General features: G+C 28.8%; 17 protein-coding genes across 25 annotated transcripts; 10 read left to right on the top strand and 7 right to left on the bottom strand.

The window, feature by feature from the left end:
- The first annotated feature begins 26137 nt into the window (after positions 1-26137).
- On the top strand, positions 26138-26782 carry LOC123292664 (twist-related protein-like). The gene has a single exon (XM_044873377.1). It carries the CDS (start codon positions 26138-26140, stop codon positions 26780-26782), a length of 645 nt encoding a protein of 214 aa, XP_044729312.1.
- Positions 26783-41715: 14933 nt separating this feature from the next.
- Positions 41716-42736, top strand: LOC123292663. The gene has a single exon (XM_044873376.1). It carries the CDS (start codon positions 41716-41718, stop codon positions 42625-42627), a length of 912 nt encoding a protein of 303 aa, XP_044729311.1. The 3' UTR covers positions 42628-42736.
- A 32081-nt stretch (positions 42737-74817) lies between these two features.
- LOC123292662 (zinc finger and BTB domain-containing protein 11-like) lies at positions 74818-91683 on the top strand. Its single transcript, XM_044873374.1, has 11 exons — positions 74818-74833; positions 77221-77288; positions 77367-77493; positions 81855-82039; positions 82357-82513; positions 82601-82809; positions 83455-84318; positions 84589-85167; positions 86162-86476; positions 88808-89732; positions 91469-91683. The coding sequence occupies exons 1-11, from the start codon at positions 74818-74820 to the stop codon at positions 91618-91620; spliced, it is 3597 nt and encodes a 1198-aa protein (XP_044729309.1). The 3' UTR covers positions 91621-91683.
- A 13473-nt stretch (positions 91684-105156) lies between these two features.
- LOC123293869 (cryptochrome-1-like) lies at positions 105157-123158 on the bottom strand. Of its 2 annotated transcripts, XM_044874829.1 has the most exons (10): positions 123134-123158; positions 122699-122954; positions 115583-115834; positions 113201-113385; positions 112601-112998; positions 112103-112243; positions 111878-112029; positions 110638-110855; positions 109391-109950; positions 105157-109033 (listed from the first exon to the last, which is right to left on the bottom strand). In XM_044874829.1, the coding sequence occupies exons 2-10, from the start codon at positions 122911-122913 to the stop codon at positions 108881-108883; spliced, it is 2274 nt and encodes a 757-aa protein (XP_044730764.1). In that variant the 5' UTR covers positions 122914-122954; positions 123134-123158; the 3' UTR covers positions 105157-108880. The 2 variants fall into 2 exon arrangements, with proteins under 2 accessions (XP_044730764.1, XP_044730763.1); XM_044874828.1 differs by lacking the exon at positions 123134-123158 and having other exon boundaries at positions 122699-123108.
- Positions 123159-130821: 7663 nt separating this feature from the next.
- Positions 130822-135378, top strand: LOC123293276 (E3 ubiquitin-protein ligase RNF169-like). The gene is made up of 3 exons (XM_044874040.1): positions 130822-131175; positions 132640-133294; positions 134195-135378. Exons 1-3 carry the CDS (start codon positions 130833-130835, stop codon positions 134871-134873), a joined length of 1677 nt encoding a protein of 558 aa, XP_044729975.1. The 5' UTR covers positions 130822-130832; the 3' UTR covers positions 134874-135378.
- An 8214-nt stretch (positions 135379-143592) lies between these two features.
- Positions 143593-151680, bottom strand: LOC123292360 (heparanase-like). Of its 2 annotated transcripts, none has more exons than XM_044872988.1 (10): positions 151573-151680; positions 150172-150394; positions 149033-149190; positions 148793-148966; positions 147554-147779; positions 146896-147032; positions 146102-146280; positions 144208-144349; positions 143861-143987; positions 143593-143798 (listed from the first exon to the last, which is right to left on the bottom strand). In XM_044872988.1, the coding sequence occupies exons 1-10, from the start codon at positions 151622-151624 to the stop codon at positions 143636-143638; spliced, it is 1581 nt and encodes a 526-aa protein (XP_044728923.1). In that variant the 5' UTR covers positions 151625-151680; the 3' UTR covers positions 143593-143635. The 2 variants fall into 2 exon arrangements, with proteins under 2 accessions (XP_044728923.1, XP_044728924.1); XM_044872989.1 differs by lacking the exon at positions 151573-151680 and adding an exon at positions 150458-150631.
- A 489-nt stretch (positions 151681-152169) lies between these two features.
- Positions 152170-163601, bottom strand: LOC123293676. 2 transcript variants are annotated; one of them, XM_044874561.1, is made up of 12 exons: positions 163328-163601; positions 163117-163265; positions 161098-161444; positions 159966-160214; positions 159035-159150; positions 158833-158972; positions 157063-158527; positions 155911-156542; positions 154659-154977; positions 153752-154057; positions 152926-153175; positions 152170-152244 (listed from the first exon to the last, which is right to left on the bottom strand). In XM_044874561.1, exons 1-12 carry the CDS (start codon positions 163417-163419, stop codon positions 152197-152199), a joined length of 4113 nt encoding a protein of 1370 aa, XP_044730496.1. In that variant the 5' UTR covers positions 163420-163601; the 3' UTR covers positions 152170-152196. The 2 variants fall into 2 exon arrangements, with proteins under 2 accessions (XP_044730496.1, XP_044730497.1); XM_044874562.1 differs by having other exon boundaries at positions 159966-160196.
- A 1569-nt stretch (positions 163602-165170) lies between these two features.
- On the top strand, positions 165171-169210 carry LOC123292029 (ufm1-specific protease 2). The gene is made up of 8 exons (XM_044872530.1): positions 165171-165311; positions 165386-165592; positions 165700-165933; positions 166651-166839; positions 166926-167019; positions 167479-167922; positions 168282-168408; positions 168745-169210. The coding sequence occupies exons 1-8, from the start codon at positions 165273-165275 to the stop codon at positions 169208-169210; spliced, it is 1800 nt and encodes a 599-aa protein (XP_044728465.1). The 5' UTR covers positions 165171-165272.
- Positions 169211-170129: 919 nt separating this feature from the next.
- On the bottom strand, positions 170130-179385 carry LOC123292374 (sterol regulatory element-binding protein 1). The gene is made up of 11 exons (XM_044873005.1): positions 179263-179385; positions 177379-177851; positions 176563-177066; positions 175515-175980; positions 174991-175172; positions 174036-174460; positions 172780-172975; positions 172514-172712; positions 171670-171977; positions 170995-171292; positions 170130-170422 (listed from the first exon to the last, which is right to left on the bottom strand). Exons 1-11 carry the CDS (start codon positions 179336-179338, stop codon positions 170205-170207), a joined length of 3345 nt encoding a protein of 1114 aa, XP_044728940.1. The 5' UTR covers positions 179339-179385; the 3' UTR covers positions 170130-170204.
- A 2662-nt stretch (positions 179386-182047) lies between these two features.
- Positions 182048-183348, top strand: LOC123293563. The gene has a single exon (XM_044874423.1). It carries the CDS (start codon positions 182573-182575, stop codon positions 183242-183244), a length of 672 nt encoding a protein of 223 aa, XP_044730358.1. The 5' UTR covers positions 182048-182572; the 3' UTR covers positions 183245-183348.
- Positions 183349-184250: 902 nt separating this feature from the next.
- Positions 184251-237183, bottom strand: LOC123292661 (cytoplasmic dynein 2 heavy chain 1). The gene is made up of 65 exons (XM_044873373.1): positions 237133-237183; positions 236094-236267; positions 234914-235040; positions 234719-234845; positions 234246-234615; positions 233590-233689; positions 233165-233526; positions 232891-233060; positions 232246-232438; positions 231838-232065; positions 230693-230791; positions 230295-230575; positions 230016-230225; positions 229314-229560; positions 229106-229255; positions 228507-228703; positions 228082-228349; positions 227801-227974; positions 227585-227743; positions 227225-227364; positions 219203-219419; positions 217295-217537; positions 216682-216871; positions 216349-216490; positions 215218-215356; positions 214869-214988; positions 214598-214780; positions 214238-214461; positions 213246-213576; positions 212892-212999; positions 212655-212811; positions 211976-212290; positions 211575-211753; positions 210508-210752; positions 209607-209712; positions 209403-209543; positions 208315-208321; positions 207441-207539; positions 202722-204619; positions 198277-198397; positions 197733-197929; positions 197243-197504; positions 196197-196534; positions 195693-195801; positions 195416-195581; positions 194924-195104; positions 194584-194798; positions 194182-194415; positions 193901-194110; positions 193556-193769; positions 193399-193499; positions 192883-193036; positions 192439-192820; positions 191820-191983; positions 191410-191649; positions 190630-190776; positions 190450-190569; positions 189486-189690; positions 189265-189422; positions 188343-188754; positions 187701-187966; positions 187162-187285; positions 186268-186581; positions 185085-185480; positions 184251-184430 (listed from the first exon to the last, which is right to left on the bottom strand). The coding sequence occupies exons 1-65, from the start codon at positions 237181-237183 to the stop codon at positions 184284-184286; spliced, it is 14448 nt and encodes a 4815-aa protein (XP_044729308.1). The 3' UTR covers positions 184251-184283.
- LOC123294286 (heat shock protein 70 A1-like) lies at positions 199358-208109 on the top strand. 2 transcript variants are annotated; one of them, XM_044875413.1, is made up of 3 exons: positions 199358-199387; positions 199462-199603; positions 206082-208109. In XM_044875413.1, exons 1-3 carry the CDS (start codon positions 199370-199372, stop codon positions 208034-208036), a joined length of 2115 nt encoding a protein of 704 aa, XP_044731348.1. In that variant the 5' UTR covers positions 199358-199369; the 3' UTR covers positions 208037-208109. The 2 variants fall into 2 exon arrangements, with proteins under 2 accessions (XP_044731348.1, XP_044731349.1); XM_044875414.1 differs by lacking the exons at positions 199358-199387; positions 199462-199603 and having other exon boundaries at positions 205920-207906; positions 207994-208109.
- Positions 202640-204829, bottom strand: LOC123294287 (heat shock protein 70 A1-like). 5 transcript variants are annotated; one of them, XM_044875416.1, is made up of 2 exons: positions 202778-204829; positions 202640-202738 (listed from the first exon to the last, which is right to left on the bottom strand). In XM_044875416.1, the coding sequence occupies exons 1-2, from the start codon at positions 204669-204671 to the stop codon at positions 202713-202715; spliced, it is 1920 nt and encodes a 639-aa protein (XP_044731351.1). In that variant the 5' UTR covers positions 204672-204829; the 3' UTR covers positions 202640-202712. The 5 variants fall into 5 exon arrangements, with proteins under 5 accessions (XP_044731351.1, XP_044731352.1, XP_044731353.1 ...); XM_044875417.1 differs by having other exon boundaries at positions 202640-202782; positions 202825-204829; XM_044875418.1 differs by having other exon boundaries at positions 202640-202765; positions 202841-204829.
- On the top strand, positions 220018-222513 carry LOC123294289 (brachyurin-like). Its single transcript, XM_044875420.1, has 6 exons — positions 220018-220140; positions 220213-220387; positions 220618-220772; positions 221328-221423; positions 221558-221685; positions 222125-222513. Exons 1-6 carry the CDS (start codon positions 220089-220091, stop codon positions 222293-222295), a joined length of 777 nt encoding a protein of 258 aa, XP_044731355.1. The 5' UTR covers positions 220018-220088; the 3' UTR covers positions 222296-222513.
- A 1308-nt stretch (positions 237184-238491) lies between the features above and the next one.
- LOC123293320 (abscission/NoCut checkpoint regulator) lies at positions 238492-261629 on the top strand. The gene is made up of 5 exons (XM_044874095.1): positions 238492-238627; positions 238695-238861; positions 240052-240283; positions 258380-258613; positions 260277-261629. The coding sequence occupies exons 1-5, from the start codon at positions 238580-238582 to the stop codon at positions 260607-260609; spliced, it is 1014 nt and encodes a 337-aa protein (XP_044730030.1). The 5' UTR covers positions 238492-238579; the 3' UTR covers positions 260610-261629.
- A 7709-nt stretch (positions 261630-269338) lies between these two features.
- Positions 269339-269933, bottom strand: LOC123293352 (thioredoxin-like protein 4A). Its single transcript, XM_044874141.1, has one exon. It carries the CDS (start codon positions 269794-269796, stop codon positions 269368-269370), a length of 429 nt encoding a protein of 142 aa, XP_044730076.1. The 5' UTR covers positions 269797-269933; the 3' UTR covers positions 269339-269367.
- A 3823-nt stretch (positions 269934-273756) lies between these two features.
- On the top strand, positions 273757-281635 carry LOC123292660. The gene is made up of 6 exons (XM_044873372.1): positions 273757-273874; positions 279508-279731; positions 280054-280189; positions 280623-280756; positions 281129-281429; positions 281508-281635. Exons 1-6 carry the CDS (start codon positions 273838-273840, stop codon positions 281633-281635), a joined length of 960 nt encoding a protein of 319 aa, XP_044729307.1. The 5' UTR covers positions 273757-273837.
- Positions 281636-288358: the final 6723 nt, after the last annotated feature.

The raw sequence follows: 288358 nt of genomic DNA, 5'->3' as shown, positions 1-288358 counted from the left end.
AATTGCCAAATTAAATGGAACTATATTGCTTTTGTACTGATGGTGGAATTTTTTGAAAATTTCGTGTTCATCGATCCTACTACCAGTTGTCAAAAGTGACCATCGTTAAAAATACTTGTGTATATACATAGTATCTATACGTTTATGTGTCTGTAAACTCTTTAGCAGTCGCAATTTAAGTCCGGTTTGAATAAAATTTGGTATCAAGAAGGAAGAAGATCCGCAAAGTAAAAAGTAAATATTTTTGAAAAATCATTTTCAATTGTAAAATTACATGAAAAATCAATTCATAAAAATTTTTTTTTAATTTTTCTTAGTAATTTTTAGTAAATTTTCGAAAAAAAAAATAAAATTAAAAAACATGCAATTTCTCTATTATTGATATGAGTAGTTAAGGTATGAGAATACGGGACCAAAGTCAATGTAATTTGCCATAAGAGAAATCGTCGATGATTTAAAAAAAGTGGTATAGGAAATTACATGTAAAATATAAAAAAGGAAAGCTCACAGCAGGCATTTGAATGAACAGACGAACAGGTGTACATTGACTATTTTGGCGATTCTATGACATCGTCATCAAACTTTTGTTTCAACCATCAATTTAAGTCTAAATTTTAGCCTAATTTTTAATTTACTGACATATTACAATTATATTAGGTAGGTTATTATACTAAAACTGTTTTAAGTTTTGTAATCAATTTGAAGAGATGTATGTAGGTAACATTGACTGTTACAGTATTCAAAAAGTGTTTAGTGTTTAGTAAGTACATTTATTAGATATAAATGTACAATCGCAAAAATTTAGTTCAACATCTTCAAATAAGAATCATACTCTTATAATAAGATGCACCAAAGATGTACTTGTGTATATGTAACTTGATATATTTATCTCACATACTAGAATATGTTTTACTTAAGTATAAAACAAATTTAGACAATTACACTTATTGGCATATAATTTAGGCTAGACACAATTATTGACTATGAGTCACTCATATACGACTATTTGTAAAAGCTTGAGACGTCCAATTTAAAATGTCAAAAATGAATCGGAAGGCCTCAAGTTTTTACAAATAATTTTGTATGACTGACTCATAGAAAATATTATTTCTTCTTTTAAGTACAATAAAAGCTTGTCTCTTAAAAAGTATTTTTTATTAAAATTTTTAATTTAAAACTAAAAAAAAAATATAAATTATATCAAATATGGTGGAAGCGATGGGAAAATCAGGACGCCACTTACCTTTCCATGCACTGTCATCCAAATTTAGCATAAATGCAAAATTTCAACTCAATCGGTTCCAAATTGACTTGCAAAATTCCACCCGGACAAACATATATACATACATACATATAATACATATATATACGAATATATATATATATATATATATATATATATATATATATATATATATATATATATATATATACATTGCAAGTTAAATAAATGGCTGTAAAATATTAACATTATTACAAATGACAGTATCTCCGTGAAAAATGATCAGATCTAATAATGAAGCAATACCGCAAGATACAGCAGATTTTCTGGTTCTAACGACGTTCGAATTATAGAAGAAGGTCTAATGTATGGATCTTGGAATTGTCTCTCAAACTGAAAATGCGTTTTTCTTAAAACAACATTTTTCGAAGTGGTTGACATGATACCTAAAGTTCTACTCGACCGATTCCTTTGAAAGTTGGTGAATTAAATGAATTGGCAAATTGGTGAATTAAATGGAAATTTTCAATTACTCCCTATTTTAAAAGTTTTATGAGTACAAGAATAATAATAAAAAAAAATTAAGATTGTTCCACCAAAAGAAGTTACTTAAGACTTAAGCTAATTAGCAACGCGTTTCTCAGAAAATAGAAAATAGCAAAAAATTTACTTACTTTACTCATATAGCTTAAGTGACCTAAAAATTCTGTTCATCTTTGCATTCAATCACACGAGGCATAATACATATTCCTAGTCATATAATTGTTTACCTAAATTTCCATTATGTAAAATCGTTGCAAATAGGTACCTACACGTATTGAATTTGATACCGTTTCAATGAAATAATATGTAATATATAAATATATGTAATATGGTTCTAATAAATGTTGCACTTTAGTTAATATTAAGTTAGACAAAAAAATTGTAATTTGATCTTGAATCAAATAAATTCGATAAAATGATTTACTTGGCTAGACGCACTAAATTTTGTGATTAAAAAAACACCTGTTTAATCGAAGTTGATTGATATTTGTGATATTATGGCCATGAAATTTTATTTCTATAACCGGGTATAGAGCTTGAGATAAAAATCTGGAAAATAACTAAAATAATAGAACGTTCATGTCGCCCGAGGCGAAGCCGAAGATGGCATACATGAGATCTGAGACATACTTTACTTACTCCCGTGGTGTGTATATTATTTTTCTCCTTAAAGGAGGCGGAAAGCAGCAACTTCGTTTTGCCCAGCGAAAATTTTTTGAAATTATCGAAATTAATATTTTATGAAATTAAAAAAACAAAACAGCTCCAAAATAAGATAAAAATCAGGTACCGAGTACCGTAATGTATTAAATTTCGCTAAATCCATGCTAAAATATACCTAAATCAGAATAGCCAACTCAATCACGTCAATATAGTCTAAGATCCCAATTAGGATCGACCTTCACCCATCTGTTTACCGAATGAAAGTTATTTTTTATGAAATATAAAATGTTAACAAATATCCCTGCAATGGGTTGCCTAAAAAAATGTGGTCAAGACTACTTTTAGTGAAAATATCAAGAGTATAATTTTTTGAAATTTTTCACTGACTTGCATATCTAACGAATATTGATCTACTCGAAAGTAAAAGCCAAAAAGAATATGCAGCAGCTATGCTGTCTGCCTCTTTTCGTTCACTATTTTCGCATTTATACAAGTTGTGAATAGTAATTACGTTCATCTGTTAATTCATTGCCTCACATATATAAATAAAGATAATTTTATTGCAAATACGGTGCTATATGATTGCCACAAAATATCAGTCAAAAAATAAAATTTACAAGCTTTCCAAGTTTTGATATTTTTATTAAAAGTTGTCTGGACCATATTTTTTAGGGCAACCCACAACAGGGATATTTGTAAATATTTTACATTTCATAAAAAATAACTTTCATTCGGTAAACATATGGGTGAAGGTCGACCTTAATTCGGATCTTATACTAATAACAATTTAACAAAGTTTAGTCGTTATCGGATTGTTGATCTGTGTTCGTATATTAAAGAGCCCATAGCCTATTTTATTAATAGGAATATTATTCTTCGATGTTTCTTTGATTATGAATTTTTGGAATTCCACAAAATAAATTTTGGAACAATATATAATTAATTTATTTAGATAATCATTTTTAGACACCACTTTGTATCTATGTACCTAATATGCATATATTTACTCATAAGTCTCTTAGTTTATTAAAAAAAAAGATGACTTTCATTTTAAAATAGTAGATAATATATTATTAACTAACGTAGAAAAGTGGAAGATTCTATATGGTGGAAAATATATATCGCACGTCAACGAAGAATCCGTGTACCATTTTGATGGTCCAAGGGTGGAATCAAGCACCTAATCTCTTTTACAAATAAAAATACCATGTCCCTACTTTCAACGTGGGGTTTACAAAATCCTTACTTTGTTATTTTACTCTGTAATGGTATTATTTATGACAAAAATTAAACATAAACAATAGCCGAACAAAAAATTGGACAATTTTCCGACCTTATTGAATCTGTGAATAATAACTTTGTCAATGTAAGGATCATTTAGTGTGTCGTAGTATAAAAAATATACGGCTCATCATAAATCCGAACAGGCGAGATTATAGTTTTAAAATGAGAGGCAGAAACGTGGAACCCTCAAAGTCAGTATTGTGTATATATGATAAGATTCTTATTTTATTATATGCCAAGGGGATAATTCAATTTGATAACCTATTTCGTTGTGGCAATCGGCCGATTTCCATGTACAAGCTAGAGTGACATATAAAAAAGATATAATGAAAAAGAAGACTATTTCACTAGTTGAACCTGTTATTGAACGATCAGAGAGGATAGGCTGACCTCTAAAAGAAAGTTGTGCAAAGATTGTCTCCGGAGGTACTCGACCAATTTCAGTTGGGAGTTTTAATACCCGAACCAAATGTTGGTATCAAGAACTCAGATGTACCGGTGATTTATTAATGATAGTAAATCAACTGTTATAAATGAATACTGACTCTGGGTGGCCAAATGGAAAACAGAATGTGAAAAATATTTCAGCATACCAGAGCGGGTAGCTCATCTCATTGAACCATGCGTCCAAGATTTGTATCCTAAAATAAAAATGTTCTTACAAATACTGCCAACTATTCCGGCGAGCGTAGCTACCGTAGAGAGATCGTTTTCTATACTTCGAGGTGTAAAATCTTCATGGCTGGAAAAATTGCATCCAAATTTGTTCAGTAGCTTAGAGTCTAAATGTGACGATACTATTATGTGCAAAACATGCATACATTTACTTTTGTAATTTATGTGAGCGAAAAGGCTTATATCTTGCAAGTTTATTAATTTACTAGTACGTGCCCCACTGCTTTACACACGTGGGCAAATACACTGTACAAAATCTTGGTTAGAGCGTCAAAAAGTTTGAAAACATCTCCTTTATGGGAATGCACTATGTCGATCATGAGCGAGTTCATACTCCGACTCATATTTGACCGATTTTCGGGTGGCTGTGCCGTGCGCATCCCCGTTTTTGAGAGCTGGATCTGCGCCTGGAACTACAGGATTTGCTTCAGACTGTAGATATTGTATAAAATTACTAAAAGAGATTGTTTCCAATGTTTTTTATTAAAAAATTGGTTTGAAAAACACAATATTTTGAGGTCTGGTGTCACGCTTCCCTATTAGTGGCCTTTAAACATACCTTTAAAAAAGTGATAAATGTAGGTATAAGTACTTACTTCTCTGATTGTGTAGTCTATTAAATAACTACACACTTGATAAGCATTTCTTTTATTTATATATTTATTTTTTCTTTACAATAAAAAACATCATCTTCATGTAGTTTATTGAAAAATATACATAAAACTTATTACATAATATTATGTTCAAGTAATAATGTTATTTAACACGTTTTCATAATACTTACTACTACTAAACTAAAAAAAATTAAAAAAGAACTAGATGATACATTTTAACGATAATGTTTAGTGTTATTAGCTCACAAAAAATAAAAGCAAAGATATTTCGCTTATAACGTCAATTGCAAGAGAAGACATTTGACAATTTTTGAGATTGACATTTCTTTCTGTTTTAACATTTTTTTATTTTATTTACTTGCATATACTTTATATCACTGTTTATGATTTCTAGTGCAATAATAATACTGTTGTAATTCTGATTCTCATAATGTCCGGAATAGAAAGCACCAGGAAGGTTAACTAATCTTAGTAATGACTTGGGAATTGAATATTCATCTTTTGCACTGTGGATTGATGCTTTCAGTGACAAAAATAATCAATTCCTGGAGAAACCAATTCATTTTCGGCTTATGTATTAGATATTTATTTGTCATGAGTCACATCCACGAAGTGTATATAATGTATATGCCCAAATTTGGCCATTGCCGTTTAAGTTAGTTCATATACACTGCTATAGTCGTAAAATAAGCAGCTATACGCCATATAATTTGTAAAAATGTTAATGATCTAAGTCGAGAAGGAGTTTTTTGTTTAATTTTCATTCTTTTGTACAAGGTGTAAGATAATTTGTCAAATCAAACCACAAAATGGACTAATCATTTTAGATGAAAAAAGTGGATAATGAGGAATTCTTTTGTACCCCAATCTATTGGGCCAATTTGTTTTTAAATGTTTGCCCATTGCAATTGGCCAACTAGGCCAATTATTGAAATCCATTTCTGAGGTGATTTTTCAAAGTTTTAAAACTTTGAAAATATTTAGCAAAATATGCCAGAAAAGTATTTACGGTGGTTTTGGGGGAATGTTGGTATTTTGGACCAGTGGTGGGGCAAACTATACCCCAAGAAAGGGGAAGTATAATGAATAAATTTTGGTCGCTACTTTCTAAAAATCTAAAATGTGGATAGCTAAAAACAAAATTCGCAGTTGCAAACTTCACCATGAAAGTTACATGAATCTTTTAAAATGTTTTCAATAGGATAGAATTTATGTGACAATTTTAAAAATTTAATTATACAGCTAGACAAGTTGTTTGAATGATGTAATATGTCATTATTATTGAAATTTAAGACTGTTCACTATATCCAAATACGAAGTTCCTATTAAAAACGATGCACGCGTAATTCATAACTTAAATTTATTATGTAATAATTGCCTACTTTATACAAATTTATGAAAAAAATCCTTTTTAACTCCCGGTGCAAAAAGAGGACAATCCGTCAGTCTGTGTGTCTGTCTGTAGCACCGTAGCTTCTAAGCGTTTCATAAAAGTTCTGAAACACATTTTTTTGAACAAAATTTTTTGCCCTTTAAATTAATCCTCTAATTTTTTTTATTTGAATTTTTTCTAAGATGAGAATTTTATTTTTGTTTAATCTGGGGTCTTTAAAACGAAATTTTTTAAAATTCAGTTCATGTTAGTTACAAAATGGTTTTAATAGAAATGTCTTCTTCAATCGTTGGTTCATTTTGATTAGTTTTTAAGCGTTCGAGGAAATTATGTGGCGTACATCAGTATTTTCGAATAAGATACATATATGTGTTTTTGTAAATTCTGTAAGACAGGAAGGAGTCTTAAGCTTAAAATAACACATGAATGCATCTCTTTCCTCGTAATTTAATCGATTTCTGGAAAAAATACAAAACTTAGCATTATAACTTTTATTGTAGATCAAAAATACAAACTTTGAGAGATACAGTCTTAAGTTATATCTCATGGCAGTATGGATGGCACTTATAAACACACACTTATAAAATGCTATATAAACATTAAATTGAATAGTGCGCTATAATAATTTCATACAGAATGGGTTAGATATAATCAGACCTTGCTTCAAATAGACAATTTTTTTATATTTGGGTGTAGGCGTTTAAATGCTATTGAACGAAAAAATAATTACTTAATTAAAACAAACTCACGATTTTTTAATCCTTATTTAAATCTAAACCTTATTAACGACAAATTCTAATAAAAACAAGTGAAAATAAACAAAAATTAACTGTATAGAGAATGTTGAAAATCAGTGCTTGCATTTTTTTTTATATAATAGAAGACTTTAAAAAGTTAACTCATTTATGAGGATCCACTGACTCAAGATCCAAATTATGAGGACCTATATTGCTCATTTACGTACTCGAACTGACTTTTTACGTCCTGAATACTCTATAAAAATTTAATTTTAAACTCAATATCTCTTTTCGTTTGCAGTTATTGTATGGACGGACAGACATTAGGAAATGGACTAATAATGTGGTTTTATGAACACCTGCAACCTTATGTTATCGCATAAATGGTTATTTCCAAAATTATTACTCGTATGTCTAAAAATTTACCATTTTCAAGATATTGAAAAATAACATTCTCAATTCAGTTAAATTTATTCAGTTCTATTTGGTTTGGTGGGAAACATTTTTTGTTAAGCGATGCACAAAAATTTCGAACATTTTGTTTTTTTTTTTCCAAAATGTTTCCTACAATTTTTTTAATTCTAAACAACTATAGAAAATGAAAATTACTGAATAAAGTGAACAATTTTAATCGAACTTTTCCTCTATTGTCTATACATTTGTACCTTATGTGATTTGCATACTACAAGTGTAGTAATACTGCCTATATACATACATCTTGGTGAGTTGTAAAATATTTAGTCATTGGAAGTAAAATCAAGATATACTTTTTGCATAGCACATCTGTAATATTTTTGCTTATAACTATAATTATTTGTTTATTTATTTGCTTGTTTGTAATTTTAGAGATTGGGAACTGAAAAAGTTTTTCGAATCGTTCAAAATTTGTTGCTTGTATAATTGCATGACAATCATATTGCTGCCGTATGGGTTAAAAAAACAGTTTTCACATTTCCATAAACAACTTGAAAACATTTAATGAAAATATACACAAATTTGAACCTAATATACAAATTTCCCTTTTGTACGACTTCTAGAATAAAATTTTTCTACGTTTGAAAGTTTAAAGGATGCGTAGGCATTTATCTATCTATTTTGTAAAACGTAACTTCAAACTTCAAAATTTAAACAATTTTTTAGAAATAATATAATATTGTTGTTTTAAAATAAAATGTTTGTTTAAAAGCAATATTAATTTTGCTATTGCTCCATTGATTATAAATAACATTGTGTTTGCAGAGAATGTTAAAGAAGCCTAATTATCTGCGTTAAAAAAGCTTTTGGAAAATTCATAAAAATGAAAACTACTGGAAATCAGAAAACAAAATTATCCGGAAAAAGTGTCAAAAGTGGAAAAGTGGGGAAACAGCACCGATTTGAATAAAACTTTTTGTTCCGTGTTTATAGGACCGCCAAAAACAACCAGCCAATTAACCTAGTCAGAAAGAAGCATAGGGCTCCAGTGAAGCATAGGGCTCCAGTGAAGCATATGTGTCTTAATATTTTTGAAATGTTTAGCTTAAAATTGTCATCTAGTGGGTATCTTTTATCGTTGAATACGAATCCAATGTCAGATTACACTAATGCCATTTTTGAAACGAAATTTCACTTTTTGGCACCAAAACGGAAAATTAAGTATTTGTCGTTCAAACTATTATCTAGGTGGTATTTTGCCAAGAATTTAACTTTTTTGTTATAAAAACGGCAAATAAGTATTTATCGTTCAAACTTTGCTCTACTAGGAATTTTTGGCTGCTGATACGAATACGATGCCCGATTATTACACGCATCCTACCCATCTTCCGAAAATCGTGCCATTTTTGGCTAAGAATTTCACTCTTTTGGCACAAAAACTGCAAACTAAGTATTTAACGTCCAAACTGTTTTAGATGGCAATTATAGGCCCAATTAAGCATTTGAAAAAAATTTTGGGCTACACATGACCCCCGCTTGGGTAATATGCTCCCGTCTGATTAGTTTAAGTTGCTTGAATGTTTCTTGGGGTCCTATAAACACGTTACAAAAAGTTTCATTAAAATCGATACTGCCTACCCACTTTTCCTATGCATCCCGGTTTATTAGTTGTACTAAAATTTAAGGGTATAATAATAGTGTTTGTGCAAAAGTTTCAATTTTTTACGACGATAGTATTTTCCAAAAAAAGATGAGTACAGATAGTATGTACGAAATAACATTGGGGGCAAGATATTCTAGTACTTTCTTTAGAACAAGTCCCCAGCTTCAAGAAACTTGCAGCAATTAATGTTACCTCTTGACTTACCGTAGAATACAGAAGAAAAACTCTCTTGTCTACAGATTTCCGTCTCACTGATACAAAATCATCAGAGCTAAATGAGGAAAGCAAAGGTAAGGAATTGTATGGACGACTTTATAATAATGCAAATAACCATTAAGGAATTGCAGAGTCCATAAAATACTTTTGTATAAAATTCATTTTTAGAGAATTCTATTCACAATTATTTCAATGAAATTTTCTACTATCATTTTACAACTCACATCATAAAAATCATTTTTAATAAAATAGTTGACACATTAAATGTTCCGCCCAACATTATCCGATCTCCTGGAGACAATTATTATAATATTTAACTTAAATAATATAAAGTTGCCGGACGTATAACATATAATATGACTATGAGGTAGCAGCCATGAAACAGGCGGAGTCACGGCGTACATCAACCCATCATAATACTAAACTGAACGGATGACACTTCAATAAATTCATAATACAATATTATTTTATCTTGTAAAAAAGATTCCATCCAAACAGACATATTTATTAAAAATGTAGTTGTACTTTTTTAAATAATATAAATACGTCATCAAATTCGTATTAAGTTTTACCGAAAAATAAGAAACGGCGTGTTTCGGCTGTATTGTATATGATCGTTAATAAAAAATTTATGATGGCAACATTAACAAAATATTTTGAAAAGTAAGATGTAATTAAATTTAAAGTCAAAGATGAAAATGGGTACCTAATTTTAGAAAAAAATTTTTTTTTAGACATTTTGAATTTTAAGTCAATATCTAAATATCACTCTGGTCAAGATTTTGCTCGTGTGATTAACTGAATGGTTTGTTTAAATTTATTTTATGCAAAAAATGTATTTGAGACTTATGTTTCAAATTTTAAGGATAGATTCTGTTAGAACTTGGGAAAATTAGACGAAAATTAAGAGTAAAATTTTTCGCTATACATATATCATAGATCTTGAAATATTGATGCCTATAGATTTTGAGAAAATCACTTATTTATAATAAGTACTTCTTTTCTTAACACAAATACCATTTCATCGCTTTAACTGTATTTTATTGAAAAACGAGGGCCACATGTTATAATTTTCTCTTGGAAAATATTTGTCATGCTTTTAACTAAGAAATAGAAGTTTTCCAAATTAATCTTCAGAAAATTACTCTTGTTACTATTCTTGGCACTGAGGCTTACAAAATAAAAATTTACATTATTTTCTGAATTTCTGTGAGCGTTGGTTTTTTAACTTTTAATAAAAAACACATTTTATTATCATTGATATGACAAAGATTTTCGTGTTAAGAAAATTATAGGAAGCAATTTTTTTTCGAGTGATTTTAAGGTCTTAGATTTTTAGTAATCCCTAGATCTTTCTAAAACCGAAAAATTTAACTATTATCTTTCTTTTAACTTCGCCGAGTACTAACAGAGTTCATAATCAAAATTGGAATACTACAATATAAAATTAAAAAAAAAAAAAGTTAATTAAAAAAATATTTTACTGTATATTCGTTCACATTCAGCAAGCCTTACTTCGTCGGGAGTTAAAACTAGTATACAGTAAAAATACCTACATAGAAAATCGGTCATAACAGTTTTTAGTGTAAAATTCAACCACTTCTTTTCATTTTACATTTTATAATACGTTTTCGTCAAGTTAATAACTTAATCATTTCATTTTTGTTGTGTAAAACGCTTCCTCGTTATTATCATTAAAATTTTTTCGAAGTTTTATTGTGTGACTTTATTCTTCTAAAAAAAACTGAGATAGCTGTTTACACATAATACCTACACAGTGACCAGAGATGAGTTAACGTAACCGTTTTTGCAACAAATCATAAACATTTAATTAGGCCCCTCTTTTCTTTATAAAAAGCTCTGTAAAATAGTAGTAATAAGACATAAATGTTTCAGGAAATTCCAAGAATATTTATCATGATTAATTAAAAAATCTGCACAATTATTTATTTTTAAAAAGAATTAAACAAAATAATGGCTTAACGTGTAACAATTATGAATCATTTACTTATAATTTTCAGACACAAAAAAAGTGAAAAACACATGTAGACTGAAAATAGTCAAAAAAACTTTTATGAGAAGTTTTTTGCGACATGTTTCATTGGAATAATAAAATATATTTCACTTCATTGAGCACGTGTAATGAAACCGTGCAATCAACGTATGATATAATTCATTCCTGGAACCCTGGAAGCCAAATTTTATTCAAAATTTAAGTGAGACTATAATTAATGATGATGAGCTAATGAAGGCTGATGAAAGTGCGTACCTTCTTTCAAAATAAAATAAATTGTCTTTTTCTTCAAAAACATTGCTTTTAAATGGTGGAGGTGCAAGGAAGACATATTTGGCTTGTGTGAGCGGTGGTTTTTTGTTTTTCAGCTTTTAAGGTATTTCCAGCATAGTATTTGCAGTTCCTATGTTAAAGCTTTGGTTAAAATTTTTTCTCCGTTCTTTAATACACGACCGTTTAAAACATTTTTAAAACACTCAGATAATTATGCCTACGTTCCCGATTTTGATCAATTTACATTTTATTCAAAAACATAATTTATTTATTTATTCAAAAAAATAATTAATTAAAAAAAATTTTGAAAACAACCTGATTTATTAGACTTGGCCAAAGCTGACCAATTAAGACTTGATTTGTTGGTCTTGACAAGTACTGAAGTAAGTACTGAAGTAAGAATACTGGATTGTCCAACACTGGGTCTAACGTCGATTTCATTGTCAAGTTCGGCAAATTTGCTACTAGGGACATGCATGCAAGAAGTCTAATGTACAACGAAAGTTAGTCAGATCTGGCTTTTGATACACATTCAAAATCGAAAAGATTTCGGATAGGCTTCGTATAATTTGCTGAAACCAGCAAAAATTTTCCCTGTACATTTCGTATTCACTGCAAAAATGACTTCACATTTAAGCCGTAATATATATCTTAAAATTAAAATTGAAAATATTGAAATGTTTTATATTTTTCAAGAGCTATTTGCACAGGTTCATCCAGGTAAAGATATTTTCTCTGGAGTATTTTTACAATACTGAGTGTAAAATAAATACACAAGAAAATGTAAAAGAATGAACTATAGATAATGTCAAACATTCTGGGAATTCACTTTGGAACCGGGTACCTGCTTTCTTTTTTCAATTAAGCATTTAAATTCTTTGAATATACCTATCTCGGAAGGATAGAAATAGAATGATCCCGATTTCCTATATATACTACGAGATGATCTTATTTTATTTAAAGAAGTTTTCAACAACATTTGTAATGAATATACCAGATGGTTTATTTTCTTCTACTTGTTTTTTCCCACCGGTAAATTTATCAAAACAATAAAACAATGACCCCACACACTTTGACCAGATGGACAATTATATCGGTACCATAACACTTGACAATAAGCAAACGAAAAAAAAAAAACATTTGGAAAACATATTTTGTCCATACGCTGTACATTTACTTTTAATTTTTGTGGACGAAACTGAAAAATTGAAAATGAAACAAGAATCACGTATTAAAAATAAATATTCGGAATATAAAGTGGTCACAAACTCAATGCGTAATAATTTTTATTATTGTTAAATAAAAATTTGTTTAGTAGATGTATATAAAACGTATCCTTATGGGTACATGATGGCGTCCAGATGTATTGGTTTTACCGAGTCATATGTTACATCTGTGTTGATAGGCTAGTAAGTGTCCAAATAAAACTAATATAACTACCTTACTACACAGATACTACCAAAATCCATTTAAAACAATCTGCTGTGAATTTCTAAACATATGGTTTTAACAGTTTCTGTTTTTATTTCTCATCATAGATAAACGTGTAACTAACCGTATTTATCTCTTTTTTGATTGTTTAAAATATTTAATAAAATTATTTATTATTTTCATTTGCTACTTTTTTTTTTAAAGATGATCCGAACCAAAGTTTCTGATGTTCGAAGAAGCTAAAATAAACTTCATTTATTGTTTTTATATTTTAAGAAATGACTTTGTGAATTGTTCACGTATATGAATTAAGCTTCCAATCATACATTGATTCAATTTTTGGAGAAAAATACGAAAATATTTTAAATAGAAGAAAGAGAAAAATATTATCAGTAATTATAACTATAGTAATTAGGACTCATTCGAAAATGCAACGTTTTGGAAATTCCCCTTATAAAATCCTTTGTCAACCTTTTACAAAAAATGTACTACGTATTAGTTTGATGAAAATCTACTCACAATCAGACATAAACATATTTTCATCTTTTTCGTAGTTTGTGAGAAGTTGGGATGAAGAATGTTCCCAACGCGCCCACCATAATTACATTATATTTATTACATTTAAATGTATTAAAATATACAATTTTGGTATAAAGTATATATAAAAAAATATTTGTAGTATCTTTAAGTGCCAGGCCCCAGGCAGAAATTTCGTAACTGAATCGGGTTAAAGGCTTCATAATTGATTTTCTAATATATTTTTATGTACTCATATCAATTTTAAATGGGCTTGCCTCTGAGTAGAAAATTTAAATTTCATTTTTTAACAGTTCTTGTTTCTCAGTCTTATGCCGGTTTTCCACAAAACGGACAAACAAGAACAAAACTGAAACGTTCACAAAGCTGAAACTCGAATCGAAAAAAAAACATTAGCATAAGCCAATGGCTATTCCAGCTTCAGCTTTTTTTTGCGTTTATAGCTAGTTTTGTTGCCGTTTGAGTTTTGATTTTGTTTGTACGTTTACTAGACTTTGTACGTTTATCAGCAATTTTGATTTTTTCTAACATTAAACTAAATATAATTGGAAAAGGATCAATTTTACAAAAAAAAGACTAGATAGTTATTTTTTCTTTCAATGAAAATGTTCCAAATTAAAAAACGTTTTTCAGTCTATTAAGTTACAGTTTCTTATTTGTATTTATATATTACTGATGAATTTGGTATATCTCAAAAAATATTTTAGTGCCATTTTGGTTTTCGATCTACGACGTTTAGTGACTTGACGCCTGGAGTAGACCGTATACGTTGTACACAAAAAATAAGAAAATTTTAAAATTTATGAATAATACTTGTCAACATTAATCCTCCTTTTATTATTATTATTATTATTATTATTATTGGATATTATTACATATTTTTGTTTTAATTTTTGTTGCGTGTGTGTTTTTTTGTAAATATGACTTTTAACTATTTTAAAGGTATTATAAATAATCTTTTTGCTTTAGCTTCGCATAAGCAGTCAGTAGTAAATATTAATGTGTATTATCTAGTTATTTGAAGACCACCTAGAAAGTTGGTTTTGTATGGCATGTATGTATGTATGTTTGTATGTTTATACAATTGACATGATGAGACATCATTTAAATTTATGTGTATTGTTTAGAGTTTTAGAGTTTTAGAATACATAGAAAGTAAAATACGCGACTTTTATTTTGTAATAAAATTTTATTATACGTAGATAAATTGAGTAATTTTTTATGCTTTATTTTATTCAAATTAAATGAAATATCGTTGATTTTCAGAAGCAGAAAAGCAGCATTCGTACCAATACCAAGTTGTAGACTTTTGAGTAAAAATTAACACACCTTTCGCTTTGTGCCGCATTGTTGTTCCATTTCTCGACAAGCAGAGATGTTTATAAAGAATGATAATTGAGAATAAATTTAATTTTGTATCAAGTGAAATTTACCAAATTTAAAAAACCCCCGACAAATGCGATTTTAATTCTTGTTAACCGATTTTGGGAAACTTAGCTATAAAATATTCTCAATCAAGTTGGTTCGACCGTTCAGGGGATACGTTGCCACTGAGAAACACACAGACGCACTGATAAACACTTTAAACTTATAACACTCCTTCCTAAATCAATATCAAAGTGATGGTCAAATACATCAGATGAGATGAAAAAGATACTTAGAGAGCTATCATTTTTTGGGACCAATTTTTGGAAATATTTTAATTAAAATTTAAATATTTGAGTTGACTTTGTTCTTTTGAATTATTGTTTTGAATTACCTAATTATTTTACCATTTCACTTTTCGAATGAATTAAGCCTGGTTTCTTTGACCATTCATTTCCATAGAAATTATTATTTATATGTTAAAATTATATATCATAATCACCAATTTTTAGTTTTTTCGGGTACGGAAACCTAAGCACTACGATGCCCCAGGCAGACACACACACATAGCGGTCAAACTTACAACACCTCTTTTTTTATTTCGGGGAATAATAAAATTATATTATTATGATGCAACTTGATTAGCAATTACGACATATTTGACGATTATAACATATAATATCTGTAATTATTAAAGGCTTAATAAATACGCGCCATTTTTCAACCACCTTTTATTTTGTATGTTTTTGTTCATTTTATATGACATTATGACAGACAATGTTTACTTTTTCATGATCGAATTTCTAGAAATTTAATTAGTTTACTAATAATGAATGTATATGGATGGCGTTGCTGACGTTATGTATTGCTAAAGAAAAATTTTGTGTTTTGCGCTACTTTATGTCGTCTATATTCCTATTTTACTTTTTTCCACATAAATTTAACTTATATTAAATATTTGGAATTTTATTTATTTATAAATAATATTTCAAAGTCATTGGGTGATTGGGCCAGAAAATAGAGTAAGAAAAAGTCAAATAAGGTAATATGGCTGGTAAAGACCAAAAGAGCTCTTTTAGCCAAAGTAGCTTCTATTTTTCAGCGCTATATCTAAATTGAATCGTTTGAAAGTAATTTAAGAGTAGTCGAAATTTTTTCCCATCACGGTATTTATGGAAATAATTATACTATCTCAAGTTCAGTACAAAAATTATTCCACATCCTAAACCGAATCACACTATGGGCAATACTCGGGAGCCATTTGATCTTTAGCATAAGGTGTTTTCTATGATTTTCCAATAGGTTTGCACAAAGGTGAATAACGGGATACTTCCTTATTAAGCTAGCTCTAGCAGTATACCTCCCCCATTGTTTCTTTTATCATGTTTGTATTGTTTTACCAAAAACCTCTTAAATAATTTCATAAAATAATAAACATTATTTAATAAAAATTATTTTGAAATACCGCAAATGACTACCAGTATTGTAAGATGTAAAAAATTCGAAAAGCTCATATTTTTCCACAAATATATTTCTAACGAAACAAATTACTGCTAATTTATTTAAAAGTATATATTAGTAGGTACATTAACCTAAATTATAAAAAGTAAAAAGACAACAAAACACAAACGAGATACATATTAGTGATAGTAATTTATCATTCCAAATTAATAACAAATTTCCTAGAACGAAACAAATAATATCGCAACCATGCGAAGAGTCTACTCAGTCGACTTGACAAAAATACAATCTATTAATATAAAAAAAAAAATTAGAGAGAAATCCACAACATAATTTTTTTTAATGAAAAATAAAAAGTTATAAACAAAAACAATAATAATTTCTTAATAAAAATCATTTTGGCTTTGATCTCTTCGCTGCCATACAAACAACAAATATAAAAAAGTTTTTTTTTTTTTTTTAACAGTTCATAAATTATAAAATTATCACACAACATAAAATTAAAATATCTTCACAAAAATACAAAAAAATGTTTACAAAATACAAGTCATTTCAGAAAAGTCGTATTTTCTAATTTACGTTTTTCATTAAGAAATATATTTTATATACTTCCATTAATTAAAATGAAAATTCTAGAATCAAAAAATTTTTTAACAAATGGTAAAATTTGAAATATAGCCTTATTCTCCCTCCTCTATCAGCTTATCAGCTTTACTCGATTTTTCCTGAAAGAAAAGCGGTCTACGTATCGCATGCCTATGACATATTTCTATATTACTTGATAAAAAAAATAGAATTTTTCGGATTTTCCAAGCGAAGAAGCTGCACTAACAACATAAAATTCACAACAATATTATTTGTTAAAGAAGCCCAAAAATAAAAAAAGACACAATACACAGTGTGCAAAAGAGTTCTTATGAACATTTGTCCAAAAATAATTTTTTACGTTTTGTTGAATGGAGCATTCAGGACGACAAATTCATACTTCTATAGTACAACATCAGGACGATTTTTGTTTGTTGCAGCTTCCACGAGCGAATATCTAAAAATTTTGACGTTATCTTCGTACTGCTGCACTATTTTATTGTTCTACTAGTTGCCTTTGTTAAACCAAAGACATGTATATTTGTATGCTCAGTAAAATTGAAAAATTTGTGGTGGCTCCCAGGATTATAATTATGTAATATTGAGCAATAACACAAAGTAAATTGAAAAACTCTTATCTTACTGGAGAGCAGGGACTAATAAAAGACTACCTACAAACAAGCAACAATATTATTGTTTTAAAGCTTCTTAATCCTCGGCTACTTGATTTCGTACTTATTTAACATCTGACTCAGAAATACGAATCTTTAATCTTCTTTACCTCGGGAGAGAATGTTTCTTTGAAATTTTAAGCTTAATTTGAGCTAGAGAACACGCATCTAAAATAGTACTTCCTGTACACCATCCTATATAATGAATACACAGGAAAGAAGTTCTTCGTGCTTGTAATGGCACTGGTCCCTCAATCAAAAAGGAAAGCTATGATTAATTTGGCTCATTTTGATCAAAAGCTCTCAAGGCCACAAAACTTTTTATCGAGTAGTTTTCGACCTGCATACGATCAAAGCTATACATATATTATAGTTGTAGTACCTATATGGCTAGGAAAATGATTTTCACTGAAAATTTTTCAAACCGCCCCCAAAATGTTCTTCTGATCGTTTTGAACAAAAGCTCTCGCTTCCACAAAATTTTTAAAGGGTTTTTTCCCAACTACCGGCTATATAACTATAATATGTGTCGCTTTGATCGCCTGTAACTCGAGAACTACTCGTAATTCTTGTGTCCGTGAGAGCTTTTGAACATTTTATGGGGGGTTAGCAAAAGTTTCACAGAAAGCCATTTTCCTATATTATGTTGCGGGATCCGCCCGGAACTTTTTTCTTATTACCAATAGCAACCCATATGTTGGACTGGGAGGGGATAAAGAGAGGGAATTTTTTGCTATAGAGGAGGCAAAACAGTTTTTGGCTGAAAAATTCCATAAATTCAACAGCAGTATGCCATACATATTCACACTTTTACTAAACCGATAAATTTAAGCCTAGGAGGGTTGCGTTTTTATGTCGAGTTAATAGATTTGCTATAATAATTTAGAGTTCTATCAAACTTAAGTGGCACAACGAAAGAGATATATATACATGTGCATCAGATCTACACTCTCTTTTGCTCAGTGCCACTTTGTTTTGATAGAATTCTATATTACAAATATACAATGAATTCTTTCGATAAAAGTGCGATCTAAAGTTTAGATTCTAAACCTTATTTCATTTTCATGCTACTTATTGTATTACTACATATAGAAGTAAAAAAAAAAAAAAAAACTTGGCGGTTGGATAAATACTTTTATATTGCCGTTTCTTGTTGTTTTTTATTTTTCAAAATATAATCATTTTATATATTTCTTTGTTTATTTTATTTATATAATAATAAATTTCATCTATTTAGTTGGCAATACTTTCCTATATTGTAATTATTGAAAGATATAAATGATGTTTTCCATTTCATATTAAATACTTTCTTTTTTTTTTTTTGTCATGTTTGTCATTGTACAAAATTTTAAGTATATGAATATTATGAGTGTTTATTTGACACAAAATATTACAGATCTATGAAAGATATGTGATAATGTATGAATCCGTTTTCTATAATTAATAAATTTGAGTAGGATTCCGTATTTTAAAGAATGCAGGAAAACTTGTATTAAGTAAACACAATTATTTGTATACTCTTTTAAATCAATTTTTTCAAATGCCAAACCATCTGATGTTACCACTGGTAAGGGACACAAACACTTTTATTTAACCCTTCTGTTGGCTAAAGGTGTTTTAGAATGATAAGTGTTTTACACTATGGAACTGATTGTGTTTAATTATAACATTTATTATCAAATTTTGATTTCACCTAATAGAAATATTAATATACAGTGTGATCATTTTAAAAGTACCCACCCTTAATTACTCTTGACCTGATATGATTCTTGCTTTGAGGAAAAACACGTCGAATTAAATATCGAAGGGGGACTACCTTGTTATTAGTCATCATTTGAAAGGGTACAAAATTCTCTAGTCACCATGATATAAAAAATGAAATCGTTCAATTGGTTCTCAAGATGGACTACACAGAAGATGGAATGTATCCACCCTTAATAACTTTTGACCTTATGTGATAATTGCTTTGAGTAAAAAACACGTCGATTTATTCAATACTTTAAAGAAAATCAGAAAAGTGAGAGAAATAACAAATGTTTGTTTTTGAATGATAAACAGCTTTTGTTTAAATATTGTGTATTCTTCCAATGAAATTAAGACGTACATAGATTGCATTATGAAATTGCCTACAAAAGCCATCATGGATACGGCATTTCTCGTTTTGTTATGATAGTTCGATACATAAAGAATAATTTTCCCCGCTCCAAATTTTTAAGAATTTTAATTAAAGATTAAAACTATCTACTTTTACTGTGAAATAAGAACTAAAATATTCGAATTATGTTTTAATATTCGTGAAATAGGCTACCAAAATTACCTAAAACCTATAGTGTACTACAGATTAACCAGATTTAGGGGTTAAATTAGATATTAATTGGAGAGCAGTAAAGAATAAAATTGCTTCAATACTTTTTCCATTAAAATAGTGCCTATGTTTTTTATTCTATTCGTTTTAGACATAGGGAAGTTGATATCTCAAGTAATTCGCCATCCCAGCTAACAACAGTATCTTAACTTTTCTAAACAAAACCTGCCATTTTTTTTGAAAATTCTCTGTTACCCGAGCGGGTAACAAAGTGGGAATATTCTACAAAAGAATTGAAATAATTTTGTAATTTTGCATTTTCTGCAAAAAATGTTATAAATTTTGAAATTTGTTTTGAAATATTTCAAATTTATTTTAACGCATACCTTAGGCTACTAAATACTACATTACTTTTTAAAATAGTCTCTCTACTTCCCTTAAGAACTCGTAGAATTTTAGTTATTAAATGACAAAAAATCACAGTTTTATTTTGTATTTCGGGCCATTAGAAATTTTTAACAGATTTAACATTATACCATCATAAGTAAAATATCGATTACAAACGGAAAATAGCCGGATCTCATAGCTTGCTAATATTGTCATATTTCTCGGCATGGGATTAACGCGTATTAACGCAAAAACATTAATAAATACTACTACTCGCTTTATTTTTTTTTTAGTTCTTAAAAAATTGACGTCATATTTAAATAATAATAATTTATATACTGTAAGCAGAAACCTGATTCATGAAAGTAAGCATTTATTTAGGCATATCTTTCGGGGTAATGAAATTGGTAAATAAAAAAAAACAAAGGCTCCTTTTTCAAAAAATTATGTAAAACAACAAAATTTGCTGATTAAGACCCATTTTTCGTTAGGCCTCCAAGCTTATATGCTTATTTTTACATTACCGTAAAGTAATTGACCTGCGGTATTGTAGCTCTAATGGATTTTTTTCTACCGCGAAAAATTTATAACAAAGACATAATCATCCATACCAACTGACCAATGGGTAAATATTTATATCTTTGAATTAGTTTGTTAGTCTATTATCTCTTATCAGTTTAAATTATTACTGGATTTCTACAAGGGAATTTATAATCTATGTACCAAATAAATATACAATACCAAAAAGTAGACTGAAAGATAATACGATAATTGAAATCTGGTGGAAGCGCTGGGTATGTTAAGTTTAGTGACAAATAGATATGTTTTATGCGCTTATATGCGCTCCCACCATAATCACCATTCTATCATTTCTTCTTCTGCTTATTTTATTCTGCTTTATTTTAATAAAACTGTTTCCTTTCTATTTGCTTGTTTGTGTATTTGTTTGAGCGCTAAACAAAAACTATTGAACCGATTTCGAGCTCATGTCTAAGATCACATTTCGAAGTAGTTTGGATTGCCGCAATATTGAGTAAACGAATGGAGAATAAAACTGATGTTCTTGGGATTCCTAAGTGAGGAGTATTTCTAAAGAATATCTAGCATATTTTATGTTGTATTTATTTAATAGCTGGTTTTGTCCTGTGGAGAAATCATGTATTATGGCTAGATCAATGATTATATTTCCCAAAATATTATGTGCTTACAATTCATATATCTTTTAAAATATGATATTTAATATTTATATTTACAAAATTATATTAATGAGAATTTTTACATGAAAATTATTACATACTGATGACTGTGGTTAGAGCTTAGTAAAATGAAATAAATGAACATTACACAGCGTAGCATCATACATAGTTCATAGCATTTAATATACCGGATACTGAATGTATTTTTTCTTCACCATCCAATAGTAATGTATGTAGGAATATTTAATTACAAATCTACATATTTCTTTGACAATATAATAAGAGTAAATATGTCGTCCAACATATGACGTCAATAAATGATTTTTAATGATGCGACAACATTCTCTTGTTATTAACTTTTTCCCATGTACAATTCTCTTATTATTATTCGCTGTGCCTGCAGCTTTAATCGCGTGGTCAGTAAAATCGTTCCTTAGTTTTGAATTAAATTAGTGTAAGATAACGTGCTCCTCATAACATAGAATACTGACATTAGAAGATTTGCATACTGTGTCGAATTTTTGGAGCTAGTTTTGTTATTTCTTCAAAAGTCCTTTAAGAGTTTGCTATCTAATTTTCTGTTAGAGATAGAGCAAAAATGACAAAAATATTTTTTCGTAAAAGAAAAAACAATTACTCTTCGAAAAAATTTGGAATCCAGACACATGTTTCCACTACCAAATTCTTGTTTCGATGTATCCTATAACCCCCTGACTCCAGATTATTGACCATTTATTCTGATACACTCAGTATATAAGAAAGAAATCATGGAATTGATAAGACTGGCTAGGATTATAGTAGGATAGGGCCGTGTAGGAATTTTTGACTTAATACCCATTAAATATGGATATTATCGATGAAATTACAAAAAAAATGCAAAGAGAGATATATGACATGATCGAACCTGATTTGTGATCGAAGATTTACACTAGAAGGAAAATAAACTACTGAATCATATATCGATATAATCTGCTTAGGCATTAAAAATTATTAGAGGAAACTGGTGTGAAATAAAAGTCAAGAAATTAAACATCAGAAATGGCATCTTCTGAAGAGATTGCGATTAGAAAGAAGATACGGAATAACTCGTTGTCTAACACTAAACTTGAGATTCTAAAAGTTTTCTAAAAGAGTTTTCTAATTGGTATAAAAGACCCAGCATCAATGGAAGCCGTGAAAATCTTTTGATAGACGATTTCATTATGCATTTTCAAAATAATTAATTGAATTCTTCTTTTATTACTAGAAATTTCTAAAATAGCGTTTTCTTGAACATACGACGGGTATTTCCAAATTAAAAAAAAAAAAGCATTTTATCCAATACTGAATACATAAACACAAAATGATACAATAAATGGAATATGTGACTTTTCCCCAAACAACATAAAAACGACAATTATGATATTTATACAAGTAAATAATAACAAATTTTTATAACAATATTAACAATAATCAATACAGTACCGCCTTAAAACTATTATAACTATCCAATAAAGATATTAAATATATAAATAAAAATCTGGTGTCAACGTCGTTCTACTTCCATGTACACACTACAATATTTTTACTACATGGAAATTGGGTTATTTTTTCTCTTTTATAGAACTTTTTTTTATAGAACTTTAAACTTAAATCAATTTATTTGTGTGATAAACTTGATATTTGTTTGGTAAAACACAATAGGCTTTTTGAAAGTTTTGTAATAATTAATTACATCCGCACAGAATTTGGGTTTCATAATCAATTTGCTGTTATCTTACAAAAAATGATTTGTTAAAATTAATCCGAAAAAACTTTTATTAGCATTAAAGAATGATAATTTTGTCTTTTTATACCATGCAAATATGTAATATGCAAGGTATACTACGTTTAGTCCCAAGTATGTAACGCTTAAAAATATTGATGCTATTAACTAAATTTTGGTGTGGGTGTTTATAAAATCACCTAATTAATCCAGTTTCGGTTGTCTTCGGTAGTCAGTCTGCCGCCTGTCTGTGAACACGATAACTTAAAAACCAAAAAAGATATCAAGCTCAAATTTTTACAGCGTACTCAGGACGTAAAAAAGTGATTTCGAATTCGTAAATGAGCAACATAGGTCAATTGGGTCTTGGGTCCGTGGAACCCATCTTGTAAACCGTTAGAGATAGAACAAAAGTTTAAATGTAAAAAATATTCGTCATAAAAAATAACTAACTTTAAATTAGGCGTAAATTATATAGTATGTATTATATGAGGATATCAGTTATATGTGTGACATGTATGTATGTGTAATGTGATAGAGTAATCAACACTGTCTATGCATGGTATTTCTACAATTAACTCAGTCAATTGTTTGTTTTCACTTGTTTTGTAAATATTTTTGATAATGTTTTATGCCAAAAAAATTTTAATAAATTAAAAAGACATATTTTTAATCATAATGTAACTATTTTATTGACTTAACGTAGCTTCGGAATCTGTGAAAATCTGATATTAAATATTATGCACATGCTTCTTGGTTAGTAGAACGTCCCGGGTACTTGTTTAATAATCAAGAATTTTATTCCAACCATCAGGCCATCCACGACAATAAATTTTTTATTAGTGTATGGAGGTCATTTCTTTGGTAATTCAGTTAGTAATTTCACATTTCACAAAAACTCTATCTATATTCTATCTCATACAAAATATAGGTAAGTTAAATCGTGCAAATAATTTTATATATCAGATTTGGGAAATACCACAATTTTTTTTTTTTTTTTAAGGTATTATTATTGTACCTGAAAGATACATTTTATTTATAAGGGAGATACTGATATTTACGGGATTTCCATAAAAATTTTGATAAATCTCAATATGTTTTTTTTAAAAGGTGTGAAATCCATAAAAGTTAGTTAACGAGTATAAACGTCCTTCCTGTTTTAAAATCCGGTAATTAATTTATCTTTGAAATTTCGCTTTGATAACATACCGCGCTGTTTTTAAAGTTTATCGTTCGATGAATTATCTAACAAATCTATAGTTTATTTAAAAAGATCAAAAGATCAAACATGATAATATAAAATTTCCGAGAATTTATACATATTTCAAATCATTAAAGAAATTTGCTTAATGCTTGAAATCATTTCTTTATTAAATTATATAAACTAATTTCCAAAGATTAAAATTTTTTTCTGTATGACTGTTAAATATAGGTACCTACTGTAAGAAAAATGAAACCAAAAAATTTTTGGACACTAATCTTCATACCAAAAATCCACAATTTCTAGAAACATCTACTGAAACAATAAAAGTATAAACTTAAAATCCGTAAAACATGCATAAATGATTAATTATAATAAAGTGATGCAAATATCCCAATTATATGAAAATGGTGTTTGTTGTATTCAAAATATATTTAGGCAGAGGCATTTTTTTCAGAAATCCATCAATTTTGGGTCATCAATTATTTGAAAAAAGTGAAAATTAAGTCAGCGAGTAATATACGTATTCCTTATTGGAAGACAAGCAATTATTATTAAGGCGAGCTTTTTATTTTCAAATAATCCTAATATTATGTTATATTTTTTATTTAAAATCCCTTAACTAATAACTTAATAACTTTTTTAAATACGCATATTAATAAAGGATTCCTCATTAAGCCTCAGCTACTACTATCTGCTACTAGAATTTGATATTCTACTCGATGAGAGGTGAAAGGGGTAAATGTCCGTAAATTTGAATCAAATTTGTAATCAGCGACCCCAAAAACTCCTGCAATTATTTTGGAGAAAATTACATAAATTTTCAAATATTAGCCGCCGCACTTTGGCATTGAAACCCATTAAGTTTACTAAATAATATTTTTAATTAAAATTGTTAGTTTTCAAACATAGAAACGCTTTTTTTATTTGAATTTATTTCTACCCTGTCTTGATTCCTCACAAGATTACGATTTTTTTTTTAATTGAATACAATCTCATTTCGACCTGTCATTATCAATAATTCGGGGATTCAAGATTTTGGGCTTGAAAGCATTTTAACAATAAGTGGTTATATTGAACTTACTCGTATTCCATAAGGTTTCAGAATTTTGAGGTTGCTTTTTGAAAGAAATTGATTGCGAAAGCCCCACAGGCTGCTTAGGTTTTGACTATACATTTCAAAAAAAAAATAAAACAAGCTTTATAGTTTGTACGTGAATTATTACAAATTATTTACAACAAACGCATATTTACAATTATTCAAAATTAGAATAATTTTTAAAATTATATGCAAAAAAAAAATTTCAAAAAATATTTGGGAAATTCCCAATAAAATTATACAACACCCTTATTAAATACTGCATCCCTTAAATTAGCATGATTTAAAAAAGGACAAACAATATAATAAGGTGTGATTAAAGAGGGGGTTGTTTTTACACAATTTCTTCTTTCACAAAAAAAAAATTGTAAATTTTTAGTATTCACCTGGTGAAGTTTCATTGCAGACATACTGTCGTCTTCAATTTTACAAAGTGTTACAAAAATGTTTGTTTCAACAGTGAATTCGCATTATCAAAGTGATCAATCATCATATTTTACGATGAATAAATCACCGAGTATGCATCAACCTGTGTTATCCCCAATTCCATGGATTCGGAATGATATTGAATATGCGGATTTAAATGTATACAATGGTCAAGATTTAACAAATTATTTACCAAAAACATTACCTGGCCAAGAAATACAAGCAACAAAAATCAGCCACGAATTACCACCTTCACCAGAGGATAGTGGTGAAAAGCAATCGATGAATAATAATTACAAACAATCACGAAAACGTCGTCGAAAAACGTATAGAAGTAATAATAATTCATCAGATTCCTCGTCGGACGTTGAATTCGATGATCATTCTCATGGCTCGAAAAAACAACGTACTGTGGCTAATGATCGAGAACGAAAACGTACACAACAGTTGAATGAAGCACTTTCAAGTTTACGACGCATAGTACCATCGTTACCGGCAGATAAATTATCAAAATATCAAACGATAAAATTAGCAACACAATATATCGAATTTTTATGGACATTATTGAAGAAACAAGGGAATAATAAATTGGAGATGAATGAATTAAATTTTGCATTTACAGAATGGCGGGTAAAATCTGAATTTCAAAGACATCATTTTTGAAGAGTCATTAAGTGTATGTGTTAAGTGGTTATGATATTCTTTATCGGTTTAAGAGTGATATCTATAAATTTAAGGTAGTTCTAGCATAACATAAATAGGACGTAGTATGACATAACATACAATAGCAAGGATCATAGATTCCCAGAGAGGCAGGCCAGATGAGGCAATTGTTCCTTTCAGGCTTATGTTTTTTTAGATTTTTCTGATTCTAGTATTTATCAATCACATATAAGGATATTTTGAATTGCCGTTATGGCTGTTATGTACAAGTTTTTGATTGGCGTGAAACTTAATAATTTTTATATATATTCATTGGTGGAAAAAAAATTTGTAAAGTAAAGCGATTTTCCAGATAAGCATGATTAAAGTTACAATTGAATTTCAAGCACTGCGATTACACCCTTTTCTCTATCGAAATGTTATAGATATTCATAGTCTACCTGCCTTGCGTACTTTATTTTTCGAAAATCCGGTTCATTTTCTAAATTTTCATTGTTCACACTCAGGAACAGTGAAATAAGAAAAAGTACCTGGGAGTGAAAATGAAATTTGAGAAAATTAACAAGATTTTCAAAAAATAAAAGTACCCAGGGCAGGTAGATTATGAAAACCTAACACATATACAAATTTCTAATCGATAGAGTAAAGGGTATAATACTATAATCGCAGTGCTTGAAACTCAATTATTACTTTACCCTTCTTATCTGGCAAATCGCTTTTCTTTATAAATTTTTTTCCACAAATGAATATTTAATAGGGCTCTTAAAAAAATTATAAAATCTCACGGCAATCAAAGAATGTTTCACGTCATGAAAAATAAAAAATATTGGATAATGGAATATCGAAGATGGCATTTTCGATTCGACGATTAACAAATTTATAAATTCTTCTACAATTTATCATCTGACCGTTCTATCTCGAAGTTTGATATTTACAAAAATATTGATTTGTGTTCAAAATTCAAAAATACAAAATTTTTTTGAATGTAATACAAAGTTCTTAAGGACATATGATTAATTTTAAAATACCTTAAATACAATTTAATTTTAGAAATTAAATTGAGCAAAAATGGTCAGATGATATATTGTAATTATTTTGGGTTTGACAGTTTTGCTATACTACAAAATTTACAATATATGACAAAAAGTATTACTTACTTATTTTTATGAATACTGTGTTCAAATATGGGTACATAATTACTTTAAAACTGAAAAGAAAAGTTAATTAATTTAAATTAATATATATTTCAAATAAAACGGATAAGCGAGAGTATTTAATTAGTTTTCTGTAAAAAAGAAATTGTAAATTATTATCTAAAAATTTTTTTTTATATTTAAAAGCAAATTAATTTTTTATTGTAAATAATGAATATTTTAAAAAAAATGGCATTAAGTTTTACTTCAAAAATAAAACTACTAAAAAATCATAGTTTTGAAAAAAAAAAAGAAAAAAAATGCTATAGTTTCCTGTAAGAGGTAATAACCATCATAGGGTCAGATATCGAAAACTTTGTAGGTATTTACGATATATACCTCCCAAAAAGTTATTGCATTGTGTATATTAAAATATATTACGATAAAACCCATTTTTGTATGGCCGTTCAATCGCAGAGCATCGGTATTATTATATATAGTATTTAATTTTTGTAAACATTTTCGCACGTTAATAATATATTTGAAAATTATTCCCTAATTGTAAAATTGTAACTAATAACTTCCAAATTTTGTTGAGTTAAACAAAAATTTAAAGATAGTACGGCTCCAACGAGCTTTGAAACAAACACTTTAAATTTTTTTACCAAATAAACTAAACAAATGAGAAGTTTGCTAAAAAATGTAACAAACTAATATTTGAAATGAAAAGTTATTCTGATTCTTTTAACTTTCGTTCCAACAAAATCATGAAAGACTAATTAAGAAAATAATTGATAATTTCATCACATTTTTATGCATATATTATTGAAAAAAAAAAGTAGAAAAACGTAAGAACTGTTTTGAAATACTGTACATATATTTATAATTATTTCGAAATTCAAAACTTTTTCTGTATTTAATTAAAAGTAATAAGTAAAGAATAAATATTGTTGGTAAGAAAAATGTGATATTAAATTATGATAAATATAATTTGTATACAATTAAAAATAAGATATACATATTATGTAAGAGATACATGTTATGTAAGTTTGTACACCAATAAATGTATAGTAGTTGATCATATATAAATATTTTTAATATTTTTTTAAATAAATTGTCTTTGTAAAAATTAATTATAATGTGCTTTATTTTATTTTTGCTTTGAATTAGTAAAGAGTTTCTCTTTGGTATGAGTTCAAAATGATGCAGTATTTTACCCAAAAAATTTGGGAAAATTTCATATCAAAAGGTATTCAAAAATCACTCAAATGAGATTTAATAGTATTTTTTATTTTTCTTTTTGAAATTTAGAGCGAAAAAACGAAATTAAATTAAGTAAAATATAAAAAAAAACTTATTACTAAAAATATGTACTAAAATTTTTTTTCGAAAATCGAGTGCTTTTAAATGAAAACTGCTTATGTGCAAAATTTCAAGTACACATAGAAAAATTTGATGATAAGTAAGTTTTTTAATAGGGTTTTAACATTTTTTAATGGGAAGGGAGGCTACATATCTTTGAGAAAATTCAAAAGAACTGAATGGAATCTAGGTTAATTCATCTAAAATTAATTTGCGTAAGGCCAGAAATTTAAATTACTTTAACTCAGGAGTTTTAACAATTTACACAAGGTAAATAAAAACTTAAATGGAATATATCTGAAATTTTAAATGTTTGTTTTTTTTTTGTTTTTTTTTTTGAATGTAAATGTTTGAAAAACTTTAAAGAACATGAAATTTATTTATAAGGAAAACAGTTATTTAGAAAAATGTGACAATTTTTATAGAAACTTGTAACTCTAATTACAATCAAAGAACATACACATGTTCTTGTAGTTTTTTTAAATTTTTCGGTAATAATTAACTTCATCTTCATTATATATAGTCCTTCAAATTAAAATCAATTTATGGTACAAAATAAATTTTTTCTATTGAAGTTTATACACTCATGTATTCAAAATGTTTTTTCACCCACATAATCAAAAAATATGATGATATAAATTTTAACAAACAAACAAAATAGTGTCAAATATTGTACAGTTCAACTTCGATAAATCGAATATTTCTCTCGAGTTTCGATAGCGATACAAAAAGTTTACTTAATTTATGGTTGTGATTGGCTGGTACGTGCATGAAGGGGGTGTACTCAGTCTCTCAAAATAAGTGAAGGGCTGATAAATGATCCTACGGTCCAAGTGTATGTTCATTGATCATAAACAAAATAGCGCCTTTAAAAAAATTCAAATATTAGCGAAATTTGCTAACATCTATATCTCCCAGAAAAATTGCCACATCAAGACCATTTACCATTCTAACACTTCTCCTCCACCACAATGTATGAACTGTTGGAAAGATTGGAGAGAAATTCAGAAATTAATTATTAACTTTTTTTAAGAAGTTTGAAAGAATAGGGGAAGGTAGCTCAAAAAAGGTAAACAATTTTTCGCAATTATGTATCAGGCATTAGCGTTTTGTGCACGTACGCAGAAATTTTTCTAACTCTAAGAAGATTTAATCAACTGAGCTAGAGTTGTATACAAACTTAGGCATTTTTAACCCCCGAACTAAAAAAAGGGGTGTTATAAGTTTGACCGCTATGTGTGTGTGTGTGTTTGTCTGCCTGTGTGTTTCATTTGAAAGGTAATTTCCTTTGTAAGGAGAGTGTTCTATGTTTCAAGTGTGAGCTTAGGTTTCCATACCCGAAAAAACTATAAAATTGGCGATGATATTCAAAATCGATTCAGTTTGGAAAAGGCATGACATATAAATAATTACTATGGAAATAAATGTTTAAATAAACAGCTGGTTCAATTCATTTCGAAAAGTGAAATGGTAAAATAATTAGGTAATTTAAAACAATAATTAAAAAGCACAAAGTCAATTCAAATATTTCAATTTAAATATTTCCAAAAATTTGTCCCAAAAAATGATAGCTCCCTAAGTATCCTTTTTATCTCATTTGATGTCCTTGACCATCACTTTGATAATGATTTAAAAAGGAGTTTTATTAGTTTCAAGTGGTTATCTGTACGTCTGTGTGTTTCTCAGTGGCATCGTAGCCCCTAAAGGGTCGAACCGACTCGATTGAGAACATTTTATAGCTAAGTTTCCAAAAATAGGTTTGCAAGGAATAAATCGCATTTTCAGGGGGTTTTTTAAATTTTGTAAATTTCACTTGTATTTAAAGTTTCATTAATATACTATATTATAAAGTAAATCAACTTATCATATAATACGAATTTTACAGTTTTGTTTTAATGTGCTTAGCTTTTTTCGTGATTAGCTTTCCCTGTTTTGAGCTACCTTCTATACTTAAAATATGCTTTAAAAGCGCATTTTGTTCCAACTTATTGAAGTTCAACTGTAGTAAAAATAGTTTTAAATGAATTTTTTTATAATGTAATTAACGCCACCGTATTAAAATTAAACTCCCATACACATCTGTTTAACATATTTTTGTTGATGAGAAAAAAAAACTAAAGTTTGTATATTATTCAGTGTATGGTCGTAAAACATATGTTATTGTAAACAATGCCAATATATAACATTTATTATCATACACCTTGCCATGTTCAATTAAAACGATATGTTTTACATATTTTCTAATTATTTTTAAAATATATTTAAGCAATAGCGTTTACACGCAGCATCACGCAGAGCTGAAAGAGACTATAAGCACAATCTATTCTTCTTTCTCCGCTAATTATCAGTGACAATTTATAGAAAGAAATTATATCACTTTCGCTTGACCAATCGTGGAATCAAGCAAATTCCTGGAAGCTAGTTGATGTAAAATAATTAAATTATATAAATTAGTATTTCATATACCGGGAATCAGGTTCTTAACTAGGGCGTAGCAAAGGAGCCACCCGCCACCGGCGCATAAGAAATAGAGGTGCAAAACAAAACGTATGTTTTTTACGTAAAGCAAAAAGTTAGTAAAGAATCATGTAAAAGGCGCTCATTAATTTACATAAAGTCATAATGTTAAAAAATTCGATTTTTTTGATAACGAAGGCAAATTTGAGCCGATCTTATTGGAATTTTGTTTGAAACCCGCTAATTTAGGGTCATTCTTTTCAGCTGTGGTGTCAATTTTTATCTAGCTTTCGCTTATGTAATTGATTAATTTTTTTTTTTAATTTAAGTTCGCTTTTTAACAACCAAGGGTCGCTTTTTACCAATTTTCTTCCTTCACTACTTTCGGTCACTTAGCTTCACGCTTATATTAACATAGAAAGTCATGTATAAGTCTATATTTTTTCAAAATTAATTCCAAGTGTAATAAAAATGACACAACTTAGGGATTATACAAAACAGATCATTGGCTAGGTTAATAAATCATTAAGTTAGTGTTTATTAGAAAATAAACACTGTATTAGTTCATGTTTTGTGATATTTAGAAAAAAAATCTATGTTTTGTTTATCAATGAAAAGAGATTAATAAAAAAATATTATGATGAAATTTACATAAATTAGGTATCAATATAATTTATTGATTAATCAAAATTTTAATTGAGCTATTAAAATACATGTTAATTAATCAATACATAATAAATTTTTCATGAATTAATTAATTCTTATAAAGTTTTGTTTTGTATTATATTTTATTAATAAAAAACTTTTTGTTATGGATTAAATTGCAACGTGGATTGAATAGTCAGTCTGCTTTGAATATCAGTGAATACATTATTTTTTATAATTATGTTTGAACAAACGAAATCAAAATTTTAATCGGTTCATCCGGTTAGGTGCTACGATGCCACAGACAGACAGGCATACACACAGAACGGTCAAACTTATAACGCCCTTTTTTAGTTCAGGGGTTAAAAACAAAAAGTTGCCTTGCAGCTGCACTAAAGTTTCGTAATTTTTTCTAGAAATATTGTTTTTTTGTTTGTTTGTTTGTTGTAGATGCCATACTTTGAAATGCATTGTGAACAAAAAAGCTCCCCTCGAAAATTAAGCTTTTTAGCTCCTTTAATATTATCCAATAGGTTTGATAGGATATTGCAATCAGTAGACTCACTATTTGGAGTTACCTACTAATTTTCAACCTTCTATCTTGTTTAATTTTGTAGAAAAACGAAACTAAATTTTCAACCCAATATGTTCCCTTACAGAAAACTATTATGTTTACAAAAAAATGTTTCAAACAAAAGTTGTTTTTTATAAGGAACATCTTTTGTATTTATACCTTGGTATCTTTTTTTCACGGCTTAAAAGATACCTTCAACTAATACAACCTATATTGCTTGCTTGCGAACTCAAAGTCACTTTTAACGTTTTGAATACACGATAAAAATTGCAACTCGACATCTCTTTTCGTTTTAGAACTATCGTGATCATGGACAAAAAGGCAGACGGACAATCAGAAATGGAATAATTAGGTGATTCATGAACACTTATTACAAAATTTTGTATCTGGCATCAATTTATCTAAGCTTTACAAAATTGGGAATAAACTTTATAGACTCTGATATATTATGCTTTGATATGTAGGATATAAAAATATGAGAACTAATTAGTACGTAATATCTTTAATGTACCTATATCTAATCTTTGAATAAATTAATATATTTAATTGAAGTCGTAAATCAATCAAGCATTAATACAAATTAATTAATATATACCTATTTTTATAATAAAAATATTTTTTTTTTTTTAAATAAAAATATGAATTCCATAATAATATACAACATATATTTATTATAAAAATAAATGTTTTATATCTTTTTGATTTTATAATTGAATTAAATTATTTGATATAAAATAAATTTTAATATAATAAAATAAATAAATTATAATAGTATTTTATTTACTTTTAATAAATATGTAAATAAAAAGTATCATCCAAACTTTAGGATATCAAAATAATAATAATTTTATGATCGTTTGATGTCTGAGCCAAGATAAGCATTGAATCAGTTTAAATTATGATCAATAATTTTTGATTTAAATGAATTTAAATATTAAAATAATTATATTTTATTCCAAAATATATCATTTAGCATGCATATATGTATGCAAGAATGCCGTAACCTAATTATATTCGAATAGTTTATTTTTTATTTAAAATCTTATTAATAAAATGAAAAATTGTGACTGTTGACAGTTTGAAGTAATTTTATCAATCATTTATGTTATATTTTCAATTAAATGATGCCGCAAGAGACATTTACTATACCATTTACATTTCAATAATTAAAAATTAGTAAAAAAAAAAAAAAATGATTTGATAATTTTATAAGATAACAGCGGTGCGATTGATTCATTTGTACCCTCCATCTACTACGCTCCTAACGAATACATATTTATTATTTTCAAATTAAAGATAAGTAAAAAAAATAAAAAAATACGACGCACTACATTCAGAATCGCATTTTTCGTAATACTACTATTATTTTGATAATTAATATATTTACGAAACTTATAGCATACTTATTTCAATTACTCAAAAGAAAATTTGATCCATATGTCAACTGTTTATGAAATTTGAATTCATAAGTCCTATTTTTTAAACATTGGCAGACATTCCTACATAGACATTCGATATCACCTCAAACTATACATTAGATAATTCTTAAATTACATATCCGTTTTTTAACTGTATTGGCTGCATTTTTAAGGTAGCCAACGCTCATAAATTGAATGCCTTTCAAGTCTCGTCATTTCTTTTATATTTGTACATTCAAAGTTATGAATTGAGATATAAAAAAAAATAAACAAAATTGATCAAATTCTAAAGTGGTTTTCGAAATTCTCACTCAGATTATAAGTGTTTATCATATTGTTTCTATCTTATAGGGAAAAGAATTTCCCAAATTACCAGAACACACAAATATGTAAATATTTTCGCTTTACTAATATGTAATTTGTTTCAATAAATATGTTCCATAAAGCTACTATTTATATGTACCTACCATAAAAGTATGTATTTTATTAAATTCGCAAATCAATAAGCCCAAATTTGAGCAATTAAATCTTCTGTATCTCGAACTGTTTGTAAATCCGAAAACTGATTTACTCAATCCTTTTTGAATTTCTCTTGAGGTTAGAATTATTGAGGTTTCACTTGCATACTAAAGATTGAATAAAAATGTCTGAGCCCATGATAGCCATATTCTGTTCCAATATCCAGTTTCTCTGCCTAAAATCTTTCCTCTAAATCACTGTATTTTTCGGCTAGATTCATACACTTGTATTTATTTGCCAACTTAGTTTTCGATACAAAATTTTGAAATACCTTTTACCAAATAAATTTAATTTTCAAAACAATATTATTTTTAAATAAAAGATTAGTCATATTATGAAGAGTTTAGGGAGTCGAATTTCATTCTAAACTTTAAACTATTTTCTAATTATAGACTTCTAAGAAAATCTTTTATGCACAAAAGCTTTTGTTAGGTTTTAAAAAGTATAAAAATACATAAATTTATTTTATGCTTATTTTTCTTACCGTTTTAATCGAATCATAGCGAAAGGGAAAAGTATTGAATTCACATCATGTCATCTTCTCTTACCACAAATCATTTTGCCCGTCCCGAATCATAATCCATATTACAGAGCCTTTATTTTTTTAAGCTATTTTGTATACTGCTTTATCAGTAACCATTTCTCGGAATATCAGATAATAAGCCGATTTTTCTCCTTCAAAAAGTGATTTGTGTGATTTTTCATATTTTTATATCTACGTTTTGCTAATTTAGAATGTATTCTGGATGACTGTAGCAATCTACAGGCTATGATGTTTGTGACAAACCGTTGATCGTTGGTTATTGTATCATTTGTGACCAAAAATATTGGTTATTAGACACACAAATATAAATTCTGATGTTATTTTCCATAAAACAATTACAAATTTTTGTCTGTTATTTAAATATTGTAAATGGACCCATTTCGGTACATCACAGGATGTCGTTAAAATATACATGGACAAAAACTATAAAAAAAACTAATAAGGTAAAAGCATTCTTAATTAAAATCTCTTATATGAGATTTGTTATATATAGTGTGTCCCCGAATAGAGGTAACTATACTTGTAAATTTTCTTATAAACAATTTTGCTTATTCTGACAAGTATGTAGGCATATTTAAAACTTCTAAATAATGTACAGGGTAGCCAAAAATTTGGTATCACTATTTTTTTTTTTTTGGTAACCACCCATCCTTTTTATAAGTTGACAAAATATTTCTAAGAAAAGTTGCTCGAAATTAACAATTATTTCCAACTTTGACAATTCCATTCATTTTTAGTGAATGTTTATCCGAGAAAATAAATTTTCTTTTTAATTTTCTAACCTAGTCCACAAACAAATACACCCTCGAATAATACATGTTAACTGATTTATTATTATTTTCTTTGTATGTTTTTTTGAAATTACAACTTTTGTTCAAATAAAAAATGATGCTATAATTAAAGTACACGCATCTTCTTAATATTTTGTATTAAGAAGAGTCATAATTCAGTCATAATTGTTAACTGCGAGCAATTTTTCTGAATAACATTTTGTCAACTCATAAAAAGGAAGGATAGTTTACCAAAAAGAAAAATAGTGATTTCAATTTTTTGGCTACCCTGTATATTATTTAGAAGCTTTAAATATGCCTACATACTTTTCAGAATAAGCAAAATTTTTTATAAAGAATGACTTTTTTTCTTAAAATTAACAATAAGAAAATTTACAAGTATAGTTACCTTTATCCGGGGACACACTATATAACGTACATTGTGAATGTATAGCCGGTATGTTATTAACAAACAAAGTCATCCATGTTCATCCTCTTTTTTCGTTATCAATGTGTTTTACATTATAAAAACTCTAAGATAATTATTTAACATTTTTAAACCAAAAAAACAAAAAGGAGGCGAAACATGTAATTTGATACTTGTTAATAATTTATGCATATGAAAATATTGAAATCTCATTAAAATCTTTTGCATAAAAAATGCACGATGTTCTAGTTTCGTTTGGTGGCGCTGTAAAGAGAATCGAATCACAAAGACATAGTTAAGTTTTTTACTAATTTCTCATAAACCGAACAGAGAATTCGCTTGAAATTATAGAAACGTATATGTTCATTGAGTGATGAATTTTGTATTGGTTTCTATTTTTCACACATACATGGTATCGAAAGAAATATTTGAAACTTTGCCTAAAAACGAAAATAAATTTTCTATAAATTTTAACAATTGTTCGTAATAAGAATGTTGCCTTCCACTAACATGACGTAATCGAGTTTAACCAAAAATAGGTATACTTATTTTATTTTTCTACGAACTAACTTTCAAAATAAGGTGTATGCGAAATGAAGAAAAATGATTTAATTTAAATGATTTTGATTTTTTCAGTACCTTTATATCATCAAATAATTATAAAAAATTTTTTACGGTACCTATACAAAGTATTAAAAAATTGCTTTTATTATTATTATACTTTTCTTTCAGTAGATAAACTGAAAATTTATTATGAATATCAAAAAGTATAAGGTTGTTGACAGACAATGGCGTCAATTGTTTTATTAATGAATGAAAATAAACTTTCAACAAAAATATTCAATTACACTGTCTTCATTTAAAAAAGTCGTCGACGGTAAAGCTGAGACTGATGATTGATGAACCATGTACACTAAAAATAAAATGCAATCCTAAACAATCCCTGACTCTGATAGTAAAATGATTGGCAAAATGATTGAAATAAAAATAGCAATTTTGAATTATATTGCTCGATTAATAAATTATAGGTAATATTACAAAAATTATCGTTTTGTCAAATGCCCATGATAATAAGGTATATAACGCTGAAAATACCGAAACGAAATACCTTTTTATTATCTTTAATTGTTTATACCTTTTGAAATTTTTTGTGTGTTGAAAAATGCTTCTAGCACACTTTTCTAGACATCATTCCGATTCCAACGAGTTGTCACACGTATTTACTTATTTATCATTATTTTTACTAGTTTATAGAGATAAAGTTGTAAGGAACAGTCTCTCAAATTTCCAGCTGTTATGAAATTAAGGTCAAATACCACGTTTGATCCTAGATCTAAAAATGAAAAGATAACGATGGAAACGGAAATTCGTTTTAGTACATCATTACTAGGAATCAAGAACAGTAAACAATAATATGAGAGTATCCATAAAAATAAAGAGAGTCCCGAAACCGAGAGCCGAAGACTCCCATCAGAGTACGAGGGATTGATGGGTTTAACGGGAAGAAAATAACAAAAAGAGAGGAGGATACTAGGTGTTGTATACAGAATCGAGGGCATAGGAAATTTTCTATAGTTTTTGGAATAGTTTTGTATAGTTTTTTATATCCAATGATTTTTTACATTAACTTTGAAAATTATTTTTTACGAAAGTTGAAATCGCTCAACAAAGCGAGCGGGTAACTGCTTGTATTTATATATTAACGACAGTTATTATTTTTAGAAATTATCTGTCGAATTTAAAATGAAACCACTGTATACAAAAATAATTCTTTGTATATAGGTAGGTATAAATGTACTTATACACATTATACATATATATTTTAAATAGACACTGATTAATTTACATTTTCTTTGTTCATATAAATTATTTTTAAAATTTTTAAGTGATTTTATTTTTGTTTTAATTTGTTTAATTGATGTTCGGATGTTGATTTAGATCAGTTCAATTGAGACCTTTAATATTCAAACAATCAAGTCTTTATTCAAGTTGAAAAACAATAATTATAATCATTAATGACACAATAATCATTACAAAATCGATCATTTCGAAATATTAAGTCGAAAATGCACAATTTTTAATTAATCTTGTCACTTCTTAACATGATAAAGAACAATTTCTCAAAAGTTAAATATTAAATTTTTAATTTTTTTTTTCTGTAGTGCCTCAATAATCTTAGATTAATTTGAATAAAATAGTATGTAATGATATAAATTGACGTAACACAATTGTTTTATACCAAAATCGATTTCTACCAATCGGCAACGTTTATAGAAATAACATCATTTATGCTTAGATATAAAGCTTTTGGTGAAAAAATGTAAAATTGTACAAACATCTAGCTTCCCTTCTTGATGTAATCCTAGATCCACACCTGCTCAAAATTCTCCCGTCTCTCTGCTTGGATATAAGATTAATTAATTATATTAATAAATTATATTAAATATTAAAATATATTATTTTGTATAAACCACTTCTGTTTTGAACTATCACTGATTTGAACTATTACAAATCTATATATTTCTAATGATAAAACAAGATTTCATTGCACCACGTTAGTTTCGTTTCACATTTCGCACCCAGAAATGCTTTTACAAGTTGGAATAATTATTAAACAGTCCTTTGGACAAAATTAGATTACTACAATTTACAGACAAAGTTTTTTTGTTTGTCGTTTTTACATAACTATAATATTTACCAATCTATTAAATTTGGTGGGAGCGCAAATAATTACATAGTACATTATATGATTTGATATATTGCATGATTTTATTGCGTTTCCACCATTTACTTACATTATATCGATACATACCCATATTTATTCATTTATTGTTTAATATTTCATTACAAATCGCTTAGAAAAAATTGTGAAACATAGGCATATGCATTTATAATATATAAAAAGTAGTAATGTGACTCATTTTGAAACTGAAAACCTTATATTTCCAACCTTAATCGAAATTTTGAAATAAGTGAACAATTTTGATATTTTATTTGAATTTTCCATTGACCTCGTAGAGGGTCCCTTTTCGATGGTGAGATCCTTTTTTTTAACCCCGCCAATTAAAAGTTTTTAATGTAATTATGACGTCTTACATATAATGGTGGTTGTCATTTAATAATTTTAAAATGTGGGCAGATTTTAAAAAAAAAATGAAACTCATCGCTGAAATCTTTCTATTATCGGAAGTTTGAACCGTAAGAGCTCTTGTGATAAAAGTTTAAAAGAAAGATTAAATAACAAACTCTTTTTCATTTGAGTTAAATATTCAAATTTTCTAGAAATCTCTATGGTAGAATTTTTTATTATGGATAATTTATGTTAAAAAAAATATTATTTTCAATATTTATCAATTAATAATTTGTTTTCCAGTGCGGTATTAACAGAACAGTATTAAATGATTACGAAAATGGTCAAATTAATTATGGTTACCAGAATAATAATGAGTCAAATTTTATATTTACAATTTAAATTTCTGCTTATTGTTTTAAGTTAAATCAATGCATTTTTTTTTTTGATAAACGAGATAAACTTTAATTAATTAAAACTAATTTAAACCAAATGAATAAACAAAACAAAAATAAAATCAGTAAATAAAAATTTATGTGAAAATCTGTACAATTTTTCAAAAACTAAATGGTATAAATTTTTTCACGACTACCATTATGCTCTTCGTCTATAAATACTTTTTTATTTGTGTAATAATGAACTCTAATATTATTAATCTTTGACAATAAGATCAAATAAATAAAATATTATATAAATTATCCATTTAAATAGCTCAATTAATTCGATAAATATGCCTAAATATTTATAATCGACCGAAATAATACCCTTTTTAACTTCCCACTATAAGTTATTGTAATGGACCCGATTTTCGAAATCGAAATTTTCCACATATCTTTACGGTTCACGGTTAGGATAAATCATTAACACCAATTTTGAGAAGAAGTATGTGGATGTATGTTGTGTGTGTGTGTGTGATGTACGTCTGTAGATATTTTTTTCGTCGTCGATATCGCGAGGGCGAATTTCTTTACAAAAAAACAATTGGCGTTGGCTTTTGAATATAATTCTTTATAAGGAAATATTTATTATTTTCAATCTGTTTTAAATTTAAGTGTGTTTTTAAAGTCGATCTAGAAAAACCCATTATAAGTAACAAATTTCTTATGTATAAGAATTAAGAAAGATATTATGGTTTTATTCGTGGTACTGTTACCGGTTGTTATTGCAAAGTATAAAAATTGAGATTTAAAACCCTCATCTTTTTTGTTGTAGATTAATCACGCTGCTCTTGTCATTTGTTGATAAAGTCTGGTAAAAAGTAAGCTCTAGTTTAATATATTAGTAAATTTTACCTATTTCCTGCTAATTTCCCGTTTTTATTTCAGGCAAATGTTGTAGGCTACGCTGTAACTCCAGAAAATTGTTTTTATTAAAGAAAAATTTGTGCTTATAAGGATATTAATAATTGAATTATCTATTGTATTAAAACAGAATGAAGACAGCTTATTAGCTACAACTTCCATGTACATATATCATTATGGATGTAAATTGATTGAAGAAATTCCCATTATGAATATAAAATAATTGAAACACATAGATATAAAAACACATAAGATAGAATGAAATGGAAAATAAATAATTATCTTAAATAAGAAAAAAAAAATAAACAGATCACTGAGACAAACTGACTTGAAAATTAAGACAAAAATAAAATATATGAAAACTAAATGTGAAAAACAAGGATAGTAAAAGTGTCTTAAATACCAATTAAATAAGTAGGGATATATAGACACACATACAAATGTATAAAGACACCGAAAGACAGACATTATTAAGACTCATCCATATATTACAGGAAAAAAAGTGGGGATATATTATATGCATCTCTTTAAAATTATCTCTATCTTTTTGAGAAGATTTCAAAGATTTTTAGCGGAAAATATTTTCAGTAGACGATGAGTTTCATCAACGCATCAATTTAGTGATTTCTTATATGTATGAGTGATATTCTTATCCAATTTTCTTGTGTTTTATTTCGTGTTTCTTGTTTTGTTAGTGAATTTTCATGAAGAAAATGTCAACGTATATATTACCCAATAGTGATTCAGATTCTCCACAATATTTATCAAATCCTGAAGAGCTATCGCCAACGGACTCACAACAAACAATGGATTATCCACATTCTCCAGCGGGACAATTAATGGATTTAAGTAATTCTGGTGGTGGTCCGAACAAACTCATTTACATACCGGGTAAATATGAATCAGAAAATTATCATCACATACAAAATGACTTTAACGGGGAAACCGATCATCAATATAACGACTTAAAATACTTTCAAAATAATTATAAATTAAATTATCAATATGATGATATCGATCCAAATTATCAATTATCAAACCCACAACCCGTGATTCATCAACAATACGATCATGAGGAATCATCACCAAGGTACATAAAACAGGAATACGTACAAATGGATACAAATGAAATTGTATGCAATAATAACATACAGAAAACGTCACAAAAACCAGGTGGTCCTGGTGGACGTAAACGAAAAAATATTTCATTCGAGTCAGACGAAGATAGTTCAACTTCGTCGTGTACGACAACAACAGCGCGTGGTACGAAATCACGTCGAAAATCACCACAAACCTTTGAAGATTTACAAACGCAACGTGTTATTGCAAATGTGCGTGAACGACAACGTACACAAAGTTTAAATGAAGCTTTTGCAAGTTTACGGAAAATTATACCGACTTTACCATCTGATAAATTATCGAAAATACAAACATTAAAATTAGCTGCGCGATATATTGATTTTTTATATCATATTTTATCATCATCAAATGGTGTTAACGAACAAAATGGCGGTGGAACTAATGAAACTGATATTTTAGGTAATGCTTGTAGTTATATGGCTCATGAAAAATTAAGTTATGCATTCACTAGGTGGCGAATGGAAGGTGATTGGAGTTCACATTAAACTTCTATTTGTTCTTGTTCTTAATAACTTTCATTCCATATACAAATACCAGTGCCTGTAATTCAAACTTTTCGGATTGCCGAGTGCGTGCTTAAATATTTGATTGAATGCTTTTGTGCGTGAATCGTGCAACTTTTCGTTGCTACATTATTCAAAAATCAAGATTTGTAGGTATATATTTAAAAATTAAAAAAGGTTTAGATTTAGGTTTTAATAGTGTAAAGTTTTGCTCTGTCATGAAAAAACACTGTACCTAGGTACTTTTAGGTACAGTTACAAAAATCCTTTGGCTTGTTAAAATCTCATTTAAAAATAAGGTTCCATTAAAATTTGTCTATTTTAATTCATTATGCCGATATCATTGATAGACGAAGGAATTTATCATTTTACCGCGAAAATTTCTAAAGTAAGATGGATGATCATAATGCGGTTTTTTGAATTTGGTTCTAGAAGTTATTTATAAGCTTTGTGAACATTGCAAATTATGGAGCGATAATTTTTCTCGTTTGTGCATTAAATAATGAATTTTTGTACATATTTTGTATAATTTTTACACATTATATTAAGTTTTATCATGAAAGGGCAAACAGATGGAAAAATCAAGTTTTCATCGATATCTCAAAGTTATAAGTTATTTCCCCTTTATTTTCTGTATCTATTGAATATTTTAATTAATGACTCATTCCATTTGCAAATAATAAGTTTTCCTACCTCATATATCGATGAAATGTTTTTTTAGAAATTTGTCGAAGACAAAATTCTCTGTATCTTTATATATAAACACTAAACAGCCACTTTTAAAAATCAACACGATTATTATTTTTAGAATTTTGGCGATGAATCCTGAAAGTTCATTCTATTATAACAAAATACTATTTGAGACATTTTTTTTAAATTTCACAAAGACTTTATTCTTTTATTTTGTTAGTGATTTATATTCACTCTGTAACTCACAAAACATAAATGCCGGAAACTACTTGGGCTTTCTGATTGTTTTTCTATATTAACAACATACATTCTTCCAAAATGTACCAGGTTTTATAAACTCTGAAAGTGAGTTAAAGCTCTGAATGACGGCAATATCTGGTGTAAATGTTCACGTTCTGTCGATTAATATATTATTCTTATAATCTTAATTTTTATAGATATGTATGTACGGACTGAAACTCCGCAGCGGAAATTTCTTCTAATCTTTTTAGATCTTTTTAAAATTACAAATTTGTCTGTTAATCAAACATATTTAGCCACCTTCAAAGCTTTCTTGTTTTTTCATAAATATCTTGGAAACTGTTCTTTTGTTTATAGCAAATTTTGCCATAAAGAATAATAAAATGACTGCCCCTTACATATTTTGCTAAATTCCTTATTTATAGAAATACAGAGAGAAGTTTGATAAAGACTAAAATGTAAGGGCTGAGATCAGATAGTGTAAGATATTTTTTATAACATAGATCTACAAAAAGTTGGAAATTCATGCTTGAGCTTAAATAAAAAATGTTGTTTATATTGGCCCTTTTTAAAGGACTTTCCAGATTCTATAAAACTCTGTTTGATAATGAAAAAAGAACTTTTAAATAAAAGAAGTTAACTTAGCACAAAAATAACGATTTACAGATACAAAGATATTTTTTCATGAATATTACAATTTCGTTAAATTACTACAGTTTTTAATTGTTATGTTATATTTTAGAAAAACAGCGCCAAATTTTACTAAATTTAGTTTTGTGTTTATAACTATATTAACTAAGTTCATTCTCAAATATTCCTGCAGATACGTTATATTTTTAAATGTAAAGATAAACACTTTTTTGCAAATGGAATAGTTAATTATTTTTGTACATATTTGTGCCAGAGTAAGAGAAAAAAGCGAGTCGTTTTTAAAATTTTTATATACTCGATTGCAAAATAATTATTAATATCTCTTGCGTAACAATATTCTTGCGCTATTTTTCACATGGAATTTTAAGGGTAGATACATTTTGTAATCTGGTATTATCAATTGTATATGTACAGTATTATTTCAAAAAATTTATTTATAATAGGTATTAAATTATTGCTTTTTAGTTTTTTATAAATAGTATTTTATAACTATGGTTAATTTATAACTAATATTATTTTCTATTCAGGATTAAAATTATTTAAATTTTTAAAAAAAGTCGTAAAAATTTCATTTAATTAAATTCTATATTTCAAGCGTTGAAAACAAACTTTATTACGTCGACAAAATTATTTTAAGAATTTAAAATTTCTGAAAAATAAAACGAATATCTACTGCTAAATCTCAAGAATTTTTGGTTGAGACAAATAAAGTAGATTATTTGTGCATTGAAGTACTTTCAATTTTTATATTTTGCAAGTCTTTTTTTAAGACCGTTTTTAGGAATGACGTTAAAATAGTACTACTCTTTCTACAAATTAATATTATATTTTTCAATGGTTAACCTATGATTAATTATTTAACACTCAAAATTCAATTTTCAAATAACACAAAAACGTACTTTAAAATAATTTCCTTGGAAATTTTTAGAAAATAAAACGGGTACTTAAATAATGTAGGTTAATAACTTGTCTTAAACCTCGGAATATTTCACTAGGGAAAAGTAGGTAATAATTGTTTATGTTACAAATTTATCGCAAACTACGGCAAATATGGACTATAAATATTGAATATTCTTCAATTGTACAAAAATAGACAATTATTTTATAGTTTTTTTTTTTTTAAACTTATCTGCGCCAACACCAACAATAAATTTGTATTTTAGCAAACCAAGTTAGCAAGTTGTTTATACTAATATTAAACTATGGAATCAGAAATTTTACAAATCGCCGGAACCAAGACCCGTTAAAAATTTGAAATTAACAAGTATTAACAAAAAAACCAATCCTTTATATCTTATAACTACTATTGCTTTTGTTTAGTAGATTATATCGATAATAGGGATTATGCTAACTAAAATCGTCTAAAACTGTTCGATTTATAGTACAATATCCATTGTAGGTAAAAAAAATTTTAGAAACTAATAATTTATTGTTAATAAGCAGTAAAAAGCCACTGCATGTTCGTTATGTCATGACTATAGCATATGGACGAGTCGTTCTTTTGTAAAATCATTTGATCACTGCGAGGTTTATTTTATAAGATTCGACATGCATTTCCCTTCGTAGTCATTATAAACAGACTGCACTGAAAATTAAAACGATTTTGTGTTAATTTTAAGTTATATTTTCTCCAAAAATATATGAAAGTATAGACTTATGTACTGCATCGAAGGTTAACGGGGGCCCCACCTGTGTTATAAATTCGTTTCATGATCTACAAAACATAATTAATGGGTTTTTAAAGATTTTTTTTTAGAAATTAGAAGAATTTTTTTAACAATTCTAATTTATCTACTACACATTTATGACCACTAGTTGAAGCTACATGCAAATTTTCCCTATCTTTTATAGTTCGAGAGATAATAGACACCAAAGTTTTGTCTTAACTTGCGCCCTCGCGGATAAAAAGTGACGTTTACGAAAAAATGTTTCAAACAAAATTTGTTTATTTTTTTTAAAGACACATTTTTTACATTTTAATTTTATTGTTCTATCTCTAATGGTTTACAAGACCATGTGATTGGTCCTACGTACCCAAGACCTTGACCTATGTTGGTCATTCGCGAACTCAACCTCATTTATTATGTCCTGAGCACCTTATAAATTAATTTCAGCTAAATATCTCTTTTCGTTTTTTTCGTGCTTCTAGATGGACAGGCAGACAACCGAAAATCGACTCATGTGGTAATTTTAAGAACACCCATACCAAAATTTTGTTCGTAGCATCAATATTTTTAAGCGTTACAAACTTGGGACTAAACTTAGTATACCTTGACATAATTCATATATACATGATATAAATATATGATGAGGGAGAAATATGACTTTCTTTATTGAGATCTGCTGCTCATGTAGTTTTATCTTCAGAATTTAAAAAAAGTATATTCATATAATTTTTAATTAGTTTGAACTAAAAACGACGTTGAATATACTTTAAAATAACAAAGCAATACACTCAGCCAATATACATTTTGAATAGGGAGGGAACTGATATATCTTTCATTTTTACATTTAATTTTATGTGATACCCATTTTTAAATCCATATAGATACGTTGATTTTAATAAATTTATGTACGTATATTAGTTGCATCCTCCCTCTTTGTTTTAAATAACGAATATACAATAACATCGACTCATCCGAAAATAAAACACCTCTATCTGCCCTTGAATTCATTATAATAAAGAATTTTTATACAAAATATCCATCGTGATTCAGATTTAGATAAAAGTAATTTGTTCATCATTTTCAAAGTTAGACATATTTATGCCGCCTGTGTTTAGTCATACGCTAGCGTTAAAACTACTGTGCATATTTCTATTTGTAATCTAAAAATGGCAAATAATTCAAGAATTACAAAGCTTGATCCTGTGCAGTCATAAAAAGTTTTTAATTCAGCCTATCCTACCTTAAAAATTACTCATTAATTTTTTAGCTTAAATTATTCAATTTGATTAAAAGTCATTTAAGTTTTCTCAAACCCTCCATCACATTTTTAGTAGACCTACTCGAGTTCACTAAACTTCAAGATAGACCTTGGTATTTCTTTCTTGATGAAAGGCTTGTGAAAAATACAAAAACCTTTATACACACGCTGCGCACCATCAAAGAATCGCGTTTCAAAAGTTTAATAATGTAGCGGGCATTCAATCATAAAACAATTACCAGAAATAATGTTTTTTTAAACGTCTTCTCTATGGTGCATTTTTGCATCTCTGATTTTTCTCGTTCAGCGTTTTTTTTTTCTCGAAAATTATTGTTTCTTCGTAGAAATCAACTTACAAAATTATGATTCTTTCTATCTAAGTTTCCCGAATTCAGATAATGTTAAGTGTTGTTAGTCAATTTTCTAAATGAAAATTCAGTTATTGGTGTTGCATCAAGATAAAGTTTTACTAAAATGTCCTAAAACAGCTATTTATCCTGCAGTATAATATATATCGAAAATTGTCTTCCTTACAATTGTAATGTTTTATGCACTCTTGTAGCCCCAATTTTAGTTCGATAAGCATGAAATTTGCTACTGAAACGCTTTCCCTATTTGAAAGCCCAAGTTTGTTAACGTACAAGATTATTGGGGTGCTTAAAAAGCTCAAAGAAAGGACGTCCATTTCTTGATCTTAATTGAATTTTTTAATGTTACTCCATTCGGAAAATATAGCCTTATAAAACTAATTTTTTCTTTATGTAACACAACTTCTTGGAAAAAATATAGGAAAAATTAAAATATAACATTTTATACATGAAATTTTTCCTTTTAAAAAAATTTCGAATTTTCTCCTGTAGTATTTACTAATTTATTAGCTATAGCAAGAATATTTCTTTGTGGTCTTCCATAATTTCCTAACTTGGAAAATAGAGATAATTGTTTGCTTAAACCTTGGCATACAAAAATTAAATCATAAAGTAATAAAATAATATGAATTAAATTTATGCATCAAATTCTCAAATGACTATTTATCGTGAGAAAAAAGATAATAAATTTTCTGTTTAATTTATTAAGTTTAGAGAATAAACTTAATTTAATTACTCACAATATAAGATGTATATATGCGAAAATAAAAATACTTTTAATTAGTGGAAAGAATACTTACGTCAATTTGGCGGCCATTTACATAAACACTACATTTTCCCATTAATCTGTGAATAATATTTATATAGATTACAAACATACTTAACTTTTTATACAAAAACCTATCTCGTAAATAATTATTCTATAAAAATAATTTATATGATAAAATAGGTTCCTTCGAAACCAATTTCCAAAGTTGCCTGTGCAGCCTCACACGATTCATCTGTCAAAGAGTCTAAATTGTGTAGGTGCTTATTTTACTTACATGTTTTCTACTAGGGTTAAAAAATTTTTAGAAATTATTGGTTTCAAGAAATCATATAAAACTAGAAACTTCCCAGAAATCATATACAAACAATATAGGATTTTATTTGCAAACGCACCTGCGCCACCAGCAAAATACGACGATTGGTCATTACGATGATGCAATATACAGGATGTCCCAGAAATAACGGACAGTCTTGTTGATCAGGTAGAAAATAAAATTCCTCTTTCATTTTTGATCCTATGCACTTACAGCCGCCCCTTCCTACACATTCACACACTTACCCGCGTATGCGCTACCCGCGTACACGCTAGCGTAACTTTGATACTCGTGTCTCACTCTCGCCGTTTCTTACCAACACCCCCCCCCCAATGTCTTGTTTCTGTAGCGAGCTTCTGATTGGCTATTCTTATTAAAAGCTAATTATCTGTGCATCGGATCAAAAAATGGAAGAGGACAAGGGCGTCCGTTACTTCTGGAACACTCTGTATAAAACGCAATCCTACATTAGGTCAAAAATATGTTCCCTAAAGTTTTGTAAGAGTGTTTTGTAATTAATCACATTAAGATTATACTATTCTATATTTACTTAGTGCGAAAAATCCTGAAGAGGAGATTTGACCGACATAATCGATACTAAAAAATATTTACTTTTTTGCTGCTTTAGATTGCCTTTGCCTTTGAAAATTTAAGATATAACTTTTAAAGCGAGTTTAGAATCAAATTCGAAATTAACGCATCTAAGTTTATTGAAAAATTTACTTCACATGCACTTAACAAAACTCGCTGTCACCCAGTGTAATTGATCAAAGGTACAATGGATTCCCCTATAATTTATTTGATTCATGGTCATTTTATAAATATGGCGATGTAAATAATGATTGGATCTGATTTGTAGAGAGCACATAAAAACATATATAGTATACAACTATATAGATAATATTATATTATTTCATATCTTTATATAATTACCTTCCATTAATTTTATTCTAAAATAATATATGTGGATATGATTTGTCAAATGAAATGTGTATCATAGGATATATAAACTAACTTATGTCGCCACATAAAGAGACCGGCAGCTAGTAACAAAAATTTGGTGTCAATTGAATCGTGTATGATCTTCAGGATTTTTATTATTTGAAAACTAATGATAAACTTTGATATTTACGAAAAAATGTTTCAAACAAAAGTTGTTATTTTTTAATAAGAAACATTTTTTACATTAAACTTGTATTCTCTCTCTAACGGTTTACAAGATGGATCCTGCGGACTCAATACCCAATTGGCCTATGTTGCTCATTTACCACCTGAACCTCACTTTTTTCGTCTTGAGCACGCTATAAAATTTTCAGCTTGATATCTTGTTTCGATTTTGAATTATCGTGATCACAAACGGACAGGCAGGCAGACGGACAGCCGGAAATGGACTCTTTAGGAAATTTTATTAACACCTACACCAAAATTTTGTTCGTAGCATCAATATTTTTAAGCGTTGCAAATTTGGTACTAAACTTAGTATATCTTGATATATTTCATATATATATATATATGGTATAAAAACATGATTTTTGAACCCATTCGAGAGTAAAATTATTGCATTTTTTTGTACGTGTTGTGTCTTTCGCAAACGTAAAAAATTACTGATACGAAAATCGAAACATGAAAATCGAAATTCATAAAGATTGCGATTTAATATAATCAAATCATCAAAAAGTAGCTACCGTTTAAACAATAAACATTCTATTGGTATGCCATTCTATTGATGCATTATTTCTTTTTGTAGCTGCAGGTCTAATTCAGAGAATATAGAATGAATTTATTTTGTTTAGTATATAAATTTTATATAAATTTTATTATATGATTAATATTTATATTAAATATTGTTTGTTATTTAATTAGTTTAAACAAAATATACTCTACAGCATCAACGCATTTCAAACGTCCTTTATGCATTATAATATGGCTCAAAATGTAGTTCAAAAATGAATAAAAGATCTCAAAATGTGGAACTGTAACCCAACACAAATTTTGGGTAATCATATTTATTGGGATCTACTCACAACTATTAACCATACAATTTTCTTTCTTAAATCTGAATGAGATCTTTATTCTGTGATCCTGTTATCTATGATAATTAAAATTGCAGCCAACGATGACGAACGTAGAAGCGATCTTAAACAATTTTCATTTTATATTGAAGCAATGTTCCCTTCTAAACAAAAGATTAAAACATACCTATAGAATACATCATACCTCAAATAAGACTAGAGAGTATTACTATATTATTTGATGAAAAGTTTCACAAACGGAGTGAGTTCCCCTGTGTCCCTGTCATAGTCATATGTCATAATCATATGATGCATATGAGATTTTGTGTCTGCTATTATATTTGTTTTGTACAAAGAGGTTATATACAGTTTTGTATTATTTTTTCTGAAAAATAAAAAAGTGTTTAATATGGAGATTTGCTTATTCTCCAATATGTTTTAAACTTTTAACTTTAAATGTATTAAATAATATTCCATAAATCGTTTTTTAACTATTTACTTAATAAGAATAATGTAAACAATATGTTGCCAATGGCATATAGATTAGACAAGGACACAGGGGAACTCACTGGCAGTCTTCTCTCTCATTCATCATATGGCAAGTTGCTGTACAAACTCTTTCATTTAAACACTATATCTGTTTACCACTATATCTGTTTAACACTAGATCTTTTTATGGCAGCTAAACAGCTAAGCAAATCCCAAGTTTCTGGTGACTTATTAATTTAGACACAGTTTTCATATTATAATACATACTCAATGCATTAAGTCTTAATTTGTGGAAGGATTATGTTCGGGTTGAAATTAATTTCAATATATAAACCTGAAAACTGACTTATCATTAAATATTACATAGCAAACAAGTAGATTCACGTTAAAATATTTGAACTATACTAAAGCATCATATTTTAAAATATATTTTGTTCACATTTACATAAATTGAAAACGATATATATTACTTTCAATTTGTTACGCCAATCAAAAATCTGTTCAACTACAAACTAATTTTAATGATGTCTTTTTGAAAATATTTTTAAAAACATTCTTTTTTGAAATAGTTCAAATGTTATATAAAAATGTTTGTATCTTCCTACAAAAATTTGTTGAACACGCCTTCATTTTACGATGATTTTAAAAACTAAGAATATTTTCATTAAATCTATTTTTCAAAAAAAATGTCAGTTTCGGGGAAATGTATTTATTTTCACGAAATAAATCTTTTCGGCACTGTTCACTGTATTTGTAGACAGTTTACTGTATCCAATAAAAATATCCAAATGGTAATAATTAATATAAATTTTTTAGCAATCAAGTTGGATAGTCTTTTGAGTTCATATAAAAAAAAATTAAACAAATTTGAGTTAATCATAAAAACACACAAAAATTACTGAAAATTACCTACTTTTCATCTGTTTTTTACGAGTAAAATGATAAAATTTTCGTGGCGAATTTCATTTATCTGAAACACATTAAAATAATGCAGGCTCTAATTTTTTATAAACACCTGAACCAAAATATTGAAACCACTTTGGCAGGAAATTATACAAAAATGATATAAATTCAAAAATTTCAATTTTAATTTTTTACATTAGGTACTAACTTATAAAACCAAGCTTGCATTACTTTTATATCGCCTTCAAACCAAATAGAAAAACACATCAGCTCAGGTATATATATACCAAAAGTTCAAAATTGAATAAGCATCCAATAAATTTATATTATCTGTTGTATAATGGAGGATGATTAAAATTTGTACCAATCAAAATAAGTTTTAAAACAAGTTATTTTACCTGAATAGACTTTACCTGTTGTTAAATGCAACAAAACCATTTTTATGGAATTTTTACGCCTTTTTTGTATAATTTTTATGAAGTAAAATTATGGAATTCAAAATAATTAAGAATTTTTAAATTATTCCAACGATAAAAAATTATTGAACAAACAATAATTAAGTTTTTCACATAAAATTCGATGTACTATTAACAAAATTCAAGACAAATATTTCATATTCATTATCATAAACTCATACAATATTTTCAGAAAACGCATTGTGTGTATTCATCCTTGGGTGTTCACGAAATATAATGATTCCTGTTATTAAATTTGTTTATCCAATGAAAGCATCCCGCAAGATTAAATAGGAAAATGACCTGCTGTGAAACTTCCAACCCCCTCCTAAAACGTTCTTTGGATTATTCTGATCAAAAGCTCTCACGGTCACAAAAATTTTTAACAAGTAGTTTTCGAGCTATGGGCAATCAAAGCTACGAATATATTAAAATTTTTGTATATGACTAGAAAAATGTTTTTCTATATAATTTTTTCAAATCACCCCCAAAATATTCTTCAGATTGTTCTGATTAAAACCTCTTACGACCACAAAACTTCTAAACGAATAGTTTTCGAGCTACGGTTGATCAAAGCTACTGATACATTATAGTTATATAGCTCGTAGCTCAAAAACTATTCGTTAAAAAATTTTGTGACTGTGAGAGCTTTCGATCAGAACCTTCCAAAGTACATTTTGGGGGCTGTTTGAAAAAATTTTACAGCAAGCCATTTTCTTAGTCATACAGGTATTATAACTATAATAAATGTGTATCTTTGAAACGCTCTTAGCTTTAAAACTACTCGTTAAAAATTTTTGTTGCCGTGAGAGCTTTTGATCAGAATGATCCAAAGAACACTTAAGAGTTGATTAGAACAAGTTTCACAGAAAACCATTTTCCTATAAATCTTGCGGGGTCCTTTGTTGAAAAAATTGATTTTGTGTGCCTTATCTCTTTAAAATTAATTAATTAAAATATTGCTTGATAGCGACAAAACTGTATAAGCGTTGAAAAAAATACAAAAAAATCGTGTGATGTAAGAATTACTACAGGGTAGATAATTTTAACCTTTAATGAGCCATAATGAGCCAAACAAACAAATATTAAAATTAAAACATTAACGTAAATATCTCACTCTGTTCTTCGAATACGATAATTTTGGACTACCTTGTAAAATTTATACATCAAAAGATTTAAAATGCAAACTGTATGTATGTATGCCCTTGTTTCTTGGGTTTTTTTTCTAAAATTATAATAAATGTACTATAAAAAAATAATTTTAAGGATTAACAAAAAATATATTAATAAGCAACACATTCCAACTACAGTAAAGAATTAAGAAACACAAAAAATATAAATATAATAAATTATTATGAATAATAGATCTAATAAACATTTAATTCAATCGCAAAATGTGTATGTCAATAATAAATCAATTTTTTTCTATATATGAGATATTAAGTATATTTAAACTTTGTAAAATGTAATTAAATGTATATAAAAAAAATATATATATATAAAGATAATTTTTTTTTAATTTTTAAATATAAATGTAATTAATTTTCTGTGATATTTTAATGTTTTTTTTTGTAGTTTTAAGTTTTTGTAAAATACAATTTATGTTCGTATAAATAAAATGATGATGAACTAAAAGAATTATGGTGTATTTTTTCTTTGGTTTTTAGTATCCCATATTTTTCGATCCATTAAAAACACACAAAAATTTTCCCACCGCTAACATGAGATTCTTGAACAAGGTGACAAATCGCTGTAATTTTGAAAAAGAAATATTGTATGTTGTATAAAAATAAAAATCCAGTTTCAGGTAATGAAAAATGAAAATCCAGTTTAGGATAACGTGATTTGCAAAATCACGTTATCTAAAAATTAATAATTCACTATGGTAGCAAAGAGCTTCCCATCCACATAGCGGTATTTAATAGACATAGTTGACATATCGGTGCATTTTGTCCTACTTTTAAAAGTTTTCGGGACTATAACAGGAGAAACCTTACCTCTTAGACTATATAGATTCTAGCGGCCCCGACAGACGTTGTCCCGTGAAAACGTAACTCCAATTCATTAATACCTATACTACGTTTAGCCTGTTCGCTAAACCCATCCCGCTAAACGCCAATTTAACTCCTATTTATTGGAGTGGCCTGACCTTCGGCCTGGCCTGGCCTTTGATAGTAGAGCTCGCTGCGCTCCTACCTGAATACTATTAAAAATACATAGTACACATAGTATACATAATGTGATATGATTTATATGCGCTCCCACCATTTAATGAAATTTCAGTTTTTTGGTACGGAGCCCTCAAAAACAGTTGTACTGGACCAAATTCTAAATCTAAACCATCCTCGATTCCCCTTGAACTCGCACAAAAAATTTCATAAAAATCGGTCCAGCCGTCTAGGAGGAGTTCAGTTACATACACACGCACACAAGAAATATATATATAAAGATAATGTTATGCATTTTACAAATAACATATTTTTCTTTGCATACTACAAAGAATTTTTAATATTTTTATTAGGTACATAATAATTTTTTGGTACACTGCATAATCATCATAAATTTTTGAAATGTACTTTCTTATTTTATATAATTGTCATTTCTAAAAATAATACCATCAGAAGTTTGTTGGTTTCTTTATGAACAGTTTGCTTTTTATCTGTTCTGGTTCTCTTACTTGAAAAATGTAAAGATTAAATTTTAATATTGAAAGCTATCAGATTTTTCTTATCTGAAGCATTCAAAAATTAAATTATTTATTTAATAAAATCCAAAATACTTTTACTAATTCATTTCAAAATTGATGGAGCGCATTTCTAGGTCATACTCGCGTTCTTCATCTTTGCCAGAAACTAGACATTAGATCTAAAATAGTGAGCCTACTCATTAATTGGAATTAGCCTATTCAAGCAAAGAAACTATTTAAGTTCTCTAAAGAGTGCCTGGGAAAAGTGAATTATTATTTTTCGTTCGATTTCGTTTTTTTTCTCCACTTTAGATACAAACCTGTTCGGCCTGCCGATAAATCCAGCGCTGGGGGTAAGTATCGTATCCTTTTATTATATTTTTATTCATTTAATACATTAATTTTATACGATTAAAATAATGAATTAGCTTAATTGATAAAATCAGACAATAAATTATTTCGTCTGTATGCATTTGTTACTAACATTTCATTCTAGGAAGGATTTAAAAGAAAAAAAACATGAGTACTTTGATTGTACATTTGGATAAATAAATTTTGTAGACTTATTATAATGCCCACTTTTATTAAAAAAAATGTACATTAAACATATATTTCATAACAAATTCTTTGTTGAGTCTTTTATTAACATATTATTAAGATTTATAACTTAAAATAAAAATAAAAAATTGAAATTATCAATCAATATTCTTTAAAAATGTCATTCATGACCAAGATATTAAAAGTTTAATATAAAAATTTTTAAACACTTGCCTTGATAAGTTCGAAGATGAAATAAGACTTTTTTTTGAGCTCTTTTCTCCAATGCCAAAACCAGAAGCATTCTGTCTGCCCGGGAATTTAATAACGAAAAATTTATATGGACAATAAGTAAGGAAAAAAGGCATGCGTATAAGCTCTAAATAATAATGGCTAGGAATGGCAAGAGTGTATTTTATGCATCACTGATTTTACGTTTTAAGAAGTATTTTATACCGCTGGCTAAGCAATGGAATAGGAAAGCAGCTAAAAATCATTATTATTATATCCATAGGTATAAATAGAAAAGATGAAGGATCTGCAGTTTGCAGAGAATCTAGTGTTTATTTCTTGCAGAGAATCCAGTGTTTAACTATCATTTACTTTGGATGATTCTCATGTTATATACACGGTTATTATAAAAATAAACCTACCGTTTCAAAAGTTTTGAAAAATACAGCAAAAAAAAAAAAAATTCGGTAGCCAACAAACCAGTAGTAATGTTTAATATTTTTAATATTTAAAAACAAAAAATTAAAATAAACATTGCGTTTGTTTAATTAATATCGTATAAACAAACAATTTTTATATTAACTTTTTTTATTTACTTCGAAAACTATATACAGACAATATTATTTTTTATGTAAACGATTCTACACACAATCATTAAAAAAATGCTTCTAGAGTTTTGTTTTTTTTACCATATAAAAAAAAATACTAATTTTTAAATATTTAGACAAAAAAGGGTAAAGACATGATGAAGAGTGTCTATTTCATTATAAACAAAAAAAAATGTTTAATGGGTTAAAGGACAATTTATTAAATAATTTTTTTGTAGCCAAAAATTTTCAAGCCGCTAAACTTGATCTCTCTAAAAAATTTCGGCTAATTCACCTCTTTAATGAAGGGATTTCCAAATATAATGCCATTTTCAGCTAAAGCTTTCTAAAGGTTTTCTAAGAAAAGCTAAAAGATACAATAAAACTTTAAGCTACAAAGTTGATCCTCATAAAAAGCTAACAGTCTATTAAAGCAAACTGGAGAACTAGGTCCAACCTGATGTCAGAACATCATGCCCCCATCAAGCTCTGCTACGTTTGTTTAAGTTATTTTTTGATTGTTTAGCCTGCAAAACGAGCTATTAACCATAATAGATTAAAATAGTCCAACCTTTTTACGCCACAGCTCTCCTAAGAAAAGGCTACCATTAATTTAAAATAGTTACTCAAAATGTGAATGTTTAATCATACTTGAGATTTGTGTTTCGAATTTTATTTATAAATACTGCTAGAACTTGGGAAAATGAAACGAAAGATAGAGTAAAATTTATCGATATATACCTTTGTTTTTGAAATGTTGATGATAAAGATTTAGAGAAAACCACTTCAACTTCGGCATGCAATTTCATCACTTTAAATGTATTTTATGGAAAAGCGAGTGACGCTTACTATAATATGACTATAAGTTTTCCAAATTTTTCTTAAGAAAGATTCCCTTTTAACAGCGAAACGCAAATTTTAACAGCCCAATTTTTTTTATTTCGTGAGGGATGTTTAAAAATTTATCGTCTTATAAAGGGCATTAATGAGAATGCATATACACAATTTAAATATTTTCTTTCCTAAGAATACGAAATTTTTTTGGTCCATCCCGAGGAATGTTCTTAAATAGTTATTATATCTATTGTGATCTCATAAATTTAAGACCATAATATTATTAATATAAGGTTCGTTAAGTTGTTAAAAATTCACTAAGAGAAAAGAATTTTATGACAATCTATGTCACCACTCACCCTTCATTAAAAAAATCCATACTTAGGTAGGTACATCCGTTTTTGTCACTGGAATATTCGAACAGATGTTTATTTTATTTGAATTCAAATTTTACATGAAGAACCTTTTTGAAATTTTATCTTTATGTTTTTTTTTTGAGGTAGAGACATTACACATACTAGAACAAGAAGTATTCGAACATTAAAAAATATACAATTTATGTTATTTTATGGATTTTCAATTACAGTAGAGTCTTGGATATGTATATTGAACTTTGGGACACTATCATAAACATCGAAAGGTTGAATAACGTAATTATGGAAACAAACATAATGGTAACATTGCTGATTGTCGTGGCATAATTGAAGGACGATATTAAAAGAATTGGCTACAGGTATTTTTTCCCTTCTGCCATTCACAAATATAATCATTCCATACTTTTCCGAGGGTTTCAAAAAGCCACCATACTGATGCAAGGCCCCCCGACGATCAGCGTCATGACCATCATTTTCTTTTAAATAATAACGTAATTGAATCGATTAAAAAATCGCCAAACTGATAAAAATGGATCGAAATTTTGTTTATCCCAGTCTACAGAGTGCCAAAACAGCAGGACTTGGTAGACAACGTTAAAATAAGGGTAATTTCTCACAGGGTGTTGAAATTTTGGAAAAAAGGACATTTTTGAGAATAGGTATTGCTAAATCGGATGCTTAGAAAAATTGAATTTTTGATACATGATATGACCAAAAAATCCTTCATGATTTAAAGTTTATGGCGATAAATTACAGAAATCAGCGGCGTAGACTTGGATGTGCTTAGCCCAATGCCAAAAAATTCTCTTGCTTGCAATGAACCTGTATCATGTATATTGTGTACAGTTATATTTTTTTTAAAGCAGATTTATCACCAGTGATAACAATTGGTACCAGTGGAAACAAGCAAAACTCTACTTCCAGAAGCCTATGTTTAGTTTTCTCTCGCCCGAAGAAGATATTCCTTATTGTTCCAGAAGTACTACAAGTTGTTTTATTCAATTGGAATTATCTGGGAAACGACTGTCCATATGGTAGTTGTTTAATAATACTGTTTATTTGCTTATTTTTCATCTAGGTTACTAGTTGATATCCGCCTGTTGAGTGGGGTGACAAATTTTTCTTTACTAAAATAAAAGTCCACAAAAGTCTCTGATGCACCTATAGTTATCTAGGTCAGCGGACAGAAAAGTTGACTATTTACACATAAATTACAGATAACGAGCTGTTCAGGGGGTCTTCGAGCAATACTCACATACAACATGTGTTTTATTATATATCTCTTATTTATAATATAATGCTTCACTGCACTTCCACCATAAAATGCAAAATAGAAAGTTTGGTGTTTAACGTTGAATTTGTATTTTAAATTTTGAAATTTTTCTTCGATTAGAATCGACACAAAAAGACACTAGGTATAAATAGCCCTGCGTGGTTCAGACTTCTTGGTCAATTTTCTTTAATGGCTATAACGCTCGAGGATCCTCAGTTTCTCTTAAAAGAAATAGATGAATTAAAAAAAAACATTGACGATTTTTTAATAAATGAAATATATAAATATATACTTTCTGGCCTAACTTTTACTCGAAAGGCAAAATTAATTTTCCAGATAAACGTCCCCCCCCCCCCCCTCACCAATACTTTATTTATTTTAACCAGCTTTTATATATGCTTTAGGAGAATACGTTTTTGTGTATACAAATCCGTTTAATTTACACATAACGTAAATAATCAGAAATGAAAAGGATATTGGGGAAGGCTTTTGCCTTTCATATACGAGAAGAGTTAAAGTAAAAATCGAAAGCAAAAATCAGAATCCATTTAGCATGAGTCACTCAGTTACAAAAAAGAAGTTTAGATATATTATAGATTTTATTCAAAAATCGTGAATTTTGACATTTCAACCCCTTGTATTTTAGAAAGTATGGATTCCCGAGAATTGCTGCCGTTTAAAAAATTGATCAGAAAGTCCTAAACTAAATCATATCAAAATTACAGAGCTTTTTCACAGAGTTTAAGAGTTTCATGTTCCAGTATCGGTTCTTCGTCTTAGTTTTGATTCAAATACTCTTAGGTACATGAAATAAATCAAACACACGAAATTGTTTTAAAATGCAGAATACGATTACATTCTCATTACATATTTATAAAGTTAAATCGAATAACATACAATTTTTATTCATATTTTTCAGTCTGTAGTTTGTTATGCCTTTTATCGAATAAACAAGTGTCATTTACACGTACAAAGCTTTGAAGTTTCAATAAAAGTAAACAAAATAAATGCATATATACATTTCTTGATGCACCACAGAGAAAGACGAACATCTTATAGGATTTTTTTTTATTGTTTTCTAATGAAAAATTACTTTTAAAAATAACAGACATTTTGTTGACATTTAGAATCAAAATAATTACCATGTATTTATGTAAACAAAATTGAATCATTACTTACTCAAATACATACATATAATTTTACGAAAAATTTTAACATGTACGTATTTATAGACAATGCATACCATAAAAGTCTATTAATGGCCAAGATTCTCACAAGATCCGAATTTAAAAATGAAATCAGCCGTGGATAGAGTCTGGTGCGACCCTTGAAGTCCACACGAATAACTTTCCATCATAATTAAAAGTTATAAAAAATTTAAAAAATAAAAACATGACCGACTCGAAACGACTCAATCAAATGTTATGCAATTATTTTCGGATCATATTGTCGTTAATACGGTTAGATCGGCATCTCAACGAAGTCGATATCAAGATAAAATTTAAGAAAAAGCTCGTCCGACTTGAAATGGTTCGACCGAATGTTATGAAATTATTTTCTGTGTTTCTTCTAACGTTTCTATGTTTACGTATTAGAATTATTTACGTACTTACAATAATTTTTATTAATTTTTTTTAAATTTTCCATTTATACTTATTAATAAAGGTTTTGCCTATCTTATTTGTTTTTTATTAGCTGGTAAATCGTTTTCTAGTAAAAAGTCAACTTTGACTATCTCGAGGCAGAGAGAGTATACTTTACCTAGCTACAGTTAAATCTGACTAGTCCATGTTGATTAAATTTCAACACTTTTCGGTTTTAATTAACTGAAAAGACCAGTAACAATCGATTTTACCTAGGAAAAGTCAAATCTTACTGGAGAATCAACTTTTCTCTTATGGTTACTAGTTTATGACTTATGGTAATATGGTAAAACTCAACTTGAGTTGTGGGTATATTTTGATTTTAAACATAAGGAATTTTAAAATTATCATAAAATTTTATAAAATTAGATCACATAAAAAATAATTGGTTGAAAAATAATATGAAAAATTATGAAACAACAGCCATTAAATAATAATAATAATACGAGGCGCCGTAATAATATTTCGTTAATATGGTATTAAAAAAATTACTGTATTATATTAAAAACATAAAAAATTATTTATTTTTTTCATGTATGTTGTTTATAAAATGCAGCTGTCTTAAACAAAGATTCATCATCATTTTCGTTAAATATTATTCTTCTTCTCATCGGATCATATTTATATACAAATTTTTTTTAACAAATTTTACTTTACCACGATAATGTGTTTTAAACAAACGAACAAAAAAAAAACTTCATCAATTTATGTTTGCTTAGTAGTAGTAACTTTTTTTTTTGTATAACCGTTGTTGGCTTATATGTTGATGTTAATTAGATAGAACAGAGGCAATAAAATAACATTCATAGGAATATTATAATATATAATACCAGCAGTTACCCACGCGCTTCGTTGGGAATTTTCAACTTCAAAAGCAAAGACTACTACGTTATAGTCTTCACTTTCCTTTTCCCAACTTATCCCCTCTTTTGTTCACAATCTCACAGTGTTTAATTTTTTGATGCGGAACCCTAGTTATTTTTCGAAAATAATATATAAAGTAGCCTAAGTTCCTTATTTTCCTGGTATATTGTTCCACAAGACTCATCTATAGCAAATTTTTATACAGCCTTTAGTTCGTTATTTTATAATCCCACTGGAACATTTTTCTAGGATAATAAGTATCGTATGTGTTAATCAGGTAATTAAAAATCTGTATGTCATTGCATGATTGAGTAACAAACATTCAAACAAACAAACATACAAACTTTCACATTTATAATATTAGTAGGATAAATAATGTGAATTACTGTTTAAAATATCGCATTTTACCACCATGACTGAATTATTAAAGTAGAGTGTTGTATATTGCTGATAATATAAATTGGATCACTATTCAGGTTTTTGGATGACATTGCTTTCTACGCGACATCAACAATACTAAGTATACTCACTATAGGGCAAGCAATCAAGAGAATAATTGTCCGTTTCCTTTTGTTTTTAACTAAAATTGTTTACTGTTATATAAATATGGTGGAAAATTATATTTTTCATATTTATTTTCCAAACTGGTAGTTATTGAAACAGCAATAAAAACTATGACCACATCATCCATTCTTTACATCTACATTTTTTTTAGAAATACACAAAAATAATAATTTATATGACGTTTTAGTTGCCAAATCAAAAGACCCACATCTACACTATGATTAAAAAAAATCTGATGGTAGGGAAAAAACGAAACGGCTGTTGATGATCATTATGATGAAGACGACCCACCTCATAGGTCACCGAGAAAAAGACCCCCGCCCTGTCTGTCTGTTCATTATGAATTTAACGACATAAAAGTAACAAAAACGATCTGAAATGTTGACAACTATCTTTGTCTCAAAAGAATGAGATAGATCTTATAAGATATTTTATACATAGACAGCATCGGGATATGACTGACTCTATTTGATACCGACAATACTTCATTCATGTCATCTTCTCATCGACGAGGGTAGTGTAGTTTTTAGTAAGCGGGGGTTTTTATAAAAGGGTGTCCCTTTAAATATGCAAGATGTAATATAAAGCTTAGTGCATTGAAAATCAATAAATATTTTTAATGAAACGGATCACTGGATCTGAGCTTAAGCTTACACAAAATCACTGAAAAATCATAAAATATGGCCGCGGAGAGTGATAGTATAATGTTAATGTTTTCCATACCAAAATTCAATTATATGCTTTCAAGAGATCCTTATGTTTTAAAGCTCCCTTAATGCATTAATATAATTTTGATTTCTCCCCAAATGGAAGACTTACATGAGCTTTTTACGTTATGTCATATTAAATTTCCCGATCAAACTAAATGTAATGTAAGCACATATTGAGTTGATTACTAAATTAGAAATATGTCTTTTCTATACAAATATAACAATTAATTGATACTAAAGTAAAAACTAAAAGTAGCTATAAAATTAAATTCTTTAAAGAATGAAAGAAGTATTTGACTCAATACCTTAAATTTTCAGAAAAATATCTTGTAAATAGAAAAAGTATACGCTACCGTTATAATGCAGAAGGCTACGAAAAGAATATAGTTCCTACCGTGTATTCCACGACACCTATCATTCCTTTTTTTTAATAATTTTTTGCCCAATATATATATTTTGTTAGCGTTTACGTTTTCCGTATTTACCATATTTACAGTTTAGAATAAACGATAGTTATTCCCAAATTAAATCTTAAAATCTTATCGGGACACCCTTTAGATGATCTCTTAATATTCTTTATATTTTAGGGAGGTATATCGATTCTCTCCCACAGAGTTTTAAAATAATAAATTATATTTTGTTGTTGTGTATTCCAGAGAGTATACTACTAATGTTTATACCTTCCGTTAGCTTTTGGTAAATTGGATCTTTACATATACATTTAAAAAGGTCGTTTTTTTCATTGTCTTTTTGTTTCTCAAAAAAAGTTAATTGATTTTTGTGTTAAATAAATGCTTACTTTTTGTTTTCTTTTGAAATAATTGACTTTTTAGTGTAAAAATATCAATTTACATCTTTTGTTAGTCTTCAACAAAATTATTGATCAGTAAATTCCATTTTCAAGGATTTTTAAAGTTAAGTTATCTAAGGGTCCAAGGCTACTTCAAATCTTAACTTCAACGCTAAAATATAAACTACCTTACATCCATTCTTAAACGCATACTTTCATGTTGTTTTGAAACCTGATTGGCTCACACACAAAATGTCTAATTACAGGTAAAATGCAGAGAACGCCTATTTGTATAATCCAGGTAAATTAATCGATTGTATCCTCCTTATTGATTTATTATTTAACTCTTAACTCTTAATTTAACTCTTTTTTCTAGTATATACATGAGGACAAGAAAAAAAAAATAGGTTCTTTTTCTTTAATAGTGTATATGCCACAGTCAAAACTCTTAGCCAGTCAAAAGTACTTTTAACTAAAAAAAAAAGGCAAAAGTACTTTTGACAGACGCTTCTAGTCAAAATTAGTTTTGACTAGTTTAATCATGAATAACTTGATATTTAACTATTTTTTCTAGTATATACATGAGGACAAGAAAAAAAATAATAGGTTCTTTTTCTTTAATAGTGTATATGCCACAGTCAAAACTCTTAGCCAGTCAAAAGTACTTTTAACTAAAAAAAAAAGGCAAAAGTACTTTTGGCAGACGCTTCTAGTCAAAATTAGTTTTGACTAGTTTAATCATGAATAACTTGATATTTAAATAACTCTGTTCAAAACAATTCGATCATTACAACTCTTCACAAAAACAACCCGGTGCCAAAACAATCATTTACAGTTTTATTAATAATTTAACCATTGAAAATAAAACATTGTTACAAAACATGTTCTTAAATCAAAAATATTACACATAATAAGATCGATCATATTCATTTATAACAAAATTAACAATTGTTTGATTGCTTAGAGGGCAATAAATTGTTGGTATAAAGGTATTTATCAAATAAAACCAGCAAAATTTTGCATTCAATGACCAAAAGTTTTGGTATTAAAATGTACTGCTTATAACAAAATGGTTTTAACTATTGTAGCTATTCTTCTTTAATTGAATTTCACATTTGAAGTATTAAAATGGTTGGGTATTTGTTTCTAGGTGGGGTTGCTTTTTTGCCCGTGATAATTTTTCTGTTTTTCGCATGGCCACGAAATATGAAATGAATTACTTATCTTTTTTTAAGTGTAGGCTATGATAGGACCCGGGCCATCATTGTTTTCAGTATCTTATAACAGTTGATGATAAAACTAAAAAATTATGAGATTACTGAAACAAAATAAAACAAATTTTTTATTTCTTCATTTAGTTTTCTCAGACGCAGACAGTCTATAAACAATGTTTTCTAGTTATTTATATTATATTTAATGCACACTTATGCTGAATTGATTTAGATATTTATATTTAATAACAAAAATAATATCTATAACATATAGGGTAAGGTGTAGTACCTCGGGCACATTTTTCCTTGATCACTCTATAGTTTCTCGACATATATCGCTATCTATGAAATTGCAACTATATGAAGGTAAACTTTTTTGCTAAAAACAAGCAAGCCGAAATACATATAAATGCACAAAGGTCTGAGAGGACAATATGAGATACGTGTATGACAATCGGAATATGTGCTAAACGAAGGGTTAGTTAAGTTAAAACAAATGAAAACTGAAAACACATCTTTGTAAATGTCTAATTTACCCCTCTTTAAAATAAAAGACCAAACTGTCCTAACTGTCCTTGAAAGAAAACTCAGACATCTTTTGTTTTAACCTAAATATCTTTCTATTTCCTCACATCACGCTTCGCTCGTTTGAAATAATTTTTCCTTAACATCCCACTTGCCTTCATCTAGCTCACTTAAATTCCCTGGGATACTTTTGGCTTGGAACTTATATAGTATACTTTATCTCTTAGTTTTTTTGTCTCAAAAACAAATATGGCACCGCCATTTTATAATTTTCGGAACACTATATGGTCCACGTTACTACTGACACAAAAACCAATATCGCTCAATACCTTATTCAAAATCGGTAATGTAATTTATATAATTTTAGATAAAACTTTTAATAAAGACAAAACTTGTGGAATTTTTCTTCTACCATATTTTATATTAGAGGTACTACATATATTCACTTTTCTATGTAATATTTACATAAAATAAATGGTATTCTTAATATAATGTAACTTCGATATGTCTGGCTGAAATAATAGTTTCACAGTGTTCTGTTTAACGAAACCTTTTAGAAAGTGGAGATCCTGAACAATCGAAGGATACACTCTTTACAATATTTATTACATAGGAATAATTGACATGGTCCAACGTTTCTTATGATACATTCGGTACGTCAAAGCTGAATGGCAAGAACGTAATGTCAGGAACTGATAAGTCATTTTCCAAAAAGAATGTGCCATCATTTTGCCACGTTCTTCTCTATCGGTGTAATTTTCGATATTAAACGATTGGTATGGCTCGATTTTTATATTTCCTCGTGAAATTTATATACTGTTAAAAATGTTGAATGGGCGCATATTCGTTGTGTGCGTAGTCATGGTAGGGATAATAAAATCGATGCCAGCGCTTTAAGTGAAAAATTTTGGAGATAAAGTGGGCTGTTATGACTAATTTGCAATTATTTACATGTTAATGATATAGAAACTGTCAAATTAAAATGATTGAAAAACACTAATTAATTAAACTTAATGCATTAAAAATTGTGAAAATAAGAAATCAAATTGTACAAATATTATTTTTCAAATGTTAATTATCGTAATTATTTATTTAAATTTGTGAAACAAGAATATTAAATTTTAAATGTAAGTTTTCAATGCAATCCACACAATTATATATGCATCCATTAATTCTATAATTAAAGTAGTGTATCGTTGTCATGGAAACGAAATTCACGCTCGGAGCGAATATGCCATTTTCTCTCTCATGGGTTCATTAAAATCGAGCCGGAAACAAAACGAAAATGCGGTACATAGCTATATTCTTATTATAATTAATAAATAAACTTAATTAAAATTTCAACGCTAGCAATTTTCTTTAATAGACCGTGAGCCCATAATGAAGCGAAATTTTTTTTGTCTCTTTTTTTTGAGAATGGATAAAATAAATTTATACAGTAATTTTAATTCGAGATACAGAGGATTTAATTGCTAAAATTTCGAAATAAAAAGGTGCGATTGTTTACAGAGTCTGCTTTTCAAAATTGGAGTTACAGAATATAAATATGTACTATCAACACCTTGAAGGGAAAAATAACATTTTGTTCGAGTTAAAACTTCAAATTTCTATATTACCCAACTTATCTTTTATCATTCTTCAAAATGGCAGGCAAAACGAATCATTGAACTTAAATTGTGGGCTTACGATATACAACTTTTTTCTGTTCATGCGACAATAAATTTTATTTGTGTCCATAAAATTTTATTTTAATGACACAGAAGAAAAAAACATGACAGATGTCACTTATTTTGTAGAAACACATATTATTGTGAAGTCACTTCACGTCATATTAAAGTCAAATTTTTCTTTTAAAATAAGCACTTAATAACCGTTATATAGTTTTATTTGTTTAAAATAATTCTTTTTTACAAATCCATATAATCTACCCATAATGTGAAAAAATATTATGCATTTTCATTATTTTATTTAAAACAATGTTTTTCGTAAAAAGAATAAAATTATAATTACGGCGTACAATAAAAATAGCAATTATCACCTACAATATTTTCTCGTACAAATATATTTTTATGCCATGTAAATATGAAATATACATAGTATATTAAGTTTAGTCCCAAGTTTGTAACGCTTAAAAATATTGATGCTACGAAAACAATTTTGGTATAGATAGATGTTCATAGAATCACCTAATTAGTTCATTTCCGGTTGTCTGTCCGTCTGTCCTTCTGTCTATCTGTCCGTTTGCCTGTCCGTAAGCACGATAACTCAAAAACGAAAAGAGATATCAAGCAAGAAATTTCTATAGATGTGCTTAGGACGTAAAAAGTGAGGTCAAGTTCGTAAATGAGCAACATAGGTCAAGTGAGTCTTAGGTCCGTAGGACCCATCTTGTAAACCGTTAGGACCCATCTTTAAACAACTTTTGTTTGAAATATTTTTTGTAAACATCACTGTTTACCCACGAGTGCGCTAATTAGGTGCAAATTTTAGAGTATGTATTAATATGGGAATATCAGTTATGTGTGTGTGGCTATTTAAGAGTGGATATCTTTCTTTATTTTCGTGACGTCGAAAAACAACCGATTACGTCATCAACACTGTCTATACATGGTATTTCAACAATTAACCCAGTCAATTATTTGTTTTCACTTGTTAAATTATATTTTCTATAAATAATAATGAAAGTACTTATATTCAACTCTATCTGCACGGGTTATTTCAATAATTAAATCAATCAATCGTTATTTTCACTTGTTCATTTTAAAGTTGAATTAATTCTTTGTAGTTACTTATAGTAAGTATGTACGAACTCTAATATTGGGTTGCTTGAGTGAAAATAAGTTAGATACTTAATAATCCGTTGAGTATCATAATAAATGTGTTGATTATTTGAGGAAAGTGTGATTACACTTAAACTCATGTCGTGTTAAATTAAACAGACTTTAAAACTTAATATAAATCTTTTTAGTTGTTACACTTAAGTTAGTTTTACGTAATAATTTTAATTAGTACACTTAAATTACTAATATTAACCGTTAACAATTTTAATTATAGACATCAATTATGTATTGGACCTAATAAGACAAACAAATCACTTTTAAAAATATGGTGGGAGCTCAAATAAATATATTACATAGCAGAAACTTTATGAATAGTTATTAATTTTATTAAATGGTCAGTGTCCAACAATTTCCCAGCTGCGTTAAATATATCGATATCATGTGCATTTGGAAACGCAGAACTTTCGAAAAAAGTCGTTGGGAGAAAGTTTGGTTAGCTTCGCCAAAAGGAAGCCACTTACGGCTAGAAGAAAGAAGGCGAAGTTTCAAGCATGTATTGATCATTTAACAGAAAGAATACTACCTCGCGGACTAATAGAACGTCACACTGAAAAAAGTCAAAATGGATTCAGTGGTGTTTAAAATAGATATTTCCGTAGAAAGTTCCACACCAAATTTTTACAACAACGAGATTAGAATACTTTCTTTACTTTACATAATAGAGTAAACCTAAACAATGATTCATTACATCACTCAGCGAAACCGCAAACACAGCTACGCAGTTTATAAATTACGAATTAATTCAGTGGCATAGCTAGGTAGACAAGGGAGGCAGGAGTAGAGAAAAAAGCGGGCCATACTTCCTCTATCCACGTAGCTTGAACTTATATTGACCGATATGCCCTCAAACCTATAGATAGGGATAAGAAAAGAATACAGTAACCTGAACTCTTTCGTAGTAGGATAAGTTTATACGTCATCTTCATGAAAGATAGAATCCCTATATGGGAATAAATATACAACGACGATCATGACAATATAAAATATTTATTTTACAGATGAGGTCAATAGCCGGAAAAAAAAATTTTTCTCACAAAATTCTCGATCAAATTTACAACCTCTTGCGCGCTTTCATTTTTTGCAAATTCGTCTATAATATCACTCATATCCAAGTTTGATGCCTCTCTTTGATCTTTCTGCTGACGTGGAAGTAACCGGAATTGTGTAAAATAATAGCATTAATGTATACTCTTCCTTAAGATCATATTGACGCACGCCAAATTTCGTTATAATTTCTTTACGAAATTGGCGAATGAACCACGCCTCTGTCAATTGAGTCATTAACGGAATATTTCTTATGAAATTGAACACATTGTGTGTCACAAATTCGAAAGTTTTACGAACTGCATTCATACCATTAAAACGCGTATCCAACTGACTGATCATTATGTCGAGTATATTTTTGGAACTTAAAAGAAGGCTCAAATTTTACTAGCTTCAGAAATTAGCTGCTCCTTCCTTTTCAAAGCATATGAAACTGCACCATTTGGTTCTACGATAGCTACGCCACTGAGCTCATTTTGTTTCATTAAACTTTAATTTGCAATAACGGCTACCAAATAAAAAAAAAAGAATCAAAAACAAGATTATATTGATTTTTTACATATCAATCATAAAAATTTTTTCTAACACATTCATAAAATCGTAACGATTTTACGACCGTTTATAGATTTAAAAGGTTTATTCACACCGGATGTTAATTAAAAAAAAAGCAACTAAACAAGTCGAAGCAATCGTAAATATAAAGATATTTATTCGTAAACACTAAAGTAACAAAAATATATATTATTATTAAAAGACAATATATTCAGGTCAAACCAATTTTATTAATGAGCATTTTTTTTAACAAATTTAATGTTTATTTAAAAAAGTCGGTAAAGTGAGAATTATCCTTATCTGCAGAGATTCTGTACATCATTCTTATTTTCTAAAGGCTTTTCCCTTTAGAATGACAAAACTTCAATTTAATAGCCATGTACGTATTAAAATGAATATAATTAGCAAATCGGAAAGTTTTCTTTGATATTTAATGGATGGATTCGATATGAAATATATCCAGGTATACTAACTACTTTTTAATTATACCATGTATATGAAATATACCAAAGCAAGGTATACTAAGTTGAGTCCCAAGTTTGTAACGCTTAAAAATATTAATTCTACGAACAAAATTTTGGTATAGGTGTTCATAAAATCACCTACGTAGTCTATTCTTGATTGTCTGTCCGTCTGTCTGACAATTACACCATAACTCACAAATGAAAAAAGATATCAAGCTGAAATTTTTGCAGCGTGAGGTTGAATCCGGGTCTGTAAGTCATTAGAAATAGAACAAAAGTTTAATTGTAAAAAATGTTCGCTGTAAAAAAATAAACAACTGTTGTTCCAAACATTTTTTCGTAAACATCACTCTATACTCGCGAGGCTGCAAATTAGGCACAAATAATATAGTATGTATTATGTGGGAATATCAGTCATGTGACATATGTGTATGTCTGGCTATCTGAGATTGGCTACCTTTCTTTACTTACATGATGTAAAAAAAACAAACGGTTCCTTAATCAACACTGTCTATACATGGTATTTCAACAATTATCTCAATCAATTGTTTGTTTTCACTTGTTTTTACTATAAGTACTGTAAAAAAATATACAACGTTGCTTCATTTTTAGATAAGAAACAATTATCGCCGATTCCAATATCAAAGTCTTTGATTACATCCTTATAATTTTAACTTACTACTGTCTGGATTTATCGAGCAAAAACGAAAACAATTATTTTTATTAATTACATAACAATTTTCACTCTTTTTTCAAATAAAAACATATAATTTCAAAATTAAGATAATGTATAAACATGTCTTGGTAATAATAATAATAACAACATTAATTTAATTTCATATTTATTTATGTCCAAAAATAAACCTGATAATTTGAATGAAATAAGCCCAATGATTGTTTTAGTATAAATATAAAATAGCATATAATTGTTAATAACATCTAAAGTACTGACTAAACTTTATATATTTATTATACGGAATTGTTTTCACTTACTATCAAGTGGTTTCTTCTCAAAAAGATTTAAGAACCAGTAGCTAGTGAGCTTATTCGATTTCACTAAGTTTTGTATTACGTTGAATTGTTTCATCCTGTACAGTGTACATGAAATGAGAGTTGAAAACCCTTACCATGAGTTTCTGTCTGATTTAAAAATAGGTATCTTCCCGCTAGCGGGCCCCATCAGTGCGCAGCACTTTTCCTTCCTATTACTACTACATATTGCCTAAATTAGCAGAATAGGCAATTTTATGAAATACAATAATGTTTGTATTCCATAAAAGCTTCCTGGTCTACGCCTTAAAATATATTGTTTTTAAATCACCAAAATATTATTGAGTAATAAGGTTATTAACGTTTTTAATAAGTAAGATGATCGTAGATGTTGCATAATGCTTGAGAGGTGAAAATAATACTTTTCCATTCTTTTTCCTATTCGCATCACTTCCACCTGAATTTAATAAAAGAAAAAAAAACAGTCTTATCAATAGTTTTTGTTGTTTCGCCCAAATACAGTCAAAACTGGGCTGATGAGTCTCGGGTAAGTAAGAAAACTCTACAAACCATGGTCTCATAATTTAAACCCTCCAAAAACTCTCTTTTTCAACTTTAAATTTTAAAATATTAAATCTTATTTGTGATAAAAGTATATATGGCGAAAAGTGAGGTATAGGTACCCATTCCACATTTGAGGTATAACTAAAATTGTTACCTGATGTACTGGGGACTATTATTTCTCAGGCCGCATAAGTGCGGAATAGAATATTACACACCTAGTGAGCAAAAGTAAAGAATGTCTCAGATCTCATGTTCATTGTCGCTTCTCGAGACGAAGTCATGACAAATCTCATGACAAACATGAGATCTGAGACAGACTTTACTTGCTTCCATAGGCAAGTAGGCAGGAAAGTGACACTTTCCGCACGGAGGTGAGAAAAATATATTTTTATGAAAATTCATAAGTTAAAACACACCTAATATATATATCGGCTACAGTAATCACCAGGTACCTTCATTTACATACGTTTTATAAGAAGTAGATGTTATATATAAAACCAACGAGACACGTCGCCACAAACTCGCTTGTTTGAAAATTATTTATGTCTTCCGTTGTCAATTTTTGACAGTTTCATAAACGAATGTATAAATATAAAGAGAGTTCGAAATTTAGTGAAGACTAAAAATCTATGAATAAAATGATATGGAGTTTTTATTAATAAGAGGCAGCCTCCTATCATCGAAGAAAAACAATGGACAATAAAATATCGTTATCGTTACCGTTTATCGTTATCATGGGCGTAGCTATATGGATTTCGCAAAGGGAGTATTCTTATTAGGGAGTTTAGGTCTTATTTCTACATGGAATTATATTCAAATTTTTGAACTGTAGAAGTTTTTTGTTGACAACCTAATCTTAAGTTTTACCTTTATGAACCCTATTATCCTTGTCTTTCTTTTATATACGAAAGGCTAGTCCTGCCAAATTTCCGTCGTGCTCTGGACATCTTCCATCCACACGTAATGTAATTTCAATTAATTAATCATATCACAAATAACGGAATCCTAGAATTTATTTATTTATTGTATGCCTAACTTTTCCAACCGAGATGGCTTGACAAACAATTTTTTTCTTAAAAAGTAGATTGAAAACTATAATTTCGGGTATATTTGTCCGGTTACCGATGAGCCAACCTAGTACCCCAAAAACAAAAATAAGTATTGCCAAACTTTTCTATCCTAGTTGGCCTTGTAACCTTTTTTTTCTTGAAAAGGTAGATTGAAAGCTATAATTTCTCATAACTTGCAACCCGTCTCATTGCGTTGCCAAAGTCCTTTGTTTTTACAGGTTTGGCTGCCGTTTTATTACAAAATTTGAGCCAGTTACCGATGAGACAAGTGATTTTGCAATAATCCACGGTAAGAAATTTTTTCAGAAATCACTATATCAGTATCGGTGTGAGCGCCATACTATGTACCTACAGTTTGGGGGAATAGTAACATCAGCAATAGTTATGGCGGACAATATCTGTCTCTATACTTTACTAGCATTTTAGTAAACACAACGAATTTCTGACAGTGTAACCTACATGTGATTATAGATCGTAAGGGATCATTTTGTGAATTACTAAATATTTTTATTTTAAGAAGTTCGATTGATTCATAGCTTAGGTCCTACTATCATGGCAATAAGATGTAGGAAACTGAAGAGATATTGAATTTTTTTTTGTAGCCAGCTACAGGCGAATCTTGTTGTCCTGTAAAATGGTCATATCCATGCAAACTTCGTGAATAGGTATAGCTTCCACTAATTAAAATAATGATATTTTGAAACAACCGAGTTCTGGAAACAATGAAATTTCTTAAACTGAATACATAGCGTATTTTCATATAAATACAAACCACCTCATATGCCAATAACGCATGGTGTAATACAATGTGAAAGAGTCGGGAATATCGCTCTAAGAATTTATCTATAATCCTGAAACGATAATGTCAGAGGTGATACACTAAAACAAAAATAAATAATAAAAAAGCACAACTACCCTACCAAAAAAAAAAGAGAAAATTCTATGTTATTTTTTAGTTTGTTTTTGGAAGCGCAGTTGTGTTTTTTAATTTTTGTAATTATTTATTATATTTCATAGGTACTACATTTTAGTGACAAATTTTATGTTAAAACCATTATCTATTTATAAAATTGTCTGAGGCAACATATATATAGATATGTATAAAAAGTTGCCTATCTTTAAGAAAAATATTTTTCACATTTGATAGTAGCGCCATACAGCTGCCATACTGACACTAGGAATGATGTAAGGATTCTAACTTATAATTTTCTCGAATAAGTGCTGATACCCATAATATAATACCCAAAAGTGAAATTTTTTCGAATAAGTGCTGATAGTAACCCAATCTAAATCAGCATATTATCTACTTGGGTAATTTATCATTTATGAATTCATTTCAACAAGCAACATACATAAGAAATACAACCACTAACAACTATAATTATTTACATACTCTGCTTATACTGAATGGGGTTTTATTTTACCATTAGACTAATCATATTAAAAATTTACGAAAAAATTGAATATATCCATTTGAATAAACCAATTGTTGAATTTTTAAATTGTGTTTTTTGCGTTTTGTGTTTTACAATCAACAAACAAAATACGCAAAAAACACAAATTTTGATACCAGGCAAAAACTACAGAATTTAATTCCTTTGAAATAATTCAGTCACTCAAATATGGAAAAAATCAAAATGAATTTTATGTGTCATTTTTCAAACAGCACAGGCAATATGTTTTACATCTCTGTAAACTCAATTGCATTAATCTTGAGTTATTGTTTCTCGTTTGACCATTTTATTATTCTTCGACTACTACTACAAACATAACTCAAGAAAGCTTAGAAGCATATTATAAAACGAAACTCATTCAACGACAGGTGGCATTTTATTATTCGAAATTCCAAAAACATGTAATATTTTAATCAGTTTTAACAAAACAAATGTTAGATTTATCAAACAAATCAGATTTAACAAACAAAAAAGGTAGTTTTGAAATTTGTTTTGAGGTATACCTAACCATTTGAATGCGTTTTTTTTTTAGAATTACCGCTTATTTATAATGCTTATGGATTTAGGTACTATACGGATTTCGATTTAAATCGAATTCATGGAAATCGCCGGTAAAAGACAAAAAATAAATTTATTACTTAATACAATTGTTATTATTAAGGTCTTACTGTTATATGATCATTTGAGACCCGATCAATACAGTTAATGTGAATAAAGTGAAATCATAAGAACACAGAAATTATTTTCTCTTTAGATGATCTTCATGCGAATGATCTTGAAACCGTAGGCATTACCACGGTGCACGTACGAAAAAGCAATAAAATGTAGAGATAATGGTAAAAAATTCTCAATAATGAATGCCATAATATCCCCTAGTTTTAATTTCATTCTGTTATCAAACTTATTACCAATAATATTTCAAATACTTTTCTTTATATAATTATCTTTTATTAAATAATTACCTATATATGGCGATATTTTTCGAATGTTCGTAATTGGGTACCTTAAGCATAAATTATTGCCAAAAACGTGAACGTACCGCTGTGGAGTGCAAGCCAGGACAGCCTAACACTGGAATCCTATTTCTCAAGCTACAACGTATTTTTAAAAAAGATTGAGAGAAAACTTTGTAAATATGTTTTCAAATTATCTTTTTAACATTGATGATTCAACATTAGCAACATGATGGGGTAGCTCGAAGGAGTTATGCCCATCTCCCATATTTCTGACAACACTAAAAGAATTTTTCAGTTCGAAACAGTAGCTCCTGAGATTTGGGCGTTCAACCAAACAAACAAACAACTTTAAATTTTAGTAAGGATTCGAAAATAACTCTGCTGCTTTCATAACTTTCACTGCCAAATCAATTTTGAAAAAATCGAATGAAAAAAGTTATCCATTCAAATGCGAACTAATTGTATTATCTAATTAGTAATTTTTTACCTACCAATGTTAATTTATAAAAAATTAATAACAGTTTCTTATTTTTATAAACTAAGTAATTAAATAATTTTAAATGTTATAAATATAGACGCTCAAAAATATTTTATTTGAATACACGGTTGGTTAGACAAAGTAATATTATAAATCGAATTATTTAGATTTAGTGAACTTTATCAAGGTCATTTATAGTTCGCTGCCCATGTATATTATAATAGACAAAGAATTTTTATTAAAACTGTATTTGAATAGTAAGCATAATATAATTTAGGTAAATAGTCATTTTACTAGCCAGCCCAACTATACTAGCCACGATTTGACGACTGTAACTTAAGTTTATATTGAATTAATTCTGTCACATCTACCTTTCCTGCGTTTCTATAAGTATTTTAGAAGAATTTTTCTGTCTACCGAGAATATGAAAAGATATTGGCATAATACATTTAAATAGTTTAATAAGCTTAAGGTAAAAATGTACTTACCGCAAATTCCTATACTAAGATTCGCAATCCAACGTTACTAAATAATTTCGAATTCGTAGTATATATTCGCTCATATTAAAATGAAAATCATATATTATTAGTTCCACTTTACCGGTATACGTATAATTTTAAGCAAATATGTGTAGAAAACGCAGAACAGTGTGCTCAGACATTCAGACAAGGCTTTGTATTATGTATATACAGGGTATTTAAACAGTTAACATTAATCGTTACAATTATAACATGTAACATTTCTAACATGTTAATTTACATTTATAAATATTTAGGTGTAATAAGATGCTCTGTTAATTATACATATAGCTCAACATTACAAAATTTGATTAAAATTGTTTCAAATTTAAGAAAAAACTTAACAGTTAAATTATATTTTCAAATTGCGATTCATTCATTACCTGACGAATTTTTAAAATAATAGTTAGTTTAAATAACAACTCATCTCCAATAAAAAAGTAATCAATATGTAGGTATTTAAATATTTTATCTAAATTTAAAAAAGGTACCACATTATCATAATTAATTAGCGCCAAATTGATTTGATAAATATACATTAAAAATAAACATATTAAATATACATATTTATAACAAAAACTGCTTTAATAAAATAATAAAATAAATCTAATCAATTAAATAATTAAAAAGAATAAAAAATATATGTTAAATAATTAAATAAAATGAAATAAATAATTAATAATTTTTAAATATTAATATGCATATATAAAATTATAAAATTCAGGATATGACTTAAAATGCCATCTGTTCATACTTATTTAAAGTTACATAAATGATTATAAAACTGTCATTTGTCAAAGTATGTTTTTGCTTAAGTTTCTCATGATTATTCATTATAGAATTTAGTTACAAAAATGCCAACAATTATTAATTTGGAAAATATTGAAAATGATTTAGGTGCACAAATAAATAATAGTATTGAATATATAAATAAAGGTATGAGGGGGTTAACCTCTTCTATATAATAATTATCATATATATTTTAATAATTATGTTTTAAGGTTGTACATTATGTGGAGGAGATAGTCATAAAATTGAAGAATGTAATATATTAACGAATATCAAGCATGTAAGTGCTTCTTGAAATAATTAGTTCATATATATATACTATGTATAATTAATATTTATGATATTTATACTATTTTAGATTCATGATAAAAAAATACCAACTAGAGCACGGCTCACATTACCTAGTGAGCTACGAGTCGAAACAATGTCTGATGGAACGTGTAATGTTGTTGCACAAGTGCCATTACCGAAAGGAACAAGATTTGGTTTGTTTATTTTTTATATAAAAATAATAATTTATAAGCTTAGTATACAGTATACCTGCATACCTGGAACGTTCAATTAATTTATGCAAATAAATGTTTCGGTTTTATTCTTAGACGTATAAATAGTGATCCTAATGATGAATTGAAAGTCCTTTTGTAATTATCGTAAATAAGTTAGTATCATTTAGATCTTAAACTTAAGACCGGTGTCTTAGCATAGTTGCTTAGTAAGATAAAAAATTGACTGAAAATGTGGTGTTTATTTTCTGTTTTCATATTATTTTTTTAAGTAATTGTTGATTGAACTCGTAATGATCGTTATTTACACCGACAAGGATATTTGTTCACCACCCCGCATGTAAAGTATATTAAGCATGTACTAGGCTTACTTAATAGGGTTAAATTAATAATAGAATGGCGGATTTTTTATGTAAATTTAACCATGCCATATACATAGTTTACCTGAACTTTTAAAGGTAAAATGCGAAATAGTTATACCAACAACTAAGCTTATTATGGTTGAATAAGTTGATAATAATATTTAGAGAAACAGAAGGTTTTCGTTTTTTTTTTGTGTTCCCAATATTACAATTTATATATTGAACTGATTAGGTTACTCTACTAGGTTAAAATGTAACTTTTTGGTGGTAAACTTTACAAAAAAAATACAAAAGATTTAGACATGAAATGAAATGTTGTAGTTCCATATTTATGTGTAGATGTGTTATCAATCATAATTTTTAGAAAAAATTATATAAATAATAAAAAACAACAGTATATTTTATTTATTACATGTATGTATATATCTATATATATATATATATATGCAGAGACGGTGGCACCATCTGTGAGCTACATCTAATACTAAAATATAATTGGCTACATTTAATATTAATTTTAATTGAGTGGTCATCTGTAGATTCTTTCAAGTATTAAAAAATGTCATAATGAAAAATACAAAAAACGTGATAACAAAACATAAACAATTAATTTTTGCAGTTCTACAGTAGAATAACTAAAAAAATTAAGTGATATTAATACAAGTAATGAAAAAATTTTAATTATAGTTATTATAGCAATAAAATGCCACGACGTCGCACGTTGACGGGTCGTAAAGAGCTTGATCGTAATCGATCATTAATGCGTGATCATCGGAAACGACGAAAACAAGATCAAAACGAATTATATCTTAATCGAGATGATATTAATTTTAAAATGTATGCAGAAAATTTTGAGATTGCTCAAATGAATTTGAATTTTAAAGTATGTAATGTATGTCATCCTCGTTGGGTTGATTTACAAATTAATAAAGATGGGTTTTGTTGTATTTGTGTTAAATTTATAATAAAAAATGAATTGAATATTTTCACAGCGGATAATAACATGGATCATGGTTTACAACCTGAAGTTTTATAGAAATGAACGTTTAATGAGGAACAATTAAATAAAAAATATTTGTCAATAATTGAAGTATAATTTTATTTTAGAAATATCTATTTTATATGATACCATTCGCGAGCCATTACAAAGTTATACTTTTAGCTAGTTATAGAATTGGAGACATGAACACACAATTTTAAAACGATTATCATATAAAAGCGCTGCATATTTAAATCTTTTCGAAAGACTTAATTTTGCAGCGATATGGCGGTTATATACAACCATCAAATAAATAAAGTTGTTAGTACAGAGAGTACTGTTTTCAAGTAGAACAGATGAAATGTCTAAATAATATTTTCAGTGTTCCACTTAAGTTTGTTAAGAAGAATTTCATTTCTATGAGAAACCTTTGACAGTTCATTATTTACATAATAATGAACGACCTGTTAAATATGGAAGCCATTCTTGCTCTGAGGAAAAAAAAACGTTAAAAATTTTAAAAGTGACTATGATAAGTTTCAAAACATTCCTGCTTTTAGTTTTTAAGATAATTAACAAAAATTATCACAAAATGTATGAAATTTAATATAATTATTATTATTTAAAAGTATAAATTGTACTCACACCAAAACACCAGTGTGCATAACGTCACCAAATTAGCAACGAGTCACATACACTATAAGAGTAATTACGATTAGCCAATTCATGATGATGACTACATGATAGTCGAAATATGTATTTATATAATACAAAAATTGATCTAGGAAATTGAGGAAAAATCAAAATTTATCTTTGATAATATTTATATAATATAATAGTTCTAGATAATCCATCAAAATGAGGATGCTTTCCGGAACCCCCTAAGTTTTGAGTATTTTACGAATTTATATGTTATGCAGTATGGAAGACGCTCATGAAAGGGAGCGGGTTCAATAATATTTTAAACTGACGTTAAATTATTAAATCCGAGCCTGAAACCAAAAGATAAGTCGAAATGTCGCTTTCGGATGAGAAGTTGGTTTCAGTCGGAAACTAATTTATTTTATAGATGATTTAAGTAAAGGAGATTTAATCTTCTGTGAGGAAAAAATATTGTTTTGTTAATTTACAGAAGTTTTTGCTTTATAGAGCTTTGAGCTATCGAGCGTTACTGAAATTAAGATTGAGTAGTAAACTTTATGCATCATTATTATTAGATACATTATAATAATACAGTTTATTAGAATTGTATTTGTTCTAAAAAATACAAAAACACGACAGTTGAAAAATATTTTCAAAGATAAGAAAATTTTGACATTTCACGGTGTTTATGTACTTGTAATCGTTAAGTTTTCTCTTTAGAATAAAAATTATTTGAGTACAAATAAAGTCATTACAAATCGTTTTTCAAGACAGGCTATACGCCTAATTGTTGCGATTACAAATGTATCGATCTAATCATAATGAATCGAGTTTTGTGTTTGTTCATATTCTTTAGACTAAGTTTTGCTCTGAACCTTAGTCGCAATTTTTTTATACCATGCATATATGTAATATGCAAGGTGTACTAAGTTTAGTCCCAAGTTTGTAACGCTTAAAAATATTGATGCTACGCACAAAATTTATAGTATGTATTTATATAAAAAATGTTCGTTATCAAAAAATAAACAACTTTTGTTTGAAACATTTTTTCGTAAACATCACTGTTTACCCGCGAGGGCGCAAACTAGGCGTAAATTGTATAGTATGTATTACATAAATTGTATATGAATGTGATATAGTAATCAACACTATTTATGCATGGTATTTCAACAATTAACTCAGTCAATTGTTTGTTTTCACTTGTTTTCTTTAACTTTTAATCAGATAAGCACTTCTTTGTTAGCTTTAAGTGACTTACAAATTGTATTATGGATAGATTTATGTAAATTTATTTTATATGTATATATATATAGTACTTAAATGAAGTACATAAGAAAACAAAAACTGTACAATTCAGAGTCAAACTAAGCAATTTTCAAATAAATCACGAAAAAAATCTTTACAGAATAGAGTACACTCTCTGTCACAAAAAATGCAGGGATTTACATAGTAAAGTACTCGAGATATACGTAAATCGTGTATATATATATATATATATATATATATATATATATATATATATATATATATATATATATATATATACGATTTACGTATATATATGTACTTCATTTAAGTACTATATGTATTCAATATCCCAAGCGGATTCACTTCTTGAGTGATATTCGGGCGGCATTTGGTCATAATATCGGGTTTGATAAGTTTGCAAAAAGGTAAATACTGGATATATACTAAACTAAATACTGGACTAATACTGAATACGTCTTCACGATAACTCAAAAACGACAAAAGCTATCAAATGAAATTATAGTCGGCTCAGGACGTAAAAAGGATCTGTAGGAGTCATCTTATAAAGTGTTAGAACAAAAGTTAAACGTAAAAAATGTTCCTTATAAAAAAAATCAACAACTTTCGTTTGAAACATTTTTCCGTAAACCTCACTGTTTATCCGTGAGGTCGCAAATTATATAGTATGTATTATATGGGAATATCATGTCTGTGTGGCTATCTTTCTTTACTTTCATGACTAAAAAATAAACAAACGATTGCGTAATCAACACAGTCTATACATGGTATTTCAACAATTAATTCAGCCAAATGTTTGTTTTCCCTTGATAATATATCATTTTAAGCTGTACTTAACGAGAACAACGCGTGACTTTAATCTGTTCGGACTGTTCGAAGCCAGCGAGCTGCACATCAATTAAGTAATAAAAGTTTTGGTTCATTACACTTCTGTTACAAATCACAACTAACTTTATGAAGGCAAAATCCAAAAAACCCATTAATGAAATAAATAATATTGTAATACTTAGTCATTTTTGACGTGATTGATAAATACAAAAAATATATTTTGACATTGTTAATAATTGGGGTTATAATTTCAAATTTTATTATAGGTCCTTTCGAAGGTAAAAAGATACAAATATTACATCCATTAATTACATTTCCTATAAAATTATTTAAAATCGATGAAAATGACATCGAATATTATTTCGATCCAAGCAACGAGGAAATTGGAAACTGGATGTGTTTTGTTGCAGCTGCAAATGATATTTTGGAACAAAATTTAATTTGTTATCAAGTAAGTTACACCCGATCATCCCATAATCGGAATCCTTAGTAAATGTTGTGTACCTTTCGGTTATAAGATCTTTAAGCCGCCACTGCCGAAGTCTAATTATAGAGAGACTTGGAAAACCTTTGATGATTGTTGAAACCAAATTTAATAAGAACACTTCTTCACTGTACAATGAAATATACCCGACAGCGATAAGTATAATTAAATGTGTACATATTTACTTGTTAGAGAAATGACACTATGGATTCTGATTATTATTAGTTAATTAATTTTTGGATGATTCTATTCTGGATATGCATTATATGTTTTAAATATTTTAGATGAAAAATAATATATATTATTCAGCAATACGCGATATAAAAGTAGGAGAATATTTAAAAGTATGGTATGCAGCTTATTATGCGGAAAAAATGGGCACAGCAGTATTAAAACGTGTTGAATCAGATCCACAAAATTATGCTGATGATATTAAAGTCGGTAAGCACCATTAGGGTACAATCATTTTACTCAAAATTTAAATAATTTATGTACAAAAAAAAAACTATAAACTGTTAATATTTACAGAAAAACTTGTAAATCAGAAAGTAGCTGAAACATTACCAGCGGAGAATTTAGGTGCAACAACTGATACAAGCATATGGGTTTGTCGATTTTGTAAAACTACAATAAAAAATATTGTATTATTTTCAACACATTTACAGCAACATTATAAAGATCTTGCTGCGAAAACGTTTACGTGTGCAATATGTTATAAACATTGTTTATCGGAAAAGGTAAGTTTTATTTTTTATATAGTTATATAGTAAATTAAGGTTATTCTGATATGAAATTTAGTTTTAATATGGGGCTTCATAAACGAAGCGATGGCTTCAACAGATTGGGATAATCGGATGTGCAATATTTTTACTATCTACGTTATAAAAATTATAGTAATAAACTTAACTCACACTGTTTTCTTAAAATTGGTTAGATACAACAATAATTAGCTATACCTCAAATTATCGAATTTTTTACATATGGGGTGTTTCAAAACTATCACATTAAGATGCGTTTTCATTGATGCTTTATTTGGACTTCAAACTGCTATTAATTCACGTTAGCTTCAAATATTTGGTTCTAGCGTATCTTTACCGTCAGTTTGGCATTACTTGGTTATTATTTGAGTGTTATATTATGTCATAATAACGCGTCTAAAAAGTTGACAGTAACAAATGGGCGGAATCATTCATTCGCCAATTTAATGCTATTTACGCTAATAAGAATATTAGAACCATGCTAGCTTAATCGAAAGTTAGCATTGTATAATTAAAATTCGATATTAACCAAAATGGAAATCTTTCTAACTAACAATTAGTGCTTAGAAAGTGCTATTGAAAGTTGAAGAGTTTACCTAATTTGTAAATAATTTTACTTCCCAGGCATTATTAAGTCATCAAATAACAATACACAATTTAAATGTCGCACAACACAAATTACCATTAATCCAAAAACAAAATGAAATTACAACATCAATTGTTGATACAACATCATCCTCATCGTCAACAAACAATAATTCAATACAGCATTTCTTCAACAATAAAAAAGATGATACAACAGTTGTTGAAGCAACCACTACAACCGTATCGACACCAACCCCAACATCAACAAATCAGCAATTGGATACAAACAATATATTTACAAAAATCAATGTATATGATACCGATTTAGATTTTAGTACAAAAACAATTGTTAATGACAGTTTAGTAGGTGGTCAAACACAAGACCAAATTGATCAAAATACTTCGCTGTTGGATCAATCAACAAATGCGTTGCTGGTTGATAACATTACGTTAAATTATAACCATCACGATTTAAATAATGTTATGCTAACGAAAATCAGTGAATTAAATGAACATTTGAAGTTTGATATCAAAGATACCACAGTATCTGGTAGTGATTTAAACGATAGTTTGAATACGGATTCGTTACATGATATCTTGTGTGAGGATGATTCGAAGGCAAGCAAAATTGCACAAGAGAAAAGTATTGCTGATTTTAGTTTAGATTTTGTTGAGAGTAATGGTCTAAATTTAAACACACCGTCTACCTTAAGTACAAATGACACGAATACAACTGATACAAATAGTAATACGAATATACCGACAAATCAAGATTTGCCACCTCCAGAATCCGGACCACCATATTATTGTGATATATGTCGAAAAGAATTTCAAAATATTGAATATTTAATACGTCACTTGAAAAAACATTCTGGTGAATTTACTTGTATCGATTGTTTTGCGGTAAGTTATATTTTTTATTAGGGTTCCGTTAAAAAATAACAAAATCGGCACCCTTATAATTTATGTGCATAAATACTGACTTGTATTATCCGTATATACATTTTCTTTATTTCCAAGCCAGTGGCTTTATTAATTAAGAAAACATGCGTGTATATTTCGCATCAGCACAGTTTTAGATTTTTTCAGAGTTAGCATGTGAGGCGGTCAATATCTGCCAATTGCAATAAAATTTCTTTAAGAGATAATAATATTATTATTTATGCGAAACAGGTATTTGGACGACGAGAAAATTTTTTAAATCATTCATGTAAATGGGATTCAAAGAAGAAAAACACATTTGAATGTATGTACTGCTCAAAAGTATTTAGTGAACAAAAATATTTAAATCGACATGTGCAACGCCACAATAAACAACGTAAAACATGCCCTAAATGTGGTACAGTATTTGAAAATGAAAGTGACTTGGAACATCATGTATGCGATACAACTAAACCGATAGTGGAGAAGAAATTTGAATGTGATATATGTAAAAATAGATATATTAAGAATTCATATTTACGTGGACACATACTAAAATGTCATAAAAAACCAGCTGAACAAGCTGCAGCGGCTGCTGCAAATAAAACTCTAACCGATAATAATTCAACTACTGCAACCGATTCATCTTCATCATCATCAACTTCACAATGTATTTGTTACATGTGCGGGGAATCGTTTAGTAATGCGGCAACCTTAAAATCACATTTATTAATACATCAACCGAAAAAATATGGTTGTGATGTTTGTGATAAAAAATTCCATCGTTCTGAAACTTGTGAACAACATAAATTAACACATACAAATGCAACAGTGAGTATTTATTTGTGTTTTCTTCAAGAATGTCGAAAAAAAGGGTGATTTTTATTGATAGATTTCTCTAAAACATTTTTTTTTTTTTTTTGAGAATAGTAACAGGTTTTTCTGTGAGTATAAATCTAGTTTTCGCGTCCTCTGGACCACTAAGATGGACTTAATTTTAAACGAGTATGGTTAAATTAGCCTTTTTATTTTCGTTTACTGAAATGAACCTATTTTTTGGAAATATATGTCATTGGTAGTTACAGTTAAAGTATAAAATTAATTCAATTATAAAATGAAGGAATCGGAAAGGTTGTACGACAACACAATTATACTTACACAAACCGTGTTGCACACTCAAAAATCTCGTGGTCACCGTAAAGTATACAATTAGCCATTAATCAACAGAATAATGAATAACAGAATAAACTATAGCGTGCACTAACGTAATAGTAACTTAACTTACTTATCCCATATAAACCAAAAAATCTTCACTTTCCCCCTTTTCACACCTACGAACCAAAATAATAACTCTTTTATGCCTTCCAATATGATGGGTATTGTTGTTTTAAGAAAACCTGATGTAGAAGATTTGTTGTCGCAAATATACCCGTGATCCCTTAGTGAATATTGAACTTTTTCTCCAAGAAATTACGACTTTTACTCTGGAGATCGCTATTTTAAATTTCTACCTTTAATCTTCCACCCTGAATTCATCAAACGCCATTCAAAAACATCCACAAATCTCTTAATTTATCAAATGTATCCGTAAATTTAGAATAAAGTTAATATCAGGTAAAATTATGCCTCTTAATACTAAATAGATACAATAATTTTCATTCTTCAATAATTTTCACGCAAAAGTGTATGTAAAATATACCGACATAAACGCAAAAGTATATGTAAAATTTTCACGCAAAAGTATATGTAAAATATACCGAAATATAACTAATATAGTATTATAAAGTATTTACGAATAAAAAATAATGATTTATTATTGTTTTAGTTTGACTGTAAAACATGTTCTAAAATGTTTAAATCTCAAAAATCGTTGAAAAAACATCAATTAATACATAACGACGCATCCGAATGTCATAAATGTGAATTTTGTAATCGTATATTTATACAAAAACATAATTTGGAGAAGCATATAAATTTTCAACATTCAGTTGATCAACCGAAATTTCCATGTGATTTATGTACAAACGTCTTTACATCTGCGAATAATTTAAAAGATCATAAAGCTACACATAATTTAACTGATAGTCTGAACAGCAGTAAACAACTTTCATGTGAATATTGTAAAAAGAATTTTACAAAGGTAAGTTTACATCTTTGTTTTCTAAAATAAGGAGATAAATTATGTATTTTTATTTTGGTATAAGCTGCTAAATTTAAATTTTACAATTTTCATAACGCTTTAGATTTAATTGGCAAGCCTTTAACAAACAAAAAAATCAAGTTTTTAATGTTTGTCTAGTTTCATAGCTCTATATTCTAAATGAAATTAATTTATCTAGTAATATTTCATTAAATTATGTTCTCTGAAAAGAATAGCCAAATTGATTAAAACCTTGTAAATAGAGACTTGCCGAAGAGAATATCTTTTTACATACGAGTAATGTGATCAGAATATGTAACAAAAAAATTATTCAGTATGTCCCTTTTCAAATACTAATTTAAATTATTTTACTCTACAAAGACCAAGTTTTGGATAACAGATGTTAGTTATGGGAGACAGGCGTAGTGATGACTTTGGTTATATATTGGGGTGTAACATAACTTCTGACGAGATTGGTTGAAAAATTTGTGTAAATAGATTCATTCATTAAAGCCTTTCTGTTTCATAATACCTCAAAAAGTATAAAATGTGATTTAATCATTTTTCCCGTATACTCTTCACTTTTGATCAACATGCTGAGAAATTCTCAGTAAATCTTACTTATTTACATTCAAAAGTAGTCCTATTAGTTTAGGTATGGGTACCTAAACACAGGGACATGTCAGGAAATTGTGAAACCAGCGAGCTTGCTACAATGCTAGCGGACACAAGCATCCATTGAGATCCAAAAGTTGCGTTAACGAACAGCAAGGTGCTTCTTAAAGAGGACATCCTACAAAAGGCGAATCTTAGATGGAGACAGGAACGTATTTGTAGTACTACAAGATCTTATATAGCTTCCAAGAGCCTCTATTAGCAAAATTGTAGCGGGTATTACAGGGCACTGTCTAGGCAGCAGGCACCCTGAACACCTGGACGTGATAGTGTATTACGAGTATTACAGTAGCTGTCACAGTGGAGAGGAAAAAGAGACGATGTCACATCTTTTCTGCCACTCACTTGAGCCAGCCTTTTTTCGGTTCATGGACCGGGGGTGTTTCAACCTTATTTTTGGTATCACTCTATGGTCTAAGTGTGTCCAATTCCAGGCCAGCTATTCTAACCTACCTTACTTATTTAAATAGTTTTTAGTAATTTGATCGAAATTTTTTTATAATTTATGCTCTATTGTAATAACATTGTAGCGGGTTCCGTGGCGTAATTAATAAACTTTTATTAAAAACAAACAAACAAACTAAACTTTTAATTACTATATTTTAAGTCCGTGTTTTCTACGGAACCATAAGTTGGCTATATTTAACATATTGATATTTTTTATATCTGGATTATGAAGTAAATAATTGTTGATTATTTTATTGTTTGAACTGAAACACGGTAATGGGAAATGTTGAATATCTTATATATTAGCTTAGAAATTTCTTTAATGGAAAAGTTGAAAATAACGGCAAGTTGACAGAAGTAGTATTGTGGGTTTGTAATTATATTTATTTTTTGTTAACAAATATAAATGAACTTTTACAATAGGGTATTATCGTTAGTCAAAAATAAATCATGAAATTTGAAAAAAGTTAAAATTTATGTAAAAATATAATTAAATATTCTGATTTCGAGTCATAAAGCACTTTTTTCTTTTAAATTATTAAAATTAAAAATAGTAATTTTTAAACTGTATATCACGTGACCGAAAACGCGGGTAAGCCCTGCTGTGATGTCATAGCGGTATGAGTCATAGATCATCAGTTAGTTCAGTGTAGAAAGTTGGGTATAATATATACATAGATAAGTATTTATATTTATATTATAATCAGATGTCTATGAATATATCTGTCAAAATTATTTGTGTTATTTCGTACAATGATACCGATATTACGTCATCAAATTGGATGCCCGCATTTTTGACAGTTTAAAAAATGTTTAAAATTTAACTTAAGTTTTTGGCAAGAAAGCGTGTGTATTTTTCCGAAATAAATTTTTGGTGGATTTTATTAGCAAAATCAACATTTTGAAGTACTTTTTCTAAAATAGTGGAATACCCTATTATCATCGTGTACCATACATTATTAATTTAGGGCTCCTCAAGTTACAGTTACGAAATTAAAAATTTACTTTATAACATCAAATTGATATGTATACTATATGATGGGACCAACCTAAATTTTGCTTATAACATAAAGGTATAGAGTTTCAAAAATGGCATCCAAAAACCACCATTCTCCACCATTAAAATTGTCGTTACGTAACTTTAAAAATATTTTAAAATTGAGAACAGTTTTAAATATTACAAATTTATTTTTCATTTATGAATTCCAGACAAATTTATTAAAAGCCCATTATGTGACAACACATTTAAACCGTATGTTCTCCTGTCCATATTGTACAACAATTGTAAAACATCGTGCATCAATACGTCGCCATTTAAGTAAAAGTCATCGTGAGAAACGTGGCGAATGGGATAATTCTGATTTTATTGGTAAATTAGTATCACAAAATAAAAAACCACCGGATGAATTAGAACATGACAATTCAACAACATCAACCATTGATATGAACACATCAACACAACATTTAGTTCCTATTGAACCAGTGACATCGTCAACAATGAATCTAACAGATAATCTAACAAATAATAGTACAACAAATACAAATGATTCAACAATCTTACTTCAAAATTCATCCACCGATAATGAAATGGATACAAATGATATTAATCAAAATCATACGTTAATTGTTGAACAACAACAACAACAACAAGAACAACACATGGTACAACAGAATCAACAGCAACAACATTTATTACCTAAAATGTATAATACGATGTCACAAGTGGTTGATTCAACACATCAACTCTTTACAACAACAAATAATGATCAACTAGAATTTCAAAATATTATTTATTTAAAAAATAATCATGATGTTGATCTAGATTTGGAGAAGATCACTGAATATAGTAATTTAGATTCAGCAACAGCTAAATTATCACAATTCTCAGATTTATCATCAACATCATCACAAATACAAGTCACATCACATAATTCACATCAATTACATCAATCAAATAACACAGATAATTTACCAAAATTCACCCGTATTGATCGTTCAAATGATTTTGATATGATGGACATACAGTCATTAATATCAACCGATAGTGGCATGATAGAATTTCCAAATGAGTTGGTCGAACGTACCGATACAACACCTCAATTTACGAATAATATGAATTTGCAGTTACATAATGGTAAGTTTTTTTAAATTTGGTTTTACTTATTTATTACAAAGTGTTTAATGTCTCCAGCATCTGCTTAGCGAGTGATGAAGGTCTTTTTTTTATTGGATAATTTTTATTTATCTCAATTGGTCTTGGATCTATGATTCTGTGGGTACATTAATTGCTTAAAAAAGGGTCTTTATTTAAATGATCTTTAAGACTATTTTCATCTATGTTACGGTAACTTCAAAAGCCAGAATTGTAACCCACGGGTGTAAATAGCATAAATTTTAGTAGGTAAAAAAACGGATCAAATGATACAAAAAATTTAAACAATATAACTCGGCCAGTTTCTATCAAAATTACATAAGATCTCATTTGATGCATTTTTTTATCCTTTAAAATTTTGTTTTTAAACCAAAATGTTTACTTTGGTGGTTATATCGTCGAAACTAAAAATAATCTTAAAATTGTCCTTTTTTAAACCTTTGTATCCAATTTGGACGCAATAACGCAAAATAGGTACGGGCAGGGGTACCTACACATTGTAGCTTTTTTACGGAACCATATTTAGATTAGTCTTGCATTGTCATTCCAAAGTTTGGAATCCAAACAAGCTAGATGTTTCAGACACCCTAGCCTCCACTAGAACTATTGCAGATGCCATTGACATAGAACACTTTACTTATTACATATTATTTTATTATATGCTTTTATTATTTAATATTATTCTCCATGTCCTTCTGTCTGTCAGTATACGTTTGATTAATGCGTATTTCAATGTCCGAATCATTACACCATTTTATTTATTGGCAATTAAACGAGAGTTGATTCACATGTAAGGCACACTTAAAATTTGCCGAATGAGAAAGTTTCATCGTTTTGCCTAAATTATCGCGAGAAAGCAGTTTAATTGTATTTTACGTCATATTACATACAATACAGTTCCATTTGTGGAAGTAAAAACTGACGAAAAATGGGAAGAAATCGCAAGTCTAGGTTATAACTATAAGTAAAGATACAAAAAAAAAGCATTCACCGATTAAAAATCCGGAAATTCATAGTTAAATTGCGTGGGATGATTTTCTTCGTAATCGCTTTGTTATAGCGATTTTAATGTATCCTTTATTTGAGAATCGTTTTTGTTCTCTAATATGAAGATAATTGAGATCCAACTTCGCACGGGTGCAATGCTGATACAAAATATACTACAGAATGTCTTTATATAAAAAATGTGTTTATTTACGACATCACATTAGAAACATCTAAAATTATCAGTGTTTCTCTACTATATTATGCATATAATAAACCTTCCTCTTGAATCACTCTATCTATTAATGAAAACCGCATCAGAATCCGTTGCGTAGTATTAAAGATCTAAGCATGTGTAGTGATAAAACAATTCTTACGATATGTTTTCGAACATATTATCTTCTTACAGCATCCAATTTTACTCACTCTGATGTTTTGACGTAAAATCACTGCCGAAATTATTTTTTATCATACTTACTTCTCACAGAAAACTTTTTCAATTCAATTAAACCGCAAGTTTAAGTCGTAACATGAATTTTGCACCTTCTGTATAGATGATATTTTAAAAAGGCTTGTTTTCCTAACAAACTAAATTAATCGCAAAAATGGTCATTTACTCTAACTTACTGCGGACTTCCGGATTCTGAATAAGTTTCGTCCTTCCTCTGTTTAATTGTCAATATTAAAAATGTAGGAACATTTAGAAATTAATATAAATATATATTTGAAAACAGTGAATTTACACGGAAATTCAAATTTGTTACATATGACTGATGAAGATCGTGAAGTCACATTAGGTAAGAACGCCTTTATCTTAGATGATGGAACAATTGTGGAACCCCAAGAAGCGGGTAATTTAATGTTTTATGTACTTAACCAATCATAAAAATAAGTATATATATATTAAATATATATAGTAATTAATGAGTTATGTAGTTTAAGGGTTTATTATATTAAATAAAATTAAAAAACACATAGATTTAATTAGAAATAAATTATGCAAATAAGTCTTGTCTACTAAATAAATGCATTCATTTAGTTTGGGTCAAATTCAATGGAATTTTTACTTGGGAGTAAATGAAAATTGCCATTGATTAAATATTGTTGCCATTCTATGATATATTGGTCTAATGATTAGAAAATAAATGAATTAGTTCCATTTGGATCCCACCGTTTTTGAAATATTAAGGGTTAATATTTGATACGTAGATTGAGTTCATTTATTAAGAGATAAGAATTACTTCGTAGCAATTTGCAAGGTATCAGTTGAATATAATTTTAAATTTATATTCATAGCATTCGAATTTTCTAATTGTGAAAATTCGTTTTTTGATTTAGAAACTAAACCGCCATAACTCCAGACTAACTTTAAAAAAATTATGACTTCGAACATTGAGGCAAAGTACAATCTTTATGTATTTTTCTCTTATTAGCTTTATATACTTCTTTCATTCGATCGTTTCGTTAATTCTAAACTTGAGAAAATAAAATTTTTCTTCATTAATATTTTTCCCTTTGAATTTATTTATTTCTACATAATTAGAACAATTTTACCTCCAGAGATCTGAAAAAATGGGTTCTGTCATAAAAATTGTCCTTTTTTTTTTTGGTGAAATGATTTGATGTAAAGATACTATCAGAAAAAATAATTGAGCTGCGTTAAAGCTATCAACATATTAGTTGCACAATATAATATGTCATCATCTCATTAAATTCGGCTATAAGCATTTTGGACTTGAAACAATCATTTATTTATACAATTATTTGATAGCAAATAATATATGCGGGGCTCACTCATTTAGCCTTATTATTTATTTATACATCGGCAACGTTTCCTCTTTTATTGCATGACAATCCTGCGTTTCAGATTTTCATTGTTTTTTATTGAAAAATCTCGCACCTATCTCTAACTTTTTTTTTCGATTCTCCGAATTTTTTTTACTCTATAGCCGAGTAATATAATATCTCCTTGAGGATTTATATACAAATCTTCATTAACTTTTTACCGTTAACTTTTCATGCCAAGACAATCTTAGTATTCCTCGAAATTATTTAATTTATTAATCTAACAAAAATAAAATATAATAAATGATAATGATTATTATTCTAGTTGCAATTTCTTGCCCATAAATAAATTATCTACTAATTCCAATTTAAATACTAAAATAATATTGAAATGGACTCGTAAAATGTTTTTTCAATTATTGAATTGAAATTTTATTGGTAAATTAAAAATAATATTCAGTGATAAAGTTTGTTAATGAGGATGTGATTGAACCACAACTTCTAAAATTATACCGTACGTTTTTCATCACCTAAAAGGATTTATTTCAATATTGAACGGAAAAAAAGCATATACTTGAGCTTTTATAAGACCATCCTAGTGTAAACATACTGTATAAAAACGATAAGATTTTTGAATGCTATTAATATAAAGAGGTTAAGCAAATTATTATTAGTAAGAGAAATGATAATACTAACGGCGATAGTTTATTATACCAATAATAAACTTTCGTTTTATATCGGAGTGACCTCAAGCACTCGAGGAACGATCTCATACCCGTTAGGTTTACCGTCTTTTAAACTATGATTATAAAATGTTATTTAAAATTTCAAATATGTAGTTAAAATTTAACTAAGATGTTAAAATGATCTTAAAAGTTTTAAAAGTAAAGGAAAGAAGATATTTCTAAGTATAATCCAAATGAGTTTGATCCAAACTTATATGAAATAAAACTACAGTGTGCAATAAATGCGATACATTTTCACTATTTTTAAAGAATAAATAAAAATGAAAAAAAAAAAAAAAGTAAACATAAGATATGTACAAATTCTTAAGCAAAGTATTATACTAAATAATTAATTATTTTAAACTATTTTATGGTTGACGAATATATCAAGTTAGAGAAAAAAATATTTATATATTAAATAAATTAGGTACATAATTGGCAACTAATTAAATATTAAAAAATTGTATATAAATAAATTTTTTTTAAAACACTTATAAACAAAATTTAAAAGTTTTTTTAGAATAAAATGTTTTTTCAAAATTATATAGAATGATTTTATAACGATATTGAAAATTCATTCTTTTGCACTATAGTCTAGGAGCTCTTTACACAAATCTAGATATTTAAAATGTAAGATTGTTTTTCGTAAATGATATTAATACATGGCTCGTCTAATTTCATTTACACAGACTTACAGTTTTGACTTAAAAGTCATTCTTGTGCAAAATATTCTTTGCTTAATAAAAATAGGACCTTACTTGTTTTATATGAAAATTAGATTTCAGTCAAATTAATTGAGATAATACTACATTATTGAAGCTACAAAATATCGAATGGCTGCGAAGTTTTGAAATTGCTAATTTTAGAATTACAGCAGAAAACTTTTTTGGAAAAAATTGATATTATGGTATCATTATTTTCAAAATATATTAGTATATTTGATTGCTACAAAAAAAAAACTCGTTACTGTGTCATTGTAAAAAATATCGTATGAAAACTAATGAAAATTAAACAATTTTCTGTGCTCCGAAATATTTATCAAGGTATACTAATTTTAGTCCCATTTTGTAAACCGTTAGAGATATAACAAAAGTTTAAATAGAAAAAATGTTTCGTATTAAAAAATAAACAACTTTTGAAAAATTTTTTCATAAAGATCACTGTTTACCCGTGAGGGTGCACTGACAAGAACTGGCATCATTTTCACTAAAAAAAAGTGAAAAAAAAATTGATAGACAAAAAACATTGAGAATTTTATTGTCAATTCATAAACTTCATGGAAATAATTTAAAGTGAAATTTTCTATTCTATTTTTCTATTTAAACTTTTGTTCCATCTCTAACGGTTTACAAAATGGGACTAAAATTAGTATACCTTGATAAATATTTCGTATACACAGGTTATAAAAAATTAGCGGAAGGTTTCAATAGGTAAACTTTTTACTTATTAGTATAAGAAATTCAGAAAATCAAAAAAAATCAAAATCCATTCACTATAACGGGTTCCGAGGTGAAAACCTAATAGTACTGGACTATCAAAGTTATAGAGAGTTATTCAGAGTTTCAAAGACTTATTATTCTTCAAATATTTTTGAATAAATGGCTGCTTCAATCGTTTATTTTTTAATTTAATTGGAGTAATTTAATTTGACCACAATTTAACTTTCATAAAAGAAAGTCTAGGACCTTTTATGTATGGCGTCGTTAAAAATCAATCTATATAATTATGCAAATGTTTAATGAATGAATGAATGTATGTACGTGTCTATTTTCTCCAAAATATTAACAATACAATTGTACTCAAATATTTTCGAAAGTTAGAGTATGTTACTTGTGCAGTTAAAATGTGAAATTTTTAAAACATAAATTCTTGTTATAGTTAGTTTATTCGAATATAGTGATATTGGTGCAGTTTGAATAAGATGCATTTTAATAGAACAAAAATTTGAAAATTTTCTTTTAAGTTTGTTAATAAATTCAAATTTATTTGCAATAAGAAGACAATGATAGCGATAGCAATATGTGCAATGTCAAATTCACATCAGTCTAGTTTTTCCTAAATACTTTCCCGTACTAGTTTTTTATTACTAGCACTTGGTTCAGGAATATGGATACATAAACACCCTTGTTGAAATGTTTTTAACTACTATTACCGTAGATAAATATCCTACAAACGCATCAATTCCTGTGAAGTGCAATGTTATGGATTGAATTTTTAGTTTGAGCTCTGGCTCATAAAACATCCCGTCAGTAAAATGCTCTCAGTAAAAAAAAAAAATGGGGAAAGAATGAGATTAATTTCATTTGTACGTGTTATAGAGTATGTTTTCTTTAATAAAACTGTGAGATCCAAATCATTTTCGGTTATCTTTCCGAAATAATAAAAGCAAACTGTAATATCCGAAGTTTCTCCAGCAAATTTTCTAAAATATTCAATCATGTCCGTACATTTTTGCTACTCACTAGTTTAACTATCCTTTTGCTACCCAAACTGCCTTATTATCAAAAAGAGATCACAACTCGGTGTTCGGGGTTCATCAAAAACTAATTTCCACTTACATGTGGAAATATACCTCAAAACCTATTTTGCACCTGTGGTTGATAAAGGAATACTACAACATTTATTAAATGAAATTAATTTGCGATTCCTTTCGATAAAATTCACATTTCGAGATCAAATTTTTGAATCTTTATAAACATAATTTTTTAATTTTCAACCAACACCTTTTACGTATCTACTAAAACCACCAGATCTAATAAAAATCCATTGATAATTTATTCGTTAAAAATACAACCTCTTAACCTGTAAATGGTTATATATTCTTGCAAAAAATTTAAACTTCGTAATAATCAAATATTAATATTCTAAGACGGCCTAAATTTATTATCCATTTTTCTGAATCATGTACTAGTAAAACGATAATCCACAAGATAATGGTCTTGTAAATAAATTGGCAGAATTTATTTATTATTTTTTTTAAGGTTCTTTCGATTAATTTTAGGCTTTTTTTTAATAATCTCAAGGTGCTGCTTTTCAATATAAATCTTAACAGTTACAACAATCTAGAGGGACATTTTAATTTTATAAAATGATTCTTTTTTTTTGGGCAGTATGTCAAGTTACTATTCATGTGAAGAATGCTATGTATATTCTATGTTTATCAAATAGCGCTGTTTGGCAAATATAGAAAATACTTGGTATTTTTTCTTCAATAGGTTTTTTTACTTGCTATCTGAAACAGAAATAATCATTTTATAAAATGGAAAGGTCTGTTATTTAGATTTTGCTTGCGTTTGAAACACTTTCACATAGACAGAATTAAAAACTTGTAATTTACTTTTAAGATAGTACAAACCGTAATATATAAAACACAGATCGTTATGATGTTCTGAACGCAAACAATATATTTTTATGTTTTTTCTCTATATTTTATTTTATTATTGTCAATTTTCAAAAACTTTAACAACTGTGATAATCTCCCTTCCCATCCCATTAAAATAAGCGAACATTTAATTACTATCCAGAAAGAATTAAAAATAATTTTATTAAGGGGTGGTATTAATTTTATTAAAAACACATTTTCGCGATTTGATTTACAAGAATTAATATTAAATTAATTTTTCCATACTTTTATTACTCAATTGATTTTTATTTAGAATAATTTTAAACGTCTCGAAATTAATTGACAATCATCAAAGAATACACATTTGGCTTGTAATCTGCTCTGAGTAAAATTTTGTTTTATAATTTTAAACATAATTTTCTGTTTCCAGAAATACTGTCAATTAATTACCTTTTAAATGTTTGTTTTTTTCCGTTGTAGCCTTTTTAAATTTTTATCCCCTCTTTTATTACTAATTGTTTAAAATTACTGCACTATATTATCAAAAGCTCTTTAATTCGCGGATTCAACTGGCTTAATAACGTTTAGCCATATCACACACCATCACAAATTATTACTGGTGGCACATGAAAAAACTCATTTTTATATTTTCTGATCAGGTAGTCTACCAAAAGCTTTTATCAAAAATAATGGAATAGCGGAATATAGTCTGCTCTTTCGAATACTAAAACAGAAACGTATGTTTCGAAAAAACGTTGTTTGTTATTTTAAAAGTTTAATAATTTAATAAAAATTTGTCTCGTATCTCTTACCAGTAATAGTTCAGCTCTGAACCGCATAAACAATGGCATTCTCAGTTAAGATCTTTATTTATTTTGAGTGTTCAAACCGCGAACCGTATTCGGCTATTTCATGGATTTTGTTAAAATCGTATACAGTTTCTGACAGTGTGTGACAATGAGTGCTTTCCAGCAGTCATTTCTGATAGTGTGTGGTATGTCTTACCAGGCTATAACTACTTAAAATTTACTTTAATTTGCTTATTTTTTTGTTCAATTATGCCCATTTCCTGACCTTCGTTGAAATTTTCAATAATATTATTCAAGCTGTTAATTATTAATAGTAATACAGTTATATATTATAGCGATATTATTTAGTAGAAATATTAGTAAAATTGGGTTGTTGAATAAAAAATAATATTTTTGTTTGTATTTTATTTCAATTCTTTATCATAAATAATATTTAACTTCGCCAACAAAACTTTTTTTTAAAAGCTCTGTATTATTAATTAAAATGAATAAAATGTACAAAAGAATTCACAGATTACAAACGTTACTTAGGCGCAGTGTGCTATTTTCGGAATGTAGTAATGTTAAAATAGAAAATTCTATGTATAAATATATACATACATAATTAAAATTTATTACGACGTTTTCGTTTTTCTTATAAAAAATGTTCAACAACTCAATTATTGTAGCTTTTAGCATCAACACCTTATTCTAATGCACCAAACATAACTTTTTCTCCCTCTTAGCGTGAGTGATATATGCTAAATGTTTTAGTTTTTAAGTACACAGTATTATGTTTCATTTTAGTTTATAAAGAATGAATGCAAGTTCACGGAATTTAATTTTTAAGGAATTAGTTTTACAATTTTAATTGAAAATAGGTTAAAAAATGTGTCATAGTTTTTGAAATTTACTCCGATTTTCTATTTATATAGTACACAAAAAAATTCAATCGCTCAAAAACATTAACGTCAATCATATATATGCAATTTGAATTTTTCAGTTATAAATTCCATTCACAAAATGCATGTTGCATCCTTTGACCAGGAGGCGGTAAATGGAAATTTTAACCAACAAACTTATTTATTCAAAAAGTAAACAGTATTTTATATTCCTAATGATAGAAACCTGTATTAGAAATTATTTTCATCTTCCGCCTGTCCCTGCTTTGACTATACAACTCAAAGAATTCGACAAACAATCAATAAATATTGTGATACAAATTTAATAAGATTACAATAATCAAACAATTAAGATAATATTTTTACATTTGTGATATTTGGATGTTTGATTTTAAAATCTTATCTCATGTTTATTTTAAAGGATTTCACAGAAAACAAAAAATTTTCAATGTCTTGGCTTGTTTTGGTTATTCACAAATATATACATATTACATCTGATTCAGTTTTTTCGTTACGACTATTTTTATTCATTGATTTTGATTTTAATTATGCATCGTCCATTGTATAGCGTACATTATTATATTAGAAATAATGGGAAAACATGTACAAGTAAAAGGTTTCCCAAAAAAGGTTGACAAAAGAATATTGACGACGTGATAGATGGCAGTTAAGGGTTTAAAAAAAACACACTTTTATAACTAGCTGACTTAAAAAGTAGTAAATAATTTCTATAAGTTCAAAAAAACTAGAATGATTCAGAAAAAAATCATTTTATCGTAAGAAAGCGGGGGGGGGGGTCATTGATTTTCTACTTTTTAGTTTAGCTAGCGTGTTTTTTAATTTTTTAAACTAGCAACCAAAACTGCAATTTACATTTTTATTGAATATAAAATTCTCCAATTTGACTAAAATAAATTTTTGGGGAATCCTTTATCAGAAATTTTACTGTATTATCTACTTAACAGATTTTACAACATTATATTTGTTCCAAAAACGTAACCTTTGTATATATAATTGGTATTCTTATTCTTTATAAAAAAATCATTTCATTGAGAGTTCACTGCCAGGAAATTTTTTCATTTTTATAATTATTTTTATAAAAATCAGAATACATTTGGAAAATGATTTATATCAGTTTAAAAAAAAAATTGAAAACGAAGAATACATCCAAAGTTTGAAATCGCTTAATTATTTTCGTAAAAAGTGACATACATTTAAAAGATTAATAGAAATACATATTATTATTATATAAATATTATAATCATAGTCTCTGGTGAATATTTTATCGAAGGTTTCCATAAAAAGGTTTTTGGAGGTGTATCATCGGAGGTGTAATTCAACGGAATTTAAAAAAAACTGCTCTAATAGTTTATTAAAAAAATCAATTTTCAGAAAATTGGAAATGTATGTAACCCAATAACAATAATCAAGACGATAGAATATTACAAAAAATTTTCATTAAAAAAAATTACTTTTGTAACAAAATAATGAATATGCAAGTATGCTTTTTGTGCTGTATTTAAAGTTGTACAGTCACGTGGTGGTATCTTGAAAAAAAATTGGAAATATGGTTTTGATAAGTCAAGAAATTATACTATAATCCCAAAATTTTTGACATAATGTACTTTAAACCTAACATTTTGATTATTGTTGCATGTAATTGAGCAAGATTAATATGTAATCAAACATATTTAACACTTACCGTCCGTGACCGTTTTACTTTAAATTAAGCAATAAAATGAATTTTCATGGCGCAATGTGGGCAAGTATCCCTTTTCACAGTTTATTTTTGTTTCAAACTGAATTTCAAAAAAACTGATCTCATGAATAATTATTATCTTTTATTGTTTTAACATTATTGCTGTCTGTCCAAAACAAAAATAAACTGTAATTGAAAAGGTTTGTCTTAAATATGAATAAACAAACCTAAATCATAATTGTGATGCAAACATATTTTATTTGATACTAAATAAAACCAAACTGAATACTTTCATCATTTTGTTCTCAAGTGGTCCACCGAAAATCAAACTTTATGCCACAGTTCAAGCATTTTAAGGGCGATATAAATACATACAGAGTATAAATCATAATGAAATATATTCAAATTGATACATCTCAATCGATTTAATAAATTTTGGACTTTGGTATGCAGTTCGATCATTTTCTGCCACAATGAATATAATGCGAATAAAAAAAAAAATTTTGTTTTATATATAGGGTGCTCATTTGATTTATAGGCATTTTAGTCTCAAGCTTACATTTTAAAAAAATGCTTCGAATAAAAATTGATTCATTTGAAGGGGGAAGTATATTACATATATCAGTTTTCTCTTTAGTGAAGGCGTTCATAATGGAATGTCAAATTTATTTAATTTAATGAAAACCTATATTTTTTATAGCAGATTCATTTTCCTTAGCAAAAAAAGTTTGAACGCTATATGTATATATCCGTGCCATCATAGCTCCTAAACGGATAAACCAATTTTGGCTTTTGTTTTTGTTTAAAAGAAAATTTAATGGGAAGTGTTCTTAGCTATGTTTCAAGTGCTAATTTTAGGTTCCATATCCGAATCAACTAAAAAAAGGGTGATGATCTTCAAAATTGATTCAGTTTGGAGAGAGCTACAAGAAAAAAAAACCCCTTGTCAGGGGTTTTGTAAATTTTGATTATTATTAATTATTTTATAAAGTTTTTGAAAAATTTATTAAGGATAAAATTATTAACATTTCTGTAATCTGTAATAAAAAATATTGATTTTCATTTATAAAAATGAAGTTGATCTTCGTTTCTCCTTTAATCTCTTCATTAAGGAAAAAACTGAGCTGATACGAGTAATATGTTTCCCCGTTCAAATGAATCAACTTTTGTACAAAACATTTATTTCAAAAATGTAACCTTAAGGAGAGAAATTACTTTGTTCACTTTAAATAAAATAACTTGTATATATTATAATACAGTTAAATGCACAAAACTATTTTTTCTAAAAATGTTCAATATCTTCAAAAATACACACCCATAGCACTTTCATACTAAAATATTGTTGTAGTATACAAAAAAACTATAAAATTCAAAGCAATAATAATAACTATGTACATAAGATATTAGTATCATGCCGAAAAATGCAGCTTCTTTCCATCGCAACATTTGATATAAATTAATATTACATACTAGTTTAATTAAATTAGTTGTATTTATGCAATGAAAGGTATACGTTAATTATTAATTAATTTGTCTGATTGTATCTGTCCTTTTTGTTAAGGTTTTTTTTTTTATAAAATATATAAAAATTTTTGTAGTTTCAATAATGGTGACAAAGTAAAAGTAATTTTAACGATTTATCTATATTTTTTAACCAAATATGGTAAGACAATTTTTGAATATTTACTTGATTTTTGTTAAGTACGCTAGAAATCGTCTTTAAAAAAATAATTTTAGTAAGAGTAGTTCTGCTTGTAGGAGAAGGGGCAGAGCATCTTTCAGTAGCCTTAAATTACATCTTGATTTTCAAGATTATTTAGAAATCAAATCATGTTCGTGTTTGAATAAAATAAAATACAATTTTTTAATTAGAAAGTTAATTTCCATAAAATAATAAACAATTTTTGTTTCAAATATTTGTTTCTTAAACTTTATAAATTTGGCTTTTACGTTAACGTTAAATTTAAGGTCATCGACACGTGACTGAAGGGGTCAAATAGCTGAATAACCTTTACTCAAGTCATTTTTCTCAAAAAGGCTTCGTTGAAGAAATATTTAGTTGGCAAGATTAAAATGAGACATCTACAATACTATACTTTATACTAAAATATCTTATGGGCATATTCTTTCCAATTTTACGGCACACAATTGTATCGTATTTTCTATACAAAAAGTGGCATATTAAGGATGTATGAGCATGACAACAATGTTTGATTTAAAGGCTCAAAATTTGTTTGTAGGTAGTCTTTTACTCAAAGAATATGTGGTTAAAATTTCAGCTTCGGTATCCGTGCAAATTTTTAAGAAAAAAGTCATTAAAAATGGATATAAAATACATTGGCTCTTATGGAGGAATCTCAAAAAACGACATATTTTGGAAGTTTTTGATAATTTTCATTTGGAATGAATGAAAACAAATTTAAAAAAAACTTTTTAATAGAAAGTAAACATATTAGCAATGAAATAGAAAAGATTTGTGCCCCCACTACCATGCTCATACATCCTTAAGGCTGTACTATACAAATTTTAAACATTCTTTGATTCGCGTGAGATTTCAAAATTTTTTTAATAATCCTCTTAAATATTCATTGATGGAAAAAAAAATTTATAAAGAAAAGCGGTTTTCCAGATCAGAATGGTTAAAGTTACTATTGAACTTCAAGCACTACGATTATACCCTTTACTCTATTGATTTGATATTTGGATATCTTATAGGTATTCAAGTATTCATCGTATCATGAAGATATATTCAGCGCCGGATTTAATAATTTTTCACCTCTTCCATTGTGTATATGATTGGTTTTGTAACAAGTTGCACCATGAGTCATCATGCACAAGGATCGTCCCCTTTTCTGCATTCTCCATTATTAAATAATTCTAAAATATAAAATTTTGCCACTCCGTAAATCTGCTGCTCTAGGTTCGGGCCTACTCGATCTACCGAGCGCTGGATATAGCGAAAATTTAGTTTAATTTACGCGAGATCAATCAATAATATAGAGACTACTAAAGACTATTAAGTAGGAAGAACAATGACACTATCGCTTCCTGGAAAAACTATTAATATTCTACCTCGTAGACTTTCTCGAGCTTAAACAGTAGGTAGTTAATTTCGCTCCAGGAATAAAGTAAAAAATTAGACATAATTTAGTAACACACAATCTATTTAAGTGTCATAAACAAAAAATAATAATTTTCTACTTCCCTAGTAATTTTCTGCTTCAAACTCGAAAAATTTGTCGTATTTTCTTTTCTTGTCGTATTTTTTAATTTAAATAAATGTGTTGATATTTGTTGATGAGTTTAACTTAAGATAATCATTTTGACTTAAAAACACTAAGAATTTTGAACACTTTGTCCCTGTTACATGATACTTTATTATATTTCTAATTTGTAGTTACTAATTGTAACCTGAAAAAAGTAGAAATTTTTGGAAAATATAGTTGTTTTAAATAAAAAAATATTTTAGATTTTAAAAGAAATTATAATAAAATCTCTTTTTTTTTTTCTTTTATACTATTATATAATTCAAATTAAGTAACGGCAAAATGAATAAATGACGTCACTATATTATATAAAATGTTTTGTAGTTTGACGTCATTCAACTTAATTTGAATTTACGGATTAGGATATAAAAATTGTAAATATTTTTTTAAATTTTAGATTAATTAATATTATAAAATTCAAATTTAATAAAAATGAATATTCGTACGATTCTGAAAGTTAAAATTATTTGATGCAATTTTAGAGAGCGAGCGAAAGAACGAATGTATGTGATATTTTGCAAAATAAGTAGATTAAGGATTTTTTTGCAAAATTTAAACAGGTTTAAAAAAATAATGTATGTGATTTTTATATTTCTTTGAAACAATATATTATTATATAAAATAATGATAAAAAAAACTGTTTAAAAAAATATTGTTATTTGGTCAAAGAAATAATAATTTTTTTATATAATTTTGAGTGTATTTAATTAATTATTAATCGTTGAATGAATATATTTGTCATTTATAGAGTTTATTAAGACAATAAAAATATGTTAAAATATATTTTATAGCCGTATATAATTAATATTTTATATATATAATTAAAAATTTAAATAAAATCCATTTTTGTTTTGTTCACATTTTTCCTTATCGTTTTGGGGCAAGTTTTTTTTTTTTTGTACAAATAGAAATTTTTAAGTTCTTTGTAAGTAATAATCTCTTCGCGTTAAGATCTTTATTAGTGCGTTTTCTTATACTGAAACTTTTTCTTGAAAGTTTTTTTTTCAAAAAATGGTGCAAAATTTAACAAAAATTTGGGAGTGATTTTCAATATACGAAAGCATAATAGAACGGCTACGCCAATTGCCGAATCTGAAATTTTTTTCTTTTAAACGTGTATCAATTATGGGACGTTTTCGTTTTTTATCCTATTTTTTCATTTTTTAGAACTTCATATCATTTTTGTAGAGTAAATATCCAAATTTTAGTTTTTTACCTGTATTATTTATAAATATATTAAACAAAATAGACAATTGACATATATATGGAACACCAAAGATAACATCATGTATTATAAACATCATATCGTACCCTGACAAGAGGAGTGTTGTATGGCGAACGTTTGCTAAATCGAGAAGTATTATGTCTCAAAAATTGGCGTTTTTAAGCTGGGATTCAAACATTTTTTTGAAAGAAAGAATATACTGGAATTCATAATAGAGAAGTTGTATCTAAAGATCAGAAATGTTGGTCACTCATCGTACTTGCTTTTTTTACTTTTATGAGCAAAAATTATCCACGGACTTTGGTGTGCAAGGAAGTTGGTCTGCATAGAATGTAGAAACGTAAAGATTTAACTTTATTCAATGAGTTGGTTTTATAAAGGCTAAATAAAGGTTTATGGATTTGAACCTTCCATCAACAATAATCGAAGAGCAAGAAGGATTCGGTAATGTGGTTGGAATAATGAAAGAAATAATAAATATTTGTAATGTGATTTTTTTTAATATGATATATTTTAACATTCGATTTAACATTTTATTAAATCTATTTATAATTTTTATTTTTATACTAAAAAAAATTGAAAAATAAAATAAAAATTTCTCTACATATATATTTAAAGTGACAACAAATATTTAAAAAAATTAAATACTCTTTCTATATAATAAATAATACAACTATATACAAGTGGTCCTTAAACTTAATGTTTTGAGATAATTATTCTTCTCAAAATAAAAATAATAATAAATGTTTCTAATTTATTATGCTTTATTTTTATCAATGAAATAGCACTGTCACTGAATGTGTGAGTGCAAAAACATGATAAATTATGACGAAGATTGAAATTATTTATACCTACAATCAGTAGTAGGTAGGTTCTTGTATGTATTCAAGATGATCTGTTAGTTTTCTAATTAAAAAAGAAAAAAGTAAAATATACGAAATTTTTAAGATTGAATAATGTCTTAAGAGTATTTTTCTATGCTAACGGTAGCCGCGATACTAAACGCTTCAAAGAATGATTGAACGCATGAATCAGTTCAAAACTACCCTGCAAATGAATATAGAAAATTATAATGTCTGTCCTTTTAAATTTTTGAAGAAACTATTCATTTTTTCTATTTTTTCTTTAACTCCGGCAATTTTAGAAGATTTTGCATAAGAATTAGATCAGCTGTAAAGTTGGGCAAACATAAATGAAATTGGATAAGCCATGAAAATGTCACTAAAAAGCTACCTCTGATTGCAATCCATGGGATTAAGGAGAAGAAACGGATCTATATACAGACTGAATGACAGTGAAACAGACTGAATTGTTTTGGAAAGAATTGAATAGTGTGGTTCTAAATCCTTGAGTAGGAGTTACAGATTCGATAATAGATCAACTTGAACAAAAGTATAATTTGTGTACACTTTGTGCCATTAAAAACGCATTAGTTCATTTTAATTGTTATTACTATAACATGTGATGAGTACACTAAAAATGTAAGAATGACACTGCATATACATAAATTTAATTAATTTATATGGAATTTTAAGAATAAATTTTTATTATTATTTTACATAAAATACAGAATGGGCCAAAAGTCATTACACAACATAAAAGTATCTAATTGTGTGTATCTGAAAAAAGTAGATAATTTCCAATCACAAACAAGATTACGCAAATTTTTCAATGGGTGGCGATTTTTAATCCATCCTGTATATTACCATAGACAAATTTCAACAGGTACAAAAATAATCAGATGCAAATAAAATTTTAAAGCTTCTTTTTTTCTTTTAAATGCAATTTTTTGTCAAGAATTAGCAAATTTAAAAGAGATTATTAAACTCAATAAGCTCGCACTGTAGCCGTACCGTGTAGTAATTATACTTAATATGGTAGGCAATGTCAGCATACTTAATTGAGTAAATGCTCAATTTCACAATAAACGTTTTTTTATTCTCCGGTTAAGATTATTATTAAGATTTTACTGTCGACGTATTGTATAGTCAGCCACTCACTACCAGGCGGCGTTCGATGGTGACTACTACACAGTTTCACATTAAATTAGTTATCTCGATTAAAATCAATATGAAAAGAGTAATAACTTGTTCATAATTCACTTCATCACAGCACTAATTTTTTCTACCAAAAATTTTTTGCTAGAGAGAAATCAATTTTGTATTCGAACTAAACTGAAAAACAAAAATTTGATATGTGATTTATCATTTACAGCCAATGAAAGTTTGTTCTGGTTTGATTAAATGGTAAATACAAATTAAACAATCGTTTTATGTATAAAGAAAAATTTTTTTTAAATGTACCATTTTCCTGAAATTCGTAAAAATTGTTTAGCTGCTAAGCGCTAATGATAAAAGTAGGTACAAACAGTTTTTAAATCTATAATAAGCATTTGAACTGGAATTCATAACTGATCCTTTTATTTCAATAAAACTTACACGACCATTATTTACATTTATTTCATTTTTTTTATAATTTGTGCTATAAAAATCCAAACATACGTATACAGTTATTCAAAGAAATAACATCTGGTCAAAACAATAATGAATCACTTCCCTAAAGAATGTTTATGAATTCCTATAAATATATTTGTATTCCCTGCTGGCACTTCCAGTTGTTAATTGGTCGTACTTCTCTCAGGGACAGTCTATTCGGCAATTTATTTAATATAAAATTAACAATTAAATAAAAATAGTCTTTTTTCAAAACTTAACACATGTGACCTACATTTAATATTACTGAAAAATTTGTATTTTATCTTTCCTTGGTCTTTTGATGTATACTTTGTTTCAAAATAAACGCACCAAAAATCTATAAAAATAAAATTAGTGTACAAAAGAAGTAGTGTGTAAGAATTGTAATATAGTCAGTTAGCCAAAATAACTAGCTATAATTAATCTTCCTACACACACTATCGAAATCAAGTTTTTTTGTAGATTGGTGCCTTTATTTTGCAGCAGAGTATATTCTCGAATTAAATCAACATGCATCAATTAATTAGTCTGAACGGAATATTACACGGTAATACGTACACTAAGATTTAAATATACTGATACGTGTTTATTACATTCGATTCTATCTCATCGTAGTATTCATACTATGTACACACCAACTATAAAGCCGAAACTCCATTTCTTTTTAAAGCTCATATTTCCTCACACAACAATGATATCTCGAAAATATTAGTTCGGAGTGTATCGCCTTCTACCGCTAAGCCGTAGCAGTCTTAGGTTAAATTCGAACGAAGGAAATTACAGAGTAAACATTATTAAACTAACTAAAACAATTGCGGTTTTTATTTACTAACATTCTTTAAAGCTTCATAAAGGTTGGCTCTTTTTAAGCGAAAAATAATAAAATTATTATGTAAAATTAACTGCGTTCAATAGAAAAAATATTTGGTCTCGCAATTAATAAACATTGACCAAGTTGTTGCAAAACTAAATTGGTATCGGTTTCATTAATATTTGGAAATACATTTCGGTAGATGGAAATCAACATTACCACTTTATGAAAGAAAAGAGAAAACTGAGATGTTTCCTGAAGTTCGCTGTTTGACAAATGTGTTTGAATTAAATAAAAATATATCATTCTTTAAAATGTGATGAAAAACTGATAATTCTAAAGCAATACACCTTAAATAAAAAATGAATTCTCTTATGTTTTCAGATTTTCTAGATTTCCAGGACTGCTAGCTAGATACACTATTTTCCTATGCACATATTTAACGCGTTAAAAGTCAACTGTAAACTAAACATCCATAAATTGTGTCTTTTTGCACTTATCTTACGTTTTTTGAAGTTATAATATGTTCAAAAAGATTAAATAACAAAACATACTCACTTTAACAATATACAATTACGTTGCGCTAAAAGAGAGTCAACACAAAAAGCTCTACATTTCAGGTGGCAGACAAAGAGTATAGGGTAGAGAAGAAGCAGGAATATAATTTTAAGTGACATCTGGAGTCTGTGGCGATCAACTATTAAGTTTGTAGGCCTTTGCGGGTATGACTATTAAGTTTAACTACTTTGCGGGGGCGACTATTATCTATTAAGTTTAAAAGCCTTACTCGGTAGAGGCGCTGAAACTCGTATACTACGATTTTACATTAGCTCATATGGGCTGCTTCTCCTCTACCCTATGCTCTTTGGTGGCAGATTCTATTTGGCTCCATGCTTCCAACAAAGCATTACGTAGTCTTTTTAAATACTTTATTTTTCGTTTTAAATTATCCTCATATTCATCTAAAATTTAGAACTTTTTACACAGAGATCATCTTCATGGTTTTTAAATACAATTTCAAAGATTTTGAAGTACAAAAAAAACTTTAAACGTACCAAAATACAATTAGGTAAAAAACAAATCTAACTTTGATGACATTATTACGAAGATATTAGTTTATCGAGCAATTTATTGTCTTTGTTCTTCTCTTTTAATATTAATCGTCATCGAACTATCATCATCGTTGATTGTGTTTGTTCTTGAACAATTTCCAATTAGTTGTTCTTGCTGCTGTTGCTGAACAATGGTAACCACACTTGTGTTACCATCATTATCCTGCACCTAGACAAATGAAAATAGATTTTTAGTCGGAATAATTCGTACAGATCTAAACGCATAAGTAAATGAAACATTTCGATATCTACACATATCTAATCTATGTGTAACGCCAAAATTAACCTATTTACTCTCTGACGCAAAAAAGGGGTGTTATAAGTTTGACGTGTCTGTTTGTGGCATCGTAGCTCCTAAACAGATGGACCAATTTTGATTTTTTTTTTTTAATTTTATTTGAAAGGTAATTTAATCGAGAGTGTTCTAAGCTATGTTTTAAGAAAATCGATTCAGATTGGGCATAGCTACAAGGAAAAAAACCCATTTGTCCGGGATTTTTTAAAATAAAATTTGTATTGCACTTACCGTGACTTGATAATTTTGTTTATAAGATTCCTGCTCGATTTGTACCATTGGCGAATGCTTCATTGGTTCACAGAAATTATGTAAGTTACTTTTTTTTATTGGTTCATTGCAAAAATTGTTACGATTTTCTCTCATATAATCGTAATTATGTTGTGTATTTATTGGACTTTGTTTCATTGGTTCACAATATGTTTGTCGTGTGTTCTCATATTGTTCCTGATTACTTTGTTGTTGTTGTTCTTGTTGATGGTGATGTTGTTGTTTAAACTGTTCTTGTTGATTATTTAACGATTCAGTGAATGTGTTTATTGAGTGATTTGTTTGGACAATTGTATAAAATTGTTGGTGTTGACTAGTTTGTTGATTTTGCTGTTGATTATAATCTGTATTGTATTGTTCTGATGCAATATTATATGCTGATTCTGTTTTATTGTTTGGTATGCTTGATTGTTTTTGACTAACAGCCAGATTGTATGAATTATTAATACTTGACATTACGGTGTTTGGTGATGGACTCATTGCAACCATATTTTGTCGTTGATTTGCTACGTTTATTAAATCTGTAAAATAATACAATAATTAAAATTGACATTTAAACAAGTGAAAATGACGACTGTATGATATTAAATATGACAATTTTGAAATTAGTAGTTTTGAGCGTGTCAAAAATCCTGGACAATTAAAGAGGTTTTTAATCATACATATTCGGTACGTTGACCGTATGTAAGAGATGACCACCTAAACTTAATTTTACAAAAAGATGTAACTTCGCTCTTAAATTGGTGAGACGTGTATTTTAAGAACAGAATATAAGATAAATATTTTATAATATATAATAAATTATTTTAATTTATAAATTACTTTTATATTTGGTTTTTGGGCAAATCTTTTTGGACTATGTGTCACTCCAATTTTAGTGGTAACTTTTTTTGGACAAAATTGTAAAACTGGTAAAAAAATGTTCCCATTTGTCTCAAAAGCTTAAATTTACAAAACTACAGACGGTCAAGGTTCATAAATTGGATGATGCTTTATCTCCTCGAATATTAATTATCAATTTATCAAGATTTTTACATTTTTTACAAAATGTCGAGACCAATATATTTTTCATGAAAAGGGTTAAATTATTTTTTTGAAACTGCTAACAGTAATTACTACTCTTAGTAGCGGAACATAAAATATCAAACTGTGTTTAAAAAAATTTTTGTAAAAATTTGAACAATAAAATGAATATATAATATATTTACTTTTTTTCTCAGCATCGTCATTTCGATATCTGGCCAATTGTTGATAGACTTGTTTCATTCGTTGTATATTAATTCGACTAGCTACTGCATGATTGACCATTGGCAACGGATAATTTTTACCAATAATACATTTGGCTGCACGTTGTACAGATTCAGGTGCTACCCACGGCTCGTGAATATAACGTGTTGGAAAGTTTTTAAGTACTGGTAAATATCGTCTGAAAATAGCAAATATAATAATTATGTTAATTCAACATTTTTATTGTAACATTGTCGAATGTAGTTCAAGCAAATTATGGCATAAATCATTCATGAAATAAAAAGTTAAGTAATCAGCTAAGTGACCGAGAAAGTTAAGGCATTCAATGTCGTTGGATTTAAATTCCGGCAGCGACAGTATGTCAATTATAATTAAAGGAACGTTTAATTGATTAAACTGCCGTTTTCTATTATGAGAAATCAAGCAAAAATTTTAAAATGAAAGTTTTTTTTAATAAAAAGTTGATTAAGCAACTAAGATGAAGCAGGTAGAAGAGCAAACGTAAAACAGCCCAAACCTTTAAAAGCAACAAAAATTGGTTATGGAAAGGGAAATTTGGCTAATCTACTACTCAATTATGGGAAATCCATTAGATACAAATGAATATTGTATAAAATATATATCAAGGTTTTCTAAGTTTTGAATCAAGTTTGTAACGCTCAAAAATATTGATGTTACGAACAAATTTCTGGTATAGGTGCTCATAAAATCAGCTAATTATTCCATTTCCGATTGCCTTTGTACTCAGGACGTAAAAAATGAGGTCGAGTTCGTAAATGAGCAACATTGATCAATTGGGTCTTGGGTTCGTAGGACCAATCTTGTAAACCGTTAGAGATAGAACAAAAATCTAAATATGAAAAATGTTCCTAATAAAAAAATAAACAACTTTTGTTTGAATTTTTTTTTTTTTAAACATTACTGTTTGTCTGTGAGGGCGCAAATTAGATCAAAACTTTGGTGTCCATTTTCTCCAAAATTATAAAAGATAGGGAGTAAGAAAATTTGCAAGTAGCTTTGCAAAATTTGCAAGTAGTGATCTTGTGAAATATTTTCGAAAAAAGTTAAAACATTCTAACTTTTAAAAAATAATCCAAGCACTGGCATTCGGCACTTTCTATACAGGGTATTTCAACAATTAACTCAGTCAACTGTTTGTTTTCACTTGTTTTATTCATTTTCTTTGCAACTTATGCTTACCTAATGTAATCACCATTTGGATCAGCTTTTCTTCCAAAACGAACTGGACAATAACAATGGAAAAATTGCTGGAAAAATGATGAACATGATAGCCACATCCACATACCAGCATTTACTGACCAGTCTGCGTCCAAAAGTAATTCTTCAAATACCTATAAATACCAAAATATGCGTTAATTAAATGTTAACTAATATTCAATTATAATTATTTATTTGACTAAATACCTTCATTCCCTCTTCCCAAGACAACCATAAATCACCACGAGTTAAAAAACAAGCGACTGCATGTCTTGCTAAATGATGAATCCAACCTTCCTCTCTTAATTGAGTCATAATTGCATCAATCCATGGAAAACCAGTTTGACCCTATTTATTAAAATAACATTAATATAAAAAAAAAAAAAAAAAAAACTCAAACATAAAACAGCAAAATTTATTGTGATATTATTATTATTGATAATAATTTCATAATTTCTGATAAAAATTATTTGATCAATTAGTTTTAATTTTAAATAGTAGAATTATTAATCGATTATCGTTTGATAAATATCGAGATTATTATCAATTGATAATATCTTATCAATTATAAATCAATTTTCAAATAAAAATATCGCCTTGAAATGACCCCCTTGCTGTTTGAGAACTACAGGCAGAGAGATGCTTCAAACTTATAACAACACTGTTTCTTGTTGGGATTTAAAAATACACCAATCTTTAACTTACATTAGCCCATTTTGCCAACGCCTCAGCATTTTTATCCCATGGTATTTGCACACAAATTGGATTACCAATCATTTTGTCAAAATTAGCATTTTTGGTTGCAGCACAGTAAAAAAATTCCCTCCATAATAATTGACCATGTAATGAGAGTGGTGGACATGCCTTTTTTATTTTTTTGTACAAATCAGTTAATTGGTAATAGAAGAGTCGTGTAGATAAACAACCAAATCTAAGGTATGGTGATAATCCAGTTTGTGATGGCAATAATGATTGTGGAGTCATTTTTGGACGGCCAAATGATGCAACCCATGCTTTTCTTTCTAAATGCCGTTCCAGTCGAGCCAATGCTTCACTCTCACCACCTTGCCATACTGGTGGTAATAAACCTTCAGTTTCAAAACCTGCAAAACCAAAAACACAATATTATTTAAAATCTGAACAAGATTCTAGATATATTTACTTTGCAAATTTTTATTAAACTGTTTTTTTAAAGCTAAATAAGACACCAGACTTGACACCTCCGCTAGTCCGCTAAAGATTATAGACTTTCGGCTTTGAATACATATGCGATAAGTGATATAAATTATTAAAACAATGAAATACCTAATTCTTCCAATGTCGGTACACCATATTTATCATCGTGGTCATCAGTTAATGGTGTTGTTGCATTACCAATATTTTTCTGGGTGATTCCACCTTCAGCCGCTGATGGAGCATCCATATTAGCAATAACAGCTTGAAACTGATGATATGTGAGTGGTGCTTGCCCTCCATTATTTTCAATAATTCTGTAAATAAATAAAAATTCATAACTGACGATTAATATACATTTATTATTTAAATTTAAGTAAGGAAAAGTATTATAATTTTAAAGCAATGTAAAACTATCGCTTGAAAAGATTAACAATAAATCTAGAATTTATTAGAACTGTGCACAGATGTAACAACTAATAACAAAACTGTTTTGGGATATACGTTTTTCTATAATAGTGCAAACCACCTATTTATTTCTAGGTGTTAAAGCTGTGCACGATTCCACTTGGTAGGAAAATGAAAGCCTGGTATGATCATTTTACAAACAAAGAGATTGTTTCACATAATGCAATAATAAACATCTAAAATTATTTGTAACTGGTTTGGAATCTGTAAAAGTTGCATTAGATTAGTTTGCTTAAATACTTTTTAATATAACTGAACCCATTTTCATTAGAAATTATTAAAACGCGGGGTAGATTCTTTCTTTGTATACGTTTTTATATATAACGATAAATACTTACGATAATGGTAAACCGACAAGCAAAAACAATTTGATAAAAAGGCAAATAAATTTAGAGCAATAAATGGATAGACAGGGAAAAAGATTGTATTTATCCGTGCGAATAAAATAATTTATTTAAATACGGTTCAATTCAATTTAACATAGATTACACACACAAAACTACTTTGAAAACTTAACTTGTTGAATGAAGTTGACTGACATCAATAGCTAATTGAAACAAACAACCAGCGCAGAGCATTCCTATGCGTCCGACGAGAAGTAACAGAAGAGTCGAATCCCCCGAATAAGAAAAATGTGTAATAAAGGGTTTGCGATTTAAAATATAAAATTTGTTTGCCCTTTAATAGACACCGTTATTAAGTACGCGACATGTACTAACATCTATGTAACTTCTCGTGCTTTTAGCTTAATTTTAAAATTTGCATATATTGTTTTTGAACAATCAAGGATCGAAAAGAAAAAAGTTTTTGGAAGCAAGAATTTTTTCTATTGTTTGTTAGCAATTAGAAGTAGAGAATCAGTAAAAGCGCGTTAACTTATTACGCTTAAAAGATAACTTAAAATTAGAATAATAAAGCCATCGAGAAAAGTGCGCGTCTATGATGTTGAATAGTGAAAAAAACAATAGATAAATAATTAATTTACATACCTGAAAATCTTCTCGATTAAATTCAATAATTGCGACAATGTGTAAGTGTAACATTAGTGTTTATGGGCGTCGCTAAAAATGAATTGTTATATTCCGCGTAATTTTTACAATCCGGAAAAATAACACCCAATCTCAAAAGTTTCATAAAATTAAAGCAAATTTTTGTAAGTGAATAAATGAAAAGTAAAAAAAGTTTCCTCAGAAAACAATTTTAAATTCCCCATTTCATATAATTTTAAAAGATGTATAATTTTATACGTATTTTATATTCGACTTTTCCCGAGTGGATAAGAGGATATTTTTCTACAGTACATAATAAATACCAGTTTCGAAATACCCGATATACCCAAAATAAATATCCGATTTCGATTCAGAGATTTGATCGTAACACAACAAATAAGCAAACATACTTCCGATTTAATAAAAAGACAATTTTTGTTTGTCTCCCGAAGTCTCCGGAATTTCAAGCCAACTGTTTTAAAATTCCCATCAAAATCGATTTAGCGGATTGGCCGTGAAAAGATAAAAAATGTAAACACACTTTTGCATTTATATATTAGTACGAATTTGTATAGAATCATTTCGTAGATTCAGTGCCAATTTGTCATTATCGTCACAATAGATGCTACTCATTATAGCGACGCCAGTTAATTTGATTTGTTTTACCCTATGTATATGTAACTTTTTTTTGTAAAAACAATAAATATTACTATTATACACAGGGTATTTAAACAATTATCCTTGTCAGTTGATATGTATTGTTAGTAATAACTATAAGCTAAGTTATACAACCTGTTGGTAAAAAAATATTGCTCCATTAAATAATTTTAATTTGAGATTAGCGCAGCTACTTGTTTTGACCAGTTTTTAAGTAAAATACCAATAGAAATTCCTTCTTCTAATGAAAATGCTTACTCAGCTCTATTGCTCTTCATATTTTCTATCAATAAATTCCCAATAAATAGCTTTAAGCTTTGTGTGTGCGGAATTTACAGTATCTTTAAATAACCTTTTGCATGAATTAGAAAAATAAAATAGAAAAAAATTTAATACTGACTGGTGTAACTTATAAAGCGTATGTGAGACGCGTTGTACCACCGATATGCCCAATTCGTTACATAATGCTGTAATGTTTTCATCCCGTACACGGCCATATGGTTCTGGATCCTCTTCAAATGTTAAACTTGTTGTACCCCATTCTTTGAATAATTTTGGTAATGCGTCAGCAGGTTGTCCACGTATTACGAATAGACGTGAATTTAATTTTCTTAGACTACGATCTAAATCTTCTAAACATTGTAATAAGAATCTGAAAAAGAAAATTTAAAAATAAGTCTAATTTTTAAGTCTTTGAACCACTCTTCTAGGTTGTGTAAACTCTTGCCTTTTAAAAGCAGTATAAGAATTTTACAATAAAAATAAAAAAATTTTGTTGGTTTGATTAATATTGGTAAAACTAAATGAATTCGTCTCCCAATATTCTAGGGAAAAAACTCAATTTATTAATAATTCTAGAAATAAATCTATTTTAACATAAAATAAAAATTGATCTTCAGTGTTATCATGATAACAAATACCAGAGCATCGTCATTGAAGAAATATGTAGTTCTATCAAGGGGAGCAGGTGCACTGCCCCCTCCCTTCATGGGCTTATAATTACCATAGAATTGTTGACTAAATGTTTTTATAAAACATAATGTAGAATTTATAAAATTTTAAGACTAAAATTCTGATATACCGGTTATCACTCTCTAGGTTTGCTGTTTCCTAGGCCTATCCAGCCTACATGGATATGTATATACAAAAGAATCTCACTAATCGGTACTGTTAAAAACCGGAGGGTGTCCGATTATTGAAATGTTCGGATTATTAGATTGTATAGAAAAGTTCATAATAAATAAAAAGGGAATGAGAATACTGAGGTTTGTTTTAGTGAAACTTGCGCGGAGGAGCCGGATTATTGAACGTACTTATACTTGTTACTTTCGAACTTTTATGTAAGTATATTGCTTAAGTCGAAATGAAAAAGTTTATATATTTATCTGCTGGTGTTATTTATGATAATTCCCAACAAATTATTCATTCAACTTTAAATTTCTAACTGAAAATGCGGTTATATAGACCTTTTCATTTTAAATAGTGATTACCTTTTGTTTTGGACACTTATGTCAAAAAAAAAAGTGATAAAATGAATAACAAATATCTTGTATCTTTGTATCAACTTATTACTGTCTGCCCGAAATAATTATGAATTGTAATTGTAATGAAAAGATTTATTAATGTCGATTTGACTTGCAGCAAGATGTAGTGTAGAAAAGGAGAGTTTTGAATTTGAAGAGAGTAAACACAAATTTTTTTAAATTACTGCAGTCGGATTTTGGTGCTGGGCATTATGGGCTTGAGCTCATAAGCCTTTCTTAATAAGAAGGTAAGTCAAAAAAGGGGACAAAAATGTAATAAAGTTTTTAAAGGTAAAATTACAGACATATTTTTTCAATGAAAGACATCGAATATTTACATCGGCAAAATGTTCCGTGTGTATTTTCTTTCTCACTTTGTGTTTATGAAAGAAAAACTAAAACCCTACCCACCAAAACTACTATTACTATTACTAAAAATGCAATATTCTTTATGTTACAATGCAAATTTTCATAGAAAACTCTATAATAAACAACATTTTTGATGACGTATCTGTCAATGTAGAGAAATAAAATTATTTTAATAGTATTTTATGCATTTGTGATATTGCAATAAAAACAATTACAAAATTTAACTGGATATTAGCTACACGCGCCAAATTATTCATTTGTGTATAATAATTATATGCATGCAAGTAGGGGAATATAGGGCATAGAGAAACACGGGGCACACTCATTAATTTTTGTTCCAAAAAATTGGGAAACGAATTTCACGGAATTATTAAATCACACCGACATTTTTCTGTTGAGCGTTCGTATGTTTAATTATTAGTAAATATTTTTCGTAATATTTAACATAATAAAATCCCGATATTCAAATGCTTAAAATTTCCAAGCCTTTTTTGGGTCATGGGGCACACTGAAATGAAGCATAAGTGGTAGTGAGGCAAACAAATTTTTTTTTTCCCATTTTCCCCATCTTTCTCTACATATTACTATACTGATAAATAAATGACGTAGGTATACATTCACAAATTTTAGTTGCATCAATCACACGTGGGCAGAAAAGAGATAAATAATTATAGAAGTCATTAGAAATCCATTACTTTCGATAGCTTTCTATTTCACTCGCACTCACATAATTGTACTCTCATTCTCATTATATGTGATTTTCACTCGCACTCCATGGTGCACAGCACCGATTTAACGCAGCATTGGACTTCTATATAAAAATTTTTTGTCTCTTATCTAACATGAGTCATACAATTTATTATAGCATAATAATGTTTTTACTCCCTTTCTTTTAATTAGTGGTGTCTGCGTGCTTGCCTGCCGAAAAAATTTTGTAACCCGTTTCCCATGATCTAATCGAGCTAATCTTTGCAGACAGACCCGAGTTTTGAATATGAGTTTATTTCTAAATGACCTTTAACATCAAGGTTAAATTCAAGGGTAGAATCACTTCCCTCTTCGATTAAAGGGGGTTCTGATACTTTTTGAAAATCGTGTACAATTCAAACTTTAAATTTAAAATATACTTTATTGCACCAAATTGAGATGATCTCAATAGATATACAACAAAAATAAATGATGCAAATTTAAATCACTGAATATTATAAATTTATTAATGGTAACAAAATATAAATTTAACAAGTAAAAACAAACAACTGACTGAGTTAATTGTTAATTTGCGCCCTCACGGGTAAACGGTGATGTTATCGAAAAAATGTAGCAAACAAAAGTTGTTTACTTTTTGATAAGGAAAAAATTTTTTACATTTAAACTTTTGTTCTATCTCTATGTTAACGGTTTACAAATTGGGTCATACGGTCTCAAGACCTAATTGACTTATGTTGCTCATTTACGAACTCGACCTCACTTTTTACGTCCTGAGTACGCTGTAAAAATTTCAGCTTCTTATCTTTTTTGTTTTTGAGTTATCGAGTAAACAGGCGAACAGACGGACAACCGAAAATGGACTAATTAGGTGATTTTATGAACACCTAGACCAAAATTTTGTGCGTAGCATCAATATTTTTAGCGTAACAAACATGAAACTAAACTTCGTATACCTTGCATATGACATATATGCATTGTATAACAGTGTCTTATCATTAGAACAAGCGATGCTTTTTATTAATTCAATTATATGCTTTTTTCAGTTTAAAACAAAACTTTTAGCTAACGCAATTTTGAATTTTTTGATTATACAGCTTTCCAGCATACAAAATGGCAATTGTACTTCTATGAGAACTTAAATAAATGAAAGTTGTATTGGCTGAGTGATTTTTACAAATTTGTACAAATTAATATCATTTTCCATCAGATGAATTGTGACGATTTTCTCATAATCGCTATTTTGTAATAATCATAAAAAATTTTATTAGCACAGTTTTAATTATATTGATTAAACACTGTTTCTCATATTTGAATAAATTTGATTATAAATTTTTCTTACTGCTATGTAAGCATTTGATACAATTTTTGCAATTTAAAACTTGGAAACATAAATAAATAATAAGTAATTTTAATTTATTCGTTATTTCAATTAACATCTTTTGCAAAATTGTTGAAAAGAAATTACATATTCGAAAATCTTTTTCGAAATGAAAATTAATGGTTATAATTCCAGTTGAACGAAGTTGCCACCAAAAAAAAGCACATCCTTCAAATGTAGCATTCTATAGGTGAAAGAATTTTTAAAATCGGTTAAGTAGTGAACTCAAAAATAACGGTTTGTATATATTTTCATATAAATTTTCATCCCCTATTTCACCATTTTAGGGAATGAATTTCGAAAAATCCTTTCTTAAATGACACCTACAGTATAAAATCAATATTCTCTCAAAATTTCTAACTTCTATTATTAGCGATTTAGGCTGGGCGTCGATATATCAGTCGCGACATTGCCTATCGCCCCTCCAGATTTGTTCCCTCTCTGAAATGTTTCTGATTTTAAATAATATACAAAAAAAATCATTTTGAAATCATCAAAATCGCAGGTATTATTGAGGACTCTCTAAGAATGGCTATTTTATGTATTCCTTTACTCGACTAAAAAGAAAGTTTCACCATAAATTTTTCCACTCCCGAGGAGGGATAGCTCCCACGTCCTGAGTAAGATCGCAAAAATTTTTGTTTTTAATTTCTTTAAGTGACCTTTAAACAATGCAGTCGCACAGTTTATAAAGATTCATTGACTGGCCCTGGATGCCGAGGTTAAAATCATACGGCTATCCATTACATTTAATAATAAGAAATATATGACTTTACTGGTATATTTTCACAATATTTTGCTGCTCACAATATTTTTTTAAATCCGCCACTGCTACCCATACAGGATTAAAGTTTGTTTCTGTAGTTTAAAAGTACAATGCAAATTATTGTACAAGGAAATATTAAATATTACTTAATTAATTGTAAAGTAAATAAATAAAATATGATATAACAAATAAAATATATTATTATGTTACTGTTTGTTGTTGTAGTGTTATTGAAAATATTTTTTACTATAGGGTTTCATAAAATATGTTTGTAAGTCTACAGGTTGTGTTTTCAAAAATTGGCATTGTACAACCACGTTTTCAAAATATGAGTTCAAATCGTAAAATACTAATACAGGATATTTCAGAATTGCACGGAAGTATTTTAGGTACTCTTATCCTCTAATTCAAAATAAGCATAAAAGTTCATACAGTGTGTCGCATTTAAGATGAAGACACCCTAATACTTTCATCATTTATAGGAATATCGATTTGAAAATTAGCATAGTCATACAGGGGGATGGGTAACATTTTTTAAAATAATTAACCGAAACCGTGAGTAATTAATTTAAATTGTGACTAATAGATGAGCCAACAATCAATTACGCACACGGTAAACACACGCAATTTACCATTTACCTATTCATAACTCATCAATGTCAAACAAGTACAATATTTTACATTCTATGAGAAACAGTGATTACTTAAAACTGAAAAGGTATATTTACTTTTAGCCTTCTTCTTAAAAAACTAATAGTTATCCACCCAATTTTTAGACATAAATTTTTTATTTGCGTCCCTCTAGCCCTCCTTTTCACATATAGGTTTGACCTATAAGTCAGTTTGTTTTAGCATTAATCCTTAAGTGTCTATATCAACACTTAATCACAAGGTACACACATAAAAATTTTACCTAGGCATGACTTGAACAAAACGAGGAAACATGAAAATTTTGCACGAACGTGACTTAAATAGAATGAATATAAAAGTTTTACAACTGATTTCTTATCGTGATACCAAAAAAATAAGCTGAAAAGTCCAAGAAACACTAAGATCATGGACGAAATCAATTCTCACTACTCTAGTTGCTAAGGTCAAATCCATCGTGGTGGCGATTCAGCAATCATAATGCTAATTTTTTGGTTTTTCGACCCTGACCACGAGGTGGTCCGGCAAAATTTTCAAAAACTCGACCGCCCGGGCTTAACCTTTTAAACCTGTAATAGGGGATAATCCTGATATCGAATTGGCCATATTACCCATAACAATGTAAAACTAGGCTTGATACCATGACAAAATTTGAAAGTGAAATTAAAATTGATTAACAAACGAAGCAGTTATAAGCAATCAAAGATTGTATTCAAAGGTTGCCCCCATCTCCTTTTAACAAAACAAAGTTTTATATTCAATCTCTAGGGTATCTTCTTCTTTGCTTAATTAGGAATTTTTAACGTTCATATCTTGCATACTAGTAAAGATTTTCAAAAGCCAACTTCACTTTTCTATTCGTGAAGTGAGAATTCTTCATCTGAAGTGATAAAAAAAATTTAGTCCGATCCCCTATTGAAATATAGTACAAAGTATACTATGGCCTGCCAATATCGATATTTATCAATATATTGATCGTTTGAATTATGCTTTGAAGCAATAATATTGAGGAAAAAATATTGAAGAAAATGTGGGTCTATCTTACACGATTAATATTAGTGAAGCAATATGTATGGGAAAAGTCGAATACAAATAGAACCTGCTTAAAAGCATACCTTTCACGATCAATATTATTACATCAATTTCAAATCAAGCAATGGATAATATTTTTTTTAAGCGGACGCAACACACTTCGATTATACTAGAAGTAATCGACTTTTACCATACATTGCGTCAAAATATCGCTTTAATAATATTGATCGTGTAAGGTAAGGCCTAATAACATATAAATTGGCATTCGATAGGTAAATTAAGCGTGGATAAGCAAGTAGTAATTATCTACATCAAGGACGGAATTCAGTTATAAAGTATTTAAAGACGCCAAATTGCAATATTCTAACATCATTATGTCATTAAAATTGCATAATAATAATTAAATTTAAATAAGAGAGATAGATAGTTGCTTATCAGTGAAGTTGTCGAAAAAATAAAATAAATATTCAGTTGATTTTTTTTCTCGGCAATATTTTTAGGAGAGCGATGATGAAGAGGCCGTGCACCGGCGAATATACAAATTACAGTTTATATTCTTGCCAAAGTAGAAACCAAAGATTAAGACACAATATAGATTAGTAACGGTGGAGTGGTCCTTAAGATTTAGTTGGATGCAGAACCGAATTCTCTCGTCTTTTAGAGAATTGGCCTTCATCAAATATTTAAGTTACACAAGGGAGTATTTTACACTTTTATGTGTAGTTATGACCCGGTTTTCCAGCCATGACGTAATCCAAATGGCGACTTATGCAATAGTTTGTGAATATCTTTTTTGATTTCATATACTTTTGTTATTTAAAAGCTATGTCACCGTAAACTTGCAATTTCTACCAGTTTGTGAAAACCAATAAGTAAGATTGTAAATTTATCTTCCAAAAAAGATCTAAAACCACTCCAATATGTGTCTTTTGTAAACTGCGTAGTTAAGTAGTGATCGATCTCAGTCGTACGAATCGTAAATGTGCCTATTCATAAACTTAAAAATTCCGCAACAAAGTCAAAACAATCAAATTTTATTTATTTATTAGATCAAACTCATTGATTGATATAAAAGAATACAATTAAACATACCGCCATTTATTGATACCAACATTAGATGATCCAGCAAACCACGGATCTAATATAAATACACAACGGAATGTAGTTGCCCCAACAAGCCCTTCCCGTAACGATGGATTATCATGTAAACGTAAACCTTTACGAAACCAATGTACCATATGCTTATCAGGCGGAGGAGGTCCACCAGTTTTGCGTATATCGCCTGCACTGCCAACGCCACTGCTCATAGCTCTCCAAGTACCCTCATAATATTCAACACTACAAAATGCTGCCGAATTTTTAATATTAATTTTTGTCATAAATAGACTGTTCATACAATAAAAATATTAATTAAGAGAACTTTTTATTTAAAAGTAATATAAGATGTGTACACAATATAATACACTTTATTTAAAAAATATAACTATTTGTTTTATGGTATACAAAATATTTTTATTAGAAAAATACCTAAGACAATATTTTGATTACATTTCGATTTATAAACAAAATCACAAACAAAAAACACGATGTTTTATAAAAATTTAAATGTATTTAAATTATGAAGTTATCACATTATTTTTTAAAAATTGTATGGAAGTATTAAACAACGAAGTGTATGTAAACTTGTAAAATTGTTTCAACTAAACATTCTATGATATTCTCTGTGAGTAAAACACGACAAACACAACGTGACTTGTATGTAGTCTTGATTACGATTGGTTATATTAATCACATGGTATAAACAGTCACGTTGATTGAGATGTGGGACTTAAGTGATGTGGGCAGAGTGGGTCTCAAATACATTTGTACAATACAATTATTATTATTGTAGGGTAAAAACTTGTACCTCATGAATAATGTACCTTAGATCTTCAGTTTCTTAAAAAATATTTCTATGTGTTAAATAACAACAATTGTTGTAAAGGGCAACAATTTTTGTTCTTTTCGTGTTTACTGCTCTTGAGCTATAGCCCAATTCTGCAATCTAGAGAAGCAACAATTCGCATTTTTTATTGTTAGTCTACTCAGAGATTTGGCCTTCTTCAAATGTTTAAGAGCTTACACAAAGTGATTGACAAGTATGATGAGAATTTAAAGTTTACTGCTTATTGATTAACAAATAGATCATTATGTTTTTTTCTTTAAATATTTTTCTACCCAAATCACGCATTGGTAAGTATTTTATTGCAATATACTTCAATTTTAAACATACCGAAAAATATGAAACAAAAGCAAAACGTTCAGTGATATAGTGTAGTAACGTACTGTACTACTGATCAATGATTATAGGTAAGTTGTATGGCTTAACATGCATATACTAGCGTAGCATAAATGGTAAAGACGAAGTCCTATTCACTCTGAGTCAATCAAAAAAGCAGTTGGACTTGAGAAGATTAATGTTCTTTGATATTATTTTCTAGAATGAACTGTAAAGGTTACATGTTGAAGGGAATGCCTCTAAATACAATCGGTGGTAGTGATTTTTTATTAAAAACATATACATAAATGTAAATTGTGATTCTAGGTACTACACACTCCTCCATCTATCTTCGATGTTTATGCAATTTTTTTTTTTTGCAAGCTAAGAATCTATTTTATATATAAGTTTATTTTTGGATGGAAATTGCAATTGTTTAGACACATTTCTTAAGAGATTTTATGTATTTAAGGAAATCATAATTTATAAATAGTTCATGTAAGCAAAATCTGACCGAGATGGTTGCGTCAGGAATAAAATATCAGTCTTATATAGTATATATAGATATTATCCTATCTAGTATATTATCCAGTTGTTCATTTTTATACCATGTATGTATAAAATATATTAAGGTATACTAAGTTTAGTCCCAAGTTTGTAACGCTTAAAAATATTGATGCTACAAACAAAATATTGGTATTCATAAAATCACCTAATTAGTCCATTTTCGGTTGTTTGTCCGTCTGTTTGTCTGTGAACACATTAACTCAAAAACGAATAGAAATATGTATCAAGCTGACATTTTTATAGCGTGCTCAAAACGTAAAAAAGTGAGGTCGAGTTCGTAAATGAGTTCGTTTTTTATACAAAAATAAAAGTTGTGCGTGTATGTGACATGTACTTGTGTGTGGGTATCTAAGAGTGGCTACCTTTCTTTACTTACATGACGTAAAAAACAAACTATTGCGTAATCAACACTGTCTATACATGGTACTTCTTATGGAAACGATGGTAATAAATTACTAGCTCGTTAATGTTAATATGTTTGCCTAATAAACTTATAAATAAATTATTTAAATTTATTATATATTTTCGTTCAAATTATTTGCGTGTTTTTTCCTAAGCGGTGCATTTTTAGACCGTGAGTATATTTTTCGTCAAACCTAGACATCAAAAGCTTGAAAATGAGGGGTGAATCATGGAATTTGATAAAGGAATAAGAAAGATAAGAGTAGAACAGAAAAAAACTTGCTATAGTAATAATATATAAGATAGGGCCAAAACCTTCATTTTCGGCTACTTTTTTACATTTCGAGAAACTTCTTGGTCTTACTTTGATCGGCTGTATCTCGGTTAGTATTGAATCTAGAAATTCGTTTTACATACCAAATTTTAGCAAGTTTAATGTCCTACAACTTTATAATGAGCTTAAGTAACGAGATATAAGCCAAAAACTGGAAGAAGTCCGAAAAATTTGGGATTTTTGGCCTCCTCTCAAGTTAGCACAGGGTTCTTTTGGTCGAAAACTTAGGATACACATCCTAGAGTACCCGCAAATAGCCTGTAAAAATTTCATACACCTTAATACTTTCTAGCTACCCCCTATTTTTTTTATATAATGACTGGATTAAACTGTTAGCTTCTAAATAAAATACATCAAAATACTTGTACAGTGAGATTACAAAATATAATGCTGAAAGAAATTCAGCTTTTTAATTGAGTGATCCAATCTGTTGTTGTTATATCATATATAACTTCAATTATTAAAAATTACCCGTTACTATTTATGTAACAATATTTAATAATTATTACTACAATCATTTAAAACCGATTACTTATCTCACCAATCTCTTTTCTTATTTTTTTTAAATCCAATAAAAAAGTTTACATCCGTAACGAGGGCCTAACATAAGAATTTTGAGGCTATTCTGCCCACCAAAACTTTAATTGCGAGCTTATCTGAAACTATATTAGCAAAATTGTTATATTACCGATTTAAAGAACATAAAATTTTTATACTATGTTATACTATATTATGTTTAAAGAACATAAAAAGCATCCGAGGAAAACGCGAACAAAAACTTGTATGTTATCAAAGAAAGAAAACCAAAAATTACTTGTAACATCATAATAATTAATAATTAACCTATTGTACCCTACCTGTTTAGTTAAAATAGTTATACATAGAGAACGTGGGGGATCTGCTAGCCTGTAAAGGGGATGCGATATGGTGAATGAGAGAGAAGACTGTCAGTAAGTTCCCCTTTGTCCTTGTCATAATCATATGTATTTAATAATTATTATTTGTATTAGTAAGTATAAGTATATGTATTAGACAAGGACACAGAGGAACTTACTGGCAGTCTCCTCTCTCGCTTCGCATATCGCATCCACTTACAGGCTAGCGTTCGCTATCTTCATATCTCTATGGTTTAGTTAGCAGTATTTATAAGAAAGTGCTTTATAAACGTGTTCCAAAATAACGCAAAAAGTTCGAATCAGACGTTAATCTTGAATACGAAAAGAAGAATCTTTGTTACATATTTTAAAGTTTGTTTTATTTGTTCTATCCTATCATGTTCTCCTGTTACAAAATATTAAAAATATGTACAATAATACCTTGGTTATTTATATGAAAGTTTTTAATAAGAGAAAATGTCATATAGTTTATCTCACTCATATTCTCCTATTACAAAATATTAATATTTGTTTGTATTCATAAAATTAAAAAATCGCTCGTTAAGACTGAAATTTGAAATTTTGTAACAGGAGAGCATGTTATAACTTTATCCCACTTTTTTATAACATATTCGCCTATTACAAAATATTAAAAAAATACTTATTTTGCTTGCTTTTTGTTGTACTTTGTACATGCTAAAATTTATTCTTGTTAAATGAATTTTTATAAGATTTTGTAATAGGAGAACATGTTATTTCACACACAAAAAAAAATTAATTATGTTAGTCCCACTTTCCTACTTATATCATAAATCACTCTTCTGCCAGGCGGTGGGAATTAAAATAACATAAAATATACCTAGCTCTCTTGCTTATTTGTCGCTTTTAGTTCTTATAACAATTTTCTAAAAAAACGACTTTCTCTCGGCATAATTACTTCTTTAAAAAAAAATTGATCTGAACACTACTAGATACGAACCCAGGTGCTCTTTATCCGGAGGCGACCGGGCTAACCACCATTCCACCTTTGAGATATTATATATCTCAATAATGTAATATACACATACCTTTTATTCATATTTTTTTAATAAACTTGTTTTCTGAAACTTAGTATTTATTTTGCTTTTACTGACTCTTTTTCATTAAACATGAATAATTGTAGTAATATGTTAATTGTAATAATATCTTAATTATAGTAATATGTTAATTGTAGTAATATGTAGTAATATTATTAAAAATGTAGGTTCTATTTGATATTCCTGAAATCGATGTAAAGGATAAAAGATAAAGGTAAGTATAATATTGAATAATAATAATTAAACTAGAAAAATTGAAAAAAAAGATATTTTATTATCCTACATATTTCACCTAAAATAAATATGAATGAATAATGGTTATTTTATACAGTATAAAATCATTTTTCGGGATAACGTTTTCATTTTTTCTAAATTTTAAACAATTTTATTAAAGCTCGCGAAGGAGCAAATTAGGTTAGAAACCGTATTTAGTATGTATACAGGTATTGTATATATTTTAAATTTATACGTTACAAATCTTATATATATAGGAGACTTTCTATAGATATAGATAGATAGTCACTCATCACGATATCTCTGGAACTATAAGACCTAGAGACTTGAAATTTGGCAGGAATATTCCTTTTGCCAAGTAGAGGTCAGCTAAGAACGGATTTTACGAAATTCTACCCACAAGGGGGGTTGCGGGGGTGTTCATGACTAAAAAATTCATATTTTTAAATTATGGCTTTTAATAGTTCAAAACTTGGTCAGAATGTTTTAAATTACATTTAGAAATTTTTTTTACCTTCGGTGGGTAGAAAGTTGTAGCGAGAAAGTGGGAAGGAAATATCGAATATTTACAAATATACCTAAGTGGGGTATCAAATAAAAGAGCATGACGTGTACATTACAAAACTGTTATCCAACGCAAGGAAATGTGGAGGGAGGGGTGCAAGTGGGGATGTTGCCCAGCAAAGCGGGTATATTTTACGCCACGCAAAGCGGGCGGGTAACAGCTAGTATTATATATGTGTCTGTTTGTCTATAGCATATACCATGACCACTAAGGAAGTCAGAAAAAAAGATACTCTTATTACTTTGTGTGTAAGAGTGGCTATCTTTCTTTACTTACATGATGTAAAAAAACAAACGATTGCGTAATCAACAGTGTCTATACACGGGATTTCAAGAATTAACTCAGTCAATTGTTTGTTTTCTCTTTTTTTTAATTTTGATTTGAAAAGTATTCTTATAGTATTAAATACTGGAACTCTGGAACACATTTTTTTCATCAATAAGCAAAAAAGTACATTACTAAGTAAAACTATCTTAAGCTATGTTAATATGATATAAAAGGTTTTAGAAAAATAAATGCTCTCCTTAATTATTCCGAAATAATGCATATTTTTAGATTGCTTATTCCACTATGTCTATCTATTTATAGTTAACAGTTTTATTATTATCATTTTTATTATCACATGATTATTATACCTTATATATATGTAATATATATCAAGGTATATTAATTTTAGTCCTAAATTAGTAACTCTTAGAAATATTGATGATACGAAAAGAACTTTGGTATAGACATTCATAAAATCACCTACGTCCTTCTGTCTGTCTGTCCATCCGTGATCGCGAGAACTCAAAAACGAAAAAGATATCAAGCTGAAATTTTTGTTGCGTGCTCAGGACGTAAAAAGTGAGGTCGAGTTCGTAAATGAGCAACATAGGTCAACTGGATTTTGGTAAACATCAAGGACAAAAGTAGGACAAAACTTTGATGTTCATTTTCTCCAAAACTATTATAGATAGAGAGTTGAAAATTTGCAGGTAGCTTCTACTAGTAGTCTTGTAAAACTATTTAAGAAATCACATTCGACCGTAATAATTGTGTTGGTTTTTTAAACTTTTCTAAATTTATTAAAAATAATGCAAACATTGATATTACTATACAGGGTATTTCAACAATTAACTCAATCAATTGTTTGTTTTTACTTGTTATATTTTTTTAATGATTAATAATAAAAATAATATGTGTGTTATATGATTTATAAATGTGTTTCTTTCTGAAGCGTGTTTTAGCCATAAGGTTTTTATACCATGTATATATGAAATATATCAAGGTATGCGAAGTTTAGTCTCAAGTTTGTAACGCTTAAAAAAATTGACGCTACGAACAAAATTTTGGTATAGGTGTTCATAAAATCACCTAATTAGTCTATTTGCGGTTGTCTGTCCGTCTGTCTGTCAACACAATAATTCAAAAACAAAAAAGGAGACCAAGCTGAAATTTTTAAAGCGTGCTCAGGACATAAAAAGTGAGGTCGAGTTCGTAAATGAGCAACATAGGTCAATTGGGTCTTGGTCAACCTTTTTTACATTTAATTATTTGCTCTATCTTTAACGGTTTACAAGATTTTCAACCGGACAACCGGACAACCGGAAATGGATTTTGTGAACACCGATATCAAAATTTCGCTTGTAGTATCAATTTTTTTTACGCGTTACTGGGGACTAAACCTAGTATACCTTGATATATTTCATATAGGTATACATGGTATAATGAAGATTATACGGTAAACAGCATTATATCACACATTGTACAACGTTTATATCTATTTTGTCTGCGTCATTACATTTTCAGATAATTTTCCAATAATTTTACTTATAAATAATGGTAAAATACATCACTTTAATAATATTCTGTATAGTTCGTTCTATACTAATCTTATGGACGTATAACATTAACGTAATACAAGTTGCCTATTTATTATTTTTTTAAGTTACCTTAACTTTTACATGAACAATTTATTGTTTTTCCCTTAATTTGTAAGATCTTTAATTGTACTATATTATATCATTATAAAAATACTTATTGAATATTGAAAGATATAATGAACTAAAATTGCATCGATTTATTTAGACTATGATGATAAGAATTTTAAAAAATCCTATAGTACATGCGATTTATTACACATTTTGTAAACTTTTATCAGCAATCATAAATTTATATTAGATAAACTGATAAGCACAAAATCATGTTATAAAATTGTGATTTCCTGAGTAAATTAAAATAACAGAATATTTATATTAGCACAGGCTTAATTAATCAAAAACCGAAACGCGCTATTATAGCCTCTATCAAAAATCGTCTTGATGGTGCACTTAATGCCAAATAGTCCCCCATTTTTCTATCCCCGTGATCAAAATATCAACCAATTTTCATATGCAGAAAACGGGTTTTTTCTTTAATTTGAACTATTCGTACTAGCACCGGATCACTTGAAACAGTCGGAACTGGAAGACATATTCGATTTATATGATTATTTAACGTTTTTTTGCCATTGTCCGACGGAAACCTGATAAATTTTTGTAACCTACACTTTAGACTTTGTACATACGTGGTCAAGATTTCGACTAAAAGTCGGTAGAATGAGCTGTGGCCAGATCATATTTTTTAGCGTGCACCTAATATCCACGGGGAAACTTTCAGAAATAACCATATATCTTCTGTAACACAGCTCCGGTACTAATTAATACTAATGATTGAAATGAGTCATAAAAAATTTTATTTCAATTTTTTTTTGTCATAATTTGTCTATTTCATTCATTATGCACGAAGAGTAAAAAAAATTTAATTTTTCGGTTTTCCGTTACTAAAATTTCTTTCAGGTAAATCATAGAAAACTATTAAATAATTAACGCATGCGCAATTGTATTATAAATTAGACAGTAGTAAAGTGGCGCTAATTTAAAACTAAAGTGAAACATGGCGCCCAAGAAACGACGGGCAAATGTAAAATTGTTTAATCCAATAATTAACGAAAATCAAATAACTTTTGAAAGTGCATTATGTCCAGTATGTCGAAGTGTATTAATTGAACCAGTTACTTTACCGTGTGGCCATAATTTTTGTTTAGCATGTTTCAATGGAACTGTCAATAATGCTGCACTAGTATGTCCATTATGTCGAACAAGAATCAGTTCATGGTTACGGCAAGCACGAAAAGAATCAAATTTAGTGAACACCGCACTATGGGAAATTATACAAAATAAATATCCAACATATATCGATACGAAATTAAAAGGAAATGATGATTGTTTTGAAAATAGTAAGTAAACATAACCCTAAACAAAAATTTTATTTCTGTTGTTTATTACAGTATTTACCTTAAAAAAAATGTTGATTTTGCAATTTGTTTATTGTTTTGAGTCAGTCTTGAATATATAAAAGCGAAATAAGTTAGTTATTTTGAACTAATAAATTACAAGGACAAAGAATTAAAAAAATTGACAATAAAAATCTAAATTAATATTCGAGAAAACTTTTAAACTTTGAAAATAAGGTAACTAAAGAATATTTTAATGATTGGATGTATTTAAAGAGGCTTCATCAACGTTATATGAACATTTAACTATTTCGTGTCACTGATCGATTTAACTTGTTCAATGGAGGCATTAATTTTTACAGAAACTTGTAGTCGGGGCTGCATTTCCGAAATTCTTCAATACAGAACTCTCTGCTCTAAAAAATTGAATCTGTGGATTAAAGAATTAAAATTTTTTTAATAAAAAAATGTTAACATGCTCTTCCTTCTTCTTAAAAGTACATTATTTAAATGCGAACAATTTGTACTTTCATCCAGAAATCAAAGATAGACAAAGTCAAGACAATTCGAATCAAATTCCGAGATGTGGAAGCGCTAATTTGATTTATTTCCCGTGATATTTATGTCCTGTATATCTTAGAAAAAACAGTTGACAGCCGATTTAATAAATTACCGTCAAATAAGCTCATTTTGTAAGCCCTTATATAGCCGCAGCTTTCAATAATGTAACTGATTTTTCGAAATTGCTGTTAAAAAATTAATTAAAGATAATTTACTATCAATTTTTTAAGTACTTGTTACTTTTTCTTTGTATTAGGCATAGCCAAGCCGTAAATTGACAGAATAAATTAAAAATCCAATAAAACTCGAAAACCCGCGCCAACTCAACCCCAATAAAGACACGGCTAACCCGTGGATCGGTGAGTTAGCCCAATCACAAGGAAAGGACAAAAACAAAACCCAGATCAGTGCTAACTTAACCCGCATTGAAGGCATGGGCATCCCGTAGATCAGTGAATAAACGCAATCGCAGGATTAACGCGAGTTGTTTTATACCGAATTATTTTGAACGGAGTTGTTCTGGCATCGAGTTTTTCTTCGTGCTGGTTTGTTTTAACGGAGTTTTAATAACTTAGTTGTTTTGACCTGAATTCCGACGAGATGCGTCAATCAAAACCACTTTTGACTGCAAATTTAAAGTCAAATGCACTATTAACCAATGATTTTCATGAAAAACTACTATAGACCAACCAAAGAGTTTTGACTGTAATATATATATACAATAGGAAAACAAGCCTAAACCAGTATAACAAAGCGATTGCACACTAAAAATCAAACTGTTTTTGAATAACTTATCAAATTATGAGTCATTGCAATATGACCTACAATCGATCAATATTGATGAAAAATATTAATAAATTTTGATTGAAACTTTTTTTAAAATCAAAATTTATTTTTAATTATTAGATATAGCTCCAGCACCACGAATATTAGCAACACCTGGTGAAATAAAACAAGAATATGAAAAGCAAATAGCTTTAGAAACAGATCAACTAAGACGTGAACGTGAAGCAGAGGAGCAAAAATCAAAAGAACTGATTTTGGAATTACAAAAACAAGAACAACTTGCAGCACAATTAGAAGCAGAAAAATTAAAACAAGATGAAGAAATGGCCAGAAAGTTAGCACAAGAGGAACAAGAACAAGCAAAAATATTAACACAAAATAATATAACACCAAAAAATAGAAAACATGGTCCAATGGATACATTTATTGTAAAAAGTGCTGAAATAAAACACCAAACACCAAAGGCATCTCCACCAATGCGCAAAAGTTTATTTAATAATAATAGTCAAAACGTATTTCAAATGTTTTCAAATGGTTTAACTTCACGTGAAAAGAAACAATATTTATTAAATGAAAGTGTTGATTACATGAAACAAATTTTAAGTAAGGAGAATGATGATGTCATTCATCAAGAGATCACACATATCAAACCAATTAGTTTAGTACCACGTACACCACCAAAGTCTGATAAGAATGGTATCATTATGGAGAGTCCAATTATACGAAGTACACCAATACGTTTAGTTCAAGATAAAATTGAATATAATAGAGTCAAGTAAGTATTTTTTATAATACTCCAATAAATGAGGAGAAAAAAATACGAAAACTCTAAATTTTAACCTATAACATCGATGTTGATGAAAATTTGGGAGCAAGCTTTGTTCACCCTCTAGATCAAAAGTTGGTAGTTGATGGTGCCTAGTGGTGCTTTTAACCAGGGAGTGGTAACCAACCCTCTAGCAGGTGGAGAAATATATATTGAAAATGGCAACGCAAATCGATAGAACGAATAATTAGATAAAATAATAGGAAACCGACGAATAAAATAGGCGAATAATAGGGAATATTCATATATTTTTTTTATATTTTTAATTCATTGTTTACAACGTTATAACAAAGTATAAAATATAAATACTGCTTAAAAATGCTGTATTTAACTGTAAAAAATATTTAAAATACATTATAATTTTGAGATATTTAAACGCAGTTTTTTGGCGCTCTCTGTTGATGACGTATAAGTACGTGATCTGTCAATTGGTGACAGTTCAATGTATAATTTACACTTTAAAAAATGAATTTTTAACACAGAATTTACACTCGTTATTATTAAGTTTTCTAATAAAAAGCCGTAGAATAGTATAATTTAATGAAATACCATATAAAATGTAAGTAAATAATATCATACACGTCCGTATAAAAATTTGAATTTCCGTTCTAGAAATTTATAAATGCCCTCACTGAATTTGTACTTTTATTAATTAATTTAAAGTGGTTAAAAAGATATTAATTACTAAAATAATGGTTTAGTTGAAATGCCCAGTCATTAAAGTTACGAAAGAAAAATATCTGAACCAAATTTAAATTTCATGAATATTCCCTATTAGATATATACCCACAATTTTGTAAATATACCACAAAATAATGTTAACATTATATTTTTTATATTTCATTTTAGGTCACCAAATCCGAATATTCTAATGCAGACTGATGAACATGTATCCGCATTTATATCGACATCGCCAAATAAAATTGAAAATAACGAAGATGACAATAATGATAAAAGATATCAAGTTCAAAAAGTATTAAAACGAATTAGTTTTGAGAGAGATCCGCTAGAATTAGATTCAAAATCACCAACTCCTTCAAGTACTGTAATCAATAGCCCAGCTATTGGATCACCATTTATTGGTTTTAAATCATTAGCAAACGATCATTGTCACTTGACCAATATATTACATAATTGTTTTTCAATAAATAATAACAATAACGATGACATTGATCAAACACCAAAGTCAAAAGGTAAACGAAAATCCGGATTAATAAAATTCAATGGCTCTGAATTTGATGAAGATCAAGAACAAGAAATTGATATTATATTAAAACAAAAAGAGTTGGAAGAAATGATATTACAAGAACAAAAAGATTTTGAATATGCTAGAAAATTACATGAAGAACTTAATCGAGAGGATGAAAATAATAGAAAACCCTATTCGTTACGTACGCCAAGTGTTAAATCTACGAATATTAAATATTCATCAACACATGCGATGGTACACAGAAGTGGTGGTAAATCAAGGAAACGCCAGAGTACAATTGATGAATTATGTACTCCAAAAAAATATAAAGTGCAGTAAAAATTTTGTACATTTGTTTGTTATTTCTTGAACTGTTTTGTGTTTTTTTTTTTTTTTTTTTAAATTATGTGCCTAGTTTATACATTTGTCTAGTATTCGAGAAAATTCGGAAATTAATTGTGAATTTTGAGTAAGGTTTATTCTGGTCAAGAAAAGTGCCATCTTGAGAATAAGGATTAATTTTTTTCCCACTGTTTTTTTATCTAACTGTAATGGATTGGTATTTATCCACAAAAACGGTCATTAACCATACACTACACATATTAAACTCATCTTTAGAACAAGACAAAATTTAAAACAATCAAATTAAATTTTTGGAATTAAATGTAAAGGAAATTCATCGAATTACGTTCGAATTCTTGCTTAAACGAATCTCTGTGGCGCATGAATCATAGTTAATGACTTTTTCGGGGGTAAATACCCGTATTTCCTTACTTATTTCCATTATGATATCGTAAAATTTTCTGATTTTTTGTTTACTATTATTAAAAGTCATTTTTTAATTAGTTAATTAATGTAAATTAAAGTTAGTTTAATCGTTTGAAATGTTATTACTTTTTTTTTTTTTTTTTAAAAAGTACAGAATTATAGTTATTTTGAAAATGATGTTTAAACTAGGTAAATAATTTTAATTGAAAGTGTTCAGAAAAATTGGTCATCTTTACATTAAAAAAATTTGAAATTGGATTTTGTTTCTTACTCGCTAGTAGAAAAGAATAAATTATTAGTTGTATGTTCAATGTTACGAAGAATTAACACAATTGTTGAATTGTGTTAATTCTTCGCTTTATTTAAATGTTCCTATTTTTTGTTATTCAGTGTATTGATTTGGAATTTAGAATGTTTTTAAGTAATGTACTTCGAATGAATCCTAAGAAACTAGAGCATTTACTTGTGGAAGACATAATTCCTTACCGTAGATTGTTGTAGCATACGAAAAGAACTATTTTTGACAAATACAAGTCTAATTTTTAAGTAGATTTAAAAATTAATTATTTAACACATTTCATACTGATAAGGGTCATATTGGAATTTAAATGCTATTAGATAATATATAAAAATTAGCGCAACTTTATAAAAAAAAAAGGCCGTATTTACTTAATATTCCGTTCTTTTTTTAAGCGAACGCTATCTTAGTAAATTTTGTACCCATTATGCATTTTTTCTGGACGAGAACGATAGATGATCCATAAATGGAGGTGTCAAATTTACAGATAGAAGCGGCCTCTTCAAAAAAGTGTGTTATGTAAACGGAATATTTTCTACCTACGACCAATCGATTAATAAAAAGTTCAAGTAAAATATATAGGTTAAAACTATATGAAATATCACTATCCAAATACTACAGCGTTATCAGAGCGAGAATTTTTCATTCATAACTATCGGATTGAATAGTTACTAACTTAAGTATTTCAAATAATTTACAACTTATTTTGGGTGCCCGTTTTAATTTCCCAAGTTCAATCTCGAAAAGTAGACAAGATAGTAAAAAAAGTTCTACCAAAAGTTTTATAACTGAAACATTGACTTTGGCTTAGAAGCTCATTTTCTAGATCAAATCAAGTTTTAAGAATAATTTTCTACGGCTTAAATTCATTTCATTAAGGATACAAGAGGTCTTAAACTTAAAAATAATCATCTTAAATCGATTTATAATCATACTAAATAAAATCGAAATGTATGTCAGTTTGCCTGTTTGCGATAATTTCGGAAACGAATACTTCAGTTACAATGTGACTTTCAGGAACAGGCTCTTTATTTTCTAGAGAATACTTTTACAGTGATATTATAGAGTTCGTTTCCGAGATTAGCACAAACAGACTGATAGACATCCCAAGTTTATTATCATAAATGGTTTGTCTATATTTATGAATTTTATATTATTTATTTATGCTTATATGCAAATTCCAATTAAAAATTTTAAAGACGACTAATTTTTACTTGGAAAGTAAAAAATTGTTTATTTTTAAACAAAATTATTAAATGTGATATAACAATTTATTATGATAGAAGAGAGTTTTCTTTTTATATTTTTTTAAGAAGTATACAAAAACAAAAACTTTTTTTTTGTATATGTAAAGTATTAATAATGTTTTTCTAGTATATATTGTATTACCAATTTTTTGTTCATATCAGAATAATTAACCTGTTTTATTTGTTTTTAATTTCTTGTGCAGAATAATTAGTTTAATAGCAATTTTTTATTTAGCGATGATTAATCAAAGGTCAGTATTGCAAAATCGAATATTTTCCTCCAACGGATCCAAAGCTGACACGTAGCCTTAAAGTCTAATGGCAGATGTCTAGTCTGTATTACCATAGAATTTCGGAATAATTACATTGATTATACACTGGATATAGACAATAATCATTCTATTATGTATGTAAGCAGTATGTACATAATCTTTCATTACTATAGCATATACAGGTGAATCATTTTAATATATCATGGCTAATAACTCGTTTTGTAGTTAACCAATAAAAAAATATCTTAAACAAAAATTGTAGAGTTTGATGGGTGGCATCATGTTATGACATCAGATTGGACCTAGTTCTCCGGGTTGCTTTAATAGTCAAGATCCTTAAAGGTAAGAATTATAAAAACACTTTAAAATACAAAGTTGATCCTTATTTAAAAAAAAACTTTTATTTTTATTTAAAACGTTTTTTCGAAAATCGTTAGCTTTCGGAATAAATGAAACTTTAAAATATATTATTGTTGCATTTAATCGAAAGAAAATACGCTAGCTTTATAAATATTTTTTAGACAAAATTTATCAAAGACAATAAAAGTCATTCCTCTGTGTTAATAAATTTTAAGTCCAGGCAAATTTTCAAAATGATTTAAAGATCAAGAACAAATGATCTTGAAACTAGAGTTTCAGGTCTCAAAGTCATGGATACAGGCATATGTCCTCTATTGACAACTTTTAGCTAAACCATTTTTCTATAGCTAGCGTGCTTTCTTTCGATCAAATACAATAATGGCATATTTTTAAGTTGCTTTTCCCCCGAAAGCAAAAATGTAAGTTTTTTATGAGGGATCAACTTTCTAAGTGTTGTTATTAGCTCTTACCTTTTAAGGATCTAAATTGACTATTAAAGCAACCTGGAGAACAATTCCAGTAGAAATTCAATGCAGAAATAGAAGAATTTAGCAAAAAAATAAAAGATATTAATAGTCAAAGGAAATTAAATATTTCCAAAAATTTAATAAGTTTCTTTTAAACATTATCTCTCTTATTTATAGCTTCTCTATACCTCCATTCAATTTTTTAATTAATCAACGACGCAAAACGAAGGATGTTATACATTTGACCGCTATGTGTGTATGTCTGTCTGTGGCACCGTTGCTCTTAAACGGGTGAATCGATTTGTATGTGGTTTTTTTTGTTTGAAAGGTGATTTGATCGAGAGTGTTCTTAGTTATTTTTCAAGAAAGTCGGTTTAGTTCGGAGAGAGTTAAGAAAAAAACCACATTTTCGAGTGTTTTAAAAATTTTATAAATTTCTTTTAAAGTGCTCTACTAAACAGTGTCTAATCGGAGTGAGTGATTCCGATTTAAAGAAAATTTATGTACATTTAACATAGTGGAAATCATTACTTACAATACTTGTACTTTGACTGTTACCCAAAAATTAATAAACAAAATATTAACCTTTGATATTATTTGATTCCACATAGATATTATAAAAATTGAGTGTGAGAGTGTTCGCAGGTAAGAGAAAGGATGCTGCCGAGCTACCGTATCTCTATGTATCATATAATGACGCCACCATAAAGGAAATGATACGGTAACTCGGCATCGTTTTTTTTACCTGCGGATACTCTCACTGTTCTATCGCGCACTCTATATATAATATCTCTAAGCTTGATTCATTTATCTGTGGGAATACAAAAAATTGTATTATTTAATTATAGAGGCTTAAATTAGAGTATAAATTAAAAAGAAAGAAAATTTTATTTTATGAGTTTTTTAAGTTTAAACTTTTTAAAGAAACTATAAAAAAATATCATTTTGAAATGACGATATTTATATGAAATGTTTTAACAATGTCTTTTTTATAATATTAAAATGTTGAGTGTTAGATAACCCTTAATTAATTATTATTATCTACCATTATTAAAGACGAAAACAGTAATATAATAAAAAAAAATTTTTAATGTGCGTTGCTAAAGCTTAAAGTATCCTACGTTAACGTGTCCAAGAGATCGAACTATTTCTTACTTTTAACAATTAAGAAAGCTTGGGAGGATCAATAAGAAATTTCATACAAAAATTTTATTTTTAATAAGTTTATACCGAATATCTCTGTAATATTTCTTGACGCTTGGAAAAAATCTCACCCTGACGAAGACCATATTTGTTGTCAAATAATAGAAGGAACCGTTAATTAATGAATGTTTACTTAAGTAATACTTAAATTCTCTCTGATATGATTTTAGCCTAGTTTTGATCGTACATTTTAGACTTTTTTATTATATAATAAATTCTTGAAAAAAAGTCAATAATTACATGCATAAACTTGTAGATAACCTTTGAAGTTTATTAGAATTTTGCAACTACATATACAGACAGACATTCTTAAAAAATCATTTGCAATTACCTCTTCTGAAAAGTTATTAATGGTCCTAAAATTAATAATACGCTGCATTATTATTCAGTTTCAAATATTTCATGTTCAAATTACATTTTTTATTTTTTTATTTACCGATTCTTAAAATCGTAGACTAACTTCTTAATCAATTAATTATTATTGCAAAAAAAACATTAAAAAAACATATTTCTATTTTTTAATTGAACGTATTAATTAAAAAGCTCCGTGGTTTGTTGTAGTTTTTGGGCAATTTTTATAAAACATTGGAACGAAGGTCAAATTGTTGCTTCTTTCTTATTTACGGAGATTTACTTCTTTAATTGGAATATAACCCCGGTAAATGGACAGCAACTTTGGAAACTCATAAGTCGATTACAAATTAGAAATTAAAAAATAGGCATAATAAAATCCTATAGAAAGATGGGATTTTTGAAAGTAAGTTTTCTCGTCATAAAATCTGTTTGTGTTTCAATCTGAATAGATGAAATTTCACACATCTTCTTAATAGGACTTCATTGAATAATGAAAGTCTACTGACAAATTTCCTCATCAAACGAATATTTTACAAGATAGGTAAACTTTCAAATGCGTGCATTATTGCCAATTTCTGAATTTTGAATCGGAAAACGAGTTTCCAGACTCGGCGAACATTTATCCTCCATTTTATAAACTATCTATTTTTTAAACGTATCGAAAGTGTATTACCATAGTTCATAGGGTTTGGTGTAGGGTTTTTTTTTAGTTCCTTTTGATGGGCTAAAATCTTGATTAATGAATTTATTCATCCCTGTAAATAAAAAAGGAGCAAAGTATTTTTATTAATTAACATTTTCCAGATAAAAACTGCAGGGTCCTCTAAATCTTAAAAAAAAAGCTATTAATTCAAAATATTGTGAGAAATGATCGTATATAATACGTTCTGCCTTAATATTAAAAATGATAAAAGAGAAAATATTTTTTACTATAATCTTAAATATAATAATTGTTTATTATTATTTTCAAAAATAAAAGCATATAAAACTATTAATAATTAAGCACAAATGCAAAGTAATGTAAAAACTTAAAAGATAGATATTTTTAGATAATTTTTAAAATTCAGAATATCAAAGAGCCTCCAAATTATGAATAAATTATTATTTGAAAGTGATTTCAAATCTTTTATGAATAAATCTTTTAATACCCCCTTAAGGTGTTAAATTTATAGGTTTGAGCTGCTGTTAATGTTTGCGTTTATACATGTAAATCCTATATTGAAGTGTTTTTAAAGATATGCTTTATTATGCAACAAGGCTAATTTTCTTAAGATTAATTTAGAAAACTAGTATTCATTAGTTAAAAGCATGACAAATATTTTCCTATAAAGAAAATTGTATCAAGCGTTTTTGCATAAGATACATTTAAAGTGATGAAATGAATGGCAATTTCTTCTATAAATGATTTTCTCTTACTGTTTAGGAATCAATATTTCAAAAACTATGATCGTCGGCTCATAATTAGGCTCCCGGGGGAATAAAAAAGCATTATACTGCAGTTTTTTATACGGAGACGTCTTCATGGTCAAACAAGGGTCTTTGACCATGAAGAGTTTTTTTTTAATTAAAACTACTTTTTTTTTTTTAGATTAGTTTTTATATATTAAAAATTCTTGAAAAATAAAAAATTAAATATATGATTTTAAGAAAAATGTGTTATTTTCAATCTCTGAGGGAATTCGCTTAGCCAACGCAGCTCTTGCGTTGCGAATTTTTTTTTCGTTTTCAGCGTTTTTGTATTTTCCATTCAGATATAAGGGTGAAATTTTTTTTTTAATTCAGCCTGTATATACAACTCTTTATTCTATTTTATCCGATCCTTGTGAAAAATACGGAAATTTTATAAGGATCTTTTTTTCTTTTAGAGAATCTTACGTTTTTCAAACATTTTTCTATAATTTCTTTCGTATTTTGTATGTTTTGGAAATATTTGAATTTTTTTTATATTAAGATATTTTAGGTTTATTCCTGTAATATGTTATAGAATTTTTGGTATTAGGTTCTACTGCATTTTTCAAATTATCTAAAATTATCTGTATTGATATAAATACGTATTTTATTTTTCAATTGTATAAAATTCATAATGAAAATGGTGCTTCCTTTAACAGTGGAGTATATTTTCAGTAGAAAATTACCATAATACTTCTATTAAACTTACAATTTGTCTTTCATATTTACTCTTAAATGCAGTAATAGAAAGTTTTTATCATAGAAAGTTGTAATTTTATTTTTAATATTTCAAGTAGGTAATATAGTTTTTTTTAGTATTTTGTCACAAAATTAAGGACGTATTTAGGCAATCAAATTCGATTAAGATGTTACGAAATTATAAGAGCAAAATAAAAAAAACAATTTTTAGCGAGGTGTTTCACGAGGTAGCCTTAAACCAAGAAAAACATCCATTTGAATTTTTACTTCACATAATTACGAATTATATAAAAATAAATTCTGTGATATAAAAAAATTAATAATATTTTAATTTAGAAATTTTAAACACGTTCGGCCTTGGATATACCATTAATTTATTTGTCTATGTATGGGAGCGTTTAGCTGAAGTGATCGCTCAATATTGCTCGGTTAGTATCGGCATCCAATATATCTTAAAGAAAAAAAAATTTCCCATAGATGAAGTACTAATCACCCAACTGAACGATCACTTCAGCTAAACGAAACCAATGTATTTATGCCAAAATACTGTTGAATTTATAAAAATTTTAGGTCAAATATATCTTATTTGCTCTTTCTATACCGAAAATTCTTGGTTTTGCCCTAAAAGGGGGACCTTTAGGGAAAAAGAATGAGTACGCCCCAGTTTGTTTTTCTGCGAAATAATTTAAGAGCTCGTGGAGGCGAGATATTTGTTCATAAAACAAGCGGAACTAAAAGTACCGACAACAAGCAAATTTTTTTAGAAACATTTTTGAAGAAGTTATAATTATGTAGGTACTGTACTCATAAAGTTATGAGTGACACGAAAGAAACATTTTCTGATGTCGATGAATTAATAAACATAATTTTAATCGCCTCCCCCAAACTACGGATAAAAAGTAGAATTTGACTCTTACTGCAGATACAAAAAAAAAAAATTTTTTTAACACTTCATCAATATAATTTTAGCATACTCTACGCTAGGACCTCAAGAGGTCGATAGCCAAAATTCTTCACTGCTTAAATATGTCCTGAATGATTAAGTAATTTTTGTAAATACATATGTGTAAAGATATAATTTTATACTTAAATTTAATAATAATTATTTGTGTTATTTATATTATAATAAAAATTTATTATAATTGTTTGAAAGTTTTCAGAATGCCATATAAAGTGTATGAATAAAAAAGCTTTTTAAAATTATTAGCAATTTTTTTACCTGAATCTCCTCGCTAGTAAATAAATTATTTTATTATTCTAAAGAGCTTTTAGCTTAAGCAAAATATGTGAACAATATTTTTGAATGCGAAAAAAATGATATGTCGGCCTTTTTAGGTGTAGTTTTAAAATTCTAATTGTTTTATGAATTGTGATTAAGGAAAAACCTTAAAAAACTTACCTTTTGTGCTTATCGCGTTCCAAATCCTTAAAGGGACACCTAAACTAATGGACATTTTTCAAGCAACTGTATCTCTGCGAAAAATCGAATTTAGAACTTTATTAGCTCATTCGAAAACTTGTACATTCCCACTTTTCTGGCGCTTTGTACTGAGGGTTGAAAGGGTGAGCATTTTTATCCCTAAATTTTATATGAAGTTTAGATGAATAAAAAATTTTAATTATTAGCTAACAAATCTGCTTCAAGTGGTCTGAAAGTTGAAAGTGATCAATAAAAGTTCCCGCACGACCTTTTTGTATAAAGAATATATGCTTTCCAAGCAAAATTGGCACAAAATTATGTATCTTCTGAAATAATCATCGCACTGAAATTTGTCTCATCTTATTCGAAAACATAACCGAAAGTGAACCAGAATCATATAAAAGTAATTAAAAAACAAACAAAATTTAAATACCGATTGACATTTATTAATCCCTGAAAATCAACACTGAAAGTGGAAAGTACAAATCGAACTTTCAAAATTATGAAATAATAAATAAAAATTTAAGACAGTAAAAAAATTTTATTAAATAAAAAGCTAAAAATTCACACTTGACATAACGGAACACTGATTCCATGAACAACCCAAAATACAATGGAAAATGGTGGCATTACATGATATGAATTTAAATATCTGATTTTTGGTTTAAATGGAGGCACTTTTCCATCTGGTGTTAATTTTAAAGGAACATTATTCAGTGCAATTTCTCTACAAACATGATAAAATAAGTGTAAATGAATAAAATTTATTAACTATTTTATAAATATTACCTTGATGTGAGCTTTCCAAATCCTGTTAGACCATACTCAAAAACTTTGGTATGTCGGCTATAATGTACATTATTTAGTATTTGAATTTCAACTTGTGTTGGATAAGAGTTTAAATTTATCCCAAACACTAAAAAAATAAGCTTAATTAATAAAATTGAAATGTTATGATAAGTTCATCGGCTAACTTTTCCGAATTTGTCTCATTTTAATAGGTATGTTTAATATTTTTTATAACTTAGTCGAGGTTACTTTTTAACTCGAAATTTCGATGGAACTTCTTCGGAAAGCTCAGTATTTTTTAGGTATAGTTCAGAGTATAAACTAAATGGCAAATTACAAATACAAACCTGTAACACCTTGTAAATGATCAACTAAAGATTCCTCTACCGTACAATGACAATATAATCGAACTTTCTTATTTGTAGCCGTGTAGTAATTTAATACTCTGTTTCCTACCAAAGACTTATAAATTAATGAAATCCACCAATCCTAAATAAAAAAAGGCAATTATTTAAATTCAATTAGTTAAATATTACAAAAAATTGGGGAGCCGATTATAGCAAACTTATTTTATAACACTTTGATTCTTTTATTTTGTATTAGCACGTGAATGTTTTATTTTGACCTATGTCGAATTTTTATTTTTCAGAAATTTTTGGCTAAATTTTGCTAAATATGCGAGGACCAAATTATAAATTAACTCTATAAATGCCGAAAGTGAACCAGAATCATAAAAAAGTAATTAAATAACTAAACAAGATTTATGTACCGATTGGCATCAATTAATCCCGAAAACTCTGCTTCACTTTCGGGGCTTATAAAATCATTGATTTTTGAAACATTTAAGTTTATTTACAAGTCACAATCGTAATGGAACATATTTCACCAATAATACCACTCTCAAGTATTTCCCAACTTCTGTCCTCCCCCGGACTAGTAAAATTTTGAGGGGAAAATATGCGAACAGTTAGTTTATCTTGGATAATATTATTTAAGTTAAAAAACTGTCTCCGGAATAATCAATTAATTTTACCAAACATACTTATATTTTTGTTGATATTATTTATTAGGAAGGGAACGCCTGAAATTTCCAAATACTCAGAAAACAATAGAATACTTAAATTAAAATACTACCGGTTGAGAATCACTGTACCCACAACGATTGAAGTCGAGTGTTTTAAATAATAATTCTGTTTTTAATAATAATTTTAACATAAATGAAAATACGAAATTGAAAAATTTAACTTTTGGTTATGAGAGAATAGAATAGTTGCCTACTTTTGAAAAATACAAAACAAAGCTCCATGTAAATGAACAAAGGCAAAAATAATTATAAGCTCTTGCGGGACCCAACAATTTTGAATCACAATTAAAATATTTATCTGAAAATTGCCAATGTTTTTATTGTTACACACTAAGTAGCTCCCTATTAACCAAAATATAGATCAAGTTCACAAACTATATTTACTTAGATCTATTTTTTAATTTCATCAATTCACCAAACGATGAAAAAAAGTTTCTTTGACTTCATATACCTTTCCCATCGAAAGTTATAAACTTTTAAACAAAATGTTTATTCATAAAGAAATTGTGAATAAACTTTATTTCAAGCTGTCTGATTGTATGGGAGACAGACAAATCTCTGGTTTACGGGATATTAATTACTATGCCAAAAATGAGCGCAAACTGTGAAGTATTTTCTACACCGATAGAGTTCAGAAGTGAGTTACAATTTTAACAATTAATAAGTAAGTAAGTTGAAACGAAAAAATTTATAAGGGGGCGTTTTAGTATTACGTAAGCAAACTTTCTATGTTTTTAGATACAATATCCTCCCCCACTTCTAAGCAAAATAATAAATTACAAAAAAAATTCTTCCCTCAAATGATAAGACGTAAGCAAAAAAAGTTTGTGGTACAAGACTTGGCGATTATTATTATTTTGTGTAATGTCATACATTACCACATTAAAAACTATCGAAGACAAAAAAATATTTAACACCACACGACACTTTTCGAAATTACACCATAATAATAGTAATAAAAACGATTATTAATTTAAATTATTAATAATTAATTTATAACATTTATATTATCTCCAGTCCTACCCCCCTAAGAGAAGCCTGTTTACGTAATACTTGAATGACTTCTTAATAGATGTAAAAAAGTTTAAACTTAATAAAAATTAAAAACAAATAGGCAACTTTCCTATTTAATTGTGAAATTAGAAATAAAAGACTACCGGATTTGGATTATAATTGTCATCAATTAAGGCATAATAGCCGCCAAAGATTGATTGACGGATAACAGTATCCATGCCATGTTTAGCAGCCAAGCCCAATTTATCAAGCCATAAAAAACCACCAATAAAAGAATCAGATAGATTAGGTGCACCTCCTCCATAAGCACTACTAGTTTCACCTAAAATAATTAAATATTTTCCAAAAATGTGTAGTATTAATATTTTCTTTTATTAATTTAACAAAGAAAATGCTTGTTTAGGAAAATTAGATTTTGATTTCAAAAAAAATTGCCAACCAAGTGAAATTTTAGTGAAGATTTATCTGAAATTTTCCTAAATTTGAACCATGTTGAAAAAAGGCATCTAGATATTTTGTATATATATAAAAAAAAAAAAGCTGAGCTAATGAATTAGTTTCAATGTATATCAAAACCTAATTAATTTTTAATTTAACTCATAATTATGTTTATCGAAAAATTGGCAACTTTTGAGATTTGCGAAAATCTAAAATTGGCTCACAAAAAAATCGATAGTTCAAATTTAAAAAAGTTTTCAAAACACGATTGAGACATGGAAGCAAATGTCTTCCCAAAAAATCAACTTGACTCATTTTTTGAAATTTTGTTAATTTTATTGAGTCATTATTAAGAGTTATAATCAATATAGAAGAAAATCAAATAATAAAATTATTTAATTAGTTTAGATTTCAAAATTTTCCAGGTATAGAAAGTATTTCAAAAGAACAGAAGAAAAGGAAAAACAAGCAATATATCTTTTTTAAATAAAAACCTTACCCAACCAAACTGGAACATTTTTCATTTCACTATTTGAGACAATATTTTTGATTGTTTTCATTTGAGTTTCGAGCATTTCAAATGTTTTTATATTATAAAATTTATCGCAGGTGGTATTATGACCATTTAAATAATACCTACAACAGTACATTCAAAATTTGGATTCAATCCAATCAGTTACATAGAAATAAAATATATAAAATGTCTAAAAAATCGTATTAGAAAAGCTAAGTGATACAGAGAAATTATATTTTAAGGTGAAAGTCTCTACGTTTTTCAATCCGATGTGTCAAAAAGAGAACGAGACGTCAACTTTTTTTTTAATCGCAAGAAAACATTTTTTTTTTAATTTTGCTTGTTTTCGTCTATAACAACGTATTTTTTGTTTTCTGATAGCAATTTTATCATGCGCAGATTCATTGGATTAATTCTTTAAAAAAATTTTCATAGATAAAAGAATGAATTGAGGTAAATTTTATTTTCTATAACTTTGCTTTTTATAAAAAATTCAATTTGACTAATATTAATCTATAAATTACAAACGTCGAATTCACAAGACATACATCGTTAATGGTACATCGGATCCAAAAACTTTTAACCTTCATATCACTCTGTTTTTCTAAAGCGATAGTTTTGGTACACCTTGTATATAACTTACTGATGCCAAGTTAATACATCGACAGTTGCATTTGAATCAATAAATTCTTTAAAGTATTGTACGCTGGAACTATTTTTTGTGAGTGGTCGTGTAGTATCTGGTCCTAATAACATTGAGCTTTTATATTGTGGATAACGATTTAAAATATTGCGTAATTGTTGAAAGTCTTTGGCTAATTGTGTTGCGTTTATGGTGACGTTAAATTGATGTTTAAAAGCATTTGGTTCTAAAAATTAATTACCATTAATAAATGATACAATAATATACGAAGTCATATAGAAAAGGGTTTTCCATAAAAGTGTACGAACTTTAAACTTAAACAATTCCAAGCCATTTTGTATGATATATAATAAACGAGAATCGCAGCTTAGCTGGACCGAAATAGATCCGAAAAATACAATTATTCGATAACGCGATCGCGTAAATTGTGCTCGATAACATTGTTTATTGTTACTTCTTCGACGTTCTTCGGCGTATTTTCTGATTATTTACTTGAACTACTTGATTTAATTTTTTTTAACAAACAAAACGCAGAAAGACGATATGTTGCCAAAAAAATCACATGGACAGTGTACCGTGCAAGTAACTTCAACTGCAGTGGCCGGGTACTATAACTCTTTAAAGACCCTCACAAGCTTCTTCTATAACTCTTTAATGACATCAAGCTTACAAATTATTACAGAATACGGCTGCCGAGTCAGCGTCCTCATTTTGATAAAAAAAGTTTAATAATTTGCTTGCGTTGCTCGGCACTGCATGTTACATGACGATTTTCCAAATATTAATCACAGCGTGAAGCCAATCGAAACTGCTGTTGCTATTTGGCTAGTATTATATATTAAACAAAATAGCATGAAATATTCTTTAAAATATTTAATATCTCATACAAAACTTGATTAATTTTAGTTTACAGTTAGGACAATTAATATTTGACGTTATACGCTCAAAGAATAGGCGACCTTTAAGAATTTAAAAAATGGGAGTTGTTGAAAAAAAAATGCCTTATTTTTCTTGGAACGTGGTCGAAATCGCATTGTGTAGACCAAGAAAAGCAATTTATAGGCAGACAGATTGCGGTAAGATAGGTAAATAGGACGGGGGTTAAATAATTAGTAGGGCGAGGGTGTCAAATGGGAGTACTTTAACACTACCACCTTTAATTTAAAATGTACCCATTCAAAATACTTGTTCATGGTTCAAGGCCCTTAAATTTATAAATATACATAAAAAATTATTTACCATTTCCTAATTCCCAATGTGAAAAGTAATTATGATTAGCAGAAAAATGTATTAAATTTTCGGCATTTGTTGAATTCCAACTACCATCAGGATTTCGATTTAAGACATTCAAATCAAAGATTAATTCCATTTTTGTTTTATTGATAAATTCATGTAATTCTATCCATTGATTTTCTACAAAATTATGAAATACAATTAGAAATGATTTGAATAATTCGATTTTTATTTTAATTTTTAAACCTTTCATGATATAATTTTCAAAGAGTCCATCGTATTCAGAATCAATTGATTCGGAATCCTTTAAATGTCCAGCATAAATCAATTGATCAGCCATATTACCACCAATACGTAAATATGCTGGACCCAACATTGATACTAGATTTATCAATTTTGGATTGCTAAAATAAAAAACATAACGTGCATATAGAGAATTTTCAAAAAGTAAATAAGTGAATTTTCCAAAATTTAAGAATCGTTTCTAGATCCACGACGTCTTTAAAGCAAAGTAGTTAATCAGACAGTACTCTGTTAAGTTGAAGTAGGTATACAAAATTTTTAACTGTTTATATCAGACTTATCAGGAAATCTTTAAAACTACTAGTGCAGTATGTGCGAAGGCCCTACTGGAAGTAAACACTCCCGGTGATTCAATATTGAGATTCAATTTGGTATATCAACCTTAGTAGTAGTCTAAAAGAATACATCTTAAAACTTCCATCCTTAACCAAACTGACATTACCCTTAGGGAATCCGATTTAATTACAATATTTTCAAATATTTGACTCGAAAATATATTTTGTATTATAAATTAACAATGTAAGGTAAATTTTAGAATGAATTAGATCCTTTTTCAAGAAATTATAATATTTGTTTTTTGGACATGATACATCTAATAATAAGATGAATATAAGAAAGAATAAAAAATTTCCTGTTAAATTTTAGGAAAGTCAATCTTTGAATATATATACAGTGTATCCCCGGATAGAGGTATAACTATACTTGTAAATTTTCTTATTTTGCATTTTAAGAAAAAGTCATTCTTTATAAGAAGTTTTGCTTCTTATGAAAAGTATGTAGGAATATTTAAAACTTCTAAATAATGTATAGGGTAGCCAAAAATTTGGTATCACTATTTTTTTTTTAGGTAAACTACCCTTCGTTTTTAAAAGTTGACAAAATGTTACTCGAAATTCAATTATGACTATACAAAATATCAAGAAGATCTTTCCAACTTTGACAATTCCATTCTTATTGAATGTTTACTTTTCTCAAGAGATAAGAGCTACGGAATGTAAAAGCTAATCGAAATGCTCCAATACATTAACATCCTAGTATCTATGGTTACTTGTTAAAAATTAAAGTAGTTAATGTATATTCACCTCGGTTTGAATGTCTTAAATCCATCAGCGATATTTGATGAATCTAATGCAAAACTCATAAAATATTTGCCTGTTACATGATGTAAAGATTTACTAGTATCGATAAAAATAATATTTGTTTCGTTGCCTACCAGACGTCGAAAAATCACTTTCCATGACGTCAATAAGAAAAAGAAAAATATAGCAAAAAGCACGAATCTACCTAAAATACTGTTATTTTTATCTGAAACAAAAGAATTATTTTAAAACTATCAATTGTCTTTTAAATTTCTTTCAGCAATCTTACATTGCTCTAAGCGATTTTCAAATCGGCTAAAATACTGTTGATTAAACATGATTGAATATTTTTATTAAATAATTTACATATCATTTTTAAAAAAAACGATTTATAAGCAATAATTTAAGCTGGAACCACATCATAATTCCTTTTTGTCATTGATTTTAAAATCGTACATTCGTACTTAAAATCAAAGGTCTACATTTTGATTACGTAATTTATATATTATTTCACAAATAAAAAGACTCAGTGACGTAACTAGATATTTATAAAAAAGGTTTGAACTTTTAAAAAAGGCTTTTAAGATTTAAAAACATTTCAATAATTATAATACACATTAACAATCACTAGATTATTTTTTAATATTTCTATGAACATAACTTTAATTTAATCTTTCGTTAAAGTAATTTGATAGTTGTTACGCTTATGGAAAAAGGAATGACAGATAGATAAGGGTGCACATAAATAGATAAATGAGGAGAAGGTTTGGGGAATGCATTATGTCACGGCAGATTGGAATTAAGACAAATGAGGATTAACCTAGACATAAGTTAAATTTCATTCAAATAGCAAAATAACATTTTATGTTGAACACGATTTCGACACTGAATTTCAATACAGTTATTTCTTCAAACGAATGCGAACGGTGATTAATTTTGCATTCAATTTTGTTTTATAGAATTCTATTTAATTTACAATTAAATTTGGGGTGGGTTTGCAGCCCCATAAATTAATAGAAAAAGGACAAAACTTTTAATCATAAAATAAAATTGTGCAATGTGATGATGTGGGCTGAGAATGATAATAATGAATAAATAAACTAAAAAGACCATACAAAGTTATGTTGAACACGATTTCGACACTGAGTTTCAATACAGTTATTTCTTCAAACGAATGCGAACGGTGATTAATTTTGCATTCAATTTTGTTTTATAGAATTCTATTTAATTTACAATTAAATTTGGGGTGGGTTTGCAGCCCCCATAAATTAATAGAAAAAGGACAAAACTTTTAATCATAAAATAAAATTGTGCAATGTGATGATGTGGGCTGAGAATGATAATAATGAATAAATAAACTAAAAAGACCATACAAAGAAACATAATTTATTGTTCAATATTTACTTTTTTTTCCGATGGGCAGATTGGTTAGTAAATTCATCAATGACTCTGTCATAATTAACGGATTTATCAAGTCAGCTTCTGTAGTAAACTTCTATGACTAAACTGTTTAAAACTTAGAACTGAACTTAGATAATTTTTTATTCTTTTAAGTACGGAAATGCACGTTCCGCACTGCAATTTATCACTTTGTAGTACAGATATATGCGTAATGCGACTTCAATATATCGAAATACTTGAAATAAATACACTATCATATCATTCTTCTCATATCTAATATAATAAGTATTATACTTGTTTATTTTGATATTTCAAAATAAAATTTTTTCTACAAGTCTATAGTTTCATTTTTGCTTCCTTACCATAGGAGTGCTAATAATCTTAATATTGACTGCGAAAAATAGGAATGACACAAGGAGTACCACTGAAAAAGATAAATTACACTCATGGAAACGTTTATATTTAATTTATTAAAACAATTTAAATTAAGATTCAGTACATTGGAAATAATTTTACAGAAGATTTTAAAAGCAAAATATTCTTACTAAGGAACAAGAAAAAATAACATGAAAATAAACATTATCACAGAATTAAGTACAACACTTTGAATCAATCATATTGATGGTCTTAATTTATCTTTACATTAATTGTGAATACTTCATTTTCAACATACACCTAAAAAATAAATACAATATTTATTATGCGAACAGGATAAATAAACCAAATGAATTAACGTTAATTAGCCTTTTTCCTCTGAAGATTAAAAAAAGATCCTCTAGATGGCAGGATATATTTGTACCCCCTCCTAGTGTTGCCATCTAGCGGATCTTTTTTTAATCTTCAGAGGAAAAAAGGCTAATTAATATGCATTATATTTTTTAAATAATACTAATAAAAATTTTTAACTAACTACATAAGACAAATTATAAACATTATCATATTATCATTAAATCCGGACATACAATAATTAATAATTCCAGGCCTTTTTCCTCTGAAGATTAAAAATTATTGTTTTTACAAATATAAAGATATTATGGTTCATCAATGGATTGTGCTTGAATGATAGCGCTATCAAATTCGTATAGGTTTCACAATAGCCACGGGATTAGGTGATGCGAACCAAGCTGGGTACTAAAGTGCGAAAAAGGTAGCCAAAATGTGTTCATTAGAGGTTAGTAAAAAGGTGTAGAATAACTTATTTAAAGTACAGTAGAGTCTCAGTAATTCGAACACTTTTCGCCCGCCCTTTCCATACTGCTCTCTACGCCTGTGAGAGGACAATTACTTTAAGAAACACTACTATACATAAAAAATGTTGACACTAAATTGGGTTTGTTCACATTTACAAAATCTTACCATAATTGTTCCTGCGACCACTTGGCTTCTATCGGTGCCAAGTATAACACTGACTGTACTACTGCCACTTGCTGAAATAATTCCTTCCATTGGACATACTTGTAAGTTAGGACATTTACATAGTATTTGATACTGCATTGGACGTGAATGTTGTGATACTATTACAAAAGTATTATGCACCTTTGATGGCTTTACAAAATTTAAAGTTTCAGGCTCAACAAAACATTTATTATGACTAAATCTCCGTACACTGAAATAATACAATTAATTTTAAGCAAAGCTCAAAAATGATTATTGTAATTCTTCGACTATTTTCTCGTTCGAAAAAAATTCTATAACATTTTAAATCTCCCAATTATGAAAAAAAATGAATATAATAATCTGTAGAAAGAACGATAATCCAGCTAATTAGCCCAAAAAATATTATGTTTATAAATGTACGCGGAAGATGATGACTACACTATCCCTGGCTTCTGTGTAAATTTTTCGTTTCTTTCTATTTTTTCAAATAAAAATACGTAATGTGTGTTAATCCATTGAAGTTACAATCTCACTATCATATGTTAAGTGGTATGATGTGTTTAGATAGAAAAAGTTATTAAAAGTATCATGTATGAGGGACTTATATTAAAGTTCACAATAAACTTGAAACAAACGTCAAAATTTGATTTCACATAAAAAAATTTAATTTGTATCACTTTTATAACAGTGTGAAATGTTTGTGTTCACGAAAAGGTCACATGCGTCCTAGAAAACCAGGATTTGATTCCCAACTTCTGTATATATTTTTCGTGGCTTAATGATAAAATGCAATGAAATATCTTACTTTTGAGTTGAAGGCATTAAAGTATTTTCCATAATTGTAGTTTGGTCAACACATAACGATTGATATATACAGGTTTCATCAATATCAGCAGCCATCAATCGTGAATTTTCAAAATTCTTTTCAACCACAACATTCAAAATACGAGTTTCAACATCGCATGCCAAAGAATTAATTGCACCTGGTGATTCTTTTCGACATATTGATATATCAGCTGGAATTTTTTCATCCTCATAATCGATATTTAAACATTCATCTAAATTTTTGAATTGACTTTTATCACCATTCAATTTTAATCTATTTAATAAACTAAAAACAAAATACTTGAAAATAATTTGCTATCGAGTAAAAAATTATTAAAATAAAAAAAAATAGGCTTAGTGCCCGTCGGGGTTCTGCTGATTAGAGGCTTATGTTAATACCCTGCCTAAAAACATTTTATCCACGAAAATGTTCATAGCTAGGAACTTCTCTTTCAAAGATTTGAAAAATATTTACTGCGCGGACGCGCGATATTAAAATAATATCATCGTTTATAGTTTTGTTATAAAATACAATATTTTATATAGAATACTATATTTTATAGTTTTGGACAAAATGAACAGCAAAGTTTTGTCATAATTAGCGCCCTCACGGTTATACAGTGATGTTTATGAAAAAATATTTAAAACAAAAGTTGCTTATTTTTTTATAAGGAACAACTTTTACATTTAAACTTTTGTTTTATCTATAATGCTTTACAAAATGGGTCCTTTTTCATATGATTGAATGAGCAAAAAATGCAACATTTTAAAATTGGCATATCTCATTGACAATTGGCAATTTTGAAGTTACAAAGTCCAAAAAAAAAAAAAAACAAACAAACAAAAATAATTTATTTTAAAAACAAAAATACTTTTGATCTACTCACTTTCGTATTCTGAACCTAGTTGGTTCTGGTCCTAAATAAATATTGACTGTCCCAATTTGACAAACATCTTTGTTTTCAAACATTTTTTTAAAATTCCGCCTCGGATCAAAACTAATATAAATTTTTTTTGTTTCTCCTGGTAAAATCACTAAATTTTTTGGTGATATATTTAAATCAGGATCGTCTGTAGATAATAATGAAGTGTGCGTTGGTTTTAAATAAATAAAACCAGGTGTAACACCCGTATTACGAACTAGAAAACTAGATTCCATTACACTATTTTCTGTATCATAATATCCCAGCATAAACCAAATACGATCTACAACAAAAAAATTACAAAATTTTGTATTTTTTAAAACTGAAATTTACTATTAAAGTGTAAAACTTTTACGGACACTCTTCATCATCTCGCCTCGTGAGAGTAGCTGTTAAATTTTCTTAAATTTTTTATTACCAATTGTGGCATCAAATATTATAAAAATATTTACGGGTCACGGTGCCATAAGCATCTTATGGATCAATTATGGATTTTGATTACAAATAACAACGTTCTCTTTAATGTTTCGATCAAAAGTCTCAATTAGCCCAAAGACAATATGAATAATATACATATACACTGTTAGACGTAACATACAAAATACATATGTAACCATTTAGCTTTCTGGGTCTTTGAGCGTGGGGGCGATAGCAAAATAATGATACAAGTAACATATTTAAAAGATAATATTTGTTCTTACACTTAAGGCTAAAAAAATCAATTCTTTCTGAAGTGAATAGGTTTCCGTTGGGATTTCTCGAGAAAAATGATGATGGTATTCAAAATAGAAATAATTTATGATTAAATAGCATTTAATTATAGGTCTGTTCCGAATTTAATCATTCTTAATAGTTCTTTCTCTAAATTTAATTTTCGAGTACATATTATATTGACGGGTGAGTGATTCTTAAAGGGCAATGATTTGTCAGAACAAAATGCCAAATTTGAATATTTTAAACATAAAATTTCCGAAATTTTTATTTAAGTATATTAAAATATGGGATAAACTTTTTCAAACTAACTTTCATAAAATGTCAGGTATTGCGCTTTTATTTAGGATTTTTCCTTGACCAAATGAATTTCTTCTAACATTCCATGACCTTTAAGTTGAAGGGCAAATTGTATCTGACTCATATACTATTTTCAATTATTTTGGGACTTCAACATCAAATGATGAAGTCAAGATTCATAGAAATTTTTTATTGAAATACCAACCTGAAGTATCTTTTGAAACTCCCATTAAATCAATTTTGGTATGGCCTCCATAACCATATAATCGAACATTTTTTGTTTGGCTTCCAACTGACGAACTAAATTGAATAGTTCCTCTGATAGCCCCTACACGATTTGGAGTAAATATAACGGTTAAGGTGCGTGATTCATTGCCTTGTAGTACTACATTCATATTTTGTGTACTTTCTGCATTATTTTGAAATTTAAATGCTGATTCTTTAATTTCAGCAATAAATTTAAAACGGTTATTTGAACGGTTACGTATAACAATTTCATTAGAAGTAGATTTGCCAACTTTGCAACAACCCCAAATCATTTCAATTTTAGTTGCTTCTATTGGTAATTTTTCATTTTTATTGTAAGTTAATTGTCTTTTCATTTCGTTTGTGGATGAAACTGAACTAGCCGCACTGGCTGAACGATTCGAATCATCTGATGTTGCACTACTGCATCGAACATGCATTTCAGATGGTGAAGATTGTGAGCGAAAACACCATAATGGAGATTTTGAACGGTTTGATGGTGATTTTGAACGATTTGTTTTTTCCTGTGTTGTTAATCCCTGTAAGGGATATTTGAATGACCTTCCATATTTTTCCTTTAGTAGTAAAATTCTAAAAAGTAAAAGAATTTTGAATGATAAATACATACTTGAAAGTTTTTGAGTGGCTTTCTTTTAATGAGTCTACCAAACTTTCCTCTACGTTTTTTTCGAAAAGGCTGCGTTTTCAAAGGAGCACGATGACGTCATATTTGAGTTATCGTTCTGAAAAAACGCAGCAGGAAATTTGCGGGACGCTATGACCGCTTGATAACATTAATAACTATTAAACAATAAATAACTACTTAACAAATTATTAGCATTTTTCAGCTAATCAATCACCTGTCTCTTTTTCATAACAAAGTCGCGCTGAGATTGATACGAGACTATTCTGAGAATGAAGCAACCAACTCGCAAAAAGGAGAAAGTTTTGAATAAGCCTCTTCCTAGAGAGTGCAATTCACGTAGAAAGTTATTTCTTATTGCTTCAAATCAAAAAGTGCTTAAGTGCAAGTAATCTAGATTCACACAGGAAATATACAAGTGCTAAAGATATGAACGTTGTTTTAAAAAAGAAATATTTTTATACATACCTCGATACAACCACAGGTTTTCGATTAAATGAAATGCTTAAATTCTCCTCTTGACCAGGCAATAAAATAAATTTTAATGGTTCAATATGAAATATATTTTCATGACAATCTTTAAACATTTCATTTAAAAGTGATACATTTAATTGCATTTTAATAACTCCAATGTTTTTAACAGTTAATAGTTGTGTGCCTGATGGATAAATTTTGATGGGTTGATTTTCATTTGTGTTCATAAATTCTAAATTCATGACACCAACTCGACCAAAAATCTCCACTTCCTTTAAAAGTCTATATGAATTACGTGTTCCAACATTTACAAAAAATTTACATTTAAATTCATGAAACAATCGATTAACATCATTTATTTCGGGACCTATCATAACCATCTTAAAATCACGTTTTTCATGTGGTCTTAATATTAAATTTAATTTCCATTTATAATCGGTATCATCGATATTTGTTAAGAAAAACACGACAAACTCTTGTTCAATGGATAAAATGATTGGAATTTCAACATCACTATCGTTGCTTATCTGGGCAATCATTTCTTTATTACTTTTTTCTCCAATCAACTCGAAATCAACTTCATCTTCAACACTTAACGATATTTTTGGTGATATTGAAATAATATGTAATGCATACCGCATATTACATGAGTCTTTTGTCACCATATCGATTAACGTTAAATTCATTATAAAATTTATATCGGCTGATATCAAAGTTGTTATCTCAAATTCAAAATTAACTTTTTTATCGGGTTCAACTAGAATTGTTGTACCTGGAATATTATACGATAATATTCCTTCAGATGATTCAATTGCTGGTCCATTTTTTAATTGAATTTCTTTAAAATTCACTTCAACTAGAATCCATCGATTACATTTTGATAACAATTCTAGTTTTGCTTGTGTTAAAATCTGTGTACAAATTTTTAATGGATCTGCCTTTACAATTAACCATGAATTTACATCGAAATCTTTTGTTATAGTCGATTCTTCACTTAAATCAGACAAATTTAACTCACTTAGTGTACGTGATATATAATCCCCAGACCTTGGAGAATATTCTGTATTTAGATCAGGTGTCACAGATTTTGGTGTAACACAACTTGGTAAATCGGTTTTTGTTGATGAATGAAATTTATGTAATTTTTGTGAAACGTTTGAAGAATCTTTTAACACTTGCGTAGAATTATTATGCATAATTTGAGCTGTTTTAGATAGCGACGATTCGTTGTTTTCTTTATTTGAAGTTGAAAATTGTAAATGTTTTTGTTTGGTATAAGTTGCGTTTTCAACTTTTTTACATTTTTGTTTCATCATGTTGATAATTTTGCCTGGAGATTCATTTGACATTTCTTCTAAAGTTCTAGCGATTGATGTTAAACTTAAAACGCTGGCTGCTGTGCTTTCAGCTTTAATACTAGCATTTTCAGAAGTTGCCAATGAAGATTTTTCTGAGACAACTAAAACAATTCATTAAATATACACTTTTATGAATAATGTCCTTGTGTCTAATTACGTTTTGTGATCGATGCCACTCGTATTCTTAACTGGATATCAATTCATTAGCGTTGACTTCAAAACGTAATTGCACACAATGTCACTAATAGTTAAAATTATTTTTTACTTCTATGTGAGTTTTTTGTGAAATTGGTTCTATTTTTGCAAATTAATTTTTATTTGCAGAATAAGCTTAAGATTGTTTGAAAATTATGTAAGTTTTTCCGAAAATAAGCTTTTGTAAATTTACATTCATCGTCATATTTACCTGTATTCTCTAACCCGGTACTTTCAAACGAATCTATTAATCTTTTCGGAGATTTATCAATAGTTACATCTTCTACCATTTGAATTTCAGATAGCCGTGGGCATTTTTCTGAAAAAAATTCGCCAATTGATTTTTCTCGCCTAAAATTAAAAAATGCAAATTAAAATTTAATAGAATTTAATAGAATAAAGAATTTTCTTACTGTTGTCGTGCAAATTCACTAAATTCTGCAGATATTCGTGATATATCAACAGTAGGTACTGGTAAACCTCTTTCTCGCATCCAAGATACTTCATCTCGTTTTAGTTTTTCTTGTGCCTATAATTTAAAAAAGTTTTAATACACAAAATTTATTTGTTATAAATTGTCATGCCTATAAGTAATTTTATGCATAACTAATAACTAATTTTACCTTAAACCCAATAAAAATGAATCGCATCAAATGATTTCACACCCATCGAACGTGTGGTAAACTTTTAGCACTAGTTAAATAAGTCGGGTACTTGGGAATGGTACAAGACAGTAAGATCATTTAGAAGGTATATGCTGAAGCAACGATTGAATTAACGAAAACCTTACACCAATTGCACCGAGTAATAGTAAGAATCTACGAAGGTCGCCTGCGCGTAATATCTTCGGTAAAATTCAGAGCCTAGTGTGTGAATTCATTATACGATTGTTGAAGACATACCCACACAATCTGCTTCTTCTTCTTGGAGTATGAATCTAAATAAAGGATATGGCTGCCTACTTAAGAATCTAAGGGTTGTGAGGTGAAACATAATAGATGGTTATATAAAATTATTGAAAAGCGGAAAGACAACTTTCCCTTTCATCCTAGAAAGTGAATAAGCTTTCTCCTCCAGAAAGACAAAAATTAACGGAAGCTGCGTCAACGTTGTTTTTCAAACAGAAGTTTTATCATACTTTTAGGTGCAAACCTGGAGGCTTCAGAGGGTTACCAAACAAATGATATCTGAGTGCAATGAAATAAGAACATACGTGGCTCATTGAAAAGAATCGGAAACACATAAACCTATTAGTGGGTATTCACCGGTCACCGTAAATTTAAAAGGTATTTACGTAACTAGTATTGTATATGTATATTATAAAATAATTTATAAAATTCTTACAAGTTCAGCAGGAACAAAGCTTAAATCCTCTGTATCGAATGAATTAGCATTTAAATTACTTTCATCTTCATCATCGTTGTTTAACTCTGGTTGAGATTTAATGTAACTTTCAGTTAACATTTGGATTTGTTTCTTCATTTCTTTTATTTGTTCTTGAAAAGTTTCCATTTTTTCAAGTTCCTGTCTTGATTCAGAACGATTCGTAGCTAAAGATGATCGAGCTGAAAAATCCTTTTCGGCAAACGATATCTATTACGAGATATTAAATTAGATTATATAGGGAAATATGGTCACCTTGTCTGCTACCAAGTTTCGCAGTATATTACAACCAAAACTTTATGCTAGATCGAAGTAGTGAGATGTTGAGATTTTACTCTGTAGGGTAATGTGTAGTAATCCAGATCGTTTGTGCCTTGGGTTATTCTTAGTTTCTTGAAAGTTACTTATCTAGCAGACCCAGATTTTTTTGTCATAAGTTAAAAATCTTATCTTCAAAAAATAAAGTTTTACAGTAAATAAGAAAAACGATATGAATAGAATAAAAAATTTTCAATTTATCAAAAGTGAAATTTACTGAAGTTTTGGGTACAGCAATGTTTAGCGTTTTACCTGAATAGAATAAAAATTTTCATATGTGCAGAAAAAAGGGTAACTTCGAAAAAATCAATGATTTTCCACGTTTTTCCAAACTTTTTTGTAATTTACTCGAAAAGTATGCATTTAAGAGAAAAAATTCTTAAAAGCATAGATTTCGAGTAAATTGAAAAAAAAGTTTGGAGAAACTTGGAAAATCATTGATTTTACGAAATTATCCTTTTTTTCCTGCGCATATGAAAATTTGTATTATATTCAGGTAAAACGCTAAACATTGACAAAGGTGGCATTGCTGTACTCAAAACTTCAATAAATTTCACTTTTGGTAGTGTGGAAAAGACAGCTTTCCGGTCAGTTATTTAAACAGATTGTGGTCAAGGTCTAAGATTTAGTTATATGCTCAATTTTTTGTTTCTTGATTAATCACAATAAAATTTTGAGAATTTAAAATCATATGAAATTTAATATAATTTGATGGGACTAAAATGAACGTGATAGCAGGCACGGCCTATTTTGTTTTACGGAAAAAAAAAGTTACCTTGTCTGTTTGGCTATCACTAAATTCATTTGATTCACTCGTTAATGATGCGCAGAGTGAACCTGTTATATCACTCTCCATGGTTACACCTCCATCGATATTGGTATTTTTACGAATTGGGGTATTTTGAAGAGAGTTTGCTTGTAATAAATATGATGGTAAGTTAATAGATGCATCCTGCTGTTTAGATGTTTTTACTAAATTTTTTGAACCCATACTTGAACGTTCTAAAGCACGTAGAGCCAAATGTCGCTGTGCTTCTAAATTTGCATTTATTGATAATTTAGGTAATGGTTTTTTAAATGGATCATTTTTTGCATTATCTTCTTGCACGCAATGTCCAATATCTGCGAGAAAACATTTTTAAATTAAAAATTATTTATTCTAGTATTCGTTGGATACAAAATAGAGCTAAGGTCAGACGTGGCAATGTAGATGGAGGAGAAAGGGAGAGAATTGTCCGAAAATCCAGAATATAAAACTGTTTGAATTTTTTTTTTTTTACCGAATATTTTTACACTGTTTTTTGTTAAAATCTCCAATTATGTGAATTTACATTGATGAATGTAAATTATATATGTTCATCACACGATTAAAGTAAAAGTCTTAATCCTAACTTTACTCCATTAGAGGCATAATTAACCCGTAGAACGCTGATACATTTGATACACAATGTTAGCATAAAGACAAAAAACCCACAGACCCGCTAAATGTCCCTATTATAGCTGTGATTAAAATACAAAGGTATTCTAGGATATACGAATTGGCCATGCCGAATAAGTGTGAGTTTGGGAGTTTTTGCTTTTAAATTAACATTATGATTAAAATACACTAGCGTTCTTCAGGTAAGCGATACCTCTAATGCAGTGGAATTGGCACGGATCTGCAAGTGTTTTGTATACTATGTTAACAATGTGATTCAAATGCACATGCATTTTACGGATCAGCCATTCATATGATGGGTCGAGTTAGCACAGGTCACGCACTCAGTATATGGTTTTCGCACAATAATCGCAAGCACAGTTCGCATTATTTATAATGTGTTTGAATAGATGCGTAGGTAGGTTATTATGCCGTGTCCTTACTTGACCAATGGTCACGATTGTGTGGATTGTGGTGCAGGCCGTCGAACTAAGGAATGTTTGAAGGTTGTAAAGAGGCTATTGCGTTGCCTTCTAATTAGCATAGGCCTGCGGGTTATTTGACCTTTGCATTAACAATGACGTTAAATACATAGACGCTATGCGGGATGCTCATGACTCTCGTGGAGTTGATATAGCACGGATCTATGGATTTTTTGGACTTTACATTAATCCTCATTAATTAAAAGAGAGACAAACATTCACTATAAATTAACATAATTTGAGACTTGTGATAAAAAATGTTTTAAGAATAAAATATATATATAAAATATACAAATATTAGTTTTAATTTTGGCTATGCCTTTAATTGGGGCAATGGGATTGAATTACAATAGGTTGAATTATTAACTTTGATAAGTGGAATCATTAAAGCGGAAAAATTCGAAAAATTAATAATTTTTTTGATCGAAATACGATTTTTCGCCAATTTGTCGAGGTGTAAAATAAAATAAAAGTTAATTATTTACTATTTTACAGAGAAATATAAGTGGAACTTCACTTTCGCATAATTACCACAACTTTTGAATGAGTTGTATCGGCACCATTCTCAAGAGGCAAATTGCAAAATTACCAATGCCTATATTTTCTTAATTAGTATTCACCCTTACGATAAGAGAGCAACGGAATAGTGAATTGCTTTGAATTTGCATTCTTTGAATCTTTAATGTTAAGCAAACAATCGCCCAAAACACCTGTTGCATTGCTCCTATGTAAAGCACTCTCGAATTAGTTTTCTCATTGCTAAATCAGGAAATTCACACAGTTAATTTTAAGATGTTATGGTCTTGACTACTTTTTTCAAATTTGATTCAGATTTTAATATGGAATTAAATTTGGATCGAAACCTAGAATTAAATTTGTATACTATGCATCATACCTTCTAAATGTTCAACTTGTAATATTCCCAGCGATGAATTTGCTGCACTTTGTTGACTTGATGTTGAACCAGATGAAAAACGATTTGATGGGATTTTATCCATTTCATTGTATTTTAAAAGATTACACGCTTTAGAAGGACGAAATTTACTGTAAATAAAAACAATTAGTGAATTACTTCTTCAATGTATTCAAAGTAATTTGAATCGAACCTTTTTTCAACAGTCGAAGTAGCTTGCGGCAATGGTGTGTTTTGTAATGAAGTATCAATTAAATCTCGTTTCGGAGTAAACAAATCAGCCATTTTTTCAAAAAAATTTCATTAAATTGAATCAAGTTAAAAATATAAAACGTGAAAAAATATTTTGTAATTAATTATTTAACCGTTAAATATTAAAATTTTATTAACCAGATGTGTACACCCCGATGGTTACTCGAAATTTAAAAGTTTTCATTCGAATTGACAGTAATTTCCGTTGTTTCTTTTTAAATTCAAATACAAAAGATTACAGTTTGAAAGAAAGAGTACAATGAATATAATATAGGTATTTATATATAATAGAAAAAGAAAACGAATAAGTTTTTTTAAAAAAGAACAAAAATAAAAAATTTTAATGAATAGATACTTTGATAGTTTTATCTTACTAATTTCATTAACCAAAATTATTTATTAAAACTAATAGTAACGAACATTTAAAAATTTTATAAAATAGCCAGTATCTCTTGTTTTGAATTAGATTGACCATTGATTCATATATACAAAAGAAATAAATAGAGCACAAACTAATTTATGATCAAAGACTCAAAGAATTATAGACCGCTAATACAAATGATCGAAATATTAAATCAAGTTTTACCAAGAACTAGCTAAATATATGAAAATTTTCGGAAACCTTTAAATTATATTTGAAGGGTTTAAATTAAAGAGCTGAAATTTATGGTACTTCAATGGTGGTGTAATATTGATCGTTTAACAACAATGACGTTCACCATAGCATACTCTTTTTGTATATTGTCCGGTTTAGAAATAATTTAAGGGTTAAGTTGAACTTTTTCGCATCACTGTATATAGCCAGCCGACTAGACAAGTTTTGATCGTGTGCTCAACTCATATAATTCCTATACTAATGCATTTTTAATGTTTTTGTATAAAAAAAATTTTATATTTTTAACTTTTAATTATTACAGCTATGGTAAACGGAATACACTTTCTTTCTATTATTTTTTTTATCCTCTCCCAAAAGAATTTTTACCCGTAATGTATGCTCCAGAAACATGTTGCTTAAATTCTCCCCTCGGAGTCCCAACAATTGAAGCACTCACTTCCCCTGCATTTGAATACTTTTTAAAGTTGGTTAATTTCTCAAAGATCTTTTTTATTGCAATCTTCTATGGGTCGCAAAAGGAATAAGTTGATGCAAAATTTCAGCTTTCTAGGTATTGCCATTTCGGAAATAATAATCAGTATATTTCGCATTTATTTCTATAAATAAAATCGACATACGTGGTCCACGAGCAGCTAACGTTCAGTTTGATGCGTATTGTAACCTTAGATCATATATTTTAAATAGATGAGCCCAGCGTATACCAAGTATGTATATTTTGGCTTCACCGAGTAGATTAACAAAGACAAAAATACAATATTCAAACAGCTGACGGAGAAACACGTAATACCGAAGAATGGTATTCAATGCGCATGATCGTATGGCCGGAATCAGCTGTATCACTGATCTGTTTATATTTCACATTCACAACTGCATAAAAATTTATTTTGTTTTAACGTTCAAACGAGTAATATTGTTTGATAATTCTGTGTTTGTTGTAATTTTTAAAAGTGATATAATGTTATTTTAAATACGCGCCAGGATATTATGTTGTATATTAAGACATGCGTATTATGACCATGCTTCATTTAGGCATTTATTATCCTTGTCAATCTACTTTGAGACGTAGTTCTCACTCTGTTAACAATTGCAGTAGTGTATTTTCAAAGATTGTAACCCAATTGGGCCATTATTGTCAATCTGTGTTTACTATAAGTCTATGAGTATGATCAACTGTTAATTGACAGTTGTTGGTTGTAACGTGTAGATAAATCCACGTAAATTGCATGCCTTTAATCTGTCAAAACGATACACGGGACATATTTCCAGTCAAATGGCACCACAATTGAAAATTTCTCAAAATTTAATTGACGTAAGTAAGTGTTTGGATAATATTGTAAATATTCGAAAATAAGAAATATGGAAATTTTCAACCATGTAATATAGAAATTGGGCCAAGTCAAATCAGAATCAGCAGCATGCCTGTATGGAATTATGTATGATGGAAATTTATTGGTAGTTGGTTTAAAATTAATTCATGATGAAATTCCGAAAGTTCCCATCAGCTATCCAACCGAGATTGATTTATGTGGAGTGGTTGGGTTCGGTTCTGAAAAAGATTTAAATGATACTGTAATTGCAAAAATTTTAAAGGTATTTAATTAGATTTAAATCTATTATTGGGAGAAAAGAAACTAGTCTGGCTGTGTTTTTGTGAAACATATTTATTCAGTAAATTTAAATTGAATTACTATTTCTAGGAAGTGGATATAACCGATAATCCATTGATTATAAACTGTCCTATTGGAGATAGTAGTGGAATAAATGTATATTTTAGAGTCCATGATCGTTTAGAGAACACAACATATGAAATTGTTAGTGAATCTGATATATGGAAACAATTTGTTCACCTACGTTTGAAGACTCGATTATTATTAGTTTGTGATTGTACTGCTGAATCTATTAAAAATTCCTGTTCTGCATTACATAAGAAAGTAAGTAGCCCATAGCCAAAACGGGGAGAGTACGATAACTGTGGCGCCACGATTTGACGATGGAATATGGTTAAACAAAGTAAAACAAATTGAAAATTAAGAGTGCTCATTTTCGAGTTTCGGCTTAGTTTTCGAGTAATCGACTCCTAAAGTCTACATTTGAAATAACACATATGGCCATTTTTTTAATGTTGAATCGTTTAAATTTGACAAGTTCCAATGATACTAAAATTTAAAGCTAATACTTTGAAAGAATTCTGAAAAACATACCTATAATTTTTTTTAATATGTCGATTTTGAACTAATATTATCGATTTTCAATTATAACACTATACTACCCACTTTAGTTGATTTAAAAATAACATATTAGTTGATTTTAAATTGTAATATTACAATTTCGTCGAACAAATTCGTTAATTTTTTTTCTTCACTGATCTACAGGTTGGCCATGCCTTTAATGGGGTCGTGCTAGCACAGGGCTGCGGGTTTTTAATCCTTGCGTTATCCTGTGATTGCGTTCATTCACTGATCTACGGGTTGGCCACGCCTTTAATGGGGTCGTGTTAGCATAGGTCTGCGGTTTATACGTTACAAATCCAATTATATTATGTATGTGTTTATAGCATATCTCATGTCCACTGAGGAAGTGAGAAGAAAGATATTCTTATTACTTTGTGTGTAAGTGTAAGAGTCAAATGTTTTTTCTCTTGTTCTTAGTTTGTTTCCGGCCAAGTATCATTCCATTTTCCAAAAGGTAATGTGCATTTAATGGGAGCTGATCCTGAAACTGGATTAAGTGGTATCACCGGTCAAGCAACAGTCGGTGAATTGACTAGTGACTCTACCATAAAGCAAGTAGAAGGATCAAGTTCCAGAACCAAAAACAAAAAGACGAGTAATACAATTGTAATTATATTAAAATATTTGCTTTATATTTTTTATAAACAAGTAGCAAAAGCTTCTTTTATAATTAATTGATAATTGTTTTTAAGGAAATTTTGGATGTTGACATGTTTTGGAAGCCAACATTTGAGACCGCCCTGGATGATGCTACTAAGCATGCACCAATTATAAATCATAATAAAAGTAAGTTAATAGATTCGAAATTTTTATTTTTTGTATAAAAACTAATTTTAGAAATCTTACATTAAAGTTCAAGACTCTATCTATAGATCCAACCTATAAAAAGTAAACAGGGAATGGTATAGTTATATGTTTACTTAATTCCGTTTATAATTCCTGCCCAATACGTGGGATTTTGGGACTCGTGTATTTTTATTTTATCATCCAATTTTAGGTTTACTTATTTGTATCTTGCCAACTACAGCATATTTCGAAAAACCTGGTTAAAGAAAATGGTTGTAGTTAATTGTCAATCAGAACTCGGCGTATTAAATGCCGATTTCTGATTGGTTTATACCATCCAAAGTCAGCGTTTACGTCGCCTAAAGTTAGAATGAAGCTGAGCCTTTCAAGTTTTTTGGAAACTACCTTAAAATCATTTTTTTCTATTAATTAATTCAAATGTCTGATTTTTTTTTTTAGAAAAATTCAAATGTCTACAAATGCATTTAAAAATTGATATGTTGTCATTGGTATACAGACAAACAAAAGTTGTCAATTTGTATAATATTTTAATTGAAAGTTTATGCCGAAGTTTGAAATTAAATGAACAAAGTTTATTAAATCAAATAACAAGAGACGATTATGATGATCCTGAGGATCGATTCAATAACGATTTAATACCATCAATAAAGTTACCAACACCATATCATTTCATTCCAAAAGATTGTGGACATTTTATAACGATATTTTATCCAAAAGATATGCCTGAATCTTTATTAGAAAATGAACGTAAAATATTACATATATTATTTGTTTTACCATTAAATCGTCCGATGTTTCGACAATCTAATGCATTTATGTTTAACGAAGATTATACATTTTCTGGTAAATTAATTAATCCACATGATGGAATACATTCACAAGGTATTTATGGTTTTTACATTCGCAAGCTTCAAAAACCAAATGTAATACGATGGGGCTCGGGATAATAATAATGTTTATCCGTCAAATTTAATTCTTTTTTACTATTTTGTCGAATGAAAATTATCACAGTTTATTAGTTCGTACAGGCAACGCATATTTATTACGTATACAACATGGAAGTCCAGCCTTATCAGGTTTAGACAGGCAGCTGTCCTCTCCTGATGAGTGCTTACCTACAATGTCAAAGAAACCCACAGACAAATTATCACGGTCCTAGCCCCAAGAGTTTGGGCTGTTCGTTGTTATGTCAGTTACTCTTTAAGGTACATACGGTTTTAAATTTCTTTATAAATTTTTAGTAAAAGGTGGGGAAACGAGTTTAGTTCAAGGAAAATACGTTTACTATCATTATATGCAAGATAATTTCAACGATGATGGTTGGGGCTGTGCATATCGATCTTTACAAACTTTGTGCTCATGGTTTTGGTAAGTAATCCATAGTTTTATTAGTTATAAATTATATTATAAATATTATAAACTAGCCCGATCATCTTAGTCAAAAAAAGAGGCCAAACTCGCAATCTCGGAATAAGCTGAAAATTTGTACAAACCTTTATTTTGATAGTACAAAAAACATATGGTCATGTGTTAGCGCCCTTAAATATTAAAGGTCAAGGTCACAAAAATCAGTTTTTTTGAGAATAACAATCATTGAACATATATAGGAAAACCAAATTTCAGATAAAAAAATCATTTGCATGCTTTGTTGATTTTCTTCATTTATATCCATTAAGATAAGTTTAATTATAAATGTTGACATAGGTTCCAAGGATACTCAACAAAACCAGTACCAACCCATAAAGAAATCCAAGAATTATTAGTTGCCATTGGTGATAAACCATCATCTTTTATCAATTCGAGACAATGGATCGGTTCAACCGAAGTGAGTTTTTATTTGGATACGGCATTGGGTATACAATCACGTATCATAAATGTAAATTCTGGTACAGAAATTGCAAGTTTAGGTCCACAATTATCACAGCATTTTAAAGTACATGGCACTCCGATTATGATTGGTGGAGGTGTCTTAGCACATACGATCATTGGTGTTGATTTTAATAAATATACAGATGAAATAAAATTTTTAATATTGGATCCACATTTTAAAGGCTCTGATGATGTTCATCAAGTACAAAATAAAGGTGGTTGTGCATGGAAAGGTGTTGATTTTTGGAAAAAAGGTGCTTATTATAATTTGTGTTTACCACAATTACCCAATTTTATATAAAATTATTTATTGTTGAGGAGAAGGTTATTACAAATTTTTATATATTTTGTATGTTGGTTTTGTTTTTAAAATAAATGTAAAGTAAATTTAATTTTCTTTTTTAAACAACAAAAAAACCTGATCAGAAAATTCTTTAAAAAAAAAAAACAAACAAAAAGGGTATGTAGCACTAAAAAAACGAATAAAAAAACAGACTAACTGAAGTCAAATTCGATGGAAACTTTAGGAGAAAACACGGATTATAGCTAAAAAATCACATTTTTTGCCTTTTTTTCTCGACTTGTATGACTCTCGACTGGTATTTTTTAGTAAATTTTCCATCACAAAATAATATAATTTCCGCACAAATTGCGAAAAGGCAAGAATAGGTACCATTAAAAAAAACATTTTCTTCGTTACGAGTTGTCCTACAATCTCTGCATAGTTATTAATTTTGTAGATGCATGATGAAACCGAGAAAATACAAAGAAAAACGGAAACTACAAACTGTAAAAGTTGATCGACACAACGCTGGAAAGTGTATACTATACACTATAATTTGTAAATTCCCGCTTTTCTTTACATTTTCACAGTTTCCGTGTCGTAATGAACGTAAGTGAAAATGATCCGAGTAGGCTAGAATAAATTACAGTTTAAAGGAATTTCAACAATTGATATGAGTGGCGCAAATTGACGTTCCGAACCATTTTCTGCGCTAAATTATGATATTATGGTCTATCATAAGAAAAAATTGTTTTTCATGTTGCAGGCCTTAAATTTGTAATATTTATCTAGGGATTATTTTTGTAACAATGGAATTATTTTATAAAATAATAGTTATTTTTTAAATCATTTAAAGCGTTTTTATTAACTAAATTCATTAATATTAAAATTTAAAATGTTATTTAATTGTAATAAAAATAAGTATATATATGTAGTATTTACAGTATTAAATATTAAAAAAATCAGTTCACAAAATTAATAAATAATAAAAACAGAAATAATCAACATTCAATTATGTCGTAACTGAATTTGGACCTAACGATTTCATTAATTTGTAGCAATCTTGCAACCGTTTCTTATCGCCGATCCGTTCAAGAGTTTTTGCTGCCTCGGCTAACATACCAGCACGTTCGCCAGGCGATGATAATAATTGTCCAGGTAAATGACGACATGCTAAATATAATGCTGCTGCATGTTCCCGTTCCCCGAAATTTTCTTGATTTGATTTGTCTGAAATAGCATAATAAAAAAAATTGATTAATGGCAATTTGTTTTGGATCTAATACAGTCACTGAGTATCAAAAACTATTTAAAATTCGAACTAATTCTAAATTTCTGTGTATCAACTTTGTAATCAAGTTATAGATTAATTTGGTTAATATAAAGAATAAAAACTTCATTTAAACATTTTTTGCTATAATTGAATTGAATATCGATTGTGGTTTTCGGAAATGATTTCCTTATTTTGATAGATCTCTAAATTTCAAGAATAATTATCTCTAGTAATGATTCTATTTAAGATTGTTAAGAAAAGCTGTGGGATTAAGTTAGAGTGTGGATTTTTCCTATGTTAAATATATGTAGGTATGCGAAAATTAAAATTTATTTTTTTCAGTTCAGAAAAATTTTTTTTTTTTTTTGTATTATTGAAGAAAATTATCTACTGTTTTCTGCTTAGTACACTTTAAGTCAAAATAAAAGCAAAACTTAAACCATTCTAAGTGTTAATACTATAACATTACATGCATGTTCTTTATAATTTTTAGTGAAGATAAAAATTTATGATATTTATTGGAAATTACCTTTGCCACAGATAATAGATGATCTAGAATGGCGATGCCGTAAACTTCGATCCAATAATTGTTGTGTTTTACCAGGTGCCGCTCCAGCCATTAATCTTAATGTGGCTTCGTATAGGAATACACGTGGTAAAGCCGATTGAATGTACTGAGTTAAAATACGTAAAGAAGATACATTTGATTGGAAACCTGATAGCACAACAGGTGTAACCGTTGTCGATTGATCACCATTTAACATATCTTCTTCCCACAATGAAGTGCGTGTTTCTAGCAACCAATCACACACCAGTAATTGGAATAACTGTAAAAATGAATTAATTTAAAAAAAATATTTATTGCCTTTTTGCTAAATTTATAATTATATTTTTAATATTTTGCATTTTAAAATTCATTGAGATTATAAAAAAAAAAAAAAAAGATAACAAAATTAAGCCTGTGAAAAAATAACTACAGACATTTTTGATCATTTTCAAGATGATGATATAACGTTGTTTATGAAACAAGATCATTTTGTAGATGAAATTCACCTTTGGGTTGCATAGAAGAAACATTGCAGAATATCTAAAACAAACTCGCAATGCAACTACAATGCACCTCAGAAGCAAACAATTTTTGTAGATCCATCAAGTATTAAAATTTATTACAGTTCATATTACATACTAATTAAAAAATACTCACCAATATCATATTGTTTGGAGATTTGCAACTATTGTATGTTAAACTTTCTTCCAGAAGTACACTGGCAAAATCACATTGTTTTAAAATCATTTTATTTGAAATACGTCTGGATGATAAAAGTAATAATTTTCGAGCTTTAAAAGCAGCTAAAACTGCACGCGGTAAAGGCTCATTCATTGCATTTAATTCTTCGGGTAAATTTTCAACAACTGGATATAAACTTTCCGCTTGCGAATCTTCACCAAGTAACCAATATGCGGCAACACCAACAATTCCAGACCACCAAAGACAAATTTTATCACGACATTCTAGAAGGATAGAATATTAAATTTTTTATTTCAAGCTATTTATTGTATTGAAAGTGGAGAATATTAATTTTTATTGGGAAATGATATATGTTTGAAGATAGGTTTCATGGTAGACTTCAAATTACAGATCAAAATTATCCAAACAATTTATTTAAAATTGGTAAAATCGATTTGTTGTTTAATGTCATACTGTAGAACATCAATACATTATTACAATAGTACTATGGCCACTTGTTGTGTAGAAAAAGAAACTCTCAAAAATGCCTTTCTCAGTTATAAGGTATGCTTTGAAGTAATAATCAAACCAAGATCTCATTCAAGAGAATTTAATTGTGAAAAACTGGTTTTGTACTTTCTGAATTTTTAAAACAGATTTCCATTTTCCAAAGTTTAAAAAAAAACTGCTTATTCGCTCCGTACATGAGTAATATTTCAGGGAGTTGCCATAATAACGACACACTGGTCGGTCAGTAAAGTAAAACAAAATTTACTCAAAAATGTTATTGTGAACAATTTTTCGAATTATTTAAACTTACCATCATGTTTAAAAGCAAATACATTAGAAATATTCGATGTTGAAATATTATCCATTAAAAGTTGTACATAACTTAAAACGTCGGCTATCTGCGTACGGCGAATTGGATCATCTGATGATTCCGATGATGGATCATTTGATTTGGTACCGGGTGCTACAAGTGTTTGTACAACTCTTTCTAATAAGTGTTCACGAAATGCCTGTAAAATAAAAAAAAGATTTTGAAATATGTTTTTATCATTTCATCTGTGTACAAAATATATATACCCTCATAACATATTCAAGGGGATCAGTTTTATGTGCTGATGAATTGAATAATGAAGTATTTAAATCTTCACCATACGTAAAATTATTTGAAACGAGGAATCGATGTCCATGTGGTGTGAATAACCATTGTAAACGATTTGGCATTGTTGCACATGTATCACTTACACTGGCTTGTTTGGCTAAACCAAGATAATATCTGAAAAACACAAGTGAGGTAAATAATAGTGTCTTGAATCAACATTTAACTAAAATTTAATATATCCATAAGGTTTTCATAATACCGATATTATTTAAATATTAAAAAGAATCTCGCTATTTTTTTCCGTAAAATTAACTGAATATCCGGAAAAGCTTAATAAGAAAATGATAAGGGACACAGCTTTCAAAAATGAAGTTTATGGTCTACACAGACCAAGAGAAGTTAGCGAATACTTACTACATTATATACAATTTTATATGTAAGTTGTGTAGAATGAAATTCAATGATGAGATATTCAGAATGAGCAAATATAAGAAAATTAAATTGTCGGATTGAGAAATGGGCAGATTAAGTCGAATTTTTACAGAATTATCGCTGCAATCATTAATAAATACAATACAATAGGGTATTATCGTTAGTAAAATTTATGTAAAAATATACTTAAACATTCTGAGTCATAAAAGCACTTTTTTCTTTGAAAATATTAAAATTAAAAATCGTAATTTTTAAACTGTATATTATGTGACCTAAAACGCGGATAAGCCCTGCTGTGATGTCATAGCGGTATGAGTCATAGACCATCAGTTAGTTCAGTGTAGACAGCTGGGTATAATACATACATAGATAATAAGTATTTATATTTCTTATAATCAGATGTCTATGAATATATCTGTCAAACTTATTTGTGTTATTTCGTATAGTGATACCCATATTACGTCATCAAATTGGATGCCCGCGTTTTTGACAGTTTAAAAAAGGTTTAAAATTTAATTTAAGTTTTTGGCAAGAAAACGTGTGTATTTTTCCGAAATAAATCTTTGGTGGCTTTTTATTAGTAAAATCAACATTTTGAAATACTTTTTCAAAAATAGTGGAAAACCCTATTATAGATATGAACCCATCTTTATGTCAAGAAGTAGCCGTTTTCATTCAATACCTAACTGAAGTCAGCCTACAAAGTGTAAACTCTTCTACACCTTTCTTAAGATCAACCCATTTTTATGTCTGTATTGACTACCGTAAAATTAAAATAAGGTAAAACAGCGAAATAATTTACCTATGAATTCCTTTGAAGAATCCAGGACAGGCATATTTAATTGTTAATGCTGCACTTATATATATATCAACCATTTGCTGTGCCGGCATTATAGATATACTAGCTTCAGCCATATTCACAGCATTCAATGATAACATTAAATTGACTATTTTCGAATCAGCATTAGACAAATGTAATTGATTTAAACGATGATAAACTAATGCTAATTCTTTACATGAATTCAACGCTTCAGTACGTATAGATGGTTCAACAAAGAATCCACCTGTATATTTTGATAGCCAACGTCCGATAAATAAACGATGTAAACATTGTCGTATTATTTGCCAGCAAATTGACGTGATTAATTCAAATCGTGATGTTGGTAATGTGTTACCAAATGATAATAAACATTTGTATAGTTCTTTATTTGCACCATTTTTATCACCCTGTAAAAAATTTTTAAGTTCGATATGATCCTTTCTTAAATTAAAAATTTGTACTTATTATCTATCTCAGAGCAAAGTCCGTCGAAAATTTTAGCCAATCTTTTTTTGTTACACTTTGCATAAATGTAATATTCACATATAACAAATATATATTTAGTTTTATGGTTGTAACTCTTAGAAATATTAATGGTAGAAAGAAGATTTGGTATGTTCAATAGGTATTCGAAAAATCAACTAATTAATCAATTTCGGTTGTCAGTGAATCTGCCTGTCAACACGATAATTTAAAAACTTTAATTTATTTAAATTATAATTTAGTAGCCTGTTCAACATTAACAAACTGGATTAAACTTATAATACCTTTATATATTTTTTTTATATAGAGTGTAAAAATCTTAACGTTAATATGATTTTTACATCAACATTTAGTTTTTTATTTGTTGAAATCTGACAAAAACATTTGGGTTTGGGATTTTGGGCTGGCTAAGAGGTTGTTGGTCGTTGTAAAAAGCATAGAAATTTTTACATACCTTTGAAATATTAAATTCTGATTGTTGTCGATGTCTCCAAAATTCAAGCGATTCTTTTGACTTTGAAGGCATTACTGGATCACCATACACTAATATTTTAACCAAACAGAATCCAAAAATCATAAAATTGAATAAAAATAAGAGAATGGATGAAGACATCCACGTCCAAGTGTCAGTTTCATCTGAAATAACAAATAAAAATATTGACATTGTGGATATGTGAAAAACGAAAATATTTTTTCGGATATACATGTTTGATCCAAAAATCTCTAGCTAATACCGAAGAAAAAAATTTCGAAAATGCAATACGGGGATAGAATTTTCAAAATTTTTAAAAAAGACAGCAATTAACAAAAATCCATTAGCCTGCCGATTATCTCATATTCTTATCATATTATGGGAGCTAAGACTATTCATAAAGAAGCTTTCGGAATCATCTTGACACACAGATATTAGAATTAACTGGACTTTTAAAAACCCTTATAATAAATTTAAACAAAATTTATCAAGCAAAAATTATTTACCTGCACTTAAAATAGAACGTCCAGTTCCTGAATAATGTTCACCAACTTCTTTCATTGTTTTAACAGCCATATTAAATGGATTGAATGCAACGATCGCTAACATAAACATACATAATGTCAAGCGTGAATGATCTAACATGCCACGGCTTAATACTGTTGAATTCTCTTCATCACTCTCTTCTTTTACTTGAGGCGACATATATGTATCTGGCGATGGTGGTAATGAATTATCACTATGTGGAGGTGACAATGATGCATCTGATTGTGGTGGTGTTATATCAGCTAAGCTTTCACGTAACGAATTAATTTGATCAATATCTGTTGAGTGTGGTTGTAATAAATCTTTTAATGTTTGTTTTCTGGATGCCATTTTTAATGCCATATTCTCTTGTTTTAATTTTGTGTTTTGATTTTGTAAAAATTTTATGTAATCGATTGTTTTACGTAATATGGCGGATTTATTTAACTGTAAAATAAATAAGTTTGTTATTTAAAAAAAGCCATGGGCCTACTAGGCCTGTAGTGCTGCTATATATATATTTAAAAAAAAAAAAAAAAAAAAAAAAAAACCAAAGAAAATTCTTTTTAGATTTTGTTCAAAATTTTAATGCGCTTGATACTAAAAATAATATAAAAGATGGGTACCGCAAATGGGTTTCTAGCACCTATACTAAAAGATCATCTGTGCACACCTTGAGAACAACATGTCACCCGAAGGCGAGACTTTTCCGTGTAACAAGTGCTATTTTAAGCAGATGAAGCTACAGGATTTTGCCGAGGTCAGACACCACACGGAAACATGTTGTTGGGCAAAATATTTTTTTTTAAATAATTATTAATGTTATCATGTGGTCATAGAGTCCTACAAATTCCCTGATACGTTTTTTCAGACCGGTTGCGTAAATATGACGTTATCATGCTCATTTGAAAATACAACACTTTCGAAAACGGAGAAAGTTTGTTAGAGTTGCAAAAAAGATGCCACTCACGAAGTTTCAAGTATGTATTAATCATTTAACAAAAAGGGTGTTGTTTAATAATATTTTACCTTTGCATCAACCCCAACAATTATATTCTTCAATTCAACAATTTTGTCATTGATACTCGTACGATATTTTCGTTCAATTTCATTATGTGCACTTCGTTTTACTTCTTTAACTTTTGGTTCTTTTGTGGGTGTAAGTGGTTGTAAGGTTGATGAAAAACGATTAATAGCAACTTTATTATCCGTATCCAAAACTAATGGTATCCCCGTAGTTAAGATGGCGTTTGTTGTGTTCACCAATGTATGTATAGGTTGACATGAAGTCGCCGAAGTTGTACCTCCTGGTGAACTAGTCGGTTTTGTTGTGTACATAACAGTATGTGTAGGATTTAAATGAGATTCAGATTTTATTAACTTGGCTTGTAATAATATTTGTTGCATTTTATCCGGTGGTAGACTCTGAAGTACAATTTGTTGGGGAATTTGTTGTTCAGTTTTAATGTGAGTAGTGTTACTGCCACGTTTTTGTTTGGTTGTTGTTGTCGTCGGCTGTATTTGTAGTTGAATCTGAAAACAAATATGAAGGTTTTAAAAAAATGGCCTGCTTAAAGTACAATGATATCCTTTTCTTTTGCTCCCTTTTTTTGTATGTGTTCTCTTCTTTCTAGGAATAATTGAATAATCTTTTATTAAAAAAGTTTTTCTACTCAATACAATGTAAATAAAACGTTAATCACGATAATTCTCCCGAATTTCCCTCCCATCACCAAGTATTAACCTTGATCTCCATAGACACCACTGATGAACATCATCGCCACAGATTGTCATAATACTGATCTTTAAGGGGCCGTGGAAGATTTAAATGTTTGTTAAACTTACTTGTGTATTAGTTGCCATTCGTTGAGGTGGAACGGTTGAGTACATAACTTTTGTAGTAGCATTTTGTACTGGAATATGGGCTCGCATTAAAATTGGATTTGCTGATGTAGTAGTGTGTTGAATTGGTGCTGAAGTATTTTGTATTTGTTGAATATTTTGAGACGCTGATTGTGGTGATAATGGTACAACTTGTGTGGCTGGTGAAGACTGTAATGATGATTGTATGGGAGAGTGTAGCTGTTGTGAAGGGACCATGATCTGAGGTGATTGTTGCTGTAAATTGTTCGGCGATATTGTAGTAAAATATTGCGGAGTTGTTTGCTGTCCGGTATCAATATTTTGTGCCGGCAAATCAAGCATATCAAAATTTAATGTATCCATTTCTAATGAATCTTCTAATTGTGAAAGCAGAGTATCATTATTGAAAATGTTTTCAGTTTTCAATAACTCATTTTCACAATTTGATAATAATTCTGAAAAAGATAAGTAATATAAAATATTTGTAATAATATTTCAAGCCTGGGAATAGGTTGTCTTTAAAAAAATTAGAAGCTCTGGGAACATTATTCTTTAATTGTATGCGTTAAATGGGATTGATTTGTCGACCATTTGGTTTACAAAGCTGAAGATTATAAAATGAAGAGAGGGGAGAAATTCAACTACAATGGAAAACCGATAGACATAATTGACAAATTTTATTACTTAGGCTTAACATTTAGCTGGAATGGAAAATGGACGGAGCATGTAAAAAGAACCATAATAAAAGCAAACAGGGGAATATATATTATCAAGAAATTTATGTATGTAAATGAATGGATTCCAAATACAATAATTAAGAGAATGTTCGTCGTATTAATTATGCCAATACTAACATATGGAAGAAAGATTTGGGAAGTGGAGCATGAGATAACAAATAGTCTCGATAAAACACAAATACAAAGTATTTAAAAACATATTGGGAGTCAGTTTGGCAATTCCAAATTGTACAGTGTTGAAAAAGAATTACAAATGTATTGTGTAAGTGAAAAGGCAGGGGTATGATGAAACTATGGAGGAAAAAGGAGAAAATGCAATAAAAAAATCAATAAGTCAAGGAGAGAAGAAAGAATATAATTATTCTCATGGAGGATAAACGGACGCTGTAGGACTTTAGACAATTGCATCACTACGAGAAGGGAGCGGCGTATTTGGAGTACTGTGGAAGAGAAAACAGGCGCATAATGGCAAGAATAAGACTAGGAAACTGGAATTGGGACAGTAAACTGTGTAATAATAGTGATATTTTCTGATCTGCATAATGAATATTTCCGACAATCGCTTGTTCAAACAATAAAAAGCATACTTCAAAACTCTACGCGCAATATTTTTCCCGGAATAGTTTTAGTATATCTATTTACATTTATAGACTGATTGAAATAAATTGAAGCGCGATTCACTACCTGTTAAGTCTAGGGGCTACAATTGAGACAGTTCTCAGAAGATTACCTAGATTACCTACCTGTTAATTTAAAATAATAGTGAGCAAATGCGTAATATATCGTGAGATCAATTATTGCATAGGATACAAAATATTATGTCATTTAAGTTAAAAAATTCCGTGAATGACTTAGTCCCTGTTAATTTGCTGTAAACGCAATAACTGTTTATAAAGAGATATCAAGTACTGACAAAAAATACTTACGTCGGAATTTAATCTTACGATCAATGTATCGTTAATTGACTCTATAGTTAATTTCTTGAAATTATTTTAAATGACAGAATAGTTTGTCTTAAAAATGCTGATTAGGAATTATTGTGTTTAATTTTATAAATTACAATGAATCGCATTCTTATAAACTTATTATCAAACAACATAATAATTAAAAATAAAAAAACAATACGTACCATCAAACCCATTCAAATCATTTAAATTAAAGCCATCAGTATTTAAAAACTGATTCTGATTATCAAACTCACTCATTTTAATATATATTTCGTAATTTTTAATAAAATTTAAATATATTTACTTCATTACATCTATCGTATTTTACTTGAATATTAGACTGAAAATCAGCATATACACTGTCAGCGAATCAAATAACAGCATGTGATCGGATGATTTTACGTCATATAAATCCACTTGTCATTTTTAAAGTTATTGTTTTTACCGATTTTACAGGTTTCTCGTATATCGACTATATTTGTTTATATTTTTAAAAATTTGACCGGTGTCATCTAAAATATTTTGGTCTGCTAGATAAATTTACAATTAATATATGCGTTTTTTGGATCATTTAATTAATGTCGGAAAAAGTTTTTATTAAATTTAATTGTTTTTAATAATTTCTATTTTACATTGAGACGTAAATTGTGGTTATAAAAATTATTTCCCGCCAAATTCTAAACACATGCGCTGTTCACCTGGTCTACATAAGAAGTTTTTTTTATTGTTGCCTTGGTAGTATTAGACAATTGTTGCATCATATTTAATCTATTTTGATCTCTAATTGTCTCTAATCATCTACGGTACTAGCAGCGATTATTCAGGTGTTTTTCAAAGTTTAAATTTTGTTTGAACTATTGAAATTTGAACCTTTTTTCTTTAATTTCATCTGTATATATTGACAAATCTTGGATGTATAAAATACCAGTATATTTATATTATTATGAATACATTTAATCCGATACCAAATTTTAAACCGAAATTTTGGCAGTATTCGTTTTTACTGCTGCGAATAATTTGTTAAAAATTTAAAAAAATAACTATTGAGTTCTTTTTTTACTTTGAACTTCAAAATTAGAATAAAAAAAAAAAAAACCTTGGTGGCCTTGAAAGAAACCTTGGTGGAGCATGTACCTCACTTGGCTACGAGAAAACCCCCCTTGGCGGGAGCTAGGTAAATTATTTTAATTCATATACTAACAACGTTTATTACGCTAATGTATTTTTAATATACTCGAAGATTTAAAAATTTTATTTCACAGGACACCGAATTCAGTTATAGTGTTTTAAAATTAGACAAATATAAAATCATTGAAATACAAATTTTTTAGTCTTACTGTAATTCGAGATTTTCGAATCACATTCCGTACAGGTATGTAAAAAATAAGCCAAAAGTGATGTTAGGTCTACTCAGAAGTTTAAGTTTAATTTTTCAGTTTTTCTCAAAAAAAGAAATTAATAACCTTTTTAAGATTCACAAAGGAGCGCATTCAATTTGTCTTTTTAATATCTACATTTTTTATGTATATGCTCGCGTTCAAAAAAATTCGAGACTTACATATGCTAATTTATATTATAAAGTGTCGCATTTTTTTTGTCGCGCGTCAATATCATTCCTCGCCGGCCCGTTTGATTGGACCAAACTTTGGAAACAAAATAAGTCCAGTCTAAAATTATCATCGTACTATAAAATCGTATTCAGCTTATTCTTTGAGGCTTGATTCATGGCTTGCTTTCGTCCAAGCTTGAGTGTCAGACTATGGCTCAAGCCAGGGTTCTTGTATATTGTCCTAGCCAGGGTGCAAGTTAAAAAATATTCGCAGCATCCGTCGGTAGCGCTTTTATGATGCTTTTTACTGAATTGTGGTTAATGAAAATGAGACTAAAATATTGGTATTTAGGAAAAGGCTTAATGAGTACGCCATATAAAAATTTCAGCTTGATATCTCGGACGGGCGGACAGACAACCGGAAAATGGATTAATTAGGTATTTTTATGAACACCTATACCGAAATTATGTTCGTAGCATCAATATTTTTAAGCGTTATTAAGTCGCAGAAACAAAACACTAAAAACGATCAAAGTTCGAAAAATTTAAACAGTAAGTCGAATTTAAATGCGGTTTTCGGCATTAGATTCGATAGAGCTGACGCTCTTACCTCATTGCTTCGTTTCTGCGACTATTACAAACTTGGTCTAAACTTAGTTTACCTTGACATATTTCATATATATGTACATAGTAGGTATAATAAACTTAGAATACCATGATATTGTTCATATCACTACATAGTATAAAACAAAGTCGCTTTCTCTGTCCCTATGTCCCTTTGTATGCTTAAATCTTTGAAACTACGCAACGGATTTTGATGCGGTTTTTTTTAATAGATAGAGTGATTCAAGAGGAAGGTTTATATGTATAATAACATCCATTAAATAGTGGAGAAGTACTGCTATTTTTGAGGTTTCTAATGTGATGTCGTAAATAATTAAATTTTTTCCGCATACTATACTATGTTTTTATATACAACGTTCACAGTTTTTCTGTAGTATATTTAGTATCAGCATTGCACCCGTGCGAAGCCGAGGCGGGTCGCTAGTATACATAAAAATGTATCTACGAAACAGCATCAGATTCATTTCTGTATCAGATAGTGATGTCCTTGAGGTTTTATATTTTGTATTTACATATTTGTCTACATTGACGACACTAGAACACTTTTAGTTATTGTCTAAATTAAAATTTCAATATTATGTAAACTTTTGCAATATATTGAGTAGTTTCTTATCATTACGAATTTCGAGTGGCAATTTCGAAAAATAAAAACATTATGAAAGTGTTATTTTAAATCATAAATATTGAAGTGTTGTGTTGATTATAATTTAATTTAATTCATTCATACTGAGTTCTAGAATAAAATTGAAAAAATGTGTGAAGAAGTTAAAAAATTTCTAACAAACGAATTTTGTGTAAATTTAATAACAAAAAAATTAAAAACAAACGAATTTAAAATAATAGATACAACAATTAAACCATTATCGGACACACCACAAGGATATTCGGGCACACATTATTTCATACATTTTAAAATACAAACAAATGGTGAATTAAACAGTAGCAGTATAGTGAAGTTCTTTTTAAAATTGAAATTAGATCCAAAAGAAAGTGATTTAGGCTCTACAAAATTTAATACTCCTGATAATGATATTTATTTGCGTGAAACTCAATTTTTAAAATTAGTTACCAAATATAAAGTCGAATGGGCTCCAAAATTTTATGATTGTTTTGAAAATCGATTATTAATCTTAGAAGATTTAAGTGAACGTGGCTTTAAAGTACCAGAAAAATCATTTGATTTAAATCATTGTTTTGTGGGTTTACAAGCTTTAGCAAATCTGCATGCTTTTTATTTTAAGTATGTTGATGATAAAAAGAAATCGAATCCAAACTTTTCAATTTTGAAAGAATACCCATTTTTCTTTAAAGAAGTTCTAATGCAATTGGATACAGAAAGTGGTAAAAATTGGTATGAAGCTTCAAAAAATTGTATGAATTTTGTATTAGACGAAATGTCAACTTGTAATTTAAACATCAAGAACAAAGCAAATGAAGAATTTAAGAATCTTTATGAATATTTAAAACCCCGTGAGAATCTTTACAATGTTTTATCACATGGTGATTTGCACTTAAATAATATTATGTTTTCATATGAAAATGATTTTCCAAAGCAGTGCTGCTTTATTGATTTTCAAGTCTTAAGATTTTTACCACTTTTAACCGATGTACTTATGCTATTACATTTAAATGCTCCAACAGAGCTTCGTAAAGATTCTTTAAGTGAATTATTAGAATATTATTTTAAACAATTAACTGTTGAATTAACTAAAGTTGGATTGGATACGAGTGTGATCTATCCGAAGAATGTTTTTAAAACAGCGATTAATGATTCAACTGTTCCTGTTCTATTGTTTAATTGTATGTATAAGCCATTTATGGTAATGGATAAGAAAAGATTGGCCGAGTGTATAAAAGAAAATAGTGAGGATCTTATGTTTGGAGATCGTGCGAAATATATAAAACGTGAATTTGATATTGATGAAAATTATAAAAAAGAACTATTTAAAGAATTTCAACTATTAATTGATGAAATTGTTAAAATAGTATGAATTATTCCAAGAATTTATTGAAAATGTTACTTCATTTATGCTGTGAGAAAACTTTATTATCGGATCAGTATTTTCTTCTGTGATTAGGAGAGTTAATTTTTTTAATGTACAAACTAATGTGAAATTAATTAATTTTTTGTATGAATAAATAAAACTTGATGCATTATAAGATATCTTCAAACAAACAGAATTATCATATTGATAAAATTTTAGCTATCATTTCAGTATGATGAAAAAAAAATGTATAGTTGTATATTACATTAAATACTACAAACCGTTACGTGCCCGTACTTCGTTAAACAATACCCTTTTATTTTCCTTGATTTTCCAATTTGGTTCAGAAACGATGAAGACAAAATGATACTGTCCCACGGTCTATATTATTTGTATAAAAATTATATTAATTATATAAAATACTAGCATGATACCCACCCGCTTCGCTGTTTATTCTGTTAAAAAATGTTTATGCAAAATTTGAAGTAGATTGGACCGCAAGAAATCACGTTGCTCCATACAAACTTTCTTCCCACCCCCCTTAGGGGTAGAATTTCGGAAATCCTTTCTTATCGGATGACTACGCTATACAAAGAACACATCTTCCGAATTTCAGGTCTCTACGATCAGCAGTTTAGACTGTGCGTTGATACGTAAGTCAGTCATTCAGGACAAAGTATTTTATATGTGTAGATAGATAGATGATATAGCGTCTTAAAATTGTAATACATAGGCGATATCTCACTGTCATATGGCGATATCTCTTACCTTATTCCTTTATCAAACTCCATGAGATACTTACCTATACCCCTCATTTTAAAATCTTTAGAATTTTTTTCTTAAATATTCTGATTATTTAATTTTTTTATTGTTACAAACTACAGAAAAATAAATTTTTTACATTTTTTACTCTTACTTTTACTTTAAAAATTTTTAAATTTTATATTTCATTTTACATCATTCTGAAGTTTTTGAACTTTTTTTATAAGAAATAATTGGAATTTGTTGAAATATTTGTGTGAAGTTCCTGCTTTTTTCTTTTCTTTTATCGTAAATGGAATGCCACTCCCGTTTGTATCCATGTGTTTATCGAATCATTAACTGGGATGTACAGATTCGCTAAATGTCTTTGTCTTGTAATAGAATAGTACAAAGGGATTTGCAATAAATTTCCAGATGAAAAGTCTTCATTCTGAAATAAAATTAAAGTTAATTTTAAGAATAATAGGTAATGCCATTGGTTTTAGTCGATTTGTGTTCGGGACAAAAGTAAATTTAACTACATTGTTGTTCAACCGCAATATTAGAGTGTTTTGTTTTAAAACAAAACATTATCTAATTATGACCTATCATTGCCTAAAATTGTACAGAATTAGGGAAAAGTGCTCTATAATGATCCTTCAGGGTAAAATGATCCCTCGTTGTTTTAAGTGAACTATTACAGCCATCTAGTATGTTTATCGATAGATGGCTTCCATGTAATCAAATTAATCGTTCAACAAAGACTTATGGCAATCTACAAGCTAATTTGTGTTTCGTTGTTCCCTTTTATATACGTTAAAATGATCCCTATTTTATGTGTAAAATTATAACAGGTAAAATGATCTCCCGGGTCTTTAATGAGTTGATTTACATGATTTTATCAGTGATTAGTGTTTTCAAACTAACCGTTGATGTAATTATGTAAAAGAACAATTAATATTATATGTGAACTGTTTGGTAGTAAATGCAATGAAATCATTTTACCACCTATTCTTACAAGGTCGATAAAAATATCGCTTTTGAGAAATATTGAATAGTTATAAAAATTTGAACAAATCAAAAGAAATCTAAAATTTAAACTTACTTCTAAAATCCATTCGATTTGAAAATTAATTGCAGTACATACACTAGGCGAGTCAGGTTTGCAAAATGACAAAATATTTCGATTGAATGTGCCACCTTCTAATTGCAAATTTTGAATTGTTACTGATAGTGCATTTGTTTTAGTTTCACTCCAATCACAAGATAATCGTAGATTTTCAGTAGTAATTTGCTTTTTCTTTGCAGTATATTCTTTTAATGTAGCTAAAAATGTTTCTGGGTGGAATAAATTTGCTAAATCAATTGGCGTATTAAATATATCTAATTTTTCAATATCATCTTTCCATTTTATAATGTGGTCCACCCTTTTTATTACAGCTCTGATGTATGCAAATGGTTCCAAAGGTCCTTCCCATTCTTTAAGCCATGAATCTGGTACCTAATGAAAATGTAACAATTAAATTTCAACAATGTAACATAAATGTGACAGTTTTCCAGAACCTTCAAGGCCATCTCATTATTATAGTCTATTGTAGATACTACCCAATCCGAAAAGAATCTAAATCAGAACCAATTGGGATTTTGAACCAAATTTTTTTATAACAAAACTGTTTTTAATTTTTTCATGATAATTTTAAAGTTACAGACAGTTTTAAAAGAACTTTTCAAAAGAGATAAACGAAAAAAATGTTCGAAAAACATCGTTGTGTCGTAATAATGTTAACTAGCTCGACCCGTGCGGAATTCTGATAAAGAAATATACACATCTGGAGTGGAAATCGACTCGTAACCTATGGTATTGCAGGTAGCTACCTCTATGGGGATCACTCATTTCAGCAATATTGTAATTACTTAGTTTTGCGCACATTTTAGCATTAAAACTGCTAGAACCGCACTTCCAACTGCTTCCGATTCCACTGTATTTTCAAAATTTGACCCCTTGATAATCAATACATTTTCGCAAACTTCAAAAAATACTCACGGAGAAGATATACAGCTTTAAAAAGGGTATATAAATGTTTAAAAAAAGGAGATTATTTTGATGCCTGAAGTCGAATATTGCCAAACAATTGAATTATATGTTAGTCTCGCTAATTTTCGAACACTATAAATAAGTAAAAGCCTCTAATCACCTCTGTTAGCACAGAACTCCTACTAATAATGAATGGATATCGACGTAAAGTTTACACAAAAAAAATTAAATATTATAATATTAATTAGCTTACCTTGCCATTAATTAAACAATTTCCAATATTTAATAAATCATTACTTGGTAGAATAACATTCCTTAGGACTTTACTAATGTCAATTAAACATTTATGAATGAATTGCATTAAATTTAGTGAGAAAGTATACTCGTTTTGAACGTAATAATCAAAAGGTTTGACAGCATTGTCAATTAATTTTATATTTGTAATTTTAGTATGAATCCAATCATGATTTTGATTTAATTTCTTCCACAAATTTAAAAGTGGTGATAGTTTCGATTGCCATATTGAAATATTAAATTTATTCGAAATTAGATTAGAAAGTGCTAAAACTGAATTCACAAATTTTATTTATTATTTCAAATTTAATAGGGGAACCCTTCTTAAAGATCGTGTCACCGAAATATGAGGAATAGATAACAGCCAGTTTTTATCAAAGATTTTAAAATAACTCATTGATTAAAAAAATAGGCAACTTGTATGGCGTAAATGTGAGTATTTGTCAAATAATCGAATAACTGTTATACATGTATAACGTATATGCAATACAAGTTGCCAACTTATCAATTTTTTAAGTCAATTTTAACATTGATCGTTTCATTGAACTAACAATTTATTCCACCAGGTTTTAATAAGGAGTGAGCGATTTATTCCACTTTCCCTTAATTTGTAACATCTTTGACTGTTGCAAATTATAGTTATGAAGGAGAGAAAGGCTAGGGTAATTTCTATTGTCTCCATTTATAAATCTCATCTTATAAATAAAATGAGAGAAAGTGGCAAACGTTCTATTTCTTATTCAAGGGAGTAAATGAGTGTATTTAGTGTACCTCATAACATAGTGATACCTCAGGTGACAGCAATTGTCAGTTAGGTTCCTCACTGAATTCTATAAAAAAATCAACAAATTACTTTTTAACTGGGACACTATCGTTGCACCTGCATTTATTTCCCAAATTCGATGAATATTATCTGGTAAACCAAAGTATGAAGGTATATCCACGTCCGACAATTTTCCGATAAAGGTGATATATTCCTACGAAAAAATATTATATTAAAGCATAAAATATCTAAATTTGCATGTTCTTTGCTCTAGTGATTTAGTCTGTGCTTTCAGCCATTATTCAGTCTTCGAAATTTAATATTGCAGTAGGTAATAATTGATGTGATATATTAAGATTATTCCCAAGTTTGTAACGCTTAGAAATATTGATGCTACAAGCAAAATTTTGGTATAGGTGCTTATAAAATCACCTAATTAGTCCATTTTCGTTTGCCCGTCTATCCGTCATAACAATAACTCAAAAATGTAAAGAAATATCGAACTAAAATTTCTATAGCGTACTCCGTTAAAAGTGAGTTTGAGTTTGTAGATGAACAACTTGGTCAATTGGGTCTGAGGTAAGAGATAGAAGTAAAATAGCAAATTGACAAATTGACCTCAGACTTACTTGAATATTTCCATGTGGTACTCCTGATAAATCTAAAGGTTTCCATAAATGACTCAAAATATTTTCATTAAGATATTGTTGCATATACGTTTGTAGTACACGATCATCTTGTTGACTATCGATTTTACCTCCATAAACAGCAGTTGATGTTAATCCTCGAATAACTGGCCATTCAATATTTATACCAGAATGCTTTAAGATATGCAAAATTAATTGTTGAGCTGTTGACAAGTCTCCATTGTTAAACTCATAATACGTTGACCATCCTACAGAAAAATAACTTAAAAAACTTAATTTTTGAAAAGAGGAAGTGGGTTACTTTAAAACAAAATGAGTACTTTTTTCCCAGAATTAAATGACAAAAAGTTAAACTCACGGTTATGGACCTAGTAGCTCAATTGGTTAAAGCGTAACAATTAAGCGCAGCTTCAAAAATTAATTGAGGAGCTGATAAATGAAATTATCAGAGGAAAAGGTGGTAGAACACATATATGGTATCATAATAGGCCCTGTGGCCTAAGTGGGTCTCCCGTGGGCAGCCAATAAAACTTAACCTCGGATACGATTGGAACATAGTTCAAATCAGGTGTTCCACGACACTTCTCATTTTGTATTTATTTATATGAATAAAGCGTTTGTTACCTTGAGGAATGAAATTTCTTCTCTCTTGAACAATAGCATGGATACAAGCTAAAGAAAAGAGAATTCGATTTTGTAATTGTTGTTGTGATTGTTCCTTCTGAACTATTATTTTTGGATTATTTAACCATTGGTCGTATATTCGTAGTAGGTTCTGTTTTACTCCTTGTGGCGCCTCATAAGCGATGTGTATACTAGATTGGGACAAAACGGGAGAAAAATTTGGATGTGATTCAGTGGTTAGCCACAGTCGAAAATTTGAATGGAATGTTGTGATTTCCTTTATTTTTTGACATAAAATTGGTAACCATTCAATCACAAGATGCAGATTTTTTAAACATAGCCAATATCCTTCTGAGCTGGCTTTAGATAAGGCTAAAATTGCAGATGATGTTTCACCATTACTCATTGAAATCTAAAACATACAATATATATGGCATTGTAAAATAATGAGAAATGAGTAATACAATTCGCTAGAAGGAGTCAATATAGTAACTGGGTATCTTTAGCAAAAAAAATATTTGAAGAAAGAATAAGTCTTAATCAGTCTTAAAAACTCTTAAAAAGTCTTAGAAACTCTAAAAAAAAGTCTTAGAAACTCTGAATAACTCTATCCCGACAAATTTTTCGGCTACGGAACCTTATATTCGCATTTGAAACATATCTAAGAACACTCTCCATTAAATTGCCTTTTTCCTAAAAGCCTTTTACAAACTGAGCTGATTCGAGCTGATTATCGCCAATTTGTAGTTTTTCCGCGTACAGAACACTAAATTCGCACTTGAAACATAGCTAAGATCACTCTCCATTAAATTACCTTTATGCGCTATGATGCCACAGACAGACAGGTACACACACATACCGGTCAAACTTATAACATCCCTTTTTTTAGTTCGGTGATTAAAAAGGAAAAAATATTGCTTACCTCTATAAACTTGTTTGGCATATTTTTTTCAGCTAACTCTCGTATTTCTAATGATGGATCAATTCCTCCGGATGATATTAAAAGTATTGGTTCAGTTTCAGTTGCTTCATTACAAATTTGTGAAAGATTTATTATGGATTGATTCAGATTTCGTAATCCTGTTAATTAACATTGAATCCTAAAGTAGTTATTTGCAAATATTCCAAATATTCCTTTTTTACCTATTAGTTTTGCTGCACATTTGGAAACTGCTGAAAATATTCGATCTGGGCGTAGAGCTTGAACAACCAATAGTTGCTGAAACATTGTTAATTTATGTGATAAATCAGATGGAATGTTATTTTCACAATCAGTGTGTTCCATAAATTTTGACCATGATGCAGAATCTTCCAATCTTAGACTTGAATATAGATTTGGAAGAGCAACCTAAACAAATAGAAAGGAAATTAAAATTTTAAAATCAAAATAATAGGTACACCGTTTGTATAATTAATATTTATATGCTTAGATATTTTCTTAACTTAATTAATAATGTTTATTAATGTAAGCGTTTATTCTCGAATACATCAAAGCAATGAAAATTGCCGCTAAAAATCATAACTTTTAACAATGAAGCCATGGTTTTATAAAAATTTTTTCTGTCACCATCGTATTCAGCGCATTTTTTGAAATATATAAATGCTCAATAAACTTGTTAATTTTCTAACGGAAAAACGCGCGAAGCGGCAAATAAACGCCCTGGTGGAAAAAATATTTGAAGAAAGAATAAAACGTTTCTTAACGTTTTGGGACTGTCTAATTCAGAGTTATTCAGATTTATAAATCTGAATTAGACAGTCCAAAAACGTTGAAAAATTCAGAGATATTCAGAGAAGACTTTTTAAGAGTTTCTAAGACTTATTATTTCATCAAATATTTTTTCCACGTATTGAGTATTGCATTTTTTTTCACTTTATACTTAAGAATCCATAGCAGATCAAGCGTCACCGATAATCAGTGACTGTAAGTAGTATAGTCAAGATGATCCTCCTCACTTCACCATCATCCCGGGATTGCCCTTTTTGTGTATCATTGTTTCATCCATCCTCTCGGGATTAATCCTTTTGTGTACCATTCTTTTTCTCTAGGATCGGTCTGGCTATACTATTACTGTAAAAAAGTTGTTTTTGGGTTGCGTTTTATTACCTGAAGTAAGAATACTTCTTGTACTCGATTATCTGGCAACCAATTAGGTACATGATCTTTTGCATGTGCAACATTCAATTTTCCTATGGCTGTCTCTTGTCTAGTAAATAATTCCCATTCCTAAAACATTCCAAATTATGTTACGATCCACAATTATCAAGAAGAAACCTAATTACTTACATCATCTGGAATTTCTTGAGGTATCATTTTATGAGCTAAATGTAAAGCAAATAATAGACGGTCATCTTTAAATAAACCACGTGCAACGTATTGGTACACCAATTGTAAAAATCGCCGATTTTTATCAATATTACTCATTTCATCGACCTAAAAATTATGTATTGAAGTATTTGTTAACATCATGTTATTTCTTTTATTAGCAGAGACGGGAAATTTGCATGGTGGTCCGATGTTTCAAGGCGATAATTGGTAGAAAAATAGTACTTTTTAAGAAAAAATATGCTTTGGAAAAAATAGAGTAAGGAAGATATTTAATAAAATCGGTAAGATGCGAAAGACCGGTATTTTGCAAAAAAACTGAAAAAGCATTTTAATAATAAACAAACAATGGGAATTTTGATGCTAATCTTGTCGATGCACGATAAAACCACGAAAACGCAAAGAAAAACTTAAATTTTTATTTTAAACGGGTCATATTGCTTGAGAATAGGTCAGTTGCTTATTGGTATTTAATAAACCTCATGATATAAGTGTATCCCATCTCAGGACAGGCCACTTAATTAAAACGAAATTATTCAGGTAGTTTAGGAATCGATAGAAACCAAACTCTTCAAAATTAAGCACTAATTGCAATCTATAGCGCTTCATTACAAGAGAAAACTGAAATACAAGAGGTAGGATGTGCTATTGTATGTTTTAATCGTGGATAGAAATTTCTATTATAAAAATAGCAATTAAACATCAAACAAGTCAGCTTCATCTATTAGTTTTCTAACTTACCTGTAATGATTGTAAAATTTTTAAGAATAGCTTTTTGTACGTCGATACTGATAATTGGTACAGTGGATTAAAACGATTAATTTCTAATATTGCAAAGTATAAATTACTTCCAAAATCTGCTAAAGGTTTGTAAACATCACATTCATTTGATAATTGCTGGTGAAGATTTGCTGATTCTTTTAATGCCCTTGTTACGTCAGCGCTATTCAATTTAGTCTCGTTTAATGACATTAAAAGTTCCTAAGCGGTAGAAAGAGAAAAATTAATGTTGATAATAAGTTTGCATGAGTGTGCCAAAATTTTTTATTTATGGCTTTTAATTTAATAGTGTGAGGTGATAATTTCGATAGCCCCTAAAGAGTTTAACTGGTTGAAAAAAGAACTTTTAAAGGATAAGAAAATACATTTACCTTATTTTCCAAAATATCTCCATGGGCATTAGCTAGATCTTCTAGTAGATTATCTTGAAGTACTTCTAATTTAATTTGTAGAGTTTCTTTTTTCTGCGATAGTTCTCGGCGATTTGTTTCTAAGTCTGGCCTTTCTTGTTGTAAAGTACTAACAATTAATTGGCCTAAAAAATTATAAGTATATCGTTGATAGAAAACATGCCTGTAAGCCAAGTTGAATCTGGATAAAGGAGTTGGGATTTGAGGATAAAAAAGTATGGTACTTGGCAATTATTCTCGTCAGAGCCGTCTTAACCGTATTGAGCGTCGTTTTTTTTCTCTTCGTAAAGGAACTTGCACCTTCGTGTGTGGCACCATTTTCTAAAATTTGTCTTTTCTCCCAATTTTTTTAGTCTTTGTAAATGAATCTGGCGCCCTTTTGTCACGTCCTTTTTATATAAGTTTTATGTAGTATAATTGTATAACGCGATCAGCTTGCGCTCTCAAAACTCCGAGATCAAATGCCACCCCCAGTTAAAGACGACTCTGACTCTCATTGAAAGACCTTTCTTGTCCAATTTTGTCTAATCTATAGGCTCGATTGTAATTAATACTTCGGTTTGAGGGAAACTATACTTACCAGAAAGGCCTGATAAGGTTGTAGTGAAATTAATAATTGATAAAAATGATGAAATAGCTGATGTGATGCTTAAAGATGGATTGCGACTGGCAAAAAATAATTTAAAATCATTATGAAAATCAATAAGACGTCCTGATAAAGCAATTAATTTGCGTGATCCTTGCTGAACGAAATTCTTGCGTAATATTGAATATAAAACAGGATGAATTGAATTAACTTCTTCAATAATTAATATTTTTCCAAATCTTATTGATAATTCTAAGGTTGATAAAAATCTTGGATTCTCTTGGTTTGTGATTTCAACTGATTTAGATCTGAAATGATTCTTTAACCATTCTACAGCCACTGATGATGGATCAATTAATAATGAATATAACCAGGTCTATAATACGAAACAAATATTTTTAAAAGAAATAAGGATAAGGTAAAGGTAATTTTGTATACCTCTTGCATAATAATAGCATTTTGTACAGACAGTTTATCAAGTGGTAAATTTTCAGATTGCCATTGCAGTTGTTCTTTTTCTGTACTTAGAAATTCTTCAATTGAAAAAGCTTGATTAAATTGAAATTCTTTTTGCCAATTTTGTAGATATTGCCTGAATAATTAATTACATAGTTAATATTAATAGATTTGGAGACACTGATACAAAATTTCAAATCATTTGATAATGGCGACCGTCAATTATTTAAAGAATTAGGTAATTATTTCAAGAAAAATGATGTTCACAGCACAGACATAATTTTATTTTTAGAAGCGAATTTTTGTATAGTAAATCATTTTTGATCAGTCAATAATATAAATCCTCATGCCACGTACTTTTCCAACTATTCCAAATACCTCCGTAAAGCGGTATTTTTGAAGTTATTTGAAACCATCGAAAAAGAACTTCACGATAGTTTTCGCGAGTCATTTTTCCTTTAATAAAGTGTTCCTTTAATAAAGTTAACAAATACTTACTTGCGTTGACTTTCCGTTTCGTTTGATAAATATATTACAAAAGCTGCAGCCAATAATGTTTTAATTGGAATTATATTTATTTCTTTGGAAATATCTGCTAACTGACAAAATAATCTAAATTATTTACAAAAATTTGAAGAGAAAAACTTATTGTTACCTGTTCTTGCCATCGATTAAACTCGTCGTCCAATTTCGATACCAATCCTTGGGAAGATGTCAATGTTTCTGTAGCTGCCTTAAGTTTCACTTCAGTTTCCGCAGCTTCGCGACTATAATTGTTCAATTGAACTTTGAGTTTGGCTACAGTTGCATCAACATCTGTCAGATCGGAGCTAAGATTAACTATTTGTTCTTCCGCAGCTTGTAAATTTCTAAAATATGTAAATTATTGTTTACAATTTTTGTATCGCAAGACAAAAATAAAATTGTTATTCTAATTCTAAGTGTACTTAAGTAACTTCTAAGTGTACTAATACTTAAGTGTTGCATGTAGCATCGTTACCTTTGAAGTTGTTGTTGTTCCTTTTCCAAAGGGCGTATTTTTTCTAATACTCTGGCATACTTAACGTTAGCATTAACCCAAGCTGCTAAAGGAGCAGCAGCTACTGAGGCACGTTTAGCGTTTTTAGGTTCGAAGGATTCTTTTCTAGCATTTAGCAGTTTTTCAACTGCTTGGCGATTTTCACTGCTTATGAAACTAGCGTCAAATGATCTGTAAATAAAATAATGAGTAAATATAGCAAATTCTTTATTCATAGAAAATTGAAACGTATGTGATGATACCTTATTTCTTCCTTAACACCTCTTTTAGCAAGGAATGTTTTCATACTATTCCATGAAGTGTCTAAAATTCCCATTAAACGTAAGACACCTTCTAAAATATCTCGTATAACATCAGGTGGGGCTCGCAGAGATCGAATCTCATATAAAGATTCTGAGCGAATATTTCCAACAGCAGCTCGTGCTTCTTGAATTAAAGGTTCTACTTCCGCTAATTCAAGTTCAATAGCTTTTTTCCTAAAAGAAGCAATCAAATTCTGAATTCTTTAGGTAGCATAATTCCACCTTGATATATCAGCGCGTTACAAATAGTTATAATAATAGGTGTTATGAGATTTTCTCAAAGCTTTGATAGCAAGGGGTAAAGAGCGGCAATTTTGATAAAATAATTTTAGAAATTTTAACCTTTGCATAATTGATTTATTTTCATCTTCTCTTTTCTCTTTCAGCGATTGAAGTTCGTCTTTATGTGAATGAGCATTTTTCATTGTCGTCGTAATTTTTTCCAATGCTTCATTAGCTTTAGCTTGTCGCTCAGCTAGTTCTTTCTCACGTTCTTGAGCCTCTATTTTCAGCGATTCTACTAATTGTTTTGCATCAACTAATTTCGAAACACCAGCCTTAAAATGTATACATTAAATTATAAAAATCTGGACAAAAGAAAAAAGCCTAGAACTATTCAGTTTTATTTTCCATCCCTTCTAGTATTACTACAAAAGACAATACGTAAATTTTTTTGCCTTACCTTAAGCTTATCACCTTTTTCTAAAATCATTTTCTTTTTTTTATAAAGGATTTTTAAGTATGTGTTGATAAATGTTATAAATCTTCCTGGTGTTTGGATATCACTTGGTGCATTTAAATGAATGATTTCAAATCCACTTGGAGCTTCGATCATTGTATAGTCAATATTTTCCTGTCGTTTCCTGAAATTAGTGATATTTTTTTTTATGATTGTAATTTGAAGGCAGTAGCGGCTTTATAGTTTTGCCAGCTGTAAACTAAAAAAAATATCGTGCATATCGTTTGAGAAATTCTAAAAAATCCCAAAATAATTTTCAGATATTCTATTCAAAATAGACAGTTTAGTTACGTATAGGTACTGACCAACTTTATTATGGCTCCCTTACTTTTTGGAAGAGACAGCTGCCCAGACTACTTCTCTCTAAATCCTCGCTTGAAAAAGCACTCATTCTTTAAAAAAAAGCAAAAATAACGCTCTAAGAAATTATCTTACATGCTAATAATTAGATGAGGCATATCTTGCATTGTTGTAAGTGACCAAGAATCGATCCAAATGGTTGAGCATTTTGATAATAGTTCTGGATACTCATCGTATACTTTTATAAAATCTTCGTTGGTAACATCTAGTGTTACAATAATATGCAACTGCTCGTTGACCCCTGTAAAATAAGGTTAAATGTTTTCTCTGCTTATTTCTAATCTTGATCTTGTTAACTGTAAAATTTGCTCTTTACAAGATCAAGATCAAATCTATCTAAATATAAACCTACTGTGGTGAAAATATTCTGTTAGGGAACCTTCAAAACCATCTTGCTCTAATTGTTCTCGTAATCCGGACACAATTGTTTCTAATTCTGTTGTTGTATATAAATCTATTGCCTAAAAATTTATCCATAATTATTGGAAAGGCACAAATACACTGTAGCTAGATTTGATCTTTTTAGAGCGAGTTTTGGTTTAGCTAGATTAACTCTCTAGATGAAGCTCTAAAGTCTATCAATTAAAAGTTTCAATTAAAATTGAAGTAAGAAGGTTATTTGGTATATATACTTTATTTATTAGGTATACTGAATAGAGAAACTGCTCTGGGGTATATATGCCAGAATAAGGGATCTATACTGCTCTAAGTAAATCAAGATAGTGGAAAAAACTAGGTTCATTGTATTCAGTTCACTATAGTTTGCCTAGCTAGATCAAATTTAACTTTAGTGTATTTTTAGCCAAAAAATAAATTCAATTATTCTTTTAATCACTGTTTTTGTGCAGAGGTTTACCTCGCCTGTTGAAATGAGTGTATTTAAAATACTCTTAACAAACGAGCATTTCAGTATATGTTCTTCTAGAAGGAGAAAGGTTGGTTCTCTTTCAATTCCAGCTGTCTGCATTGCTGATTTCATGTCTATTTTGAATTGTTGAACATTATCAGAAATAAAAATACAGCGAGCTCCTTGCATATATGCAGCTATTTTTACAGCTGTTTTTCGCCCAACACCAGTACGGCCTGCTAAAATAATCGATCCACCGGGTTTTGTAACAATACGATTTATTTTCGATATTAGTTGTAATAATTCGTGAAATAACGGTAAATTAATACAATGGCCATTTTCATTTTCTGCAATTAATAAAAGTTTATTCGTGAAAAAAGATACTACGACCTTTACTAAAGAGAATAGGGAAAAGTAGGCGGAAAGTTCAATTTTTGGTATGGGTTTTTATAGACTGATATTTAGCCCGGAAAATGGGTCAGAACTATGATCTAGACGCCATTCGTATTAATTGTTCGAAAACCCTCCTAACATCTCAAAATAAGACAACGTCGTAGACCAGCCAAGTCCATGAAAGACAGCAAAGTTTGATTAATATAAATACATCCTTAAAACGGATGTCATATTTTCTGATATTTTTTATTGATGTATTTACACATACATTCCTTTTTTAATATAATTTAGCAATTTACCCAAATTTCATCATTTTCCAGTACCATTCAAATCACTGAAAATCTAGTATTTCTTTGGCAACCCTTTTTCTTCCTCTTAGATAGCCATCTTGGGGGGTCACTTCGGGGTCCTCTGAGACTCCAAGAGTGCCAACTGGGAGCAAGGAAGAGGATTACCAAGGAAATACTAGATCTTCTGCCGAGGTCGAAAACTTGAATTTAATAATGTCTTTACATTGAAAAAAAACTTATCAAAAAAATAAACATACGATTTGAACATACGATAAAGTTAATAAAAAATAAAATATATTAAAGCCAAGAAATCTTTCTGGCTATACTTTTAAGTTACGATTAAGATTAAGATGCATGCTGAAATTATATTACCATAGCGTTCAACGTATTTTTCCACATTTAATTTCCAATCATGTAAATTAAATTTCGTTAATAATGTTCCCCATAGTGGAATTTCATTTCGATTAGAATTATCATCGCTAATGAAGCAGACAGTTTCAATTCTTGATACTATTGTGGTATCATTTGGCCAAACTTGTGATAAATATTTTTTTAACATGCCTTCTATCTTAATTCTTTCTGGCTCATTTGCTAATTTATCTATAAATATTCTTTTCGCTTCGTAACAAACAGCCTACGGAATACAAAATTTTTATTAAGTACCTCAAAATTATCTTTCTATAAGCAATCATAAATTTTATGCATTTTTGTCTTTTTAATTGCGAATTGGTTACGATGATCATAGATATCTAAAAAAATTCAGGAATACAGCATTGAGCAATTATTCGACGAACAAAAATAACTAAAAAATTTGATTGTTCAAAATTTTTCTATTTTAAAATTCGTAAAAGTATGCACTTACCTCCATGAAACTTTCATCGAAAGACTCATTTAATAAATTCTTGTATCTGAATAAATTGTAACACCAATTTGTTAAATCATGTGGACTGAATGCGTAATGCGGTTGATTAATTTCCACAATTTTCTTTTGGATTTCATCATAAAATTCAACAATCATTGTTGCTAAATTTTCATATTTGATACTAACAGAACTATTCTCTGTTAAATATTTACTCAATATTTCATTTACATATAATTGATATATGATTTTTAATTTTTCTGTATCAGGTAATCTAAAATAATTTATACTCAAATTTAAGCTGTCTAATATAGTTGGAAAAAGCTGTAAATCCTTGAATCATTGATTTAAATGCTTATCATATTTTTGAGTTTATACATTTTTAACTTTTTAGTAGAAAGAGAACTAGACTAGGTGAGAAATTGGTAAAAAAATCGCAATTATTAATATTTCTAATAAGCACCGGCATTTCTCTGTAGGTCTTAAGAATCCTATGTCTCGACTTTTTGAATTTTGGAAAATAATACTTACTCTACTACATAAATACGAACTATGGAAGTAAATCTTGCAGATAACGTAGTGGTACGATTTAATGTTCCAACTATGAGAATATTCTCTAATCCAATCCATTCCAAATTTTTATCAAATACTCCATTATAATTAATTAACTGAAATGATAGGTGTAAGGTAAAAAAAAAAAAAGTGAAAAAAATAATTGACTGAGTTAATTGTTGAAATACCATGCATAGTCAGTGTTGATTTATTTATCACATTACACATACAATTATGTGACACATACAAAACTGATAATCAAGTATAGTACATAGTATAAAATTTTCGCCTAATTGGCGCCCTCACGGGTAAACAGTGATGTTTACGAAAAAATGTTTCAAACTAAAGTTGTTTAATTTTTGATAAGGAACATTTTTTACATTTAAACTTTTGTTCTATCTCTAACGGTTTACAAGATGGGTCCTACGGACCCAAGACCCAATTGACCTTTGATGCTCATTTACGAACTTGACCTCAATTTTTACGTCCTGAGTACGCTGTAAAATTTTCAGCTCGATATCTTTTTTCGTTTTTGAGTTATCGTGTCCACAGATGGACGGACGGACGGACGGACAGCCGGAAATGGGCTAATTAGGTGATTTAGTGAACACCCATGACAAAATTTTTTTCCTAGCATCATTATTTTTAAGCGTTACAAACTTTGGACTAAACTTAATATACTGTGTATATTTCATATATGCATGGTATAAATATGTTATTATGCAGAAAAGATAAAACTGCTGAGAGCTGTTTAGAAATATGAATTATATTTCGATATGCTATCCACCGTTCTTTATTCGTATATTTCAGGTAGTGTTATTTCGAGGTAGTCATTCTCTTTTTAAAATTATTCGCTAGACTACTTAACCCCTGTAGCCCCCTCCTTTAAATAACTGAGGGAATTTGGTGGCTGGTCTATTTAAGCCTCCTTGATGTGGTAAAATAATAATGAAAAATAAATTTTATTTATCCACACAAAAAATATAAACTAATCCACTTTTATATTCATATTATACATGCTTGTATTTTCATTTTATATATATTAATTATATTATTTAAAGAGGTTTGTAAGGGTAATAAAGGCCATCATGATGGGTATTTTTAAGGTAATTATTTTAAAAAAAAATTATTTAAAAGCAATCTTTGATAAAAAAAACAATTTGTTAAAATTATTTGACAGATTTTTAGTGCTGATTCAACATTAAACGATCAAACTCAAATGCCGTATATACAACCATATTCACCAGAAACAACTTCCGAATCAACTTCCACGTCAATAACAAGTATATCGGATCAAATTTCATTAGGATCTACAAATTCGAACGATAAAATTACTGATGTAAGTGAAATATAAACATTATATAGTCTGAGAATTTAAGGTTTGAGCCATAAAAATGGGGAGATTATAATTATCTTAAAAGCCATATATCAGGAATGGGCGAGTTATTTTAAGTCAAAGCCACCATTGTTATAGCTTTATTGAGTGCCATAAACTTTATTGTATGTCCCTTTAACCATGACCGCTTTGTTCATAGAGGAGGAAGCGAGACTGGTATACGACTCTAAATATCTCATTTTCTTGTATGGTAATGAGATAGGTGGGAAAAAAATCTTGCCTCTCTGTCTTACTCGTATTTTTGGTTGTCACTGGTTAGTTGTCACTGTCTTACTCGTATTTTAGATACAGAAGTATGAGTGTCTTCTCTAAGCTACGTTTACCCATGCACGCCATATATATCTACCTACTTTTATTTCTCCTTGCTGTAATTAAATGTGCCAATTTTAGTTATGAAAAAAATTCGTAGCACAGGAGCTGCGTTAGCTAAGCCAATTCCTTCTTAAGAGATTAAAAAAAATAACTTTCTTTTCAAGAATTTTAATTTCAAAACTAAGCACCTAGAGCAAAAATCACAAGAGTACTTTCTGCTTAAAATTGATCAAAAATACAAAAATATTTTTTATTTTGAAAAATATCAAAATTTTGTACTTTGGCAAAAATTTATCCTTATTATGATTAAAAAACCCAAAAAAAAAATAAATACGGAAATTTTTCTGGACGTCCACAAACTTCTCTAACTTGCATTGATATAAAATGGTATCATATTCAAGAAAATATTTTTTCAGACCACGCAAAATAGAATTGAAGAAACTTCATCAAAAGAAATTTTATTTGGTAGCGGAGATGGATCACCAGAAACAGATTGCAACAATGCATCATTAAAAAACAATGACTTAATTGAAAAAATACGCGTGTATGAAACACGCGAGAAAGAATTATTGAAACAAATTGAGAATGAACGAATTGTTTCACAACAATCATGTGAGATCATCAAAGAATTTGAAGATATCTTAAAAAATATCATCGAAGAACGAGATCAAATTATCGAACACAAAGATATTGCATTAGCGCATTTAACAAATATCGAATATGCATTTTACGATGTTACCACAAAATATGAGCGAGCTAAACATATTTGTGAACAATATCGGGATAATGAGCAAATATTCAAGACTGCTTTACAAAATGCTGAATTATTGTTAAATCATCGTGAAAAAAAATACGAGATATTAAAGAAACATGCTAACGATAAATTAATGGAAGCGAATATTGAACTTGATAAGCTGCGTAAAACACATGCGGTTGAAGTGGCTAAATTAAATGCGGTTATTAAAAAGTCTGAATGTAAAGTAAAATGTCTTGAACAGCAATTGGAACAGAAAATTGCTGAGAATAATCAAATGGCACGTCTGTGGGAAGATTTAAATAATAATATACAAAATGAAAATTATCCATCTGAAACTTTATAGCGTGTTACCTTAATTTTTTATTTATTTATATTTTTGTCGTTTTGATTGATTGATTTATTTTTTGTATTTGTTCAATTTTTTTTTTTTTTTAAATTTATTAATTATTATTTTTAACAAAACAAGTGGTGGCCCATAAAAAACAATTTTTTTCAAAAAATTTTCAAACAATTAGTTGAAGAATTTTTTCTTTTTTCATGAATTATTTAATTATAATACAATAATGATAATAAGGCTTTACCGTTTTTGAGACACACCTGTCTATAAAAAAACGCCCATGTCAGTGCGATTTAACAGTATTTAAATGATCAAATTGCAGATAGATAAAATTAAAAATATAGGGAAAAACCTTATGATCTCAGTCCTCCCAGTATTTTTCTATCGCCAAAATCTAGGGATGAGATTGAGGAATTGATTTGCATTAAAAGATAATTGGAGAAGTAGTAAGGTTTTAAAATTCTAAGCAAACCAGATTAGTAACCCGTTATTCCATATATTTAACCTCATGATAACCAGCCACTTAGTTCAATTTTACATCACTTTATAATTTTTGTCCCAAATATGGGACATTCATTTTTAATTTTAAATGAACGAAAAATCACAAACTATATGATATTTTATGTGTCATGTACGGGAAATTTAGAAAAACTATTAGGATAATTTTATTTTTAAACATTCAAATTATAGGGTAGTAATATATTCAACTCAAAATATAAGAAAAATAAAATTTTTTCCATCCGTCGCGTCAATTGGGTTCAACGGTTGTAAAATATTTTGTTTCATATATATGGTTGGATTTGGATGGTACAAAAGATATCATGAGGCTCATATATGAAATAAAGGTAATTAGCCTAGTGCTCATAAAGTTTGCTGAGATAATTCCAATTTAACTCTGGAAATAAACAATTAGACTCTAATTATAGTCCAATATCCTTAATTTCTAACATACCTAAAGTTTTGGAGAAAATAATATGCTAGGTTACTTGATTTCTTGAACAAACATTATATTATCTTCGAAAAACAATTTGGATTTGTAAAAGATAGGGAAACTAAAGATGATATATATAAACTTTGTAACAGAGTTTGATGTTAATTGTCTATCCAACTATAATAGCCTTTTCAGATTTCGATAAGACCCATATTTTTTATACAATATGTATTTTCTTTGTTAAAGATATAAGACTAACTTATTATATTCATTTTCGTTTTGAACATATTTTTTATGGGTAATTTTCAATATCTTAAAGTTCAGACGAGTATATCATGCCCTATCTATTCTTTTGAAAGTTTTAATAACCAGACTTGTATTCCAAATATTATGTATTTTGGAATACAAAATAGGTTGGTTGTAAGTAGCTATTTTTTTACATACCAAAAGTTAAGATATTATGGTTAATGTAAAATTTTTCATTCATTTCACATTTTGGGAAGGAATTACCAGGATGGGAGATAAGAAAAGAGATAATCTAAATAAAAAGTCATTTTTTTAAAAATAAATACAAAAATTAGTTTATTTTCATTATGAAATATAAAGACGTGCTAATATTTATACAAATAAGTTAATTAATTAAATAATATCACAGTCTTTGAAGAAACTAAAAATACTGGTTAAGAGAGAGATCAAATTTAATCGACTTCTTCAATTGTTGGTCCTTGATGTTGTCCTCCAAAACCACCACGGTATTGTTGACCACAGCTTGCACCAGCATTAGGATAACTACCACCTGGTCCTGATGGCATTTGTTGTGATGATGCTCCTCCGTGCAATTTAGTCATAATCGGACTGCATGTTCTTGTTAACTCTTTCAAACGATATTCAATTTCTGATTTATCCGCCAAACGATTGTTATCTAACCACTGTAAGGCAGAATCACATTCCGATTTGACTTTCTCCTTATCACCTGCCTCTAATTTATCACCAGCATCTTCTACAGCTGCTTTCAAATTAAATATGTAGCCTTCTAATTGATTTCTAGCTGCAATCACTTCACGTTGACGTTCATCCTCTTCTTTGTATTTTTCAGCTTCAGCTAACATGCGATCAATATCTTTCTGTGATAAACGCCCTTTGTCATTTCTTATTGTGATGTTCTTTGAATTACCACTGCTGTTATCTTTTGCAGACACATTCAAAATTCCATTCGCGTCCAAATCAAATGTAACTTCAATTTTAGGAACACCTCGTGGAGCTGGTGGTATTCCAGTTAAATCAAATGTTCCTAGTAAGTTGTTGTCTTTGGTCATTGCACGTTCGCCTTCAAACACTTGAATGGTAACAGCTGGTTGATTATCTGAGTACGTCGTAAATGTTTGTGTTTGTTTGCAAGGGATTCGTGCATTCCGTTCAATTATTTTAGTCATTACGCCACCAGCAGTTTCTATTCCTAAAGATAATGGTGTCACGTCAACTAACAGCACATCTTGAATCTTCGTGTCTGACGCTCCACTTAAAATTGCTGCTTGAACAGCTGCACCGTAGGCTACAGCTTCGTCTGGATTAATTGACAAGTTTAATGGTTTACCACAGAAATAGTTTTGTAGTAACGATTGTATTTTGGGAATGCGTGTTGATCCACCAACCAAGACAACATCGTGTATTGCTCCTTTGTCTAGTTTGGCATCAGCTAAAGCTTTTTCAACTGGTTGCAAGGTGCCACGGAACAAGTCGGAACAAAGTTCTTCGAAACGAGCTCTTGATATTTTCGTGTAGAAATCAATACCTTCAAATAAGGCATCAATTTCTATTGTTGCTTCCGTACTTGAAGACAGTGTTCGTTTTGCTCGTTCAGCTGCTGTTCGTAAACGCCGTAGTGCTCGTGGATTACTACGTAAATCCTTTCTAAATTTCCGTTTAAATTCTTCAGCCAGATGATTCACCAGACGATTGTCAAAATCTTCTCCGCCTAAATGTGTGTCGCCAGCGGTAGATCGTACTTCAAATAATGAACCCTCGTCGATTGTTAAAATTGATACATCGAAGGTGCCACCGCCTAAATCAAATATTAGCACATTTCGTTCACCCTTCAAGTTCTTATCCAAACCGTAGGCTAATGCTGCTGCTGTCGGTTCATTTATTATTCGGAGTACATTCAACCCAGCAATTGCTCCAGCATCTTTGGTAGCTTGACGTTGAGAATCATTAAAGTAAGCTGGCACAGTGATAACAGCGTCGCGGACTTCTTGACCTAAATAAGCTTCTGCTGTTTGTTTCATTTTTGTTAAGACCATTGAACTAATTTCTTCAGGTGCAAATCGTTTCTGTTCCCCTTTGAATTCTACTTGAATTTTAGGTTTACTACAATCATTGATAACTTTGAAAGGCCAATGTTTCATATCCGCTTGTATTTTTGGATCATCAAATTTTCGACCGATTAAACGTTTTGCATCAAAGACAGTATTTTGTGGATTCATTGCAACTTGATTTTTTGCTGCATCCCCAATTAATCGTTCTGTGTCACTGAAGGCCACATACGATGGTGTTGTTCGATTTCCTTGATCGTTTGCAATAATTTCCACTTTTCCTTGTTGCCATACTCCAACACAAGAGTATGTTGTACCCAAATCAATTCCAATTGCAGGTGCCATTTTTTATTGTAGTACTATTATTACTGGTTTACAACAATTAACTTTATAATATATGTATTCAATAATGTATTGTATTGTTATAATATACAACAATGCTTTGTAGTATGTTTAGTATATGATAGCTTGTTATAACTCGTTTGTTATATCTGCTTGTATCGTGTATTCACAATATTCTGTTGTTGCACGCGTCACACACCGCTTATATACCATTGTCTATCTTCTTCTAGCACATTCAAGTAGCTTCTAGTGTTTTCTAGAAGTTTCTATACAATGAATATACTGGAATGTTCTAGAGAAATGAGTATTGTGCTGTGTATTTAGATTATTTATCTCTTTTTAAATATAGTTTTTGATATTAAGTTGTACTTTGTTTAACATAATATATTTGTCTATTAGTGACGTACAATTTTTGGACAGTGGCGTAACTCAAAAATTTATAAATTAATATTTCGTTAAGAAAATTCAACAAATTAATTATATTTTTAATAATTTTATAACTATCTGCGGAAAATTACCATTTAAAAGTAGTTATAATCCCGTTTTTCCCTATTTTTTGTTTTTCTCGAATCACAAAAAAACAATTTTTAATTTGTGATTATAATTTTTAATTATAAAAATTTAAGAAAACACTCTGTTTGTAACTGTTGTAACATTTTGCCTTACAATATTTTGGTACAAATTTTTAACAAGTTGCAATTCTATTTACTCAAATATTCTTAAATTTGTATAATTAAAAATTATAAACACAAATATTCTTAAATTTGTATAATTAAAAATTGTTTTTTGTGATTTTTATAATTAAAAATTATAATCACAAATTAAAAATTGTTTTTTTGTGATTCGAGAAAAACAAAAAATAGGGAAAAACGGGATTATAACTACTTTTAAATGGTAATTTTCCGCAGATAGTTATAAAATTATTAAAAATATAATTAATTTGTTGAATTTTCTTAACGAAATATTAATTTATAAATTTTTGAGTTACGCCACTGTCCAAAAATTGTACGTCACTAATAGACAAATATATTATGTTAAACAAAGTACAACTTAATATCAAAAACTATATTTAAAAAGAGATAAATAATCTAAATACACAGCACAATACTCATTTCTCTAGAACATTCCAGTATATTCATTGTATAGAAACTTCTAGAAAACACTAGAAGCTACTTGAATGTGCTAGAAGAAGATAGACAATGGTATATAAGCGGTGTGTGACGCGTGCAACAACAGAATATTGTGAATACACGATACAAGCAGATATAACAAACGAGTTATAACAAGCTATCATATACTAAACATACTACAAAGCATTGTTGTATATTATAACAATACAATACATTATTGAATACATATATTATAAAGTTAATTGTTGTAAACCAGTAATAATAGTACTACAATAAAAAATGGCACCTGCAATTGGAATTGATTTGGGTACAACATACTCTTGTGTTGGAGTATGGCAACAAGGAAAAGTGGAAATTATTGCAAACGATCAAGGAAATCGAACAACACCATCGTATGTGGCCTTCAGTGACACAGAACGATTAATTGGGGATGCAGCAAAAAATCAAGTTGCAATGAATCCACAAAATACTGTCTTTGATGCAAAACGTTTAATCGGTCGAAAATTTGATGATCCAAAAATACAAGCGGATATGAAACATTGGCCTTTCAAAGTTATCAATGATTGTAGTAAACCTAAAATTCAAGTAGAATTCAAAGGGGAACAGAAACGATTTGCACCTGAAGAAATTAGTTCAATGGTCTTAACAAAAATGAAACAAACAGCAGAAGCTTATTTAGGTCAAGAAGTCCGCGACGCTGTTATCACTGTGCCAGCTTACTTTAATGATTCTCAACGTCAAGCTACCAAAGATGCTGGAGCAATTGCTGGGTTGAATGTACTCCGAATAATAAATGAACCGACAGCAGCAGCATTAGCCTACGGTTTGGATAAGAACTTGAAGGGTGAACGAAATGTGCTAATATTTGATTTAGGCGGTGGCACCTTCGATGTATCAATTTTAACAATCGACGAGGGTTCATTATTTGAAGTACGATCTACCGCTGGCGACACACATTTAGGCGGAGAAGATTTTGACAATCGTCTGGTGAATCATCTGGCTGAAGAATTTAAACGGAAATTTAGAAAGGATTTACGTAGTAATCCACGAGCACTACGGCGTTTACGAACAGCAGCTGAACGAGCAAAACGAACACTGTCTTCAAGTACGGAAGCAACAATAGAAATTGATGCCTTATTTGAAGGTATTGATTTCTACACGAAAATATCAAGAGCTCGTTTCGAAGAACTTTGTTCTGACTTGTTCCGTGGCACCTTGCAACCAGTTGAAAAAGCTTTAGCTGATGCCAAACTAGACAAAGGAGCAATACACGATGTTGTCTTGGTTGGTGGATCAACACGCATTCCCAAAATACAATCGTTACTACAAAACTATTTCTGTGGTAAACCATTAAACTTGTCAATTAATCCAGACGAAGCTGTAGCCTACGGTGCAGCTGTTCAAGCAGCAATTTTAAGTGGAGCGTCAGACACGAAGATTCAAGATGTGCTGTTAGTTGACGTGACACCATTATCTTTAGGAATAGAAACTGCTGGTGGCGTAATGACTAAAATAATTGAACGGAATGCACGAATCCCTTGCAAACAAACACAAACATTTACGACGTACTCAGATAATCAACCAGCTGTTACCATTCAAGTGTTTGAAGGCGAACGTGCAATGACCAAAGACAACAACTTACTAGGAACATTTGATTTAACTGGAATACCACCAGCTCCACGAGGTGTTCCTAAAATTGAAGTTACATTTGATTTGGACGCGAATGGAATTTTGAATGTGTCTGCAAAAGATAACAGCAGTGGTAATTCAAAGAACATCACAATAAGAAATGACAAAGGGCGTTTATCACAGAAAGATATTGATCGCATGTTAGCTGAAGCTGAAAAATACAAAGAAGAGGATGAACGTCAACGTGAAGTGATTGCAGCTAGAAATCAATTAGAAGGCTACATATTTAATTTGAAAGCAGCTGTAGAAGATGCTGGTGATAAATTAGAGGCAGGTGATAAGGAGAAAGTCAAATCAGAATGTGATTCTGCCTTACAGTGGTTAGATAACAATCGTTTGGCGGATAAATCAGAAATTGAATATCGTTTGAAAGAGTTAACAAGAACATGCAGTCCGATTATGACTAAATTGCACGGAGGAGCATCATCACAACAAATGCCTTCAGGACCAGGCGGTAGTTATCCTAATGCTGGTGCAAGCTGTGGTCAACAATACCGTGGTGGTTTTGGAGGACAACATCAAGGACCAACAATTGAAGAAGTCGATTAAATTTGATCTCTCTCTTAACCAGTATTTTTAGTTTCTTCAAAGACTGTGATATTATTTAATTAATTAACTTATTTGTATAAATATTAGCACGTCTTTATATTTCATAATGAAAATAAACTAATTTTTTTATTTATTTCTTAAAAAATGACTTTTTATTTAGATTATCTCTTTTCTTATCTCCCATCCTGGTAGTTCCTTCCCAAAATGTGAAATGACTGAAAAATTTTACATTAACCATAATATCTTAACTTTTGGTATGTAAAAAAATAGCTACTTACAACCAACCTATTTTGTATTCCAAAATACATAATATTTGGAATACAAGCCTGGTTATTAAAACTTTCGAAAGAATAGAAGGGCATGATATACTCGACGGAACTTGTCCTATAAAAATATGTTTAAAACGAACATGAATGTAATAAGTCAGTCTTATATCTTTACCAAATAAAATGATCATCTGGTATTAAATAAAAAATATGTGTATAATAAAATCGCCCTTCATGGTTAACCCAAAAAATGTTTGTATCTTGACGATTTCAAGATACAAAATATATTCGATTCTTGCATATTCTTTTGAAATATATTGTATGTTTTTTATAATGCAAATGCGAGTAAAATAATCTAAAATTTGTGTAATTTTTTCCAAATTTTTATCGTAATTGAAAGTGGTATATTCATTTTTCATTAAATTAAGACATGTTTACAGAGGAGTCGTATTTAGAATTCAGAGGCCTTGGAAGTCAAAATTTGTTGGAGGCCACTAATATTTTTTCGTATATAGTGGAGTATACTCTAGTAAAAAAATATGAATACGTACAGCATATAAAAACTTTATTCTTGTATTATATCTGCACACTGAAAATCGTTTATTAATTCTAATTAAATAAAAACTTTGCGCGATTTCTTAATAGCAAAAGTGTTGACAATATCATCAAAGTTCATGTCGCGGAGAGTGTCGCTTTCTAAAATGAGAAAGCATGAGATTCGCCAAGTGTTCTTAAGTCATCGACGTTCGCAATCTGTTCTTTATTGTTGTAACACAGGATTCGTTAATAAACAGTCATAAACGATAGTTGGTCAACTGTGGTTGTTCGAAAACTACAACTACACTAGACAACCTTGCTTAATAACTACATTAGAAAACCTTTCTTAGTTCCTATCGAATTTGGAATATTCGGCTCTACATGTTTGAGTGATTATTTTTCAAAAAATATATTTTTCTAATTTAAAACAAAACTAGTTGGGCGAAAACTTTACCGTCGTTATAAATATTGTTTGTTTTAAAGATATATAATGCTATTATAAATTATGTATGTAAAACTTTTAGTTTTATTCTAAATTTTCAAAAATGCAAAAAAATACTCACCTGGTGTAAAAACGATATTAAAATATTGGTACCCCATGAATCACAACGTAAACAATCCAATCCTTTAAAGTGTAAAATTAATTTACCTTTTTTTGGTCGAAATATACGACCTCCTCTATTACTACTCACGGTTATACAGTACTAAAACAAAACATGAAACGGACATTTAATTTCGATACCTGAAAATTTTAATTTTTAACTTACTTGTGATATTTTTTGTACTACATATTCTGGCCTTAAATTTTGACTACAGTAAATTGTTATCATTTCCCTGTCATTTCTGTTAGCAATTAATTGCTTTAAAATTAAGCTAGAAAAATAAGATAAATTTATTTATGGAATCGATTTAAGTAAATATAGCAAAAAAACTTTTTGTTTTGTAATTTGATGAAACTCGTTGGATGGGGTAATTTTGATCCAAAAAGTATAAAAATCAGGTTAATTTAATGATTGGATGCAGACTTTCGGAGATATCGCGATATTTGGATCGATTTTAGTCCGTATCTCAAAAACTACTCGACCAGTCATTAAATTTATCCGATTTTTGTACTTTTTGGGTCAAAATTACGTTATATACTGAGTTTTATCGACATTGGAGATAAAAAAAATTTTTCGATTTTTTGCAATTTTTTTAAGGGGTACCCCTTTGAAAAAATCGAGAAAACCGTAAAAAAAACTTTTTGTTTTGTAATTTGATGAAACTCGTTGGATGGGGTAATTTTGATCCAGAAAGTATAAAAATCAGGTTAATTTAATGATTGGATGCAGAGTTTCTGAGATATCGCGATATTTGGATCGATTTTAGTCCGTATCTCAAAAACTACTAGACCAGTCATCAAATTTACCCGATTTTTGTACTTTTTGGGCAAAAATTACCTTATATACTGAGTTTTATCGAAATTGGGGAAAAAAAAATTTTTCGATTTTTCGCATTTTTTTATCGAAATTGGAGATTAAAAAAATTCCTCGATTTTAAACAGGTAATTTTTTTAAACTGTGAACAAAAGGGAGGGCTGTAACATAATAGTCTTTGTTTTTAAAGGAGAAATTTCGCAGCAAAGCGGGCGGGTATTTTGCAAGTTAATTTATTAAAAAAAATAATTACTTTTTGGCTGAGCCATGAGGTCCAACCAATAAGAAATGTTGAATTTGATGTGTGTCACTAATCCATTCATTGATTGTATGTAATGCATGTTGGACATTGTTTGTTAAAATTAATGGTAATTGTAGTGTATTGGGCATATCAATTGTTGAATCAGTATACGAATAATTTTCAATACAATCACGACGTTCATCGTAATATAAATACGGTGTTGCTGAACTAACGAATTCATTCGATAACTCTAATATCTAAAATTAAAAAAAAAAAAAAATTTATACAGTTACCTATAACTTAAAATATAAATAACTATGATTATATTGGATTATATTTTGACATTCAAGTATTCTGGCCAACGATCTATGCAAAAAACCATGCTCATTTATCGATTTATGCAGAATTTAATTTCGTAAATTTTTTGGAAAATTTATTAGAAAAGTTGCATTAATTTGTTGTCTCTACTTTATATACATACAAGGTGTTCTTTAATTGACTGCAGAGCTTTTAACTTTCTAAATAAGCTTACTTATAAAGACGAACGAAGAAGCTCTTTACGAAATATCCATCTGACGATCAAATTCCGAGATAATTAACCAAAGCAATTAATAAATTTATTTAATGACAGAGCTATTAGAAATAGAAGGATTTCTTTATCATGACTGGGTGGTATTTAATAAAAATTTAGAAGAGTGAGATAGCTAATTTGAAAATTAAATGCAACCATAAAGACAACAAATAATAAAACAACAATCATTGCTGTCTTTATCATTGCAATTAATTATCAAATTATCTATCTCATTTTTTTAATTGCGATATGATGAATGAGTGAGAAGACTGCCAAAACTTGCGATATAATGAATGAGTGAGAAAACTACCAGTGAGTTCCCCTGCGTCCTTGTCTAATCTATATGTCATTGGCTACATATTGTTTACATTATTGGAGAGACACAAATCTCTATGCATCATATGATTATGACATATGACTATGACAAGGGCACAGGGGTACTCACTGGCAGTCTTCTCTTGTAAAAATGTAAATCCAAATAATTTGCTTAAAATATTATTAAATATACCATTTTCACAAATGATTCTCGACTTTCGTATGTAAGTAGACTGCCTAATCCGGAAATTAATCCAACTACAAATTGTGCCTTTGTTGTTGCATTACAAATTTGAGTTAAACCATTTAGTATAATTCCAATTTTTGAACATTTTAATGCAAGCACACCTTCGTCAATAATCCAATCAATTGCTACAAGTAAAATAATTATTGATATTTGTATAGCGTCAATAAAAATTAAATGAGTAGAAATTTTGATAGGTTGTTGTAAAGATCGCGCCTAACAATATTTTTTTCTACAAAACCTCTCATAATCGAGGTTTCTCATTAATTTAAGTATTCAAATGGGTCTTTTTTCTTACAGTCTACCTTCTTACTATCTAAATATTTGATTGAATCTATTATTTTGAATACCTTTATAAAGGTAATCATCCATAAATTGTGCTAAATTTAGTTTTTGTTCTTCAGACCATCTCAATATATATGATTGAATTAAACTCTTAATGTCAACACTGTCTTCACTTAATGAAATAATTCCCATTCTTGATACAGTGGCTGGAGATGCGTGACTCAGATCATGTGTTTCAAATATAAAATTAACATTAGGCTGAAATTGTATTCGCCAACCAGATGGTAACGTTAATAAGCGATTATCATCCAATACTGAGTTAAGTGCTTCTATCCATTCTGGATCGATATCTCCATCACATACCATCCAACTCCAGACATCTGAGAATTGAAAAACTAGCTTGAGAATAATATTTGAAAATTTGATCGAAACTAACCATAGTAATAGTGTAGTGGCGCGGCGATTATTTGTGCGAAATACTAAGGTATAAGTACATTATTACGGGATAGTACTATGAGTTATCTTCAAGTTTTCTATTTAATGTTATCAGCAAAAATCAATAGTTTTCCCTAAAAACCACCTTTTCCAAAATTTAAAAAAAAAAACCCGCTCGTTCTGAGGCTAGTTAAACATTATACGATTAAATTATCAGAAATCAACAACTGCGAGAGGGCTTTTGTGAATATGAATGATATTTCACAATGAGACTTGACATAGCTAGTTATTAAGTTTATAAATTGTTACCTAATGGCTCGTTACAAGCCTGTAACGCGTACGATGTTAATACTCCACCAGTCCATTGTCGTGTTTCAGTATCGACTTTACCCAATAATTGATATCGACTCATTGCTTTCGGATTTACCACATACTCTTTAACAGTTTTCTTCATACTAGTTAATGCCTGTATTTAAAATGTTTAGATTTCAGATTTGTTTTCCTTTTTCATGAATTAAGGATTTAGTTCAGTTGTAGTCAACTTACGTGTAATAAAGCCTTACGAATAACACTTTTTCCAGAACTCGGAGGGCCCAGAATAACGACACCCATTCGTTGTTTAAGTTGTTCATACAATTCTATACATTTGGTAATCTAAAAAATATATGAATATTTGATTTTTTTTATAAACGCGAAACTTTGATAAAATTACAATCACAGGCTATCAATAATCGTGGCATCGCAATTATTAACCAGGTAGTTTTAGATTGGTAGATTTAAAAATTACAGGTTCTTTGAATTTCATGGAAAAATGTATCTATAAATACATTCGAGAAATTCTAAAGATTTTTATTCCTCTCTTCCAAAACTCTCCTTTGCTACGACCCGATTGTTACTTACTTGCTCATCATTAACTTGGAGTTTTAATTGTTGGAATGATTGAATTAATTGTAGTTTTAATTCATTATATGCATCATTATTGTGATGTTCCAATGGGAATACATCTTCAATAAGAATTTCAAACTTGATTCGATCAGTTGAGCTCAATTTTGATAACACATTCAATTTGATAGCTTCAACAATGCATGCCATTTCATCCAACAATGTTGATGATGCATTTGAATCTTTAGTTTTAGCCTTTGTTCGTTGACGAATATCACCGCATGTTTTTAGTACAGTTTTTAATGCTCGTAAACCCCAATCATAATGTTGTTTTTTTGGTAGAATATCACTGTTTAAAATAAGTTATGCATCTTATATAAGCCTTAAATATTATAATAAGTATTCGTATAGAACTATGCCAAAATGCACACTGGTTTAATTTTTACACATTTGGCGTCCGAATCATTTTTCTCCATTTTTTAACGCATCATAGATACTCCAGTCACTACATAGCGAAGATACCAGGTCTATTTGGTGTTAAAAAATTTGAGAGGTGTCGTCTCAAATGCCCCTTTCATCTGAGCCTGTCATTTCCAAAGCAAGATTCTCCGTAATTTACCGAATCAAAGAATGGCTACGACAAGCCCACCTTGACTACTGGGACTTTGCGCCAAGCGTGCTACAGGCCAAACTGTGTATGACCACAGCTAGGACTGTGCTCGTCTGAAACTTACTAGATCACAGTCGGGAAGGGTGGTGGGACTCTGTCGACTGAAGGACATTGTTGATTGAAATATTAACTTCCTAACATGGGGATTTCTGATGATCCCACTTGCAGAGGTTGGATGGAGGTTGACGCAACAACCATATACGTTATTTGCACTTGCAGAAATTTGCAGGGCGTCAGGTTCAGAATGACTATATTTTATTCCGAGTTCTCAGTTTAAAATATCTATGTTTGGACTTTGGGAGTTGTGGAAAAGGTGCCAGAAATGGATTGTGTGACTTACCACGACAATTGAAACAATTCACAAATTTTCTTTGATAAAACATCAGAATGTTGGTAGCCATCCACGAACAATAGTACACGTGCAATTTGAATTTGATCAGGGACAGTCATAACAACTGGTCTAAATAATTGTTTTAAATTATTTGGCAGTTTATTTCGAGCTCCATATCCAGCACCAGCTGGATTTAAAGTAACGAAAATAGCACAGTATGGATTAATTTCTACCTAAAATAATCATAATTTTTTATTGAATCTCTGAAGGCTGAAACAATTAAATTGTAATAATGAGGACGGGAATTCTAATGCATTGAATGTATTTTTAGCATAAATCGCAATACAAATAGAGAAAATATCGAATTACCTCAGAATCTTGGACAGTTATTGTTGTTGCTTTGTTTACAATTGCAGTTTGAATATTTTGAATTTGTGTTGAAACTGAACTTAATGTACCTTCATCCAAACGATTAAATTCATCAAAACATCCCCATGCACCACATCGAGCAAGCCCAACAAGTATACGTTCCATAGATTTTGCATCAATTCCCTGCAAAATAAATAGCGGTTTGAGCAACTTAGATAGATGTACCATAAATAGGCAAGACAGTTTCTAGTTTGACTCTATTTCATCTTACCTCATCACAATTGAATACTAATACTTGACGACCTAATAATCCACCAAGATCTTTAACTGATTCCGTTTTACCTGTTCCAGCAGGTCCATAAGGATTACCACCCAATCCAATACACATACCCTAAAGAAATCAAAGTTATTATTATTAATAAAAATTATTATTATTAAGGGTTTTATTTTCACAGCACGTGGCTAGACGAGTCTAAGTAGAGATATATCATATTTTGCAAGTTATTATGTATATCGCATTGTATATGAAATAATCTAATATCAAAAGCTTATGATTTTTCCAAAAATTTAGCTCGTTGAATCACACGCCGCGAAACAAAGACGATTCACATTTAAATTACCTGTGTTAGCGTGAGAAAGCATTTATCAGTTAAAGGTGTTTGTACCAATTTTCCTGCATTACCCAAATATTCAAATGAATACTCGAACTCGGCGACTCCCATGCAAACTTTAATGACACTTTTTTTATCTTCATAAAATCTTTAAAAAATAATTGTTTATATTAAGTTTTTGATTTTTTGTTTGTTCTTAGAGTTTGTACTAGGGGTCGAAAAAAATCCGGTATTTATAATAAATACCGATTTTTTATTTATTTATCCGGAACTAGACCTCACTTTTTACGTTCTATGCACGCTATAAAAATTTCAGCTTGATATCTCTTTTCGTTGTTGAGTTATCGGGTTCAAAGATAGACGGACAGGCAGACAGACAGACAACCGAAAATGGACTATTTAGGTGATTTTACGAATACGTTACACATAATTTGAGTCATTCGCCGGAGTGGCGGAATTGCTTACATCCTAGGCTAGATATCTATAGGACCCAAGTTCGAGAGCACCAGCTTCTGTGAAATTTTTTCGAATCTTTCTATTTGTTCAAATGGAAATCTTTGGTGGATTTTACCTCGGTTGTTTTTATAGTTATTCGAATAATATTTTTTCTACATGAATAATAAAAAAAAAAAATAAATGTTCCCTATTTTCTAACTAGTTCTTTAAATTAGAACCTAATGTAATTGAAAAATCCGTGCTTTAATAAAGATGGATTGTGCACATCTTCATCATCAAAGTTGTTATATACCTCCATATGCTGTTCTCATGGTTCTCATGGTCACTAAGGCAGTTTGTCCCATGATCAGTACAACAGCCATTACATTATTATTATTAGATAATAATTTAACAAACGTGATAAAAAGTATCGATTAGTTTTAATTTTTAATCATCGAATATTATTAATTGATTGACATTATTATTATTATTAATAATTTCACAGTTCGTGATAAAAATTATCGATTAGTTTTAATTTTTAATCATAGAATACTATTAAATGATAATTATCAATTAATATTATGATAATTGTATCGAGATTTTTATCAATGAAAATTATGACTTGATAATAATCAACGAACCCTGGTTTTCACTATATAAGTAATGCAAATAGTCGTAAATAATTTAATATTTATTTAATTATACCTTAATTGCTTAAACCAAAACCAATTTTGTAATTTTGTGACATTATTTTCAATTAACTCTGCAACGATAGCCAAATGATGAGTTAAATCCATTAACAAAGCTTTTAACTTTAATTCCAAAATATTGAATTCACTTTCATTTTCTGTTGTATTTAAATCCAAATTTGCATAATATTTTGATTGTTGCTAGAAAAAATTGTATTTTAAAAACTTTAAACTAACTATAGCTAGTAAGTCTATATAGATAAATAACTAAACGTTGTCTATTTTTATTATAACGTGTCCTTTATGTTGTACTGAAATACCTTTAAATCGTTGAATAAAGTGCGTAAACTATTTGTGACAATTGCTTCTTCGACTCGCTTTGTAAAATGAACGTTTGCAGATAAACACAGAATTTGTGATGGATATTTTAAAGGATCAGCGCCTGAAGTGTTGCTATTGTCTTTAGTTTCAAACAAACATTCATTGATTAGACTCTTCAAAGTGGATTGCATTTCGTTGACGAGTTCTTGAAGCCAATCCTAAATAAAATTTTTAATCAATTATATGATATATGATATATGATAAACAACTCTAAAATGCCTGTCACAAGCCTCAAAACTAAGAAGCCCGATTCACAAAGGTTTGGTGCCTGTGAATATGTCGCCGTAGTATTGTAATTTCCATCATATTGTAAATTAACTAGTAAAATTGTAAATTTTTTTAAAAAAAAAGGGTCATAAAATACTCCAATCGGTGCTAACTCCAGGCAGACCAACTAAATATAACGCAATGAGATTGATTTTCGTTAAAAGGTCTTTAGTCTCTGATAATAAAGGCGAATTCATAGTTATCATCAGTAGATGATAACAATGGCTGTGTAAATAGTTATCATCAGTAGAGGAAAGCTTTGAAGGAAATATTTAATGAAATTATGTTTTATATCCTTAAAGTATTTTTTATACCTCTACAGGTTTCATAATATTAATGCTGTTTTTAAGTGGTACAATTTCTCCATTTAATGATTTCATAGCTATAATACGTTTATCTTGAATATCTAGACCATCTTTAATTTCAACACTATGAATACCAGCGAATATCTTCTTTAAATGTAATTGGATAATATCTTCATGTGTAGATTGGCCCAATATTTCTAATAAATCATCATCAGATAAAAACAAAAATCTTGGAAATTTAGAACGTTTTTCCTGTAAAATAAACCAATCATAATGTTACGATTGCTACTCAGGTTATATTATTTAGCTAATGTAATAAATACTTATAAAATGTTTAAAAAACTGGGTCAAATGATTTCCAGAAGTCAAATGCTTATAGAAAAAGGATTTTGAAAGTTTGAAAAGTATATCTAATATTTGTTGTAAATACGAAGAAGAGGAGAATAAACAAATATCGCAGAGGCGTATTTTATGGCGGCCAAAGTCAGGGTCTCCGTATCCGTATTTGATTTGGCTTATTTTTCCGCCCAAGCGGCCCAAGTGTTTTCTGAATATTTTGATCCACTGATTTTCAGGGTAGAATGTCTAATGGAAGCAGCATCAATTGTTTATAAACAAATGTAAGTGGTTAGATAATTAAATAACGAGTATGGATAAATAGTTTAATTACGAATCAAAGACATTTTGAATTGAAGAGTAGATAGGGCAAAGTGATCCAGGAGCCCAAAACATTGAACTTATTTTTGGACACTTAGATCACTTGACCCACCAACTAATTAATAAATATATATTTAGTAGATATATTTATTGCAAAATGAAGGCCATATAATACGTCCTCTGTATTTGTTACGCGGAATTTTTCAAAATATCTTCTTTTTTAATAAAGCTAGCGAGTTGGTTAATCTCTCTTAAAGAGAAGATCTTAACAAGCAAGTATAATCTTAGACATGTAAATATCCTTGGGACAAAATAAATAATTAAAGCGAAGGGCAAGCGAGAAAAAAGTATCTGTTTACTTTATTCTAACTGTTAATAAATGAACCTTTTAATTAACCATATTTACTAATTTTTTTTACATAGACAGATTTTATTGTATAGAAAATAGTATATCACATACCTAGGGAGCAAGAGTACGGAATTTCTCAGATCTCATGTCTATTGTCAAAATAAAGGCAACATGAGATTTGAGACATTCTTTACTTTCTCCCGTGGTGTGTATACTATTTTTCTCCTCGATGGAGGCGGAAAGTGGCAACTTCATTTTGCACACTGGGCAGAAACTTGACACTTTCTGCACGGAGGTGAGAGAACATTTTTTTTTTTTTTGTATTTGAAGAATGTACGTAACTTATGACAAAAACAATTTTTTTTAAAAAATTTTGTCATAAACAAATGCGACTGCCACTTTTGAATATTCTGCCTTCAAAATATCTTCGAGTCAGCTGGTCAAAATACTAAGAAAACATTTAGGGAAACGAAAAAAGTTCCCTTGATAGCTCATGGAACTTCATATGTATATTTCATTTGTTTATCATTACTATTATTTTTGTTGTTTTTTTTTTTGAATGTTTTTGTAATAAAAAAATATTTACAAAATAAATAAATAGTAAATAAAACATTTTTTAATAACTGATATATAACTATTAATTACAAATGAAATACAGTTAGTCAGTCCTTCTTTTGGAAAGTTTATGCAAGCAACAGTAGTAAGCCTAGTAATTTAACAAGTTGCGACAGCCATATCGGTTAGAGGCGCAAATACCGGCGGCTGTGCATTTGTTTTTAACTTCTTCTCTACCTATTATCCCAAAGACGATTATTCAAAAAATGCCTATTAAATATTTACACAGATCTCTCCAAAAAATGTAGATCAGATTTATAGATATTAATAACAAACAAACTTATGGATTCACTTACGATCAAATAATTGTTTAAACTGGCTTGGCACCTATTTAATTGGTCCAAAAGCATATTCAATATTTTTTTTAAATCTGGAATACGTAATAATGCAGCTACTCTTGAATCTTGATTTATAGAATTGAAAATAGATCGAAATTCACGATCAATTCTTTGGAATCGTGCTTGTTCTTGGCGTAGTGTGCCTCTACTAAAAATAGGTTCCAAGTAGATCCACCTGTAAAAAAAAAATTTATCGATTTGCCAAAAAATAAATTGGAATTCTATTTTAGCTATCCATTTTTGCAAAAAAAATTAAAATAACAAGTGAAAACAAAGAATTGAGTTAATTGTTGAAATACCATGTATAGATAGATTTCGCAATTGTTTACGTCATGTGAGTAAAGAAAGATAGCCACTCTTAGATACCAATATAACTCGACTGTGGTGTAAACCACACTGAACTGATATTCTCATATGCCCCCTCACAGGTAAACAGTGACGTTTACGAACAAATGTTTCAAACAAAAGTTGTTTATTTTTATAAGGAAAATTTTTTTTTATATTTTTAACGGTTTAGACGATGGGTCCTACGGACCTTAGACTCAATTGACCTATTCGGCTTAATTGACCTATGCGCCTCCTTTTAGGTAAGTATAGAAGTATAAAATTATGTTAAAATTTGTAACAACGACTCCCAGTTCTACTATTTAATTTATTTTTGATAATTGACCTTGTTTTAACTAATTTTTAACAAATGATTAACTAAAAAATGTAAATAATTAAACGTGATTTAATTCAACTTGATTTAAAGTAATTAAACGTGATTATCAATATTAAATTATTAAACAATGTCGAAGAATCTGAAGAAAACAATCGCTAATGGTTTGAGTTGGTTCTTTGAAAAATGCACTTGTTAACTAAATATTTTGTGTTAATATTCTTACAAAGTGTGACAGGTGATGAAATAAAACTAATTAAGATGCAATTAATAATATTCGATTATTAACATTTGTTAATGTAATATATAGGTACTTCTACATTAATTAGGAAGCCTAGGATTATTGGCGGAAATAATGCTCTAGAATCTCAAGTACCATGGCACGCTCATATATTTATGTTTAATGAAAAAGGTGAAAAGTTTACATGTGGTGGTTCTTTAATTTCAAATAATGTGGTGTTAACAGCGGCCCATTGTATTATTGGGTATGTATTCAGTTATAGTCTAGTTAACAAGTTCAAATTAGTGAAATATTGAAATACTGGTCGTAAAAATACGTGTGATAGCTCGTTGGATGCGGAAAGATGTCTAAAAAAAATGTACCAGAAGCGTTTTTCAGCACATAAAAAATTGCAAAACTTATAAACAATTAAAGACGGAAAAAAAAATTTGGCAATATTTCATAAAACATTTCCACAAATTTGTTTTGTTCTAGATATAAATTTTATGAACTAATATTTGGTGAAGATGAATATGAAGAAATTGTGTTAGTTAATTCAAAGCAAGTTATTCCTCATCAAAATTATAGCACCACCACTTTTGAATATGATATTGGAATTATCAATCTTCCAATTTCCATTGATTTTTCAGGTAATCATACCTATTTCATATTATGAGTAAAAATTTAAGCTATTTACTCGTTATACTATACAGAAATGGATTTTCTGTATATAGTATAAATATATTATACTAAAAGAATTATACAAGATGTGAAGTGAAAACTTCTTTAGTCGACTTAGGCGACAAATAGGGCCGATATTTAATATTTTGCCTAGCGTCAGATAGATGGTTATAGATATTGAAAAAAAAAAAAAAAACTATAAGAAAAAGTTGCTTAGAATATTTTTTTATGACCATATACCGATTTTTATGACAATATTCGCAATTTTAATTTTTTCATTATTTTGGTCCACACTCATAATTATTACAATTTGATTGAAATATTTGAATACATAACACTATTAAATTATCTATTTGTCCAGTTTTTACAGAGCACATTGGATATGAAGCTAAAAAAAATTTATGCCTAGCACTTCTCTCACTAAATTCTTAAAAACGCCACTCCAAAGGACTGCCGTTATAATCATTCTTCTTGAAGTTAATTCAATAAGTTCACAAAGTTAATTTAGAATCTATTAATTTTAGATGATGTTCATGCTATCTCATTACCTTTACTTTCGGAAACACAAATGAATTATGCAAATAAATTTGCTATCACTTGTGGATGGGGTCGCACTTCATGTAAGTAATCAAATTAGTTGCTCATATGTAAGTAATCAAATTAGTCTGAGCTATTTGCTTCTTATTAAACAATCATAAAAATTTATTTTATATTCAATATTATAAATATTTTATTTATTGCAATTGTTTTGTAGCAAAAGCAAATTCAGAAAGTCATATTTTAAAAATATTAACAATGGAATTAGTTAATCATCAACAATGCCCTGTTTTGTACAAGACCAAAATATGTGCCATTGCTCATGGGAATGAGAATATTTGTAAGGTAAGAAAATAATGTAAGATATATAAATATCAAAGATAATAACTGAGAACTCTAGGATATTTTGAATTAAATTTCGATTTTGTCCCTAGATCTATTGCCTCTAGATCAATTTTACAACAGTCAAATTTTGTTGTGAAAAAAAAGGTGTGCTCCAAATTTTCAAACTTTTTTCAGTTTTTCATCTATTACGATAGTTTTCGAATATTTTGAAAATATTTCAAAGTATTTTCTAGAAAACTTCTTTTGTTTTTGTTGATTACGCGGAACCCACCTTTCGGTAAATAACTAGATGGTTTTAATTTTTCATTTAAAACAATGAGGGATCATTTTACTCTAAGGGATCATTATATAGCACTTTCCCCTATGTTTACCTATAATATAATGATTTCTGTAGGAAACCCTTTATTAAAATTCATTAAATTGATATTTGTGTTGATAGGGCGATAGTGGCGGATCATTAACATATTATGATGAAGATCGTGGTCCTGTTATTATTGGCGTTACTAGTGTGGTGATGAAACATTGTAAAGAAGGTTTACCAGCATTGTTTACGCGAGTGTCATTATTTCTTAATTGGATCAAACATCATTCTAATGTACAAATTTGTTAATAATAAATCGCTTTTTAAATAAAAAATGAATAAATTTGCATGTAAACTAAGAAAATTCCCTGTTAAAATCATCAATGTCAAAAACAAGTGAAAATAACAAATGACTGAGTGACGGTATATACGCAGTGTGGAATATCAGAAAATTTTTTCTCATTTTTTATAATCTACTACATGCTTTGAAACGAATTTCTAAACGAATAAATTACTCCCCAAAAATAGCCCCCTTTGACATCCGAGAGAGTGACTTGCCAGTAATAAAAATAAATAAATTAGATATTATTATATACATGTTTGTATGTATTATACATAAGTTGTCGAACTCTGTATTTTTCTAATACCATGAATTGCATAAAAATTAATAAAATTAATAAAGTTTATTAATCCATATTAATAAAATTGAAATGTTTATCTGTCTGTATGTTTTCACAAATTTCGAAACTTTCACAGGAAGGTTCAGTTTTCTTGTATTTATTTTGGGTAATTTTTTCCCTTTTAGCTATTGTTTGATTAGTGGGTGTGTAAACCGAAATATATCTACTGAAAAACGCATGCACAATTACAAAAATACATTGTTTCATTTCACAGTAACCCTAGATGAAATGCTATATAGTAAATCGCATTTTTGGGGTAAAGTCCGATTTTTGGTTACGATTAGGGTAGTTCAAAGTTTTTTAAATTTGAAAAAACGGGATGCTACCACTTGGGGGAAGGCCGCCATCTTGGTTTGAAGGGGTGAGTTTGTTTTTTTTTTTTTGCAATAACTATTACACTATTGATTTTAGCAAAAAAAGTGCCGGAAGCATTTTTGTAGAGAATAACATTTTTACAAAAAGGCCCCATGCTTTTTTTATGTTAGTCACATATTAGACAATCTACTGAAAAGTCAGTGCAAAATTTGAGTCAAATAATTTTATTTTCTGTGATTTAAGCATTTTCGGTGAAAGGAATGGAAAAAAAGTTTCAATGAAAATTATAGACAGCATAAAATTTGGAATTTCGTTGAGATTTTTTTCACTCGGAATTTCAATAGTCCTCTCATTGGAAGTTTTAGTAATATCTTCGGCATAATTTTGTATTGATAATAAAAAAAAGAACTTAGATGCGAAGTCACGGGGAACAGATAGTTAACAATATTTATAATGAAAAAAATCAATTAAGATAATTATATTACAATAATAAAAGTAAAGAAAAACTATTACATTATTATTAATCAATTTAAATAATATGGAACAGTTAATTAACAATTTGTTAATAAAAAAAATCAATTAAGATAATTATATTACAATAATAATAGTAAAGAACAAACAATTAAGTTATTATTAAACCAATTACAGAATATTTAATGAAATAAACGGAAATCATGAAGAAAAATTATGAAAATATTAAAACTGAAATAAGATATGTTTTATTTTTATGTTTATTATTTGGTTTATTACCAAAATGTTTAATACAACGTTCAATTTTAAAAAAAATTTATTTTATTTATCAAATTATAATAATGATTATATTATTTATTATTTATAGTTATGTTGGAAGTGTAGAAAAATGGATAGTTTTCAATTCAGTAACACCATTTATAACACAATTTTTAAGTGTATTTCAAACCAGTCTTAAAATGATTTTCATATACGTGCAATTTTTATTTATCTTAATAAGCGAAAAATATATTACAAAATTATTAAATTTGTTAAATAATCAATATAATTTAAATAAAAATAAAAATAAATGTATAATTTGGAAACAATTATTTACAATTTGTTTTTTAATGTTAATAGTAATTTATGGTAATATAGTTCATCATATTTTGGATTATAACTTTAAAAAATTGCTAATTATCAATCAATTACCATATATAATTGAAAATATTTATGTTTTATTTATTTATTTAATAATAGATATATTAAATATTCAGCTAAAATTATTTCATACTAATATAAAAAATAATTATTATAAGAAAATTAACAATATAAAGAAATTATTTAAAATTTATGATGAATTTTTTAATATTTTAAAATTAATTGAGAATATATTTTTAATAATTCTAATATATTGCGTTGCATGGGATACCGTCGCAGTTGAAGATTCATTGACATATGTGATCAACTATTTTTTATATGAACCATATTATCCAATGATGAAATTTGGGATCGTATACGTTGGATTATGGACTTTTTTCAGACTATACATGAATTTTTATTTCATGACAACTTGTGTAACCACATACCGGCAGGTAAATGAATATTGTTGGATTGTCGTTTAAAAAAAAAAAAAACGTTTTTCAGCAACTTTCTGCTCAGACAAACATTTTCTCAGATTGGATAAACAATAGGCTAAATAGGCTAAGCAATTTGTTCGTAGAGGAATCACTTTGAGGCCTCTGGCACCTTGAGTATAACTCCTATACTGAGGGGAAAGAAAGATATCCCATGGGGAAATTTAATGTTTTACATTCAATCGTTTTTATTATTCAAAGTTTGGTCATAGTCAGTGGACCATTAGTCAGCTCAGTTGGTTGTGTGTTCGATCCTCCCATAGGCCTCACTCTTTGATAACTGATTTATATGTATTTCAACTATATATAAAAAAAATAAAGCCTTAATCTTTAAGTTACTAGGATTGATCTTGCTGTAAGTTCAAAAATGGTCTTATCACTATTATAATAGTGAGACGCAAGAGGGAATTTTACTAATCTGATCTTCCACTTCTCCTTTTTTGCTAATCTGATCATCTGATTTACGGCGCTTTAAGAGGTACTAAGAAAGCTTCAAGGAATCTCTCATATGTTAATCTGGTGCGCTCGAGTAACTTCACAAATCCCTTCTTGGGCTTCGCTATTATTAGGTATTAATCGTTGCTGTTCAAACCATATTTCATATTATTTCGTATTTTTAAGGCTAATGGAACTATTATTACACTAAATAAATTTATAATTAAAAAAATTATTAAAAATAAAATAAAAAAATCATTGATACCCAGTTTAACACTGGCTCATAAAAAATGTCAGTTTAGTCTTTATATATTTTTGAAGATAGATTTTTTCTATTTTTTAATGGTAAGTATAGATTTGATGGAATCTATTTTACTGACTAAGTCTTTTTACCCGACTGAGCAACGCAAAGGATTGGCAATGTGTTTATCAGTCTATGTCTTTTCCTATGTGGCGACCACCATCTGCTATATTGTGAAAAATAATGAATATGTGTTTCTAGGTGGCAAACTAGAGACCAAGTGCGTGGACCGATTTTGATGATTCTGACTAAATATCTTCTACTAAAAATATGGAAGTAGTGAAAATTTAATATGGCGACCGCCAGACACCATAATTGAAAATAATGTATGTGCGTACGAGCCGGTGTAGATTTTAATAGATCTCGACTGTTAAAGTCGCTATGTAAACTGCTGTGTACTTGTTTTTTTCTTTTCAGTTTATATTTAACTCAGTCGGGTTTTTTGATTTATTAAATCATTTTGTTTGTTGTTGATATTTTATATTATTTGTTTCAGATTCTAAAATTAATTGTTACAGTGACAATTTCTTTTATACAGTTGGGACAATATTTTCACAACCAGAAATAGAAAGTAGTACAGCTGACAGATATTATTAGTATTTGAATCACCGTTAAAACTTTTCTTTAATGATATCTGGAATAGCGGCTCTAGAGGGGGCGAACCGGAGCGCCAGGTTCTACTGGGCGCCGCATACACTAGTTCAACTAAACCAGTTAATTAGAATTCACAAGCAAAGCAAAAAAGGTTTTTAGAAAACTTGTAAGTTATCAATCCAAAACTTTTCTGCCTCGTAGAATTTCTTGTTGAACATAAAAAATAATCAAAATAAAGAAGACCTAATGCGACTGACCTTGGTCTGGACTACAAGAAAAATTAACTATAAATTTTAAATCAGATATTGATGAAGATTTGTTGTACGATGGAATTTTAGGTTTGCAACACTACATCTTCAAGAGTTATATCCCAACAGCTGAATATCGCTTCTTTTAAAAATATCAGTGACTGTTGGAAGTGGCGAACGCAGTTTTTCCAAACTAAAATTAATAAAAACCTACTTGCGCGATCAAAATCTCAAACAAGATTAACTAAGTTGGGCTAAGCTGTCCACAGAGAACCTAAAATTTGCTAGTCTCATCAGAAAGTTTTCTGACAAAAAAGCTTAATGTTTTAATTTTTGTTTTTAAGAATGTTCTATTTTTTTATTGTTTAAAGAATATTTTTATTATTGTTTAAGAATTTTTTTTCTTCTTATACCATGTATATATGAAATATATCAAAGTATATTAAGTTTAGTCTCAAGTATGTAACGCTTAAAAATATTGATGCGATGAACAAAATACAGGTGTTCATAAAATCACTCAATTCCAGTTGTCCGTCTGTCAGCACTCAAAAACGAAAAGAGATATCAAGCTTTTATCACGTGCTTAAGACGTAAAAAGTGAGGTCAAGTTCGTATTTCAATAATTAACTCAGTTAATTGTATGTTTTCACTTTTTTTAAATTAATGTTTAGAGAATGATAAAATGTTATTATTAATGATAATAAATACAATATGTTTGTAGTTTTCTGTTAATTTAATATAAATATGGTACAATTTCGAAATATAAGTTTTTTTTTTTTTTAATTATAATCAAATAAGTATATCTAAAAGTGTTCCAAATGCTTTTCCTCGCAAAATTTTGGATTGATTTTTAGCCCTTAATTATCTCATGATCCAATCAAGTTAAAACTTTGCAGGCAGACTCGCAACGGCGATAAAAATAAAAATTTTCAAAAAATTTAAACAAAGAAAGAGAAGGAGTATAATAAACACTTGTGTGGATTAGGTTAATAATAGTATTGCTTAAATAAAAAAATCAACAAATAAAATAAGATTTATGGTTGGTCTGTTAATAAAATGGTTGACAAAATAATACTTACTTATGTTGTACTAATCCAAGCATGTTAATGAAATAATCAAGATCTGCTAGTCTTGTTTCCCACAAAGATCCACGTTCGGAAAAACTTTCATAATCAGTTGAAGTTTTCACAGATTGTAGAAGGCATTGATTATCACCAATCTATAAATTGAAATTAAAAAAATTGCTTTATAGTTAACTATATAGGAAGATAAAGCTTTGTATTTTGAAAACTCAATGATCACAGGGTGTAGTAGCTTTAAGGCTCTATTGGGCTGAAGATGTTCTATAAATTCTATGAAACTGCTACACTTTGCTACATGACTGTTACGACCAAGCTAGTTCGTGAAAAAATTTATTGTGTTTATTAATGTTCACTTACTGTGTTAGCTACTTCCTTGAAGTCTTTGATCAGCATAATTTCCTTCCCATTTGAATCTACATGTGATACCAAAATAAAACGTGCTTGTACTTCCCAACTTTCAAGTTCTCCTAGCGCTTGCCGAACCACAATTTCACTAGCAGCTTTTTTATTTAAATTCTAGAAAAGTAAATCATTCTAGGTATAACGTATATATTTTTGTATTCTTATAAATACCTGGAGGTATCCCACCACGTTAGGCTCAGATAAAAGATTTGCAACGTTCAGGAAATGACTAACAGTTACTAAGTCAATAGGACGAGTTTGAATATTTAATAAGTTAAAAACTTCTGTCCAATGTCTCTCTGTGAAATCTTCTCCTTTTAATAATTTTAAAGTCGGCAAAGCATTCTGGAAATTGAAAATGAATATTTTTAAGTTTAAAAACACACAGGCAAAAATGTACACATCAAGTCTGAATTTTGCCGAGAAAATGTTTAAGAAATATAAAATATCACCTTATATTTTTGAATTTCCTGCAGTAAGCACGTCGATAATGGATTTTGTGTTAAATGTAATAATGTTTCCTCCCATTGAGTGATAAAATCATTCAATTTATACAATTGCTTGCGAAATACAATCCAATCTTCATCTTGAATTTTTTGTAATTCATTATTAAAATCTTCTACAATGGACCATTTTTTTTCTTCAGAATCTAGTTCTTCTTGCATTTGCTTAAAAGCAATAAAATCAGGTTGATCTACTCCAAACCGACTGCAATTAGTCCTTAAATAATAACATCAACAATAACATCAAATTCGTCACTTATGAAAATCATTTTGGATATTATTATCCCTCTTTAATTTATTACTCCCTCTGAGTTATTTTGTCAATTGTGATAAATTAGGAACACAAACAATAGAGAATATCAAACTTTACTTACTCGAGTTTTTCTTTTTGCTGAAGAAATCCATCCCATATGTTACGTTGTTCTTTTATCATTTTCAAACCTTTCAATAGCTCACTTATATTTTGTGAATGTGGCTTAGGTTTTATTTCTTCCCATCTAATATACCATCGATCGACTTCATCACTTAGACTTTTTCCTGCACCTGCTATACTGCCTTTAATGCCTTCCAACTAAATAAAAGTAAGAAATCATTCAATATACTTAGCTAGATGACTAAGAAATTTATTCGGAATAAGATAAAATTGATTTAAGAATTAACACAAATTCCGTAAATACCTTCTCTAATGGAAATATCTTCTGTCCATAGTCGAATGTTTAGACTTACTCACTCTTCTAGAATTGTTTTTCAGAACACTGAAAGTTGAAATTAGACAATCGGCAGAAAATATTTCCACCAGGGTATTTCTAATTAGAACTGTTTGTAGTAGAATGAACAACATGCAAAAATTTTATTGCTTAGAAACCTCCAAACTACTGAGGGTAAAAGATAATGGTATTTTAGTTAATATAGTGGTTAAATCTTCCAGGGATACAGGCTTAAGAATGAGGCTGAGATAGATCGTAGTACATACTTGTTTTTCTATTAACTGTTTATGATTAGACAACAATGATTGTAAATGTTCCCATGGACCTTGTAAACGAATAACGGATTCAACACGATCTTTGCTCCAGTTAGCCAAAATTTTATTCCGATGCAGAAGATCGTTATACATTTTTGTCATCTAAAAAATTTACCAAAATAAACATCATGAGGAAACTAAATTATAATGTGTCATTTACCTCTGGCGTTTGGACCATAACTTCGGCGTGTGCTGCATGTACTTCGGCTATATCATCTGGTGTTCGAGGTTGTTTTGTTAAATTGCCTGTTGCTGTTACAATAAATCGTTCAATAACGCTAACATCACGAATAATTGATGCTTGTAATGACGAAACCAAAGTCGACCAATAACGTCGATTATGTGCTTCCATGTCGGATCTAGCTAATCCTAATGATATTGTGAAGTAACCAACATGTTCTTCCCAGCTAAAATAATGTATGCAAAAATTATAAGATTTTTCTAATGCGCGATTCAAAAAGTTTTGTGGTGGAAAATAAATTTAAAATCGTGTAACTAGCTTAAAGAAGTTATAACTTAAGGTATTTCCAGCATGCTATTTGCAGCTCTTATGCCAAAGCTGGCGTAAAATTTTTTTCGACACAATTTAAGGAGAAATTAAATTTAAGAACTTAATAGGGCTTACTATTAAATCCAAAAGTTTCAGAAAATTGTTCGTCAAAAATAGCTGACAGGACAGGGAGTTTTGCATTACTTTAAATGGAGAAATTGCTAACTTTGCAGCTGATTATCTCGCGATCTAAATGACCAAAGATTCTGCAACTTCGAAATCTTACATCTAACATTATTCTAAGCCTGAGAAAAAAAATAGGACAAACCTGTCGACAAGTGCATTCATGCAGGAAATACCTTAAAAATATACCTCGATAGTTTTGCTATTTGTTGTCCAAATGACTTTGATTCACGAAAGTTTGCATCCCAATCATTCCATGTTTTTAAATGTGTTTCTGCAAGTTCATCCAAGTCCACACTACCCAAAGATAACCAAGGACTCCATTTCTTAGTCAATTCATTTAGCTCATCCATTAATTCTTCAGCCTTTACATAAACCATTGTAAACTTATCAGAACTCCTATTAAATCACAAAGTATTAAAATATCCGCTTTCCGGGTGAAATTATCAGAATGTTCGATTATAATACCTATCAATGATATCTGTAAATACTGATTTTGAACCTTCATCTGAAACACCTCTAAAATATAGTGGAATTGACAAATATCGTCGTAATTGATTATAATACTTCATACGCAATTCCTCTATTGGTGGATTAAATTGCACTTTCCCAGATCGCATAATCAAATCAGCTTTGATTTCTGGTAAATGATGATGTATTTGATCCAAACCTAATTGATATTGATATTCTAGTGCTTTAGCCAATTCTTGGTTCCAATGATGTTTCCATGCTTGCATATTTGTAAACCCCTAAAATATTTCAAACATTCGAATTTTTGAATATAAATAATCTTAGGAACGAAAAAAGCTACGGAATTAAAATTTTAGGCGCAGTGTTTTATAAAAGCGTCAACTTATGAAACTTACTTTAGATGCAAGGTTATCCATTATTTCACGCATAAAATTTACACCATCTTTCCACTTATGCTGATATCGTATTAAATCTGTTTCCAACAATTCAGAAACCTAAAAACAGATTTCGTTAAGTTTAGGCACGGCAAGCCTAAATTTAAGACAGATGATGATCTTCATGGTTTTAAAGGTCTTATAAACATAACAAAATATAGACAAATACAGTCAAGAATCAGATAGAATTATATGAGATCCAATAGCAAGGGTAGCGGAGCTTTATGTATTAGTATTGTACGCCCCGATGTAACTACAATAACAAACCAGCGTGCGTTCGTGCAATCACTCGCGTTCGTTCGTAATATAATACTTCATTGTGAATTTTGTGATCGATGGCGTGCCCAAAATATTGTATCGCGTGGCATCAGTTTCACGTGTATCTCGATCCCTGTCCTATAGAATCTAATAGAATTCTATAAGATTCTTGACTGCATTAATCTACGTTCTATAACATTTTTTTCAATAGGGTAGTAAACATAGAATGAGCAAACGCAAGACCAAAACCATCATAGAGAGATTATAATAAATATATCCCTAAGTTTTAATTTTATTAAAAAATGTTCCTCAGCCCTCAAGGACCGACACAGATCGATTCTTTAAAAAGTCACTCAAAGATGGTCCTAGTCTTGTATTATCTTTGTTGTTTTTGCAACATTAAAACTGATTTTTTTCACCACAAAGATAAATGTAACATATAGGATATTCCTAAAAGTTGTGGGCAGACCTCTAACACGTATAGTATACCTCAAAATAAGTTTTTAATATTAACTTACCTTAGTAGAAAGTTGCGCCGTTTGGAAACTAGACAATCTTCAAGTTTAATTTTGAAAAAGTTCTTTTTTTTAAATACTCATATCCAGAGCCCACGTTTTTACTAAAAGGTAAAGAAGCATTTTTTTTAAATATGACCCCCTCCCTCTTGAATTACACGCCAGTTAATTGATATTGTTCATATGTTTGAATTTTAAGAACGCCTAGTTATCCCAAAAAGAGCAACTTTGTACTAAGGCAAAGCTAAATTGACTAATTTTTAGATGTAGGTACGATTTTGAGCATCCTCATGCTTTTCAGAGACACCTTGTATAAATGATAGGCTAACATACTTTTTGGCCAAGTTGACCATGATATGCTGCTAATTCGTTATTTTCCCTTGATAAACGATCTACAGCAGTGTGTAATTTATTAATGTACAATTTAACATTTTCTTCATCAGACCATGTTACCGTCGATTCATCCTGTACCAATTTAGCCAAATTCATAGCACCAGCCAACATCATTGGACGTTGTGAAGCAATCATTCGATCCCCAACAGTATTGTGGAAATTAGCAACCTTATAATCAAATTCAAATATTTATTTATTTATTCACAGATTTTAGCCCATTGCATGGGTGTATATGTATGTATAATAACAATATATATAATAACCAAAATAATAAGACCACATAATGAAAAATTATAAGAAAAACATACTTTTACATTCTACCTCAAACATATTTAATATAAAATTTACCTGTTCCAAAATCTTTGCATAACTCATAAATTTTTTCGCACGATCAGCTACTTCTTGAATATGATTTGGAATTCTATAATTCAATGCAGATAATTGCCTTACTTCTCGAATTAGAACTACTAATTTTGACGAATAATTTACGCGCATCAATTTTGTTTTTGAAAATTCGACTACCGGTTCGTTTTCTTTCAACCTAAAATATTAATTTTCTTGTAATGTTAATGTTTCTATTATGTTTACATGGTTTCCTGTTTTTACCCCGAACCACAAAAAAAGGGTGTAATAAGTTTGATCGTTATGTGTGTCTGCCAACCTGTCTGTGGCATCGTAGCGCCTAAACGGATGAACTGATTTGGATTTTTTTTGTTTCGTTTAAAAGGTAATTTAATATTTTTATTTCTTAGCTATGTTTCAAGTGCGAATTTAGGGTTCCGTACACGGAACAACTAAAAATAAGCGACCATACTCAAATCGATTCAGTTTGGAGAAGGCTTTAAGGAAAAAGGCATTTAAATGAAGAGTGTTCTTACATACTTAGTTTCAAGTGCGAGGTTAGGGTTCCGTACCCGAAAAAGGAAAAGGATAGTTATTAAATAATTTAGTGGGGTATTTATAATATAAACTTAAGTAGAACATTTCACTTACATTAATGTTTGGTTTTCAATATTTTTTGTGGTTTGACGAATCCATGAATCGAACATATCACTATGCTGTTGTTTTAAATTATACAATAACCCATTCACTGTATTAATAAATGCATCAAAATTTTTTAAATCAGTAAGAATTTGTTCACTGACTTTTTTAACTTCTTTCACCTAAAAAATTGTTTACCGCGAAATTAGATATTTTTCAAAGCTCAAATTAATTCTTCTATGCATTGGATTTAAGTATTTATCGTTAGTAAAATTAAATTACTTACTCGCGATTCTAACTGCCTTAAATGTGAAATATCTTGCACAATTTGTGGTGTATCGTTCATAATAACATTATTTCCTGAATTTTGTTGGGACATAGTTATTTCTTGTAAATAATCACCCAACGACGCTAATAATTGTTCACGTTCGTTTAATAAAATTTGTTTGACCGTTGGCCGTGATATTAATTCGCCATACCTTAGATAATCGTGTAACAATTGACGTATGTTAGAGTGATTACTGCTTAATTGATGCTTTAATTTAGCTCCAACACGTTCTTCTATTGGATGTAAAGCTCTTTCAAATTTCAAAACCGCAGTTCTCCATTCAGGTTCCGTATAAGAATTGTATTGTAAAGGGTAAATATCTGTAGAAAAGTCATCGTTCAAATTTTACAGAAACTAACTAAAGGATTATAACTTTTTCTTACTTTTAAATGGTTTAAATAGTTCATTTGGTTCTAAGTCTTCTTTTTCATTTTGTGATAGAAGTTTTAATAACTGCCGATGTGTAGTTTTTATGTGTAACATCTAAAAGATTAAACTTCAAGTTATAATTTTTGCTCTTCCAAATGTTTTCAGTTATCTGGATAATAATACGTAGGCTTTCATCAGCATAATACTTAAGCCAGAGCATAAATCGGAAACTGGCGACTTTTTTAGCATATTAAGTCAGTATGTAGATAAGACTTTAAATCAGAAAAATGAGAATTTAAAATGAGAAATCACCTCAGGCGCGGCCTGACCTCAAGCGCGTCGCCAACAAAAAGCGAGAAATTTTTGTTTCTAGGGGAGGAGGTCAGCTTCCCCTTTTTAAGGTGTCATCTTTCACTTTGCCCGCAACACGAATAGTCTTAGCCTTCGCTTTACTCTTTGAGCAAAATTGGAACTCTAGATTAAAGGCTTCTCTCATTGGAGGCTTCTCTCATTGGAGACAATTATTCTTTTTCGAGGTATTATTAAGGAGGAATAAAGAATGATTGACGAAGAGTAGAAGTTTTTTTAAGGAGTATAATAATGAATAATTGATCATTGACGATACCTTCGATATTGCCATAAATAATTTAAAGTTAAAAATTTGACTTACCTCTTCTAATCGATCTTGAAAACGGATAATAGTTGATGGTACAAATGGCTCGCCGATCCATGGATGCAATGCATGATTTGGCCAGAATAATTTTGTTAAGCTTGTACATATTTCAATCCAACGTTTTGTTAATGCAACGCTATTTTCTAGCAAAGTGAATGTTTCACTTTGATTTGTATTCTGCCAAACATCGATATCAGTGAATTGCTTTTCTATGTATTGAACAATTTGACTTGCAATTAACGATAGCAAATGTTGCATTCTTGGTTGAGAATATGTATACCGTTCATGTCGCCACAAATCATCAAAAATTGTTTGAGTATTTTCTAATACATCTTCCACATCCAGAAAATGAAGTGAATCTATATTTCTAAATTTAAAAAATAATTACTATTGCAAATGTAATTAAAAAGTCCACTTAAGCGTTATTTATTAATAACTCAATTTACTAAGAAATAAATTATAAAATATACCCAAAGTCATCTGCCAATTTCTGTAGAATGTCCCTGAAAGTATGTCCCATATCTCTTTCACGACTTCTTTTTCCATGTTTCGATATATTGTCCCAATATTCGACTTCATGTTCAATTTTTAGTACCACTGCAACAAATTTTGTTAAATTTAAAAACACTATTTTTCTTCAAATTGTATCATATAAAAAAAATTACCATCTAATCCGACTGCTGATTCATCAAAATTTTCACTTTTTTCAGCATTATTAAAAAACGATGCACGCAATGTATTTTGTAATTGTAAAATTTGTTCTTGAACTGATGGCTCGATTGTATGTTTATTCTAAAAAGCAAAATCGTGAAAAATATGAACAAATAATCATACCTATAAGTTTGGGTATTCTGTGTGAGATTAAGTAAGAGGCAAATAAGCCAGTGGCCGTCCGTTTAAAACTTTATAAGATATAAAAAAATCGAACGGATAAATTTTGATTTTTGATTTCTTTTTCGATTCATGAACTATGTAGTTTGGTTGTTGTTTATTAAGAAATTTTACATTTATAATGATTTAACGGATTTGCAATAACTCTTGAAAAATAATAGAAACTGCACCCTATCGTAATATTTTACCTAATTGTGTTCTATTGGCTTAATTAAGTAGGTAATCATTAGTTACTTATTCCCGGAGTTTCTTTTATTTTTGCATATGAGGGAAGTAAGAAGTCAATATTTATCCAAAATCTAATAGCGGTCAAGAATTTTTCCCTAATTTATAATTCTTTAAATAAAATACAACACTTAAAAATTGTTAAAAGGAAATAAATGAATGTGTTATCATAAATATAATGCAACTGAAGTAAAATTATTCTACTATAAATTTTTATTAGTTTATCAACGCTAATTAACTGAATAAAAACCACGAATAAGGTTCATACGGTAAAGTTATTATTTTTTTATTTATATTTCTCCCAAAATATTTACAATGTTCTATGGGCGAGAATTTTATTTTAATTTGATCTATATCTAGGCAACCGTAACAACGTATAGACATGTGCACATTGCATAAAAATATTATTTCATGTTTTCAAAAAAACCAGATTTTTAAAAATAATTTTTTTGAATTTTTTCCAATTAAATCCGACGAAACCTTTGCTTATGTAATACTTGCATTTAGCATCTAAGCTATTTTTTTTAAGTTTTTCTTTTGAAAATTGTAATTTTCAAACGAGGGAAACTGAGAGCAAATTTATACTAATAGTTTTTTAATGCTTTTTTAAACAAGTCTACATACGTTCAAATCTGTTTGTCAATGTATACAGAGTGATCTATTTTAATATCATGGCTAATAAGTCTCAAAATTTAATATATATCTATGTATATAGGAAAATGTATATACCTGAAATATCATAGGTGTAAATATATTTTGTAGGACGGTGTACAATGCAAAAGCTGGTTTTCCTTTAAAATAATTGATACTAATCATATCTCGTATATTTTCTTCTGTAATTGTTGTATTTTTAGCTTTATGAAAACTGATAATAGAACCTTCATTATCATTATCAACTTGAATCTGTATAAGAATTAAAGCAAGAGTTAATTTTTTGCATATAAGAGCATACCAGTATTATAAGAGAGCAAAGGCACTTATAAATTTTTTGGCTTAAAAAAAAAACTAGGAATTTTTTACCTAAAAGTGGGCAAATCGAAAAATTTTCAACCTAAAAGAGGGAACAGAGGTAGGGAAACTGTCTATACCACTCTCTCCTCACAATCGTTGGGTTCATAAGTGTAAACTTCTTACATGAACATCAAATTTTTGGAAAGAAAATTTTAAAAATAAACTTTTATAACTAGTGTGCAATGGAATGTAAAAACTGGACAAATTGATAATTTAATAGTGTTATATATTCAAATATTTCAATAAACTTGTAATAATTGTGAGTGTGGACCAAAATAATGACTAAATTAATTATGCGAATTTTGTCATGAAAATCGGTATATGGTTATAAAAAAAATATTCTAAGCTACTTTTTTTTCGATATCTCTAGGCATCTCTGACGATAGTTAGACTGACCATCTCTGACGGTATAGTTATCAGTTTTTCTGATTTCGGTTAAGTATCTTAAAAAATGTGATCCATTACCCTGTATGAATGTGCAAAATTTCAAATCGAAATTCCTATAAATGAAAATATTCATTTTAAATGCGATTCACTGTATAATCATACTTACCGTGTTTATAAATTTCAAAATATTAGAGCTTTTATCTAAAGTTCCATATAACGTCATACAATGATCTAAATTCAAAAACTTTTCCATAGCCGTATTTTCGATATTTTGATCATTAAAATCAATTTCTGTAATATTTTCTTTTAATAAACATTCTAGAATAAAAGAAAATTTATCAGATAATATATAATGAAATGTAAAATTAAGATTAAAATTACTTGAAATATTAATTATTAATTTTTTCCGAGGGTCTTCCATTTTTTTATTTAAAAAAAACTTTTAAAAGTTATTTCACAATAAGATAATTAAAACTTTATTAGGTCTTTACTTTGGTATTTATTGTTTACCATTATATGTTGCTAGGTAACAATTAAACGTGCATTATCAATATATTATTGTACTATATCGTGTTAAAAGCATGTGGGTGATTTCATAAAAAAATGTACCCTGAATGGAAAAAAGTTTAGTTTTCAATATGACAACACCAATTTTACCTATAAGCGGGAAGCCCGTGCCAGTAAAACTGCACTTACACGGATTTCGAAAGTTCGCATATGAATCAATGATTTAACGATAGGTACAATATGGAATAGGTGTGCCAGGGTTTATTCTAGCAGATAAACTCTCCATCAAAAATTTATCTGGATCTGCAGTTACATCCTTCTCTCCGGCTTTTAAAATATATAATACTACCTTAATAACCGCCCGCTTCGCTAGGCTAAAAAAGTAAAGACCACCGCATTATAGGCTCCACCTTTTTTTGCAAAAAACCGCATCTCTCGAGCATATATAAAAGAAAAGGGGTAGTTGTGAGGTCTTTTCCCAATTTTTGGAAAGATTTCAAGCACGTCTTGAATTCTCTTAGAATTTATATAGAATTTATTTGTATTTGAATGAGTCAGCTTCACTATTGGCTATAATAGTATTATAGATTATCATTGAGTGTATCAGAAAAGGTCGTCAACCATATGTCAAACATGTTTCCATGCTTACAAACGAATCAAAAACACTCATAGAAGGCTTTGAGCATACTTTCAGCATGCACCTAGTTAACAGCCAATAGAAAGTAGGCACAATGATACCCTGCATCTCCCCCCTGAGTGAGACTCACCAGCACCACACTCGGTTTACTCCATCTCTTTTAAAATATTCCTATATTCATGTTTCCATATTACCTTTTACTTACATAAATAGACACTACCATAAATGTGACCTAGGCTTTATTAATATAAGTCTGTGAGAAACACACATTTAATGAAATGTCAAGTTTTGAAACATATGATTGGCTAAAAAATACGTAATATTTCAGAACTAAAAAATCCACTGAAAGAAAAATACTTCAAAGTCAAAAGTGTTGAAATGAACTGTCATAATTAATTATAAGATTTTTATTTTTACAAAAACGAAAACATCTTTTAAGTAAAGTTTGTTGAAATCAGCAATTATTAAAGGAAAGGAGCATATTCAGTATTTAATTAATATTATTAAAAGAATATTAAGTTATTTTTGAAAACTGTTTTGAAAGTAAATAATTTTGAAAATAGAATTTAAAAGTATAATTTTAAAAATATACAGAAAATTTTCAAAACATCAATAAGGAAATATGAGTTATGTATATTTTTGTAAATAATATTCGAATATTTAATAAGTAACAATGGCATGTCATGGATGTATGACAAAATTTAGTTTCTTTCAGAAGGAGGTAAATAACAAGTTAGGTATTAAAATTCTATTAGATTAAAACCGGTAAATATTATAAATTGTTTCAGTATGCATGTCCAGCATGTGGATTTGGTTATTGCAGTAAATGTTTAAAACAAAAAGTAGTTGTACCTAATAAAGGACCTACAGAACAAAATGTTTGTAAAACATGTTTTACAAGAATTACAACTGGACGGAGAGAACCTCCACGACCCCCTCCTGAGCTGTTTTTGAGGTATTATATCTGATGAAAATTATAATATTTCTAACAATATACAAATTTTTTAAGTCAAATGGTTTAGAAGTTAGGAATCAATTTAACACGTGAGTTTCAAATTAAAGAAGAACATGTTGGAGTCGTGGAGAAAACCTCTGAAAATTTCCGTGACATGCCTCAAAAGGGCAGAAAACATTGTAGAATATTGAATTATCCGGTTATATGGAATATCCTTATTTTTAATATGAAATTTTGGACGTATTTTCTTTTAATATGAGAAATTTTTGTAAAATTTTGCGAGGAGTTAAACGTTTTATTAATTTAAGTATCCTGAAGTCAACTCTAGTAGCCCAGTTAGCCCTTGTAGCTGAAGTAACCCCTAGTAAACTCAGGGTATCGGGTTTAATTCCCGTCGTCACAACAAAAATTAATTTAATTAATAGTTGTGATGGGCTGATATAGTGCATGGTATATGCATGAAGGAGGTGCACCCAGTCTCTTAAAATAATTAAAGAGCTGATGAAATTATCAGAGGAAAATGTGGTAAAACACATATATGTGACTTTCGTGACCTTCGTGGGCAGGCAATATAATCTAACCTAACCTAAGCATCCTGAAGAGTGCTAATTATATTCAATAATGTGACGATTTAAGCGTACGCAAGGAAATAGGAGGCTTACAAAGATGCAAATAAAAAAAAGGTATCTGTAATAACTCGAGCGCAGTCAATTTTGTTTTTATTTTGAAAGGAAAATTCAAGGAACACGAAAAACATATAATCTGACGATTTCTGCAAGCCGCAGCCTCATAAATCGCAAAATTACCTTAGCGCGGGCAATGTCAATAGAGTGTATTTTTTACAGTGATGTGCCGGATCATAAAAAATGCAAATTCGCGGTTACGGTTTTAATTAGGATACGGTTTTGTACTTCCATCAAATTAAGTACTAAATTTAAACGCCTACTGAATTTTTTAAAAATCGATTCCGGTAGCATTCTGCGACTGTGCCTACCCAGAATTATGAATGGGGGAACATTTTTTGTTATGACCGAATTTTTGTGATAAAATTACTTACCCTACATATGTTTTATTTATTCTGATATAATTTCAGTTGATTAAAATACTGAAGTAACAAAAATAGTGTTTGCACTTCCTTGCGTGACATCATGCATAGCCAAGATATTAAATATTTATTTTATTGATTACAGTCGTTTAGAAAATTTAGATAATCCAGCACCACCTCCTATCACAATATACAGGCACGATCGTATTCAACAATTACGTTCGGGGTTAAGTGAAGAAGATCAACGAATTGCAGATCGATTAGCAAGATTGCGTGCTGAACGATGTTCGCCTCCGCCACAAACAGAAGCTGAAATTCGCCGAAGATTAGCAAATCTTAAAGGAGAAAATTATTATTCTGAAACACCTACTAAAACGGTATGTATTTTCAATTTTGATTTAATAGGAAAATTAGTCTCGGTCTTGTAGTCTTGGTTTTGGTCTTAATCTTTAACCGGCATTACAATGCTCTATGGTATCTTGGAGGAGCGAATACAAGTGATACAAATTCCATATTTTTATTAAGAACACTTCACTGTAACATTACGTAATATAGGGGAAAATGTTTTTTCCCATATAGAGATAGGCCCACATATATCGAAAACCTGATATGAAGGAGCAATTTCTAAAGCCAAATTCGACACAACAAAATTTATAACTTGTTCTTTGCTAATTTGTCACTCATATTCACCAAACAAAAGTCATAAAATCAGGGAATTTCCGAAAAATAATTACGATTAGCTTTTTCATATCGATAATGGGGCTACATTATTGTCGAAATAAATGTTTTTATAATACACAAATCGATCTAGAAATTGAAACAAAATAATGAAACAGATCGTAAAACTTTAAAACTGAGATTTAAAAAAAAAAAGCAATAATATTATTAAGATTTCTTTGGTAATAATATGATCTCTTAGCCGTTATTACCTATTCATAACTGCTTGAAGTTGAGCCAAAGAGTATGTCAGAGTAGCTAGCGCTCTCTGACTTTATTTGGTTATATATATTTTTACAACGCTCACTCGGGAAGTAGACTTTTCGAGCGCTGTATGTCACCTTCAAAATACACAATAATCGCATACTTAACTATATGTGTTTCATAAACGCACATGTTCGGTTATAGGTGTTTCATAAACGCACATGTTCGGTTATAGACTACATAATTGTATGTACTACTGACGCGCCATCTGTACTAAAAAAAAATAAGTAATCAATCTTAACCCTCATTTATTAAAGTTACCACACTGATTGTGTCAAACGCGAGTGTTACATACAAAAAAACAAAATTAAAAATTGAAATTAAAATGAACGAGCAATAAAAATTTGTATGCAATAAAATTTAAATTTAAAATAAGTAAATAAATCATTTCTCAAATTGATAAATTTCTCTCAAAGTCAACTTCCCGAGCGATTGTTGTAAAAAGTATTGAATGCTACTTGCGGAATAACTAGCAAATATGACAGTCGTGATTACGGCATTCGCTCTAAGGTTATGAGACATTCTTATGAAGACTCGTGTGGTTGTCGCAACTCGCCTACGGCTCGTAGCGACATCTACCACACTCGTCTTCATAAGAATGTCTCATAACCTTACGCTCATGCCGCAACACCACGACTGTCAGATTATTTGCTAGTTATCCCACTTGTAGCATTAATAACTATTTTAGTTGGTTTAATACTGGTTGATTTGATGTCCAGCTACTACCGCAGACTATGAGAGTGCGCTAGTGTGACATATTATTGTCTAGAAAACCGAGGGTATTATGAGCTGATTTGATGATTATATTTAAAAAATTATTTTTGATTGTCATTTTTTGTGATTAGAAAAAGCTAGTCTTTTGTATCATTAAAATACAATAATTTCAAGGAAAAAATCTGTAGATAGGCACATGAAAACAAAACTAGTTATACAAAACGATACAAACTATTTTTTTTTTATAAACAAAATTTTGTAACACTTTTGAAAAAAATAATATATCGTAATTATTGTTTAATATTATAGGCTCGCATAGCAACAATTGTCTGTAAAAATGTCATCATTAGGTAAAAACAATCCCACATTGTTATATGAAAATTAGCTGTAATCGCGATTTAATTTGCCTGGTTTCGTTTGAATCTTAGAAAAGGTTCGTGCAGCTGATACATAATTTTTAAATGCAATTGTTTAATTTATTTATTCACTACCAAAATGCCACTTTTTTTTGAAATTTTCTTATATTAAATTGTAATGTAATCGTAATTTAAACCAAAACCCCAAAGAAATTAAAAACCTAAATTCAAGGAAATTGAAATTTATCTTAAAAAAATTTTAGTAGTTTTATCAACTATCTTTTGAAATTTACAATTAAGTAACTGCGAAAATTATGAGAATTTGAATCATACACTTGGGAGCGATTTTGTTAGACTCAAATCGTGTATTTCGGTAAATGAACCACTATTAGTGATTTCTCATTAAGGTATTCTAAATAACCCGAAAAATTTTAATAGTTTTGTTTCATATGAATAGGTCTGAGACTAATGAAACTAAAAAAAAAAAAAAATAGCCTTTTGAGCAAAGCCATCTTCGACGCAAAGTTAATAGGAATTCCAATAATCGAGAGTAACGTCGTGATAGGATTTTTGATAGATCAATTGAATTGATGACTGATATCGAATTTGCCACATTATCCTTATGTAAGAGTAGACTTGATACCATTACAAAATTTGGACGTTTAATTAAAATTGATTAAAAAACGAAGAAGTTATAAGCATTCAAATATTGTTGCCCGCCTCTTTTTTATAAAAGCCAGTTTTATTTGTAATCTCTTTGACGATAAATAACGTCACTTTTTAAGTATCTCCCTCTTTGTTTAATTAGGAGTTTTAAACGTTTATATTTTGCGTACTTTTAAAAATTTAATCATTATTCCTATTCTTTGGCATGACACAATATATGTTTGAAAGTGAACGTGTTGAAATTAACTAATTTCTCCATTTTCTGGCGTAATTATTTTAGTGGGCCATTAAAGGTTAAATATTGTTTTGAATTTGTAGATAATTTCTTTGAATTTTTTATATTTAAAAATGGGCAGATTTAATCAAAAACTACCATCAATTGATAAATTTTTAATTAAATTTTATTTTCATATCAATCATTTACGTCAGAAACAAATTTAGTGTTTTAAAATAAAAAATTTTGTCAATATTTTTGCATACCTAAGGTTATAAAAATAAATCATGATAATTATAGTAAAAACATCGTGTCTCTCAGCATCTTACTAATAATGTTCACATGATTAAAGCATGCTCAAAATGATATTAATATTGCTTATCAATTTTTCCGTCTACATTTGCAAGCTGTGTTTCACGGATTTCATCATAAGTATTATCGTTTTTAATTACCTCGAAATGGCAATATTATTATTTCTTGGATGATAAATTTGTATGATAAATTCTGGTAAAGCTATACAAGATAAATAAATTCTAAAGAATTAGTACTTTTTAAAATTTTTATTTAATTTGCTTTGTTTGCTACAAAGGACCCCGCAATATTAGATGGGAAAATGGCTTTCTGTGAAATTTTTTCTAACCCATCCTAAAATGTTCTTTGGATCATTCTGATCAAGAGCTCTCACGGTCATAATAATTTTTAACGTGTAGTTTTCGAGCTACGGTCGATCAAATCTACGAATATATAATAGTTTTAGTATATGACTAGGAAAATTTCTTTCTACATATAAACTTTTGATCAAAAACTTTCTCGGCCACAAAACTTAAACGAGTAGTTTTCGAGCTAGGGGCTATATAACTATAATGTATGTGTAGCTTTGATTGTGCGTAGCTCGAAAACTACTCGTTAAAAAATTTTTGTGACCGTGAGAGCTTTTGATCAGAATGATTCAAAGATCATTTTAGGGTAAGTTAAACAAATTTTTATAGAAATCCATTTTTCTATCTCATATTGCGAGGTCCTTTTGTAGTAAGTAATATTTTCGATTAATTCTAATTGAGCTAACTAAAGCTTTAAAATTTTGCCCTCAAGTTTGGTTCTTTTTTTGCAAAGCATTCTATATTTGATTAATAAAAACAAGTTAATATTACAAAATTTAAAAAGCCCCCGACAAATTTTTCGAGTATGGAACCCTTAACTCGCACTTGAAACATAGATAAGAACACTCTCCATTAAATTATACTTTTCCTTATAGCCTTCTCCAAACTGAACCGATTTTGAAGATCATCGTCTCTTTTTTAGTTGTTCTGGATGCGGAACCCTTAATTCGCACTTGAGCCATAGCTAAGAATACTCACCATTACATTACCTTTAAAAAAAATTTTTAATCGGTTTATCGGTTCAGGAACAACGATGCCACAGACACACATAGAGGCCAAACTTATAACTCCTCTCTTTTTGGTTCGTGGATTAAAAACTTGACTAATTTCTTGAAAATTTAAATCGGAACATCCCTTTTTTTATATTCAACAATATAGGTAAAGGTGGAATATAAGTAATTTAGCGAAAACTATCAATATTTGTTACATTTTAGTTTAATATAAATATTTCTATTTTTTTAATACAATTTTTCGACGTTCTGCATCCCATCAATTTTAGCAATTAGCTCCAATCATTCATAATTTCTTCAAGAATACAAAAAAAAAAATTGAATTTAAAAAAATAACCTCCCCCAAATTTATTTTTGTGAAATAGAAGGCGTTTGCTGATTCGAACAATGTGAGACTATTGACAACTATGTACACACCTACTCTAAAAAGTATTGTATTAAAATTACATATTGAAATCATAACTTTTACAGGCTGTAAACAGATGATACTTAATTATGCAAAAATCTGCTACATCTACAAAATATTTTCGTGTTATTAAGTAGTTTAATCATGAAAATTCTCTTGAACTCCATTTCTACCTTGAACTCCAATTACATTTTTCTATAAAATCTTAAAAGTAAACAAAAACATTAAAGTTATTTTGATTCAAAAAAAATATTTTTGAGTGCAATATCACTAATATATTTTTCTTGCGCGCAAACTTTTATATTGCAATGGTTGCGTTTAGCTGAATTATTGCTCGGTTAGTATAGACAGTCCATCTATAGACAATGTTTTTTTTTTTTTAAGATACGTACTATTATACTGGATGTCCCATGACTCGATGGCCATAGTTTAAAAGCGTATTTTTTGACAATTTAAAACGAAAATGCTTTGTATATTTTTGCCCAAAACCCAATAGTTAGTTATATAAAGAAATTTTTGAGTAAAGTTGTTTATTCTTTTATTAATTAAAAATTTTTTTAATTCTAACACAAATGTAGGACTCAGAAGACATCTTGGTCTAGGTGCTACGGACCCATTTGCGATACTTCTCTTATATTTTAATATTAAAACAAATGTAATTAAAATTTTAGTTCAAAATGTCTCCTTGCTGTCTCACAACGCATTGTTACTCTTTTAATAATTGAAAAAGTAGTTTTCTGAAGTTCTGTACACGAAAAATTTTTGGGGGGTATTTTAAATTTTGTAAATTTCATTTGTCAATAATTATAATTGGGCATTTACTATATCATTTACATGTAAACAATAGAAAATTAGTCATATTTTAAATATGTTATGATTTACTGCAAATTTTATAAGATGACAGCGATACAATACATTTAACGGCATTGGCATTGTGTTATGGTATAAAATAATTTCATTTATTTTAAGTGCCAAGTATAATTTAAGCATGTGATTTGATTGTACTTATTTAAATATATCTTGCTTTCTAGGGTGTAAATTAAAATGAATTTAGTCATAGGTCGTTTACCATTCCGTAGCATTTTATAAAAGTTTTGAAAATAGAAGTAATTTTATTATAATTATTATATGAATCGATCGTCCCATAATAATTATTATTTGATACATGTTTAAGGGTAAAGGTTAGAAATCTATCTTTACACTCTTAGACGAATTTGTGACGTCATATATTTGTATAAAGTTTATCAATAATGTAAATATAATTTGACTTTTGTATGATAGCAAACTATAAATATGTACAGAATGTCACAGATATAAATTATGGCTTAAATATCTACATGCAGTTCGAATCTAAAAATGTGCGTTTTTCATGAAAACGTACACAGTTAGCTATAGGACAGTTGTATTTAACTAAACCATGTGTTGTATTTAAGTTAAACAAGTTATTATCGTTTAAAATTTGTAATTCTTTACAAGTTTTTTATGTCATAATTTTGTGACAACCTTTATACACAATTCAATTATTTATAGTTGCGAAGAGAAACTCAATCGATTAGTTGACTCTAAGTTAAATTTGATTTGAAAAACTAATATAAGTATTGAAAAATTATACGTTAAAATTGCTACTATAATTTCAGAAAATACAGAATATTTCGAAAACCGTGAAGTTAAAGTTAGGTAAACCTTAATGAAAAATACCTTTATTTTGATCAAAGAATCTGAAAATGAAATAATAAACAGGGTGATCCATTTTTTTTTAAAATACAACTTAAAATGTATTGTCAATAACCCACCATCTAGTCTTGAAAGAAATTTTTGTTAAAATCAATCCGGTTAGCCATAATTTTCCGTGTCGTATATCGTAATCAACCCTGTATAATATCTATTAGCATTATTTCCGATACATTCGGTAAATGTGTACATACACATATTTTCGAATTATGAATTTATTGATATGATTAAGTATGATTTATTTACGTTTTTTTATTTTCAAATAATTTAATGATTACAGTTTTTAAATGGAGAGAATAATATGAATAAAAAATTTATTTGGAACAAGAAGGTCATTTTATTAAATTGCTTTAAACATGTAAATTTCGCTTTAAAGAATTTATTTAAAGAAACACAGAAACCGGGACTCGAATTCCGGCTCTCTTGATGTTCGATCTAGAACGTAACCAACTCCGTCACTCCTGTTCTATGTGAGTGACTAAAATTATATGTTACCTCTTCGTGTATTTTATTCTATTTATTATGTGTATAGAGAACACACAAGCACCTCACATTTTTATTACGAAATCTAACTTTTACATTTGTTTTTAGCTTTTGGTGCTTTTTATAAGTCCCTCATACATAATAATTTTAATAATTTTTGCTATCTCAACATATTATACCACTTAACATATAAGGGCACACTTCAATGGAAAACGCACGTTACGTATTTTCATTTAAACAAATAGAAAGAAACGAAACAATTACACAGAAGCCGAAACTCGACCATCTAACTGGATTTATGTGCATCGGACGATTCGTCAAAAAAAAAATCGACTAACGATAAACTACAGGAGTGAATATGAAGTAGTTTGCCGATTTAACTCAAAATTGAGCGAAATATCAAACTCAAGGTGTGCCACAAATAAAATGTCTGAAAAACGAATGTGTGCCGCGGCCTGGAGAAAACATTATATGAGCTTCATTCATTGAATATTTGATTGTCTTCATTGTCGGTACAATAAGAAACTATCAATTAATATGCATATAATAAATGTAATTGTTTAAGAAAATCACATACAAACAAGGTTGAAGGGCATAAGATATGGCAAAATGAAACAAAACGAAAGCTACTGGAGTTACATGTGCGTCAAAACTAACGCACGTTTTCCATGTGTGTTTTAATAAACCATTTTCTTAAATAGAGCTATTGGCACAGGCGTCAATTTCTACGGACTGTATAACGCTATTTAATCGTATTTAATTTTAACAAACATTTATAAAAAACTAAACAACAGAAAAATAAGACAATACTAACGCGCAGTCTCGAAAGTGCTGGGGTTGCGATAATTAACGCTAAATATACATAAAAAAAAACGATTTTTGGCCAATATCTCGGAAACAATTAATTTTATGAAAAATAGTTTTTAATTTTTTTTTACCTTTGAAAAAGTCCATGAAATCGCTTTTTTCAGTTATTTTTAGCGGCCTACGGTAAAGAATTGAAATAAAATATAAAAATTTATTATTTTTTTGTTAACAACTTAATAAATTCTTAAATCTCTCTAATTCTTAAAAGAAACTTTACATTATTTCTTTAATCCGCATCTGTTAAATACATGTAAAGATAATATTATTGATAAAATAATAATTTGTAAATATCAAAATCTCTTATATGAAGACAATGACTCGTAATTGTAAACATGTTTGTAAAAAATTCAATAATAGAGAGTTCCTTATTATTTTGTTATTATAATTATTTAATGTAGGTTGAAATATGTTGCTTGTCAAATGTTAAAGATCATCTGTCGGTATGCATTCAGAGAAATCTAATTTTTTTAATAAATTTTTTTATTGAGAGAATGCTTGCTGGGGAGAGGAGAACAATGTTTCGAACATTTTGAAGTTAAAGAATAACCGCAGCCACGCTGGACAACGCGATGTAATTAATATTGAAAAATTCATCAATTCTGCTACAAAAAGTTTGATTTGAAAGGCTACGTGTACGCTATTTAGATAAATTATGTCGAAATATTTTTAATTTAAAAAAAAATACTCTTCATGCCGGAATTTAATCCACGAATATTTTTACTATTCAGGCGGAACCATTTTATCAACAGAGCTACGTGATATTATATATAATTTGTCCGGTACTTTTATTCAAAGAATATGTGGTTAAAATTTCATTAGGTATCCATGCAAATTTAAAAATATAAATTCCAAAAGTATTTTGGAAGCGTTCAGTTTAAAAGTTTGAAATAGTTCAAAATATTTTTGCTACCAGTTATCCAAACTGCGGATCTCGTGATAGAAATGAAAATACTTTTTGATAAGAAAACTGTTGAGATAACGCTTTGAATATAGAATTTAAAAAAACTAACATAAACTTTAGTATTGAGATTAGCGCTTTATACTAAAATGAGATAGAATATAGAATATTTATATTTGTTTAAAAAACTTTATGCTTGTCTCTTACATTGAGTTTAGTTATAATTTTGTGTCCTATTAAGAAATTATGTTGCCATTTTAATTTATTTTCGTAGCTATGAAAATGCATTTTTAACCAGTGGAGAATCATACATTTTGAGTATTCATTTATTATTTATTTAATGATTCTAAAACTAATAATTACGATGTCTTTATTAAATCATGTGTACATATATAAGGTCATGTATAAAAATATGACAAATAATTCAATCAAAACAAACTGGCACTGAGCAAGAGAGAGTATAGATATGAGTGCACATACATATATATCTCTTTCGCAATGTCACTTTGGTTTGATAGAACTCTACATAAATATTTCTCAAAATGAATCTTTTCTCTACACAGAAATATTGAAATATCTATACTTCTTCTATACTCAACCAAAGTATTAAAGGAACAAAATTTTACCTAAATTTCAAACAACTGTATTCTGAGAAAAATCATCGAATTTTTAAAAAACACTCGAAAGCTTGTTTATTTTTCTTGAAAATGAGCTATACAAAATTCTCGTATAAGATTTTTTGGACCAAGATATTCGCTTTCTAAGCAGAATTGACACTTATGGATTTAAAATCCTGTATTTTTTGAAATAATCATCGCACCGCCATTTTTTTCATACCATTCTAAAACTTTTTTGAAGCCCGGGTATATCGTTTTGTAAAAACTTTTATCACTCCCGCACTTTTCGTTTTTAAAACAAAACCGTATTTTTCCATATATTAATCGTTTTATCTATTTAATAAAGAAGTTATCTAAAATCTTTTACTTTCTAATTTTGGAATTTATTTCTCAAAAATTTCAATAACTCCCTGCCATTTTGCATCGAGGGTTGAAAGGGTAAAAATATAAGCTATTAAAATTAAGTTATATAACAGAGATCCCGAATTCGTTAATTTTTCACAGAGATAGATAGAGCTATTTGAAGTTTTGGTAAAATTTTGTTCCTTTAATACTTTAGTTAAGTATATTTACTTCTATATTTAAAGGTACTTATAATTGGGAAACAAAGTTAATGATCAATTATATTCACCACATGCTACTCTGATTTACATAAATTATATTCTTCTCTTCAGTATTTATATTTTTGCTAATCTCTTAAAAAATATTTATTTTCTAGAAGGTCGTAATTGTACGAATTTTTAATAATTATAATTCTTAAATTGATTATTGATAAATTTTATAAATATTCAATCACAATAAAAATAAAAATAATAAATATACTTTATGTATAAATAAAATGTTTTGACTGTATGTGCATCGATCCATGATTCATGCATGTGTATAAAGTTGTGAGTATACAGGATGTCTTAACGTAAGTACAGGCAAAAGAAGGATAACAATTCTACATCGAATTTCCATCCAAAAATTTCCTTTGTGCTATTCGAATCCGATGTAACGTTAAAGAGATACGACTTCGTTAATTATTGCTTATGAATTCAAAAATTTGTCGATTAATTGTAGAAAATAGAATTTACTACAGTATATCCTATAAATTAAATTTTTCTACATAGACTAAGAGAAAAAACGCTTCGACTATTAATCGTACTAAATTTTATTTTTTACAACTTTGCTTAATATAGAAATTTCTAATTTGACTAATATTATCTATCATCTGCCATTGAAAGCACAGTGTAGACACGTAGAAAACCGAAATATAACGAAGCCATCCGTATTTTTTTTTACCGATTTTACTCAAATGATGAGAAATTGTTAATAATTTTTTTTTCTTCATATTTTGAGTTAAAAAAAAACTTTTTTCCCTGCCCCGTTTATATTGTATTTAGCATTCAATGAATCAGGACTTAGCTTGGATTTGAATACTATTGCTTAATCAAAACAAGATTAAAAAATGTATGCTTTATTGTGTAGTGTAAATTTGCAGACATTCCGACGTCTGCAATGTTAATTAAAAAAATTTATCACAATAATTTCTCGTGTACAATAGTGCTCCTTGTCTCGTGGTCTAATAAAATTTATAAAAATTAGTTCATACAAAAAAATTATCATTTTTTAAGTGCAAAGTTTACATTATTTATAGAAATAAAATTATAATCAATTTTCTTAATTTAGGCTGAAAAATATTAATCATGAAATATTTTCTATTTTAGAATAATTAATTGATATGAATAATAATTATAAAAGAAAATATTTATAGATCTTATTAAGTTTAAAAAAAAAAACTACAATTTTCAAAATAACATTTAGAAGCATCCGGAAAATGCTATTAAATTTTGTTCACATAAAATTTTGTTAAATACTTAGTAATCCAAATTGTTTGATTAAAATTATAAACTAAATCGAGTTAATGGTTTTAATACTCTGAATATGCTGAATTTGTTTTTATCAATGTTTACATTGATTGATATACATTCTTTCGGTCAAAATTCTTAAAAATTTTTTTTTTATTGAAAATGCGCATGGATTATCCAGTTCTCATGACCACAAAAATTTTAATGGGTTCTTTTCAATTTCGAATCGGATACGAAATAATACCTAAGCTAATATTTCCGTTCGACTGTAAGTGGAAAAGTAGCCGTAAACTTTCGTGTTCATAAGACTTGGGAATGATCAACATCTATGTTCCTATCAAAACGTGCTGGTTTTTTTGAAAAATAATATTGAATTACAACAAAAAGTCTTATTTAATTATGAAACATAATAAGGTCTAGGGTTATGCAAATTTAAATATTTTTTTTCTGACTTTTATTGCAATTTTGTTGCATAATTATTTATCAAATCATACACAGCTTTTTAATTACTTAAAATGTGTACAAACACTTCAAATGATCCATAAATTTGACCTGTATAAAACTGTAACTAAAAATTTTATTGCCTCATCTTAAAAAGTTATTAATGCATGCATATTAAAAAATAATATTTTCCCAGAAAATTTTAACATGTAAAAAATTATGTCAGTTATGTAAATAGACGTTAAAACCCAAAATTACAAAAGTATGCATAATTGGGTAGATGGCTGATATCGAATTTGCCACAGTAGCAACAAAAACGTTAAAGTAGACTTGATACCATAACAAAATTTGAAAGCTAAATTAATATTTATTAAAAATGAAGAAGTTACAAGCATTCAAAGATTGTTGCTCGCCTCTTTCTCACAAAACAGAGTTTTATATTTATGTAATCTCTTTGGCGATACTTAACAATGACGTCACTTTCAAATATCTTCTCTGTTTAATTAGGAGTTCTAAACGTTTATATTTTGCGTTCTTCTAAAGATTTTTAAAAACCAACTTCTCTTTTCTGTCCGTGCAGTGAGAATTCTCCACCTGAATTGATAAAAATATTTAGCCGTCATCCCAATTTATAATACAAATCAACATAAACTCCTGAGAGGTATGATATAAGTTTTGGTTTTCTTCATATTGTTTATATACTCCGAGAAACCAAACCACATGAAGATTGCACTCATGCAAATTTGGGTTCCGGATCATTCTTTAGTGAAACGAGACAACAAAAATTCTGCCAAGGAAAGGGTCTGTGTTTTCCATATCTTGATACCAAATGATGTCTCGATAAAAGAATAGCTACGATAAGCCAACAACTTAAGATTATTTAATGGCTCTCAGCTAAAAAAAATGGAACACAGTTCAGAATAGTATCGGGTCTTTTGATAAGATCTGGTCGATTGAACTACCGGAATTACAAGCATAGAATGTTTTGGTCTGAAACTTTGTGGTATATTTTGAGTTGCCTCTAGCTTAGAATGAAAATGCAAAACTATATCCAATTTCCAAATTAAATGAAAATTTTCCGGATCTTTCATTTAAAATTTAAAATTTTATCGATAGATTTTAATTTCAAAGGCAAACCATTTTGTTTACAAAAATTTATTAAAAAATAAGATTATGTTTACAAATAAATTCAAAACAATTGTGGAGGAAAAATACCACCAAATAAATAATTGCAGACTGAATGTCTATATCAGAATTATTGAAATAAAATTTAAACCATTGGTATTGGATGAGAAAAAACAACTTGAATCGTTATCAGAAGCAAATATATTATAATTTCAATGAAATTACAAAATATTAATGATTACTGAAATTTATCTTTTTAATAAAAAAAAATGAATACACTTTATTATTTCAATGAAAAGTTATAAACATTTAATAATGATTCTTGAAATCAGGGTCGTTACTTTTCTTTTGATATAAGCGTCTACTTCAAGACTTCCTGAAGTTGACGAATTTGTTGTTAAGAAATTAAACCTTATCTTGTTTTTCACAGAAGAGTTTCTGTCATCCATAATAAATCTTTCATGGAATCGGTGACGTGACTACATTATAAGCCACGCTTTTACTAAAGTAAGCTTATTTTTTTTTCGATTAAATACAATAATGACCTATTTTAAGTCGTATTTTTCTCCGAAAGCTAACGATTTTCGAAAACATGTTTTAAATAAAAAATGTTAGAGAGGGATCATAATTTAGGCTAAAATAGCTGTTTGAAGAAATCGCAATATAACGCATGAATCATAATCAGTGTGCCTCGATATAGGTGTGCTCAAAATATTCTATTCCTGTTACATGGATGGATTGAGTCGTAACAAAACTTCTCGATGACACACTGGATGTTTTTATAATTAATAAACTCTTTAGTATCTAATTCGTTCTATATTGTTGCTTTTAAGAACAGAGTTTGTACAAAATTTTACCTAAATTAAAGGAATTTATGTTATACGCATTCTTACTAAAAATTACGCATTAAATTTATAATATTTTTTTAGTATTTTGAAAATATTTCACCTAAATCAAAGATGTCATATGATCGATCATGCGTCGCTACATGTTCAATCCGGTTTAAATAAGTTTATCATTCTAAGAAAAACTTTTTCAGATCTTTTAAAAATTTTTTTAACAACATTCACACGACCTCCGAATAATCAAATTTACTATAATTCTTGTGAAAAAATCATATGAATTTTGAGCACAGTAAATTCTACATAAAATTTGTAAGTACCTAACTTCATATCAAGAAAATTTTAAACAAATTTTATTTGCGCCCCACATCTAAAAAATAAAAAACCAAACATGCTGTCGTAATATTATCTCTGTTATCAAAGCCAAAACTTTATGCTCGAGACTTGTGTCCAAAAAATCAATTGCAATTTTGATCCCGAATGATTTCGTATATAATACGTTCGAATATTTCAAATTAAATAGAAAAGGGTAAAAAGAAAACATTTCAGGTGAAGAATTCTCACTGTACGGGTAGAAAAGTGAAGTTGGTTTTTGAAAATCTGTGGAAGTACGCAAAATATGAACGTTTAAAATTCCTAACTAAACAAAGAGGAAGACATAGGTTAGTGATGTCATTGTCCGATATCACCGTAGAGATACATATAAAATACATATAAAACTTTGTTTTGCTTAAAAGAGATGGGTAACAATCTTTGAATGCTTATAACTTCTTCGTTTTTTAATCAATTTCATATTTTGACTGTATGACTGTATCTATCACCCTGTATGACTGTGCAAAATTTCAAATCGATATTTCTATAAATAACGAAAATATGAGGATGTCTTCATCTTAGATGCGACACACTGTACATTAGACAAAAATTGTATTATGTTTTTGTATACACTTTTTAACATAAATTGCATAGTCTTATAATACACCAGGTATTGCTAGCATTTTCTACTTTCACTGAATGTATTTAGTGTATGTTTTTTTTTTTCATACACGGTTTAAGTAAAATGTTAGTGTAAACGGTTGTGCTATAAGAGTTAAGAGTGTTAGAAGACTATCCTTTGCTACTTTCTACTCACACCGCTGTAAATGATGTTTGAAAAAAATCCAACTTCATGATTCTATTGATGGATTTTAACTTATCGTATCAGCTAGCTGCTGATAGCTTTACAAGGAATCCTCATATCCAGTAAAACAAAATGCAATAATGGCAAATACCATGTATGTAATATCTTGATTTTTATTAAAGATTTGCGAAAAAATGTCTTTTTTGCCAAAAAAAAAAGTATGGTATACAATATGTAAATTGCACTAATGGACCTTGTACGAACTAAAAATGGCTGACAATTATTAGTATCAGCGTTTCTACCATCTTCATATTCTTGAAAGTTGTATAAATTCATGTAATCAACATAAACATTATTCAAATCAAAGCAGTTTACACTAGTTCCAAAGATAAAAATAAAGAGCCGGATTCGTGAATTTAAATGAAAAAAAAAAAGAAATACATAAAAAGTAAACAAATATCAATATTTGAGATATTACTCGAAACGTCTGTCTCATAAACTTAAATTATTCTTTTGTTTTTGTTTACATAAAAAATTTGATATGAGCGCCACACAACGCCTATATACCGACTAAAACTCTACATTTGAATTTTAGAAAATTCAATTTGTAAATTGTTTGAATAATTTATAAAATATATGGAAGATCAGAGTAATATAGATGATAAAATTCTAAAAAGACAGTTAATTTGTAGTTTTTAGATTCTATGTACCATTAACGAGATAGGGCTTCATTAAGTATCGTTAGTATTTTTGAAAATTTCTCGATTAATATTAGTCAAATTGGTATTTTTATGATAAGTAAAAACATATTTACCAACGGGTGTTTTTTTTTTAAAGGAGACGAACTTTAAATTGAAATAAAACACAGAAAAATGTTTTTAATATTCATGAAATTGGCTATATGTAACAGATAGTTTTATGGCACTAATGTTTGAATATTTTCGGGAATGTGGCCACGGAGGCTCTGCGTATACAATTAATTTCTGAATGAAACCTGTCCGACCGAGGCATCGGCTTCGATCAAATAAATTTCGAACCGAAGGTGGTTTTTTGATAACTTGCATCTCACAATCAACTTCTAGAGATAAATAAATAAATCTTCAAAATCATTTATATTATTAATTGTAGCTTGTAGCCAATCTTGAACAAAATTTCTTAGAGATTTTAAACCTTCGGTCGGACACTACCATTAGATTATTTTATCTCTATTTGGAAGCCAACAGTGAACTCGTTGTTGTCATTTTTCTGTGTTTTATTTTACTCCTCTATAAAATCACCCTTTACAATTATTTTACTCTTATTTTTAATTTTATAACTTTAAGCATGCAACTATCTCTCTCTGTATAATTTAACTTGTCCGAGAACAAGATTTTAATTTGATTAATATGAATCGGAAAAATTCTCAAAATTGCATACAATAATTAACAATGTCCTACACACTTTGGAACGTCGAATCCAAAAATTTTCTGCTTAGAATTATACATTTTATTGACTTTGCTCTTCTAATGCTATAGTTTTGGGGCAACTCGCGAAGCATGTGTAGTAAAATCTTTGAATCCTTCAATTTTGTTAAAAACGACTTATGTTTAATCCACTGACCTAAATGTTGAAAATTGAGGATCGAATTAAAATTTTAGATATAATTGAATATATAATAATTTGATCCAAAGTTAAGGGAAATATCATAAGTTTTGTTAATCAAAATATCGTTTACTTCTAATACCCTTTATATACCTAGTAGAAATATTTAAATTCATCTTACGGTGAACTCAAATTTGATTTTAACCTTAACCTCACATTATATTAAAATCTATTATTAATCAAGAATTTATCCGTCTCTTCATCTCTTATCACAAGTAAATAAGTGAATCGACTTTTGACATCTGAGTTCCCCGTTGAACTCAAAAATTGTTATTAGAGCTATTTGGAATTTCCCCCTGGCAGTGACAAATTTAGCCCATAATTTGTAATGGATAAGAATACCTCAAAAGGAATAAAGCATGAGCCTCGTACAAGCAAGGTACTGTAAGCCGATTTCTAATGTTCCAAATCAGACAATGCCTGCTCCAACCGAATTCATCAATATTAATTTTCCATTTAACAGCGATACTAGAGTCAAAAATTTAATAACAGCAATCTGTATATCTATGCCTTACATGTATGTTGACTTCACGGTGATATGAAATTTCTCCGATCGTGTAGAGCTTACTCTGGAAGCCGAGAACAGAATGTTCAGGTTTGACGTTTTGGATTCATTTATTTCTCAAGAAGTCCTGGCAGAAAAGATTTAAGCGTTCTGCATCGATTGCAGAACGTTCCTTGGGCAGATTTCTTATAGTTGTATTTGCTCCTAACAGAAGCTATAACCAAAAGGTACCCATGTCCCCAGAAGACGGCATATTAGATGAAGTTCTGGCTGATTTAGGTGTTCTAACTCACAACTGGATTGAATTTACTCCTGTAGGTTTATTTGTTCTAATAGAAGCTATAACCAAGATGCATCATGTTGCATTCAACGAGTGCGCAGAGGTCCAGATGGCTTACATGCTTCTAAAATTTGAGAACTAGAAAAATATTTGATGCGAAGGCTGAGCTTCAAGAATTGTCAAAAATGATAATTTAACATTAAATCATAAAAAAATCTCGAATGTTATGTAAAAATTTATAATCTATACATAGAGGTAAAGAAGCGAAAGGAGCTGTTGGTCATCTCCCTCCATAATTTGATGTAAATTAAAATAATATAAATAGGTCAAAACTATTGTTTGATTTGTGTGTATTGTTTGAGTGAACAAAGTAAATATATTTTCTTTTTTTTTTGAAACTTTTTTCTGTTTTTCTCCGACTACGAAGAAAAATTGTTATCATCTAACAGCACATAACACGATAATTTGAACTTGACTAAGCAAAAATATAATATCAATTGATCACATTTCTTTCACGCGGTGTTTAAGAAAAGGCATCAAAACGTTGTTCTACGTCATGTTAAAGTCACTACCAGTGGTAATTATCGTCATTTTTTTTATGTTGTTATTTCAATAAATTGATTAGAAAAAAGATCATGGCAGATATATTCAATCTTTAATTCAATAGAGACAGTGATATTTAATTGTTGTAATTCATATTTGAATACAAGTACATTAGTTTATTTATTATTATTATTTTTAATAGTTTTAAATAGTGTAAGGAAATTTTGAATTTTTTTAGTAAATGTAAAATTTTAAATCTGTAGCCAAAAAGTAAACAATCGAAACTCTTGTTTTTGCCAAAATTTAGTATATTTTACCACAATAACATAATGGAAACGTGTAAGGTAAATATGATATTAATATACTTTTGGCAGAAAATTGAAGTTACGGCTGTTTACTTCTCAATTAAAGAAATAGTTTTTCTATTTTGTAACTTAAAATTAAAAAACTATTTCTTAAATTCGAGCTATACCATTATCGCAAATTTATATTTTCTTTTTTATTATCTTATGTAAAATAAACTTAAATTTTTGAGGCACCGCGAAAATTGGTCTAAGTGTTCTCTTGTATTTTCTGATTACAAAATCGATGGTCCTTGGACCTATATAGAAATGTTAGGCAAATTCTCAAAGTGATTAAAATACCGACCTTAAATTGTAGATTAATTGTCAAGGTTTTTAATTATGTGGACAATCATGAATTTTTTCTTATATTGTTTTTCAAAATAATAATTGGCATGTTTCGAATATATTATATACAACAGTTAACTAATTAATGTATGTATAATTTTTTGTTTTTATTTACAGCCGGCATTTTTTGCCGACCAGCGTAGTGATCAACAAAAAGTAGATGCTTTACTGGAACAGTACGCATCAGAACGTGATATTGAATTAGCACACGATCCAAGTAGTGAAATTGAAGCACGAATTGCAAGTTTACGAGACGCTGGTGTACAACCAAATACGACAGCATATTTAACACAGCTTCACGATATTGATTCGAGTGACGAAGAAACGCAAATTGATAAAATTACTAGAAAAGTAAGTAGATTTATAAATATTTTTAACGTTAAAGTTAAGTGTGCAAATTTTAGATTAATTTTAATGCAACATTGCTACAAATATATTTTTGAGCTTGGATTTTTTGTCGGATATTAATCAAAATTAAAAATTGTTAAATAATTTGGAATGTCGATATTATTATATGTTAGTGATTATCAAAAATAGTTTTTATATTTTGATAAAAATAATAAAACAGATCAAGGTTATAATCGTTTGAACTAAGGTTAATTTTAATAAGTGGCCTTATTAAATTAATATTGCTTTTGTGATTGGAAGATCATTATTGATTACATTATCTACAAAAATACACATTGAATTTGAACATTGACATATTAAAATTTGAACTTTTGCACGTATTTTTTGATCTACTATACTTATACAACTATATTTTCGCAAGTTTTTTCTATCGTATAAATTTTGGTTAATTTAAGAGGGTGAATTTTTCTTTAAAATGTCGACGATTTTCTTATGCATAAAAAAATATGTCATATTTATTGCATATTAATACTATTCATTGATTTTCATTAAATTGATTTAAAAAATAAAAAAAATTATTATACATGCCTGTTCAATAAGATATTACGAGGTAAATAGTCAAAGAGATATTACCACAGGGGTAACATCTTTTGGGATAACCTGTCTCTCTCATTTAAGTGATAACATTTTTTTTGACCTAATTCTTCATTTTTACGTGTTAACACCTAATTGAACAACACTGTTGTATTTTGTTTTAATTCTTCAATTTTATTAAATTACAAACTTGATTTGACGATCATTGTTACGTAGATAATTAAAATTTTTGAGCGGCAAGATAGCAGAATGACGTCACTCGTAATTTAAACCGTTTTTGATTCCCAAAATAATGGATAACAAATTTCTATTTTATTTATTAAATAAATTTGATTATTTACAAAAATGAAGTAAAAACTAATGAAATTCATTTTTTTCGTATGCCATATTAACAATTAAAACTCCAATACTTTACTTTTTCTTTCTAAAGGTGTAAGACCCTATAGTAACATCCTTTTTTAGTATCAAAATCATCTATTTCCCCCTTTCTGGCTGTCTGTAAAAACGATAATTCAAAACCGAAAAAAGCTAGTGAAATAAAAATTTAACAACGATTTCAAACAATTCTAAAAAGTTATTTGAAGGATCCTTATGGATCTTTGGGTCCTACGAAAATCTTACTTTTAAAAAATAAGAGGTAGAACAGAAGTTCTAAAATCGATTCTATAAATTTTTTTACTTAAAAATAACAAAATCACCACCAATTCTAAAATTGATACCACTGGTCTCTATAAAGCTAGAAAGAGGATCTATATAACGTAAAATAAATTTAAGTGTCTAATATTGAAGAATTCCCAGGGCCCCAGAATAGGTGGCTGGGAACTAAATACAAAGTATAAATTTGCTACGATTTCATACGAAATATAAATATGTTAAAAATCCGCTTGCGCCGTTTATTTTCTCATTCAATGATGCTAGTTTATACTTTGAATTTCATCAATTTCGATGCATGGGATACTTTATCCAGCTACATAGAGATTATTGATTGATACCCAAACAAATTCAGGGATATTTAAACTTTTAACTCTGCTAGTTTTAACAATATCTAATTTAAAAAAATTTTTAATTTTAGATCATGGATGAAGTAGCAATTGAAAGTTCAACTACTGCAAACAACGCAGTAACACAAGTCCCACCAAAGAAAAAACATCCAAGAATATTAAAAGCCGCTGATAGAGGAACACCTTTACATGCATCAACACCTGAGCTATCATTTTGTGTGATATGTTATGTACAAGCGACAACGAGGTGTTTAGATTGTGATGGTGATTTATATTGCTCAAAATGCTTCACAGAAATACATCGAGATTGGAGTGAAACACATCATAAATCAATACCATACAAACCGAGAACTGCGGCTACGACAAGTGAGGAGGACGAAGATATGGACGAAGATGAAGATTAACCAATAAATTTTATAACAAAAATTCATTAAGTCCCATCGTACATCATCAAATCATGAATATTTAAAAATAGCCGAATTGAAAAAAAAAAAGGAAAATTCGCTTAAAAAAATTGTATCATCATTTTCTCCTCATTATTTTCTATTCATGTATCATTTAATAATTATTTATAAACGTTTTTCCATTATTCATTAAAAAAAAACCAAATATTTCAAATTTCCTTCAATAGGAGTGTCGCATTATTTTCAAAAATAAATTCGTTGAGTAAGAGCTGCGTAGATTAAGTAAATTCCCTGCAGGGACCAGATCGAAAAAATGATCAGTTTATTCGCTAAAATAATGTGCTAGCTCTTACTAAATTATAAATTCCCATTGTTTTAATTTTAAATTATTCACGTTCAGTGAGAAAGCACTCAAATCCACTTGGATTTTGCAAAAATATGCAACCAAAAAACATTTTGTTTAAAATAGAAACATTTCATCTCGAATTGAAAAAATTCACAAGAAAGTTAGGTTTCTAACAATTGTGTTTTTATTTTTCATTTACTTTTTTTATAATTGAAATAAATTGCTATAGTTATTTTTTTACTGATGTTAATTTTATAAATTCCCAATTTACTTTTTTTTTTAACTCTCAGAGCGCCTACAACAAATATATCCTCTTTATGGTGGATGCAAATACGATTGCTAGCCGATAGATCGCTAGCCGGAATCCGTCTTTTTTACAAAGTTAGTTTTTATACAGTCTAATGTATGCTTTTTTCTAACCTACAAAGCATTAATGTTTTGAATATGGTGATCATATTCAACGAAGCAAACCTTAAAAGGCCGGCAAGCAGCAGAAAATTTGTAAGGCATTCTGTCTATACAATAAAACAATAAATTCAATAAATTTATAAGGATGAATTTTTGTTGACTTCGAGTTGAGACATAGTTATTGAAATTAATACCACGATACTCAAAATCAAATTGTGTTTCAAACTCTAAATATCGATATTTCTATTACAACGCAACCATCGTTAGTAGCTAAATTTATTATTGTAAAGTTTGGTGTTGACAACCAAACTTTTTGTAACAGTTCACAATAAACTCACTAAATTATTTTTGTGAAAATAGAATAACTTGTAATAAAGATATTCTATTTACACAAAAATAACAATAGTGATCGTTATTAAAAATTAGAATGTTGGCGTGATTTAAAAAAATGTCACTTGTATTATTTCATGTTTTGGTTCAAATTTAGAATAAATAATAATAATAGTATTAATACGAAAAAAATATTAAATGCTGGTAATTTAATATTAATCGAAATTGTTGGAAAAAAGCAATAGTAAGTAAATTAATTTTACAGCGTTTTGTTTATTCTCGTCGCGTTTTAAAAACAACCCCATAAAAGCAATATGAAAGTTAAATGAAAGAATAATTGAAGTGATTTGTAATAACTTGAATAAATAACAGACCTTTTTCATGAAAAACAGAAATGCTTTTTGATAATTTTTTATGAAAATATAGGTCGAGTAGAGCCTGTAACTCAAAAATTACGCATTTTTAACAATAAAAACACTATGAAAAAAAATGTCAAAAAGTCACAATATTTGAAATATTTTAAAACGATTTTTTTTTTTTTGCTCCACCGCACACGTGATCTGTGATGTCAATCCGACAAGCAATGACAATAAAACAGTGTCAACAGTTGTATTAATATATCACTATTATCAACTTTAAATGACGTCAAACCAACCTTCGTGTAACATCGTGTGTTTCCGGATCGTTTTCGCCAATTTGAATTTTAATGATTTCCATTGTCTGTTTTCTCGGCTTCAAAAAAATCGGGGAAAAAAATTAGCCCATTTATCAAGACATTTACTTTCATATAAAAAAAAAGGAAAAAAATGTGAAAAAGGTCTACTGTACCATATGGAAACGTAATGTTCTTCATGACCAAGTTTGTAAAGTTTACTACTAAGTTAAATAAAGTTTACTTTCTCGAATTTTCTTCACCTATTGCTAAAGTATTTGCTAGCCAGCTATTAAAAATCATGAAGGAAGCTTTTAGAATCATAGAAAACAAACAAAAACTATGAAAATTAAAAATATTCCTAGAATCGATACCACTTTCTGGAAATGTTTGACATTTTTCGAATTTTATAAGGAGTTTTTTTATCTGAATCGAACTTTAAATTCAGTTTGATTCTGTTCTCGGTTAGCAATAAGTGAAGAAAATAGTTTAATTGTATTTTTGAAAATTTGCGACATGCCTAAATTGCGTATATTGGTAAAGAAAACAATTTTTAATTGTGTATATTTTTAAAAATGTAATATATGTTTGAACAAAATTGTCAATTTTATGTTGTAAAATGATTTAACAAAAAAAAGTTTAATTATTTTTATACTGTAAAAAAAAAGTTTAATGTATATAAACAAGAGATACGAGCTTATATTCATTGTTTTATATTCTTGTTGCCCAATTTTCTTAATATCAAAATTGTCTATACAAAGAAAAAAACTATTTTTTAATGTTTTTTAAATATAATTAAATATACACCTACCAATTTATGTTTAAGATAAGCAGATTGGAAAATTGGCTATAATAACAATTTACTAAATATGTAGATGTATTTCAAATCACACACTTTAACTAATTACGAAATGGACTAACAACAGAACTTATTTTCAGATGTTGATCGTTTTCTTAAAATTGTTACTTTTTTCACTTTGAAAACTACTACTAATGCATGAAATCCAAAAACATTAAAGGCTAAAGTAAAGTCAAAACTATGAATGGAAAATCAAACAGCCTTTTGGTTAAAAGCGCCGTTCAACTAGCGGACTGAATTATATTCAGGCATAGCGTTTAATTCAACATCTAATGAACTGGCTGACTGATTCTTAAGTCATTCATACAATAGGGTAATCATGAGATCAAATAGTGTAACTCAATAACAGATAGTTAAATTTCCATGGCATTTGGATCCGAAAAGAACTTTGTTTTTAAAACAAGCACATCTATTATTGCAACACTGATACACAGTAGGCTAACAACTACATTTTTGGAATCTCTGGCCACCAGAAGATAACTGGCTTGACTGTGTCAAAAAAAAATAGACTTTAGTTCCAACTTTTTTCTTCCATGGTTAGGATAGGCAAATAGTTAAACGTTATCGATCCAAGTCATTAGCCTAGCTGTTTGATTGAATGGGTGAATATAGTTCAGGCCGCTAGTTTTCGGCGCCGGTTTAGTAAAAAGGGTAGGCTGTTAATTGAACGGCTAATTAAGCTGATTGGCGTATATTGGTATATTTCACTCTTCAATTCTTTTTAGTTGTGCATCTTTTTTATCAAATTTGTATAGTGTATCACGATTTCGACGATACCAGTGCAAAGATATTCACCATATCAGTCGTTTTAGTGAAAGTGTGTGATCGAAACATCGATGGTACACTAAAAATGTTACACAAAACATCATGGAAAAAATAATCCAAAATTTTAACGGTATGAAAAATTTTATGACTAAAGGATGAATAGTAGGAAATTGTCAAATACTTAAAAAATAATTATATATAATTATTTCGAACAAATTCATATCGCAGATTTATTAACTTAAAGATAATTCAATTTTTAATATTCTTAGTCGCATATATTCATACTCAGTCATGCACACTTTTGTTAAAATAAGTAATAACACAGCGATTATTAAATAAGTGAAGTAAAATTAAATTAATTATCGTTTGAGTGGTTCATTGTGTTTATTCTAGTAACAAAACAATGCCTGCAACTTCAAACTGATAGTTAGTTTTGGAAATCATGCAAAAAACATTTCTAGCCTACGCTAACCCTTTTCATTCGCGTTTGAATGAAAAGGGTTAGCGTAAAGTAAATGTGAATAAATGGATTAGGCTAAAATTATTGTTTGAAGATATCCCAAAAAGTTATATTAAAGACGTCCAGATGTCTTTACATTCAATTTTCAGGCTAATTCACTGGTCGACAAAATTTGATTTTTTTGTTGTTGTTGTTATATTGATGCAAAAGAACATTTCTTATAATTTTTAGGGTGATGAATTAGAATTACACTTCTGAATTTCTCTAATACATAAAGTTTTTGGCATATTTTTACCTAAAAAGGGCAAAATCCGTTGTTCGGTTATATTTGAAATTTTGTAACATCACTATGTCATTTTTTTCTAATATGGAAAATGTTTTCTTTGAAAAAGCGCAACATTTTTCGTGAACCATTCTATACAATTTTCGATCAAATTACCTAAGATATTTTATAATTAAAAAAAAAATTTATTGCTTAAACTGAAAATAAAATAATTTTTTCAGTTTGATCATTTTTGATTTTCAGGTGATCAGGGGGAACATCTTAAAAAATAACAGATTATTCTGTTTTAAAATTTTCTTCTTTTTTGTAACTAAAGGACCACAAAAATATCAATACGTTTAATCAAAAACTATTTTTTAGCTTTTACCCTTTAAGAATGACCACGGTCTAGAAAATACAGGCCTACAACATTTTTTAAAGCTAATTTGCTTGTTTAAAAGATTCGGCTTTCGTTAACTATCTACCAGTTAGAAATACAACGCATTGGCTGGCTCTATGAGCTTTTTTTATTTGTTGATGCATGTCGTATCTGTTAAACAAATCCAAATTCCAATTATGGTTACACTAACTTAGACACCACTCACATAAATTATTAGAATTCCTTTAAAAAATATTTCTAGTCTACTCCGATAATTCTTATTTATTATGCTTACGTGTTATTTGTTTAATTAAAGAACGGATTCGAAAAAGGTAAAAATTTGATTCACGTAGACTTGTGTTTAATAGTTCGTCTCGCCCTAAAATGTATACAAATCAAGACGCCATTTATCAATTTTGTTTCAGTTTTACTGTCGATAGTATAAAGTATATAGTTAATGCGAATTATCGGAGTAAAATCTAAATCTTTTTTTGGGAGAGGTTCTGTCAATTGATGTAAGTGGTGTCTGAATCCGAGTCTCGACTCATTTTTTGGGGCTAGCTGGCTTAGGATTTATGTATATGCAGAATTGTAATTAAGAACGATGTAAAAAATATTTTTTCAAAAATTATTGTCTCATGAAATCAAGATATTTTGAGCCTGAAATCACTTTTTGGTAGAACGAAAGATAATAACTAAACCAAAAGTGAGCCAACTGTAAAAATTTAATTTAATTTAATTATATATATATATATTTTTTTTTTTTGTTAAATAGGAGAAGAAAAGTTTGGCAAGATACTTTCTAAACCAGCGTTATGGTTTTTATTAGAAAATTTAGTCGTTATTACACTGTTTTACTGGAACTACATTAATTGGATATATTTTTCTTTCATGGCTGTGTTCTTTACTGTTTGAAGTGATTCAAACGGTGTTTTACTGAAAAGAATAAATCTGAGTTTGCATCTGAATTACTTTGTTGAACCATTAATTTTCACTCTTATACAATTCTTTTCAAACCGTAAAGAAAACACAATTTGTCTGCTTTGGCTAGACCGTGAAAATAACCTATACATTTTTTTTTTCATGTAAATATTTTGCATTGGAATACGGGTGGGAGATACTTTTAGAATTTTATCTATTGTGATCTACAAAATATAAACTAAAATATTTAATAAAATAACTACATCGATTATTTATTGAAAATTTGATTATTACAAAAAGTGTTTCTCAAATGGATATCTTTTTACAGTCTTAGTATATGGCAAGTTTATTTCCGTAATAAAACATCTCGGTAGTATAGATAAATTTAGAAAATATATATATACATAAATTATTTAGTAGTTCGAAGTCTATTTTAAGTAATTTACATTCTCAAAAGAGATAATTTTCAAAATTAGTATTTTTCTCAATAAGTTGCAATCGTTTAGAGATCGTTTTATGACGAAAGTAAACTTAGCATAATCTCTTACTTAATAAGTAAAATTTAAATGATATTGGCATATACATTGTGAAAAATTTTTGTAAATTAATGTTAGAAGTTACTATAATATAAATACTGATACCTAGAAAATGATTTGTAATTTGCATAAAAATTTGAACAATTTTATTTATTGGAAAAGGAACTTTGCGCATTAAATATTCCATTATAAAGATTTTAAAAATCCACCATTCGCCTGGAAGATACAAAGTAGAAAAACAAAATCAATGAATGGAAGGAAAAACTTGGAAAAAGAGAATAATTCCAAATTCAATGAAGACATGGGGAAAATTATAGAATATCTCCTTGGGAAAGACGGTGCCTAATACATAAGATAAAATTTAATGCTTGGAAGTAAACGAAATTACAGAGATAGAAAAGTTAACACAACTGAAAGTTACCAAATCTCCTTCTTCATGAGTGAAATAGTCTGGGTGCCCTCACCATGTGCTTTCATTGACAAATACAACCCTAGGAATTTGAGTATGACTTATTTATACTTAGCTTATTGTTGAACAAGCATATTGAGTTTATTTTCGGTCCTCTTGAAGGCGCTCTTACAGGAAAAATTTATTAGACTAAAACTACATCATACAATAATTTCAAAAGGTGTATTTATGTTGTTTCGATGACGTGATAGGTGTTTTTGGCACCCAGTCTAGAATTGGTTTGAATGAATGAAAATTATTTTAAGCTTAATTCTTTTACAGTTATTAAACCAGAATTATAAAATATTTTCAATTCGCAGTACATTAAATGTCCCTTCCTCAATCACTCACTAACGTATTATGCCTAGTTTCCATAAATCGAATCAAGGGCAGAAGCAAACTTCAAAATAAATTGTAATCATAAGCAGCCATTGTTGATCAATGGCACCCAGAACATACATAACGTAATCTAACCCAAACAGCAATATTTAGTGACTGACTAGAAAAATTTGTAGTCATGGCCTTATTTAAACTGACATCTGCATGTTCAAATAATGATGGTTAAACATTAGAAAAAGTTACATCATCATATAATCTTAGAGACTCGAAATCAGTGATTAAGTTACGGGCATTTAATTTTGTGTGATAACAACAAGAATACTCGAAAGTAGAATGAATATGAGCTGTATTCGACGATAAAAATCGAACCCAGCTATGGTTTTCTTATATATAGACGTGAAATATAAGGACAAGAAATTAACAAGAGTCACCAGATAGGGCTAGATAAAACTTGACGAAAGTAGAGGTATTATAAAAGATAATATGATTTTAATATATAATGTTGTGTAAAAAAAAATCGTTGTAGAACATTCAAAATTTTAGGTGCTCGACAGGGGTAATTTAAATTCAATTCTGCTCTCATGCTTTTGTCTCATTAATCATTATTCCAACCTGTGACCCATACTCAGCTTTCAAGTATTCTTCCAATCACATTCAATGAAATTTATTCTGAAATATAATAACTAAAGACCTAAAGTTCGCAGTATAGTAATCGTAATATACAACTATGAATATAGCAAAATAGTTTGTGTATTCACCATTACATCATGGCTGTTGGATAACAACATCGCTCTCTTAGGAAGTCTAAGTTAAGCAGCCACAACATTACATCTACGGCTAATTAACCGAGGGCAAAATTATTGAATGATAAAATAGCCAAAATTTTAAATGGGTTTCTTTTTTTGAAATTCATTGTATGGCCAGAGCGTATTATGTTTTGGAAAAAAAACTGATATAATGAGAATCCACAACAAATAATCTGTTAATAACCCACAAAAACGATTTTTTTAAAATAAGTGGACATGTTATCTTTTAAAATAATCAAGAAATATATTCAAAAAATTTCTTAGAATTTTACTAGCTATGGTCTATATCAATGTGCGCTCTTTAGATGTGATAGTTACGTGGCAGTCTGAATTTTACGGTTATTATTGTTTCAATTTTTTTGTTATTGTTGTGTTGTGACCGTAAAAATGATTTTTTAATTTTAAATTTGTATATAAAACAGCACAAGTGTATTTGAAAATTTGTATTTAAATAATAATTTTAAGTTGTTAAATGTAATCAAAAATTTGTAACAATCTTAGGGATAATATTAAACAAAAAGTTAATTACTTTTAAAATTTATGTTCTTCTAAATATTTTATTCGAATGCCTAGTTGTATTTTTGTCTATCAGAAGATGTACAAGAAGAATCTGGCTATATCGAGATCTTAATAACAGTCAAAGATATCATCTTATCTACCGTTTTGTTTAGCCGAATTTTTAGACAAGGCTATATTTGATAAGGTTACATCTTGATCAGAAAAACTTCATTGGCAAAACAAATTAATAAATATCAGATCGCAAACTGTAACAAATGTGGCCAACTAAAATTTGAGCTCTATCGGAATTTGACCGCGGTTTCGAAATCGGAAATTGACTGAAAATTGAATTCAAAATGGTATACGATAAACAAAATCCATTGAAATAAATCTTTATATTTAAAGTTTTAAGCATCTTAAAACGTAGATGTTATACATCAAATTTACCCAATTTGGATTATTAACAAAAGTTGGAACTAACTGTGATAATATGCAATAACTGTATAATCGACCTCGAAATTCTCCAAGTAAACTAATAAAGTATTCATTATAAGCAACTTTAAATCTTTACAAGTTCGTAACTTTTTTTGCAACAAATTTTCGACAGGTTTAAAAGAAAAAAGATCCAATAGAAATCATGTTTGTTTATTTAAATCTAAAGTATTTTAATTTACATATTTATTATAATTTATAATATTACAAATAAAAAGCATACACTGTATGAATAATAATAATTTGCAAATGAAAAATTAGTATCTGTATTTTGTTGAATAATCTTTTGGTGATACTACTAAACCACGTCCCTTACGAGCACCTCGATACACAGTTTCAATAATATCAATCATTTCTTGTTTATCTTCTAACGGCCAATTAATTTTATTATTATTACCTGTTCCCAAATCAATCATAATGTGTTTGTTTCGGAAGAAGAACATAACAGTACAAGGATCGTACAATTCGTACATTTTATTAAAGTCTGGTACTTCTGTAATATCTACCAAATATATCACTGCGAAATTTTTCACTTTTTCGGCTATATTGTACAACACTTCGTCCATTTTCATACATGTTGGATCCCAATCGTGACCAAAACGTATAACTACAACACGATCATCTTCGCTGAGAATTGCTTGATCTACTTGCCATCCATTGTGTAAATGCCCTAGCATATACGACATATTGATAACGTTTTGCTTTTATTGTTTAGACAAAAAAATTCTAGTTTCTCAAACAATATTCAATATTGGAACGATCGTTTCTGGAATGTACAGATAAATAGTAAAATGTCAAAATCCTAACCAACAAAAAATATTTATGCCAAATGCATAAACGTCATGTTAATAGAATACAACACAGACTTACCTTAAAAGTAGACTAACAGAAGTTAAGTTTCTACCGTTTTATTATACCATGTATATATGAAATATACATAGTATATTAAGTTTAGTCTCAAGTTTGTAACGCTTAAAAATAATGATGCTAGGAAAAAAAGTTTGTCATAGGTGTTCATAAAATCACCTAATTAGTCCATTTCCGGTTGTCCGTCCGTCTGTGGACACGATAACTCAAAAACGAAAAAAGATATCGAGCTGAAATTTTTACAGCGTACTCAGGACGTAAAAATTGAGGTCAAGTTCGTAAATGAGCATCATAGGTCAATTGGGTCTTGGGTCCGTAGGACCCATCTTGTAAACCGTTAGAGATAGAACAAAAGTTTAAATGTAAGAAATGTTTCTTATCAAAAATTAAACAACTTTTGTTTGAAACATTTTTTCGTAAACATCACTGTTTACCCGTGAGGCCGCCAATTAGGCGGAAATTTTATAATATGTACTATACTTGATTATCAGTTATGTATGTGTCACATGTTTGTATATGTTATGTGATAAAGAAATCAACACTTACTATGCATGGTATTTCAACAATTAACTCAGTCAATTGTTTGTTTTCACTTGTTTAATATGGAAATACAAAGCACAACATTAAAACACGACTTGTTTCTTTCCCAATATATTTTACAATACAAATGTGTAATTTTAGTTGCCATAGAGGTAAAATTAGATACATTGTTCATTTATTAATGCACAGCTTACTTCAAATCCATTCGTGTAAGAATGAGAAAGGTGCAGAATTATCCAGGCAAATTAGTCCATAAAATATAATTAAGGGTACAAAAATTCCCATAGAGCTAAAAATTGGTATGAATGTTCAGAATACTATTATAAATGAATTAAGTGAAAAGTCCCCATCAATCCCCCTTGTGCAAAAAATTTTATTGAGGGGGCAATTGATATTGCAATTGATTAAAAACAAAAGACAAAAAATATTTCAAAAAACAGCCTGATGCACAGTACAAAGTACGGAACGACCGATTCGCCCAAATAGGTGTCTTTTTTCTGCTACCTTCTCCACTCTAGTTTTACGTCCTTATTTATGTCGGACATAGGTAATAAGGCGGCATTTTTCACGGTGTTCCAGAGTGGAAATAAGATAAATCCGGCCCTGGTCAATAAAAATTAAACAATTCGACCATTAGTGTGGACGCGATATCCCATTTTTCGGAAATTTTTTCTGTTTTGAAAAGTTTATGAAGAACAAAATAAAATCTGCACTCTACACTCACTATCGAATGTTTTTCGGAATATATTTATACATTTTTGAAAAAAATCAAAAAATGGTAGGTTTAGAAATATGAAAAAGTAAACAGCACCTGAGAAAATCATAGTTGTGTATCTGGATTGATGTGAGATCTTTACCTATATATTGTCACATTATAGTTCAAAATATTCTGCTTGGAAAAATGAGTGTATAAGTATATATATAAATAAATATCCCCGAATAGAAAAATTATATTATTGACGCGGTAAACATAGATACTATATGAGAATTGGGACTAGAAAGAGATCAATTCTAGGGCAATATAATAATATATACATACTAACTTTCTGGATATTGGCGCCAGTCTGGCGGACGAGTGATATCACATATAATGTAAAACATACAAATAATAGTGGTAACAAATCATAGCCATTTTCTATCCGTTTAAGATTTTTCTTACTGTCTTCTATGTATTGTGTATTTAGTACTCTCATCATATAGTTTGAAATAGTCATGTATCTTATACGGTCGGGTAGAAAGTAAACTGGGAACTTTTTATCTGTAATAACATTAATATTTTTTTATCGAGGATAAAATTGGAGGATTATAGAATATTCCGTATTTTCTTGCATTTTTTGATATTTCCTATTTCGATATAATACCTTTGCCAAAAAATACAAAATTTTATTTCCCATTTTGCAATTAGTTGACCTTAAAAATTACCTTATTATTTTTACACAAGTTGAGTTTTACAATTATTCAAGTCAGTGATGGATTTACGGATATGCAGAGTAGGCCCGGACATATTGCGGCAGATTTTAAGATTTTGGCAGCGGAAAAATGTTAGATTAAAAAGTAACTTTTATTAACGAATGAATCTGTTATTATCATTCTAACTTCCAAATAGTAATACATTAAAAACTTAAATAACATTAATAAGTTTATAGATAGGAGTTAGGTACATTATGGTACGAGAGCTGGCAACGTTTTCCTGTGTTTATTTTAAGAAGGCTGAATTTCGAATACTATGTTTTGTATCTGATTGAAATTGTGCTAATTAACGCGGGATGTGCATTATTAAAGCAACTGAATTTCTGCATGACAAATTAAAATTATATTCTTTAATTATAAAACTGAATCATATAAAATCACTTAGGGGAAAGTGGTATATAATGATCCCTCAGGGAAAAATGATCCCTCTTTGTTTTAAGTGACCCTTTAAAGACATCTAGTATATTTGCGTGATCAAATTAATCGTTCAACAAAGTCTTATGGCAATGTAAAAACTATTTGGTGTTTCGTAGGTAAAATATCAATTTTACTGCTTATGATCTATGGTAAGACAAATTTCAACGCACAATTTCATATCAATTTTACTGCTTATGATCTATGGTAAGACAAATTTCAACGCACAATTTCCTTTTTTGTGTTATTTTTTGCTGGCTAGTTGTTTTACTCTTGGATTCTTAAAAATCTGGAAATCGACGATATTATCAAAGCGGAAAACCGCTTTTCTTTATATTTTTTTTTTTCACCAATGAATACCTATATAGGTATTTAAGAGGATTGTTAAAAAAAGGATTGTTAAGAATGATTTCACGTCAATCAAAAATGTGTATAGGAACTGCCTTAAAACTTTTTAAAATTATTATTTTTTAATCGCCCGAACTAAAAAAAAAAGGTGTTAAGTTTGACCGCTACGTGTGTGAGTCTGTCGGATCGTAGCGTCTAAACGAATGAACCGATTTTGATTTTTTTCGGTTTTGTTTGAATGGTAATTTAAGGGAGAGTGTTCTTAGCTAGGTATGCGCTTTTAGGGTTCCGTACCCGAAAAAACTAAAAAATTGACGATAATGATCAAAGTCGGTTCAATTTGGAAAAGGCTTTAAGAAAAAATTTGATTTTTTTGGTTTTGTTTGAATGGTAATTTAATGAAGAGTCTTCATAGATATGTTTCAAGTGCGAGTTTAGGATTCCGTACCCGGAAAATTGGTCGGAGGTTTTTAAATTTTGTAAATTTCATTTGTTTGGAACTTTGCTGATTCAATGTGAACGACAAACTCTGACAAAAGATCTTGTATACTAACGAGCGTTTTTAACTCGTTTCAGCTTTAATATGATACCGATACAAACCCCTAATACTTATATTTCATTATATTAGGTTAAACTTAATGATTTTTGCAAATAATAACTGCAGTTATGTGAAGTATCACAAAGTTACTCCTGTACCAAAACTAAACAACATTCTTTGAAACGATACTAATATACGCATGGAGATAACTCCTAGCTCTCTCGCTACTAACTATTGGTATATCTGGAGCATTGTGTGTAACGTTTATAGCTCACTTGAATCAAACTACTTCGTATGTGCAAAACTTTATTTTTGTGAATATTTCTTTAAAAATGCTTCAGTTTAATAATAAGTACAAAGTTTAAAAAAACATTTCTTTGAAAATTAAATAAAATCTTAAAGTGTAATAAATTATAAAATTATAAAAATTATTGATTGATTTTAATAATTATTATCATTGCTTGATTGTAAAATTTTCGCAATACAAGGAATTCATTGGAAGGATTGAATTTGAATAGTGTTTCTAAGTTTTGTTTCGTAGCGAAGAAAAATGTTAATAAATCTTTTATTAACTCTTATCTCTCTGAGTAAGTAATATTATTAATTATTTATTTATCATTCGAATTCGCGATCCAGTCGGAAACTTCTTTATTTGAAAATTTTATTGATGATAAATCTAGATGAAAGTTGTATAGTTATAATAATCGATCGAAGTTTCAAAACTATCGTATTTAGTATAAAAACTATCTTTTATGATATTAAAGATTTTATTCTATCACTATAACGTGTATTCTGTAGGCTAAACCGTTTATAGATAATTCATTCAAATATTTGAAAATGCAGTGTTTTCTTTCATAAAGGCGGAAAATTTTGATTTTGTCATGACTTTTTCGTATTCTTATAAGAAAATTTGAATAAAAAATTCAAAAAAAATCATGTTTTTCGTTACTTTAAACAATATAGAATTACAAACATTATCTACTTATATTTTAAATTTTAACGTGTGACGCAATTCAAAATTTTCCAGGGTCCGTGAAAGAATGCTCCCTAAAATCTTCGATCGATAAAAATTTTTATAAACAACTTTATAGTAATTAAAATTAAACTAACAAAGTATCACACCTTATCAATAATTTGATGTAACAACATTAAAGAAAACATATTTCATCCCTTTTTAACGCGGTCGGAAAACAAGAAAGATTTTTGTAAATTTATTTTTAGTAAAAGCACATTGCTCGTATACTTTAATATATTATAGAAATTATAATCATAACAATGTATCTTTGTTGGAGACGTATCCTTCGCATAGAAAGAGAAATGGACGTAGCGTATTCGTAATTTTGATTAATATAAATTTTAAAATTTACAAATTCGTACAAATTTTGAATTAGAAAACTTATCAATAACTTCGAACATTCATAAAAAAAATAAGGAAACGTTTTAGGTTAACAGACCTAAAAAATAAAATATATATTAAGAAACTGTATTAATTACAACAATACTGTTTAGATATTTGAATGAATAGCCCACTGTTTTAATGGACTAGTGGATTTAAGGAGATATGCAAGTATTGAATAATACTAGGGATTTCAATAAAACTTTATAAATAAATTTTTTTGATTAACAAAGTTTCCAAAAATCACAACAAATGCCTATGTCATCGGGATTTTTATTATTATTTTATTGTTCAAAGTTGGCTGAAAAATTGATGAATCATATAGGTTATCCTTTTCAATTGGATATTTTTATATCAACAAATCTAGAGAGTGGGATAAAAAACTATGCAAAATATTTAGACCTCTCTTGTAGTTTATAATAATACCATAAAAATATAAGGTTGCCGATGATATAACAACAAAATTTTAATTTAATTATGAGTTCATCGAAGATCTATTATTTGATTAACAGAGACGACTATATGTAGAGTATTGATGATCGAAGAGAGATATGTATATTATCAAATTTATAAGCAGCATTTGCACATAGTTGCGTGGTATTGTAAAGCTAAAAATAACACATTATTTGACTACAAAGCAAGTATTTGGTTTATATGTACCGTGCAATAAACCAAAACTTTTTTACAATACTGTAGGTTTACAATCACCTTAACATTAGCATCTTTATAATAATAAGCAGGGCCATACTTTTAGAATTCGGAGGCCCTGAGGCCAAAATGTGGTGCAGGCCCCTAAAATTGTTTCGTATATAGTACCTATAGTATACTCAAGTAAAATGATTACGTACAGCATATGAAAAAGTTTATTCTTGTATTAGGTATATCTGCACACTGACAATCTTTTATTAATTCTAATTAAATAAAAACTTAGCACGATTTCTTATTAGCAAAAGTGTTGACAATATCAACAAAATTTATATCGCGGAGAATGTCGCTTTCCTAACTGAGTAGCATGATATTCGACAAGCGTTTTTGAATCATCGACGTTCGCAATCTGTTCTTTATAATCTTTAGTTTTAAAAATGATCTTTCCCCACTGCAATTACCTAGTTATCATAATCGATAAACAAATACAAAGTGCCACTTCTGCATTACAAAAAGCAGATTGCACATTATTTTGTAAAATTATCCGGTATAAAGAAAAATTTCATTCTTTCATTAGCTAAATTCAAGTCTAAATTATCAGGGTAATGATGTACAATATTTGTGGCATTAAGTTCCAGCTGAGAAGGTTTCATTGTGGTAATCTCAGCCAAGAAACCGAATCGTTCATCAACGATAGTCGATCAAATATTGTTATTCGACAACTACAGCAACACTACACAAATTTTTGCTAACAACTACACTAGAAAACCTTCTTAGTTTCGATAGAATTTGGGATTAATTAAAAAACACATCAATAATTTTTCTATTTTATCCGAATTGGTGATGGTCCTCAATTGGTAGAGTCCTAGGGCCATGGCCCCGCTGGCCCCGTCCTAAATTCGGCCCTGATAATAAGGAAAACATCTTTATAAATAAACTTTTCTATAAAATTATTTTATAAATTCCAAATAATGGCATTTCTATTTTCTTATAAAAATAATTCATGTATTGTTATTTATGCCGAATAAATGTAACCACATCATTATGCATTACATGAATATTGCATACATTAACGCGAAAATATTAGTTTTTCTCCCTCTTTCTATTTCTTCCCCCTTTATATATCATTTTGTATGTGGTAGTAGTTCAATCCGTTTGTTATTTTCAACTATTGTGTTCAAGTTATACATTTTGAAAGCTCAATGACGTTACATACTGATATCCTCTAAAATAAAGGCGCCAGTCATACTGGCATCATCAAAATGTATTTTTGAAGAAATGTGTCAATCTGAAATATTCAAGGGAAATTCTTTACTTAAAAAATAGAAACTATAATTATCTGAACGTGAGAAGTAAAAGACGAGAAAAATTTTTTGGATAAACCATCTTTCACAAAATTTAGGGATATAAGGTACACGCAGAGCTCTAGATAATTGCATTAGTACGGTGTATAGACCCGGAAAAATCGGTCATTGAGCAAGCAGGATCCCGTCTAAAACATGCTCCTGAATGTAAAAGTGCAGGTTACCGGTGGGTAACCCGGTAGGCTATTGATTAAACCAATTTATTTTAAACAAATAAGTTATATTGACCAAATTGCTTCGGAAAAAATTTTATCATATAATTTTCCTCAACGCAACCTCCCAGAAAACACGAAAAACTGTTTTTACAACTTTCCGGGGGGTTGTGTTGTGGAAAATGTTTATTTTCGAACTTCTCTGTTAATTTGACTTAATTTCGAGTCGATTGATGAAAATGCGATCTTTATAGCATGTATAAAACAGAAAATCGTTATTTTTGGATGGTTTTTCGCGCACTTTCTTGTACATACATTTGATAATTTTAGAAAACTAATACATATGGCGGCCGAATGGCGATATACAGCTGTTTTATTAGTTATTTGGACCCATTTTGGGTAAAACTTTCAGTCCGTTTTTGTCTAAACTGTACGATTTGCGGAAAAATGTTGCAAAAACAACTTTCTAATTTAAAGTGTCCATCTATCGATTACCAGTTATGGAGTAGAGTGAGTTTTTCATTGAGCTTAAAAATCTAGATTTAGTTTAATTTCTGCCTAAGACGTGCGCCTACACACCCGAATGTTTTGCTTGAAGCATTTTAATCGATAAAACTTCGAGTTTCAAGCATATATCAACTTAAAATAATAATATCCAGCAAATCGGCTATAACGACCTACGTATAGATCCTAATATGTATATACATTCATACTTTTGTTGTACATTACTTTTTGAGTTAAACAAAACAATATATTTTGAACCTTATAAACTTTATCTTAGCATAATTAGTCAACAATAACAACCTAAATGTGCTTTTATTTTAATATCTGTAGTCATTATAAGCAATATGGACATTTTTTCATATCGCTTATAACGACTACAGATTATATGTATAATCAATCACCAGCAAATCCGACACTGGCCGCCGCCCAATATAATGATGGTTCTTTAATTAAAAATTAAAACGGACTATCAATATATATATTAATCAATATCGATATTGACTCAATAATTGACAGTGTTAGTTGGGTGAGCCTTATTTTTGGGCGAAAATTGATAAGTATTGTAAAAATGGATAAATTTACCCAGGATTAGGTAATTTTAACTTCTTAGGGTATAAATTTATTGACAACCATAAGATCGGATTTTAAAATTTTTATTTCGATCGACCAACATCAAAGTTTGAAAGTGTTATTTTTAATTTAATCAGAAAAGTTTTGAATTATCGATCTTGTCATAAATTAAAGAAAGGTGTATACGTTTCGATAAAGATGTTGCGCATTTAAATCAATGGAGGCAATTTACCCTTTCTACATAATTTTAAATTCTTCTTAACTGATGTAATAGACAATTGCGTATTTCTATTTCGAGTATACAATGATGTCAACATTATAAAAGCACAACGCTACGAGAAACAAGGCAGTCAGACTGGCGTCATGATTGTATGTATATTTTCTATAAGGACATCAATATAATAAAATGACCTAAAAAATATTATTTTTTTGGATGCGAATAAACTATTATAAAAATATGTAGTTAAAATACAGAGTGTCTCAGATTGAAATAGAACTTTGGTCCAGAAATACTTTACTGATTGCAGACTCGGGAATTTTTAAAAGCCTTGTTTTAGCAAATAAATAATATCGAACATAGTTGAACCTCGGGAATCCAGCCCCTGGCTAATCCGACATGTAGCCATATCTTCGCTAATGTAGAGATAATGCAGGATAATGCAGAGTATAACATAACAATTTTATCATTGGATTTGTTATTTGTCGGATTACAAGGTATTCTTTTGTAAAAAATTCCGGACTATAAGGGGTCCTAGGCAATTCTCCATTACCAGATCAATTTCATATCAACTTCTAACTTCAGACCAACTTACCAAACTCTTGAGTAAATTAGTATAGTTAAATTGTATGTAAAAAAAAAGAAAGAATGTGGTGTTGATTTAATGTAAGGCTGTCTTTGAAGCTGGTAAACTGTTTATATATTATCGGTTTAATTAAAAGACCATTGCATCGACCGTTTCTTAAAATATTCGACATTGTTTCAAGCTGGTATAATAATTATATAAAATTTAAATATTCAATTTTATAGTAAACAATTAAAACTTAGTTTGGGCCCCTCTGCTTTTGACCTTGTGTACAAGAAGATTCCCAGATCCCAGAATCAACTTAAACTCTCTACACAATTATTCCAAAATTCACAGTGACAGTATTTCAAGTTTAGCAAAAAATTTTTATTCGAAGCTTACCTCTAAAGCAACAGTTTTATTGTAAGGTAACGGTATATCTCATTTGATAAAAGTTATCTTTGTTTCCTATTATAATTATTTTCTGAATTCAAGAAAGGCTTACTGTTATCATAAATACTGGGGATCATCTTCGACCTCCCAGTGTACACCTTTTACAGACTTAAAAACGTGCCAAAATTTAAGTAAAGTTTAAAAGCTAGGGAATGGTATAGTTTAGCAGTAACTAGACAAATAAACTGATTTTTGAAAACTTCTTTGAGATAAATATTATGTTGAGTATCTTTTGATTTATGAGCTTTCTCCCTTAAGCGACCACTTGTACCATCTTTCCTTACATACTGTTACTATTTTTCTCGATTATTATTTAGAGGACGTAAATAATTCTCATAAATGTCTTGATTTTAGGTTATTTGTCTTGGAGAGAAGTATTAAGTTTACGGCTCTTGGAAATTCGAATACCAACACATGCAGTACGGAATAACGTAGCAATTCTTGAATGCAATTTTGATTTGGATGGTGAAGAATTGTATTCAGTAAAATGGTATAAAGATGGTAATGAATTCTATCGTTATGTACCAAAAAATGATCCTCCTGGTCAGAAATTTCCTCTGTCGGGGATATATGTTGATGTAAGTTTGGTTTGTTTTAAGGTTTGTTTTAAGGGACAGACAGACAGGCGGACGGATGGATAAACGAAAATGGACTAACTAAGTGATTTTATGAACACCTATACCAAAATTTTGTTCGTATCACCAACATTTTTAAGCGTTACAAACTTGAGACTAAAATTAGTATACCTTGATATGTATTTCATATATACAGAGTATAAAATTCAGCAGTTAAAACTCTGGTTTCAATTATGTCTGTAAATTATAAAAGCTTTTGGCTAGCTAGATTATAACAGCCTTTTAATAAAACCTAGAAATGAATTATTATTAATTTTTGGTTCAGGAACAAAAATCAACCGAAAAGATGTTGGCAATAAGTCCAGTAACATTGCAAAGTAGTGGAGTATACCGTTGTGAAGTTTCTGCTGAAGCACCTTCGTTTCAAACAGTTCAAGATGAAGGCAATATGACTGTTGTGGGTAAGTAAACAGAAATTAATTTATGCCATAAATAATTTAACAGGGACTAATATCCATTAAGATGTGACTAATCACCAATGTAAAAAATAATATTGCAATGATTATAATATTATATAATGAAGCTCGCGAGCCGACTCATAATCGGCCAAAATTACATGGCTGAATTCAAATGATAGAAACAAAACAGTTGGTTCACCCGTCACCATAATTGGAATGTACGGCCATTGAAGGTTGTTTTGCAAAAGATACTGAATAAATACTTGTAAATTAGTAGATCTTACTCAAAAAATTATATGGGCTGCTTTATCCAAATTGTATTTTTTTATTTAAAAAAGCGTGGAAAAAAGGATAGTGTTAGGATATATGGATATATCATATCATTATAATTAAATTGTTACTTAAACATTAATCATTTAAAACAATTCAATTGCAGCTTTGCCAGATTCGGGTCCAAAAATTACCGGTGCTTTCGCACGTTATAAAATTGGTGAAAAATTAGCGATGAAGTGCATATCTGGAAAATCCAAACCAGCAACAGATTTGACGTGGCTACTGAACGGTGAACAAGTATGTGATAATTTTTTTAGCGCAAAAATAAATACTTATAGTAATATAGTTAAATTATTATTAAGTTACTTTAATTCTTAACCCCTATGTGAGTGACAAGGCACCTGGGTACGTTTTGCATTTTAGATTAAAAGAAATAGTATATTTTACGCATTGTAAATAGCTGTGATTTCCGGAGAGCTCTTAACTTTTTGTAAACCTTTTTTCTTTTTGGTTTGACCCCGTCAACTCATTCGATTTTCTCTAATTTAATAATCTTAATAATAATAAACAGCTCATTCATTGATACCTAACTGAATATATGCATAGTATTTAAACAATTGACTTTTTTGTTAAATTTCTTGATTTTATATACGATTTATGTATTTTTAGGTTCACTCTCAGCATTTACGTGGACCCTTTAGAGTTGTAGTTGGCTCAGAAGGTTTGGAACAAACGTCTTTGACACTGCATTTTAAAGTAAAGGCTAGTCACTTTAAAGGCAGTGAAATGAAATTGGAATGTCTGGCAACAATAAATCCCGTGTATTCACAAAGTAGCACAGAAATTGTTGGAAATATACCAAGAACCCATCGAAAACATCATAATAATTATGTTAGGACAACAACGCCAATGTTTGACGATAGTACAACGGAATTATTTTCTCAAAATCTAACAGACGATTCTTTGAATGGTAATAGCTGTTTTTTATTTTGAATTGTTTTTCCTTTTTCATCATTTATTCATTCTGCTTTTTCTTAAAATTTTCTAGCTACAACTTCAACATCATGTGCTACAAACTTCTTATACGCCGGTAACAATAATATATTACTTACCATATTTTTTGCATCAATAATAAAATTAGTTTTCTATCTAATTGTTGAGCAATTTTCGCGGTAACAAAAATATTAATAAAATTGTTTACAAATTATAGAAAAAAAATTTATTCTATATATTTTAATAATTATAATGAGCCTGCCCTAATCAAATTTCTTTGGGTAAATTATTTTTTGAAGAACTATCATAAAAATGAAGCCAAATTATATATAAACATTATTTTCATTAAATGAAAAGGTTTTTTTGTGAAAAAGTGTAAAATGCACAGGTATACAGGATAGCCCAAAAGTCAGCAAATACACCATGTTCTGTTATTGACTGCAGAGACTCGGCTTACCAAAACAAGATCATCAAGAGCAACAACAAAAAAACTCTTTTCCAAATTTGGATCTGAGGCCTAATTTGGGAGATACGAGTATGGCAAAAATTGATAAATTTGTTCATTCAATGACTATCATTTGATAATCAGTAGCCAATGATAATCAGTAGATATAAGTAAATTTCACTTAATAATGGAAGGTATTTAAAAAAAGTATAAACATATTTAATTGGATTTGGTCAAATCCCACTTTTTATATTTTTATTATATTTTTGCGAGCATGTTTCCCGTTTGTTTTATAAAGCCTCTGTTATTATTTTTGAGATCGAGTAGATATTTTTTCAATTTTCAATCAAGAAAATTCTTTGACTATTCTTTAAAGTTTTCTAGTATTTCATTTGAAAAGGTGGATTGTTTCTCCAGACCAATAAAATTCAATCATTTACTGCAGATTCTAACGCATTTGCAAAATTTGTTGTCTTTATAATGCCATAACGTAAAAAATCCTTAAATAGTTTTCTGTATTTTTATTTCAAATGCTTGTATCTCAAATATGTTACATTACAGCTGAATTAATAACTTGGTCTATCTCTAAAACAAGACTCTGATGAGCTCAAACATAAAATTTTATACTTTATAAGACAGAAGAAGTTCAAATAGAAAAATTTTCTTTTCAAAAATACAACTTTTGCTTGAAACATTTTTTGATATTCGATTTACTTCATAAAATTATATTATTTTAACCTGTTGTATTTATAATACGTTGTGTTCATTCATAAATAGTTAACTGCATATTTCATTGTTTTGATTAAATCTTAATATTTTATAAAAAAATAAACTTATTCAGCAAGGATTATATTTCAATATAGTGAAGTAATGGTAATTTGATTTTTGGGCCACTCTGTATAAGTGCTTTAATATTGTACATAGGAATTAGGTACATTCATAATATGATTAAATAAATTACTTGTTTTATTTGAAATGAAATTAAGTTCGTTTGATACAGTTCGATAAAAAAATGGAAAATTCTAAGTAAAACTTTCTGAAAATTCCTGTAAATATATCAAACGAACTTATCAGATTTTTTTAATTCTTTAAAAAGTATTGTTAAAATAATTTTAAATTGTTATTAATTAATATTGTCTCTTATTATTTTTACAAAACGAATTTAGTTCAATAGGTTTCACCTGCAAATTTTCAATGGGGAACTTGCATTTACCTAATATTTGTTATTATAAAGTAACAACCTATAAATATAGCTAATTTAAACCCAAAATAAAATAGTTTCACATTTACTCCCGTGTTACAAAAAACGCACAAATCTAAAGAAAAATTAGATTTTGATAGTGTGCTATTAATTTTCGATATGGCATTTTAAATTTTATGCGAGTTTCCTATTGCATCCGGTTAAAATAAATTGAAAATTTCCTTTTTCTCTATTAATTTTTATTTAGTTTCTATGAGTTCAAAAGAAAAAATAATTTGTAATTTTCATATAATTTTCCGATAACAAATGTCCTTTTCAGGCGAAAGTTTTGAATGGATTAAAAAACGGATAAATATCTATACTTATACAAGGTAGGGTAAAGGAGTGTGCGATTTTGAAAACGCTGAAAAACAAACCTAATCTTTTCCAAATTATTTTTTTACCATAATACATAAATACTATATAGAATTTTTAACAACTTAAATTGCTGTATTAAATAATAAATGTAACTGAGTTTAAAAAATAATTCCAGTAAGATAACATCCATTCTGGTATAAACAGTTTTTCAGATTCTCTCCATAGTACTCTTATTTTTTGGTAAACTCACAAGATAAAGTCCCAAGTTGTTAGATTCTACTAATTTATAATTAACATTTGTTTAATTAAAAATAGAATTTCCAATTTGCATGAAAATTCAGTTTATGTAATATTCTTAAATGCTTTTTCATATATTTTAAGTTGGAAAACAAATATTTTGGAATAATTGATGGGTTTTTGTTTTACAGCGTTTTCGAAATCGCACATTTCTCTACCTCTCCCTTTATATAAAGTTTCATTCCAATCGGATTTCAATAGTAGAGATATCTACTTTGGTTTAATCGAACTGAATTTTTTTTTTTTTTTTAATTTAATATCTATTATTTTTTTAAATTATTTTCTAGTGAAATATGTTTTTTAAAGACGATTTAGTGCAAGATGAAGTGGATTGAGATATTTAAGTAAGGATGCTTTAATCTACAATGTGTTTGCAAATGATTAGCATTAGTTTCTTAATAAAGGTATATGATCGGCGTTTATGTGAGTTAACAGGACAGTTTAATAAATACGAAAGATTGAATTTGAATAAAAAATAAAAAAATGTACTAGGTACGGTGCGGCGAAAGTATAATCACAAAGTTTTTCACAAAATAGACGTTAGTACCTAATTAAATTTATATTTAAAAAAAATTTATACCTTTTCTGTAGATTCTATGAATTGGTTATTATTATTTTATACATGGTGGTCACATTACTGGAAAAATCAAGGATATGTCAGATAATTCCATTAAAAAAGAGGAAAATCGTGGAATTTTATTATTTTAGTACCAAAATTCTAAAGCAATTTGTGTATTTTTTTTTTCACAAATTTTAAATTGCGAACAACGAATATCTGAAATTAAATAAGTACTAATATAATGCTAATCATTTACAAACACTTACAAGAATGTCAGTAAATGTTAAAAGACAATAATTATTAAGTTTTTATATTATGGCTTGATTTTTACACAGACTAAATTATTCAGGAATCGATTTTGAAAATTTAAGGGTACTCAGAGCATATGATTGTCACATCTCATGTATAAATTTCCGATAATAAATTGGCAGTTAGATAGCAATATTTTTTGATTATCGTATAAACCAATTTCTGTCATTGATACAGGCATTTTGTTAATGTAAAATATGGTTAATAGCATTAGGTTCCAATTCCCACCCTGGATATAGACTCGATTTCCTCCGAGTTTATTAACTTTACGTAAACTGTTTTGAACAAAAATGTGAATGTACAGTGTGAAACAGTGTACCGGTGAAAATAAAGATGTTTTGTCTCATCCTTCGATAACTCACCCCTGCACCATCAAATAGGTATGGCGTTACTGGATACAAACCCTGCCAAAGTATTTGAAGGAAGTTAAATAAAACTTTTGATCTCCCGTCAATTTGCGAAGCCCTACGTGTTTATTTCTGTACGGCATTTATGTTATTATGTTGAATAGTTATGCAGAGTTTGTATCCAGAAACACCGTACATATTTGCTGATGCAGGGGTGAGATACAAAGGGGTGTGACATGCATATTTTCACCTGTATTCACCTGTACCGCGCAAAATTGACGCCATTGTGCTTAAACTTACTTTTACATATAGGAGCATCTTTTTCAACATGTTTACTGGTGGGCCATTTCACTCGAAAAATTTCGGCATGGGACTGTGGTTTACTATCTCTAACCAGCTACGAACATGAGCTATTTTTTGGTCATCTGCGCCCAATAGCCAAGGTGTGAAATTAATGCCTTCTGCAACTAAATGCCTATATTGAAACATCTATTACAATAACTATAAATGCATGTATATCAATTGCTGGCCTTAGTTTATATATAAACATGATATTATGTAACAGTCACTCGATTCCTGAATTCGATTTTACAATTCCGTTATTCTATAAGTCAATAATCACTGTGTCAAAATAAAAAAAAACATTTAGAAATTAATTAAGTGGAAACTATGACGCTTAAACATTTGCAATATGCTAAAAGTCTAAAGTAAAAACAAAACATTATTGATCGTTCTGTGTTCTAAAAAACTTAGTCAAATTAGATCTTGAATTAATAGATTGTGTTTAAAAGGTATTAACCCTCCCCCCCCCCCTTCATTAACTCTTGGCAGATATCTTAGAAGAAATTCAAAATAAAAATTCCATGTATTTTATTATTGCACCAACAATATTCTTTTAAAATTTTTTGGTGGTTTGAATACGGTTTAGCCTCCTCAATTGTTACAAAAAATTTTTTTAAACAGATTGAAAGATTGAATTTTTTAGGCGAGAAAACATTATTTTTTATTTTATTTTAAACAACAAATGTGATCTTTTTTTCGGAAATAAGATGACCGTAGGTATTCGAGTTTCATGTTATATACAGTTTGATGTTTGGAAAAAGCAAACATGGGAATTTTCAAGGCTGAATAACAAAGGTAAAAAATAAAACTTTTGAGCTTTCCAGTTAAACATCATTGTACATTGTTTTTAAAACATTGTCATTTGTTTTTTTTAATATTTTTTAGCATGTTTTTACACTTTAAACGCAATCTATCAGTACAAGAGGCCACGAATTTAAACCAAATCGCAGAAAATACTACAAAAACTTTTTTCATATTTTGTATTATATTTGCCTGCCCTTAAAACGATGAGAAAAACAAAATTTTAACTGAATTTTAAACCCAATTATGTTAAATTATGAAGGTAAAAAAATTACTGTTTGTTTGAGACTGTCGCCAGTTTTATGTTGCCAAAAATGTAGGTATAATAAAAAAGTTATACATATATCTACTTAATAATTAATACTTTCAAAGGAGAAATGTTTAATTAAAAAATTCAAAAAACAAATTAAAACAGAATTTTTAAATATCAATAATTTTATTCTGAACAATTTAAATTCAAAACATTTTTAGGTAGGTACTTTTTAAATTCAAAACATTTTTTAAAAAAGTTTAAAAGTTTATTTTTATGTACACTCTGTGTCACAAAAAACGCACGGATTTGACACAAAGATTCGTATTATTGAGTTATTTTCCCTAACACCCTATACCTACTAATAATATCATGGCCTCTTGTCCTAAATTTATTAAATATAAAAAATTCCTTAAAATTTATAAAACTGAAAATATACTAACCCCATAATGCTATTTTTAAAATTTCAAATATTTATTTTGTATAACATTTATTAAATAAAGCAAATATAAATAAAATCATTCCTTGCTAAAAAAAATTCTAGCAAAATGTTAAAAAGATAAATATTTTATTGCTCAGATATACATTGTGACATAGTATTGTAAAAGTAGAAATAAAGCAAACTGAATTTACTTTTAATATTTAGTTTTATTATTTCATTTAACTTTATTAGAATTTCTTTTCTAGAAATTAAATAGCTGGATAAAATTAAACGATGCATCGGTAGCAGATCGAAAAACGCCATTGGACTTCTCTGATTAGAATTTCGTAAGATATTTATAGATTTTATTTGGTCCAGTGATTAAGGGACACGCTCTTTATTGAAAACTTCTTGCGAGTAAGCCTGTCACCCAAATATTTCTTACCTATGATGCCACCTCTTTCGATTTGATCGGAATCCTATGATTATGGATTTCACCAATATGATCAGTCTCTATGGATGAATTCATCAAATTTAAACGAAAAATATTATGTTAGCGGGAGGGAAGAGTCGATGAGGACTTCTTTGGAATGAAAAATTAAAAATTGTTAAATCCCAAGATTAAAATTTTTTTTACACTGGGGAGGATTTAAAAAAAAAATATTTTGCATTGAAATAGGAGCTGAAATATTCGATATATAATATGCGAATAAATAAATCATATATTCATCGGTGGGTAAATAATAAGAAAAACAATTTAACACCTGTAATATCTCATAACAATAATTTAATTTAACTATGTTTCAACTTGATTAATAATTAATAACCGTGGTAAACAAATTATAATTATTCTAATATTTATATTACAAATAACATACACAAATACAGACCATAAATTAAATCAAATATTTCAAAACGTTTACTTACTTATTTTGAGTTGAATGATTAATAAAATTAATAGACTATACAATATACCATGCGTTTAATTTACATCTTGGCAAAGGTATCTCTATAAGGTCTAAATATCGTCAAGAAATATTTGTCTTGATTTAGAAATAGAAGATGTGAAAAAATCCCAATGATAGAATACTTAGGATGGGTGATTTTGCTATCCCCAAGTCAAATTTTGACTTACCCATACAGGAAATATCAACTGAGCCAATATTGGTTCCAACTTGGAAAACGATTTTTATGAATTGGATCAAGTTTGCGTACTGATATTTAAATTTTGGTATTTTTAATTTTTTTGCTGCTTTTTCTCTTTCTTTCGTCAGTCTTTTCTTTGTTCTTCGGCGATTTGCTCTAGGTTTTCCATTTTTTTAGCGGCTTCTTCGCAACAATAATACATATATAATTTGAACTGAAGAGAAAAATTCCACAAAAATATTTTTTATCGATTGCTATTTCATTATTTCAGAATCAGGATTTAAATATTATACGTTTGGTTAAAAATATGTTTGTGAAATTCACCACATGCCGTGTTCACATGTATTCACATATCGTGAAAAAATATTTTGACTTTTCGAAAAACTTTTAACCCCCAAAATTTGCCTATATGGCCCGATGTGTAAATCCAG

The sequence above is a fragment of the Chrysoperla carnea genome, chromosome 2, assembly GCF_905475395.1.
Source record: "Chrysoperla carnea chromosome 2, inChrCarn1.1, whole genome shotgun sequence".
Taxonomy (NCBI): domain Eukaryota; kingdom Metazoa; phylum Arthropoda; class Insecta; order Neuroptera; family Chrysopidae; genus Chrysoperla; species Chrysoperla carnea.
Note: the sequence above shows the minus strand (reverse complement) of the source record. Positions and strands in the feature narration are given on the sequence as shown.

Excerpts from the sequence above, each read along its gene's own strand:
- LOC123292664 (XM_044873377.1), top strand. The coding sequence starts at position 26,138 with ATGTTTGTTTCAACAGTGAATTCGCATTATCAAAGTGATCAATCATCA.
- LOC123292663 (XM_044873376.1), top strand. The coding sequence starts at position 41,716 with ATGTCAACGTATATATTACCCAATAGTGATTCAGATTCTCCACAATAT.
- LOC123292662 (XM_044873374.1), top strand. Across the intron at positions 77,289-77,366 it reads TATTAACGAATATCAAGCAT|ATTCATGATAAAAAAATACC; the intron begins GTAAGTGCTTCT and ends ATACTATTTTAG. Across the intron at positions 82,040-82,356 it reads AAAATTTAATTTGTTATCAA|ATGAAAAATAATATATATTA; the intron begins GTAAGTTACACC and ends TAAATATTTTAG.
- LOC123293869 (XM_044874828.1), bottom strand. The coding sequence starts at position 123,000 with ATGAACAGTCTATTTATGACAAAAATTAATATTAAAAATTCGGCAGCA. Across the intron at positions 109,951-110,637 it reads TGACGATGCTGAGAAAAAAA|ATTTAATAAACGTAGCAAAT; the intron begins GTAAATATATTA and ends ATTATTTTACAG. Across the intron at positions 109,034-109,390 it reads AACAAAATTATCAAGTCACG|GTGCAGGATAATGATGGTAA; the intron begins GTAAGTGCAATA and ends TCATTTGTCTAG.
- LOC123293276 (XM_044874040.1), top strand. The coding sequence starts at position 130,833 with ATGGCGCCCAAGAAACGACGGGCAAATGTAAAATTGTTTAATCCAATA. Across the intron at positions 131,176-132,639 it reads TGATGATTGTTTTGAAAATA|ATATAGCTCCAGCACCACGA; the intron begins GTAAGTAAACAT and ends TTTAATTATTAG. Across the intron at positions 133,295-134,194 it reads ATTGAATATAATAGAGTCAA|GTCACCAAATCCGAATATTC; the intron begins GTAAGTATTTTT and ends ATTTCATTTTAG.
- LOC123292360 (XM_044872988.1), bottom strand. The coding sequence starts at position 151,624 with ATGACAGAGTCATTGATGAATTTACTAACCAATCTGCCCATCGGAAAA. Across the intron at positions 149,191-150,171 it reads TTTAAGACATTCAAACCGAG|CAATCCAAAATTGATAAATC; the intron begins GTGAATATACAT and ends TTTTTATTTTAG. Across the intron at positions 148,967-149,032 it reads TGAAAATTATATCATGAAAG|AAAATCAATGGATAGAATTA; the intron begins GTTTAAAAATTA and ends ATAATTTTGTAG.
- LOC123293676 (XM_044874561.1), bottom strand. The coding sequence starts at position 163,419 with ATGGCTGATTTGTTTACTCCGAAACGAGATTTAATTGATACTTCATTA. Across the intron at positions 153,176-153,751 it reads TTAATGCCTTCAACTCAAAA|TGTACGGAGATTTAGTCATA; the intron begins GTAAGATATTTC and ends GTATTATTTCAG. Across the intron at positions 152,245-152,925 it reads TGGTCGCAGGAACAATTATG|GTGTATGTTGAAAATGAAGT; the intron begins GTAAGATTTTGT and ends TTTATTTTTTAG.
- LOC123292029 (XM_044872530.1), top strand. The coding sequence starts at position 165,273 with ATGGCACCACAATTGAAAATTTCTCAAAATTTAATTGAC. Across the intron at positions 165,312-165,385 it reads TTTCTCAAAATTTAATTGAC|AAATTGGGCCAAGTCAAATC; the intron begins GTAAGTAAGTGT and ends CATGTAATATAG. Across the intron at positions 168,409-168,744 it reads ACTTTGTGCTCATGGTTTTG|GTTCCAAGGATACTCAACAA; the intron begins GTAAGTAATCCA and ends ATGTTGACATAG.
- LOC123292374 (XM_044873005.1), bottom strand. The coding sequence starts at position 179,338 with ATGAGTGAGTTTGATAATCAGAATCAGTTTTTAAATACTGATGGCTTT. Across the intron at positions 175,173-175,514 it reads ACGTTCTATTTTAAGTGCAG|ATGAAACTGACACTTGGACG; the intron begins GTAAATAATTTT and ends TTGTTATTTCAG. Across the intron at positions 172,713-172,779 it reads CCCTTGAATATGTTATGAGG|GCATTTCGTGAACACTTATT; the intron begins GTATATATATTT and ends TTTATTTTACAG.
- LOC123293563 (XM_044874423.1), top strand. The coding sequence starts at position 182,573 with ATGCAATTGGATACAGAAAGTGGTAAAAATTGGTATGAAGCTTCAAAA.
- LOC123294286 (XM_044875413.1), top strand. Across the intron at positions 199,604-206,081 it reads ATTAGGATCTACAAATTCGA|CACCTGCAATTGGAATTGAT; the intron begins ACGATAAAATTA and ends AATAAAAAATGG.
- LOC123294287 (XM_044875415.1), bottom strand. The coding sequence starts at position 204,671 with ATGGCACCTGCAATTGGAATTGATTTGGGTACAACATACTCTTGTGTT.
- LOC123294289 (XM_044875420.1), top strand. The coding sequence starts at position 220,089 with ATGCACTTGTTAACTAAATATTTTGTGTTAATATTCTTACAAAGTGTG. Across the intron at positions 220,773-221,327 it reads AATTTCCATTGATTTTTCAG|ATGATGTTCATGCTATCTCA; the intron begins GTAATCATACCT and ends TATTAATTTTAG. Across the intron at positions 221,686-222,124 it reads GGAATGAGAATATTTGTAAG|GGCGATAGTGGCGGATCATT; the intron begins GTAAGAAAATAA and ends TTGTGTTGATAG.
- LOC123292661 (XM_044873373.1), bottom strand. The coding sequence starts at position 237,183 with ATGGAAGACCCTCGGAAAAAATTAATAATTAATATTTCAAGTAATTTT. Across the intron at positions 229,256-229,313 it reads TTATGGTCCAAACGCCAGAG|ATGACAAAAATGTATAACGA; the intron begins GTAAATGACACA and ends TAAATTTTTTAG. Across the intron at positions 228,350-228,506 it reads CAGCAAAAAGAAAAACTCGA|GACTAATTGCAGTCGGTTTG; the intron begins GTAAGTAAAGTT and ends TTATTATTTAAG.
- LOC123293320 (XM_044874095.1), top strand. The coding sequence starts at position 238,580 with ATGGCATGTCATGGATGTATGACAAAATTTAGTTTCTTTCAGAAGGAG. Across the intron at positions 238,628-238,694 it reads TTAGTTTCTTTCAGAAGGAG|TATGCATGTCCAGCATGTGG; the intron begins GTAAATAACAAG and ends AAATTGTTTCAG. Across the intron at positions 238,862-240,051 it reads CCTCCTGAGCTGTTTTTGAG|TCGTTTAGAAAATTTAGATA; the intron begins GTATTATATCTG and ends TATTGATTACAG.
- LOC123293352 (XM_044874141.1), bottom strand. The coding sequence starts at position 269,796 with ATGTCGTATATGCTAGGGCATTTACACAATGGATGGCAAGTAGATCAA.
- LOC123292660 (XM_044873372.1), top strand. The coding sequence starts at position 273,838 with ATGTTAATAAATCTTTTATTAACTCTTATCTCTCTGA. Across the intron at positions 273,875-279,507 it reads ATTAACTCTTATCTCTCTGA|GTTATTTGTCTTGGAGAGAA; the intron begins GTAAGTAATATT and ends TCTTGATTTTAG. Across the intron at positions 281,430-281,507 it reads AACAGACGATTCTTTGAATG|CTACAACTTCAACATCATGT; the intron begins GTAATAGCTGTT and ends AAAATTTTCTAG.